The following is a 288,358-nucleotide window of genomic DNA, read 5'->3' as shown; positions in this document are numbered from 1 at the left end:
TCTATTTGGCAATGCTCTTTGACTAAAAAAAGAAAATTGTGTGTATTTTCCAGAAACCATACTTAACTGACTCCAACTCTGAAGGCGGTATAACATGCTGGTTCATTATAAGGATCAGTTATCAAGCTTCTATTTTGAGTTCAAAAAGCTAAATCCCAAAATTGACTTCAAGATACAGAATGAAAGGTTGAGAAAAGTTCAACTTGGAGACAATAGACCATCTTACTACTGTTCATGAGAGATTCCTGCACAAGTTGATCAAGAAGGTATCAATTCCCCATGGGCCTGGAATCAGGCCAAGCAGCCTTGGAAATTTCAGCTGACTCTCACCAGGAAGGAAACAAGCACAGCATTTGGGTAACATATTTAGCAAACTGTTAGGGCACTAATTAGAAGGCAATAAACTCCCTTGGTTTACTAGCCAGTGGGTTCAGATTGGTGAGGAGGTGGCCTTGAACCCTACCCATCGGAGAAGACCCCAGTCTCAGAAGAAAAGTCTTTAATTATTTTTTTGAGGCTTTAAATAAACTAAATTATATGAGAAGACATGCTCAAAATCCAACCAGAGAGGTGCCTGTAATCTGCAAATTTTCAGACTTTTGTTCTGAGGTTGAAGAGCTGCAAAAAAGGAAGGTGTCAGTCTCGATTTGCGCTTCCTTGTTTGTAAACTCAGCCAGTTCATGCCTGGTTGGTTACGTCCTCAGGTCTTCCCTCATTCGTGGTGGTAACTGCCAAATCCTGGGCCTCCCACAAAGATGTGAGGCTTCTGGAGAACATAACAAATTTATATAAGAATTGAAGTTGATAAATCCTTAAGTGACCTCTTCTAAATTCTCTTCATCCATGATTTCATCAGTTTAGCCAGTTTTGTGGTCGTTTCCCTCATGCCAACAAACCAGCAATGCGTGGGGACAAACTGTATCCCCTACCAGCTTGAAACAGAACTTCTCATTCACTCTGTACCTAGTTATGAGTCCCTCGTCTGTCCCAGGTACTCTTCTAGGTCCCGGGGAAGCAGCAGTGTACGAACTGAGGCTTTAACCCCCATGGAGCGTCCCTTCAAGTTTTTTAGTTAACAATTCACTGTGGAGACCAGAGAGAAGCAGGACATGTATTGAGGGACTATACATAGTTTTAGGAGAAGGCGATGGCCCCCCACTCCAGTCCTCTTGCCTGGAAGATCCCAGGGATGGAGGAGCCTGGTAGGCTGCAGTCCATGGGGTCGCTAAGACTTGGACACGACTGAGCGACTTCACTTTCACTTTTCCCTTTCATGCATTGGAGAAGGCAATGGCAACCCCCTCCAGTACTCTTGCCTGGAAGATCCCAGGGATGGAGGAGCCTGGTAGGCTGCAGTCCATGGGGTCGCTAAGACTTGGACACGACTGAGCGACTTCACTTTCACTTTTCCCTTTCATGCATTGGAGAAGGCAATGGCACCCCACTCCAGTACTCTTGCCTGGAAGATCCCAGGGACGGAGGAGCCTGGTAGGCTGCAGTCCATGGGGTCGCTAAGACTTGGACACGACTGAGCGACTTCACTTTCACTTTTCCCTTTCATGCATTGGAGAAGGAAATGGCACCCCACTCCAGTACTCTTGCCTGGAAGATCCCAGGGATGGAGGAGCCTGGTAGGCTGCAGTCCATGGGGTCGCTAAGACTTGGACACGACTGAGCGACTTCACTTTCACTTTTCCCTTTCATGCATTGGAGAAGGCAATGGCACCCCACTCCAGTACTCTTGCCTGGAAGATCCCATGGACGGAGGAGCCTGGTAGGCTGCAGTCCATGGGGTCGCTAAGACTTGGACACGACTGAGCGACTTCACTTTCACTTTTCCCTTTCATGCATTGGAGAAGGAAATGGCACCCCACTCCAGTACTCTTGCCTGGAAGATCCCAGGGATGGAGGAGCCTGGTAGGCTGCAGTCCATGGGGTCGCTAAGACTTGGACACGACTGAGCAACTTCACTTTCACTTTTCTCTTTCATGCTTTGGAGAAGGCAATGGCAACCCACTCCAGTGTTCTTGCCTGGAGAATCCCAGGGACGGGGGAGCCTGGTGGGCTGCCGTCTATGGGGTCGCACAGAGTCGAACATGACTGAAGCGACTTAGCAGCAGCAGCAGCAGCAGCAGACATAGTTTTAAAACACCAGAGATGATGTTTAAATGACCTTCCTTCAGCAAAAAAGTCACCTAGAAGATACGATCTTTCTCTAAGGACTTTCAGAAAGCCTCTTTCTGCATCTTGTTCTCCTTAACAAGTTCAATTATTAGCCCAGATAGGCCCCAGTGCAGCTTGGCAAAGGCAAACCAGAGGAAGACATTATATTTATTCTGACCCCAAATCTTCATTCTTAAGTTAGATAAGTAGAGATGGATTCATGATAATACAATGCTGAGACCAACTGTGTGATTAAATTTTTCCCTCAGAGAATCCCCATTTTCAGATTCTCTTCATTAATAGATGTTTTACAGAGGAGGAATTTTAGCTGCAGAAGTTGCCAATAAGCAAGACATTTCCCAGGGAGAGTTTTACATGTGCCTTATAAACACCAGGACTTGTTGATGGGTAGGTCATGAGAAATCTGAATCAGAGCATCAAGAGGCCAGAGAAAAGTTTCCAGCTAGTTAGTGGCTAACCATGCAAGTGGAGTAGAGAGATCAGATAAGATAAAACATGGAAAGCACTTTTTGCACTTTAGCCAGAAGTTCACTTATGATATACGAAAGAATAGTTTCAGCCAAGAGGTGGAGAAAAGGCCTAGATGCCATGAGTGGAGGGGGAAACTGATAACGAGGCAGCCGGAGTGGGGGTAGACTCCATGAAGCATGATGGCACTCACCTCCTAATTTACGTCCTTGCTTCTCCTCCATCCTGCACACCTACACACTTGCTTCTCAAATGTACACACTCAGGCCCATAATCCTTCAATAGCACCATTATAACCTGCACAATAAATGTCAAACTTAGCATAGAACATCCCATCCTAGCCTAAACCTGGCTTACAGTTATTTACATAACTGCCAGTCTTTGTCACTGGGTTATTCTCTGACAGACTTGCCCCTTAAAGGAATGCACCATCTCTTATTTGGCATTTGATGCTCCCTGCCTCTACGTGTTACGAAACAGCACTCAACTCACATGGTTGAATGAATGGAAAAATAAGTAAGAGATGGAATGAATGAATGAATGATACCAGCACTGACTGTAGGAATGGGTTTCTGTGTCCCAGTATGGCAGGTGAAGATAATCTTTGTGAAATGATTGTCTTTCCCTTGTAAACGTCTTGATGAGTTGGAAATAAAAATCTCTATAAATCCAACATCCTGCTGTTGCTCAGTCATTGTCAGAGTGTTTTAATTGGGTGATTGGAGTTACCTTGATGTCTCCTTATTATATCTAGACAAGTTCAACTGACATGAAGATCTCTGATTGGAATAGGATTCTCTCGGCGATATGACAAGTGTGTCTGGAAGCCCTACCGTTTAGCATGACACCAAGACACAACACATGCCCGGTTCTGTCAAACCTCCGGGTCGTGCATGTGGAATCAGTGGAATCACCGGGATGATAATCGACTTTGCTCTGTGATTCCCCTGTTGGCACATTCATTTTAGCTCTGCTGGCAGAGAGGGAGACTTGCTCTACTAATTCACTGTGACGTTGTTTTCTAATTAGGTGTCTTGACACAGCAGGCATTCCAGTCTTGAACATTTCTTTTGTTTCTTTAATGTGCCAGCAAGCTGTCTGACTTTTAGCAGCCTGATCTTTCAGAAAGGTTACCTGCAGTGTAAAATGAGATACCAGACGTAAGGCACCTTGCCCAGTGTTTGGCATCTGAGGAATCTCTGAGAATGTTCATTACGTCTCCCTGTTCATCTCTGCTTTCTGTCCTTCTGCTGCTTTTAGTTAGCCTTGGAGATGAAATGTTACCTGGGTAAGGCTTACGATTTTCTTCATCCCAGAAGAGAGTCCAGTAAATGTACAAACCGAGACTGCATGGATTGTGTAAATAAAATGGCCACAATTTATTGAGTGCTTTCTGCGTGCCAAGTGTTGCACATTTCATTACTTTTCATCCTCACAGTAAAGCTAAGAGGTAGACATTTTTCTTCTGCCTGCTTTTTAGGGGAAGAAACCTTAACCAAGAAGCCAAGTGGCTGAGGTTCCAGGGAGGGTCAGCAAAGGAGGTGGGGGAACAGCGCCTGTCTGCCTCCCTCCCGGTCTTCATCCTCAGCCCCTGCACACGCGGCCCTCCGCCCTGGTGATCTGAGTGGTCACGACAATCTCGAGGACTCTGCAGGACACAGAGATGGAGAAGCCACAGCGCTGGAGGGTCCTAAAGGCCTTCTTCCTGGCTGAACAGATATGTGACTGCCCTGGGTGTGAGTGCTAACACCCCTCCCCTTCCCCTGCCATGCCTCCTTGGAAACCTACCCGCCCGCCCTCGGATGGGAGGAAGAACTTCCCGACCCCTCCCTCCCTGCCACCTCCCCCCTTCGACCCCACCCCCACATCAGCCCAGAGTAGAGAGAATAGCAGGTGCTCCTACCGCCGCCCTGGGATGTCCTGGGAGCCCTTGTCTGGTTTGGTTCAGTCTGGCCCGGTTCCCTTCTAGCCCCGGGTGTGTGGGCAGAGTACAAGCTAATTGGCAGGGGCTGCTCCAGAGACTACAGCACACGGGAGCTGCCAGTTGGCCAGCGGGAGGGCCGTGTTCCCGGCCAGCACGCTGCCATTTTCTGGTGCCCGGGAGAGGCCACCTGCCTGAGGAAGGTGTAACTGGGAAAGGGTAAACATGGAAATTCAGGTCTTGACAGCTCTGCAGACACCCCAGAGAAAGAGATGCAGCTGAAGCCAGCTGCTCAAGATGCTTGGTCAGCAAGGAGGAGACTCAACCTGGGGAGTGAACATAGTTCCTACCGGGACAGAGAAAGATGATCCTCACCTCCATGCACCTGCCAGAATGAAAGAGCCTGGGAACCAGCTTCCTGGGAGCCCACTGGGCTGAAGAGAGGGCAGCTCCTTGCCCCCAGCCCCAGTTCCCAGCCCCAGTTCCCAACCCCCAGTCCTTAGCTCCTGGCCCCCGTCCCCCAGCTTCCCAGCCCCCAATGCCCAGTTCCAAGGCCCCAGATCCCAGCTCCTAAACCCTAGCCCCCAGCACCAGTCCCCCAGCTTCCAGCCCCCAGTCCCCCAGTCTCTCAGTTACCCAGCCCCAAACTCCCCAGTAACACCTTCAGTTCAGTTCAGTTCAGTCGCTCAGTCGTGTCGACTCTTTGTGACCCCATGAATTGCAGCATGCCAGGCCTCCCTGTCCATCACCATCTCCCGGAGTTCACTCAAACTCAACGTCCATAGAGTCGGTGATGCCATCCAGCCATCTCATCCTCTGTCGTCCCCTTCTCCTCCTGCCCCTAATCCCTCCCAGCATCAGAGTCTTTTCCAATGAGGCAACTCTTCTCATGAGGTGGCCAAAGTACTGGAGTTTCAGCTTTAGCATCATTCCTTCCAATGAACACCCAGGACTGATCCTTTTGAATGGACTGGCTGGATCTCCTTGCAGTCCAAGGGCCTCTCAAGAGTCTTCTCCAACACCACAGTTCAAAAGCATCAGTTCTTCAGTGCTCAGCCTTCTTCACAGTCCGCATCCATACATGACCACTGGAAAAACCACAGCCTTGACTAGAAGGACCTTTGTTGGCAAAGTAATGTCTCTGCTTTTCAATATGCTAACTAGGTTGGTCATAACTTTTCTTCCAAGGAGTAAGTGTCTTTTAATTTCATGGCTGCAGTCACCATCTGCAGTGATTTTGGAGCCCCCCAAAATAAAGTCTGACACTGTTTCCACTGTTTCCCCATCTATTTCCCATGAAGTGATGGGACCAGATGCCATGATGTTTGTTTTCTGAATGTTGAGCTTTAAGCCAACTTTTTCACTCTCCTCTTTCACCTTCATCAAGAGGCTTTTTAGTTCCTCTTCACTTTCTGCCATAAGGGTGGTGTCATCTGCGTATCTGAGGTTATTGATATTTCTCCCGGCAATCTTGATTCCAGCTTGTGCTTCTTCCAGCCCAGCGTTTCTCATGATATACTCTGCATATAAGTTAAATAAGCAGGGTGACAATATACAGCCTTGACGTACTCCTTTTCCTATTTGGAACCAGTCTGTTGTTCCATGTCCAGTTCTGACTGTTGCTTCCTGAATTGCATATAGGTTTCTCAAGAGGAAGGTCAGGTGGCCTGGCATTCCCATCTCTTTCAGAATTTTCCACAATTTATTGTGATCCACACAGTCAAAGGCTTTGGCATAGTCAATAAAGCAGAAATAGATGTTTTTCTGGAACTCTCTAGCTTTTTCCATGATCCAGCGGATGTTGGCAATTTGATCACTGTTTCCTCTGCCTTTTCTAAATCCAGCTTGAACATCTGGAAGTTCACAGTTCACGTATTGCTGAAGCCTGGCTTGGAGAATTTTGAGCATTACTTTACTAGCATGTGAGATGAGTGCAATTGTGCAGTAGTTTGAACATTCTTTGGCATTGCCTTTCTTCGGGATTGGAATGAAAACTGACCTTTTCCAGTCCTGTGGCCACTGCTGAGTTTTCTAAATTTGCTGGCATATTGAGTGCAGGACTTTCACAGCATCATCTTTCAGGATTTGAAATAGCTCAACTGGAATTCCATCACGTCCACTAGCTTTGTTCGTAGTAATGCTTTCTAAGGCCCACTTGACTTCACATTCCAGAATGTCTGGCTCTAGGTGAGTGATCATGCCATTGTGATTATCTGGGTTGTAAAGATCTTTTTTGTACAGTTCTTCTGTGTATTCTTGCCACCTCTTCTTAATATCTTCTGCTTCTGTTAGGTCCCTACCATTTCTGTCCTTTATTGAGCCCATCTTTGCATGAAATGTTCCCTTGGTATCTCTAATTTTCTTGAAGACCTAACTCATCTAACTCAGATGACCATTATGTCTACTACTGCGGGCAGGAATCCCTTAGAAGAAATGGAGTAGCCATCATGGTCAACAAAAGAGTCCAAAATGCAGTACTTGGACGCAATCTCAAAACAACAGAATGATCTCTGTTCATTTCCAAGGCAAACCATTCAATATCAGAGTAATCCAAGTCTATGCCCCAACCAGTAACGCTGAAGCTGAAGTTGAACGGTTCTATGAAGACCTACAAGACCTTTTAGAACTAACACCCCAAAAAGATGTTGTTTTCATTATAGGGGACTGGAATGCAAAAGTAGGAAGTCAAGAAACACCTGGAATAACAGGTAAATTTGGCCTTGGAATACAGAATGAAGCAGGGGAAGACTAATAGAATTTTGCCAAGAGAACGCACTGGTCATAGCAAACACCCTCTTCCAACAACACAAGAAAGACTCTACACATGGACAGCACAAATGGTCAACACTGAAATCAGATTGATTATATTCTTTGCAGCCAAAGATGGAGAAGCTCTATACAGTCAGCAAACACAAGACTGGGAGCTGACTGTGGCTCAGATCATGAACTCCTTATTGCCAAATTCAGACTTAAATTGAAGAAAGTAGGGAAAACCACTAGATCATTCAGGTATGACCTAAATCAAATTCCTTATGATTATACAGTGGAAGTGAGAAATAGATTTAAGGGACTAGATCTGATAGATAGAGTGCCTGATGAACTATGGACTGAGGTTCATGACATTGTACAGGAGACAGGGATCAAGACCATCCCCATGGAAAAGAAATGCAAAAAAGCAAAATGGCTGTCTGGGGAGGCCTTACAAATAGCTGTGAAAAGAAGAGAAGAAAAAGCAAAGGAGAAAAGGAAAGATATAAGCATCTGAATGCAGAATTCCAAAGAAAAGCAAGGAGAGATAAGAAAGCCTTCCTCAGTGATCAATGCAAAGTAACACCTTACCTTACATAAACAAAATTGGAGCCTGGTGACAGTTAGGAGCACTGTGCTAGATCTGAAGGCAGAGTTCCTTGAGCTGGAAGGAATAAAGGAAACCCTCACAGAGGAGGGGGCTTTCCTGGTGGCTCAGCTGGTAAAGAATCTACCTGCAATGCGGGAGACCTGGGTTCAATCTCTGGGTTGGGAAGATCCCCTGGAGAAGGAAAAGGCTACCCACTCCAGTACTCTGGCCTGGAGAATTCCATGGACTGTATAGTCCATGGGGTTGCAAAGAGTTGGACATGACTGAGCGACTTTCACTCACTCACAGAGGAGTCCTGGTGGAGAAGAGAAGTTTTGCAGAGTAGAGACAGTGTGAGCTTTGTGACCAGATGTATCTGTGTTTGAACCTTAGTGCTGCAGCAGCCTGTAGCTAACCTAGCTAAGCATCACGTAAGGGCTTTGAACGGTAGGCCTTTAATACTCACAACAACACTTTAAGGGAAACCATCTTCTTATTTTATGAGAAATGGAAACTTAGTTCAACTCCTTGCCCTTGGAGATGTACCTGAGAGGACCACTGCTGGGCCTAGAACTTGATGCTGCCTGGAGGGAGGCCATGCTCTTGACCGTTAAACTCCTACACAAAGATGCTTTCTGTGGGGACACGATATTTGAGACACCTGTCCTCATTGAGAATGAGTTTCTTAGTTTCATTATCTCTAACATGGAATTAACAATATGCATTTTTCAGGGTTTTTGTGAAAATTAGAGAGACTGTAAAAAGGCACATGGTAGAGTTCCTTGAAGGTTAAGAGACCTCCTTCGACAAGAGAACTGCAGAGCCCATGCTTATTACTGCTATTTCTTTTAAATTAAATCTCTTTAAAAAACATTACCTCAAATCAGAATGGAACAATTTTCGAGTCAGAATAGAACAATTGTGGAGTCTGAATTCATTTCATTTTATATTTTCCCAAATTAAAATCACAGGTATTATAGTTTTCTCATTAAAGCTCTAATACATGTTGATGCATTAATTATGGAAAACAGAAACTGTAAAAAAGTAGAAATATCTTTATTTCCCACTGCTCAGAGATGACTACTGTTTTCTTTTTTTTTCTTTATTTCCAGTATTTCTTTAATATATATATTAAAAAAAATAGAACTGGTGTCATATTGCATGCTACTGTACTATGCTGCTAAGTTGCTTCAGTCGTGTCCAACTCTGTGCGACCCCATAGATGACAGCCCACCACGCTTCCCCGTCCCTGGGATTCTCCAGGCAAGAACACTGGAGTGGGTTGCCATTTCCTTCTCCTACTGTACTAGATAACACATTTAAAACACAATGTATCATGGACACTTTACCGTGATACCAAATAAATCTTAAAATATATGAGAATGAATATTTACTTTTCAATTTTCTTTACAAAGCAGTTCATTACTTTCATAATGAAAAAAAAATGCTTAAAATCACTCGCTATGTTAAAATATATTTTTGAGAGGGGTGCACTGTTTTACCCAATGGGTTTAGTGTCCTGTATTTTACATCTTGCTCAGGCCAATTGGAGGGGGATAATCCCCCAGCAGTAACCATGACATATGAAATGGAGCTAGAGATAGTGGATTTTGTGAGGCTTAAATTAGATCGGTTATGCAATGTCCCCAGGAGAGTGTGGAGCACAGTGAATGCTAGGTAATGACAGAATTGTGTCAGCCAATGACAATGCAAGATGGGCGTTCACAGGGGGTGCCCTGAGAACTGGGGAGTAGCCCTGCTAGGGATGTGCTGGAGCCAGCTCTTGTAGGCTCTGAAAAGCAACTGTTAAATACTCAAGAATTTTGCATACTGGTGGTAAAGGTTGTAGCTTAAAATCTGTCATAGTAGAAACATTTATACCACAGAAATTGGAAATCAGCAAAAAGTACAAATCAGGGCTGTTTGTTTGTTTATGTATATATTTTCTCAGCACACTGTTGGGAGCCAGCGTGAGGAACTCCCCCCATGGCAAAGGTCATGAGGAAGGAAGCTTGGCATACGCAAAGGCATGATCAAGCCTCAGGAAACCCCCTGTTCCTGAGCATCTACCCCCAAAACCAGAGTACTTTACGGGGAGCTCTCCCCCATAACCATTTCTCTTGGAGAAGGAGTTGACTTGCAGCTCCAAGTTAATAAAAGTTCCTGGGCGTGACAAGAGTGTTTCAACTTACGAACTCTGGAGGTTCTCTGGCCTGCCTGATCAGGCTCGTCTGGCCGCATGTGATTGTTTACAGCCTCTCAACTGTGAGAGGCACAGGATGTTTTAAAACTTTCTAAATACAGACTCTTTTGAGAAGTTAGAAGATCATTAGTATAGTATTAGTAGGTTGATTAGGAATTATATTGGTGAAGGGTTTTTTCATTTGTCCTGCCAATAATTACTGCTAATTCCCTGCCCTGGGTGTGACAAGGATGTCTCAGGTCAAACCTCTCTGCTGACAGACTAACTTGTGTGACAACCTCTCAACCATAAACAGCACAGAGAGTTTGGAGTATTAGCATAGGGCTTTTTTCATTGATGAGTCAATGATTGCCATCAGGCCTCCATATCCTTAGGCACCTGGGAATATATTAATCAATGTATTTGGAATATAGAAAAGGAAATATAGTAGTTTTTTGATGTTAGCAATACTAGACTTTTTGAGTTAATGAATCTTCTCTTTTGTTATAGATCACTGTACTTTGTTATAAATCACTATAAATCACTGTGTCCTTGCTATGCAAAAATGTAACTTTATCACTATCTTAAAACAAAATAGATCTTAAGGGGAACATTGGTGAAGGGTTTACATTTGTTGAGCCAATATTTGCTGCTAAAACTTCATATTCCTGCCCTTATAATGAATATAACTAGCATATAGGAAAAATAAGTATTAACCTTTAAGATTAATCATGTTAAACCTTAGGTTAAGTAAATTCCTTTCTTGATTGTAACTCACTACAGCCTCACCCTATAGGAATGCAGCTTTATTTGGAGGGTGGTGCCTGATTTAAGAAAAAATCACCCCTGGAAAAATAAGTTTTCTGGTTAACTGACCGGTATCAGAAAGGGCCATAAAATGTCAGCAGATCTCATGGCTAGAAGATGATGAAACTCATAAGACCTTTGTATAATTTTATATGAAGCACCTGATTGTGACAAGGGTCAGGTCTGCTGACCCCCGCGTGACTCTGTATTCATCCCTATGTATAACAAAAAGGTATATAAACAAACCTGAAAAATAAAGAAATCGGATCAGTTTCTGGAAAGACTGATTCCCCCGTGTCGTTTCATTCTCGCTCCCCGTTTTCCTGGCTGAATTCCCATCTGAAATGTGGGTACTCACCAAGCCTGCTAATTCTGCCTGGGCTTCTGAGATCGGACTGGGGAGGCCTCAGTGCCTCCTCTCCTTTGGGAGAATGGAAAGACGCCTGTGGCCTACGTAGGTGGTGATTGGTATTCCATGTAAACCAGTTATTCAGCCTCTTTTCTCCACTAATTCTCCTACTACACTATCTGTTTCTAATCTCCCTCTATATCTGTAATTAAATAAGTTTTTTCCAGGATGCCGACTCCGTCCCCACCTTCGAATCACCCTGGATCCACCGGGGCTGGACCCCGGCAGCACACCACTGGTAGGAACAACCCAAAGACAAGCTTTGCTGCTTCTCAAAGTGGTGGAGTCCTGCAGAAAATGCTTCTGAGGTCTTGTGTAGCCTTAGTCGATTTTGCAAAAACAGAAACAGATGAGCAGCGGCTGAGATCCTGGGCTGATTTTTCCTGCTTTAGCTGGAAAGAGGAGTAGGGAAATAGAAGCAATGCAGAACCAAAAGGGCAAACAGAGTTTTGTTTGTGCTCCTAAAACAGAAATGACTGGATTAGAGGATTAAAGTGCAGGAGATGGGGGCGCTGTCACCTGGAGTGACTAGGACCTCTCAGTGGGAAGTGGATAAGAAATGCACAGTTGGAGAGAAATGCTTGCTCAAGGAGAAGGCTGTGGGAAGGAGTCGAAGAATGGATACACACAGCAGGGTCGCTTCCAACATGTCACCAGGATCAGAGGCATAGGGTCTGGGTGCTGGAAGGGTTCACAGATTCCTGGCTTCCCTTTAACCTCCGAGGAGACAGGGGCTGGGAACTGAATTAATCACTAATTGCCAATGATGTAATCAAGTGTGCATAAGTAATAAAACTTCCATAAAAATTCTAAACAATGGAGTCCAGGGGAATTGCCTGGCAGTCCAGTGGTTAGGATTTGATTTTCACTACAGGGGTCATGGGTTCAATCTATGGTCGGGGAACTAAGATCCCACAAACCGCATGGGACAGCAAAAACCAAAAACTGGGATTCAGAGAGCTTCTGGGTTGGAGACTGCATCCATATGCCAGGAGGGTGGTATACTGCAAAATACTTGGGGTCAGAAGAAGCTCCTGTATTCTGGACACTTCCAGACCTTGCCTTCTATATTTCTTCATTTGGATGTTCATTTGTATCCTTTATAATAAACTTGTAATAGTAAGTAAAAGATTCCCCTGAGTTCTGAGAGCCATTTATTGATGGCAAATTTTCAGTCCTGAGAAGGAAGGGGTCATGGGAACCTGTGATTTGTAGCCAAGTCAGACAGAAGTGTGGGTAACCTGGGGACATACTAGTTGTGAGGCATTTAAGTGGGGGTAAGGGGAGTCTTGGGGGACTGAGCCTTTAAACTCTGGGGTCTGTACTCACTCCAGGTAGGTAGTGTCAGAATTGAAGTAGATTGTAGGGTACCTGTTTGGTTTCCACAGGGAACTGGAGAATTGCCTGGTAGGGAAAACCCACACATTTGGTGTCAGAGTGTTATGTGTGGAAACATCCTCGTAGCATGAATGCTATTTTATTATTCATATATTAATATATGTGTGCATATATACATATATATGTGTATTATACATGTATATTACATAATATGATAAAGCTAGTTTCATTTGGGAAGGGAAATCCCAGCAAAAGCTTGCACTGAGTGCTTGTTGTGCCAGAAAAGTTCTGACAGAAAAATCAGAAGTTGCCGAGAAGTGATGGCTCTTATTACCTAAATAATGGTGTGAATTTGAATAAATTTGAATAAATAAATAAATAATTTGAATAAATCTATTTCATGTCTCTGGGCTCCAATTTCTCACATAAAGTGGAATTTTCTGCAAATGATCTGAGGGTCCTTTCTGTTTCAGAATTTGATGTTCCTGAATTGTTAGCTGTGAGAAAGTCAGTGTGAGGTACAAAGGGAGGACGCAGGTCCGAGAATCAGACAGTGCTGGACTCAATACCAAGGCTGTTGTTACCATACAGCTTTGGGCTAAAGAGTTAAACTCTCTAAAAATGAGGTTTCCACTAGTTCCCATTTGGGAAATGGGAAAATAAAAATGACATAATAAAAACATAAGAATTGATTGGAAAATAAACTTAAAGGACTAAGCATACGTACTAGCATTTTATCTGATACTGATTAAGAGACAAACTTTTAATACACAAAATAACGTACTCCATATTAATTACAAAGCTCTGCTTCGTCATTTTAAGGTGAAACCATTTAAAAATAGGATATGAAACTCAGTGGGGTAAAATTAGCTGATAATGAAACAACAGACTATCTTTGCAGTTTTTTTTTTTTTTCCAGAGAGCTCATTTTTGAACAGTTTACTACGGGGACTATTTTATTTTGGAGAGATTTGTCCAAGTTCTTGCAAACAGGTTCTGCTGAATGAAAATTTTCTGGGTTCAGAAAAACTGAGAGGTTTTTATTCTCCCCTGTGCTAATTAATGCATCACATTTTGCATAAAAATGAAAGGAAAAAAAAGTTGTGAGCAGAATTTTATCAACCAGAACATTTTAGAAAGACAGAACCTGGGCTTTTGATTTTACACCATAAATCTAGTAAAATGTAGGAAACCATCTTCTCGAAATGCCACTGCCATCATTTTCTACCTGCAGGTACACATTTTGCCCTGGGAGGAGTGCGTGCATGCTAAGTCCCTTCAGTCGTGTCCGACTCTTTGCAACCTCATGGACTGCAGTCCGCCAGGCTTCTCTGTTCATGGGGATTTCTCCAGGAGTGGGTTGCCATGCCCTCCTCCAGGGGATCTTCCTGACCCAGGGATCAAACCTTCGTCAATTTTGTCTCCTGCGTTGGCAGGTGGGTTCTTTACTACTAGTGCCACCTGGGAAACCCCTGGGAGGAGAGCTACTTCATTTCTTAACAATCATAACGATTTCTCTGTGGAATCCCAGCTGCTGCTGAGGACCAGCCTGTCTGAGTATATCCTTCAATGTGAAGTCAGTGACTCGATCAGAACCTGAAATAGTCTTACAGAAAAAAATCAGTTAGAAAGTTGCATTGTGCAGACTCGATATTGGATCTTCAGCTTCACTGTATCATTACAGAAACGATTAAAAAAAATACTAAAAATGGTACAAATAGAACGTACTATTTTAAATTGGCCAAAAGTCATGGTTTGAGTAAAGACCAAGAAGGAGAATAAACAAACAATGTGGAAGGATTTGGGATGTGATTATTTTCATGGCATAACTGTATATTTCACCAAGTACCAGCATGAGGTGTGAAAAAGCAACATTCTTTCCAACTGGGAAGAGATGTTCAGGAAAGCAGGACAATTTTCTTCCCCCTGAAGAACTGTGTCATAGAACTGTCAGTGTTGGATTTGCTGTAGTGGAATTTGGCTCTCTGCAATGAATTTCTTCTCCATCAGAGTCTCCTGTGTCTTGCACTCTGTTTTTAATTTGACCACCAGCCTTTGGCATTGAATGAAAAGCCCAAACTCATTCAACCAGAGGCTCATGACATAGAACAAATCATTTGTTTGTTTTTAATGTATTTCCTTTCCCAGCCCAAATACTAAATTGAAATGACACTGAAAGTATCGATCTGAAAAAGAAAGAGAAAGAAGTCAAGGGATTTGCCTTATTTAAAAAATATATCTATAGAGCAGGCAGGGCTGTGGGAAACCCGTTCCCAGCAAATGACTAGGAGATAAAAGATTTTTCAGGTTCAAATTTTAATTTTGTTATTAATTTACACTAGTAATAGCTAATATAATTATGCCATGTCCAGTTTATAAATTGCCTTAGCATACACTGGTTTCCTAATTTTAACCCTCAAAGCAGCATAATGATACAGACGCTAATGTCATCCCCATTTCACAGATAAGAAGACTGAAACTCTGAGACACTGACATCATCCAGCTTTTTCAGTTAACGAGAGGCAATATTTAAAATCAAGCTTGTTCTGACTTCAAATTCCTTGTTCCTGCCAGGCCTTTTAAAGATCTAAAACCATGGGATTCTTGAGCTGAAAGGGAACTTGGAGATCTGCTGGCCAGCTTTTGCCTGATTCTGAAGGATGTTAAATACATTTCCACAAGACAACATTTGGGAAATGCCAAATTAAAGGTTGTTAAGTGGATCAAACTAGATAGCATATTGAAAAGCAGAGACATCACTTTGCCGACTAAGGTCCATCTAGTCAAGGCTATGGTTTTTCCAGTGGTCATGTATGGATGTGAGAGTTGGACTGTGAAGAAGGCTGAGTGCCGAAGAATTGATGCTTTTGAACTGTGGTGTTGGAGAAGACTCTTGAAAGTCCCTTGGACTGCAAGGAGATCCAACCAGTCCATTCTGAAGGAGATCAGCCCTGGGATTTCTTTGGAGGGAATGATGCTAAAGCTGAAACTCCAGTACTTTGGCCACCTCATGTGAAGAGTTAACTCATTGGAAAAGACTCTGATGCTGGGAGGGATTGGGAGCAGGAGGAGAAGGGGACAACCGAGGATGAGATGGCTGGATGGCATCACTGACTCGATGGATGTGAATCTGAGTGAACTCCGGGAGTTGGTGATGGACAGGGAGGCCTGGCGTGCTGCGATTCATGGGGTCGCAAAGAGTCGGACACGACTGAGTGACTGAACTGAACTGAAGTGGATTTCTTGACCACAGAATGTCCCAGAGCTTTTATTTTGCTGGCTAATCTTGATGCTTTTTCTGCACTTATTTGGCAATGAATTTATCTTGGGGTCCATCTACCTAAGAGCCACATCATGTCAGGGATCTGGGATGAGCTGCCCTCTCTGCTTCTTTATAGAAATAAATCCTCACTTGTTCTGGATTTTTCTTGGAGTCACTCCTATGCCACCTCAAGTTGACCTGGAAGGAAGTGGAAGAATTGAACTTTTGTTATTCAACTGATTTACCATTGGAAACAGGAAGTGGTAATGAAGTGGCAGATTTCTGCCCTCCTGATTCTTTGTGCAAACATTTATTAGTTGTGCTCCAGATTCCAGGGACTGGCTGGGGATCTGTGTGGAAAGATGGAGAGGAAAGTGGAAAGATGCCCTCAATATATTGTTCCCTCATTCTCTAGTGTGTGTTAGTTGCTCAGTCGTGTCCGACTGTTTGCCACCCCTTGGGCTGTAGCCAGCCAGGGTCCTCTATCCATAGGATTCTCTAGGCAAGAATACTGGAGTGGGTTGCCATTCCCTTCTCTCATACTCTAGAACAAGGTGCAAACCAATCTAGCAAATAATGACGAACACCTGATGAAAGGGGGCACTCAACGGAAGCCCAGAGAGGGCAGTAGCTCATCCTGGTGAAGACGGGTGCAGGGGGCAGGTTTGTGCTCAGGTGCCTGCTCTTCCTCTTGGAGGGACAAAGGTCGTATCGGGCCCTTCAGCTGCCCCAGCCGAGGAGGGTGGAGACTGTGTACCCAGCTGACAGAAGGTGTGGATGCCTTCTGGGACCCACCCCAGCCCCAGGGCATTGGCGTCTGTGCTCCATAGCTTTCCTGACAGAAAGAAAAAAAGATTGAAAATGTCTCACCTCCACATGTCCTATTTTTAATTGATTTTTGTACAGACTCTTCAATCAGGGTATGAATATTTAATCGTCCTGTCAGGTCAGATCCTTCCTGGTCAGACAGTTAAAAATGACTTTGGACAGGGGAGGAAATGAGGTGGTGGAAAGGTGTGAAATGAGGAAAGGGAGGCATTTGCTCACAGGGGATCAGATCTAAGGACCAAGGAAGGTCCCGAGAAGAAGGGCACCTTGCTTTCTTTGTCTCTGTCCCTCCATGGCACACCTCGTAGCAATGCAGCCTTTGTCCAGAGGCCACAGGGAGTCATGTAAGAGCTTAGACAACACCTAGGCCTGAGGAGAAAGTAGGCGATTTCTTCAATGAGGAGAAGCCAAGAGGGTGGTCCCTGGGGAAGGGTCCAGAAGATGAAGTGTTCATGCTCCTGGTTTCCTAAGTTTGTGAGGACCTGATTGGTGTTTTGACTCCAGGCTTCACCCCAACCCGGGTGGAACCTGGCCGCACACACCTTTCGTTGAGAAATGGCATCTCTCTTGGCTGCCCAGCAGCACGGAAGCTGAGAAAATGGCCCAGGAACTATTTCAGGTGAACACACTCTCACAGGCAGTGAATAAACCTCTCAATGTGACTTGTTCCAAGAGACTATTAATAGGCAGGCGATGAGAGGGATGGGAGAATTGAATTTCATTCCGTTTTGGACTCTCGTTTTGTGCATACCTCTTTTTCAAACACAGAAATGAAGCCCAGAGGCACAGGGAGAAGGTGGCCACCTCCCACTCCTCTCCCAGCAGCACACTCACCGAGGGTCCCATCACAATCCTTTCCGACCCCCACTCAGGCCTTTGCTGAACACAAGCCTCCCAGGTCCAGACATTCACAGAACAGCAAGAGGAGGTGACGCCTTGAGTCATATTCATATTCGCTTCAACATTGCCGTTGCCTCTCTGTGCATCCGTGTGGTTTGAAGAAGGGATTCTCATGCAGGAAACACCTGCTGAAAGGAGGGCTTTGGAAATGCCCAGGTTAGTTTGATTGTCTTAGCAGTGGGCTGGGGGTGATCTCAGCATTTACTGGGGATAGGGCAGAGATGCTAAACAGATTGAAATTCTCTGGCTGGTGTCCCCAACCAAGAACTGCCCCTGCCCTGCATGACTGCTGGGGGCCCTCTATGCATTCTCCGTGGAGGATGTATTTGGAATGGTCTCACAGTACATCTGAATTCCATTTCACTCATCAGCACAAAGTATTTGTTTCAAGTTTTCAAACTTGAAGCAAGACATTTTCTAGGAAAACTCGATTTTTTAAAAAATAAGTCTTTTATATTTATTCAGATATGTCTTTTATATTTACCATTTCCAGTGCTCTTTAAAAAGTTTATTTTTATCTATTTGGCCGTGTCGGGTCTTAACTGCTGCTTATGCAATCTTCAGTTGCGGCAGGTGGGATCTAGTTCCCTGATCAGGGACTGAACCCGGGCCTCCTGTATTGGGAGCACAGAGTCTTAGCCACTGGACCCCCCGGGGAGTCCCCTAGGAAAACTTGATTGTAACGGCTGTGGGAAATCAAGGAAAGACAGAATTTTGTTTTGTTTGGGGCTTTACCAAGAATTGTTCACCTTTACCAAGAGCTGTTCACCTCCTTTTGGAATTAGATCCCTGATGGCAGTGACACTTGTGGTGTTTGTTACCAAAACCACACACCTGTGGCAGTCTGCACCTGCAGCTGCCAGATTTCCCTGCCAGAGGATCTGAGTACTTCCTGTTGGCTCCTGACGGAATTGCACCAAACCTCTAAATACTGAAACACATATGATGTTATTCTAAGTGACTCTGATTTTATTTTGCCTTTGTATTACCATTAGGGCATTATACTGATTTTTAAAATGGTATGTAGCAGTAGTTTAATTAATATCTAATTTAATTATTAATTTTATCATTAATTAACTAGTTGATTACTATTTAATTTAACATTAGTTTAATTTCAGGAATGTAGAGGGGATATTGCAGAATATTTGTTGTGGGGAAGACATTGTTTCTGCTCCAGGTCCTAAGCCTGGGGTGAAATGTCTGATTTAGGCTTTAAAACAGGACAGACTTCTGAGAGACAAGCCAGGCAGACGGATCATCAGCCATGGGACTTCCTGAATCTTGTGTTCTTTTCGGAGGCTAAAATGCTTCTGCAAACGAAAGTGCCTGCAAGGATCGGGCAGTTCATGGGAAACAGTAAAGAAGCAGAAAAACAAGAGTGCAAGGGCCTTGGCAGGGGCACTGGCTCCTGGCACTGGCAGGGACACTCGGGGTCTGTGCCTACTGACTGTGGCCCCACAGAGTTGCAGGCATAGTGTCACTAGATTTTCCACGTTTGCAGTGGAAGCTAGAAACCTGATGTGCTGTCCGTCATATAAAGGCTAGGTAAGACTGGGTTGCTCTAACAAAGAAAGCCAACCACACAATGGCTTAAGGGACCTGGATGTGGATTTCTTTTGCAGGTCATGATCAAAGCAGAGTGACAGTCTTGTGTGGCAGGAGCAGAGGGACAAGGGCATGGAGGAGAACATGAGCAGCAACATGAAGACCCAGATCTGGAAGGCCCAACTCCTCCTCTGTTCCACGTGTATATGACCTCTGCTTGGTGGGGAAATGTCATTTTTAGCTGGGCAGCTATTGCATGGCTGTACCACTGACCATCTCTGCCAGTGTACTTACCCCAGGCACTTAAAGTATGACACATAGATCAGTCCCCTGCAGACCATGATGCTGAGCTTGACTCGAAGACTGCCAGCCCAGCCCTGCTGGAATTCCCTGTTTAGTTGTAGATTTAAGTTAAACAGCTGGGGAAACCATTCAGACTAGAGGAGAAAGGAGGAAGACAGGTGGGCCAAGGTGTTGAAGTTGGTGGAGGGGTGGCATCCTCAGAGCAGACACACATAGTGGGGACAGCTTGGAGGACAGAAGCCCACAGACCTTGAACGCAGGCACGGGAGGTTTCATCCAGGTTATCTGTCTTACCTCCACTTGCCTGGCAAACGCCTCTCAGGCCAGCGTAAGTGCTCCTCTCCTACGTGCCTGGCACAACGCCGATTGCACGTGTCATTTTCTTTGTCTATTTTTGTCTTCCCATCTAGACTGCAGTTCTGTTTTGCTCACTTTTATATCCCCAGGGTCTTGCAGAGTAATTATTAATAGTAGAGTAAGTGCTCAACAAATCCTTGATGAATGACTGAAAAAAATCCTGTGATCAGTGGATAATTAATGCATCCTTCTGAGTCAGTGCTAGGAACCATCAGGGTGCTTTGTTAAGAAGACTAATCTGGCCCTGGAGGAAGGTATGGCAACCCACTCCAGTGTCCTTGCCTGGAAAATCCTAGGAAAAGGAACGGGCGACAGTTCACAGGTTCGCAAAGGAGTCAGACATGACTTAGGGACTCAACAACAACAACAAGAACAAGAGGACTAATCTGGGACTTCCCTGGTGGTTCAGTGGCTAAGACTCCATTCTTCCACTGCAGAGGGGCATGGGTATGATCCCTGGTCCCCCAGTTGGAGACGTTCCACATGCAGTGGAACCAAAGAGAAAAGGCAGACTAATCTTGTTATCACGTTCAGAAGGCCAGAATCAGCAGGCCAAAGACAGCATGGGTTTCATGGGGAAGTGCTCTGTGATGGAGGGCAGAGATGGCCTGTGGGAAGGGATGGGCTTCAAAAGGCTGATGGGTTGGAGGTGTCTGCACAGGGAGCGGAGAACTGGAAACTCCCGCTTCTGGATTTCTGTTTCTTTCCTAGTCTAGAGTTAACAGGTTAGCTGAGGTGCCTGTCACTAACGCAGGGCCTGAGTGGAGGAGACAGCAGTGAGCAGCAAACCCTTCAGGGTTCTGTGTCCTATGAAATTGAATTAAAATAGAAATTCTAGGGGAGGCTTCCTGGATGAGGGAGCATTTACGATGGGCTTTGAGATAATCAGAAAATGAAGGTTCTGAAAATGCACGTGAGTTTTGTTAATTTGCCAAGAACCTAGCAAGAGTCTAATAAATATTTTTGTGAATGAAAATGAAGAAATGGGCAGATAGCTATGGTTTGTACTAGTCTTTCTGGAAGAATGACTAGGGGTTCCTATCAAGTTGGGAAGCTTTTGTTGCTGTATCATGCCTTGGCCACTCAAGCCCATTGAAGGAAGCCCATTGATCTTTGAGGAATAAGATTCTGTTGTGTCGTGTAGTCTGTGCATGAGCTGTAAAGGAATTTCCAGACATGAAGCAGAACGAGAGGAAAATAGAGTTTATTAGCGTGGGAGACGCTGCTAAAACGGTGGGCCAGCTCAAAGGAGAGCTGTCCCCTCTTGAGGCCTAGTAGCCAATTTTTATAGCCTCATGACAGAAAATTTCTACTGGAAGGGTGGCATTAGGTTATTGGTAAGGATGCTATAGGGTGGGTAATAGGGCAGGTATTTTACTTAATATAGGGTGGGGGAACCGGCTGGTTTAGATCAGGAGGCTCATGGTAACAGTTGCCATGGGGCCTGGTTAATTCCAGAATTTTTTGTCCTGTGACCTTGGTCTAAGGCTCCACACCTGTGACCTTGGTGTAAGTTTCTGCACCTGTGACCTTGGTCTAAGGCTCCACACCTGTGACCTTAGTCTAAGGCTCCGCACCTGTGACCTTGGTACAGGGCTCCACATGCTGGCTATGAGGGGTGGGAGTTCCAGAAGTCAAGTCAGCCCTTCCCTGGACCAGTGATCAAGAAAACACCAAGCTGGTGGCAGGCCCTGTGGCCCAGGATTGACCTGGCTGCTGACCTTGCCAGTCACTCTTGCCAGCCTGGGGAGACTCCCACAGCCCCCAGGGACTGGCAGGCGGCCCCAGCATCCACTGTCACATCCCCAGGGCTGTGAAAGAAAGACAAAGGTCTTCCATTGTGTGCAGGGGAGCGCGGCTGTGGGCGGGGAGCCTCAGACAGAGCATGTGTTTGGGGAGAGTCTCCATAATAAAACAAAGGCTCGGCTGTTAGGAGATCCCTCGCCGAGTCAGGCATTTGGATTGTGAGGCTTGGGTTAAGGAAAGGGCTTTCTCTGCAAGCACAACAGATGCCTGGAAGTGACGTGCCTGCTCCAGATACTTGTGGGAAGCAAGACTGAAAGGCCCAGCATGGCTGGTGGTTAGGGCCACGGCGCTGCCAAGCAGGTATTGGGAGCTGGGGGTGAGGAAGGGTTGGGCTTGGTTTCAGGGCTTAGAGAAGGAGGCTCTGAAGGTGGCTGGAGGCGAAGGGGACACAGAGGAAGATCCTGTTGAAGGAGAACTAGAGGGGAGCTCAGCTCTGTCCTCTGTGATGGCCTGGGGGGTGAGATGGTGAGTGGGAGGGCGGGGTTATATGCATACATACAGCTGATTCACGTTGCTGTACAGCAGAAACTAATACACCGTTGTAAAGCAATTATTCTCCAATTAAAAACATTCAAGTTTTGCCATCTAGCCCTTGACCTTGCCTAAGACGTTTTCCTTCTTTGTGTCTTCTTTTCTGCACCTGTGCTGCGCTGGCCCAGGCTGGGTGGGGGTGGGGTGGGGGTGGGGCAGCTGGTCATGCTTCAAGAGGCACAGAGTCCCACACCCACTGAAGGGCTACGTGTCAGTGATTCGGATTTCCTTGCACTTCATAAGTATATCATGGATACTCAACAGACACAGCACAGTAACAATTTCTGGCTCAGAGATTCCCCCCTTCTGGAATTCTATTCTCTACCAAGGTCAAGGGGTCCCCAAATAACCTAAGGGAGTAGTGATTTCCCTTTCCACAGCTTCTTGGATAGATTAGAAATAATAAAAGGCTTGGGCCTAAGAATTAAAAATTGGGATGGATCTAAAATACTTTGCTCCCAAATATCTTATTCTTTCAAAGACGATGATTCCAATAATTGAGATTCTGAGTGAGACTGAAAAATGTTCTATGGGAAAAAGATAAGATTTCTTTGCAGAACAATAGATTAAGTGTTTTTTAAATGAATGACAACTAGAAAGTTAAAAATTCCAAAACTACCTCTTAAATTAATCAACCAAGGAAGCTGACATTTCCATTATTATGATGATAGCAAGACTTGTAAGCGTGAATATCTCAGACATACTAGAATGTCATATTTTCAAGGAACTTTTTTTCTTTTTTGGTCAAGCCATAAACCTGGTAGGATCTTAGTTCCCTGACCAGAGATTGAACCCATGCCCTCAGCAGTGAAAAGGCAGAGTTCTGACTGCTGGATTACCAGGGAATTCCCACAAGAGACTTTTAAAGGTGAACTTAGCCCAACATACACACTTGACAGGTAAGAAACCAAATTCCAGAAGAGAGGCTACAGTAAGACACGAAAAATGTGTATTCAGAGTTTACCTTCTCCTGTGCTGACTGTAGATGTGATGTCAGCGTGTCCATACCTGGCACCTGGCTGCCTGGGACACCTGCAAGGCTGCCGTGGGGTGATGTGTGGTTTGATTTTCCTCTGCATCTCTTCCTTTGGGAGGACATATCTGGCAGTCAAGGTGCTGTTCATCATGGGAGGGCCCTTGATTCGGGCTGGTCAATAGTGACAGAGATTGTTCTGGAGTGGGCATGTGATCCAAAGCAGAACTCACGAAAGTCTTTTCTTGAGATTTTTATATGGATTGACCCAAAGCTGCAGAGGCCATGTAAGCAAGCTTCCCTGACTGCAAAGAGGAAGTATATGAAGTAGGAGAGAATAAGGTTACTCTGGGAGGAAGAAAACCTAAAATTAGATAGACAGATGGTTGATAGATGATAGATACATACCTAAGTGTATACACACACACACACACACACACACACAGAAACCTAGAAAGAACCAGCTCCTGCCCTTGATAGTTCTTTTGCTTGAGCTAGTTTGTTATTATTGTTATTATTTATTTTGGCCGTGCTACTTGGTTTGCAGGACCTTAGTTCCCAGACCAGGGATAGAACCTGTACCCCCTGTAGTGAAAGCACAGAGTCCTAACCACCGGACCACAGGGGAATTCCCTACTTGAGCTCGTTTACATTAAGCTTCTGTCACATGCAAACAAAAATCTTGTAATCAATACAGTAGAAACACACAGCCCTGTGACTTTTTGAAAAAAATTATTTATTTTTTAATGGAAGGATAATTTGCTTTACAGAATTTTGTTGTTTTCTGTCAAACATCAGCATGAATCACAGCTGGCCCTGTGACTTCATCTCGTCCTTTGTCATCCCCTTCTCTTCCTACCTTCAGTCTTTCCCAGTATTAGGGTCTTTTCCAATGAATTGGCTCTTCACATCCGGTGGCTAAAGTATTGGAGCTTCAATTTCAGTATCAGTCCTTCCAATGAATATTCAGATCTAATTTCTTTTAGGATTGACTGTTTTGATCTCCTTGTGGATTAAGGGACTTGCAAGAGTCTTCTCCAACACCACAGTTCGAAAGCATCAGTTCTCAGCTTTCTTTGTCCAACTCTCACATTCATACATGACTTTGACTAGACGGACCTTCGTTGGCAAAGTAATGTCTCTGCTTTTTAACATGCTGTCCAGGTTTTTCGTAGCTTTTCTTCCAAGGAGCAAGTGTCTTTTAATTTCATGGCTGCAGTCACCATCCACAGTGATTTTGGAGCCCAAGAAAATAAAGAAATGTAAATAGAATCTCTTTCCTCACCTAGAATGTCTTCCCTGGGACTTGGCACTAGGAGAAGACTGGGGGCCTTTACTGTTGACAACACCCTTCTTTTGTTTATTTAAAAACATTGACAAGACAATCTATTAAAAATATATAAACATTTTGAAAAGTTACAGCATCCAGCAGCCAAATGCAACTGTTGATTTGGCCACAAGACAGTGATGATGCGTAGCCTTTATTGCGTTCTGCTGCTCACTTTACGCATTATTTAGAAACACACAAAAAATGGCCATCTTCATTGTGGTAATGGCTGTACAACACTCATCCATGTTATATGGCAGTTTATTAAATGTTCAATATTTTTAAAAAAGAACACCTAGGTGGTCTTCTGCTTTTTTGTTGTTTAGTTGCTAAGTCGTGTTGCCTCTTTGAGACATCGTGGACAGTAGCCTGCCAGGCTCCTCTGTCCATGGGATTCTCCATGGCAAGTATATTGCAGTAGGTTGCCATTTCCCTCTCCAGGATCAAAGCTGTATCTCCTCCACTGGTAGGTGGATTCTTTACCACTGAGCCACAAGGGAAACTGTCTTCTGCTGCTTTTCTGCAAACTTTTGTTTAAATTTATTTTCAGGTAAAATGTTGGGCTACTTCCAACAAGTTCCCCAAAAACTGCACATCTGTGCTTGCCTTTGTCAATGCCATCCTTTCTGCCCCTGGGATCTCCTGTCCCTTTCCTTTTCAGTCCTTTTTTGGTTAACTCGCTTATACTTTAAAGCCCTGCTCTGACACTCTCTTGTTCATTTGTTCTTCTTTTATCAAGAATTTACTGAACCAAGTGCTATGCTGGGAGCTGGGGCTATGACAAGGAACGTGACTTTCATTCATTCATTCACCCAGCAGGTATTTCTTGAAGGTCTACGATGTGCCAGTGGCAGTGTTAGGTGCAGGAAATCCAGTGGTGAGTAAGATGAGGTCCCTGCCCTTGCGGAGCTTAGATTCTACTGGGAGATAAAAGGCAGAATTCATTAAGGAGTGGGAAGTGTTCTCCAGTCATTTATTTCCATCCGTCTCAATAGCTCTTTCTTACCTGTGTTTCCAACTAGACTGAGGAATGTGAGGAGAGAGGCTGTGTCCTTCACTTCGTGGCTCTGCTGGGCAGCGGTGCACTACTGCGCTGAAGTGGGCACCTCTGGTGGCAAAAAAACACCCAGAGTGTATTTTGTCCTTTAGAGGAAAGGCCGTTTCCTCCTTCAGGAGAACTGTGTCTATGTCTGTGATAGCTGAAAACCTCACAACTCAAACCCAAGAGAAGCTGTTTCAGGTATTCCCAGATAGTCAGTCACCTTTCCTTCCTTTGTCAAGAGCAAAGCTCATCTGATTTAGGAAAAGTGGTCTCATTCATGGCCTAAGCACACCACAGGCCCCAGGAGGAGCATGTTCGGGGAAGGGCCCAGAAAAAGCCAGGGAGAGGCTTTCTGGAAGCACTGCCCCCACTAGTAGGGGGTCTTCTAGATGGAATATCCAGAGAAGGGGCCACGACTGGCCATGCAGCCAGCTTCCCTGGGACCACCCTTAGAACACCAGCCCGTCAGCTGCCGCATTGTGGCCTTCTCTTTACACTGTGAATTGTTAGCAGTTTCTAAATAGACCATTCATTTTTCCTTTTAGCACAGAAGGGTCTCAGAACTCCAAATACCACAAGGGGCCTGAATGTTTCAACTCAAAACATTCCCCAAACCGCAGCCCTCGGGTGAGACGCAGAGCTAGCCAAGGCTTTGGAGGAAAAACAACCGCCCACCAGCCTGGAAACCACTGGGTACACAGGCAGCTGGGTCGGCTTGCTCCCAGAGGCTGGGAGACAGCGTTTTTACCAGTCGGAGTTAATCTGATAAAACCACCTTCCCTTGACTTCCCCTCTGCCGGAGGAAACAAACCCGTCTGGTGGCTGGATGCTGAGTGTGTGGGGCATGGGGTGTGGGGCATGGGACCAGGCTGCCCAGGGTACCTGGAGAACCCAAGCCACTGCTGCCTCGTGTCTTCCTCCCCAACTGTGGGAGGGGAAAAAAAAAAGGAGAGAGAGAAAGAGTGAGAAGAGCTTTTGTAACATTCTCACAGCAGCATTTGATTCAGAGAGAAGGCTAATAGCGCCAAACTGCTGCTCAGACCCTGTGTAGTCGGAGAAACAGCTCCCAGGAACACAAGAGAGGTGGCGCTGCAGCCCACCCGGGGAAAGACTGGATTCTTGGAGTTGAGGCTCCCAAGGCCCTTACAGACATCCAGCGGGCAAAAGAGATCCCAGAAGGCCTAGTGGACCCATTCAGTGGGCCACACATTCTCCCAGGCTGCTTTCTGGGGGAAGAGCAGCTTCGCCAAGTGCTTTGGCATCTCTGTCTTGATGAAGACCCCAAGGAGGCATTTGCAGGCAAGATTTACCCAAGTCGCTGGAGCTCAGGCCACACCAGAGGGTGACGATGACCTGGGAGAGGTCTATTCATTGCCCCTTGCCTGCCAGCATGTAGTCTGAGGCTTCCACAGCTTTTTTGAGGATGTGAACTTCATGTTGGTCGTGTTGGGGCTCTGCTGCTGGAGATCTCTCTTGGATCCACAACAGTGGAGGAAATCCACGAGCCAGGACAAGACCCACTGCTACCTGCGGCAGATAGTCCTTGACTGCACCCAAACTGGGTTGTTCACCAGGATCTCAAGCTGGGCAGAGTCTTCCTGAATGAGGATCTGGAGGTGAAAATAGGAGATTTGGACCAAAGAGGAATATGTTGGGGAGCAGAAGAGCCTATCTAAATACCTAGTGCTTCCCTAGCAGCTCCCTGGTAACGAATTTGCCTCCCAATGCAGGAGACCTGAGTTTGATCCCTGGGTTGGGCAGATCCCCTGGAGAAGGAAATGGCAACCTACTCCAGTATTCTTCCCTGGGAAATCCCATGGACAGAGGAGCCAAAGAGTAAGATGCTGCTTAGTGACTAAACAACAACAAACGATTCCTGAGGTGTTAAGCAACAAAAGGCAGTGTTTCCAGATGGTCGTGGGCTCCACTGGGTGCATCATGGGTGCAGCTCACCTTTGAGATCTCTTGCCTAAAACTTACTGACTTCTGCATCAAGAAGAATGAATGCAATATTCCCAAGCGCATAACTGCCTCTTCCAGAAGAAGCTGTAGACAGACCCCACTGCTCACCTGACAATTCATGAGCAGCTCAAGATCAGTTTTTCTGGCTACATCCCAGCCCATCCCCCATTACCTGCCCCACTATTCCATGAAGATTTTCAATCGCTTCCAGCAGATTGGACCCCGGGAACAGGAAGCCTCTCAGAGTCCTCAATAAAGGCCTGGAGAACCCTATGCCTAAGACTCACTGGGAAAAAGAGGAACCAGTGGTCCAGGAGATCAGAGAAGCAGTCAAGTGCCACCTTGGTGACATGTTGTATTGGCCGCATAATGTGAACGCCTCCAAGCCCTCTGAGAGGTCAGGCAGGAGGAAGCTGAGGATTCTGCCAGCATCACCATCTTCTGAATCAGCAAAGTGGGGGGACTACTTGGACAAGTGCAGCCTTGGGAGTCAGCTGTGTGGCCGAGTGTGGGGGTGTTCTCCAATGACGGGACTCATCTCGTCCTCCAGCCTGTTGGTATCTGTCTGCAGTAAACAGAGTGTGATGGCGCAGTGCTCCACCTCACCGTTGAGTTCCCATCCCAACTCCTCCATGAAGACCATGCTCCACATATTTCCAGAACTCCATGAGTGGACACTTGCTGAAGGTGGGCACCATTGGGAAGGTGTTGGACTAGTCCAGCTACCCGTGTACCTGATTTTGTGCACACAGCACCATCATCCTGCACTCAGTAATGGCTGGGTGCAAATTGGCATCTCCCAGGACCATAGCAAACTCATCCTGTGTCCAGCGTGGCAGCTGTCACTACAGCAACTACAAGCTGGGTTTCCCAAGAACTGCCTGAACCTCCTGGAGTAGCGCAGCTGCTCCAAGGGTCTGACCAGTCAGCTCCACCATGTCCTTCCATGGTGGACAAACTACTGAGCTCTGGCTTGGCCTCTAACCGCCTCAGGACCGCCTCACAGCTCCTCCCCTGGGACTTGTGCCCCTCCTCGCCCTCACCTGCACCTTGGGCCCCTATGGGTTAGCTCCATTGTGCTGGTTCTGTGTGTGTGTGTGATAGTCCCCCAATCCTCAAACCTGGCAGCTAAAAAGAGAGTATGTCGTGCTTACAAGTGGGGTTTGCTATATACATTATTTTTGTACATGTTGAGTTGTAGGTTCTATGGCCATATGAAGTGTATGGAATACTGCTATAGAATTCAGGACTGTTTTTCTTTGGCTTTATACACGTTAAACGTGTGAATCTTTCAAAAAAGCTATGGTGAGTGCTGATTGGCTACTAGTTTTCACGGGCACTCAGCGGCTGCCTGGGTCAGCCAATTGAAAGCAAGGATTGATTACTTCTGAGGTGACCCGTGGAGGTGGCTGTGTGGGTAGATGGGAGGTCTGCCTTCGCTGGGTCTTAGCCCAGTATGTCAAGTAACAATGGTAAACCAATTCAGTGGTAACAAACACTGTCAAGTAACAATGGTAAACAAACACATTATGAATAAGTTCTTGAAGTGCCCCCTGCTGAGAGCAGCAGGGCCCCCTCTGCTGGTAGGGCCTGAGAATGCTGGGCTGACCCTGTCACGAGGACAAGTCTCTCAGGACTGGTCTTGGGGGAAGGTTATGGAACTCGTGCGAACTCCTTTGAATGAGCTGCGGACTCCAGATTGTCTAGCTGGCATGCAGAAAAGCTGGGAAGGTAAGTGGAAAGCTTGGGAAGGCAGAGAAGGGGAGAGGGAAACAGGGCGAGAGAGGGAGGGGGAGAGGAGAAAGGAGGAGGGAGAAAAGAAAAGTAAGGAACCCCCAGGGGTAGGTGCTGTGCAGGAAGGGCTGCCTGGGGTCCCTTCCACGTCTCACAGCGGCCTATGTGTATGAGGAGTACATGGTGGGTTTGGTTGAGGAGGGACACATTTAGGGGAGCTGTTTCAACAGGAGGAAGCGAAGATGAGACGGAAGGAAGGATGAGAATACTGGAGGGAAGCTGGAGAAGGTGGCTCAGAGGTGGCCCAGGCAAAGAATGTGATCAAGCAGAGACGACGTGGCATGCTGACCCAAGGCACACATGTGAGTGGCCCTAAGGCTGAGGGGTTACAAGCTAGGCCTCTGAGTCAGATGACCTAATCCTGGGTCTGCATGCGTGCAGTGTGACCTTGGGCAAGTTACTCAATCTCTCTGTGGCTCAGTCTCCCCAACTATAAAGCTTCATAGGGGTTATCTGAAGGGTTATGTGAGAGAACATTTCGTCTCCGTTTGGTATGTGGCAGTGACTGTTATGAGGATGGATCAGTTGGGGACCAGTTGATGGCCTTGATGTCACACTGTCCCCAGTGACTGTCAGTGTTTGGTAGACTCGGCTTCTGCTAAGGAGTCCATTTTACCTGAGACCTGAGGATGGAAATCAGCTCTGATCATGACCAGGTTTCAGTGTATGAAGAGACTTCAGTTTACCTGGGTCTTCCTACTTAATACCAATGACCCTGTTTACTTTTAGTTTGGAAAATCTTCAAGCTTTTTCCTTCCAATTTTGTGTGGGGGAGGAGGGGTGGGAATGAGGAGATGTTTGTGGCCCCTGGCAGGAGTCAGAGGGGACCCCGGGGCACCAGAATTCCAGAGTCCCTAGGAGCACAAATCCTGAAGATTATGTCAAGGATAAAAGAGGATTTAGGGTGACGATTTAAAGCTTCCTTTCTCCTTTTTCGGCCAAGGGCCTGGGAAGAGGGGGTGGGAGCTGAAAACAGACAGAGCCTTGTTAGTGACTTGAATTTTCACATGTAGAATGATGGAGCTTCGGAAGGGAGTTTCTGCTCTGCGTGGCCCGCCCATCCCACGCCGTCTAACCTGATCTTTAAATCGGCAACTCCATTTGTATTCCAGTCTGACCATGGGAGACTCATATCCCTGTGGGCCCCAGCCTTGGTTTGTAGCTGATGAGAAGTGTTCAGGGGAGGCTTCAGCCAACACAAAAGGACTGTGGGGAAACTAGCCAGCCCCAGGCTCACCCCACAGCTGGGGCCCTGGGAAGCAGGGAGGAGGCAGACCAGTCTTTACAACTGCTTTTTATAGGATACTGTCTGTCTTGGTTATATTCAAGGCTCTCAGTCCCAGATAGGAGAGCAAACCATGAGAACCCAGTGTCAGGTCAATGACCAAGTGCCGAGCATACCAATGACCACAGCTCTGGGAACAATTGGAGCAAGTGCTTGAAATTCCAGCCGCGAGCCTGGCTGCCCCACGTGAGGGGATGCTTATGTCTCGGGTAACATCCCAGCTGGCAATTCCCGAACTCACCAGGACTTCAACCACGGCAGCCCCAGTTATAACCACCATAACCCCCACCCCACACTTTGGTTCTGCCCCAGACAAGGTCCTGTTCTGTGTGTTCAGTTGAGAGATGCTGCAGGAAGATGAGCAGCCACTGCTCCCAGCCCCCTTGCCAAGGGGACCCAGCTCTCTTGGGGGTGGGAGCTGCCTTCCCTGAGGTTTGTCAATTTGATGGGAAGAGGCTCCTTTCCGAGATGCTGTGTGTTAGCCTGAACGTATCTCCCAGGGCCAGGGGCATCCTAAGAGCTGACAAGCAGTGGGGTGAGGAACACTGCTAACAAGAGTAGGCTTAGGCTGCAGCTTGAGGTCAGCGATAACCTGGGGTCAGTGATGAGGGGTAAGTCTCCCGTTCAGGATGGGGGAGTTCACGAAATTCTCTTCCTTCAGAATGGCTTAAGCAAAATCCTGCCTGGACACCCGATGAACCCTGAGGCCTTTCCCTAGCCTGAGCTCTTCATCTTCTGGGGGTTGATTCATTCTCTTGTCCACCACCAAGAGGGACTCACCTTCATGTGTCACCCGGAGTCCTCCTCATTCCTCACCTTTCCCGGTTCATCCTCATCATCATGATTGGTTGCAGAGTTGGGTGTTTCCTTTTCCAGGCTCTTACAGCCCCTTGGAGTGTGTGGACGGTCCAGCATGCACTACTGTTCCATAGCTCCCTGGGGGCGGGGTTCATTCTGTCCATCTTTGTTTGCTGGTGACCATCTCAGTGGCATACTGGGTGCACAAGTGGCCTGGTGACCCTCCCTGTGCCTCACAGTGGCCTGGGGAGATACCTAAAAATACCCAGCCCTGCTCCTGGAGATCCTAACTTGAGTGACCTGAGGTCTGGACGTTGGTTGTGGTCTGAAAACCTCCCCATGTGACCTAACCTGCAGCCATGGTTGAGAACAATTCCCCTAGAGTATACCGTTAATGAAAGCTTGTCTTTGGATGAACCAACGAGCTTTGTCTAAGTGACACCTTCTCTTTTATTGTGTGTGTGTATGTGTGTGATTCTCAAGCCCTACTCACCCCTAGCATTTATTCACTCTTAACGCCATTAGTTTGAGCCATACAACTCTTGGGATTGGTGTTTATACACTCTCGTGTGTAGAATGGATGGCTAGTGGGAAGCTGCTATACAGCATAGGAAGCTCAGCTTAGGGCTCCTTGATGACCTAGAGGTGGTGGGAGGGAAGCTCAAGAGGGAGGGGGTATGTTTCTACATAAGCTGATTCACTTCATTGTGTAGCAGCAACTAACACAACATTGTGAAGCAATTGTGCTCCAATTAAAAAAAAAAGTTCTGGAAGGAGAGCTACTGGCAGGCATTTCAACTCTGATGTTTAAAACAGCATTGAACAGCTCACTAAGTCTTAGGAAGTTCCTTCTCTAGCAAGTGGAATTCTCTCTCATTCTCCAGCATCACTCCACATCTGCCAAGCCTCTTCCTTAACGTTTCCTCGATGGGAGACCATGTTTCTGAGCCGTGTGGAAAGTAGTCGTGGGCAGGTCTGAGGGGCCACGTGTGAGCCCCCAGGTGGGTTGAGCAGCCTGCAGGGAGATGCATGTGGACAGGGTGTGTTATGCCAAATGGGAACACACATGAGGTGACTGAGTTTCATTCACAGCAAAAATGAGAGAAGTCAGATCACAAAATATTTGCTGAAATACCATATGATATTGCTTACATGTGGCATCTAAACCACCACACAAATGAACCTATCTACGCAAGATAATCAGACTCACAGACTCAGAGAACAGACTTGTGTTTGTCGGTGGGGGGTGGGGGAGGGAAGGATTGGGCATTTGGGATTAGCGGATGCAAACTATTACATACAGGATGGATAAACAATAAAGTCCTACTGTGTATAACAGGGACTAATAGTGATAAACCCTGATGGAAAAGAATATGAAAAAGAATGCATATACATATAACTGAATCAGTTTACTGTAACAGCAGATATTAGCACAACCTTCACTAAATTAAAAAAACAGTTTGCTGAGTCCAGTTCTGTGTGCAGCTCACTGCTAGGGGCTGTGGGACTTCAGGGTACCTGCCCTCTGTGTGGGAAAACGAGAGAAGAGGACCTCAAAAAATGAGCTGAAGCACAGATTTCCAAAGCTCCCAGAGCTCCAAAAGGGGTGATGTCCATTCCCTGTCAGAGCTTTTGAGACACCAGAGCTTTGGTGTCTCAGCTGTGGCTGACAACAGCCCCTGAGCCTAAATCAGCTGCAGCTGGTCCCTGGGACGAGGTCTCTTTTTGAACATACGAAAAGAGCGCAGGGAATATATTGCAAATTCACGGGTACCGTATTTCCCATATTTGCTCCAGTTACTTAAAAAAATTTTTTTTTACTGTGTGTCAGATCTTGGTTGCAGCATGCAGGCTCTCTAGTTGTGGGGCGCAGGCTTAGTTGCTCTGCAGAGGCAACGTGGGATCTTAGTTCCCTGACCAAGGATTGAACCACATCCCCCTGCATTGAAAGTGTGAGTCTTAACCACTGGACTGCCAGGGATGTCCTTGCTCGAGTTAATTTTTTTAAACACTGAAACGTTGCTAACTCACCCCTGTGCCATCTCCCCTTCCCCCCTCCTTTTTTTTTTTTTTTAAGAATGAGCTTCTATAATTTACATCTTATGTATGCCTAATCATTTTTTAAAATTCATTTTTAATATTTAGTTTTATTTATTTGGCTGTGTGGGGTCTTAGTTGTGGCATGCAAATTCTTAGTTACAGCAGGTGGAATCTAGTGCCTTGACCAAAACTGAACCTGGGGTGCCCTGCATTGGGAATGCAGAGTCTCAGCCGCTGGACCACCAGGGATGTCCCCCTCCCGGCTTTCTTGAAATTGGTATTTGTTTTTCCCAAATATGTTTCCCTATGCATATTACTATACACATGGGCGTCCACCCACAGTACATGATACGGTGTTACCCGCTTTCAAACTTTATATAAATGGCGTCACACTGCACCCTCTGCGTCATGTTCGCCCACTTCCCTGTTTTTGAGCTTTATCCATGCTCACCCAGGATTAATGAAACTACTGTTTATTCATCCATTCGCTTTCTGATGGGCTTTAAGAGTGCATTCCATTTTTCCCGGTTAGAAATAATGCTACAACCTTGTTTGTAATGTGTATTTTGGCACACATATCCGTTTCTTTCCTTCTTCTTCCCTGCCTTCCTTCTCTTCCTTTTGAAGTACAGTTTATTCACAATATTATATTAGTTTCAGGTGTACAGCATAGTGATTCAGTAGTTTTACAGATTACGCTCCGTGGTAGGTTATCACAGGATAATGGGCATAATTCCCCATGCTGCACACTGTCTTCTTGTGGCTTATTTATTTCACGCCTCTCCTTGCACACAGATGCTTCGCTCTCTCCTTGAATGCTGCCTCTATGACCATCACAGCTTTCAGACCTGCGAGCAGCCCGCACAGGGCTCTGCCATGGGCTCAACCTTCTTTAGTATTGGCAACTTGGCCCTCAGTGAGACTCTGAACTTGACCTGGTTTCTGGGCTCCAGCTTGCACTTGGAGACCTAGTCTGACACCGGAACTCTCTGTGCCTCAAGCCTCTCAGGGCTTTTGCCCCCCACCCCCACCTGGCCCCTGCTGAAAGGGACGTTCTTTGGCAGGAAAGCTTGGCATATCTTGGGTCCTAAGATGAGATCTCATACACGTGGTCAGCTTTAACTGGACCTCAAAAGAAGTGCAATTTTCTGTAATAAGAAAAGGGAGCGTTTCCTGAGGGCAGTCAGGAGCCGGAGTAGGAAAATAAACACGGCAGAGCAGTGCAGGTGTGCGCGCTCACGCTCAGTCCCTTCAGTCGCGTCCGACTCTGCGACCCCGTGGATGGCAGCCCTCCAGGCTCCTCTGTCCATGGCATTCTCCAGGCAAGAATACTGCAGTGGGTTGTTGTGCCCTCTTCAGGGGATCTTCCTGACCCAGGGATTGAACCTGCATCTCTTATGTCTCCTGTGCTGGCAGGCAGGTTCTTTACTGTTAGCGCCACCTGGGATGTATAGCATGAGGACTGGGCTAAGAGCAATGGCTGATGGAAGCTGGGTTCTGTCAGAGAGTGGGTAACATGACATGAATCTAGAAAGGTAAAGCTTTATGCTCCCCACCAGATGACTTTGAGCTTTGGGGATGGGAAGGGTGAGTGGGCAGTGACAGGTGATTGTGGCCAGGAGACCATGTCATGAGGAGAAACGTTATCCCCTAGGGCCATCCCCGGGCCAGGCTTGAGTGTACGCAGCGCTCACAGCTGGGACTCGTGGTCTCATTTCCCTCCAAATTGCTGAGCGCTGAGGCACTATCAAATTAGTCTTCCTCTCCCCTCCATCACTCACGTGGCACTTCCCACCTTTCCTGCTTCCAAGCAGGCGAACTCCAGGCAAACCACACACAGGCTTCAGTCCAGCTGTGACCGGCGGGCTAGACCCTGATGTCACCTACAAGAGCCTGGGGGGGCAGATGCGAGGGGTGGTCCAGCGTCTTCTCTGCCGCTTGATGCCTCTGTGGCTTGAGCTTATTGGAAGCTCCCAAAGTTCCCCATCAAGGGCACTGGGAACCAGCAGGTATATGTGTGTGGGGTGCAGTGGGGATGGGGATGAGGTTAGGAAGCCCCTCAAGCTTGGAAAAGACCTTGATGCTGGGAAAGATTGAGGGCAGGAGGAGAAGGGGGGTGACAGAGGATGAGACGGTTGAGATGGGAGAGACAGGCTGATTGTTTTTGAAAGAACAAGCTTGGGTCCCAGGTTTACTCTGGGCAGAAGCTTGGGCTTTTGTGGTGTTTGACAGCCCGTAAAACTCAGCAGTGAATCTGAGCTCCCAGCCCCACTTGCTGTCAGGAGAAGGTCTGGTATGGTTATTAACTCCTTCCCCTTGGCTGGCAGACCCCCACTCCCTCTCCCTTCACCATTCCCACCCTTATTCTCACCACCAAACCATCAGGAAATCGTGGAGAAAATCTGTTCTCTAGAGCCAGGGAGAAGCGTGGAGAGAGGCTGGCAGGGCTGGCTGACCAGATCAGTGCTTGTCAGGGGTGAACAGGCCGATGCCACAGGGAAGACAGAGCCAAGTAAAACTGTTTGTGGCTTCACACTTTGAGACTGTGTGTACATGTACATTTCTCTCTGGTAGATCCTGGAAGGTGAGCGTATGGGAGAATCAATTGTTTTCAGCCTCCAGAATGTGCTAGATAGCCATGGAGTTTGAGAGTGGGCCACGAGAGAGACTCACACCTCATGAGGTACATACCTCATTTTCATACTGTTCCTTAAATCTTCCCATCTCTGTTCCTCTTCTTGGGTGACCCCAGAGCCTGGCATACACAATGTAAATGGCAGATATCAGCTGAATGAGCGCCTTCAGAAAGTGAATCGTTGTTTACTAAGCATTTACTATGCGATCTCAGATCAAACCTATGAGAAAACTGTAAGGTAAGCATGTTCAGGAACTTTAAGTAACTTGTCCAAGGTCTCATATCTAGGAGTGTGTGTGTGGTGGAGGGGGAGTGATGCAGAAGAGATTTGAAAGGCTCACGGCATCATTTTTTATCCCTGTTCATTTTCATAGCTTCAGCAAATCTATGACATTCTGAATTTGCAGAAGCTGAGGGGACAGCGAGGCCCTGAATCTGCAGAAGCTGACTGTCCCTGAAAGCTGAAAGTGATGGAAACAAGGTTGGGGGCTTTCCAAGTGGGTGCTTGGCATGGCATGTTCCCTGTAAAACAGAAGAACCTGAACTTCTGTGCATACAATAGGGAAGAAGACAGAAGAGTGGAGGGACAGGACCCTGAGCTCTTTTGCAGACCACAGCCTTGTCCCTGAGATCCAGGAAAACAGAAAGGCGCAGAAAAGAACCGAGTCAGGTCAACTGTTAAAAATTATTTAATAGAAAGTCCAATGTCAAAATGTAACAATAAACAAAAATACACATGTATAAATATGTATATATAATTAGACCTGTACACTTCCTCAGACCCTTTTCAAATGAAACAGAATCATCATCACATCTGTGTGGTCAAATCAAAAATAATATTCAAGCGACGTGGACCCACTGGTGCTGTGGGGAATAATAGTACTGCTGAAGCACTTGGAGGGGTCAAAGAATGTCAGTCATGAGCGAGTTGGGGATATTGCCAAATGTCCTTTTCTGGAGACCCAGAGAGGGAAGATGAGCAACCCCACTGCTCTATACAGTGTATCTGACCTTCTTTTAGCACCTACAGCCACTACTGTCTAGGAACAGCTTTCCTATTGGATGGGGTTTTGAACTCTCGAAGCTTCTGTGGTTTGAGAGCTTGCTTGCCCTATCTCCCAGACTAGAAGCTCCTGGGTTGGGGTGGGGGAGGTTGCTTCAAGACCTTCCTATTCTGCAGGCCGAGTACCAGCACAGGGTTTGGGAAAGCATGCCATCAAGGTGTGCTGATTTGCTCTTAAAATAGTGGTGTCGAAAGTGGCTGTGCACCTACGAGGGGGCACCCAAACCCTCAGGGGTTCAGAGAGAAAATACTAGAACCTCTTGTCTATAGTATTTTTCATCTTATTCTTTAAAAATTTCTATGCTGTGTACTTTCAAAAAAATTTGCCTAATAGTAGAGGAGTATATGAATATATACTTTAAATAAATTGATAAACCTATGGAGGGGTACATCTTGCAAGGTTTTTTGCTGATAGGCATGTGTGGCCCAAAGAGATGGGCACCCACTGCTGCACAGAATCCGTGTGCACGTGGAGCCCTGGGGAGGCTGCCCTGCTGGGCGCTCAAACCCCTCTGAGAAGCTTTTGCAGGTGCTCAGAAAAGCAAAGCCTCAAGATTACCTCCCAGACCTGAATAAGAGCTGAGGCCTCCTGGTCCCGCTGCTCGATTTCCTTTAAATGTTAAGGCCTTATCCTCAAGAAAACACACATGCCCCTGGGAAGAGCACAGGCACAGCCTTTGACCCTGACAAGGAAGCCTTTTGATCTCTTCCCGGTGATGGAGAGGGAGCTGGATCAGGGCAGACAATGGGGAGATGCTGCCCGAAGGCAGTCCTGGCCAGATTCCATGACCACACCCCTGCTTGGTGACCTTCTAGGCCTTCACTTTAAAGCAGGTGTATTTGAGGCCACACGCTCTGTCAGTTTCCAGCGTCGTGATGACCACAGGCTGAATTCTCATCAAAAAGCCTAGGCGGCTGTGAAATTCGCGTGGGAACCACAAGACACAGAATTAGAAAATTCCTCTGCAAGGAGCCAGAGGAATATCTGGGAAAGAGTAGGTGTGTGAGCTACAGTCTTTCTGAGTCCAGAAGGCTGGTGAACATGCCAGCCTGCAGCCAGGATGGCAGCTGTGGGGTTTGTGCGAAGAAGGTGAGTCCTAAGCAGCCCTCGGGGCTCTTGGGGATCCGCGGGCAGAAGACCTGAGCCATTCAGCTGGGAAAACTGCTTTCAGCCCCCAACGCCTTCAGCTTCTCAAGGAAATGATGCTACCTGCTGTGACCTTTTCTGGAGTTTCTAGAAACCATGCAGTCTCACAGCTAGTGTTTGGATGCATCTAATTCTTTTTCTTCTCCTTCTAACAATTTATCTGGGGCGGGGGGGGCAAGGGGAAGAGAAACCCAATGCTCTGAGCTCCGAAGAAGTTTTTGGAAAGCCTAAAAGGCACCTGGAGTTGTCTGCACAGAGAGATCCTGCTGTCTCCGAGCCCCCGGGGGGCCTCCCTGTCCCCACGAGGCTCAGCCGCTGTCCAGGCTGGCAGGTGTTTTCCACGTGCATACAGTCCATCTGTGCTTTTGTGTTTTGTTTGAATTTCCCTTTCTTTGGCAGGACACAGGTGCACACCGCAGACAGAGCGGAGGCTCGGCCACCAGGTGGGACCCAACCCAGGGAAAGGCTGTCCAAGGGAGGCTGCCTGTGGGTAGAATGAATGAAGGCCTCATACCCAGGGTGGGGAAATCCTTGGCGGCTTCCCACGTATTTATCTTTGGGTGTACCCTCATCCCGAGCTCTAGGGCAGCCAGTTCCCAGGAGGTATTTTTAGTCTGGGTGGCTCTACAGACAGGTCAGGGTGACCCAGAGCTGTCCCCTGTATGTCTCTAAATCCAGCCTGGGGTAAAGCCCTTGAGAGCAAACAGGTCTGGGGGAAAGGACCAGGAGCTGGGGCACGGGTGGAGGATACACAGGAACAAACCGTCTCAGGAAGCATCTGTGCCCTTCCATGGTGAGGACAGGACTCCTGGTCCTGATGGGGACCACACTTACCTCTCTGGAGGCCTCAGAAGTGGGCTTCAGAGAGCTGAGCACCCACAGCCCCCTTATGCGCCGGGGCGGGGTCCCTGGCTGCCTTGCCTGCATCTCTTCTCCTCCCTCAGCTCCCACTCCAGCCGCTTCTGTGCCTGCGGCCCTGCCACCCATGCTGGCCCTTCTTTCACCTGTGTCCCATGCTGTCCCCTCAGCCTGAAGGCCCTCTGCGTTGCTTTCCCTCAGGCCTCTGACACACTCGGGCTTTGAAGTCCCCTCTTTTGGGAAGCCCCCGGTTTACAAAGCTGGGCGGCTGCCCCTCTGAGATTCTCCCTCGGCACCCCGAAGGAATTTCCTGCAGCACCGCTTCCCACATTGTCTTCCCCACTAACAGTGGGCTCCTCGCGACGGGAGCTAGGTTTGGGTCATCTGTGTACTGCTGGCCGTTAGCTCAGTGCCTAGAGCTAATAACAAGATGCTCCAAATGATCTGTTAAATAACTGAGTCCTAGACACTAGGGAGTGAGTGAGTGAAAGTCGCTCAGTCGTGTCTGACTTTTTGAGACCCCCCGGACTATACAGTCCATGGAATTCTCTAGGCCGGAATACTGGAGTGGGTAGCCTTTCCCTTCTCCAGGGGATCTTCTCAACCCAGGGATCGAACCCAGGTCTCCCCCACTGCAGGAGGATTCTTTACCAGCTAAGCCACTAGGGAAGCCCATCGGGGAAGGCAATGCTAAAAATGCTACATCTGGGCCAACCTGGATGAAGGGGCCCAACCCCACTCCCTAGGGCTGTTGTGTCCCAGTAGAGCTGGTGAAATGCTGCAATTGGGACCACACTGGCTGAGTGGGAGAGTGTGAGAAGTGCTGGGGGGTATGCCTGGACCTGGCTCGTGTCCTGTATTGCCCAAAGTTGGAAAGACTGCTAACCACAGAGTCCAGGGGGGGAGCCCAAGTGAGTGAAAGATGCTAATGGCAGGCATCTGGGCACAGAGCGGGTGCGAGGCCAGACGACCAGCAGATTTCCATCCTCCTATTTGGTTCTCACTCAGACTTTGGAGAACGTGATCACTAGCTTTTCCTAGTTTGGTATTATTATAATTACACTCATGATTTCTTAGACGTTGTCTTAAAGATTATACAAAGCAAAATGCAGCTCTTCTTGAAGTACTTAAATGATAAAGTATGTTTTTTTCTCCATGTATCTTTCTGTGGTGTGTATATGAGTGTGTTAGGAAATTGATCCAAATTTAGAGTCCTAATAAAGCAGCTGCCTGGTTCTGCTCCAGGAAAATCGATACAAAAATTCAAAAATGAATTTGCATCTTGCTCTGAATGGAAAAGCTGGCTTGCAATCTACTTCAAAACTTCCCTTGCTCATTTGACTGTCCAGGGAGAAGGGTCTCTGAAGATCTGGACTGAAAAGGCAGAAACCAGGGGCTGTTCAATCACTTTTGGGTCCAAGCCCAGCGGTCTCCAATATTCTAGAGCTATTTTCTAACCTGAGGGACCCTAAGGCAGTTTTGGCTAAGTTTGAGTTTGTGGCGTTCATTTTTACTGCCTCTAAGTCTTACTCAATCAGATGGAAAGGCTTGGGCTAAAAATAACCCCTGGAAAGCAAAGAAGGGAGCACTCAGAGAAGAGAGGGAAGACAGTATTAGAATGGGGCCTTGGTTTAGAGGTGAATCTTGCTCAATTAAAGCAATTTTTCTTTGGCTTCCAAGAGATAAGAGTCAGTTCCAACACCATCTTAAAGGATTTTGACAGCTACCATGTTAGAAAGAAGCAGGAATCTTGGGGACAGTTTTCATGAGAAAACTGGACATAGCACCCCCTTGACACAAGGAAACTCTTTTGATTCTTTCAAGCTAAGAAAGTGAGGGTGGAGGCAGGTCCCCTCTAGGCAGCACCTTTAACAGTTGCTATGGAGACATGAATCATCTTCTTCAGAGGTTGTTGTGCCTTAGAAGCAAGGAGAGGAACTCTGGGGAATTCTCAGACTCTTTTGACCTTTGAACAAATTATTTAAATGCCTACCCAAGTCACTACATGACCATCTAAAACATTTAAGGTCTTGAAAGAGATCTGCATCTAGTTTCAATGCTTACACTAGCCTGGGAAACACAGAGCTCCCAGTCCAAAGATCAAAAAGAGACGCCAAACCCTAGCCCACAAGAAAGAATTTCAAGTTAATGGTCTAGGCATTGCCCTTCCTCCACCTTTGGAGATCAGGTTCTCTTAAACTTCTCAGAAGGTTAAGGCTCACTTTCCTCAAAGGATGCATCCTGGGATGAAACAAGACTTGGGACCCAGGAAAGAAGTCAGAGCACTCGAAAGCCCATTCTGGCCATGTTGGATGCCTAACTGTAGACGGCAGCCTTCTTTTCCAGATGCTGAAAGTATTCCAAGGAGAGAGAGATGTGTCTAAAACCCCAAAGCCTTTTCCTTCCAGGCACTAACACCCTACTAGCCTCTCCTGGTTTGTGTGTCGCTCATCAGATATGGGAAGGCCAAGAAAACACTCCCCATGGGGAAACCATGCTGGTGATGAGCCCAGGAGACTCTGGAAGAGGGAGATGCCCCCAAAGGGTTGTTTTCACAGTGTTACATTGCACAGGGCATAATAATAATAATAATTTTTAAAAAGCACTTGAATGACATCTTTCCTTCTTTGAACATGGGCATTTATGTTGGATAGATGCATTCTACACTTAAGATACACTACTTAGAACATGGGGCTAACTGATTGACTTCCCAGGATTATTGTGACAAGACAGTTATAAAAATGCCTAGCATAGTATCTGGCACAGAGTGAGTTTAAATAATAAAAGTTAGTTCCTTTTCCTTTTTCCCTAAGATTAGATTAGATCCCAGGTAAGGTACAAGAGTCTCCTGAAAAGCACGGCATAACTAGTGAGCCCATCCTAAGGTCTCTCACAAAAGTAAATCTATTTACCCACAAACCTCATATTCTTCCATGGCACTTGACTCTCTTCCAGAGACATACAAAAAAGTGACTGAAGTCAAGGGCATTTTCCCCCCTTGGAAAAACATGTCCATTCATTGGCAAAGGCAATTCGTACACCTCATCCATGAGATTCCAAAGGTCGATGGCAGGGACTTGAGCTGTGTGGAAGCTGACTGCCTCACCCGGCTTCACACAAGCACCTGGGGTAGAGAGCAGGGCAGGGAGGCGTGTTCAGTCATCCACCTGTGCCACTGAGAGGCCACCTTCCAGCTTTGAGCCACCTTTTCATTATGCCTTTAAATATATCTCCCCTCTCCATGACCAGGCCTTATTCTTCTACTAGGATTTTAAGCAACTTAGCAAAAAGTTTAATTTCTGAGAGGTACAAAGAAAGAAAGCTCTGAGCACAGCTTCCAGGGTAAAGCAGATTTTATGTAAAATTATACATTGTAATCTGATACTTTTTTTTTTTTATGATGGAGTTGGGAGGAGGAAGGAGAGAGCCAATTGTTTTGCCTTTCATAAAAAATTTATGAGTCCCAGAGTCCAGTATTTAGATTTAGTATTTAGTCCCAGATTTAGAGTCAGTATTTTCCTAGACTAGGAATTTGATAATTTTTTTTCCCATCAAACTGACATACTTAACTGAGTTTCTTTTCTAAAGCCAGGAGACGTGGAAATGCTCTTTTAAATTCTTGCCGATGTCTAAGCAGGGCTTGCCATCAATATGCCAAGGGGCCTCATAGGCTACTGATGTAAACTGCATAAGAGGTATAATTTCTGCTCTTAGCAGGCTTAGGGGAGAGGCTGGCCCTAAGAGGCAAGTCTCCGTGAAATTGGGAGGACAAAGTTATAACAAACTGTTACCGAAAGGGGGCGCCATCATCCCTGGGCCTGCTCCTGTCGCAGCCCTGGAGCCTGGGGGAGCCTCCGACACCGAGGCGGAGGAGGCTGGCACCGCACAGAGGACTGAAGCACCCGAGGTTCCTCCTCAGTCTGGGCATCAGAGCCCGACCTCAGACCCTGGGCGCTGCAGATGCCGAGAGAGAGACCTGTCTCCCAGGGGGCGGCCGCTGCTGTGTCTGACGGCTGACCTAGTTTTCTGTCCCCAGACTTTGTACCTTCTTTGTCCCTAAATAGACCATAACACCGCCCTGCGCTCCAGCCCGGGGCTTGGAGGCATCACTGAGGTTAAAAAGCCTCTTTTTAAGCTTCTCAGCCAGTAACAAACACGCATTCAATTATGACAGCAGTACTCCGTGATCCCGAATCTCCGCCAACCAAAAGAGAGCTACGCACAGACTGCTGAACTTTCACAATTCGACAACTCAGAGCGCACAAGGCGTGAGTAATCGCGCAGTAAATCTTGCCGACAGTCCGCCCTGCCCGCTGGCCGCTAAACAGCTGGATCCTGCATCTCACCCGGCCCACGGCCATTCCCTCGACCTGCTCTGTCCTAAATGCTCCTGGGTCCATCTCTCATCCTTTTTTTAACCTCCCTCCGCCAGGCCCTTTCCCTCCCTCCCTCCTTCCATCTCCCTGAAGCCTCAGAGATAACAGCCAGCAGAAGCACCAGCTTCCAGATTATTTTTTCATTGTATCTGAGACAGTGTGCTTAAAGTTCGCATACTCGGGGCAGGGGGGGAGAAAGGCAACAGGTTTTTGCGTTAGACCTTTTCAGAAGGCATAAAAAAATCAAATACAAACACAAATCACTTGACAATTTTATGATTAAAACCGACAAATGGAAAACAGACAGTTTTGAGTGTTGCTAACATAATCAAGCATTTCGTGCCAACCGGCTCGGCCACCCCGTTTCTCAGATCTAAGTGTACCACGCGTGTCTGCAGGTGAAATGACATTTGCACATCAGCGAGGTAGCCAGTGTTAAACCCAGAGGACAGAACCCAGGTGAAAAGCCACTGGTTCACAGAAACGACACTTGAAACCCTCAAAAATCAGATTCCAAGGGACATGTGGTTCTGTGTATGTGTATCATGTCAAAATGTTAAACATGACCGTAAGAAAAACGACGTGAGCATGTCTTATCTCGGTTGAAGGTGGTGGTTTTCGGGGAAGACGCTATCTGAGACACCACATGGAAGGTGTTCAGTGTCTGCTTCATTCTTGCTTGATAAGAGCAAGGGATCTCGGGAAAAGGTCATTCTTGGAACAGTGAACAAGTCTGAGGTGGGGCACAAGTCTGAGGTGGGGCTCAGCAGTCCGTTTACAGTTGAGGAAAACTATTTTAGTCACTAGGCCAAAAAAACCATACAAAGGGAGGGGATGTAAAACCCTAGGCGACTTGAACTCTCCCTGCATTTTTTTCTGCTTGAAGCAGGATAAAGAGCATGAAATTTTGGCTGCGTCTCTGTTTATGTAACAACCACAGCTGCTCCCCAAAATAGCTGCCGCTGCCGGCTGAAAGAAGGAAGGGCTTTTGTTGCTAACGTTTGAGTCCGTTTTCTCTAGTGCCTGACTGAGTTTCCTTCCCCTCATGTTTGGGGTGTGCTGCTGGGTCCAAAAGGAGATAAGGAATTTCTCCCCGGACACATTAGTGGTGCCATCAGCTATATGGATGGATTTTCAAGTCAAGGCTCGTCTTCGCAGCAAGACTACACTAAGCTTCCTAGTCTATTCGGTGGCAGGTAACCTCCTGACTGTATTAACTACCCACCTTCAGAGGGCAGTAGAGTGGCTGATAGTGAGGCCTTTTGTGTTCATAACCCCACAAAGAGAAACATACAGTGCTTTTCCTGTGTTTTACTTGTGTGTGTGTGTGTGTGTGTGTGTGTGTGTGTGTGTGTGTAACAAATCCAATCCTGGACTGCTGGCGTGGCATTGAACAGGGTGCCCTCCCCCAAAAGTAACAAAGAGAACTCTCGTCAAAGCTGTTGGATGTGTTAAAAAAATACAAAAGTTATTTTCTCCTTTTGATTGCTATTTACTTGTGACAACATATGTGAAAAATATTACTTCTGTCTTTGAGAAGAGATCATTCTCTTCATAGAATATGGAAAAATAAACTCTACCAAACCCACAGTTTACGTTCCCCACTACGGCCCGGGGCTTTGGCTTTCGCATCTCTGGAAATCATCACCAGTGTCAATGGAATACTACATTTTCCAGGCGGCAAACGCTTTTCACGGCACCATCCAGTGCTGCCAACGAGAGAATGGAAGTGGCAAGGCTCACGTGACATCTTGAAGGGAGAGGATTAGGAAGTAGGGTGGTTTATTTGCTGACAAAGTGAAAGGTAACGGGGTGGTTTCAGGCCCTCCTAACAAGCTGTGGGGTGTCCCCCTCATCACCTCTGACCACTGCCAGCACTGAGCTTGCGTGGTGGGTTGTACATGGTGGCAGGGAGCCATGAAGGTGCCATTGCTAGGAGGACTCAGCTTCTGCACCCAGGATCATCATGAAACACTGAGCTGGATGAATGGGAGAAGACAAGGATACATAAAAACAGTAAAATGTTTATTTTCTTAGAAAAAAAAGTGGGCAAGAGGGATTCAAAATGATTGTGATCACACTTCCGTCTGCATCTGAGCAAAACTGATGTTGCAAGCTTGATCTTTGATTAAGAGACCCAGGAAATGAAACCACCTGCTGCTCGCTCCTATGTCACTTCCAGGAGTCATGTCACGACATGCTTGGAATTGATAATAGCGTCTCTACTTCTTCTTAGCAGAGAAACTAGGCTTGCCATAGCAACCATCCCATCTCCAAAGCGCAACACTGCCAGTGAGAAGCAAGGCTCTGGACTGCTGGGGGAGGCAGGGAGGGAGGGGGAAGGAGGCGCTTGTCTTAGAAGCGGAACCAGTCTAGAATAGAAGCTGGACATCTGAGTTCACCACTACCTCATCTTTTAGAAAATAGGTTGGAGAGCATCTGTAAAACCCAACAGTATCTTTAAGGTGAAATTGCAGAATTTTGCTGCAGACCTGGACACTGAGAGAAGTGAAAAGTTGCAACAAGTTTTAACTAGCAGCAACAAAGAAAGTTCGATAACAGTTTTTGTTTGTTTTTAGCAATATTCCTTTGCAAGTTCATTAAGAAACACTGTAATTTAATGGGGCATACGATATGGAACGATCTTCTTTTGCTATAGTGCTGTTCGCTGAAGAGAACCAACCTTTGCAAAGATTTCAACTGGGGTGTAACCTATTTACACAGTAGTAGCTCCCGGTTTGACTGGTAGGATTGGTGCTATGTGATATCTTCTTCTTCCGAACAATAATCTCGACCCTTGAGAGGAAAAGAAAAGAATAAGATGTGAATGAGAAATTCAAAGCAGAGCTTGAGATAGTTATCTGCAATCCATCTTCTCAGTTTATGTCTCCCTGCAATGAAACCCAGGCTCCAGCAGTGACTGCTGGGCATCAGGTATGTAAGTCATAAATACACATTGACCAACTTGTAAACTGTATATACATCGTCGCTTCAAAGTTTTACCAAACTTCTAATAAGCCTTTGTTTTGTATTGGTAGGGCTTCCCTGATACCTCAGTTGGTAAAGAATCCACCTGCAATGCAGGAGACCCTGGTTCGATTCCTGGGTTGGGAAGATCCCCTGGAGAAGGGATAGGATAACCACTCCAGTATTCTGGCCTGGAGGATTCTGTGGACTGTATAGTCCATGGGGTTGCGAAGAGTTGGACATGACTGAGCCACTTTCACTCACTTCACTTTGTATTGGTAAGGATTTATATTATTCTAGGCACAGATAAGACTCAGCCTTTCAGCACATAATCACCAAATGGATGATCCATTCAGGAGACCAGTTTGTCATGAACAGGAGAAAACACAGAGAACAGTGAGCAAGACCCTTTCTCCCAGGGCCAGGGCTGCTAGCATTCCACAGCTGCACCTCCAAGCCCAGAACTTAAACAAAACAGGTTACTTGAAGGCTTAAGAACGACATCCAGTTGCTGCTTTTGAACATATATCGTCCTCTCTCCAGCAGGGTATATAGTCTATGAAGGCACAGTTAGGTCTGGGATTTAAGTTCCACATGTCCCGTCACTGAGTGTCTTGGTCAAAGCACACAGTTCTGTGATCTGTAATCCCTCACAGAGCATGGGAACAAGTCTCTGCCCTGCCTGTCTCACAGTGTCACAGATAAGGGTTTTGAATAAAGTCACGTATCCATACTATTTATAATCTTTGACCACTTCCTTTCTTTCTTTAAGAAAAAAAAAAAAAAGAGGAATGTATTGGAAAGATACAAGGGTATCCGAAGAACAAGAGGCTCAGTAACCGAGGTTGAGAAGGGTACATGTAGGATGACAGGGGCCTTGCCTCCTGAGAGAGGCTAATGTGACCGAGTTCCAGTTACTTTCAGTCTGTGTCTGTTTGTTGTTTCTGATTTCCTGGAGTGACAATCACACTGACTCAACAGGACTTAGCCCTTGACCCCTGGATCACAGAGCTGTGAACAGTGGCCATCAGGCAATGCTCAAGTTTGGTGAGTACATGTTGGGTACCATGTTTAGCGCTTTTCAAGTACTATTGTGGCTGCTTATTCTGCCACCACAGCCCTAGGTGTCATGCATGGTCCCATCTCCCATTTCTCAGATGAGAAAAGCAAAGCCCAGAGAGTCCCAGAAGTTTTCTAAATTCATAAAGCTTTTACACAACATCCAGTCTTTGGCAGGTCATGCACACATCTTTAACTTTCTTATGGGTGGTATCTGGGGTTTGGTCTCTGCAAACATCCTGTGCTAATATCTTAGGGTTTTGTAGAAGTGACCATAGGCCACGTCTTCTTCTCAACAGAAGTGGGAGCCATGTCCTGACTGTCTAAAGTACTTCTCATCCAAGCCTCCCCATGATCTAGATAAGGATGGGAGAAGCGTATGGGGAGGGGCTTGACCATGGCTAGGGGCAGGGCAAAAACAACTGGCTTAGCAGCAGTGGGGAGAGGTGGAGCTCTTTAATTAAATTAAATTACTATTATTATTTTGGCTATACTGTGTGGTATATATGATCTTAGTTCCCTAACTAAGGATCAAACCCACGCCCCCTGCATTGGGAACTCAGAATCTTAACCACTGGACCATCAGGGAAGTCCCAACCTCTTTCTTTTTAAATATACACTACATTTTTCAATTTGTGGGGGAAACAAGTTCCTTTAAAAATGACACTTTCTAAATACCTACAAAAAATAAAATTTTCTAAATTTTCTAAAAAATTAGAAAATTTTCTAAATACTTATTTCTAAATAAGTCTAAATAAATAGGCTTATTCCTAAACATATCTAAAACATACAGAAAATAATAAGTTGGCATACAACTATTTCTCAAATGCGTGGTTTGTTTCTTTGTCACAATACTGTTTAGGAAGTAGCTCATATTCTCTCAATATTTCAGCATCATCATAGTGCACGGCTGTACCACTTGGCTGGGTGGTCACCCTGGCTTTGTGACATTAACTCTGAGTACGTTATCTCCCTGCATCTCACTTTCCTCATTTGTAAAACAAAGATAACAATGGTACCAACTTCACCTGGCTGCTAAAGATTAAATGAGTTAATAATAGAGTGATTCGGTCCTGCCTGGCACATAACTTTATACATGTTGTATGTGTCACACACAAATACATGTGTGTTTGATAAGTAACATGTTGCCACATGATGAAGTCTTCAGGGCCTGTGAGCGCGTGAGGGTGGCCTGTCCCCATGCTAACTGGCCCCAGATGGCTTGTTCTCGTTGGCTGAGTCACCACTGAGCATGCTTCTGGCTTCCTCTATCACACTAGCAATTCTCACCCTTGCTCCTGGCAGAGTTTTTGAACCTGGTGTCATCTCTAGGCTTGCTCTACTTGTTGTATGAAAATGTCTCCTGGGCAGGGTACCAATCCTGACAAAAGAAGTGTGCACTCAGCAGTCTTCTTCCCGACCCCTCCCTGGTGAGGCCGCCCCAGCAGATGCCAGCTGTTGTTGGCCTTGACCACCCCGGAGACACTCCCTGAGCCACACGATGGGGAGCTAGGGGGTCCTCATGGACCCGGAGCGTGGGAGGTTTAGTCTCCATTGTGGGAAATGGGACACACCCACAGCTATCAGAAACAACTCACTGGGCACAGAGAGCAGGCCTGTGGGTGGGTGCTGGGTGGGTGGAGGGGAAAGTGGACTCGCGGAGTTTCCACGGAGGTTTTCTGAGGGAAGGAAAGATGACTCTCCCCACGTGTATGTGGACACGCACGCTGTTATGTGACACTGGGCACATCACTGGGCTGACATCCTGGGGATAATCATGGTCTCTGTCTCACTAGGTTGTGATCAGGATCAAAGGGGAAAAATATAGTATCTAGCAGGTGGTCAATAACTATCAGCTGCTTCTGTTATTACTACTGTTGCTGCTGAACCCCGTGTTTGTTCAGGCCATGGCAGGAGATTAGGGACCACCTTCCCTGTGGCTGATGGGGGGTGTGAACTGTCATCACAAATGGTAATCTGCCAGGTGTCGGGGAATCCTTCCTCCCACCTCAGCCTTGCACCCCAGATGGACCAGGACTCATGTGCTCCAATAAAGCTTCTATGGCAGACACCTAGGTCCGTTCCCTTCTGACGAAGCCTCAATCAGAGCAAAGGCCCAGCTGGCCAATGTGGGGTTCATAGGGCACCTCATCCACAAGGAAGGACTTGGATGCAATGATAGGCAGACAGACAGACAGACACACACACACACACACACATGAACTAGTGTACTCAATGATAAAGCAGTCTCCAGCTCTGTAAATGAGTTACAGGGTTATGCAGAGGGAGTGTTTCAGACCCTCCAAGAATACTGTTACCATAAGAAAGTGCCCTCTTTTAAGGGGTAGAGGGAAAAAAGGATTATTATGACATTACATGAAATCATGTATGTGAAATTTTGAAAATTGTAAAGCACTTTAGAATTTAAAGAACCTATCATTCTATGCAAAAAAGAATGTGCCCCCTTTTGAGGGACAAATCTCTGTAAACCCTCTGTGTCAACCCCGAGCAGCAACTTTCATTTTCCTAGCATTTGCTCCTCTGAAATTATTATTATGACTATGAGCAGGAGAAAGAAAATGGCATCAGCGGCTTTGCAGACACTATTTCATTGGTGATTCACACCAACCCTGCAAAGTAGGTAAGAGTCCTGCACGCTGTTACTTGTGGGGAAATCTCAGCGAAGCCCAGAATCCTTGCCTCTTTCGTTAATGACTATAGTGAGCGGATGACTCAGTTAAATTCAAATCAGTTTTATTTTTGTTATTTTCACCTGTCAGCAGTTCTGAGAACCAATTATTTTATGAATAGAAAACTTGGAAATCAAAAACATGGAGAGTAAGCGCTCCCATATGGCCAAGTGTCATTTTAAGGGGAACCTGAGAAAACTTACGGAGGCAGCCCCATCTCAGCATCACATGGGACCCCACCTGCACATTGGCTCTACCGGGCAAGATAGGGAGCTTGTTACTGTAATGTGACTTCACATCTCACTTAAAGTTTTAAAGAACTGTGCTAAAAAGAGAACCTTAAAACCTTCAGCTGTCGAAGACAGGAAGCAGGAGTGAGCTGGGTGTGTGAGCTACACAGCAATTCTCTCAGCCCAAAGCATGCCCTTTCCCCTCAAAGGGATGACAAAATGGAAGTCTTTGTAGAGACGCTTTATGCAGCCAGAATTAGGGGCTGGTAGACACAATTCTGCCCTTGTGCAAAGGATACAGTGAAAGCTACAGAGTCAGGTCCCCACGAGGCCCCCACAGCGTGAAGAATGGAAGCTCACGATGATGCTGACAAGGAGGGGTTGTTTGAAAAAGCAGAGGGGCATGTGGTGCAGATTCAAAAAAATCTTAAGGAGGTTTTGCGTACCATGGCTCAGATGGTAAAGAATCTGCCTTCAGTGCAGGAGACCCAGGTTCGATCCCTGGGTCAGGAGGATCCCGTGCAGAAGGGGATGGCTACCCACTCCAGTATTCTTGCCTGCAGAATTCCATGGGCAGAGGAGCCTGGTGGGCTATAGCCAACAGGGTTGCAGAGTCAGACACGACTGAGCAACTAACACTTTCCCTGACCACACCCTTACTCTGTGTATTTTCCATGTCCTCTTCGATTGTCTGCATGATTTTCTTCGAAACTGGAAGTTTATGTCAACTCCTACATTTCTAAGGTTCTAGGATAAGGATTTTCTACTTGTTGAAAGGTCTAGGCTTTCAATTAGCAATATTACAGTGTAGTGAAGGAAAGGGCATTGTCATGATGTTATGTTCTGCTAGTTTAAAGAGGACCAGCTCAGAGACTGACTTCAAATAAAGGAATTATTCCTCCTAAGTGTCTAATGTACTTTTTCTCCTCATGTTAAGTAGGCAAATAGGCTAGGGCTGGCTGTCAAGTTTCCAGTATGAGTTTATCCCAGAAGTCTCTAGTTCTTCTCTATAGACGTGTGTGCATTTGGCCTAATCCATACACACTGAGCATGTAACAGATAGCTGTGAACTGAGTATTTCCCCAGTGGGGCAGTCTGGACCAAGATGAAAGTTCCCAAGAGGAAGCAGTGAGCTCGTTTTCCCATCTGTAAAATGGGGACAGGAGGACCTAGCTTGCAGTGCTGTTGTGAGACTTAGCAGTCATTACACATAGGTGTTCAGCAAAGCTTGGCACATGGGAATTAATAAATTATAGCTCTCATGATGATACTGAAAAATGAGATCAGCAGATCCAACTGTTAATAAACTGAGTATGTGAGAAACTGGGCTCACCGCTGGATTGCTTCTTGGCATTCAGGGCCTCACACAAGTGGCGCCTCAGGGCCTGGGTACTATTCCTTCCTTCTCCTTTCTGGCTGATTCCTCCTGCCCTCAGACCCCATCCGTTACTTTGCTTTGTTTAGTGAAAGTTGCTCGGTGGTGTCCGACTCTTTGCGACCCCATATACAGTCCATGGAAATCTCCAGGCCAGAATACTGGAGTGGGTAGCCTTTCCCTTTTCCAGGGGATCTTCCCAACCCAGGGATCAAACCCAGGTCTCCCACACTACAGGCAGATTCTTTACCAGCTGAGCCACAAGGGAAGCCCAAGAACACTGGAGTGGGTAGCCTATCCCTTCTCCAGTGGATCTTCCTGACCCAGGAATCGAACCAGGATCTCCTGCATTGCAGGCAGATTCTTTACCAACTGAACTATCAGAGAAGCCCCTGCTTTGTTTAGACCTCTGCTCAAATGTCACCTCATTGTCTTCACTGAGCTCGTAACATAAAACAGCTCTTCTTACTCGGCTTCATTTTTACTTATATTACCTATCTTTACCTGACATTAGGAATAAATGAATTTGTTTCTTTACTGACTGTCTTCCCCTTGAAGAGAAGTATCTGTTTTCTGCCCTGCTGCATCCCCAGGGCTTAGATGAGCGCCAGTGACATATTAGATGCTCAATAAATATTTGTTGAATAAATGAAAGCAGGAACAGTATCTAGAGAGATCTGAGATTCTGGAGTTGGAAGAGGACCTGGAGGTCTTCCTCTCTGACCTCGCACCTAACATGGAACAGACCTCCAATGACCACATTATGGGCAGGGAGCCTCCTCTTTTTCACTGGAATATGTCAGATACTTTCCCAAGCTGCCCATGAAAGTGTTCAAGAGCTGAGCCCAAACGCTGCCTCCCTGTAACTCCCACAGAATGGCGGACTCGGGGCCTTAGCAACGGGAGGCTGGGTCCTCCCAGACTGAGAGCATCCTCTGGTCCATTACCAGCGAGTAACAAGGTCTCCTCCCAGGTCTCCCTCTCCTGCGTATGTGTCAGCTTTCTCTTTCTCTTGGTGCACCCATCAAAGAAACCACTGGCCCAGAATCAGATATACTAGTAACACAGCCTAAAATAGGTAAGAATTAAGCATCTGACAAAGGAGGTCACCAGAAGTGACAGATTCCAAGAGAAACAATGTGTTAATTCTGAACAAGACAAAACAGAACATGAAACTGAACTTCTGTCAAAGCTCTTGAGAGGGAAATAACTCTCAGCCTCAAAGGCATGGACAAAGATCACAAAGAAAAACAAAAAGATGGACATATTTGATCATGTAAAAACGAACCTTTGCATATATCAAAAAAGAATAAAATAAAAAGGCAAACCTTAGTGGGAAAAATACCAGCAGCATACAATATGTAAATGACAAGTTATATGAGAAGCTCATACCAATAAAAAATTAACCTAACAGGATCTCAGTAAGAGGGAGGGACACAAAGTGGAAATCCATTCAGAACAAATTAAGTCCGTAAACACACAAATAAAAGAATGGTCTGTTTCTGTCATCAAAAAATACAAAGGAAAACGTAGATAGACAGATACTATTTAAAAATTCTTGAGAGCGCACAATGAAATGCAACTCTATAGCCTTGTAAAATGGTATGGCTGCTTTGGAAAGTAGTTTGTAATATGTGTTATGATTCATAAAATTATTAAAACCCTTATTACAGCAATCATTGCTATTGTTAATTAATAGCAATGATAAAACCTAGATACATTAAAAAATATATATATACAGATTGGTTCCCTGGGGCTGGAGGTAGGACAGAGGACTGGCTGTAAGCAGGCAGGAGGGATCTTACTGATGTGAAGGAAATGTTCTAAAACTGAGTTGTACTGATGGTCACACAGTTTAGTAAATTTACTAAAACTCAAAGGGCTTCCCTGGCAGCTCGGACGGTAGTCTGCCTGCAGTTCGGGAGACCTGGGTTCGATCCCTCGGTTGGGAAGGTCCCCTGGGGGACGGCATGGCAACCCATTCCAGTATTCTTGTCTGGAGAATCCCCATGGACAAAGAAGCCTGATGGGCTGCAGTCCATGTGGTCGCAGAGTCGACACGACTGAGCAACTAAGCACAGCACAGCAAGAGAAGGCTGAGGAGGAGGGAGTATGAGAGTGAAGCCCCCGCCTTCACTTAGTAGCTACTTAGTCTTAACGATCATGTTCCAACATCATCAAGTAAGAGCTCTAGGGAGAATTGGTCTTTTCCCCTCTCGGTGGTCCTTCCATCCCACCACCACGCCTTATAGTAATTGTAGCCCAAATGTTTGTTTCCCTTACTACAGGCTGCAGAACAGTGCATGTCCCTTATTCATCTTCGATTTTTATCTTGCTGATAAAGTAACAGACTTCACTGGGAAGCGGCGCCTGGGGAGAGCAGCAGAGTACGGGAACCTGGGAGAACTGCACTCTCATCTTCGTCCTTTTGAACAGTTCACGGAATCCTCGTGCAGTTCAGAGGAGTCTGCTTTAACAAGGCTCAGTTTTGTGTGGAAGCATGCGTTGTTAGGGCTTCCCTGGTAGCTCCTATGGTAAAGAATCCGCCCGCAGAGCAGGAGACCCTGGTTTGATTCTTGGGTTGGGAAGATCCCCTGGAGGAGGGCATGGCAGCCCACTCCAGTATTCTTGCCTGGAGAATCCCATGGACAGAGGAGCCTGGCGGGCTACAGTCCACGGAGAATCCCATGGAGAGAGGAGCCTGGCAGGCTACAGTCCATGGGGTCACAAAGAGTTGGACATGATTGTAGCAACTTGGCATAGCACAGCACATGCGTTGCTGAGCTCATCATAAAGCAGGCTACCTGACAAAGGAAGAATTCCTCCTCCTCTCCCCACACCTCTCTGAAGGACACTGGGAAGCTCTGTAGGTTTCTGGCCTGTGCATTATGTTAACTCTCTTACCTCCTGCCTGCTCCCTTTACGTGATTCATCTTCCTCCTCTCTCTTCCTAATCGTGGGCTTACTGAGTTTCTGTTCCTTGACTCAGTCATCCTTCTTGGGAAGCCTTCTACCCTGTACTGGGGGATGGTCTGGCTTTCTGGGCACTAAAGAATGTCTTGATTAATGAAACACAATTGCCCCAGCTGTATTGTGGTGCAGAATTTAATGGGCCATCCTGATTCTCTGTCCATCAAATACCTTTTCCCACCAACATTTTCCCATGTATCACCATTTAGCAGCAACTTTGAATCTAAGTTTCTGTGGGAATCTTGACATCTAAGCTCCGTCCTTGAACCAAGAATGCAGGGCCATGGAAGCTGCATTCCACAGCTTGAGCATCTGTGAACTACCAGCCAGAATCCAGAACAAAGATGATGTGGAGGAGATGGGAAAAGGGTGGAAAAGTGAAACGCGGGCCACCCCCAGGGGCTGCTGTTCACTCCTCCTCCTGTAGGGCTGTGGGCCAGGAGCAGATGCCCCCACAACCCCCCACCTCTTTCTTGGGGCTGCAAGTGTCAGAGCCTCTTCAACTGGGGAGCGTTTCAGCAGCATTTTCGTTTACAGCCCAACAGCAATTTATAACAAGTTTTGAGGTAATGCCGAAGAAAAGCAGACATAATTAGCTGCGCTGTTCAAGTCTCCTCCCCCGGCTTATTTCATTAGAAAAATCAATCGAGGCATTAATGGCCATGCCTGTCTCTAATGAGCTTTATTCTAATTAGACTCGCGCGTTATTATTTCAGTTGGAAAAAGATCTCGTTAGTAATGAATGGGAGGAGTAGGACAGCCTCTGACTGCTTCTTTGACCATATATAGGAATGATTACCATGATAACAAGCACAGTGACAAGAATCCTAGCAGACTGACCTTTTCATTTCCAAGAGAGAATGTATTAACTAAACAGCTTTAAAACCCCCATGAAGTGTTTATTGGGCTTCCCAAGAGGCTCAGTGGTAAAGAATCCACCTGCCAATGCAGAAGTCTCAGGAGACTCGGGTTTGATCCCTGGGTCAGGAAGATCCCCTGAAATGGCAACCCACTCCAGAATTCCTGTCTGGGAAATCCTAGGATCAGAGGAGCCTGGTGGGTTACAGTCCATGGAGTCACAAAGAGTTGGACATGACTGAGCGACTGAGCAAGCACACGTGAAGTGTTTCTTAAACCCAGATCTTCATTCTACTGGCAAAAAGGAGGATATTTTAGAAACTGTAAGGGACCTATTTCTCAAGTTTTGTTGGATGTTGGCACTCAGGTGACGTCAATGATGTTCTTTTCCCCATGAGGAGGTGAGCAAGGCCTAGGACAGAGAAAAGCAAGGATACAGGACTCGGGATGCCATGTCCCTGGGCCATGTCTTAAGTCAGGGATTGGAGACTTTCTCTGTGAAGGGCCAAACAGTAAATATTCTAGGCTTTGCATTCCAAAGGGCCTCTGATGCAACTCTACAGCAGCAATAAGCATGAAGGCAGCCATAAATGCAAAAGAAGATAAAAGTAAAAGAAACAGCATGGTTGTGTTCCAATAAAACTTTATTTGTAGACACTGAAGTTGGAACTTCACATAATGTTTCACATATCAGAAAACATTATTCTGCATTTTGTTCCCCTCATCCATTTAAACACATAAACCCACGCTTGTCTGGTGGGCTAGATTTGGCCCATAGGCTGTATTCTGCCCACTCTTGTCACAGAAAATACAATTATCATCAGTGGGTTCAGAGGCCCTCTTCCTAATAGCTCAAACAGCAGATACGATTTTCATTTTAAGAAAGATTTCTCTCCAGATGGGGCCAGACTTCTCCAAAAGGCTATTTTATAAAATTGTTCTTATTTTATAAGAAAACCATCAATCACAATTGAAATTAAATTAAAAAATTTTCTTGGAAACCTATCTTCCTAATAAATCAGAACGCCTTCAAAGTTTCACTTAAATCTCTGACCATATGTGTGCCATTTTTATATAGTTTCAGTCCTATGATAAGACACAACTAAAATTTTTTTTCACTTAATATTATAACAATTTCCCCGGTTATACCTGATTCCTCACAATGATAAAAAGAAACAGTATAAAAATTTGTGGTATTTTTGCAGAAGATTTCCAGGTCACTTGATGGATTTAATTCAAAGAGATGTCTTCAATTAGTTTATTCTCAGTATTCTTGCCTAGAGAATCCCAGGGATGGGGGCCTGGTGGGCTGCTGTCTAAGGGGTCGCACAGAGTCGGACATGGCTGATATGACTTAGCAGCAGCAGCAGAAGGTATTAAGAGTTAAGATTTCAGTACCACCCCTTCGCCCCTCACCAGGAGAAGGTACTTGGTGGACTGGAGCCTCACGGGTTCCCCCTAGGATTCACTTCCTGTAGGACATGAAGCCTCATACATCTCCTTTAAGACTCACTTCCTTCAGGACAATGGCTTTAGCAAGTCTGGGATTTCAACCCATATGCCTTAAATTTTTTTTAATTTTATTTATTTGACTGTACTGGGTCTTAGCTGCAGCACATGGGGCCTTCTATCTTCGTTGAGGCATGCAGAATCTTTAGTTGTGGCATGGCATGTGGAATCTAGTTCCTGACCAGGGATAGAACCTCCCTGCATCGGGAGCAGAGCCTTAGCCATTGGGCCCCGATATATCTCTTGAAAAACATGTGCCTTCCAGACAAACTTTAGAGCTCTTTGTTCTGAAAAAATTGCTCATACCCTAGAATTTGTTTTGAACATGGCTAGAGGTTTGGGGAGCTAAGCACACACCTCCTTTCCTTACAGTTTTTAACTGAGAGCAGTTGGTCAATGAGAATCAGAGTTCTTGCTGGATTAGAGAACCCAGCAACCTCTCCTTATCCCCTCGCCTACCTCCCATCCCCCACCGAGGCCTAATGGATGGTGACTGGCCCACCCAGTCACAGATGGAGAGAGTGGAGAATGTTGGGTTTGACCCTCTTCCTGCTCCATGGGCTAGCCAACCAGAGACAGGAGAGTGTGATAAGCTGGTTCCTTTCCTTCCTCCCTACACAGAGGGGTGAGGAAAGGCATAGGAAGCACATGCATTTGGCCAGGAAGAGGACTGCAGCTACGAATGGGAGGTCCCTGCCCGCAGAAGGCACAGGGCAGTGAATGAGCCAGATACGAGGGAGAGAAGGCCCAGAGCGCAGCGAGGAGTGGGTGTCCTGGGCCTACGGCTAGGGAGAAAACGTTCTAACCTTCTGCTAGGCCTTCTGCTAGGTTTGAGGGAAACAAACATGAACGAGGTCCAGTGTTCATCCTTAGGGTACCATCTATGTAATGCTTCGAGTCCTTTTCGAGATTCTTAAATAAAACATCAGCAGTTACAGAGGTTGGCACTCTCCTCTCTCTGTCCCCGAGTGTTCTCTGCATGGCGAAAGCAATGTCCCCTGGCTGCTAAAGGTGAAGAGTGGAAAAGCCATGGGGAGGAAGGGAAACAGACAGCCGAGGAAGAGGATGGGAAAGAGAAGCCTAAAGGGAACAAGGCAAGAAAATGACTCAAGCCTGCGTCACTGTCTCCCTGCTGAGTGGCTTCTCGGGAGGTCTTCCCTTGCACGCCCAGCAAAATGGCACCATTCACCAGCTGTGCCCCATGTTGCCGCTGAGTTCAGAGCACCGTCAGCCTCACCGCATTCATAAAAAAGGCATGGGTTTTGTCTGCATTCTTGTACTCCCTTGTTCTGGAACCTGCACTCATCTCTCCTTTGCTACTCCCTCAGGTTTCAGGCTGATAGAACCTCGAGAAGTCTCTGAAAATCAAGCCCTCCAGAAAAAAAGAGAGAGAGTGGAGACTGGTTGTGCCGTATTTCTTCTAGGCTCGCTGCCCGCTTTATTTTCCTTGGCCGCGTCCCCCATGACTAGTAGCTACCTGGGATGCTGGGGAACAAGGGGGTCCTCAAAGCCCACGGTGTGTATACACATCACCAGTGGTTCCTGTGCCATGTTACCACCGTGACTAAGCGGGTGGCGCGAGTGGTAAAAAACCCGCTGCCAGTGCAGGAGATGGAAGAGATGCAGGTTCGATCCCGGGGTGGGGAAGATCCCCTGGAGGAGGAAATGGCAACCCACTCGAGAACTCTTGCCTGGAGAACCCCATGGACAGAGGAGCCTGGCGGGCTATAGTCCATGGGGTCGCAAAGAGTCAGACATGACTGAAGTGACAGCATACAGGCATGTACGTGGTACATTTCAACTTGAATTCAAGTAAGAAGTCACCTGCATAAAGCTATGCAGTAGGGAGAGAAACAAAACAGGGCTGAGTCACGTCCTTACCGTTGTAGTTACAGCTTTAATTTGGCCGATGAATGAGGCAAGATGCATACAGGGCAGAGAGTAGGCGAGGCGGGGGATGAAGGGAAAGGAGACATAGGAATGGTTTGGTAATTAGCAAAAGCAGGGCCCTGTTGTGTTTCCTGTGGAGCAAGGAACTGTTTAATGCAACGATATCGATAGCCCAGCCCACTTCCAAAATATTCAGGCCGCCAAGAGCATCTCTTCGCCAGTGCTGAAGGTCCGGGTTGTTACCAAAATTGGCAAGCTGGGTGGGAGGGACAAGCTATGACTTCATCTGTACACATGGGCCAGGCCGGGTGACATTGTTCAGGATTTGATAAAACAGTCCCAATGTTTCTCATCACTGTTGGCCCTGAGGAAACCTTTAAATGCACCAGCTGAAAGTAAAACCTATCATCACCTGCAGGTGCCAGGCATTATCTTCGATCTATAGCAGCTCTGAGGTTAAACTCTCTACTACAGGAAGAGTTTATACATAGAACCCCAAATCACAGTTCATAATTACACACAAGTCAGTCTCTTCACCAGATGGAAAGCAAACACCTTTTGATCTGCGACACACTGATTCATAATGGAGTTCTGACAAGAAAAGGAGCCCTTGAAATAAATTTAGAAATGCAGACTTATCATGATCTTTCTCACCAACTAGTTCTGGGGTCAAGGAACTCAGACCATTTCAGGAACCCAAACATTTTCTGAGTATAAATGATTTTGCAATAGATGTAGAGGTCTACAGATAAGCATCTTTAAAAATCAGCTGATTTAAAATCCACCCGCTGCTCTTTCTCAGACATTTCCTCAAAATGTCACATTGAATAATTCTGGTCAACAGAGGCAGAGTCTTAAAATTGTACAGGAATATGTGAAGTACAGTGGCACACGGATGGCTCACGCATGGGCGGGGGTGGTGAAGTACTATGAGCTATTTTCAAAGAGAAGGGAGATGAGAGAGGAAGCAGACAGGGTTGTGTTGGAGTTAATCTGTGCTTGGTTTCCTAATTTTAAGTCAGAGATACACATGAATAAGACGAGATGCTGATGAGACTCACGGGTGCTCATGGGTGTCATTGGGCCCTGGATCTGAGCAAAGCATACCAGTAAAATGCACAGGTGTTTTGCTTGGGGACCAAGGACAGGCTCCAGTGAGGTATAAACTCTAAAGTTTTACTTCAGAATGTTGTGTATATGATAGCATGTGCCTTTTTATAGGGAGTGTTTTTATAACTTTAACAAAATTCCCAAAAGATGCCCATGATGCAAAGCTTAAGATGCCTTGCATGCGGAAAACTAACAAGATGGAAATAGCTCTGTGCCGAGGAGACATTCTTTATTTAATATTCAGGGTTCTCTTTCAGAAGGCAAAAGATTTCCCAGTCATTGGCTGCTGTTCTTAAATCTTCCTAAAGCAAAATATAAATCCCTGTGTTTGCCTGGAAAAGATACTCTTAAGGCAGATACTTTAAAAATGTATTTACTTTTTCTTCTTCTTACAAGTAAATTTAAATGTATTTTAGAAAGCGTATATTAAAATCTGATGTGATCTGTCTTTGGTATCATATTCAAAATCTCCTCCACAGGGCCACGTTTTAATAATCTAGATCTCTTCTTTCTCCTCTGATTATACGGAAAGACAAGTTTAAAATCATTATCTTCCTCTGCAGTGAACCATCATTTTCTTTAAGATGCAATACTAGGCAAATGTCATCACTTTACATAAGATTCAGGAGCCTGCGAACTGTCAGGCACAACTACAGCTTGTCCCAGAATAACAGGTAAGTACTTGTAAAAAATAATGAGGTAAAGATAAATGAGGTGCTCTCATTTTTCACAGGATTTTTACTTTCCAAAAGGAAAAGGAAATGTAGATCAGAGGTTATAATGCTCCTGTGAACTCTCAATGGAGAAGGCAATGGCAACCCACTCCAGTACTCTTGCCTGGAAGATCCCATGGATGGAGGAGCCTGGTAGGCTGCAGTCCACGGGGTCGCGAAGAGTCAGACACGACTGAGCGACTTCACTTTCACTTTTCACTTTCATGCATTGGAGAAGGAAATGGCACCCCACTCCAGTGTTCTTGCCTGGAGAATCCCAGGGACGGGGGAGCCTGGTGGGCTGCCGTCTCTGGGGTCGCAGAGTCGGACATGACTGAAGCGACCTAGCAGCAGCAGAACTCTCATTGCTCCCCTGATAAAGATCTCTCCCGTGGTCATCTTCAGATGCAGCTCAGTGCCTTCGCTTTCCTCATGCCAGCAGAGTGAAATGGTGTCAAGTGGCCAAAGATGTCCCAACTGCCTGCTTCACAGACCTCAAGTTTCAGCACTTGACTCCTGAAACGTTTACATTCAATAAAGGAACATCTGACTCATGGTGATACTGGAGATGGGGGTGCTGGATGAAGGACTCCTCCGTGGTTAAAATAATTACCTTTCCAAAGACATTTGCTTTTAGAACTGAGCTCCTCAAGGCAAGGGACTGTTTCCTCCTTATTTTGTATCCCCCGTTTCCTGTTTTTCTGTCCTGAGTCATCGCATAATGCCTGGTACTCTTAAGTGCTAAATAATTAATTCATTTTTGCTACTTGCTTTTCTTTGCCACCGATAACTTCTTATAACACTGCTGGCCCAGTTGGGGTGCAAAAGTAAACTGCAGCTCGGCACCATGATTCTTTCTGAAGTAGTGTGTGTGTGTGTTTGTGCGTGCGTGTGTGTGCGCGTGCGTGCGTGCGCGCGCGCGCTCAGTTGTGTCCGACTCTGCGACCCCATGTAGCCTGCCAGGGTCCTTGTCCATGGGATTTTCTGGGCGAGAATACTGGAGTGGGTTGCCATTTCCCCCTCCAGGGCATCTGCCTGATCCACGTCTCTTGCATCTCCTGCATTGGCAGATGGATTCTTTACCACTATGCCACCCGGGAAGTAGAGTCATCCATACTAAATTTCACAATAAATATCATCTTATATCAATGGTACTTTTGCATATACCTTGAAGAGACAGAGCAGAGATTTCTTTTGGTATGGAGAGGAGAGCTCAAAGGTATCATGCCCTGGAGACATTCAATAAATACAAAGGATGAATCAAGGAAGGGCAGGTTTAAATCACTACAGATTCACTCAGCTTTGCTTCTTAACAATTTAAGGAAGAAAAAAGGAATCCAGAGAAAAATTAAGTCTCAAAAATCAAGTCCTTTCAGAATGACTCCAATTTTCAGCATGAGTTTAATTTTTTAAGTCAACCCTATAAAACAAACAAAGGTGGTGCTAGTGACGATGATGGAATTCCAGCTGAACTATTTAAAATCCTAAAAGATGATGTGGTTAAAGTGCTGCACTCAATATGTCAGCAAATTTGGAAAACTCAGCAGGGACCACAGGACTCGAAAAGGTCAGTTTTCATTCCAGTCTCAAAGAAGGGCAATGACAAGAAGAATTGATGCTTTTGAACTGTGGTGCTGGAGAAGACTCTTTAGAGTCCCTTGGACTGCAAGGAGATCCAACCAGTCAATCCTAAAGGAAATCAACCCTGAATATTTATTAGAAGGACCATGGCTACAGCTGAGGCTCCAATGCTTTGGCCATCTGATGAGCTGAGCTGATTTACTGGAAAAGAGCCTGATGCTGGGAAAGATTCAAGGCAAAAGGAGAAGGGAGTGACAGAGGATGAGATGGTTGGATGGCATCACCGACTCAATGGACATGAGTCTGAGCAAATGCTGGGAGATAGTGAAGGACAGGGACGCGGAAGTTCATGGGGTCGCAAAGAACTGAATACAACTTAGCGACTGAACACCACCACAAAACCTAAAGAATAGTTTTGAATTGCATTTACGGTTGTCCACACGCTAGTTGGAGCAAAGAAATATTCAGCAATGGTAAAGAGTCAGCAAAATAGTTCACAAGAATGTAATTTCCAATTTTGGTTATATAAACTATTGTGAAGATTATATTAAGCCAAACATATACATTATGATGAAAAATTTTAATTTGAGGGAGGCTTAATGTTTAGATGATACAAAGGATAGCATATTCACAAAATTCAGAAGGATGAACTTTAGGTAAGGGAGGAGAAACAGGAAAGTTTGGCTCGGAGTTGATAGAAAACTCCCTTGGAATCCTGTAACTGGGCAATTATCACAGATTATGTAACTGCTCCTTTTTTGAATACGAATGTATTCAATATATAGTGGGAACACTGTTTATGCTGAATCTACAAACGCTCCTTTGTCCAAGGAAAGTTGCACCAAACAAATGATCAAGTTATAAACTTCGCTTTTGTTGCACTAAACACATGACTGTCTACACCTTAGATGCAAAGTAAGACAGGAAATCGAATTCCAGAAGAGAACAATGAATTTCAGTTTTGAGTAACAAGAGGTAGAATTTCAATTATGGAGACACACTGGAAAGAGATTAGATCATTTTCAACACTTTGTCAGGGTTTGTAAATGTTGCTTAAAAAGATAACTTACAATTCAGGTTTCAATTTTTGCAGATTACTAACTAATAAGCATATATTTTTATTGCCAAAATGTTAGTGCAGGAGAAATAATCCAAACAGAGAAAAAAAAAATCTTCACCATTAGAGTGGGAACAAAATATTTCTTTTTAGGTTTCTCTTTACTGAAAACAAAATGTTATTGGCAAGTTAGTCAGCTTTTGAATCAATATGTAAAAATTGCTAATTATTCTTAGATGGTGTTTTCAATCTAAAAAGTCATGCATAAGCTAAAATTTCACTAAAAGTAAAAAAGAAAAATATATACTCAAATAAGTATGTGAGCACAGCCAATGAACACTATAGATTAAATTATTATTTTAATTCATTACCCATTTCTATTTTTTACATTGGTAATATATGCTGGTCTTTTAATGGTACATTAGAAAATTTTATAATGATTCTTTTGGGGCAGGGGTCTACCTCAGAGTGGAGTCTGCTACTGAAATACAGATGAATTTAAGACCTTCTTCACTCTCTTCCACTGACTGATATATACATAACCTAGGAATTCATGAAGAAATACTCAAGGACTACAAACCATAAAAAAGAAATAAAAATTAAAATGGAAAACATTTCAAAAGTAAACTTGGTCAGTGATGCCTTAACCATAGTTGGGATATGTTCTGAATTTAGAATTTAACTCGTCTTTAGAATAAGGCTTTCAAACTATAGTTCTCAGATGTATGACTTTAGCATTTAAAATTCACTCCCTGCAGTGATAAACTGAAATTCTATGAGCATGCAAACCTTTAATGATTACCATACTCTACTCTTCATTCAGTTGATTTGCATATGGCACTCTGAGAGCATAAATATGGGTTAAATTTCCACATGGATCAACTTTGAATCTTCATGTCATTATAAAATCCACACCCGTATGGAGAAGTGACTTGGAGGTTCTGCTTTGGAGTCAGACAGACATGGGCTGGAATTCTAACTCTACCACTATTAGCTTTGCAAACCTGGCTAAGTTATACTGAGGCATTCTAAGCCTCAGTTTCTTTGTCTGTAAAATGCACGTGTTACTTGTCTCATGGCCAGCTCCCTCAAGCAGGTATTGACTGCAACATGTTTGTGACGTTTGTAAAGAAGTCAGAGAAGCACTGGGCATGTAGTAAGCAGGCACTAAGGACCTCCTTGCCTGCAACCTGAGAACGGAGCAGGGGATCGGGGTGGACAATACACAATGATAGCAACACTGTTTAGGCAAAGGCTCTCGCCAGTCTCACTGAGTTTCCACGCTTCAGTGAAAGATCAGCGGTAGCCCAGGATCCTGGCAAGCTCAGTCATACTTAACCCTTCTCACAGCCACCTTCCGAGTTGTGTGTGTGGGGTGACTGCTGTTAATTCTAACCACCCCCTTGCAAGAACAGCTTTGTATCACAGACACCAGAACATTGTTACTCTTAACTCATGAGGCAACATTCCCCTTGAAATATGCAGTTGCTTCACTTCTTACCTTTTCAATTTTTTCATCCAGCATTCTGAAGAATTCTTGTTGGCTTTCAGAGATGTGCATGCTGAAAAACAAAGAGTAGTTAAGTGCATATTTTCAATGTTTCCCAGTTCCCTCAGGTGAAAAATGCCGAGCGTCTAAACTTTGGGGCAGTCTTTTATTTTTTGCAGACTTTTCCACTGAAGTGCTCTGAAATCATACTAAGGCTAAATGTCACGAGAGTAATCCTACAGATGTGTTTCATAATAGCCTATCAGTTTGTACAACTTAAGGAACACAATTTCCTTTCAGTGTACATATTATTTATGTTGGTGTTACTGGGAGGTGTGTGCCCATTGTTTTTCCTTCAGATACACATCTATAATTAAAACAAAAAGCACAGGTAAGCAGCACATGGCACATTTCAATGCTGTGTGTAAGTATAACAAGAAAATATATCCTGGGATTTCATTGGCAGTCCAGCGGTTAAAAATCCGCCTTCCAACGCAGGGGACGTGGGTTCGATCCCTGGTCGGGGAACTAAGATCCCATATGCCATGGGGCAACTAAGTCTGTGCTCCACAAGAAAGAGCCCGCATGCCACAACTAAGACCCAGTGCAGCCAAAAATAAAATAAATAAATATTTTTTAAAAGTTTCTTTAAAAAACATATCCTAATTATGATATTAAAATATATATTTTACAAAGGTGTGAGCACGGTATTCAGCTGACTGTATGGCTGTGTGCTGGCTGCAGACGAGCCAAGAACTTGACCTGGCCCCTAAACATCTTTGATACTGGTCACAGCAAATGTGACTTTTTGGAATTGAAATTCCACTGTAATGTGGAGTAAGTGGGGAGGCATGTCTGAGCAGCCCTTGCCCTGATTCCCTATTATTTGCTATTTAACAGTATCCTCAGCGAGATGGGTGTGGTTTGTGGGGCAAAACTAAGAAGGTAAGGAGAGCAGAGAAGATCATGGATGTGAGGGGAAGGACTTGGGGGCAATGTGGTCTTAATGACAGTAGTTTCTACCTGGCAAAGAGTTGCGGGTGTTCCCAGGCGGTTCAGGATGCTGGGGTAAGAGACACATGATCCAGAATTTCTCTCACTTGACATTAGTGCCTACAGGTTTAGTGGCTGGGGGCGGGGGTGGGGGGGAGTGGCTCTGGAAGAGCCTCTTCCGCTCTCGTCTAGGTGTGGTAGGCAACCTTACCTGACATTCCCTGCAGGGGCCACGGAGAGGGGCACGAGTGACTGGAAACCCTTCAGGCCTCCCATGACAGATAATAAGGCTTAAAGGAGGTTTCCCCTGTGCGTAAGATCTAGATTTAAAATAATATCAGCTCTGACAGAAAAGAAAAAGAATGAAAATATCTGATACCAGCATCAACTTTCACAGTTCTAAGGCTCTTTCATGTATATAATCTAATTTTTGCCATCCTTTCCAGTAGTCATGTATGGATGTGAGAGTTGGACCATAAAGAAGGTTGAACGGCGAAGAATTGATGCTTTTGAACTGTGGTGTTAAAGAAGATTCTTGAGAGTTCCTTGGACTGCAAGGAGATCCAACCAGTCCACCCTAAAGGAAATCAGTCCTGAATAGTCATTGGAAGGGCTGATGCTGAAGCTGAAGCTCCAATACTTTGGCCACCTGATGCGCAGAGCCGACTCATTAGAAAAGACTCTGATGCTGGGAAAGATTGAAGGCAGGAAGGAGAAGGGGACGACGGGGGCAAGATGTTTGGATGGCATCACTGGTTCAATGGACATAAGTTTGAGCAAGCTCCGGGAGATGGTGAAGGACAGGGAAGCCTGGCGTGCTGCAGTCCATGGAGCTGCAGAGTCGGACACGACTGAACAACAACAGATATGATCATTCAAATAAGGCAGACGTCCTGTTTCAGAAACAGGTCCCCTCTCACTGCATTTTACACAGGCAGGGCAGAATCTTGGATGATGATAGAGGTTAAACAGTCTCCTCTCTTTCTCTGGCTGGACAGAAAAGCCATTTTGCAAAGTTGAGTTTTTCCAGATTTCTTACAGCTTTCCTTCTTTAAGGGCCAAAACATCATTCATTTGAGCCACTCTGGATGCAAGTCTTCTAAACTGTATACTCTTGAATAGCTGTCTATCTTAAACATTACTTAGCTTTCACTTGACGACCAGCAGCCACTCTCCTCACCTTAAATCACAACACTCTTCTGTAATACTGGGATAGCCCTGGAGCCTCTAAGAAGGCTAGAGCTGGCTCTCTTTAAGCAAAATGACCTTGAACTCCAGGCTTTTGTGCTCTGCCTACTTATGAGCTCTTCCTTTCATTTCTCCTTGTCAGAGAAGGTATCAGTCCTCTTTCCACTTTCTTCTCAGTTTCTGCTTTGACTCCATAATGGCAACCCACTCCAGTCCTCTTGCCTGGAAAATCCCATGGACAGAGAAGCCTGGCAGGCTACAGTCCATGGGGTTGCAAAGAGCTGGACACAACTGTGCGACTTCACTTTAGAAGCAGCACAGGCAGACTTGTTAGAGTTGTGTCTAAAGTTAGCATAAACAGGCTCCAAAGGAGAGCCCGGGAGGATTCTTGTTAGTGGGAAACATGAATATTCTGGTACCCACCATGGCTGCTCAGACACTTTTGGGGGCATCCTTCCTGTTCTTAGCCAAGTTTTCAGTGATGAGTTTGTTGAACAGCTCTGGGTCCCAGACAGGAAAGGCATGAAGATATTTATATATAAATCTTAGACCCAAGTTCGATCCTTGGGGCGGAAAGATCTCCTGGAGAAGGGAATGGCTATTCACTCCAGTATTCTTGCCTGGAAGATCTCATGGACGGAAGAGCCTGGTAGGCTACAACCCATGGGGTCACACAGAGTCAGACATGACTGAGCAAACAACACATTTATGTAATGCCTGCCTGCCTGCTGAGTCACTTAAGTCGTGTCTGACTCTTTGTGACCCTACAGACTGTAGCCCACCAGTCTCCTCTGTCTTTGGGATTCTCCAGGCAAGAATACTGGAGTGGGTTGCCATTTCCTTCTCCAGGGGATCTTCCTGACCCAGGGATGGAACCCGCATCTCTTATGTCTCCTGCATTGGTAGGTGGATTCTTTATCATTAGCGCCATTAGTTTCCCTAGGAAACTCCAAGATACTTCATAAAGATGGCACTATTAGGGTTTTGTGTTCCCTGTGGAAATTTTTGGGTTAGAATTTTTAGCATTTATCGCCTGGGATACAACAGGAGGGTAATGAATATTTAATTAGTTAATCAAGTGGTCTCTATTTAAATTCATGTGATTCGTGATCCTCATAGAGACAGCACCATTTGTTAGCATGGGTGAGGTGCAGGCCTCAGATTCCTCATTTTAAAACAGCGAACAGGTCTCTGAGGTCCTTTTGGCACTAACGTTCTGTGATTGTTACTAACTTTCATTAACTCCATTATTGGAAATATCAAAGCATGGAAATGAGGATGTTTGGTTAGTACTCAGACATATGCACATTGCATGGACAAGAGAAGAATTCTCTAGTAAAAGCGACTCTGCAAATGTGTCTGCCATCCCTGCGAAGGAGGACACACAGGCTCAGGGGTCCTTATCATGTCCTTGAGATCAAAGGTGAAGGACCTCAGATTGTCTATACAATCTGAGCATGAAACCTCAGGGAAGTGGGGGCAATCCTAACCCTCACAGCAGGACACACCGTTGCTAGTAGTCCATGACTTGCATTTCTTCAGTTGATTACTTTTTAAAAAATAGTAATAATAAGCACCCATGAAACCAAAACAAAGAAAACAAAGCTAGGATCTTAACAACAACCTAGAGGTCACTTACGTCCCACCCATGCGTGTGTTCCTCCACCTCAAACATCACGTCCCCGCTTTCCTTTATTCCATCTCTCTATGTGCTTAAAAAGCAGAAGATTTATTTTAGATTAAAAAAATTAATTTATCTATTTGGCTGTGCCAGGTCTCAGTTGCAGCATGTGGGCTGTGCTGTACAGGTTCTAGAGCACGTGCGCTCAGTAGTTGCGGGACGCAGGATCTTAGTTCCCTGACTAGGGATCGAACCTGTGTCCCTTGCAGATTTTTAACCACCGGACCCCCAGAGAAGTCCCTATTTTGGTTGTTGTTAACTTTATAGTGTGCATCATGCTCCGTGCAATGTTTCAGGACTTACTCTTTGTTCTAGTTGCTAGAAGTAGGATCTAGTTCTGCTGGGGGGCAGCCAGCATCGTGTATTGCTGCAGTGCATTCGTTTCAGCTGCTAATGCTCCACTGTATGAACTCAGTGTGGTTCATTTACCCAACTTCCTGTCCAAGGGCATTTCTGGGTTGTTTCTAATTGCTAAGGTGTTCTTTCCAAGTGTCAGACACTGTGATAAGCACCAGGGATACATTATTTCACTTAAGCCCCAGTCCTATAAGATAGAATTTTTCACCTCTATTTTTTTTTGGAGAAAAGTAAAGTTCCAAGACATTAGTTCACTGGACTGAGATTACAAAGGCAGTGAGAATGCACTCTATGTGGTGCATCAAACGAAGGCGTGAGCACTACTCGCCTTCATTCTTAATAAATCTGCTGTTAGCAGGTATGGGATTGTCCCTCCACTCAAGGGGGAAACAAATTCATTTTATACAACTGCATGTGCTGTGCTTCATTACTCAGTCGTGTCCAGCTCTTTGTGACCCCATGGAATGTAGCCCACCAGGCTCCTTTGTCCATAAGGATTCGCTAGGCAAGAATACTAGAGTGGGTTGCTATACCTTCCTCCAGGGGATCTTCCCAACCCAGGGTTCGAACAGGTCTCCCTCATTGCAGGCGGATTCTTTACTATCTGAGCCACCAGGGAAGCCCGTACAACTGCATAATAAATAATAATTTCCTGATTCCTATGGGTCAGTATGTAGGAAAAGTAAATCTCTCAGACCTTCAGAAAGATTTCTTAGCTGAATTCTGGAAACCCAATGATCTGATTCAGTTTAAAACACACACACACACACACACACACACACACACACACACACACACACACAAGCATTATGCTGTGTGAAAAATGGGATTCTCTTCATAATTTTAGTGTAAACACATGAGCCAATTTAATCAACTTCTCTGGAAGCTTTAGCACATGCCAGACTGCAAAGCATGCTATTTCAGTGTGTCAAAATTAAGTAAATAAGTGTTTGCTCTAAAGGAGAAAAGAAACTCTCCTTAGTTCTCCTTAACAGAGTCTTTTCTTTAGAACTCAGAGATAAGAGAAGCATTTAAAAATAGTACACATATAACAGCTTGATGAAAAGATGATTTGACAGATATCTTCAGATATCTGTTGTCCCCAGAGGCAGAAAAAATTAGTGTAGATAAAAGTGGTTACTAGTGAAGTTGATTAGGGAGGTTGTGATCATAGCATAACACTTACCTGAGGGTGAAAAAATTGGCTCTTCCATTATTGGGAAGAAAAATTGGCTGACATTGTAAATGATAAATGAAGTTTAAAATGTCTGGTTCTCATTGGAAGTAAGAAATTAAATCCCTGAGCTGATGGACCGCCCCCTGAAGAGTCCTGACCACCATCTCACAGTGTCCATTGCAGCAGCAGTTCTACAGACAGTGACCCAGGTTAAAGTGATGATGTTATTTTTGTCTCACCTTCCCAGGAAGAATCAGAGAACACAACTCTTCCCACTTTTGATGTTTATTTACACATATGTCCTCATTAAACTTACTGGGGGTGGGAGTGACTATACCAGATTCACTCATGTGGTCAGCACCCTGAGGGAATTTGTTCATAGTTAGGCAGAAGAGCACAAAAGAGATTTGCAGCCTTTGGGATAATAGCCTTTTTGAAGAAAGGACAAGCAGTTTCAAAGTCACAGAAAGTGCATTTTATCACCAATGAGAGACTCAGCTTCAGAATAATACAGAAAACTACTCATTATTCTCTAATATTTTAATTGTGCAATATTTAACACACAGAAAAGGAAACATAATGCTATTTATACATTTTTAAATAATAATAATTAAAGGAACATGCATGTAACCACAATTTGGATTAAGAGATAGAACCTCTGGTTCCATTGTCTTCTATCCAAGAGAAAGAAGCACTATCCTGAATTTAATGCCTTTTCATTGCCTTGTTTGTCTTTATTGTTTTATCATATGTGCTTAATCGCTCACCGTGTCCCGACTCTTTGCGACCTCATGGACTGTAGCCTGCCAGGCTCCTCTGTCCATGGAGATTCTCCAGGCAAGAATACTGAAGTGGGTTGCCATACCCTCCTCCGGGGGATATTCCCAGCCCAGGAATTGAACTCAGGTCTCCCGCATTGCAGGCAGATAATTCTTTACCAACTGAGAGTGGCTCAGTTGATTGAGCAATATGTGTATATACATATGTTTAATATATGTATATACAAGTATTTCTTAGTTCTGCCTGTTTTTGAATTTTTATATGCATGAAACTGTACATAAGCAGGTACTACTACTTACTGTACTGGCACAGTCTGACATTTCATGAGATCCCTCCATCTCGATCTATGTAGCTATAGGTCATTTATTTTCACTGATATGTAGTATTTCCATCATAAGACTATACTACATTTCTGTTATTCATTTTATGTTTGATGGACATTTGGGTTTTATCTCAAAGGTTTTTTTTTTTTTTTTGGCCATGCTGCATGGCATGTGGAATCTTAATTCCTCCACCAGGGATCAAACCTGTGTCTGCTGCAGTAGAAATGCAGTCTTAACCACTGGGACACCGGGAAGTCCCATCCTTTCAAGAACTTTAAGAGTTCATATAAACAGTGCTGCTATGGATATTTCAAAGTATGCCTACTGGCACACCTCCATAAGAGTTTCTCTAGGGTATATACCTGAGAGTGGAGTCGCTAGGCAGCCAGGTATGCCCAGGTACAATTTTACTAGATAATGCAAAGTGTTTTGCAAAGTAATTGTACCAGCTTATATTCCCACCACCGGGAGTTAAGCGTGCTGGTTGTCCCACATCCTGGTAAACATTTTCTATCTACAGACTACTGTAGTTTTGCCAGTCTTATGGTGTGACATGGTAGTTTTTCCTGACACATCAGCTATTCATTTTCCTCTTCAGTCAGTGGTTGTTTATGTCTTTAGCCTATTTTTCTGTAAGTTCTATCTTTTACTTCTTGACTCACATAGTTAATTCATATATCCTGGAAATCTCACTGGGCTTCCCTGATAGCTCAGTTGGTAAAGAATCCATCTGCAATGCAGGAGACTCTGGTTTGAATCCTGGGTTGAGAAGATCCCCTGGAGAAGGGACAGGCTGCCCACTCCAGCATTCTTGGGCTCCCCTGGTAGCTCAGTCAGTAAAGAACTGGCCTGCAATGCAGGAGATCTGGGTTCAATCCCTGGATTGGGAAGATCTCCTGGAGGAGGGCATGACAATCCACTCCAGTATTCCTGGGCTTCCCTTGCGGCTCAGCTGGTAAAGAATCCACTACTGCTAATTATATGTTTTATAAATATATTCCACCATTTTGTGGCCTTTTACTCTCCTATAGTATATTTTGAGAAGTAGAAGTTCTTAATTTTATCGTAGTCATAAAAAATAATCATTTTTCTTACAATTTGTATCCTTTGTGACTTATTCAAAGTTCTTCACTACCCCACGGTCGTGAAGATACTTCCCGTCATTGTGAAGTGAAGCTGATGTGAAGTGTCAGCTCCGTCATATACTGTGGGTCTGCTTTGGCTCTCTATTATGTTCCATTAGACTAAATCATGTGTCTCAATTACTGAGGCCTTTTCTTAAGTCTTGGTTATCCAGCAGGCAAAATGGAGCTCACTTTAAAAACGTTTTTATCTCTCAAAACAAAATAGGCAAAGAGGAACTGGAACTTACTTTGCTCTGGGTTGATGAACTAATCCTGGGATCTCTTTATTAGTTTTAAGTCTTACATTTGAACTGGCACTTTTTTCCTGAAACACATAAACACACATGGAAAAGACAAGGTAAGAATCAGCAATTAAACAGGAGCATGAATTTTCATTACCAAAATGTGAAATTTGTTTGGGAGCCTTTACAGCCGGTTATCTCATGCAGACAGAAGTCCTTAAAGATGTCACATAGAACAGGTAGAACTGCCAGGTGTTTTAACAGGGAACACTATTGTGAAAAGAAGAATGAACTTTCATAACACTATAAAATGGCTCCTTTTAGAAAATTACATGTGAGTAGTATTTGAATTTTAGGTGGAGTTGCTAAAAATAGAAAGAGAATCAGAGATCAGAAGATCCTAGTGTGAAAAAAAGCAACAGCGGTATAATCACAGTCATTGGTTGCTTGCTCAGGATAAGTAATTTTGTGCATTTTGTTTGTGAAAGACAACTGAAGTTACAGAGTTTGCACAAGGCCCTTGCAGCGACAGCGACATGACTAAAAATAGCTAATATTTTCCACGAATGATGAATATTGAGATTGAATTCAATTAAATTAATAAAACTCAACCTAGCCTGTATTCCGGAAGTACTTTGGCTTTTAGCCTGATCTGATCTCTTATTCCCTGTCAACCAGCCACATAGGAAAGGAATACTTTCAAATCTTAAAATGCAAATATTATCAGCAAGCACGCTATCTCAATAGTACCACTGCTCTGCAGTGATGTGGATGGACCTAGAGCCTGTTATACAGAGTGAAGTAAGCTAGAAAGAGAAAAACAAATATTGTATACACTCCCCTGTGTAAAACAGACAAGCAGTGGGAAGCTGCTGTATAGCAGGGCAAGCTCAGTTGGGGGCTCTGTGATGACCTAGATGAGTGAGATGGTGGGGGTGGGAGGGAGACTCAGGAGGGAGGGGAGATATATACACACATACATAAGGCTGATTCACATTGTTATATAGCAGAAACACAGCACTGTAAAGCAGTTATAGTCCAGTAAAAAATTTTAAGGCTTTAAAATTTGTTCTCTAAATATACCTACCAAAATGAAATGTTAAACCCATTTAACAGGTGACTACATACACTCAAGCAGCCTGAGGTGTGGCAATAATGAAAGACCTGGGCTAGGGCAAGGAGTTTAAAGTTCTGTGGGCCAACCCACCATTCTCACCAGTGGCAGAGTGATGTGGGAGGGCACACAGAACAGATGGTCCTCAAATGAGCTCTTTCAAGAGTTTCTGCTTCCCCTAGGATAGCAGAAGCCATGTAAGAAAAACTACATGTGAAATGTAGAGTCAGAGAGACTTGCATGCTAGGCTGTTTGCTATTTACCATCAAACACGAGCATATCTGTATAATGTCAGTCCTCCAAAATACAGGGTAATTCTGTCTGTGATCCTCCAGGAGAAGAAAAAGTCATTACAATCCTTTTGCAGTCTAGCTTACCTTCTCTACCTCACACTAAACTCAAAACTGTTTTCATGAACATCTGAAAAGTATAAAATATATACTGTTCCCTCTGCTGATACAGTCAGAGAACCACAGATGAACTATCTATTTTTTTACTGAGAAGGTGGGAGAGCAATTAGGAAACTTGAATGCACTGCCTCCAGGAGGGCGGGACACACAACTCTTCTTTATGGGCCTGGTTAGGAGCCTGGCACTTCATAGGAGGCATTCATCAAATATTGGTAGAACAAATGAATGATGTCAGCACATCATTAACTTTTTTAAACAGTTAGAGGTAAAAATAGCTCAACTGTAGTCTCTCTGAAGAACCGAAGATGTAGGTTCCCTCCAAATGAGTCATTTTCTCCCTAAACTTTATGTCTGCTTGGATTAAGCACTGAAAATGGATTTTTTCTGTTTGAAAAATATATCTACTTGATATGACAGACAGAACCTTATACTTTTTCTCTATTCATATAATTTCCTAAACTCTTTTGAACTTAAATGATGCATCATAATTTTAAACACTGCTAAGGCAGGAAAGAGACTTCTAAGAATGACATATACTTGTATCCGATTTCTATTCAGTTTATTAGACTACCCTCCATAATTATATGTCTCGCCAAATCTTCCTTAAAAATGTATTGTGTAGTTGCTAAAAAGAAAAATCACCCATCAAATATAACAGAGACTTAATAGATGGGAAAGATACTTTAGGATATCAGGTACAGACATGCCTTCCCAGGAAGTGAGAGGACCAAAGGTGAGGCAGAGGCAAGGGCGAGGGGCAAAGAAGCTGGAGATTTCCCAGTTACAAATATATATATATATATAATTATATAGAGATTTTGTATTTATAATGTATTTGTTTTTTTTACAAGTTACCACTCACCAAGAAATCAATAACAAATCATAGAGCATTTACTGTAAGTCAGGTCTTAACTGGTTTGCATACATCAACTCATTTTGATGTTCACAAGGATACACATATTAATTCATTTGTATGCCCACACACCTCTCTGAGATGTGTACCATTATTATCCCCATTTTATAGATGAGGAAGCTGAGATATGGACAGGCGAAGCACTTACTGGGATTCTATAACTAACAAGTAATAGCATTGGGATTGACTCTATGCAGAATGGGCCCAGGGTTCATGCCATTAGTCACTAGGTCGGTAGTCCTCAGACTTTTTAGTATCGAGACCCCTTACCTATATTCTCCAAATTTTGATACATTTCTTTATACAATATGAAAAAAAATCACATTTGTTAAAATCAGCATCAATCTCACAAGAAAAATCTTGACAAAAGCTGTCAGGCTTATGGTGGTGGATACAAGTTCTCCGGACTTCTAGTTCTGGTTTAACATTTGAATTTTATAAGCAGCAACGATAACTGACAATTGTTTTCTTTGGAGTAACAGGCTCTCTTCATTTGTTTCTGAGAAAACATTTGCCAGATACCCAAGTCTGAATATCCAGTATTCTTCAGTAGAGATGGTGACTCAAAAAAACAACTGTTAGTTCAGCTTGCAGCTCAATCAACTGCAGAAGTGCTTTTCCTGAGATAACCATCTTATTTATTCAAAAATAAAAAGATATGCATCTACGGCATAAGAGTTAATAAAATTAATTTCTACTGAGTTATTTCTAAAAGAAATGAAGTACGGTCATTGGTAGAGATATGGATGGACCTAGAGTCTGTCATACAGAGGGAAGTCAGTCAGCAACATAAAAACAAACATCACATTTTAACAGATGGATGTGGAATCTGAAAAAATAGTACAGATGAACCGATTTGCAGGGCAGGAATAGAGATGCAAATGCATAGAATGGACATGTGGACGCTGGAGGGGAAGGGGGGTGGGATGAATTGGTGATTAGGATTGACATACATACTCCACCATGTATAAGACAGTTAGCGGGAAGCTGCTGTATCACACAGGGAGCTCAGCTCTGTGCTCTGTGATGGCCTAAAGGGGTGGCAGGAAGGCTGGCGAGAGGGAGGTTCAAGAGAGAGGGGATATATGTATACATATAGCTAATTCACTTCATTGTACAGCAGAAACTAACACAGCAGTATAAAGCAATTATATTCCAATAAAAAATAATAATAGTACTACTATGATTACTAATAAGATGTGCCTGGATTTGTGCTAAGGCACAAGCAGTTTTGCCCATCACTGCTTGTGCCCTGTCAGTGCCAACGTCAACAGAGTGAAAAAGGCAAATAGCTTCCTTATTATTAGGAAAATGACCTTGAAGACTCCCTGAGAATGTCTCAGGAACCTCCAGGGGTCTGCAGGCCACACTTGAACTATAGGGTCTTTCTATTTCTTTTGTATAGCAAAGAATTGTCGATTATTTAATTATGGTATATACTTTAGGAAAAAATATTTACCTTCTTTATTGAGATAAAATCTATATTCAATAAAATTTCCCCATTATAAATGTATAGGAGAAGGCAATGGCACCCCACTCCAGTACTCTTGCCTGGAGAATCCCATGGACAGAGGAGCCTGGAGGGCTGCAGTCCACAGGGTTGCTGAGCGTTGGACACGACTGAGCGACTTCACTTTCACTTTTCACTTTCATGCATTGGAGAGGGAAATGGCAACCCACTCCAGTGTTCTTGCCTGGAGAATCCCAGGGACGGGGGAGCCAGGTGGGCTACTGTCTATGGGGTCGCACAGAGTCGGACACGACTGAAGTGACTTAGCATAAATGTATGATTAAATGATTTAGTGGGGGCCTCCCTGGTGGCTCATATGGTAAAGAATCTGCCTGCAATGCAGGAGACCTGGGTTCAATCCCCGTGTCAGGAAGATTCCCTGGAGAATGGAATGGCTACCCACTCCAGCCTGGAGAATTCCATGGACAAAGAAGATTGACTGGCTACAGTCCATGGGGTTGCAAAGAGTCAGACACGGCTGAGTGATTAACATTTTCACTTTAAATAATTTAGTCAGTTTTTAGAGGTGTGTAATTATCACAATTCAGTTTTAGAACAGTTCTATCAGCTCCCAAAGTTTCATCATACATTTATGCTCTCAGCAAACCCAGATCTACTTTCTGTCTCTACAAACTTGCTTTGTCTAGATTCATATAAAAGGAATCATATAATATATAAGCTTTTGCATCTGGCATTATCACTTTATACTTTAGCATATCAGTATATCATTTACTTTAATTGCTAAATAATATTCCAACATATGGATATACTGTGTTTTGTTTATGCATGCAAAATTAATGAACATATGGATTGGTTCCAGTTTGTGGCTATTATGAGTAATGCTGCTATGAACATTCATACACAAGTCTTTGTGTGGACATATATTTTCATTTCTCTTGGGTGGATTTCAAGGAGTGCAATTGCTAGATTATATGGTAAGTTTATATTTGACAATTTAAGATACTAGCAAACTGTTTTCCAAAATGACTGCACCATTTTCATGGTTCCAGTTTCTCCACCTCCCCACCAACACTTGGTATTGCCTTTGGATTATACAGTCATTCAAGTGGGTGTTTCATTGTGGGCTTTATTTATTTTACAAATGTGACTTATTTGGATTTGTTCTTTGTATCTATCAGAACACCTACACCTTGCTACATTTATGGGCTTACAGATTCGCTGTATTTGCACCAAAAGTCCGTCTTAGGGCTTCCCTGGTGGTCTAGGAGTGAAGAATCTGCCTCCCAGTGCAGGAGACACTGGTTCCACTCCTGGTCCAGGAGGATCTCATACGCTTCGGAGCAACGGGGCCTGTGCCACAACTACTGAGCCTGTGTGCCGCAACTGCTGAAGCCCGTGTGCCGCAACTGCTGAAGCCCACGTGCCTAGACCCGGTTCTCCGCAACAAGAGGAACAACTGCCGTGAGAAGCGTGAGTGCCGCAGCTAGAGAGTAGCTCCTGCTTACCACGCCAGTGGACGGCAATGAAAACCCAGCACAGCCAAAAAATAAATAAATACATCTTTTAAAAAGTCCATTTTATATTTGCACTTGACTTCCACTTCGGGTTTGTTTGTTGGAGGAGAAGTTTAGAGAGATCTGCCTTTGAAAAAAGAACCAAACAAAACCAAGAAGGGCTGGAGGAAGGCTGAGGCTCAGAGAGTCTCAGGTGGAGCAGATCCGACTGGGAGGGCGGAGAGCCATGCCACCTCGGGGGTGCTCCAGGAATAGAAGCAGAGAGTTAAACTGGGAGATGACGGAAGAGGTAACTAAGATATTACTTCCCGTGGCAAGAAAAAAACCATTTTAATGGCATTTGACATTCATAAACTAAGTACCTAAAATAAACTGGGACCAAGTGGGGTTAAGATGAAGCCATTAAAGGGGCCCTCAGCAGGCAAGTTGCTCAGTCCTATCCCACTCTTTGTGATGCCAGAGACTGTAGCTCACCAGGCTCCTCCATCCATGGAATTTTCTAGGCAAGAGTACTGGAGTGGGTTGCCATTTCCTTCTCCAGGAGAATCTTCCTGACCCAGGGATCAAACCCAGGTCTCCCGCATTGCGGGCAGACGCTTTACCGTCTGAGCCACCAGGGAACCCCTTTCTTTTCTTTCTTTCCTTTCAGCAGGCAGTTGGTAGAGCTGTGTTTTTATGATCTATCGATACTGGTATCAGAATCATCTGGAATGCTTGTTAAAATACAGATTGCCAGACGCTATGCACTACCTCCTGGGTGTGCCTCTCTGGGACTGGACCCAGGAATTTGCATTTTAAACAAGAATCTTAGATGATTGTTAGCTCAAAAAAGTTGGAGGACTTGTATTCCATAGAAAAGAAACTTCTATGCTCAGAATTCCCCCTCTTGGCCTTCCACAGAGCGGTTTTCAAACTGGGCCTTGGGTTTCTGCAGGGTTGCCTCAGGGGTCAATAGCAAGGCCTCCCAGAGCAGCAATCCTTTGAACTCTACATTTGGGGGCTTTTGACTGATGCTGCAAAAGAGCATCCATTTCTCAAAAATGCTTGCAAACTAACATCAGGTAGTGACAGGTTTATTTAAACAGCAAATCAAACAACTTCTCCTTTGCTTTGAATAATTTTACTTCTTTATGAACAGAACACACTTGTCAGTGTCTAGGTAAACTCTCTTCTTAGCTTCTCTCATGTTGTGTGCAGGCATGCTCAGCTATGTCTGACTCTTTGTGATCCTATGGACTATAGCCCTCCAGGGTCCTCTGTCTGGAATTCTCCAGCAAGAATATTGGAGTGGGTTGCCATTTCCTTCTCCAGGGGACCTTTCTGACCCAGGAATCGAAGCCATGTGACCTGCATCTCCCTCACTGGCAGGCAGAGTCTTTACCACTGTGCCACCTAGGAAGCCCTACTTGGAGACCATCAAACTGAAATATGGACTGCAAGGAGATCCCACCAGTCCATCCTAAAGAAGATCAGTCCTGGGTGTTCATTGGAAGGATGGATGTTGAAACTGAAACTCCAACACTTTGACCACCTGATGCAAAGAGCTGACTCATCTGAAAAGACCCTGATGCTGGGAAAGATCAAAGGCAGAAGGAGAAGGGGATGACAGAGGATGAGGTGTTTGGATGACATCACCAACTCAATGGACATGAGTTTGAGTGGACTTCGGGAGTTGGTGATGGACAGGGAGGCCTGGCATGCTGCGGTCCATGGGGTCGCAAAGAGTTAGACACGACTGAGCGACTGAACTGAACTGAAACTGAAATATATTTATCCTGCTGCTCTCAACCCCTGGGGGGTATCTCCCAAAGGGAAAGCCAGAATACCAAGAGAAACAGACAGCTTCTTTAAAAAATCCTCTCGACCTTTAGCTCCTTAATTCTAAAGAAAGCAGCACAATGCCTTTGGGCAGTGGAAGACAGTACCCTGCCTCCTGCTGGTAAGGGAAGGAGCTTCTTTGCTCCTGTCACTTCTTTGCCTGAGTCTGATTGCAGGGAAGTTTCCAGAGTTGGTCTGGGTTGGAAGTGTGAGGAGGGATTTCATTTTCTTTTTTTCTGGGCCCAACAGCGGGAAATTCTGTTTTATAAAGAAATCCCAGGGGCCTGATAGATGGAGGAAGCTGAAGGGCTGGAGAAAAATAATGGAGTTTGGAGTACTAGCTTCTGGGACTGCTAATGAGAGGCTGCCTCAGAGAAAAGACACAGAAGCACTATATACAAACTCAGCGGGTTTCTCTCTCCACACAGACTCAGTGTGTGTGTACATTTCAACCACTGCATTTCAGAAAGTACCTGAAAACTAGAAAAGGTAAGTATTGGGTTAGCCAAAAATCTTGTTCGGGTTTGTCCATAGGATGGTGCAGAAAACTATGAACGAACTTTTTGGCCAACCCAATACGTTAACAAGAATTCAGAGGGGTTTTTGGTGGGGAGAGGGGTGGGATACACCTACATTTAAAAAATGAGAATATGTTCAACTGTGAATAATGAACGATCATTCCAGCTTTGGGGCAGTATCCTATAGGATATACTCTTTGAGAATACAACCTCATTTGATGTTTTATGTGTGATTTCTTCAGTGATATTAGCATGAGACAGGACACCACCTCCTTCAAATATAAAGGAATTTTATCTTCCATCTTTTTAGTGATGGTGATCAGCTGAGCCACATTGATTCCAACAGAATTTCTGGATGTTAGCAAATGACAAGGCCGAGGTGAACCAATGCAACTGTTGATATGGGCCCACCTGTATCATGATTACGTGAGGTCAATGTAATAAATTACATGTCCACAGAGATTATTAGAATTATTAGTATTTTGTTAGAATTACTTAGTACTGATAAAATTGGCATGGCAAGTCTCAGATTTATGGAAATTCTTTTTCTATAAATTAAAATATTACCATGGACCTCATTTTATATCAAGTAAATGTTAAGTGGAGCAAATAAGTTTTCAAGCACCTAATATATTTCACGTAGTTGTTTCACAAGGCATATGGAAACATTTAAAATAATCTTTAAAAAGTAAATAGAGTTGTAAGAAATTGCTCAGATTTCTTTGTTTACCAACAAACCTAGAACCAAGTCACTAAATTACTATTTTGTTGTTTATTCACTAAGTCTTGTCTGACTCTTTGTGAACCCGTGGATGGCAACATGCAAGGCTTCCCTGTCCTTCACTATCTCCCAGAGTTTGCTCAAACTCATGTCCATTGAATTGGTGATGCTATCTAACCTTCTTATCCTCTGCCACCCCCTTCTCCTTTTGCCTTCAATCTTTCTCAGCATGAGGGTCTTTTCCAATGAGTTGGCTCTTCACATCAGTTACTATGTCAGCAATTAAAAGAAACAAGCTATAATGTTGTTATAAATCACACTGAGAATTATAAGTTAAGGATGTTTTCAACAAGATGATGTATCTCCAGGTTTTTGTGGTGAAGGGACCATATTTAGTTTTTGACCTAGATGCTTGTTTCAGTTAGGACAGGGTAGGTTTTGCTGCAGTAAAACAACACCTCCTTGTATCAGTAGTTTAATAATATATAAGTTTATGAATTACACCTGCTGCACATCCAGTGCAAGCTGGCAGAGGGGCTCAGCTCATTCTAATCACTCAGGGACTCAGGCTAGTGGAGGCCCCATGTCAACATGTGCTCTCATAATCAACATGACAGGGGAGGGGAGAACACAGGTGAACACCAGTTAAGTGCTCATATTTACTCCACCAAAGCATGTCACAGGACCACACTGAAATTCAAGAGACTGGGGAATGTACAATCCTACTACGTGCTTGGAAGGAGAAAAACTGGAATGTTGTGAAGTCAGAGAAACAAAGGCATGTATGTGGAATCTAGAAAAATGGTCCTGATGAACTGATTCGCAGGGCAGGAATAGACACAGACATAGGGAACAGACCAGTGGACGTGGAGGGGAGTGGAGAGTGAGCTGAACTGGGAGAGTAGCATTGACATAAATACACTACAAGTGTAAAACGGAAAGCTCGTGGGAAGCTGCTGCCCAGCACAGGGAGCTCAGCTCAGTGCTCTGTGATGACCCAGAGGCGTGGGATGGTGGAGGGAGGGAGGTCCAAGAGAGATGGGATATACAGCTGATTCACTTCGTTATGGGCAGAAACTAACACAACATTGTAAAAAAATTATATTCCAATAAAACACTTAAAAAAATAGCCCTAATAATGACCATAACACTATTTTTTACAGTTATTATTATTATTTTTTATCAAGAACTACCTAACATTAATCACTGTGATCTTCCTTTCCAGACAGTCTGACGGGTAAATCCATTAAACATCTTATTTTTACTCAACATGAAAAAAAAGTTATTGAAAGTTTAAATTGGTCCAAAATGCCAGAGTTTAGATTTCAAAACAAAGCTGAAACTATGGTTAGCTGACATTAGTATATTATGTTAAATGCTACCTGGACACAGTAAGACAGAATAAAGGCAAAAATGTGTGGTTTATTCCCCACTCAGAAAACTGCACCCACACCCACACACCCCTTAATTTTTCTATTTTCACTTCTCCTTTCCAATCATCAAATACAACAAAACACATAGGGATGTGAATCATAGCCATTGTGATCCATAATAAAAAGACCAAAGATTTTAAGAATCCAACTATTAATGAACTATGGTCCCTAAAAGATGGTATTTAAGAGCTGAGTAGCCACAAACAAACATCTCTTTTGCTAGATTTTTATGGTGGGTAGAAACACAGGCAAAAAATTCAAAGTATATTTCATCAAAGTTAACAAAATATTAGAACAAAGAAACATATCATCCATCACATCTTTAATACTTTAACAAATAAAAAACCACCATTTGCGCGGAATTGCTAAACTTTGCCTGTGATGAACCAAAATCTTGACAGGTTTTCCTCACTAAGTTAAGAAACTGTAAATGTCAAAGCTAAAAACAAAAACTTAAATGATCTAGTTTTTCTTAGAGGCATGATCTTTTTTCTGGCACTCACTGTGGTGTACAAGCCGGCCAAAAATCAGACTCCAGCGTTCCTGATCTAGCTGACATACCCACAACTCTCTTTAATTCCAAATTTGTCAGTGTCCAGAAAATCTGGTGCAGTGATTCCCTATTGCTGCTATAGCAAATGAACACAAATTAGTGACTTAAAAGAACACAAATTTATTATCTTACATTTCTGGAGGGCAGAAGTCTAAAAACAGTCTACAGGGCTGCCTTCCTTTTGAGGCTCTAGGATAGAATCTGTTCCCTTTGCTTTTCGAGCTTCTAGATTTCACCTACATTCCTTGGCTCATGGTCACTCCCTCCATCTTCAAAGCAGCAGTCTAGAATCTTCTTTCCTCTCTGACCTCCACTCCTTAAACCTTCTTTTTCTAACTCAGATTCTCCTTCCTCACCCTTACAAGGATCTTTGTAATTATATCGTGCCCACTCACACAATTCAAGACAATTTTTCCAGGTCAAGATTCTTAATTCAATCCTCTTTCCCATGAAGATAATATATTTACAGGTTCCATGGATTAGGATGTAGACACTTTTGGAGGGGGCCTTTGTTTAGCCTACCACAGTGCCCCTCTGGCCCCCAAAGATTTACACCTATCCCACATGCAAAATATCTGCACTTCATCCCATGGTGCCTAAATCTCAACTCTCTACAGTATCAGTTCAAGTCTCAAGTCTTATTTAAATTTCATCATCTTCAAACTTCCATTATATAATTATCTCACTACCTAAATGATCTAAATTACATACAAATGAGGCTCTGGCTATAATCTATGCTATCGCAGAATTCCTTTCCATCTGTGAACCTGTGGAACTAGAAACAAGTTATATAAAACAAATGATGGTATAGACAGAAAATAACAGCTTTAGGTGATCCCATTCAAAAAAAGGAGAAAATGGAAGGGAAAAGGGATTCATCAGTCCCAAGCAATTTCAAAATCTGTGCAAACTCCATTAGGTTTTAAGGTGCTGGAATAATCCTCTGTGGTTTAAGACTTTCCCTCTGGGCCTGTGGCTCCTAGTTTGTAGTCTTCCTTCCTTTTTTCTTGAAGGGAGCACAGGGTTGCAGCTGAGTTTTTCTTATCAGATTGTTTCCTGCCTATAGAAGGTTGGGAGTGCAACAACCTTCTTCCAGTTCACTCTCTGTTCATTTTAGTTCAAAGAAGCAGTATTTCTGTTGGTATAACTTCCTTGAGATCCTCATGGGTCTCCTGTGTATATCGTGGTATTCACTCCATAATGCAGGATGTTCCTGCACGGATCTTTCCTGGATAATCTCACCTCTATTCCTGGCTTTGGCTGAGATGGCTGAGGGAATTCATGCCTAAATCACATGCCAAGTCTAGTCAAAGAGACATCTGTGTGATTAAATACTCTGACTTTTTAATCCTTTCCAGAAACGAGCACAATATTGTTCAGTTACATTCTTGGCTTTCTCTCCAGAGCAAGCTTTCCTGGTAGTGAATCTCCAAGTTTTAGTGTCTTTTGCAATATGGATAGGCTGAGAATTTCCCAAATCATCAAATCTTGGTTTTTTGATTAAGGAACAGCTTTCCCCTCAATTTATCTCTTTTCTTTTCCATTTTACAATAATCAGCAAGAATAAAGCAGGCTGTGACTTCAACACTCTGCTTGGAAATCTTCTCAGCTAAATAATCAAGTTCACTGTTTACAAATTCTGCTTGCCACAGTCCTGTAGGACACAATTCAGCTAAGCTTTTTGCTACTATATAACAGTGGTTTCCCTTTCTCCAGTTTCAAATAATATATACCTTATTTCCTTCTGAACCCTCACTAGCAGTCTTTAATATCCACACTTCTGTTAGCTGTTCAAGGCAATCTAGGCTTTTTCTATTAGCTCTTCAAAATTCTTCTAGTCTCTGTCCACTTCACAATTTCAAAGTCACTTCCACATTTTTAGGTATTTATTACAGCACTGCCATGTTTCAAGGTACCAAAATATATATAGATTTCCTACCACTGCTTAACAAATTACCACAGACCTATTCAATAAAATATAAATTTGGAGGTCAAAGTCTAAAATTGGTGTTTGAGTCTTTTTTCCTTCTGGAGGCTCTAGGAAAGAATTTGCTTTCCAGCTTCTGGAGGCTGCTTCTGTTGACTCATGCCCCCTTTCAGTTCAGTTCAGTTCAGTTGCTCAGTCGTGTCCAACTCTTTGCGACCCCAAGAATTGCAGCACGCCAGGCCTCCCTGTCCATCACCAACTCCTGGAGTTTACCCAAACCCATGTCCATTGAGTCGGTGATGCCATCCAGCCATCTCATCCTCTGTTGTCCCCTTCTCCTCCTGCCCCCAATCCCTCCCAGCATCAGGGTCTTTTCCAATGAGTCAACTCTTCGCATGAGGTGGCCAAAGTATTGGAGTTTCAGCTTTAGCATCAGTCCTTCCAATGAACATCCAGGACTGATCTCCTTTAGGATGGACTGGTTGGATCTCTTTGTAGACCAAGGGACTCTCAAGAGTCTTCTCCAACACCGCAGTTCAAAAGCATCAATTCTTCGGCGCTCAGCTTTCTTCACAGTCCAACTCTCACATCCATACATGAGCAAAGGAAAAACCATAGCCTTGACTAGATGGACCTTTGCTGGCAAAGTAATGTCTCTGCTTTTGAATATGCTGTCTAGGTTGGTCATAACTTTCCTTCCAAGGAGTAAGCATCTTTCAGTTTCATGGCTGCAGTCACCATCTGCATTATTATTGTTATTGATGTCCCCTTTATTCATTTTCAAAGTCAACCCCTTAGCATCTCTCTTCTTTGACCTCTGCTTCCTTCTTTATATCTTCTTTTTCTAATTCTTTTCTTCCTGCATCTCTCTTGTAAGGATCCTTGTGATCATTCAGAATAATCTCTCCATGTCAAGATCCTTAATTTAATCAAAGTTACTTCCTTTTTTCCATGTAAATGAACATATTCACAGGTTCTAGGAATTAGGATGTAGACAGACTGGAAGGTTGCGGGGTGGGGGGGTCATTATTCAGCCTATCACATCTGTAAAACTCCATTAACTGAGGCCAAACCAATATCAAAACGCAGGCCCACGGCTCTCCATGAATAGTCACATACAGAGAGAAACATAAACTAAAAAGTACTAGTGGAAAACCACTGCAGAGAAACACAATGGCCCATTCTTCACTAAATCGCTATTTCATGGTACTTCTGTGGCAGGCTGTGCTGGGGAATCAAAGGTATGATCCTTCTCCACTAAAAACAAAGAGAAGAGACTTCAAAAAGAGACAGACGTATGTGTGTTGCAAGCACCTGCAATGACAATTCCGAGGAGGGATCAGGGAAGTTTCCTGGAGAAGGAAAGGCAGGGTTGGGTCTTGAAGTGGGAAGAATGTATACCTGGCAGGGAGAGAAGAGAACCAGGTATGCAGAGCTATATGGAGCCTGGCAGATCCAGAGAGAGCGCCAGGTATCAGCAGGGGGTGTGAAAGACGAGGTGGTGAGGTGGGCAAGGGCTGGCCTATAAGGGGCTCATGCTGGGCACTTAGATTTTGAAACAAGGTGGAACTACTGAAGGGGTTCATGAAGCTTCTGTCATGTCCGAATTGTGTTTCAAAGATAGAATCAGAGAAGCTGGGTGGGGGAGGGGGGCACAAAACAGGGGAAGGGGATTAAGAGGTACAAATTAGTAGCTATAAAATAAATAAGATACAAGGGTGTAAGGTACAGCACAGGGAATATAGCCAATATTTTTATAAACATTTTAAATGGAGTATAATCTATAAAAATATTGAATCACTATGTCATACCCCTGAAATTAACATAACATTGTAAAACAGTAATACTCCAATTAAAAAAAAAGATGGGGGATCAGAAAGCTCGTTTGTACCAGCAAATTAAAAGAGATTCTCTGAGAAGCTAACAAGACAAGAGGGGAGAGCCCAGCAGATAACAAGAGTATGGGTTCTGGGGTCTTACTGCCGCTCCGCTTTCTACTGTGTCGCCTTGAGCAGATTACGTAACCACCATGCTGCAGTTTCTTCACTTATGAAATGGGGGGAAAAGCTGCACCTACTCCCCTGGGTTGCCTGCTGTACAGGCAGTGCATACCACATGCCAGCTTGTGTTGATAAGATAACCAATTACTCTGGGAATTAGAGACAAGGGGACAGATTTGAGGGTTGTCAAGAAATCACTGAGTGACCACTAGGTACTAGGCACCTTGCTAGGCTTTGAGGATAACGGTAAGAAAAGATCAATGAGATTCCTAGCCTCAGGGAGCAACTGCAAATACGTGAAGAAAAATTCCAAATGCAAAATGATAACAGAAGAATAGAAAACATGTGAGGTCAACTGGGTGCATACAGGAGACGGAGAAGTATCGTGAAGCATGACAGCCAGATCTTTGGCTTAGCCGACAGTAGGAAATGGCGGTGACTAAATGGAAAATAAAGAAGGTTTAGGGTTACTAATTAAAAGGATGGACTATGGATATAAATAAGCGCTTTTACTTTTTTGCTACAAATAATGGATGGGTTGACACTCCAAAATAAAGGTATCTTTCTCCGCAAGCAAAGGAAAGCTGATATAGCTATTAATGCAGACATGGGCTAGGCAGTGGTGCACTTTTCTTGAAGGGAATGAAACTGAAACTTGAGAGCCTGGACCATGATGTCCTAAAGAATCAGAATAAATTAGGAGAAAATGTCTTTCTGAATGGATACAGTAGAATGCAACTATTTTTTAGACACATCCTTTACTTATTATGGATAAGTAAACATATGGATTTTAAAAAGTGCTTGCTCCTTGGAAGAAATGACAAGCCTAGACAGCATATTAAAAAGCAGAGATGGCACTTTGCTGACAAAAGGTCCATACAGTCAAAGCTATGGTTTTTCCAGTAGTCAGGTATGGATGTGAGAGTTGGACCATAAAGAAGGCCAAGCACTAAAGAATTGATGCTTTTGAACTGTGGTGCTGGAGAAGACTCTTGAGAGTCCCTTGGACTGCAAAAAGATCAAACCAGTCGATCCTAAAGGAAATCAACCCTGAATATTCATTGGAAGGACTGATGCTGAAGCTGAAGCTCAATACTTTGGCCGCCTGATGCCAAGAGTCATCTCACTGGAAAAGACCCTGGGGCTGAGAAAAATGAGGGCAGGAGGAGAAGGGGTGACAGAGGATGAGATGGTTGGATGGCACCATCGACTCAATGGACATGGGTTTAAGCAAACTCCGGGAGACAGTGAAGGACAGGGAAGCCTGGTGTGCTGCAGTCCATTAGGTCACAAAGAGTTGGCCACGACTGAGTGACTGAACAACAACAACAACATGCCATATGAAGCCTAACCAACATTCATGTAGGAGCAAGGCAGTGAGAGGGGGGTCCCTGTGTCAGAGGGATGGCAGGAATGCACTACCGATAGAGAGAACACCTGTCTGCAGGCCCAGCATTTATTGGCTTGAATCTGACCTTGGGCCAAAGGGATTGAGGTGGTCAAGCAATGGCCCCCCTCTCTCTGGCTCTCATATTTGCTTATCATCTTGATTTCATTTTTCAAGACCCTATGGCACTCTGTAATGACCTAGACGGGAAAAGAATCTACAAAAGAGTGGACATATGTATAATGGATTCACTTTGCACCACAGCAGAAACTAACACAGCACTGTAAATCAGGGAGCTTGCTGGTGGAAGAGAAGTAAGAGCGACCACAACATCTTTCATTCTCCTGCCTAGGAACTCTTCACATGAAAAAAAATGTTCTCACACTATACATGTTTTTATAAAAAAATAAATTCTGCTGCATCTACTGTAATTTTTTAAAGTGTGCTTAAAAATCTTTTTATGTTTTCCCATATAGGAGCTTTTAATTTGATGACTGGTGGAAAAGAACTGACTTCTTTTTTCATTTATCATCTCTTCCTTCATTTCTACAATGAATCCTAGCTAATTCTAAATTTAGCTCCCAACCCTTAGGCTCTCTCCGATACTCTTCTGTAACCTCTTCCCACCAGAAGTCAGAGTAAATGAGGGGAAGTTGCTGCTTTAATAGTAACCCCCAGGCTGTCTAGTTAATACAAGCATTACTGTTGTCACGGTACAATTATTTTACAATGTGGACTCAGTCACTAGATTTTTATACACAGACTTGACAGTCAATAATCAAATCTGGTGTTGTTTCATTATTGATGTCCTTTTAGCCCAGGGCGAGGAAGGTTGGTTGGTTGCAGCTCGCATTCAGGTTGAACAATCTCTTTAAAATTGAAATATGGCACTTAGGGCAAGAGAGTAAGCACACCTCTTTTATTTTCTCCTTTTAGAGAAATGTGCTGCTAGAAATATCTTCATTCGAAACATCACACGTAGAATGGACTCTGAAATGTTTTAAAGGGGGTGTGTTTAACCATGACTGTCTTTATCTCCTCAGTCTTTTGGAAGCTTTCTAGAAATGCCTTCTTTCTGATTTTTCTGTCCATACTGATCCTCAACTTGGGTGTTCATTCCCAACAAACATGCAAGCTGAGCACTTGCCACTGATGTGGGACCATGATGGAACTGGAGTGGGCGCCCTTTGGCAATGCCACCAAGCTGGGGAGACAAGGGAAGAACAAGTGAACTATGTCCCCAGGTCTGGTCATTTCTTATTTCTTCAAGGTTCCTTTATAAGGGGGCTTCCCATGTAGCTCAGTCGGTAAAGCATCTGCCTGCAGTGTGGGAGAGACCTGGGCTCAATACCTGGGTCAGGAAGTTCCCCTGGAGAAGGAAATGGCAACCTACTCTAGTATTCTTGACTGGAGAATCCCATGGACAGAGGAGCCTGGCGGGCTACAGTGCATGAGATCACAAGGTCAGACATGACTTAGGGCTATCTTTGGAGGCTTTCGGTGGCTCAGTGGTAAAGAATCCACCTGCCAATGCAGGAGATGTGGGTTCAATCCCTGGGTTGGGAAGATCCTCAGGAGAAGGAAAAATGGCAACCTGCTCCAGTATTCTTGCCTAGGAAACCCCTTGAATGGAGGAGCCTGGTGGGCCACAGCCCATAAGGTTGCAAAGATTTGGACAGGACTTAGTGACTAAACAGCAGCAAAGAATAGCAAGGGGGTAAAATAAGCTTTAGTACACAGAGTCACTAACTTTTTGAGTCTTCTAATGTTTTCATCTTCACTTCTAATTTGTTTGAAACAGAATGCATTTTGAATTTTTGTATGTGGTTGTCTTGGTGGCTCAGATGGTAAAGAATCTGCCTGCAACGTGGGAGGCTTGGGTTGGATCGCTCGGTCAGGAAGATTCCCTGGAGGAGGGCAAGGCTACCCACTCCAGTATTCTTGCCTGGAGAATTCCATGCACAGAGGAGTCTGGTGGGCTACAGTCCATTCAGTTGTGTCTGCAAAGAGTCGGACACAACTGAATGACTAATACTCACATTTATGCTGGGGAAATAATACACATATCCAGTGGTATGCTGAAGCTGGCTCTTACTAGGGCAAGTCAATTGTCATTCAGGAATTCTGTGAGTAAACTGCTGGAGACTTAAAATCAGTTTTTGTGGGACTAGTTACACTATGGAAATTGGCAAATGGTATAAGTCAGGACTTTTCTCTACAGAGACCTGGTTTATTAACCCTCTGTGTGTATGTATGTTCATATGCATGTGTGCATACATGATTCTGTGTGTGTGTGTGTGTATCCTCCCCTCAAAATAAATACTCTTTATATGTGGTCGAGAAGAAACCACAGTCCAGGGAAATATTTTGGATGAACCAGACTGGAGTATCATCATGACACTTAAAAAATTTGGATTAAGGGGACCTAAATTGTTGGCTTTCCTCATCTTCGGTCCTTGGATGATGCCAAGGCCCTCTCCACAGCATAGTGACCTTTCTGTGCCAATGCCAGTGAGATCCTTCTCCATCCTTAACTCACCGTTCTGTCCCCTTGGGTCCCCATCTTCAGATTACCACCTAGCCAAGACCCATTTCTAGCATCCTTATGTCTTGTAGAAAGCTCTTGTTTTACTCCTCTAAATCAGGCAGCTGTCTATTTAGGAATGTTCTTTGAAAGAACACTGTAACCTGGATACGAATGTGTTTCCTTGTTTAGCCTTCTAAAGAAAAGTTAAACCTCCAACAAAATGTGAGGCCAATGACAATTTAGCTAGTGTGTGTACAACAGGACTTTCAACCCTGCTCTGGAAAATTCTTACACTTCCATTCAGTGACTGGAAGACGGAAATGTGAGACAAGTGGCAATGGGAACTGCTGCTTTCCTGTCCAAATGAATGAACCGCCAGCTGCTCTTGAGCTTCACCGTCTTCCTGCCAACTTCAAGTCCACCCAGAGACTATGAACAGGGGCTGCAGAAGCAAGTCAAGGCATCATGGTATACCTCATCAGCCTTGTGAAAAAAGGCCAAAGAAACAGCAGGACGACACCCTCACCCTTCTGGGTGAAGGCACTTCCTCCTTCACTGTTGCTGGCACAGACTTCGGTCACGGTACCTCAGCTTATCTGTTTACACAGCTCTCTCTTTTTACCACATGCTGTTCCACACGCTTCAGTCTAATAGAATGTAAGCCAGGTGACAGTGGTAGGTGTTCAACAAAGGTTTGTTTGAGGAAACAATCAGTGAATATTTGTCCTCCTTTATTCGAGTGCTACACTGTTTGGCAACAAGAATTCCCCCTCAGAACATGAGCCTCCCTGGTGGCTCAGATGGCAAAGAATCCACCTGCAATGTGGGAGACCTGGGTTCGATCTCTGGGTTGGCAAGACCCGCTGGAGAAGGGATAGGCTACCCACTCCAGTATTATTGGGCTTCCATGGTGGCTCAGCTGGTAAAGAATCCGCCTGCAATGCAGGAGACCTGGGTTCAATCTCTGGGTTGGGAAGATCCCCTGGAGGAGGGCAAGGCAACCCATTCCAGTATTCTTGCCTGGAGAATCCCATGGACAGAGGAGCCTAGTGCGCTACACAGTCCATAGGGTCACAAACAGACACGACTGAGCAACTAAGCACAGCAGAACATCAGGCTGAGCACTGAAGGGGCAGGAGGATCTTGGGAATGAACTCTGGAGCTGGGGCATAGGGCTGGGGGGCACCAAAGGGAAGAAGGAATGGTGCATTTATTGCAGTTTTCACTAAAATTGTGATTGGGTCCCCATGGGAGTAAAGAGTGAGGAGAAACATCTGTCTGAGCACATGGGCATTGTCCCATTTAAGAAGCTAAATTACAAGAACCTCAGGAGTTTAAAAAAATAGATCTTTACTTATTTCAAAGGAGGATAAAGAGCTTAGCACATGTCATTTTACTCTAAATACCTTTGAGATATTTTCACCATAAACCTTTTGGGTACTAACAGTAATCCATGTCAGCTGTTACTCTTAATTATAATACTGATCACGGCATGTTAAGACCATGTACAATATGTAGAGCAAAGTAGAGTCATCAAATTAATGGAGACAGAAAGCAGCCGGTTGTTGCCAGGGACTGGGAGGAGGGGAGAAAGGGGAGTTAAGTGTTTAATGGGTACAGAGTTTTTGGTTTTGCAAGATGAAAAAAGTTCTGGAGATGGATGATGGCAATGCTGCCCAAACATGTGAATATGTTTAATGCCAATGAACTGGCTACTTAAAACGGCAAACTTAAGTTATGTACAGTGGTGAAAATCATTTTCCACCCAATTGAAAAAAAGTACATAGCAAAATTTGGAAGCAGTTCTCATCTCCAGCCTCAAAAAGATTTTCTTGCTTGCTCTGTCAAATCTATGTTATGTTCTTTCTTTATTTTTATACACTTCAAAATCAATATTAAACAGAAAAGACGTTTATATACAAATATCTGTTAAAACATATCCTTATATGTTTATATAGTCTGCAGTCCTAAAGGACAATTGGTATGTTACATAATCCACTGAAACACAGTGATCTGCAAGTTTGGCTGCACTGGGAAAAACTACACATCCTGTTAACAGTCCAGCTAGGCGGGAACTTTTACATTGTTTTATGTCACACATGCAGAATACTTTAAATGCCCTTGGACTTTGGGAACTCAGTGCAAATTAAAGCTGGTAGGTCTCAGTTTGTTTATGACTCCAATGCCAATCAACTTTACAGGGAAAAATATAATTTTCCAGTGGAAGGCAATAAAGCCAGACTAAAAACTGACAGCAGCTGAGAGGAAACTAGAATGAGAGTAATGATCTTATTGGGGAACAACCAGAGTTCAGAAAAGAAGTGCATGGTGAGGTCTAGAGAACTGGGGCTCTAGACACAGCCAGATCTTCAAAAATCAGACTCTGCCATTTAGTGTCCATAAATTTTGCACACGAAAATTCCCAGAGCCTCAGTTACTTTCTCTACAAAATGATGGTAACAGAATGTCTTTCATAAAGTACTAGTAGCTCATGAAATGAGATTAAATACGATGATGCAAGCATCTGGAACGTGGTAGATTTTTAATCATTCTTAGATATTATTATTACTTATCTTCATGATATAAGAGTTAGTTATTACTATGATTACATTTTTTAGGATTATAGTAGTACGTATGCACACTTCTGAAAAGTAACCAAGTCAACTTCAAAGATTTGGTCTTTTTTTTTCACATACTGTACCATACAATTTACTCATTTAAAGTACGCAATTCAGTGATTTATAGTTATTTTCACAGATATGTGCAACCATCCCCAATAGCTCAGTTGTGTCCGACTCTTTGTGACCCCGCGGACTGTAGCTCACCAGGCTCCTCCGTCCATGGGATTCTCCAGGCAAGAATACTGGAGTGGGTTGCCATTTCCTTCTCCAGGGGATGGATCTTCCCAACCCAGGGATCGAACCCAGGTCTCCCGCATTGCAGGCAGACGCTTTAACCTCTGAGCCACCAGGGAAGCCCAGAACATTTTCTATCATCCCCAAATAAACCTCTGTACTCATTAGCACTTACTCCTTATTTTCCCCTAAATCTTCCTGACCCTTGGCAACCACTAATCTATCCTCCATCTCTGTGGATTTGCCTGTTCTGGACATTTTATTCACATGAAATCTTCCAACATGCAGCCTCAAAGACTTGTTCAGAAACACTTTTTGTTGGGATGTTTTGGGGTATTTTGGATCAAGGAAACCATCTCTAAAGACGGTCTAGTCTCTCTCCTTTACATCGGTAGCAACCACTGTCTAGAGAGATCAGAGGATGTGGTGGATGTCATACTGTAAGAGGCAGAATTAAAAACCTATCATTGCTGAAGTTTGACAGAAAACAACAAAGTTCTGTAAAGCAATTATCCTTCAATAAATTTAAAAAAAAGGGGAAAAAAACCCCCCAAAACCTTATCCTTTAATCCAGGGCTTCCCCCTCTGCTGTAGAACCTTCACAAGTGGCAGAGTTATAAAAGCAGCTGAATGTTTAAACCGCATCTTCTACTTCTGGAAGTAGGTGAAACATGGGGAAGGTGACTTGCTCTGTCCTGAGATGGTTGAATGAGTGATGATGCCAGCACCTAGAGTGTCAGCTAGGTGTCAGGTATGTTGTTGTTCAGTTGCCCATTCGTGTCCGACTTCTTGCGACCCCATGGACTGCAGCATGCTAGGCCTCCCTGTCCTTCACCATCTCCTAAAGCTTGCCCAAATTCATGTTCATTGTATTGGTAATGCCATCCAGCCATCTCATCCTCTGATGCCCTCTTCTCCTTCTGCCTCCAGTCTTTCCCAGCCTTAGGGACTTTTCCATTGAGTTGGCTGTTCGAATTAGATGACCAAAATACTGGAGCTTCAGCATCAGTCCCTCCAATGAGTATTCAGGATCGACTTCCCTTAAGCTTGACTGGTTGGATCTATATCTGAGGACGAATCTAGGGGTATGTTTGGAATATACTAGCATTGAATTGGGCTTCCCTGATAGCTCAGTTGGTAAAGAATCTACCTGCAATGCAGGAGAGCCAACGAATGGATCCCAAACTTTAACAAACATACCTAAGAGGCCTGAAGAGCAGGAGCAAATGATCTGGTTCATGTGCACCCCACTAAGATACAGCCTCAGGGGACCATAGTCTAGGATCCCTGGCTGTCTGTCCTAATGAAGCGTGGGACACTAGGCAGCTGACTGGAAGCTCCGCGCACACAGGATGGGTGTGTGGACTGCAGGCTTCAGGGATGCAACAGGGCTTCGTAGTTCAATAACTTTCAAGGGCAGCATACTTGGATCTATTTACTTGGGCTGGTAGGGATCCCAGAGAAAGGCACATGTCATCTCATCGTGGAGAGTCCAATCCTCCTTGCCAGCACTCTGGGAGCCAGACAGGGAAAAGCAACAATGCCAAGGACCTTGGCATTCAGGATGCAGACTTCCACTTAAAAGCCCTGAGTTCATCGTGGCATGCTAGCCCTCAATAATGCCCAGCTGGAAAGAGCATAGAAGGAGGCCCAAGAGTCTGATTTTCACACAGACTTGCAATGACTCCTCTTGTTTTCAGCTCCGCTTTTCCCTCCATTTCCAGAGGCATCTGTGCTAGCAATTCCTGTTGCTCTTTCTGCAGTGACTGACTTTCTTGGGTTTGCTAAGTCAGTTTCCGCTATCTCTTTTCTGTTCTTAGTCATAGAGGATTATTATTATTGCTCTGCAGAGTCTTTAACTGTTTTTTTAAAATCAGTGTTTCAGAAGAAATAAAAGGTAACAGCTATGATCCGCCTGTCCTACCCAGTCTAATCTAAGCATCTTGCATACATTGTCTAATTAGACAATGCTATGCAGTGGTTGTTCTTATTATTCCCATTCAGAGGTGACAAAATGAGTTTCAGCAAGTTGCCCAAGGTCTCTCAGAGGATTTGAACTCAGGAATTTCTGATGTCAGATCCCAAACTATAGATCATGACCACATCCAAGCATTCACTGTGAAATAATGATAACAATGACCACTGATCATCACTGAGCTTTCATTATGTGTTACATTTCCAAGATGCTTGCATTAACTGTGACAGCTCCCTGACACAGGTACTGTAACTAGTAACCTGTTTTACAGAAAAGAAAACTAAGTCACAGGGCAGTTAAGAGCCTGCGCAAGATCACAAAGCTCACAGAGTCTGGCTTCAGAGGCTGTGTTCTTAACATGTACCAAAGGCAGTTAAACATACTACGTCCACCTTGTGGACTTTCACAGTCACCCAGCTGTGCTTTTCCTCTTTCCTAGATGACTTACTCCAAAAGAAAACAAAAATCCCTTTAAACTAGCCAACTAAAGCACAGACAATGAATAGAAGACAGCCACAGTTAGAGGAAAATCATTTCAAAAACATTTGCACAAGAAATTATTCCACTAGTATAACCTATGTGCTTGTTTGCGCTTAGTTACTCAGTCGTGTCTGACTCTTTGCGACCCCGTGGACTGTAGCCCACCAGTCTCCTCTGTCCATGGGATGATTTTTATAGGCGAGAATACTGGAGTGGGTTGCCCTTTCCTCCTCCAGGGGATCTTCCTGATCCAGGGATCAGACCTGAGTATCTAGCATCTCCTGCATTGCAGGAGGATTCTTTACCCGGTGAGCCATCAGGAAAGCCCACTAGATTACTCTACCCCCTGTTTATAGTTACCTTCAGACATTCAAGTCAGGAATAATGTGAAGAATGTGCAAATAGAACTAGACATGTGAAAAACATATACTTTTTAGACAGGAAATGAGAACTAGAATTTGCTTCCTAGTCTGAAAGCCTAAAGTTATGTATGCTAGGGGGTGCTATTGAACAATTTTAGGGTTTGCTTCCTTTTGGTGTTAGATTTGCATGTGGCAGTGCCATGGGCTTGTAGTTTTCAATTAAAGTCTGTTTAACTTCAGTCTGGTAACTGCTAACCAACACAATATTTCACTGCAGAAGAAATTGAAGAATAAGTTATATTCATTATAGGTACAGTTAGTTCTTACTCATGACAGAAGCATTAATCACCCATTATTTTCTTTTCCACTTGCATGTCCCAGAACTCAGTTAAAAGATAATGAGATGTAGGTGTTAAACCCAAAGAAGATGGAAATGTCTCTGGAGCATTATTGATGGTATAAAGGCTTGTGTCCTGGGGTAGCGAATGGAAACTGTGAGCTAAAGGAAGCACAAAATCAAATTAGTGGAACCAAAACATTAGCAATCAGGAAATCTTAGTTCTAACTCCCTTGCTCCACAATTAAGCTAAATTAGCTAAATACTTGTTAAATAAATCATGATGCAGGAAATACATAAGATTTGGATAGTGAGAAAGCACAGCAGTGCTTATGCTGAACTGACACAATTTTGGCCACATGAGCTCAGTCCAAAATAGAAAGTGTGATATAGTTAAAACACATGAAAGGCCAAACAACATGCAGAACCACCCCCAGAGGCCACCCAATCAGGAATTAAGCATTTGTATAAACAGACATCCTTCTCTGAACTTCTAATAGTGGTCTAAAACATTATTTATTCTGAAACTGTTCCTAGTTCTACATAAAATAATTTTAGTAGTGGCTGTTAAATTTTTTTGAATGAATAGAAATTATCTTTTAACCTCAGCAGTTATAAGTTTGTGGCATTTTCATATTTGCTTTTTAAAAGGAAATGAAGAAAAGTCATCTGAGTATGCCAAAAGCTACAATGTGATGAATGACAGTTTAACCCATTTATGGCCATGTGACCTTGATTATTCTCTTATTGCTTCAGCGACTGCTCTCCCACATGGATTTGCTCTGATATGTTATGCAGCTGCTAGTGCAGTGCTGGGCAAACACTTGCTGCTGGACCAACTGAATGGACAGCAATGTGCGCTAGCTCCTATGGAGCTTATCCGGGTTGATGGGACCATTCCTAGAGTTCGGGGAGAGCCATTAGTCTATCATTGCCGTTTAAAGGTGGCAGTGAACAGCCTAACACCACTCTGCTAAAAGAACCATTTATTTACCTTCTTGGAAATGACTAAATCAAATATAACTCTTCTCCTTTCAGTTCGCAAGTCCAAGGAAACGACTGCTCACAATCAGAACACGTGACAGCTTCTAAGGACTGAGGTCAAGGGGTTTTTCCTGCTAAAACCACATGACATACTCCGTGTACTAGTTTCCTAAAACTATTTACGGTGTGCTTGGGAATAGCATGCAGCAACATACACAACGAACACATAGGTCCTTTTTCAGCTGGCAACTCTGAAGCTACTATTCTGAGATACAGACTGAAAAAAGAAAACTCTAAAAGCCTTGCAGTGGGTGAAAACTGATTCTAAGATGATTCTTTTAAAAAAGAAACTGGGTGAAAATTCCCAAAATGTATTATCTAAAAACATCCTAAAAATATATCTATTAATTGGAAATGTCAGATTTTTGGAACCCAAAGTTACTTTTCAGGGAGCAATTTCAAGGATTTAGGAGAGCACACACTTTGAATATGATATTGGAGCTGAGGCAAGTAATCAGCTTATGTCCTGTAACTAACACATCTGTTGATTCCAACATGCCAAACTGTGGTTTCATCCTGTCACTGAATGCATGCTGTTACCTGGGTAATATCTACCTGATTTTATCAGGCCAAGGGCCTCTAGCCCTGCTCAAGGTAATCTGCCAAGGTTTACCAGATGTCTGCACCCCCAATACCGGCTGCCATGGAAATTGGGGGGCACACTTGTGTATCTCTGAGGATGGCAGTGGGTTGGGTGAGGGAACCAGCTCTGAATTTCATGAAAATGCCTTTGTGTTCTGCACTGGTAAATTCTCCTTGGACTAGGCAAACCCACTGCCCTGCAATTTATTCTAAATATGGTAAATGGTCTTGTCAAGATGATCTCCACTAAAACTGAATTAGTCCACAAAGGCTGGAAATGATCTCTACTTAAAAGATTTCTCACAGAGAACACAAATAGCATTGCAAACAAGCGATGTTTAACAAAATTAAGAAACTAATCGCTTTTCAAAAGGCCCTTAAGCACATCACTGGGCATCGTTTACATATAGACAACTAAAGCACTAATTAAAAATAAGTCCCATCTAGTCATTAAACCAATGGCACCCCATTCCAGTACTCTTGCCTGGAAAATTCCATGGATGGAGGAGCCTGGTAGGCTGCAGTCCATGGGGTCACTGAGGGTCGGACACGACTGAGAGACTTCACTTTCACTTTTCACTTTCATGCATTGGAGAAGGAAATGGCAACCCACTCCAGTGTTCTTGCCTGGAGAATCCCAGGGATGGGGGAGCCTGGTGGGCTGCCGTCTATGGGGTCGCACAGAGTTGGACACAATTGAAGCGACTTAGCAGTAGCAGTCATTAAACCAGCAATGTAAAATGCTATTAGTCACCATCTCTTTAATCTGTAATCAAAGATCATTCAAGGTAAAGAGAAGAATTAATGTCATGGAGGTCTCTGCCAGGAACTGGCTCCTTTCAGAGGTGGTGAGCCAGGGATCATCCTGTTTATAGTTGAGGATTCTGGAGAGTCTGCCCCTGGGGGTCATGACTTGCTGGTCTGGGACATCTGGAGTTGATGGGAGAGGAGACTTGGCAGGGGTGGAAAAGAGGCTGGTAGCCCCAGCTCTGAGTGTGTGTGTTAGTTGCTCAGTCGTGTCCAACTCTTTGCAACTCCATCGACTGTAGTCTACTAGGCTCTTCTGTCCATGGGATTCCCCAGGCAAGAATACTGGAGTGGGTTGTGATGTCCTTCTCCAGGAGATCTTCCCAATCCAGGGATCGAACCCAGGTCTCCTGCATTGCAGGCAGATTCTTTACTGTCTGAGCCACCAGGGAAGCCTGGTAGCCTCAGTTAGGAGCTCCTTTACTGCAAAAAAGACACCTAACAAAGACTCTTGCAGCTTGAGTCTCCATGAAAAGGGTTTACTATAATACTTGAAAGGAAAAAAGCCTATAAGTTGCCTTTTCTTTGGCTCAGATGAACCAGTATAGTTTTGCTAGCATTGAAGAGAAACATTACTAGAAATTCTGAGTTTATACACATCAGAGAACCTTATACATTCTAGTAGGTTAATGTAAAAGGCTTTTCATTTCTAGGTTTGCAAATATCTATCACACCTTTTCTTTGGTGCTTCTATTAGAAGCTTCAAACCTGAATTACTCTTCAGTATCATCTTTACTCCCCGTTGAGTAAAATAACCCAATATCTATTAGGCACTCATGTGACAAGCACAGTGCTATACTGTCTCCTAAGGCAAGGCAAACAGAACCTTCTCTTTTGGTCTCTTCAGCCAAGCAGGAAATGTGATTAATCATGATTGTTTAATGCATGTCTACTCTGTATCGGGCGACTTACATGAATTCTCACTAACCCTTTAAATCACTTGGCATTTTACTGACTGCCTGCAACAGCAAGTACATACAGGGGACTCCTTATCCAAATGTTACACAGAAGGAAATCGAAGCTCAGAATGTATTAAGCAGGTTCACAAAGCTAGGTGCTGGCAGGGTCTGAACTCGGACCAGTCAGCCTGAATCTCATCCGTCCTCTCTCTGCTACTCCTGGGTTCCAGCTACAGAGGCGGCATTACCCAGGAGCAGTGAGCCCCCACTTAGCTCTTGCCAGGTATTGTCCACCATTTTAATGTACATCAGGGGCTTCTCTGATGGCTCAGCAGGTAAAGAAACTTCCTGCAATGCAGATGTAAGTTTGATCCTTGGGTCAGGAAGATCCCTGAAGGAGGGCATGGCAACCCATGCCAGTATTCGTGTCTGAAAAATCCCACGGACTGAGAAGGCTTTTGGGCTACAGTCCACGGGGTCGCAAAGAGTCAGACACGATTGAGCACAAGCGCCGTTAGGTGTATTAACTGATCTGACACTCTCAACACCTCCATGAGGAAGTACTGCTCTTATCACAGTCACCGTTTCACATGAAGAAACAAGGGAGCATAAGAGTCTGACCTCTGCTCACAGAAAGCATCTGCCAACCCAACAACCGGGGGCCGGGGGCGGGGGGCGGTGGCTGCCGAGGACACTGAGCTGGAGGCACTGGAAAGACGTCCCCGTACTGGAGTAGATGGTTGCCCTTGACCTCAGACCTCCTTCTAGCTAGAAATTCCTAGATGCTTTTGTTTACAACCTAATGGTTTATGTATATTTTGACTTTGGAATTCCTGGCACAGAAAATGGATGTTAAAAAAAAAGAAATTCTAGCAATTATCCCAGGAAATAAATGGGAAAAAAAAACCCTGCACAATTTGTCACCTTGCCAAGATTCAGAGAGCCCGAGTGAAATAAGCAGTCATCACTCACAAGTCAGGGCCACAGAAGTCAACTACAAATGACCTTTAAAGAGTGTATGTCCAGTGATACAGGTGCCGGAAGCTTCTTATTAGTGAGTGTTGGGGAAGATGTGAAAAGTGGTAGCTGAAGAGGAAAGCAGAAAGCTCAGGGAAAATAGTAACTAACTTTCCACTTTAATGGCTGCTCATGAATTAGTGCAAAGGGAAGGAAGAAGAGACAGAAACTGCAGCCCCAGTGGCCCTAAACTCTGCATTCTGAAAACCAAGCAGGTAAAGCAGGACACGTTAGACTTTGTATATAGACTTGCGCCTGAATTCAGTTAACACACAGGGGCTTAGCCTGATGTCCTTTAGGACAACTGCATGCTGGTGAAGTCCCACCAGAATCCCCACTTCACGAGTGAATGGCTGTGCCCAGATGACAGTGGGGTTACTGAACACATAAGGGTCCATCAGCTACAGTCTGGGGTAGTACTGCCAAGCTACTGGTGGTGATTTTTTACAGTTGAAACAAAATTACTTAACAATAATCCAAATTAATATATAATCAAAGAGTACCTTAATGATGTATAATCAAAGAGAACCAGTATGAATCAAGTACTTCCTAAATGGAAATTAAAACTGTATGGGAATGATGTTGTCAATGGGGCATCTCAGGCTAACTCAATACTACAAGAACAATGTTGGATCAGTTCATGACCCCCACACTGGTATTCTTGAGAATCAGAAGGCCAAGGCATATACAGTTAAGAATTCCAACTGGACAGTACAAAAATCAAACCAGTCAATCCTAAAGGAAATCAACCCTGAATATTCATTGGAAGAATTGACGCTGAAGCTGAAGTTCCAATACTTTGGCCACCTGATGAGAAGAGCTGACTCACTGGAAAAGACCCTGATGCTGGGAAAGATTGAAGGGCAAAAGGAGAAGTGGGGTGGCAGAGGATGAGATGGTTGGATGGCATCTCTGACTCAATGGACACGAGTTTGAGCAAACTCCGGGAGACAGGGAAGCCTGGCATGCTGCAGTCCGTGGGGTTGCAAAGAGTGAACACGACTGAGTGACTGAACAACAAGGTGCAAAGACAGGAGCAGAGGGCAGATCATGTGCACGCAAAAAAGAAAAAAAAGATCAGTGACAATTCATAAATAGAACGTCTGCCAATGAAGACAAACTCTTTACTGTTTGAAGCAAGAGAAAAGCCGATAGAACAAAAACGAGCATTTTCGGGAACAGAGTGGGAGGGGAGATGACATAAAGGTTACAAGTCTTGTGATGCTCGGGCCACTTTTATCACAGTGACTCAGTTGGACAAAAAATAGAAATGGATTTCCTAAGCCAAGACAGTCCTCCATTCATCTTCTCCTCTCTAATATTACAGCCAGCCTTCTTAACAGGAAGGACCATGTTTTGCAAAGCGTGGAGTATGGCTTTCCCCCCCAGGAAAGGGTGACTGTGCCCTATCACTAAGCAGACATCACTTGCCCAGGATTTCTAAGGCGGGTTCTTTTTTCCCTTCCTTCCTCTACAACACACTAAATTGTTTCAAAATAAAACATACTAGCTTTTTCTGGTTAAAAACATTATGAAGCAAAGCAAGTGAAAGGGTTAGTCGCTCAGTCGTGTCTGATACTTTGCAACCCCATGGACTGTAGCCTGAGAGGTTTCTCTGTCCATGGAATTCTCCAGGCAAGAATACTGGAGTGGGTTTGCCATTTCCTTTTCCTTGGGACCTTTCCAGCCCAGGGACTGAACCTGGGCCTCCTGCATCGCAGGCAGGTTCTCTACTAGCTGAGCCACCGGGGAAGCCCAGGAACATTATATGAGTACACAGCCTGAAAAACTAGTGAGCAGCGGTCACAGCGGTAGTGATGATGGAAGGTTCCTTCCTTGTTATTTTTTTAATAAATCAATTCCCTTTCTTTTGGTTGGCCTGACCTCTGGCAGAAGCCCCTTGCCCCTCTTCTCTGCCCAGATCCATGAGAGGCATGGGCCTTCTTAGGACAAGGCCTCTGTTACCAGCAGAGGCTCTGTGACTGCTCTGAAAGCCAGAACGGGTTTCTGGATGTGCTTTGTTAAGTTGCATGAAGCGTGGATGGAACAAGGCCCTGCATGTCAACAGGCACTGCACATTCCTTTTCTCAGGCTGCCATACCCCACGGCTTACCCAGCTCTCATCTGCCTTGGTTTATTTGTCCAAGAAGCCAAATAAAACTCTGTCAGAATATAGACTGCGGTGGTGAACACTGTGAATTCTCTTCTGAGTGTGTGTGGTGTGTGTAAGTGTGAGTGGTGTTAGTTAAGTGTGTGATCATGTGTGTGTGTCTGTGTGGAGTGAGCCATTACTAATTAGGATACCATTTCTTACAAATCTTTCTAGCATACAGTCCACCACAAAGCAGAAAGGAAACAGCCAAGCTTTATCTCCAGCTAGCAGCCATCCCAGCCTGGGGCTAAAGTGAGTTCACCTCAGGGGTCCATGGTATCCAGATGGCCTGGAGGGCCAGCAGGGTGCTCCCTGTCTGCAGGAGGTACCAGGTTGCCCGCAGGGAACTTATTCTTCCTGGAGGAAGCATTGTTAGCTAATGCTTCAGTGCTGACATGGAGCTGTGATGCATTTTTTCTCACGTAGAACTTCTGATTTACCCAAGCCTCCCACCCCACCTTACAATCATCTCTCCCCTCAGTCCAATCCCTGCTCTAGAGGTAAAGATAGAAAGGAGGGTTTTCCCCAAAACCTGAGAAGAATGTGCGAGCGCAAGGTAGCCCTGGCCCAGAAAGCTAACAGGTGTGTCTGCGTGGGGGCGGAAGAGTCTGTGTGTTCATCCCACATCGGCAGAGAGGACTCGGAGACGCGGAGCGCAGTTCCATGAAACGGTGGCCTCCGGTGAGGATTCTTCCACAACAGAAACAAGCAGTCTCTGGCCATGGACGTCAGTGCCCTCCGCTTGGGCTCGGAGAGGCTATGCACGTGGAGGCATCAGCAGCAGCAGCTCATGGGGGCTCTGCCTGGCACCAAGGACTTTCTGGTGTAGGGCTACAGTGGCAAGTACCACAGGAAGTCAGAGCAGGGTGAGGGGTCAGGGGAATGTGCCACTTGGTAGGTCTGGGACAAGTCATGCATCAGGTATCTCCTGGGAAGCCTAGGAACAGCTTAGGAACCTCAAAAATGGGGGTGTGTGTGGTCTCTGCTCTCACGTAGCAGATAGAGGTAGAGAAACTTATTCACCTATCAGTTCATTCATTCTGCATAAATGGAACTAAAGAGAAGTCCTGAGGAGGGAAAAAAATAGACAAAAAACCATGTGGCCTAATAGAGCTTTTGAGAGTCCCTTGGACAGCAATGAGATCAAACCAGTCAATCCTAAAGGAAATCAACTCTGAATATTAATTGGAAGGACTGATGCTGAAATTGAAGCTCCAATACTTTGGTTACCTGATGCGAAGAACTGACTCATTGGAAAAGACCCTGATGCTGGGAAAGATTGAGGGCAGGAGGAGAAGGGGGTGACAGAGGATGAGACGGTTGGATGGCATCATTGACACAATGGACATGAGCTTGAGCAACCTCTGGGAGACAGTGAAGGACAGGGAAGCCTGGCGTGCTGCAGTCCATGGGGTCACAAAGAGTTGGACACAACTGAGTGACTGAAAAACAGCAACAGAAAACTTTCATTGTAAAGCAAAGAGCAATAAAAATGAGCAAACACACAGATAATATGAAGTCAGGTAGTGAGAAGTAGTAAGAAGACAATTTTAATACAACTGGATAATAGAGAGTGGGGGCCAGTGGAAAAGACTACTCTCTAGCTAGAGGTCCAGGTCTCCAGAATTAAAAAAATGTTTATGTTGTTGTTAGACACACACGCCTATCGATGTTTTGAAATTTACAGTAAACAATAAAAAAGCTTCTTTTTGTTTCCATGTCCAACCATTACAATTTAAAAAATCTTATTATAGGCCAATTTAAGTTATAAGGAATCTTTAAGGGACTGTTCATAGTTTTTTATTGTCCTTAGATTTTACTTTGTAAGCTGATACAAAGGAAGTAGATCATAAAGTTTACAAATCTTTGCTGTACATAGACTTCCTTAAGATGATGTGCTTTATCCATTGAATGAGTGAATAAATGAATGAACGAACGAGGCATGATAGCTTGGTTAAGCAGACAGATTTAAAGCCATCGCTTATTAACTTGACTTTGAAGCTGCTATTTCTGTAAAATGAGAGTAAAAACCATAGCACAGACTTGTGAGGATAAGACAGTGACTTCAGAGTGTCTAGTTACAGAGCTAGGCAAAGAGTAAACAGCCATTGACATTTTTTGATTTAAGGATAAACAGCGAGATGTAATTTTTGTGAATTCTGAGCTAGAAATTTAAATAAAATGGCTTCCCAGGTAGCACAGTTGCTAAAGAGTCTGCCGGCCAATGAAGGAGATGAAAGAAATGCAGGTTCGATCCTTGGGTCGGGAAGATCGCTTAGAGTAGAAAACACCAACCCACTCCGGTATTCTTGCCTGGAAAATTCCCTGGATAGAGGAGCCTGGCGGGAAACAGTGCAAGGGTCGCAAAGAGTTGGACGTGACTGAGCACGCACACACCCCAAAAGACAGATGGTGAAAAAACTACTGAGTCTAGGATCATTGGTAGAAATCCAGCAGAGATTCTCAAGAAGAAGATGGAATTAGTTTATTTCTCCTGGATTGATCAATAGAGTTTAAATCTGTTTTTTTCCCAATCTAAAATAATTAAACACATCTTCTTTCATCCTGGTACCTGTACAAAGTGACAACTAGACTGCATGAAGAATCAAGGAGATACACACAGTAGGGTTTAAGTCCTCTGCACATGTACAGACAGAGATTTGAGATCTGATGGTGCAGTGGATGATTACTAAGTACCATGATGAACAGCAGGTATGCACCAAGATCCTTAGAGATGGATTTCTGAATTTAATCCTTTTAAGACAATATTCAGAAATATATGGAAACAGCTCTCCTGGACAAGAGAGCTCTCCTGGACCTTCTCTAGGTCATATGATAAAAATGTCTATTTTACTTCAATACAGATGTCAAATATGTCACTGCTGTTGTTGTTTTTCTGATAAGCACAGTAATATTTTCATTGTAGAAAATAAATATATTGTCCTACCAAGTGCCATTAACAGTTTAGAATATTTTATGTTAGTTTTACATGTCTTTGTTTCATTTTTTTCTCTCTCTCTGCTGTTTACTTACAAAACTGGAATTATGTACATAAATATTCTTGGAACAAATGATTTTTAATGGCTTACACTATTTCATTTATTTCATCTATGGATAAACAATTAAGTAACAATTAGGTAATATCGGAGATTTAGGTTATTTTCAGATTTCTACCATTACATATAATGTTACAAAGCTATCTTTATACATATCTTTAACTGCTTTCTTCTTAGAAAAATTACTTGATCAATATGAACATAGCATCTATCTTCATGGCTCAAAATATTTTCATCCAGAAAGGTAACAATTTGAACGTCAACAGAAGGATATGAATGTCTAACCCATTCTACCCTTGCCAGAAATGACTGTATGATTTTAAAAACACAAAAAATGTCAATTTCTTAGACCAAAAAATGTATCTTACTGTTTTCTCAAATTTGTCCCTGCTTTTGCTACTAATGAGGTTAATCTTCTTTTTCTATATATACTATTTTCTTTTTCTGCAAACTGTCTATTCATGTCCTCTGTCCATTTGAAAAACTGGGTTGTTCAGGATACTCTTACTATCTGACAAACCCTTTTCTATGTTAAGGATATTAAATCTTTTGGAGTAATATTTGTTGCAATTTTTTTAAACTGGGTGGTATTTATCCTTTAAATGTTTACTGTCTTTTTGTTCTAAGGAGTTTCAAATTTGCATATATTAGTCATGAATCATGCCTGCCCTGCCCTTTTCTGTCCGACTCATATCCTCTTCTCAGAGAACTTGCTCCTGTCCAGAGAAATCGGCCGTCCTGGTGGTGCGGTAAAGAATCCGCCTGCAACGCAGGAGATGCGGAGATGCAGGTTCGATCCCTGGGTAGGGAAGTTCCCTCGTAGAAGAAAATGGCAACCCGCTCTAGTATCCTTGCCTGGAGAATTCCCTGCACTGAGGAGCCTGGCGGGCTATAGCCCATGGGCTTGCAAAGAGTTGGACAGGACTTGTCAACTACACACAAAAAAATAAGAGAAGGCAGTGGGTCCTCCCTCCTACTAATCAAGGCCAGCTGGTTCAGGCTGAAACAGCTAGACAGAAAGAAGCAATGGCAATAGGTTGTGCAGCAGAACTCAGGTCCAGTGCTCAGACCCCTGGTCCTTTCAGAAGCTAAAGTAGCTTCTCTATCTTAGCCTCAGGAAGGCCCATCCCAATCACAGTCCTTGTGGATTGTGGATTAATCCAAGATCCCTTTCCAGTAAACCCTCCATTTATTTGTGATATTTTAAGTTGGTTTAGTTCTCCACACTCCTAACTATCTTTAATAAAACAATGGTGAAGTAAAGTAATACTTTCCCTTGTGGTTTCTTACACTGCTTTTAAATTTCAAAATCCTTTCCCATCCCAGTATTGGTTGGTCACCTACTTTTTTCTCCTAGATTAAAACAAAAATTTTTTTTAAAACCCCACGTAATTCCCTGGTTCCCTAGAGTATATTTTGGTATGTGGTTTGCTGAATAATCCATTTCTTCCCTTACTGGTTTGCTGTGTTCCACATGATGAAAAATGCATGTGAGTGTGTATATGTGTGTGTGTGTGTGTCTTTGTGTGTATTTCAGAGCTATTCATCCTGTTGCATTAATTCTTATGCCTGTAAAACACTGTTTTATTTATTGTAGATTTATTAAAATATTTTGATACTCAAGATACTAAATTCTTCTTCATCACTTTTTAAAACTGTTTCATAGCAACCCTATCCTAAACTATTTTGTCACCAGAAGATATTTTGAGAGAGAGGGGCTGTGGGCTGGGGAGGGTGGGGAGATGTTGGTCAAGGGGACAAATTCTAGTTATAAGATGAGTAAGTTCTGGGAATCTACTGTTCAGCATGGTGACTATAGTGAATTATACTGTATTGCATACTTGAAATTTGCTAAGAGAATAGTTCCTAAGTGCTCCCACTACAGAAATAAGGTTACCGTGAGGTGAAGGATGTGTTAATTAACTTGACTGTGATATTTCACAATCAATACATACATGAGGGCTTCCCAGGTGGCACAGTGGTAAAGAATCTGCCTGCCAATGCAGGAGACTCAAGAGACTGGGGTTTGATCCCGGGGTCAGGAAGATCGCCTGGAAGAGGAAATGTGAGCCCACTCCAGTATTCTTGCCTGGGAAATCCTGTGGACAGAGGAGCCTGGTGGGCTACAGTCCATGGGGTAGCGCAGAGTCGGACACGACAGAGACTGAGCACAGAAACCTATCAAATCAGTTTGTATGCTTGAGTATAGACACATTTTATCACATACACCTCAACAGAGCTGAGAAAACCTATTAAAAATAGATGTGCTTGTCTTTCATCAGGTCACTAACTAGACTATCTCAAGCTCTCAACAGCCAGTTATGTTTTCACCAAGTGCATCTTCACAAAACTAGAAGACACCTGACTTCTGGATGGCCTGATTAATGCCATGAATTCTGTTCATCAGCCCTTCTGTAAATCCAGAAGGTAGCTAAGAGAAATTTGGAGAAGGCAATGGCACCTCACTCCAGTACTCTTGCCTGGAAAATCCCATGGACGGAGGAGCCTGGAAGGCTGCAGGCCATGGGGTCACTGAGGGTTGGACATGACTGAGCAACTTCACTTTCACTTTTCACTTTGATGCATTGGAGAAGGAGATGCAACCCACTCCAGTGTTCTTGTCTGGAGAATCCCAGGGATGGGGGAGGCTGGTGGGCTGCCGTCTATGGGGTCGCACAGAGTCGGACACGACTGAAGTGACTTAGCAGCAGCAGCAGCTAAGAGAAATCTAGCAAACATGCTGTGGGCAGCATAATTTGCCTCTTTCTAAAAAACTGAGTGAAGAAAATTGGGTAGTCCACACAATTGTAACAAACTAATATGAAGGGAAAATGTTAGTCACTCAGTCATGTCTGAATCTTTGCAACCCATGGACTGTAGCCCACCAGGCTCCTCTGTCCATGGGATTCTCCAGGCAAGAATACTGGAGTGGGTTGCCATTCCCTTCTCCAGGGGATCTTCCTGACCCAGGGATGGAACCCAGGTCTCCTGCACTGCACGCAGATTTCTTTACCGTCTGAGCCACCAGGGAAGCCTGAACAATTAAAACAAATTAATGTACTTTCTCTCAAATGGCTTTTAAAAATAGACATTAACAGTCTTACAATCTGATCTAGCACAGTACGCTTTCCTTGATATTAAATCTTTTTTAATATTTAAACATCTATTTATATTATTTATTTTTATATAACAATATACAATTGGTACTAGTACCTTAGGGAAAAATAACCATTAACATCTCTAATCACCTAATAATACATTTTGTTTTTTAACCATCATTCTAAAAGCACTCTCTCTATATATTAATAATTAGCTTTCTCAATGCAGTATAGGAATACAGAAAAATAAATATAATAATTTGGGAACTTTACTGATTAATTTTTCATTAGAAAGGAAAATGATGGACTAGGGGAAAAACACCTGCCAGGAATGTCCCAGAACTGCCTCCTTGGCAGTACTTTCCCTACAGCTCCTCACTTGAATCTTTACACATCACAAAAGCAATCAAACAAAAAGGCCGACAAAGATTATCCCACATGCAGAGAATGGGTGGGGAATGCATGTTATTCCAATGTTATTCCCTTTAGTCTGAGAGACAGACTAAAATATTTTACAATGCAACAGCTAAAAAGGTAAAAATGTTAGTGTATAGAATACTTTCCCTGACTTTATATATTTAACACTGTACTTATATTTATTATATTTTAAATGACTGCTGTTAACAAGAAACAAAAAGCAAAGAAAACAAAGTTAAGGGTTGTATAAGTGATTTCTTAATGATTCTACTTTTTATCAATTACAAGCACTCTAAACAAGACCTCACATTTGTTAGTATAACAAGAGGGAAAAGAAAAAGTTTTCTTCTTAACTAAGATGTTCACCTGCTTCATCACCTTGCTGGTTTGAAATAATTACCTGCTATTATTAAACCATTTTGCAGATGATGAAACTGAGGCTCAGAAGTTACTATTCTAAGGTTGTGCAGCCAGGGGACTGAGCAGGATCTGAGCCTAGAGCTCGAGTGCTTTCCAGCCCAGGAGTTCAGAATCTTTTTGTGTTGGGAACCCCTCGGGTAGTCTGGAAAAGCCAATGTACCTTTCCTCAGAACTGTGTTTTAACATGCTTAAATAAACACATGGAGGTATAAAGCACAAAAATTATAACAAAACAAATTATCAAAATATTTTTAGGAAAAAATGTGTGATATAGAATGTATATTCTTTATTATATACTAAATAAGAAGATATACTATAGGTTCTGATAACTATAGTAATTTTGAAGCAGTGAAGAGCATTAACATTTCAACAACTTTAACAAATAATAACATCTACAATGACTTAACCATACTATAAAAACATCTGATTACTGCTGAGAAGTCACAGGTACCACTACTGGTTTATATCCCACATTCATAATTATTGTATTGTTTTCCTAGACACCTTATTTCCTTCTTCCTTGTCCTATTCAGAAGACTGAATTTTAGCTCAAGTTTATTGAAAATAAAGGTGTTAATGTTTTTTCTCAGTCAAGTTCATGGACACTCTGAATGCTGTCTGTAGTTGTTGTCATTCAGTCACTAAGTTGTGTTTGATTCTTTGTGACCACATGGACTGTAGCACTCCAGGCTTCCCTGTCCTTCACTGTCTCCCAGAGTTGCTCAAACTCATGTCCATTGAGTCAATGATGCCATCCAACCATCTCATCCTCTGTCATCCATTTCTCCTCTTGCCCTCAATCTATCCCAGCATCAGGGTCTTTTCCAATGAGTGAACTCTTGGCATCAGGTGGCCAAAGTATTGGAGCTTCAGAATTCTGTCTATAGACCCTTGAGGGGCTGGCTAAGTACTGAACTGGTAGATTCCATGTATACACAGTAGACTCCTACAGTGAAACTGTGATGAAGGTGAGTCAAACAAATGAACAAATGGAAGTTCTCATTAAAACACTGAACAGAGTCAGGCACTATAGGTTGATGGTTTACTTCTTGCAGGGCCAATTTAACCAGCCTCCCCTTGCCAAATAGTGTGGGTTTGTGCGTGTACATGCGTATCTATGTGTATATGTATGTGTGCATGCCTGCCTGTATGTTTGTGTGTGTGTGTTGGAGAGTTCAAAATGGGAAATGTGAATGGATATGCTTTTGAAAGGCACTTTCATTATCCTGCCTGGCCATTATCTGATACCTGCTGACTCTCTCCTTCAGAGCATGCAGTAAGGTACCACGAGGAGGGGTCAGCAGGTCTTTGGGAAAAATACCTGGAGGAGGAGAAGGAGGAGAAGGAGGAGGCGAGACTCAGCAGAGAGTAACAGCCTTCACAGGGCTGCAGCAACCTCCCAGCTGTGGCAGTTGGTTAAGAGGGGCAGGAGCCAGCAGACTGGGTGCTGATGAGGCAGCAGGAGGCAGGTGTCTTTTTCTATCCACCTGACTTGCCTACCCTGCACCTGCATGTTCTGATGCCCTAGGTCAACATTTCAGACGGTTGTGAATGTCAAACAATGTCTGATATTCATCCACACCATCTTCCCAGAGAATAGCGTATTCATTTGGATTGTTCTCCTCATCACTGATGGGATATGTTTGCGTCATGCATTCAAGTTTAATTAACTTAAGATATTAGCTAAAAATTTAAATATGCAAAGTGCTGCCAGAGTGAAACACTTGGCTTCCTTTTCTTGATGTGATACGTGGTAGAGAACACTCCTGTGGTTGTGTGCAAGTGTGTATATGTGTGTGGGTGCTGGTCACCAGAAAGGACACCGAGCTTCCTTATGGTTTCCTTCGATTTCCTCCATGTGGTTCTCAGAAACCACGTACCCAGAAGCAAGCCCAAGAACTTGCCTTGAACATGCCTGCCATTTGCAGTTCTTTCAGAGAGGGAGAAATGAGTATTGATGTACCTTCCAGTGGCAAGGAAAGAAGATGATAAACAAACTTAAACCAGAAAAGAATGACTATACTTAAAGACAAAAAGGAAGCAGAATAATTCAGACCCTCCATAAATAAAAGAATGGTGTTCCAGTTCAAACTCTTTAGCTCAGCATTTGAGGCCATCCTCAACTGGGACCTGCTGACTGGTCTAGGGAGACGCTGCCCTTTGTGGTCTGGTCTTTTCTGGCTGTTCCGGCTTCAGCTCAGCCTACCTGTCCGTCCACACTTCTTCTCTAGTCTCTGTTCCTGGAATATCCTAGGCTGTTTTGTATTTTGGGGACCTTAGCATGCAATTCTCTCTGCCTGGAAGGCTCTTGATCATCTTCCTCATCATCTCCCCTGCCCCCCCATTGTCTGGATAACTTAGCCTTTAGGTTTACCCAGTCCTCCAGATTAGCCAGCTCCCCTTGGGTTGGGCAGACTGTGCTTGAAACAAGGGCTCTAATCAAGGTGGGCAGGAGGAAGGCTGCTGTACTGGCCAAGTCACATACCCTGATACTGGGCTCTACCTGCATGGAAAAGGTGATCCCTTTGTGTGAACTGAAAAAAAGGCTCCGTCGGTTGCCAAATTCTGTGCCTACAGGTTTGCATAAACCTGGAGGGGTTGCCTTTTAATTTGTCCACAGAGAGGGGATGGCTTTTTCTAACTTGCACAGACACAATGTATATCCTATCATTGGCCCTGCAAGTCTGCCTGCTTGACATATACATCTGGCTTTCTCATTTGTAGCACTTGTCGTCTGTAGTCAATTATTCGTACACTTAATTAGGTATAATAGTATCAGTCATTTGAACTAGACAGTAAGGTCTGTAAGGGGAGGGGCCGTGACTTTCTGTTTACAGTTCTCTCCCCAGTCCCTAACACTGTGTCTGGTGTAGAGTCAAGGCTAACTGCATACTTATGGAATGAATTTATAAGGAGGCTCATGGAGATGGGTAATGGAAGAAATAACCAGACCCAGGACAGGATGGAGGTATCTAGCAAATTTACTTCCTCTTACTGAGTAAACGAGGATTCGAAAGACAGCAAGAAGCAGAAGCTGGCAGACCAAGAGACTGATTTCATAACTTTACAACTGAAAGCAGAATTTTCACTGAAGCATTTCACCCTAGGGCTAGAAAGGAACAAGCTACTTCTAGAAGAAAGCAGAGTCAGGCCACTTGTGCCTCAAGAGACTGCCACGGAAGAAAAGGAGTTTTAAGACAAGACAGCCAGCTGGGAGGAAACCTCAGTGAGACAGAAATCTAATGATTCATGAGATTCCAGGTAGACCAGGCATCTTGGAACTTGCAAAACTTGTTCAAACACTAATTCTTGCCCAGCTGGCTGAAGACACTGAAGCAGAAAGCATCTACGTGCCACCCAGTCCATGCACCGCAGTAAAGCGGGCTGCAAATGAACAGCTGAGGCCATTGTAAGAACGGTCACAGCCCAGCAGCTCCTGCAGACCTTGGGCAATTGGAAAAGAAAGGTCAGAGCGGGGAAGGGCTGAGGTGCTGATGGTGAATGGGCAGGACAGCAGGAGTGTCTGCAGGCACCCGTGCCCCAATTCCAAAATTTAAAAAATTACTCATTGGGGAAATGGAGAGAAGGGAAAAGATGAAAAATCCATCACTGGTAACAGGTTTTCATTCTAGCAAAACAAAAGGATGCTCTACCAGAGGGGTCCCCACCCCTTGTTAGGAAGCGGGCTGCACAGGAGGTGGTGAGCGGTGGGTGAACTCCCCATCGCTCTCATTACTGAGCTCCACCTCCTGTCAGATCAGCGGTGGCCTTAGATTCTCATAGGAGCGTGATCCCTAACCCTAAGGTCAAGGTGAAATAGCCTGAGATTGCCATGAAACAGAAATAAACAGAAATAAAGTGCACAATAAACAAAGTGCATTTAAATTGTCTCTAAACTATCCATCCTTCTCCCCTACCCGGGTCTGGGAAAAGTTATCTTCCACAAAACTGGTCCCTGGGCCCAAAAAGGTTTGGGATTACATGTATACTTTGAAAATATTTATAGAAAACATCCTACACAGCCTTCTCTACTAGAATTCTTTATTTACCTAATAGTGTATTTTAAAGGTTTTCATATCTACACACATAGATCTTTTTCCTTTGTTAACAGCTGCAACACACGCCATAGAACGATGTATATTGTAATTTACATAACATAGAGTTGGGCATTCAGGTTGGTGTTATAGTTGAGGTTTTTGTCTGTTTCAAAGTAGCCACATGTGCTTGGCAGCCTCCAAGGAAGGGGCCGAGAATCTCCAGCACCGCTGGTTTTCGTACCTGTGCTTTCAGCTCCCACACTGGACCTGTGTTGCTCTGTGTGACCCAGTGTCTATGGCAGAAAGGATGATCTGTCACTCCCGAGGTTAGGTTTAAAAAAACTGTGGCCTCCCTCTTGGGTTTCTCTCACATGCTCACCCTGTCTCTCTTGGTTCATATGTCCTGGAGGAGGTCAGCAGCTATGGTATGAAGACACTCGGGCAGCCTGTAGGGAGGCGACCCATGTGGTGAGGAACCAAGGCCTCCAACAACCAGGGGGGTGAACTTGGAGTGGAACTCTCCAGCCCAGGTGACTCTGCAGCCCCTGCTGACAGTTTGATGGAAACCTCATGAGAGACCCTGAGCCATAACCACACAACTAAATTGCCCTCAATTCCTACACACTGAAACTAGAGGTATTGGTTTTATTTTTTAATATAAATTTATTTATTTTAATTGAGGTATTTGTTTTAACCCGCTGGATTTTGAGGTAATTTGTTATGCAGTAACAGATGACTGGGCTTCTCAGGTGGCTCAGTGGTAAAGAATCTGCCTGCAATGAAGGAGACACAGGTTTGATCCCTGGGTCAGGAAGATCCCCTGGAGAAGGAAATGGCAACCCACTCCAGTATCCTTGCCTGGAGAATCCTGGACAGAGGAGCCTGGGGGGCTACAGTCCATGGGGTCTCAAAGAGGTAGGCATGCCTGAGTGACTAACAGCAATAGATGACCAATACACCATATACAGTAAAGTCCTGGCCGTGGACTGCTTACAACAAAGGTACATGCCTTCAAAAACGTGAAAGATATTGCCAAATTGTCTACCAAAGAGGGGTGGCAATTTATAATCACACCAACAAAGCACAAGAGAGTTGGTTTCTTCACACCTCAACACCTCCAGGTATGATCAAACTTAAAACAATTTTGCTAAATTAATGGGCAGCACATGGCATCTGGTTGCTTTGCTTCTTGGATTTCAATTTTTTCTGGACACATGCCATGCATCATCAGAAATGAAAGGAAAAAGATGCATTGCAGAGTTCTAAATGATTTTTAAAATGACAGAGTGAGCCGCCATGCCTCAAGCTCTAAGCCACTACCTTATCATTTAAAGTTTCTATTAAATTATTAATTTTATAAAATAACCACTGAAATCTGAGTCTGGCAGGATAAGTCAACATCTTGTTTTGACTATTTTCTCAAAAATACTCAGAACATTAAATGATTTCAATAAGAGGCATGACCTTGAACTTTAAAGCTATCAGCCCTAAGTCAGAAGTGATATAAATTCAAATATTAATTCCTTTTAATGTTGCTGAACCAGAAGCTTATAAACAAAAATAGAGTGAGTGATTGGGATCAGATGGGAACTGAATGTTTGTATTTTCCAAAACTATGTAAAATAAACATCATAATTGTCTCAAGACAAATATGAACTCAACTAATTCCTTATTTGGCTTCAATTCCTGGGGAGAACAAACGGTTCTGGAAAAAAAATTCTTATCTTTTATAAAAACCTATAAAGAGGACTGGAATTCAGTGATGTTTGAGATAAGTAAAAATAATGTTTCTTACCAGGGAAAAGAGCATCTGAAATCACTACAGGTCTCCCACCACCAGCACACTTTGAGTTTCGAGAAAATGTAGACAAATGTATTTAGTTAACTTTTACAATAAATATTATTCTTGATGACATTTCACCAAATTATTAAATACATCTATCTGTTTCTACTGCCAGAAATCATAAAAAAACATTTTTAGAAAAAAAAAATCTACTGGTCAACAATACAGTGGATATACTGCACCAGTGAAACTCTAGAAAGCCTTCCTAAGTATTCAGGTGTCTAAGAGTGGAAAACCAAGACAAATTGGTTGCAGATCAAACGATCTCTTTAAATGTGCAACTCAGAAGGTCCTGAATGGTTATTAAGCCAACCAGTTGACTCCTCACCTAGTACATGACAAATAAGTGACAATATAATTTAATTATCATTGCTGCTTATCAGGCTACACTGCTTTGAAGAAGCAAAACCAAAGGATGTGGGTAAAACATGGCTTCCTCTCAGGAGAGGTTCTGGGGCCTGCAGGACTCCCCCCAGTTCTCCTGGCAGGGAAACCCAAGGTGGGTATTAGGGTGCCAAGGTTTGCTCGCTGCCCTGCCCTGCCCCAGAGTCACCTCTAATGGGCAGCCTCCTTCCCAGTTGGCCCTGACTCGGGTCAGCTTAGCTCTTCCTGACATGGACCTGGGCTCCTATGACAGGCTCCAGCCTTCCCCCCATATACCACCCCCTCTGTCAGCACTCAAGTATGTTCTTCCTGAGGCAAGTGGGGGCTCCCTCCCCAGCAGTGGGCCACTGCCCAATGGGACCTTGCTCCTTCAGGGACCCTCAGCTCTCTTCTTTGGCTCCTACAGTAAGGCAGACACCATGCTCTCAGTCCTCCATAGTTTGGGTGGGAGAACATTCTAATCATAATACACAGTGTCATCCTTAAAGCATTCCTCCCTGATCGTAGTCTAAGAGAGTTTCAGTTAAGACTATGGAACTGCAACTCTTTCTTCTCTCTCTTGGGAAGTTGCAGGAGCTCTTCAGGAACTCGGGGTCCATTACAGCAGACTTGACTCCTTCCCAAAGTTCTGCTGGATCCTCAGGCAAACATGGAGAACTATCACTCCTGTCCTGTCATTGCTGCATGACCCACAGACATGTACTCTGTAGAGATTTTCTAATGGACTCTCTCTGTATAAGCATTATCTGTTACTATATCACAAACTCCATGACTCTGCATGGAGAGGAAATAAAAGCTTCTCCTATGTGAAACGATCTTATCCAACAGCAGCTCAGAATCCTGACCTGCTTTTCAGGTAATCATCTACAACTTTCTGCTGATTAAAAGTTACATGTCTTGCTAAAATACCTCCTTCCTCTGTATTACTATCTATCTGTCATTTATGGTTGTACTGGGCCTTCATTTTTGGGTTCGGGCTTTCTCTAGTTGCAGCTAGCGGGAGCTACTCTTCGTTGTGGTGCACACCTCTCTCATTGCTGGGGCTTCTCTTGTTGAGGAGAGTGAGCTTCAGTAGCTGAGGCATGTGGGCTCAGTAGCTGCAGTTCCCGGGCTCTAGAGCACAGGCTCAATAGCTATCGCCCATTGGCTTAGATGCCCCGTGGCATGTGGGATCTTCCTAGACTGGGGATTGAACCCATGTCCCCTGAATGGGTAAGCAAATTCTTAACCACTGGACCATGAGGGAAGTCCCCCTCTGCATCACTATCAATCCAGTACTTTCCCATCGTCTAGTGAACGCTTCTGTGAACTGCGATTGGATTATTTCAGCTACTAGAGCCAGACTTTCTGGGTTTGAGTCCAGGTCCGACTTTTACTGGTTACATGATCCCAGGCAAGTTACCTAAGTGCTTAAAATCCTCTTATCTGTAAAGAAGATCTATTAAAAGGATCTTCTCCATAGTTTGTTATTACTAAAAAATGAATGAAGGCATGTCAAGCGTCTAGAACTGGGCCTGGCACACAGTGTTTGCTCTCGGCATTACTATATGAATCACCCTGTCCTGTACACACTTCAGCATCCCCACATCTGGGGAGATCTGCAGGTGAGATCCTGCAGAAGGGCTGGGGTTCTCACTCCCCCACTTGCCTAGCTCTAAGTGGCTAAGCAGATGAGTCTCCCAACATGTTGTGACAATAACATGCTGACACACTCCACGCAGTGTGGAGAAGGAATTTGCCTGAAAGCAAAAACAAGAGCACAGTTCAGGCAATTAATCACCCTCATTCCTTCCCCCCCGAACATTCAACTTCAGCAAATTCAGCAATTTCTGCAATTAAGAAACTGTAGAAGGATCGCTGGCTAGGTGGACATGCCACACTTGCTGGTCGCCACATGGAGTGCTGTTACCCTCCTGCTCGGGCTCTGACAGTTCTGACTTAGTAGCTCTGCACACCAGCCTGTGACCCCTCCCTGGCTTCCAGATAATTAAATGGAGACGCACTCCTTGACACACCTTTCTCAAAGAGCTCAACCAAGATCATGCACTTCTCATCTGGACTGCCAAATCTGCTCTGCATATCATACAAAAGAAAGAAGCCAGGCTCCTGTTTTTAAAGTTTTAACTGGAGAATGCCAAGGGCAGTTTAGGCTCTCTGCATCTGCAGCATCATCAGGGGACCATAATGAGATCTTGAACTAAATATTTAAGGATCTGATATTTTCTTTCTATCATTTCTGCTAGGGTCTAAGCACAAGATCTTTTTTAAAAAATTATTTATTTATTTTTGCTTATGGTCTTCATTCCTGCTCACAGGCTTTCCTTAGTTGCGGTGAGTGAGGGCTACCCTTCGTTTTGGCGCACGGACTTCTCATTGGGGTGGTTTCTCTTGTTGCAGAGGATTAGCTCTAGGTGCAAGGGCTCAGTAGTTGTGGTGTAAGGGCTCAATTTCTCCGTGGCATGTGGAATCTTCCCAGATGAGGGGTCGAACCTATGTCGTCTGCACTGGCAGGTGTATTCTTATCCGTTGTACCACCAGAAGAGTCCTAAGCGTAAGACTAACATCCTTACTGTCACCTGATGATATCCAGGCAGGCCACCTGTAAATGTCCTAGTCCAGGACCTAAGGGAGTGAAGTCATGATTCTATCTGCTGGGATGAGAAGAGCTGGTCATATGCACAGCAGATCACCAGGTCAAGGCTTATTCCAATGATGATGCAAGCATAATCACTTAGGATGCTTCTGCAAGTTAGTCCTTTAGAGAGCTATATTTAAGTAAACAAAAACCAAACAAATAAAACTAGTATTTCTGGGAGGTGGGGGGTAGGGATCACATACTAGTTGCAACTGGAAAATGAGGAAAGAGGTGTAATCAATATTTCATCTGCCCTGCTTCTTACACAGGTGGGCAAAGTCAACAATAGACAGGAGGACTTCGGGGATCCTCAACACCCCCACCCACAAGGAGCCAGGATGGCACTGTAGATATAAATAGAGGTTCAGGAGGGCAAACAACATGGATTCAAACCAATTCCTTCACTCACAACTACTTGTAACACGGGCTTCAGTAAATCTCTTAGGTTTTCTGTGCCTCAATTTTTTCATGTGCAAGAGGATTGTTATGAAGATTTAATGACATAATTTATGGAATCACTTAGCATACCTGGTGAATAGTAAGCATACAATGAATGTTAGCTATTATTGTTTTTGGAGCTGGCTTTCAAATAAACGAAGTACTCTTTTTAAAGTTACTTGAAAACTTACAAGTTTACTTTGATACTTCTTTTAAATGGTTAAAAAATGATAAATATTTCGGGGGAAAACTTGTATGATGGCATTTACATTGTGGCAATGCCATTCACAAGTTTGGAGATCAAAAAGTCACCATTTCGTCTCCAAATTATAGGACTTCTGAACTACAAAACAGAACTTTATAGCAAAGTAAATTTTTTCCCAAACGAGATTACAAATTTCTATAACTTATTATACTGAAAACTGCCAGACACAAGGATATACTGTAAGTCTGTCAATTTCTTTTAAAACTGTGGTATATGTTATACCCTAAAAATTATGTTAAGATGAGAATTTAGGAACTGGCATTAAAATATTGTTATTATTATGAAAAGACAACTACATTGACAATAATTTGAGCACTACTTTTTGAGTATTCGGGTAAAAGCTTTTACAAGAGACAAAAAGATGTGTGCATTATACATTGAATTTCTTTGGCACTTATTAACAATAATGCATTTCTGTTTAACGACTTTCATGAACAGAGCTGTAACTGACCCCCACTCCCACTGCTTGTCATCCATAGGCAGGGCATTTTTATTTCTGTTTGTATCAGCCAGGAGGTTGTGCTGTAGTAACAAACATCCCCTAACTCAGTGGCTCATAAACAAAGTTTCTTTCCTACTCATGCTACATGCCCATCACAGGTCAGCAGGGAAGCTGTTCCGCATCACCAGGTCAGGTCTTCACGCAGGGATGCGGATACAAAGAGATCAGTAGGCAAGAACTTTCCCAGTCACCATGCAGGCAGAATGAAATATGTAGAATTCTACACTGGCTTTTAAGGTATTCCCTTAAACATGACACAAGGCTTATCTATTCACGTTCCATCAGGAAAAGCAAGTCACATGGTCCCATGGGCAAAGAATGGACTCAGAGTGGGTAGATTTAGTGAACACCCTCAGTGTTAAGCATAACACACTGTTAAAGGGACCTCTGCAGGATCCTTTCACTTTTAAAGGTTAAGCATGCAGCTGTGGCTAATTCAAACCTCAGTCAGCTCTTTTGCAATGCCACCTTGGTCTACACAGCCATATCCTGGGCTGTGCAGGGGAGGGAATTAATAATTTGTATCCAACAGAAACTAACTTGATTCTGCCTTCTAAGTGGAAACAAAACTTGGATATGAAAGCAGTAAGAAGAAATTAAGATCTTGGTTAATTCGTTTCTTGTTAAGTGATAAGGTAAGTATTGTTGTTGTTTAACCACTAAGTTGTGTCCAATTCTTTTGCAAGCCCATGGACCATATCCCACCAGGCTCCTCTGTCCACGGGATTTCCCAGGCAAGAATACTGGAGTGGGTTGCCATTTCCTTCCCCAGGACATCTTCCTGACTCAGGGATTGAACCAAGATCTCTTGCATTGGCAGGAAGATTCTTTACCACTGAGCAACCAGGGAAGCCCAAGGTAAGCATAGAGAGGAACAAATATATATGTCTTACTGTTTTCCCTGTTTGAGGGAAAGTAATTCTTCTTTCACACAAAAAATGTACTCCATCAGGCTACTCTCCACGGGGTTTACAGTGGCACCCTATGCTGGGCTCTTTCCTACGGCCTCCTCTGTCACCTGCTCTTTCAAACAGGGACATGCTGGAGACAGATATGGTCTGAATTTTTTCATAGGCAGATGAGAAATTAGACCTGGTTATCATTTATTTTAAAACTGGAAAGGATCTCAGATGTCATGACGAGAGACCTCTAGTTGTCCTCAGACATCTGCCTCCCCTCCTGCAGCCCGGAACAGTGTAGATGACAACTACATGGTCTGACAGCCACCTCACACCCCTCACAGCTAGCTGTGATCACATGACTAGCTGGCTGTCTGAATGCAAGTTGTGTGTTACTTTTAGATCATGACTTTTAAGGAATGGATGCGTCTTTCCCTTGACCCTTTCCTGTCTCTCATTGGCTGATGGTGGGTGCTAGGGCAGCATTTTTAAGCACCAAATGGAAGCTCTGTGTTGAACAGAGGGCAGCAACAGGATAGAAGGAATCTGGGTTTCTGGAACTATGAAGCTTCCATGGCAGCCCTGGAGGGTGTATGCAAGGATTGTATGTAAGAGAAATACATGTTTATAATACACTGGGAATAAAAGCGCCTACAGTTAAAAATCAAGTTTAAAAAAATAAATAAAAGTGTCGACTATTTTCATGTCAGCTGGTTCAAATCTCTTAATTTTCTGATGAAGAAACTAAGGCCAGAGAGACTAAAAGATGTGTCTGTCTATGGTCATACAACTATCCTCTCTGTAGGTCACACATTAAAATGATGGAAAATTACTTATCTCTCACGTTAATGGCCATGAAAGTAAAGTTTCTTACAATTTCTTTTGTAATGATTTAATGTCATACTCAGTGGAAGGAACAATAGGACTTAATGCTAAGAACTATATCACTCCAAGTTTCCTAGGATAATCAACATGTCCTATTGATAGAAATTACTTAATTCAATGTAGATTGCCAGGGTTCAAATCTAATGGGAAATTCTGAAGGTTTTGATTGAGGAAGCAGTCAAATTCTGGGAAGATATTCTTGAAATACATTTCCCAGAATCTACATGGAGACAATCAGTGGGTTGTATTGTATTTGTACTTCTTTCTGAGAAGGAACAATAAGCCTTCAGATGCGACTAAAATTTGGCCCTGATGGTGTAAGCACCCAGCTTTCAGTACACATATACGAAACCACAAGCTTAAATAAGTAAAACAAAGTTCACCCATTGAACCACAGTTGCTTTAAGTTAATTTTTTCATAGGAAAGGAGGGAAAAAATGGTTCTCAATTCTCCGCTTTCTTGACATCCTCATTTGCTGTGTTCATGTGCCATTCAACAGGAATTAGACTGTTTGACGTGGTTTGAGCATCTGATGCTGTAAAGAGTTGTGAAATGGCTGGGAACTGTTTCAAAGAGCAAAAACATCTGACCTTGTTGGTTTAAGCTTTGGGTAGTTTATGGAAAACGAGAATTCTTTCTCTCCTTTGGAATATACTTTGGAAACATTTATTTTAGTTGTCCTTGTGTTTGGATGGCTGATAGCAAGGCCTAACATCAGAACCAAGACCTCAGGGGACCAGCCATCAGAATGCAAGGCCATTTGGTTTGATTTTATCCACCCCTCTTTCTGATCTCCCCCACAGCTGTCCTGAGTCATTTTCACTGTCAGCAGAATTGACAGCTTGTGTCAGTGGGGCTCACTTGTCCACAACAAACTGCTGCTTCACTTCACTTCTAGCTTTCAAAATCTCCAATTTGGAACTCAGAATTGCTAGAAGGGAACACCTTAATATCAGTGTCACCCTATGCTGGGCTTAAAGTTATGTTTTTAAATCTGATGTCACATATCTGCTTCAGGTGCTCCCTGTTGCCTAGAGAGTGTCTGAGCTTTACCATCAAAAGACATTCAAGTCTACCCATCTTGCCTCTCAAGCCCCTTCTTCTCCTATTGCTCCTCTTTGCAACAATTATCTTGGACTATTCTCCACATCAAGGACCCATCCTTCTGCACTTTCTGCCTGGGGTAATCTCCTCTGCCCCCACCCCCTCAATTTTATTTTTTTTGAAAAGTTATTTTTTTTTGCTTGGCCTCGCTCCTAGTTTTTCCTACCTCTACAATATCACTGGTTTAACTGTATTCTAATTATTTATGTATCCACAATCCCTGCTAAGTTGTGAGCATCTCAAAGAGAGGAATCATATCCTAAGTTGGTTTTTTTTTCCCCCTGTATCCTAAGTTTACTCTGAATATCTGGTACAGTTCTTAGCATACTGAAGATATTCAATATATGCTTGCTGAATCAATAGATCAGTGGCAATAAAAGAAAAAAGAAAGGATCCGAAACTGTAGACTGTAAGTCATTAAAATAAAACCTAAATGTGTAAAAGAAATTATAATTTATAATTTATAATAGTGTCTCTTTATCCCGTCTTTTAAGTTTAGATAGAAAGAGGCAAAATATTTATGGAGCAGAAAAGCTGCATAAGAGGCAATGGATATCTTCATCCTAGGAATTAGAAGACCCAGATTTGAATTTCAGCTTTGAGCTTTCTGCCTCCTTAAACCTAGGCAGTTTACATTTATAAAATTAAAATCTAAATCCCACCTCACTCCAAAGTAAGTCTCAGGTGGTTGTTGGCAAGGAATACTCCTCTGAGGTTTTCTTTTCCTTTTAAAAGTCAGTTTAGAACGGAGATGAAAATCCCTCTGTACCTTCCATGTAGTGAGGTTCCAATGAGTTGGTGGTCATGAAAGTGTTCTGTAAACTATAGAAGGACATGTAAACGGAAGGTGAGAAGTGGAGTATTTCCTGTTGCCTCGCTAGACAATGGTGTCGCAGTCATCAGTGATTCCAGCCCTCTAGGGCACTCAGGAAGAATGCCTGCGTGGTCTGGTAGCCATCAGGCTGCAGCCACTCCCTATGGTGAGCACTGAAGAACTCAGTGACAAGTCACAGGTTAGTGATCCCTGTGACCACTGAGATGCAAATGAAAGGAATGATTTCAGTGAGCCCGGACTCTTGCCATCTTCCCATATATAGAAAAGCATTAAAATCCCTTAACTTGGGATATCTGGTTTTCTCTAATTCACAAAATATTTTTGATGCTCAGACTACCTGCCTTTTGTTGCAAACTTCTATATAACCTGACTGCTCCCCCCATCTCTTTGGAGCAGTTCTCTCAGGGTTACTTGAGATGCTGTCCAGGCTTAAGTCCAAAAAATTTCTGCTGAATAGAACATAACTCTCAACTTTTAGGTTGTGACTATTTTCTAAGTCAACAAGGTATCATTATTACAGAAGTTAAAAAAAAGGAAGAAAGTGACTTTTACTCAACAATCCTCTTCAGAGTGGTCACTGTGGACCAGGAAAAGTAGCAGGTATTAGGGATTCAAGGAAAACACGGAGACTCAGGATGGCTCTGGCAGGTATTCCCCCAGAGGACTGCTCTCAGACGGACTCATTCGGCAACCAGTTCAGTTCCCATGGGTCTGAGGATCATGGTCTGAGGGCAGGTCTGGATACAGCAAAGCAACAGATGCATCTCCAAGGCCAAGACAGACTCCAAGTACAGAAGAAAAGGCTCAACCATTAACCACCACCAAGCATCCTCCCTTCCCAATGTGACTGGGTATAGCAGAGCTGGTCACTTCTTATGGGAAACAAGAACTGCAACAGAATTTAATTTTGTATCTTTCTTATGTGAGAGAACAAACAGCTGTAAATATCCTGCTAGAACATTTATTTTTAAAATTGTTTTGGAAGCAGTCATTCTTCCTGTGCATCCATCATAAAAAATCAAAGCCTGTACCTCTTTTATCATTATGTTCAAGACTATGTTCATTCATTCATTCATTCACTCATCCTACCAATATTTATTTAGCTCTGTGACATGGTAGGCAGTAAGTCAGGTGCTGGGGAAACAGCCATGAACAAGCAGAGGTGACCTGCAGCAAATATTACACAAGTAACTTTAACTGCCATTGTGATAAGGGAGACAAAGAGCAGTAGAGGGTTTCGAGCTACAGTGAAAACTGTCAGTTAGTTACAGTTTGTCAGGGAAAACTGTATGGAGCAAGGAAGGATCTTGGCAGGGTGAGAGAATGCTTTCCTGAGGCAAGAACCTCAGGACTGATAGAAGGGTAGGTAGAGCTGGTCAAGGGGAAGAGGAAGGACAGAAAGCAGTCAAGGGGGTAGGTGGGGAGTGAAACTGAAGGAATGCAGGCTCCAGGCAGGAAGGACCTGGGCCAGACTATATGAGCGGGGGCGGAGGAGCCCAGAGAGACAGAGGGGCGATCAACCCCTCCTCAGGTCAAAACCTGAGAGCAACACAAAGTCATTGCAGGAAGGGCTTTTAAACAGGGGAGTAAGATGATCAGATATGCAGTAAAAAGCAAAAACAAAGGCAACTTTAATGCTCTGAATGGTGGTAAGAAGCACAGAGAATTTGGACAGAGGCGGGAGTGGGGAGCCATCTTGGTGGCAGGATCCCTTCATTTGATGAATAAAGACAATGCCTCAAAGGTGAAGTCACTTGATCAAGAACACAGAGAGAGTGATAGTGGAAGAACCTCCTTTTCATGACTCTTGGTCCAGTGGGGTTTTTCTTTGTTTTGTTCTATAAGAGCAACCTCTACCCTTTACCTGTGAATCTGCAGTCACAGCTTTCCCACCCTAAGACTCACAACTGTGTAATGACAGAACTGACTGCTTTCTCACCTTGAAACTTCAACTGCTACTAATAATAGCAACAATTGTTTATTAGAAACCTGCCACATACCAGGCAACCTGTTAGGTGCTTTCCATATTTAATCTTTATAACCATCTTGTAAGGTAGGTATGACTTTTTACTGCTTCACCTGAAAAACACTAAACTCGAGGCTCAGAAATATTTTTTAAATTGCCAAGGTCACACAGCTAGTTAAGTGTGATCAAGACCCATGTCTATTTTTCTCGGGCTCCAAACCTTGCCAGGATGCCACACGGGCTCTAGATTTTATCATTATCAAATGCCCAATTCTGGTCTTCTGGGAAAAATCAGAATGGGAAGGAAAAGTTTTCCTGCTATAAATTAAAAAAAAAAAAACCACTATATAAAATATTCTGGAAAGTTAACTAAATAAATGCATAAATAAATCAAATATATACAGCCACAAGTAGTAAGACTTGAAAAACTTCAGAAGAAAAATTTTAATCTACCACATCAATGGCACAACATTTTAAAAATGCTCCACCAGCCTGTTTCAGGAGATACTTATTGATCATAATCATATGGGCTGGAACAAGATGAAACAAGGCCCTTCAAATGGTCTGATCTACAATCTCAACTAGAAGAACTGCAACACTGCTTACCAAAAGGGTGGGAGAGTGGAGAAAAAAAGAGCATCACTGATGGGCCTGATTCCAACCACCCAACAGGTAGAAATGGAATATAAAGTCAGTTTCCCTAATCTAAACACTCCAAAAAATCAGAGAGGAAGTAGAAGAGAACAGAAAAAAAAAAAAAAAAAAAGTCTGGCCCTAACAAGAAAGCTAAGTACCCAGAAGAAAAATGAAAACCTAGGAAAATCTTAGAAACAATTATCACCCCTCCTGAAATAAGCCTTGCACACCATGTGAGACATTTTTGGGAAATAGCTGTTATTGTTTCTCAGGGAAAGAAAAAGAAATATCCCCATAAAGAAACAGAAACAGCAAGATCCACTCACTTATGGCAGAAGCAATAAGGTCGTCATTGCATAGAGTAAATATTAAAATTAATGCTGCAGAAAATTGGGTTAGTCCATTAGAAACTGACACAAGAGACGTATATGGAGGGTTGAAAAATAATTAGATGTTGAAAAAGAAGGGAAGAGAAGATGGCATAAAAGAGGGCATTCCATTAGGTGACAATTCATTTCAAAAAATATATAAATAATCAAAATATGCAAAAGGATAAAATGGCCTTGCGGTATCATTTTTTTATTCTTAATTAAATTTTCAAGAGTTTAAAAATATTCAACACTGATTGCTAGAGAGGCTATCAATTCTCCCCCTTTATCGTGGTATTGAAATTGGCAGTCTCCACACACTGCTATTGGAAGATACCAGGCCATGTATGTCAAAAACAAGAAAACTGTGAATAACAGTCAACTCAATAATCCTGGAAATGGATGTAAGGAAATAAAGCAACAGAAGAAAATGGCTGTATTTGGGGATATGCTTACAGTGCCATCAAGTACCACTTAATAATGAAAAACAGAAATAGACTAATACCCAACATCAAGATTAAAGCTAAGGAAAATCAATCTAAAATACTTGAGTGTGTCCTTAGTTGCTCAGTCACGGCTGACTCTTTGTGATCCCATGGATTGTAGCCCTCCAGGCTCCTTGTCCGTGAGGATTCTCCAGGCAAGAATACTGGAGTGGGTTGCCATGCCCTCCTCCAGGGGATCTTCCCAACCCAGGGATCAAACACAGGTCTCCTACATTACAGGCAGATTCTTTACTGTCTGAGCCACCAGGGAAGCCCATGAATACTGGAGTGGGTACCCAATCCCTCCTCCAGGGGATCTTCCCAACTCAAGAATTGAACTGGGGTCTCCTGCATTGCAGGCAGATTCTTTACCAACTGAGATACCAGGGAAGCCCAAAGTACTTTTACACATCCATTAAAATTTAGCATGATGACTACAAAGAAAAATGGAAAATGATATGATGCTAAGAAAAAACTGGAATGCAAAGTTACATGTGGCTATGACTCCTGCTCTGTAAAAAACTATGACTTGTACCTGAGCAAAGACAGAAAGCATCTGACAAGAATTCACAAAAATAAAAAAACGTGTTGTGACGGTTGGACTTTATATCTTTTTCAATCAAATTATAAGATGCAACCACTATAACATGAAACAAAACATGGGTTGAATATGAAATGAAACACAGCTTCCCCACTCTATCAGCTATACTACCTTAGGCAAGAAACTGAACTTCCCTGAAATTAGCTTACTCATCTATAAAATGAGAAAACCATCTTTCTATCCCTTAGGAGATTAAATTAAATTACGTGATAAACACTTAAATAGCAATCACTATGTATCTGGCACTCTTTTAACCACTTTACAAAAACTACCTTGTTTAATCATCAAACTATTTAAAGATGAAGGAGAAAGAGGTTTGGTAATCTATAGTGATAACAGCAAGTAACAATAATTTTCAATAGCTTTCCAATGTCCATAGGATCAAATCCAGCATTAAAAACCACTGCTAACATTTATTGTTTGCCAACATGGCATGCACTGTGCTAAGTGCTTTCCTTGCTTAATCTTCTGTAGCCCTTACAACAATCCTTTGTGTGTGTGCTCAGTTGCTTTAGTTGTGTCCAACCGCCAGGCTCCTCTGTCCATGGGATTCTCCAGGCAAGAATACTGGAGAGGGTTGCCATGTCCTGCTCCAGAGAATCTTCCCGACCCAGGGATCGAACTGCATCTCCTGCATTGCAGGTGGATTCTTTACCCACTGAGTGACCTAGGAAGCCCACAACAATCCCTTAGGTAGGTACTATAATTGTGGCCTTAGGATATTCAAGCTCAGAGAGGTTGTGTAACATGCTTGTGAGGGAGACAGTCAAAGTCTGAACATGAGGCTGTCAGAATTCAGAGCCAGTGGCTCTATTACCACAGGACAGTTTGCCCCATTTGTTAGGATGGCGCACACAGCCTTTCAAACCTTGAACCCTGACATACTCACCTCACTCCAGATCTGGGAGAATTCTGAGGGCACCAAGACCTTTCAGGCCACTGGCCTCTGCTCCTACTGTTCCTCAACTGGTCCTCCTCACAGCTCACTCATCCCTCCTGGCTCCACCTTCTCATACCTCCAGAGGCACAAGTAATTGTTCTCATATCTGCTGCTCTTTTAGTTAGGAATTTGTGCTTACAAGTCACTGTGTACCATATTGTTTTTACATGTCTTTACCAGCTTGTCTCTCACAAGTAATGAGTTTCACAACAACAAAGACCATGTTTTATACAGTTTTGTATATGGTGTATTTCTGGCTTTCAGAACAATTTCCAGGACATGACAAGGACTGAACAACCACTTGCTAACACACACTTGCAGCCGGAGGATATTCCCAAGAATCACTTGTTACATCAAAGCATCATTTGCTATGCACAAAGGATGAAGAATCAAGAGCCCATATTTCTTTTTCACAGAACTTTGATGTTAAAGGTAGTTTAGTTAAATGAGAACATACAAGGGATCACTCTATCAGGAAAACTTCCTGGATGCAGTGAGTTTGGGTTAAGCGTGTATAGTACCATGTGTTTACTCATCAGGCCTGTGAGCCTACACGTTGGAAATTCCTGCTCACTGGCTTACTGAATCCTTCTAAACAGTAAGCTCCTTGAGGATGGAAATGTAGTTATTCCTCATAATCTTCAAAACCAAGGACAGTAAGTGTCATGTAACTGATTAAGGAATATTTGTTGATTGACTGATTGAATGAAGGGGGTTGAGACATTTTCTTTCCTTACAGTCTTGACAATATATTTCAACTTGTAGCAAGCTCTACTATACCAGTGTGACAAAAATGAAACTTTCAATTTCATGGTATTTCTAGAATTTTATGAAAAACAAATGAGCAACTAAAAAGGATAAACTCCTTGACCATCTATGTTGAATTTTTCTGTACTCTCTTCAATAATCGCTGTGAGTGCTAACTCTATAAAGGATTTATGTTTTCTCTGAAAACAGAACCTTCTGAGAAACTAAAAATGCTCCCACTTCAGCCTTCTTTAAAGACACACAAAATAAAAAGATTCATTTCATGGACATGTTCCCTCCTTATCCTGAGTTCAGTTCAGTGCTGAGGAACTATTATTAGAAAGCTCCCAGTTGAAGAAGAGGCCTTCAAGAAGGGAAATACGATGTGGGATACTCTGTGTTCAAAGCTAATTTTAATTAGACAGGCTACTAGGGTTACTGAGATATGCCAAACATTTAGCTAATTAGCAGGCTCTTGAGACAAGAGCGCTGCCTAGAGATAGACAGTTTTTCCTCATTATGAGTGATGACAAATTCTAGTTAAACACCCATTATAAATTTGCTTTTTTGTTCTTTCCTAAATTCCAATAACATGAGCTAATTTAAACTTGAAAATCAGACATGAAGACTAAAATGGAGACCTTTCACTTTAAACACAATGATCTAACATTAGCTGCTACATTGGAAACATTTTTAGGAAAGTAAAAAATTATTAATGTCGATTTTGATACTATGAAAAAACCTGAAATTGAAGTTAGAAAACTCCATTAAAAATTCTATGGATGACATTCAACAAAATAGTAAAACCTGTTAGTAAACAGGGAAGCACCTGGAACTCTCTAGTAGCTGGCTTTGGCATATGAGACAGATAGAAATTAAGAAAATAAAGAGGAAAACAAACTATATTTCATTAAGTACTAAGTATATGCTCCAGTACACTAGATGTTTTATAAAAATCAGCTAACTCCTCAAATTAGGGGAAGTAGAATTATTATCATTATTCCTACTTTATAGATGAGAGATCGGGCCATGGTCTATGATCATGAGTAAGGTCATTCAGTTAGAAAGTAGTTCAGCTAGGTTTAATGCCAAAGACAGCTTTTCGTAGGCTCATTTAGATGTCATCCTGTATCTGGGAAGACTTATGAATAACGTAATTAGATCCATTGAGCCTTTCGGGTATCTGGTACTTACAGAAGTGTTTTGTTCAGGATACAAGCATGAGGTAGTTGTGCTTCTCTGTCAGTTTTTCTTTTAAAATCGAAATTAGATCCCAGGACACAAGCTAGGTTTCTGAAGTCAGCGGAACTGCCCACAAGGCTTTTCACGTAAAGTGGTCCCTACTCACCCTAACATCTGAACAGGCTGGTGGCTGCAGCAGGCTGTAGTCTCCAAAGATGGCCATGCTGGTATCTCCCACCCCCTGTGCTGTGAGATGTAAACTTGCTGCTCCCCCATCAAGAGGAAGAGCCTCGAATCTGGGCAGGCTCTGTGACTGCCCTGACAAACAGAACTGGAAGAAAATCTCTTCCTCTAGGAAGCCAGCTGTCAGGTGAGAGGCCGACTACCCTCAGACCTCCATGCTGTGAGAAGCCCAATCAATGTGGAAGAGTCAGATGTAGGCACTTGTGGATAGTCCCAGCTGACCTCATGGCCAAAACTGCCAGCCATCTACTATTTAGCTAAACCCAGGTGATCCACAGAACCACGAGAGAATAATAACTTGCTATTAGAAGCACTACATTTTGCCCCATAGTTTATTATACAACATCAATAGATAATCAGAACAGTGGCAGTGTTGGTTTTCTTCAGTGGACTGAAGTAACTATCTCTTTCAAGCAAGAGTAGATATTTTGGGGGGATATATTGAAATACTATATATCCCTGACATGGCAGTAAGCAAATTTACTTTTGCAGGGTTATTCCTTTAAAGAAATGGGAGACTATGAAAATGTACCTATATAAACATTCTAAAATATCTATACTACAAACATTGAAAATACCTGATACCAGCATCAACTTTCACAGTTCTAAGGCACTTTCAAGTATATCATGTAATTTTTGCCATCCTTTCCAATAGTTATATACAGATGTGAGAGCTGGACCATAAAGAATGCTGAGTGCTGAAGAACTGATGCTTTTCAACTGTGGTGTTGGAGAAGACTCTTGAGAGTCCCTTGGACTGCAAGGAAACCAAACCAGTCAATCCTAAAGGAGATCAGTCCTGAATATTCATTGGAAGGACTGATGCTGAAGCTGAAACTACATTACTTTGGTCACCTGATGGGAAGAACTGACTCCTTAGAAAAGACCCTGCTGCTTGGAAAGATTGAAAGCAGGAGGAGAAGGGGACGACAGAAGATGAGATGGTTGGATGGCATCACTGACTTGATGAATATGAGTTTGAGCAAGCTCCAGGAGCTGGTGATGGACAGGGAAGACCGGTGCGCTGCAGTCCATGGGGTTGTAAAGAGTCGGACACAACTGAGTGACTAAACTGACTGAAACATTCTAAAACAGAGTGGGTTCTCAGCAGAATGATTAGATATATTTGGAGCTAGTTTGTCATAAGGCTGTCAAACAATTTTTATTTTTAAAAATATTTATTTTGCTATGCAAGCTCTCAGTTGCGGCACTTACAATCTTCCATCTTCATTGCAGCATGTGGGGTCTTTTTAGTTGCAGCAATGCGGGATCTAATTCCCTGACCCAGGGCTGAACTCAGGCCCCTTACATTGGGAGCGTGGAGTCTTGGCCACTGGACCACCATGGATATCTCCAATTCTCATTTTCTAAAGCAGTAACCAAACACAATTTAGTTTCTATACAGCTTCAGATGCTGATAAACTGATTCATGTTTGCATTACTTACCAGACTCCACCTGAGCAAAGAGAGAATTCAGCACTAATGATTCTAAAGTTAAAAAAAAAAATAAAATGTTGGAAACAGAAGGATACTCCAAAAGTACTTGTAGGTTAGGTACAGGAGAAAATAATGTTTAGATAAAAAATAAACTCTTTTCTAGGAGATGTCAGAAGGCTAGCCCAGATTTCAGCCAAACCCTTCAGCTTTTGGATCTTCTGTTTAGTTTTCAGTGTTTTGAACAATGACCTTAAGGCCAGGCAAGACAGTGAATCACGAAAAAAAAAAATTTACTAATGCTCAAAATCTTGTACTTAGTAACAAAAAGAGGGAAAATAAAATATATGTCAAAAACCTTTCAATAACAAGGCAAGAATAAATGAATGACGGTGCTTGATCAATATACTCCATATCCTGGGCAATTTGGTTAACTCAGATTTTCTGTCATTAACTCCAATAATAAAGATTTAAATTACTGCCACTTTGCTAAATAATGGGAATAGTTTCACAACAGTACTTTCATTGTATCTTTTAAAGAACTCCTAAAAAGCAAGGCAATCTGTCCACATGGCGAATGTTTTTATTTTCCTAGTTTACAAAGGCCTGAAAAGCAATTGGGCTGCGCTCATTCATTTACCTCACTGCCTACAGAAGGAAGATGTTTCCCCTGGTTCTCAACTGAGATGGACATTCGGGGAACAGTCCTTTTCCCTCCTCTCAGAGATGTGCATTTCCTGAAAAAAAGCAACTAATATTTGAGGTAGCACTGATATTGCTGTTCTGCCGTAAATCCTTGTATTTTAAATGCTTTTTGTAGAATCTCCTTTCCCCCAAAGTGACAAATATTCATTAAGGAGGAAAACACGTTAATGCAGAAAGGAATTTTTAAGAAAGAATAATAATCTTCTGTAACCCTGCAACACAGAAATACCCTGCCACCATACTCATTTTTGTTGGGGAGGGAGGTTCAGTTAACACTAGAAGATTTCTCTTGTGGATTCTTTAAATGCATTTCATGATCTGATCACAAAACTCCTGCGTATGTCACAACACTGATATGACTTCTGCTTACACAATCAGGATCCTACGCCCATCTTTCTTAATGCTGATATGATTTCTTGGTTTACAAAAACCCACAAAACCAATGATAGAATAGAAAGATGTCATGAAACAGGGATAAAATTAAAATGAATAGCTAAAACTGGAAGCTTATGATTAAATCACACTGAAATAAAGTAGGAAGAGTACAGTGTATCCATTTTATGATAATTTGATGACAAATTAAGATGTTACAACTGAAAGTTAATTTTCCATGGAAACCAACGATATGAAAATAATTATTATAATAACCATAATTTATGCAAAAATAAGACCAAGGAGGTGTTAATAGCTAATGTTAAGTTTAAAATAAAAGCTATTTTTTCCCATTTATCCTGGCAGGTCCATTTATCTTTGCCTTAATATAAAGCAAAATATCACTGTACTACAGAAATGTAGAAGCAGGAGAGTCTAACTATTTAAGGAGTAAAAATGTTCACCATGGTTCCACTCAGAAAATACTGGTTTCATTAGTAGGTAATCTCGATGTACTCCCCAGATTGATAGATACCTTAAGAAGTAACTTCTGAGAACACTTTCTATGACAAAAAGTGGGACCAGTAATATCCAGTTTAAAGCGTTTCGTCTCAGTTCAGTTATCTCATCATCCTGAAATTAAAGCAGGAATCACGAAAGTTTGGATGTTCTCAGTTCCCAACACGGGGTTAAGAGTGCTCTTCTCCAGGAGTTTGAAACCTATCGAATGACCTAAATCTCCCTGCAGCCAGTGAAGAGATGCTGCTCAACCATATTTATATCTTTAATTCAGCACTGTTGGATGAATACTTCAAAACTGTTTAAAAAATATTGTTATCCCAATTCTGTATCCTAATAAACTGGAAAGAGGCACAGATGGATGGGTGGATGACTGACTAGTAATCTGGGATTAATTTCACCTAATGTTCTGATTCCTCAAAGGTCACAATTCTTCCCATCTTATGCAATGTTCTTGTGGGCCAATACCTTGGGTCAAATTCAAATCCAGTGAAATAAAGGATGGGCCGGCTTATCTGAATAAGATCCAAGGAGGCCATTATTTAGGAATTCCTCATGAAGATATCCAGTTTTATAGTCTTATATTCATGCGTGAGAATAGAATTAACAAATTCTTTTGTCCTGCTTTTCCTCCCCCTGCTGCTGCTGCTGCTAAGTCACTGCAGTCGTGTCCGACTCTGTGTGACCCCATAAACGGCAGCCCACCAGGCTCCCCCATCCCTGGGATTCTACAGGCAAGAACACTGGAGTGGGTTGCCATTTCCTTCTCCAATGCATGAAAGTGAAAAGTGAAAGGGAAGTCGGTCAGTCGTGTCTGACTCTTAGCGACCCCATGGACTGCAGCCCACCAGGCTCCTCCGACCATGGAATTTTCCAGGCAAGAGTACTGGAGTGGGGTGCCATTGCCATCTCCCTAGGATCCAAGGAAAAGTGAAAGTGAAAGTCGCTCAGTGGTGTCCAACTCTTTGTGACCCCATGGACTATACAGTCCACCAAATTCTCCAGGCCAGAATACTGGAGTGAGTAGCTTTTCCCTTCTCCAGGGGATCTTCCCAACCTAGGGATCGAACACAGATCTCCTGCATTGCAGGAAGATTCTTTACCTGCTGAGCCATGAGGGAAGCCCAAGGATACTGGGTAACCTATCACTTCTCTGGGGGATCTTCCCAATGCAGGACTCGAACTGGGGTCTCCTGCATTGCAGGCAGATTCTTTACCAACTGAGCTATGAAGGAAGTCCCAAGGAAAGCAGAACATCAAATTCCGGCAAAAATGAAGCATATTAAATATGATTTATTCATTAAAAATTTATTAGTATTATTAGTGTTAGGTCCTGAATAAAACAAACAGGATCTCATCCTTGTGGACCTTACATTCTAAGGTATAAACACATTTTTTAAAGTGTAAACTCAGTAATAATAATAACAACAACAACAACAACGAAAGATACACAGTAGCGACAAATAAAAGTTATAAAGTTCCCCATGTGGTAAAGGGTCAAGAGAAATGGACAATCATACTTTGGTGGTGGCAAGATAAGTTGGTGAAAGATTTTTTTGGGAGATAGGGTAATTTGGTGAACATATATATTTAAAAAAAAATCTCTGTCTCAGTAATCTGACACATAGGGTTATGTGTAGGAAATGATTAGTGATACTAAGTATTATGAAAAATTATTCACTAAAGCTCAAAATTCTCCAAGCCAGGCTTCAGCAATATGTGAACCATGAACTTCCAGATGTTCAGGCTGGTTTTAGAAAAGGCAGAGGAACCAGAGATCAAATTGCCAACATTCACTGGATCATTGAAAAAGCAAGAGAGTTCCAGAAAAATATCTATTTCTGCTTTATTGACTATGCCAAAGTCTTTGACTGTGTGGATCACAATAAACTGTGGAAAATTCTGAAAGAGATGGGAATACCAGGCCACCTGACCTGCCTCTTGAGAAACCTATATGCAGGTCAGGAAGCAACAGTTAGAACTGGACATGGAACAACAAACTGGTTCCAAATAGGAAAAGGAGTACGTCAAGGCTGTATATTGTCACCCTGCTTATTTAACTTATATGCAGAGTACATCATCAGAAATGCTGGGCTGGAAGAAGCACAAGTTGGAATCAAGATCACCAGGAGAAATATCAATAACCTCAGATACGCAGATGACACCACCCTTATGGAAGAAAGTGAAGAGGAACTAAAAAGCCTCTTGATGAAAGTGAAAGAGGAGAGTGAAAAAGTTGGCTTAAAGCTCCACATTCAGAAAACTAAGATCATGGCATCTGGTCCCATCACTTCATGACAAATAGATGAGGAAACAGTGGAAACAATGTCAGACTTTATTTTGGGGGGCTCCAAAATCACTGCAGATGGTGACTGCAGCCATGATATTAAAAGACGCTTACTCCTTGGAAGGAAAGTTATGACCAACCTAGATAGCATATTGAAAAGCAGAGACATTACTTTGCCCACAAAGGTCCGTCTAGTCAAGGCTATGGTTTTTCCAGTGGTCATGTATGGATGTGAGAGCTGGACTGTGAAGAAAGCTGAGCACCGAAGAATTGATGCTTTTGAACTGTCGTGTTGGAGAAGACTCTCGAGAGTCCCTTGGACTGCAAGGAGATCCAACCAGTCCATCCTAAAAGAGATCAGTCCTGGGTGTTCACTGGAAGGACTGATGCTAAAGCTGAAACTCCAATACTTTGGCTACCTCATGCGAAGAGTTGATTCATTGGAAAAGACCCTAATGCTGGGAAGGATTGGGGGCAGGAGGAGAAGGGGATGAAAGAGGATGAGATGCCCGGATGGCATCACTGACTCGATGGACTTGAGTTTGAGTGAACTCCGGGAGTTGGTGATGGACAGGGAGGCCTGGCGTGCTGTGATTCATGGGGTCGCAAAGAGTCGGACACAACTGAGCGACTGAACTGAACTGAACTGAAAGTATTAGTTAAATTATGGCATATTCAAATGGTATATTCACAGTGTGTCTAGGACAGGTCCAGTTTTTATACTTAAATTTTATGATGGAGAATCGTTTAACACTTACAGACAAGTGCTGAGAACAGTAAAGCGTTCCCATATAACCTACGTTCGGTTTCCTCTATTAGTAACATCTTACATTAGGACAATCTGTCACAATTAATGAACCAACCTTGACATGATATTCAGATTTCCGTTTTCATTAGTGTCCTTTTCCTGCTCCAGGAGTGCAACCAGGACAATACATTTAGTTGTCACGTCTCCTTAGACTTCTCTTGGCTGTGACCGTTTCTCTCTGGTTTTGATGACCCTGAGAGTTTTGAGGAGTACTGGTAATTTGTAGACTGTCCCTCCACTGGGATTTGTTTGATTTTTTTTCTCATGATAATACTGAGGTTGTGGGTTTTGAGGAAGAAAACCACAGAGGTCATTTTCATCACATCATATCAAGGGTACATGTTATGAACATAAACTTAAAACTGTGGATGTTAATTTTGATCACCTGGCCAGGGTAGTGGTTGTCAGTTTTCTCCAGAGTAATGTTACCTTTCTTCCTCCATATCCACAATGTATTCTCTCTAAAGAAGTCACTATGCACAGCCCACACTTTAGGAAGTAGGAAGTTATGCTCTGCCTCCTGAAGGGCAGAGTAATACTTAAATGATTTGGAATTATTCTGCATATGAGATTTATCAACTCTTCTCCATTTATTTACTCAATTACTTATATATGTTAGTATGAACTCATGGATCTTTATTTTTACAATTTGTATACAGTAAATGTGTTGCGGACAACTCCAGATTAACAGCACAATCTAAAACTACGTGATTAATTTTGTTGCTTAAATTGTTTCAGCTTTGGCCACTGGGAACTCTTTCAGTTGGCTCCTGTGTCCCTTTGACACACCCACCATCGTGTGTATATAATGTTAGCACTTCCCAATTTGGGTACTACAAAATGCTCCAGGATCATCTTACGTATCGCCCAGCCCTATAATCAACCATTTGTTCAAAAAGTCTTGGTTCCTTTTTCTGGAGAATGGTGCTAGAAGTAAGATCAGGGTACTGGCTATGCTTGTTGCATCTGGAGTGTCACTGTCTGTCTCCTCAGCTGAGAGAGCAAGAAAATTGTGCGTGTGTGTGTGTACACATGCATATCTATACCTCCACACACCTACATATCAATAATACATGTATATACATATATGTATACAAATACATACATGTCCATACATTGTGTGTGTATGTTTTTAAGTGAGTATACACATACCCTGCCAACAAAGGTCCATCTAGTCAAGGCTACGGTTATTCCAGTGGTCATGTATGGATGTGAGAGTTGGACTGTGAAGAAAGCTGAGCACCGAAGAATTGATGCTTTTGAACTGTGGTGTTGGAGAAGACTCTTGAGAGTCCCTTGGACTGCAAGGAGGTCCAACCAGTCCATTCTAAAAGAGATCAGCCCTGGTTGTTCTTTGGAAGGAATGATGCTAAAGCTGAAACTCCAGTACTTTGGCCACCTCATGTGAAGAGCTGAACCATTGGAAAAGACTCTGATGCTGGGAGGGATTGGGGGCAGGAGGAAAAGGGGATGAAAGAGGATGAGACGGCTGGATGGTATCTCTGACTCAATGGATGTAAGTTTGAGTGAACTCTGGGAGTTGGTGATGAACAGGGAGGCCTGGCGTGCTGCGATTCATGGGGTTGCAAAGAGTCAGACACAACTGCGCAACTGAAATGAACTGAACTGAACTGAACACATATCTTGGAGGAGGGCATGGCAACCCACTCCAATGTTCCTGCCTGGAGAATTCCATGGACAGAGAAACTTGGCAGGCTACAGTCCATGGGGTTGCAAAGAGTTGGATACGACTGAAGCAAAGTAGCATTCATGCATACACATATCCATCAATATTTCTACACGCATCAATCTAAATCTATATTTGGCTAATCGTTAATTCATACTGATGTCTCCAGCTCTAATCCAGGGCCACTGGATGCTTCTAGCTACCTCCCTTCTAGCAACCTCTCACTCCAGTAGTGAGAAACCTGTCTCCACCACCCAGCATCCATGGATTCTCTAATAACAGTGTGTGCAGAACTGTTAATTCTTTGCTCCACGGTACTATGCTTACATAAAGTTTCTTTTACTTTTAGTCCTACCGTCTCCATCCATCCATTCCAAAGTTACTTAGTCAGCCTATCCCTTCCCCCTTCAATGAGGTTATTTTATATACTTATGACACTGTTAGATTCTTTTGTCAATCTATATTCCATCTTGGGATCCCCTGACCACTTAAAAAAAATTTTTTTTTTAATTTGCAAACATTACAGTTCACTTTTCTGGTTGTAAAGTTCTATGAGTTTTAATAAATGCATAGTGTCATGTATCTATTACCATTACATTATCATACAGCATAGTTTCACTCCCCTTAAAATTCCCTTGTGTTTCACCTACCCAGCCCTCCTTTTCCCTCAAACTCATGGAAACCACTGAGTTAATGCTTTAGCCTTTTTCAGATGTCATATAAATAGAATGATATCGTATGTATTGTACCCTTTTGACTATATTCTTTCACTGAGCAACGTACACTTAAGACTCATGTATGTTTTTCAGGGCTTAGTAGCTCATTTCTTTTTCTCACTAAATAATACCTTATTGTGTAGATGTACTATGGGTTGTTCACTCACCACTGAAGGGCATCTTACATGCTTCCAGTTTTTTGGTGATTCTGAACAAAGCTACTATCAACACTCACATGCAGATTTTTGTGGGATTATAGTTTTTCAAATATCCTAGAAGCATGGGTGTTGGACATATGGCAAGACTATGTATAGCTTTGTAAGAAATTCAGGTCCATTTTTGTTCAGAAGAAGAATATACTTCTATGTATTTAGCATAAAACAAACAGTTGTGATAGGATTTATGACCAATTTTATTTATGTTTTTATTCATTTTAATATTTTTTCCAAGATGTTTTGAGGTAATTCAAGCAAGCAGTACATTTCTAATCAGGGAAAAATTCATTTAAAAAGTACAGTTAAGTAAGAGAGTAACAGGAGGGAACCAAGTGCAATGGCTCCATGTTGTTTCATCCTGTTTCACTAGACCCCCACTCCTGGCCAGCGGGGATGCTCTGATGTGACGTACATACTGTGAGTGTGAAGGCACCACGCGGACTGTAAGGCATTTCACCGTAATGAGATTCTCTATTCTTTGCCTACAGCTGGTGTTTCCTGTCTTTCATTTCAGGCTCTATGTAACTCAGACTCAGGAGAAGGAAAGGAACCCTGGTCAGCATTTGGGAGATTCAGATTCCCATCACTGTGCCGGCACTCCACTTCTAATAAGGAACCTTCTGTCTTGTTCCTATTTTTTTTTTTAATTTTTAAAAATTGAAATGTAGTTGATTTATAATGTTTTGTTAGTTTTAGGTATATGGGAAAGTTATTCAGATATATTAATATATATGTGTACATATTATGTACACATATATATGAGAAGTGAAGTTGCTCAGTTGTGTACGACTCCTTGCAATCCCATTGACTGTAGCCTACCAGGCTCCTCTGTCCATGGCATTTTCCAGACAAGCGTACTAGAGTGGGTTGCCATTTCCTTCTCCAGGGGATCTTCCCAACCTGGGGATCGAACCCAGGTCTCCTGTATTGCGGGCAGACGCTTTACCCTCTGAGCCACCAGGGAAGCCCACACATACACGTGTTTATACCTTTTTAGATACTTTTCCCTTATAGTTGTTATGAGATACTGCATATAGTTTTCTGTGCTATACAGTAGGTCCTGTTGCTTATCTATTTTATACGTAGTAGTGTGTATATTTTAATCCCAAATCCTAATTTATCCCTCCCCAACCTTCCCCTTTAGTAACTGTAGGTTTGTTTTCTGTCCGTGAGTCTGCGTTCCCGTTTTGTAACTAAGTTCATTTTTATCAAGGTTTTAGATTCCATAGACAGGCGATGTCGAGTGATATTTGTCTCTCTTCTGCCTTGTTTCCGAGACCAACGTTAAACCTCATCTTCTAGTTTTAGTCACCAGATTCCTGTCTTGTTTCTGGTTGAAGTGCCCTCAACTGTACAAATCCATAACGTATTAAAAAAGACAAAAGGTTTGCCTCCAATCAAGCGTGCCCTCAAATGATCTAGTTATGAGCAGAAGTTTGTCAGTAAATAAAAATATGCAGTATAACATCACACTCTGACATGAACCAAAAAATGAAGCCAGCTCATTAAGTTTTAGAAAATATATCTGTCATTATCAGTTATTTTAATTTTCAAAGAAGGAGGAAATTTGGCATCTATCATCATACAGAGTAAATAAATTAGATGCATTGTGAACATGAAGCAGGCGGTAACAATGGCATCGTCATGTATCTATTATAATATTGACTGGCTAAACAATGCATTCTCTCCTTGCCAAAGAAGATGCATGAGTTTGTTATTCCTGGTTGTTTATTTCTATCTTTTCTGAACGACAGGTATAGGTGAGTCCTATATCTCTGTTAATATTAAGTATTAATTACAAAGTCTATCAGAAGAGACAGTACTCAAAGCCCAGACTCCTGGAAACATTATCACAGTTTCTTTTGATACTCTCACCTCTAGGGCATATATTATTAACTTTGGGTGAAGCTACCTCACTGAGTTTGCCAACCGAGGAGTGAAACTAATATGCTTTGGTTTTATTTTTAGCATCACAGGGGAGATAAGAAAGAAATGCAAACAACCTGCAGAAAAGACATGCCTGTGTTATTGTTCTACATACTGTCATTGGTGTGAGCTGTAGGGGGTCCTCTCACTTGTCACTCATTTCCTCCTACTCCACTATTGTATCTGGACCCTTTGCGTAAAAAATGCCCATTTAAAACAGTGAGACAAATAAATCCGATGTCTAAAATGACCATGTGGATTAAACAGAATCAGAGTTTGAAGAGGGCATCTTTCCATTCTGTATTTAAAAATCATGGTATGGTTCTTGGAAAAGAGGCCAAAATTTTAAATAGAAAAGCACAGTTTGTTGTACTTCCCAAAGTTAAACAAGGAAGGTTTTAAAGGATAAATCAGAAGCTATGCTTTACTGGGCAGAGAAGGTCAAGACAACACTTTGCATCCAAAGAAGGCATATTTAAAAACGATCACATTTTGCAACAATGCTGGGAAAAGGGAAGTTATTATCAACACCCTCAATCTTCAAGTCAGGTGAGCAGAGGTCTGTTCTATTTATTCTGTAGCTGCAAACTGGCTAAAGAATGTGGCTGTCTGTAAACCAGAAATTAATGTGCTAGTTTATTTAAAAAACAGCTAACACACATTAACTACCCAATAAACACTTCACAATGCGCTCCATCAGTCTCCTGATCCACTCACTATTCATGTCACATCCCTGTGCTTGGCTCATACGATTCCTTCTGCTCGAAACCCCTTTCCCCTCTTCATATATCAGTGCAAACTGCTTTCATTCAAGACCCTGCTGCAATGCCAGCTCTCTGAATCTCCTCAGATCTCCCCACCAGGGTCCACTGTTCCACTCCCATTTTCCCAAAAGACTTCATTAGGGCCTCTATTAGAGACTTGGTGTATGTGTCTGTCGCCCCTTGAGCTTCCCGAGTTATATCAGTATCTCATTAATTCTTTTTTCCATCAGGGCCCAGATAATATCTAGCTGACAGTAAGAACTGAGTACATCAAAATAGGAATTTATCCAAGAGATATGCTGTAAAAAACTAAAAATAGAGTTAACATAAGATCCTATAATCCCACTCCTGGGCATATACCTGGACAAAGCTATAATTCAAAAAGACACATGCACGCCAATGTTTATAGCAGCACTATTCACAATAGCCAAGGCATGGAAGCAACCTCAATGTCCAATGACAGATGAAGGGATAAAGAGGTGGCACACACATACAGTGGAATATTACTGAGCCATAAAAAGAATGAAATGGTGCCATCTGCAGCACCATGGATGAACCCAGAGAAAATAATACTAAGCGAAGAAAACCAGAGAAATATAAATATATGATATCACTTGATATTATAGAAATTATAAAAAATTATATAAAAATTATTTTAAAAATGACACAAATGAACTTATTTACAGAACAAAAATAGACTTACAGGCATAGAAAACAACTGTATGGGTTGCCAAAGGAAAGAGAGAGTGAGGAATAAATCTGAAGTCTGGGATTAATGTATACACACTATTTATAAAAAAGATAAACAATAAGGGCCTACTGTACAGTACTGGGAGATATATTCAATCTTATAATAACTTATAATGCAAAAAAAGTCTGAAAAAAATATATGTCTGTACAACTGAATCACTTTTCTGTACACTTGAAACTAACACAACATTGTAAATGAACTATATTTCAATTTAAAAGCTGGTTATAAAAAAAGTGATATGTTGTACCAAACCCCTAACACCATTTTTACCTGCCTATGGTCAGGTCAGTGTATTAATATGGAAAAGAAGAAAAGCTATTTGAAAGAGGGTTTCAGTCATGTTCTGCTATGCTTAGCTGTTGGAATGACAATAGTAGCTGCTCCAGAAACCACCTTCAGTTCATGGGTTTCTATATCTCTTGGGTACAGGTATCCCTTGCTTTTTCAAAGTTTGCTTTATACCACTTTGCCTTTATAAAAGAACTACGTTAGTACCTGTTTTGGATGCTGAAAGAAATCCGAAGAGGATTTTTGTTATTAGGGGAAAAGGCGAAATTAGGAAAAGAACATTCAGCGTTTGTTTTGCTCAAGTTTTGTTAGAAAGGCAGTGGGTCCCCCACACAGCGAGAGTGGCACCACCAAGCTCCTTTCCTGGGAACTACGCTCAGCATCTCAGCATGAAGCTGCTGTAGTTTTGAACCATGTCTGTGAACATCTGTGCTGTATCTCAATTTATTGTGTGCCTCCATTAGCAAGATGTGTCCTAAGGTAACTGCTTTTTCCCTTTACACCATTTCAGCTTACAGGCTTCATAGCAGCACTACTTTCAGATAGCAGGGGGAAATTGTACACTTTAATACTGTCCTTTCTCTATGAGAGAACAAAGTGTTCTATGATGACATAGGGCTGCCCCGGTGGCTCAGAGGGTAAAAAATCCACCTGCAATGCAGGAGACCCAGGTTCAGTTCCTGGGTAGGGAAGATCCCCTGAAGAAGGGAATGGTTGCTGCTGCTGCTGCTGCCAAGTCGCTTCAGTCATGTCCGATTCTGCATGACCCCATAGACCGGCAGCCCACCAGGCTCTGCCATCCCTGGGATTCTCCAGGCAAGAATGCTGGAGTGGGTTGCCGTTTCCTAGCACTCCAGTATTCTTGCCTGGAGAATTCCTTGGACAGAGGAGCCTAGTGGGCTATAGTCCATGGGGTCACAAGGAGTCAGACACAACTGAGCAACTAACACACACACACACACACACACACACATGATAATATGTCTTTCTTCAAGGGGAATAGGTATTAACTCTTACTTGGAACCAGAAGAATGCTATTTGTTAACTTGTTTCCACCTGAAGTAGCAACTAATCTCAGAAACAAATCCAGGTGTCCTTTTAAGTAGGGACATCAATAATCACTATAATTTGTGTTGGACTTTATGTTTACAAAGCACTTTGTGGGCCTTCCTTTGTTCTCATAATATTCTGTTCCTTAATCAGGAACTTTGCTTCTGTTCAACACTTAAATCTTAGAAGGTCAATTTAACAAATTCCTCATCCTTTCTACTCCCATTCTACTATAAAGTAAATTAACCACAGTGCCAGGAGAATCTTTAGGACCCTTAATGTGCCTGGCTCAAGTAACACAAAAATACTAGTTGGACAAAGGATGATTTCTAAGATCAGCGAAGAGACAGCACTCTTCTTTCCCATTCCCTCTGTGTCACAACACACAAAAGAGGATGGAGTCCCCAGAACTGAAGTTCACGTGAGAGGTTATTCCCTTCAGAAACGTCTGAGGTCTTGATGCTGTCTCTTGTTATCTGGAGGAACATGAGGCTGGTGTCAATGTCATAGGCATGAGAGAACAGGAAGTGAGAATGAGACCACTCACTGAGCTAGAAGCTGGGAATCTTTGGGGATGAGTCTTGTGCTAAAGCGACACTTAGGAGGCTGCTTGAGGGCGAGGTCTCTCTTGTCTAAATCAGATGTTCTCAGGACCACCCCCTATCCTCACTCTGGTTTGGGAACCAGGATTCCTTCAAGTCCAATGCCCCACCTTCACAACCCATTCCAGCCCCAGCCTGAGCTCAAATCCAATAGGCACCTTGAAGGAAGGAGGGGAAAGGGGGGGTGGTAGGGGAAGAGAGGTGCTTTGTAAAGCTTGACTCTATGTCTGTAATACTAGCTTGACTCGTCAGTTTATTTTGCCTTATTCTCTAGAGTGCTAGGAATGTTTAAATGACTTGGGAGATTGGTTCAATTCAAAGTCACGGTCTTCTGCATTATTTGGTTTCCAAAAATAATTACTTGACCTTCCATTTGAGACAAGCACTCAAAAGAGAAACAATTATTCCTAAGATCACCAAGAACAACCTTTAAACAGAAAAGTCAGTTTGCTATTATATTAGCTGTTCTACAGAGTCATGGGATAAGTAAATGTCGCATTTGTTAAAAAGATGACTTCAAATCAACACTTTGAGGGTTCCCAATTATGAGTGTCTAGATGAGAGGTATATATTTTATTGTGCTTCTCAGGTGGCTCAGTGGTAAAGAATTTGCCTGCCAGTGCAGGAGATGCAAGAGATGCAGGTTCAATCCCTGGGTTGGGAAGATCCCCTAGAGTAGGAAATGGCAACCCACTCCAGTATTCTTGCCTGGAAAATCCCATGGACAGAGAAGCATGGCAGGCTACCATCCATGAGGTCATAAAACAGTCAGAGACTACTTATTGAGGCAAAGCTTACAATGTTCATTCACATGCTTTTTGTTCCTCACGGGCGTAGAGTGACGGTGGTCTTGAGCACTTAGTTTTCTTGTCGACCTATAGGTACTGAAGAAACTGCACACTGCTCTGGTTTGCTTCAGGCTGTCAATCAGTCCAATGCTTCGGAGAACAGCAGCCTCCTCCAGGGGACTGCTCCAACCATGGCATATTCTGTGGGTCAGGGCCACTTCCCAGTTCTCACCAGCCAAATGCCAGTGCTCCAAAGAAAGCTCTGGTAGGTTTCTGGAACATTTCCTCTTATCAAAGATGTCTCCTAACCTCTGGGCCTTCATTCCTGCCACCGGCTGTCTTGACGTTTACTGGAAATGTAATACACTAGAGACAGGTATAGAAGCTCTAGCAACTCAATAGGCAAGAAGAGGGCACACCTAAACCTTGATTCCATTCTCCTTTTCCACTAAAGCCTATTAGAATGCTCTATTTTTTATCTTGCTACTTGATTGTACTCAGGAATTGGTGACTTAGAAAAGCATGTTTCAACTCAGTCTTTAATTCTATGGATAAGACTGAGATCAAAATTTACCCACCCATGACATGTGTCACTTGATAGAAAACAGTGTTCTTATTTATACAAAGATATCTGGAAATAGTGAGTCTAAAACTATTATACATACAAATCTAGGAAATACATACCAAGACTCCAAACCCAACCTCCCCCAATAAACCCCGAAAAATCAGCATCAAATGGTTGAATGCAGAGTTCAAAAGAAGAGCAAGGAGAGATAAGAAAGCCTTCCTCAAAGATCAATGCAAAGATATAGGGGGGAAAATACAATGGGAAAGACTAGAGATCTTTTCAAGAAAATTAGAGATACCAAGGGAACATTTCACGCAAACATGGGCATGATAAAGGACAGGAATGGTATGGACCTAACAGAAGCAGAAGATATTAAGAAGAGATGGCAACAACACACAGGAGAGTTATACAAAACAGATCTTCATGATCCAGATAACCATGATGGTGTGATCACTCACCTAGAGCCAGACATTCTGGAATGTGAAGTCAAGTGGGCCTTACTTAGGAAGCATCACTACGAACAAAGCTAGTGGTGGCGATGGAATTCTAGTTGAGCTATTTCAAATCCTAAAAGATGATGCTGTGAAAGTGCTACACTCAATATGGCAGCAAATTTGGAAAACTCAGCAGTGGCCACAGGACTGGAAAAGGTCAGTTTTCATTCCAATCCCAAAGAAAGGAAATGCCAAAGAATGTTCAAACTACTGCACAATTGCACTCATCTCACACGCTAGTAAAGTAATGCTCAAAATTCTCCAAGCCAGGTTTCAACAGTATGTGAACTGTGAACTCCAGATGTTCAAGCTGGATTTAGAAAAGGGAGAGGAACCAGAGATCAAATTGCCAATATCCGTTGGATCATTGAAAAAGCAATAAAGTTCCAGAAAAACATCTACTGCTTTACTGACTATGCCAAAGCCTTTGACTGTGTGGATCACAACAAACTGTGGAAAATTCTTAAAGAGATGGGACTACCAGACCACCTGACCTGCCTCCTGAGAAATCTGTATGCAGGTCAAGAAGCAACAGTTAGAACTGGACATGGAACAACGGACTGGTTCCAAATTGGGAAAGAAGCACATCAAGGCTGTATATTGTCACCCTGCTTACTTAACTTATATGCAAAATGCCGGGTTGGATGAAGCACAAGCTGGAATCAAGATTGCCAGGAGAAATATCAATAACCTCAGATAGGCAGATGACACCACCCTTATGGCAGAAAGTGAAGAACTAAAGAGCCTCTTGATGAAAGTGAAAGAAAGTGAAAGTCAAGTCGCTCAGTTGTATCCAACTCTTTGGGACCCCATGGACTGTAGCCTACCAGGCTTCTCCGTCCATGGGATTCTCCAGGCAAGAATACTGGAGTGGGTTACCATTTCCTTCTGCAGGGGATCTTCCCAACCCAGGGATCGAACCTGGGTCTCTCACATTGGAGGCAGACGCTTTAACCTCTGAGCCACCAGGAAAGGAGAGTGAAAAGGTTGGCTTAAAACTCAATATTCAGAAAACTAAGATCATGGCATCTGGTCCTATCACTTCAGGGCAAATAAATGGGGGAACAGCGGAAACAGTGACAGATTTTATTATGGGGGGGCTCCAAAATCACTGCAGATGGTGATTGCAGCCATGAAATTAAAAGACGGTTGCTTCTTGGAAGAAAAGTTACGACCAATTCAGACAGCATGTTAAAAAGCAGAGGCATTACTTTGCCAACAAAGGTCCGCCTAGTGAAAGCTATGGTTTTTCCATTATGGATGTGAGAGTTGGGACTATAAAGAAAGCTGAGCACCGAAGAACTGATGCTTGATTGCAAGGAGATCCAACCAGTCCATCCTAAAGGAAATCAGTCCTGAATATTCATTGGAAGGACTGATGCTGAAGCTGAAACTCCAATACTTTGGCAACCTGATGTGAAGAACTGACTCATTTGAAAAGACCATGATGCTGGGGAAGCTTGAAGGCAGGAGGAGAAGGGGACAATATGGATGAGATGGTTGGATGGCATCACTGACTCGATGGACATGAGTTTGAGCAAGCTCCGGGAATTGGTGATGGACAGGGAAGCCTGGCATGCTGTAGTTCATGGGGTCACAAAGAATTGGATATGACTGAATGACTGAACTCAATTGAAGGGAGAACAGCTCAAGAATGACAAATGTTAATCAAGGAAAATATGAGCATGTTTTAGAATACAGTGAGAGAGAAATCCTCAAAACTAAAACTAGAATGTTTTTTATTTGTCTTTAGAGATGCAAGTAGACTGAATACTGTCAGGACTGGCATAATTTACTCTTAAATTATTTATATGCAAAACTATTAACCTACATAAAAGGAAGCTGGATAGTCCTTGAGTTTCCTTGAGCTCTTTGAGGTTGTCTGTTATTAATCAGATATCAGGGAATGGTAAAAAACTGAGGATATTTAAGATAGTGAGAAAATGACATAATCCTACTTACATTACAGATTCCAAATATCCAAATTGTTACTGAAGTTTACTTATTATTATCCCCCTCAAAATAAATTTCAAATCACACAAATAATATATTTTCTTTTATAAGCTGAAGCTCCAATACTTTGGATGTGAAAAGCCAACTTATTAGAAAAGACCCTGATGCTGAGCAAGACTGAAGGCAGGAGGAGAAGGGGACAATAGAGGATGAGATAGTTGGATGGCATCACCAACTCAATGGACATGAGTTTGAGCAAGCTCTGGGAGATGGTGAAGGATAGGGAAGCTTGGTGTGCTGCAGTCCTTGGGGTCACAAAGAGTCAGACGTGTTTGAGTGACTGAACAACAACAACAATTTTCTTTTAAAAATTAAAATATTAAATAGAAAGATAAAAATCCCCTTTTCCAACATGCCCAATCCTTTCTCATTCTTCCCACCCAATCCAACTCCACTGCTGACAACAGCCAACAGTGGTGTTTTCTATGCCAGAAGCTGTGCTAAGAGATTATTGGAATATCTTACTTAAATTTTCACAACTTCCTGCTAAAGTGGGTTCAGTTATTATCCCTATTTTATAGAGGAGGATACTGAGCCTGGTCATACTTATATCCCCTATTAACTCAGAGGCCCACTAATAGTAGTTAGGGACATATCCATGCAGGTTTTTCTATGGATCCCTACACATTTGTGAGCACTTATAGAAAATGTAGAGTGTTGCTATTGTACTTCACTTAAAAAAAAAAAAAGTGAACGGTACCATATTATACATATCCAATTTACCATTTGTATTTCTCCCTGACAGTTCATAAGTTCTAACTCATTCTTTTAAATTGCTGTCTAATGAACTACAGCTTTGGGCTTCCCAGGTGACACAGTGGTAAAGAATCTGCCTTTTAATACAGGAGATGCAAGAGATGCAGGTTTGGGTTGGGAAGATCCCCTGGAGAAGGAAATGGCAACCCATTCCAGTATTCTTGCCCAGGAAATCTCATGGACAGAGGAGCCTGGTGGGCTATAGTCCATGGGGTCACAAAGAGTAGGACATGACTAAGCATGCGTGAAGACATACTACACCTGTAGTATTCTTCTAGGGATAGTGTGAAAGTTATTTTCAATTTTTCACTAATAAAAATGATGCGGTGAAAGTCTTATGCAAGCTTTCTTATTCACAAGGGCAGCTGCTTGGGTGGCTATCAAGATACGGAAGTGCTGCGTGACGCTGAGCGCATGTTTAAGTTTGAATAGGTACTGCTAACTTGTCCTCTAAGATGTTTACCACTAGTATGTGAATAAATACTTGCCTACAGCCATGCCAAAATCTGATATTATCAATCTCAAAGTTTTTCCAAGCTAAAGAATCATGTTTTAGTACGCATTCCCCTCATTACAATACAAATTGTATTAGGCTGCACCATCTGGGCTGGTAATTCAATGATAAAGTGAGCTAAAGTAGGGCAATATAAAAAAAATGTATATATACATTAAGCATGCTCTTTGCTTTAAAATACACAGTTGTGCATTTCCCTCCCAACTTCTGATACAGGAACAAAGTTTCTCAAGTAAGGGATCACTGTCAAGGGCCATACATATACTTTCTGCATTAGCCATACCCTTAGAATGTACATCGAAGACTCCATGGTTTGGTATCTTAAGTGAAGCGAAATGTAAAAGCCTTGTGAAATACTCTGAGTGCAGAATTTAATTTAATTTAGCCACAGGTTTTTAGTAATGTACCTTCATCAAGATTTTCTAAAGCATTTAATTAAAAAAAATTTTTTTAGAGCTCTAATTTTTATAAAAAGAGCTCTCTTTCCACACTTGTGTTTCATTGGTTTACACATTACTTAACTGAATTACATAATTACAATGACATTCAACCAGTATAAACAGGTTTGGAAAGCATCACATTGGCTCTTGGAAAGCACATATTTAACTCAGAGAGCAAAAGCACAGAGGTGTCCTAGAGAGTACCCCAGCAGCCATCCAGTGAGCCCACTCCGGATTGAAGTCAGCATTTTTCAGAGTCTTCTAATGCAGCAAGTTGGGTAAGGGAGTAAGTAGTGTCTCCACTAGCGAGGTGGAACATCTTTTCATATGTTATTGCTTAATATCCACTACTGTGAACCATCTGTTCATTTCATTCACCTATTTTTCTAGTGGATTAACTTTTTCTTAATTATTCACAAGTGTTCTTTAGAAATCTCTGTACTAGTCCTTTGTCTTTTATGTCATAAATATTTTCTCCCAGACTATTGCTAACCTATTAACTACTTTTTTTTTGTAGTTAGACTGTCATACAAAGTACTTAATTTTGATCTAATGAAATAAACTATTTTTCTTTCTTCATAGCTTTTACTTTCTGTGTTTTGAGAAAGCCCCCTATTCTAAACATATTCACCTAGGTTCTCTTCTAATACTTCAATAATTTCATAACTCCCAGATTCCAGATGAGGAACTTGAAGTTCAGAAGACTCAGATATTTGACCAAAATTCTAAAGCTAGAAATAACCTAAGATCCATATTGATATATGTTTATATATAATCTCCAAAGCCAATGTTACTACTTTATACCACCTTCCTGAAGAAGGACTTAAAATCTGAGAGAACTAAAGTGAAATATATGGGTGCTCAACAATGGTGAAAATTGCATGAATGCACATCTCTGTACTGATTACATAAGTTACTGATAAATGATTCATTATCAGCTGCAGAAAACTTGCATGATCTCTGCCATCCATAGAAAATGTGGTCAAAGTGCCCGAGTGACCTGGAAATCTAAATACTATTGAGCAACTACTAGGTACATATATTCATATTCTTATTCATATATTCCTCCATCCAGTGAAGCAAACAAAAATATACTGAATACCTAACATGTCCCTGGCGACAAATTCCACACACTCATGGGTGTGGACTTTGCTAGACTTCTTTGCATGGATATTCTGAAAGTTCCTAAATCTTTGCTAGCTCAAAACCAACCTCTACATTTGCAAGGTACCTTGAGTTGTGGTCACTGAGGTCACATGCCTTCTATCTGCTACCAGAAAGTGAGATCCTTAGGATGAGATTTACATCATGTGCCTCTGAAGCCCCCAAAGCACAGAGCTTATAAGACCCTGGTAGCAGTACAGGTGCTCTGTGACTGCTGTTATTACAGTGTCATATGTATGGAGGCTTCCCTTTCTGTCTTGTGAACCATATCTGATCTCTCAAGGGTGAGCAAGAATGAGTAATGAATAATGAAAGAATGAACACTTTGTATTTTCATCAAACACGGTCTTCCTAGTAATTTTATCATTTCCTTGAGGTCACCAGTTATTCTCATCACCACTGGTCATCTTTCCAGATTTCACAGTCTTGTTATTATCATTATCTCTTGATTCTTCTGCCTTCTTTTAATGCTGGCAATGAGCTGTCAAATTCTGTTGCTTCTATTACAACCTTGTTAAATCTTTTCTATTCTCCCTGTCACCACCTTGGTTCAGGCACATTATCTCTTGCAAAAACTATTATGAATGATCTCCCACACTGATCCATATTATACCTGCTGAAGTCACATAACTTTCCAGAATCATAATCTCATGTGGCCAATCTCTTCCTTCAAACCTTCAAAGGCTCCCATGAATCCACTGAATTATTCTGGATCTCTTAACTGGACATCAAAGCTTTATGTATGACCCCATCTACATTTTGACTCTAATTCACCACTGCTCATCGAGAAGGAAATGGCAACCCACTCCAGTGTTCTTGCCTGGAGAATCCCAAGGACGGGCGAGCCTGGTGGGCTGCCGTCTATGGGGTCGCACAGAGTCGGACACGACTGAAGTGACTTAGCAGTAGCAGCATCTACTGTTGCCTTCTCCTGCCTCTTCCCACTCCACAGTCAAATAGGACGTTGTGCTTTTTATTAAATACATCTTGCATTTTCCATCTCTGTTACTTCCACCTGGGCACTCTTCCTCATTCTATCCTTTGAGGCCCATTTTTAAAGGCCAGCTCTTTCATGAAGTAGGTCCTGATACCACACAGACAAGACAGCTGCCTCCTTGGATATCAGCAGGTCTTTGTGTTGCCTTTTTTGAGTCAGTCTTGTTTTATTTATCTAACCCTGCTTTATTTATACTGATTTGGTACTTACCTGTGTATTGCAGTACAAGGTCCTCATGGTGAGGGTCAGTGGTTTCCTTATTTTTGTGATTGTTTGAAGAGTTTGGTACAGAGCCTTGTACACAGAGGCACTCGATAACCTACTGGTCGACCTGAACATTCCTCTCAACTTTACTATAATCTCCTTAAGAACAATGACCTTAAGGGCACAGTGTCTCTCAATACATGTAAGGGGCCTTGTGCATAACAGGTGTTCAAAACTTAATTCATTTAAGTAATTTCATAGTTCCAGAGCAAGAGATTTCAAAAACACACATAACACTGGCATTAACCTAAAATATTCACTTAATCACCTCTCACCTGTCCCAGACACTGCACTCAAAATTTTATAACAGTCATCTTGTGTAATCCTGCCAAGAACACCGTGAAGCACTGTCTTTTCCCTCAATGGATGGGCAGAGATTTACAGAAGTAAAGTGACTGGATTCTGCAACGAGTCAGTGGCAGAGCTGAAATTTGAACCAAAGCAATTTCTGCTTCCAGAGCCCACGGTTGTCACCATCATGCCATATGCCTTGGTTATGTTTGCCAACTCCCCTTAGTTTCAACAATTTGGGTAAACAAAAAATCTTTTAAAAAAATACTTCAAGCTACATCTTAAAATCATTTTTGAAACATGAGAACATCTTGACTCTCAGATTATTTTAACGGGTGTGAAAATAAAGAATTGCTAAGTCTTTCTTATCCACTTTCCAACGTAAGCTTCAAATTTAGGAGGCTATTTGTTTTCTCAAATGATATGCATGGTTAGTACTTAATTATGCATCCCCCAACATGGAGGTGATAAGGGTAACATACCTCCAGATAACTGAAAATCATTTAATTTTGTGAAGCAATCTAGAAATCTCAGAACCAGAAACAACTGTTTAGTTCCCCATTTCCTTCTAAATCTTTAGATACTTGAAAACTCTTCTTATTAGTCTGGACTCTGATTGAAGGGCAGAGTGAAAAAGTGTGGGGTTGGCATAGATAATCCGTGAATAAATAAGGCCAGAGATTTCTCTTTGTCTGAATCTCCCCATTCAGTCTGCATGGAAAAGCACTAGCATCAGCTTTGGCCACAGTGCTGAAAAAGAATACTAGCCTCAAGGAGTCTACAGATTATGAAACTGGGAGAAAACGGAAAAAAGTTGTATTGGCCCTAACAACACTGAGGAAGGACTCACAAGCTGTAAGATAAAAGTCATTGCTTTCTTTAGGATTTCAGAGATACAAACATGGAAAGTAGACAGTTACATCTAAGAAACAGTTACTGGCTAACTGGTCACCAGTGTGTCTTTAGCATTCAATGGAAATACTGTTACTCACGATGATATTTATAACTTAAGATGAAATTATATCAAGCAAGGACAAACTCTGATTTTCAGTAAAACAGAGTGGAAAAAATGACCACTGATGTTTCAGCTACTCAAATATTCTATGCATCTATTCAAAGTACAACAATTTCTATATAAAAAGCCTGATAATATTAATTTCACTGTTCAGTCATAGCTACCTTTTTCTGGATTTAAGTTCAGTTCAATTCAGTCGCTCCGTCGTGTCCAACTCTTTGCAACCCCATGAACCACAGCACGCCAGGCCTCCCTGTCCATCACCAAATGCCAAAGTCTACCCAAACCCATGTCCATTGAGTCAGTGATGCCATCCAACCATCTCATCCTCTATCATCCCCTTCTCCTCCTGCCCTCAATCTTTCCCAGCATCAGGGTCTTTCCAAATGAGTCAACCCTTTGCATCAAGTGGCCAAAATATTGGAGTTTCAGCTTCAACATCAGTCTTTCCAATGAACACCCAGGACTAATTTAAGTGTTGATGTTAAAACCTAAGGTATGATGAACCTCTGTGACTTAAAGGATACCTTAAAATCCAAATCCCGTTTATGAAGTAAAATTCTATCAAAGTATTTTGGCTCCTTTAAAATGATCTAAAATATTCAGTTGTTGATACTTGAGTACTGCAAGTCATAGGTTATATATTCAGAAAAGAATAGAGGAAAAAGAATGAGCCTGTTATGTTCATTAGAGTATCAAGGAAAATGACAGCCTTAAATACTCCTGAGCACTGGTTAACATTCTGCCAACTCCTTCTGCTGTAGCAGAAATCATAAAAACAAAGCATAACAAGGAAAAAGGAGTTTAAGTCAAGTGAAAATATTTATGACATTGCAAGCTTCTTAAAAATGTATTCACTGAAACATGAAAAAATAGCAGTAATTAATCCCAAAATAAAAGAGAAAAACAGTGTTGCTCCAACACAACTGAATAAATGCATATTCTTAACAATCTGTAATGTCTTAAATCAGCTAATATGATAATTTACTAAATGTTTTTTCAGATATGAAATATTAAGGTGGAATATGTTTATTGATTTGTTTTAGAGAAAGAGGTTTCTAACTATCTGTTTCAGATCATTAGAATTCTCACATTAACTCAAAACCCATAATACCTTAACACTGTGAATGTGAAGTACTATTTGATAAAGACTTACCTTCTAAGTACCTTATTTTCCTTTGAAAAGCAACTTCCTTAAAATACTACATATCAACAATAATAAAACTTAGCCATTCACTCTGATCTGCATTGAGTTAAAGGATGCAAAGAAAGAAAAAAAAAAGGTTCTCCCCCCATAAAGCTCAATCCTATGTCATGATTTTTCCTTTAAATTTAATCATTTTGAAACATTAAAAAACCTGCTGTTTCTCCTGGAGCATCCTCTATCAAGATTAAAGAAGGGTTTGTTTGAAAACAAACAGGATACAGGAGTAAATGGTGCAGCCTCCAAGCAAGCTATAAATAGCAATGGCATTTTCAAGAAATCTTGCGCTGGAGTGTTATGTTGCAGTTTAAACATGCAGTGCAGATTTTATTATAAAGGTGTCACCAAAATTCACTGTTATACAAGAAATGCAGTTCTTACCAAGTTTTCTTGGTTCCTGGCTGCTATTTTCTGCTCCTCTTCTGCCCCATTTTTCATGTATTTGACCTCTTCCACCGGTTTGATCCTATACTCATCTGAGTGCCAAAAAAGAGAAGACATTCTGTAACTTTTTTCACAATGGTAGAAAGTGTCAGTAAGAAAAGCCAAACAACACAATTTGTTAGAGCCTTTTTCCCTGTGGCCTTTATATATGGTTCATTTGAAACAATCTGGAAGATGCTTAACTAGCCTCTTTTTATGAAGTGCTCTCCTCTGTCCACTGGGAAAAATTCAGCATCATGAAGGCCGCTAACAAAAGTGGCACTGCCTGCTTCTTTTACAGAGAGCAGATGGTGTCACTGGAAATGGAGGTTGTTCCATCTCCAAACAATATTTGGAATTTATACGTAATAGGGCGTATCACGTAATGATCTACGGAGATTTTCCTCCATGAGAATATTAGTTCAAAATACCTGTGGCAGCAGTGTTATACAGTACATTCACACCTAAATTTTTCTCTTTGGAAAAAACAAAGTAAAAGCAACGAGCTTGACTGATCAACAAATAGATGTAAACAATTGGAAGTTGAAATTTTCCTATTGATGATTCACATATTAAATGTGCAACAATCTGCAACAACAATTTCATATGATATATACAGACGTTTTCTTAACCTCTCTGTAAAGTCACACACGAGAGGAGCATGGCTCTAATTGGTAGGTGTATCAGTCAAGGCTGGAGAGTAGAGTGGGCCATGGACAGGACCTGGTCTTTGCAACAGCCAGAGAAAGACAGTACAACAGATTCCAACACCGAAACACAGCGCAGGTCAAACTTGGGAAAACTTGCAATTAAAGTTCTTTTCCAGGACAGAGGTTTGGTGACGACAATGCTGACATTTTCACCAGATTTCTGTCACCAGGAACTGACTTGGGTACACTAAGGTCAAGAACAGGCGTGACTTTGAGTCATCTTTAGTATGTGGGGAGAAAAATCACAGACATTATGGAACTAGAAAATTTCATCAACCAATAAAATGATGATTGCCTAGCAAAGGGCATGGAATAATGTACAGAACAGGCTAGATAGATATCTATCACTAGGAAGTTGCAATATAGTTTCTTATTGTCTGCAGTTAATTTGCTACAACGTCTGTATTCTTACATAATTTCTTACCTTATTATTTATAATACCATTTCCAAAATAGTTTCAGGCTTCCTCATACTATCCCTCAATATGCTATACCCCAAAGATGTTTGTTATGGTGACGTTTCTTTAGTAATTATGCCGTTCCAATGTTTCTCAAAGTTATCATCCTTATGAAAGTAATATATTTGCACATTTCTGAATCAAGACTCCCTATTCAGAGGCCAACTGTTTTTTTCCTTCTGACAATTCAAGGTAGTTATTGATCCTGCTTCTTTCTAAAGAAATTAGAAAGAGTGGTACAAGTTTACAGCAATGAGTCCTTTAGGAATACCACATCCTGAATGTATTAACAAGTTAATCAGTGGGTTCTGATCCACAGTTACAATGTGTAAGAATTTCACATTTCAATTTGGTATGCAGAAGAGAAAAAAAATAAAAGTAAATCAATAAAATTGGTGCATTTAATTAGGAATTATTTACTCAGAAGTAGGAAAAGCTCTTGCTAATTGAAAAGAAAAGACACTGACTAATTATGCCTCCAGTACAATTATATAGAGATAAAAATAAAGGGGAAAAAATAGCTAAAGAGGGACTCCCTAACTTCAGTTTGGAACATTAATATTTATAAATGATAGTTCACTGGGATAATTACTAACATTTAACTTAACTAAATTATGATGTTAATGACTTATGGTGAGTCTCTGATTACTTAAATTACACATACACATATTTATTTTTTTAAAACACAATTCCAGCAGACTCTATTATTTTGTCTGGAGGACACACAACCTCATGTGATAAGATGGGGAAAGCATGTTTTAGGTCCCAAGCAGAACCTTCTGAAAGATGGCCCTTCACCTGCAGCATAGTAAAAGGTCTCTCCTAGAGGGGACCTACCCTGGCCTTGTCAGCTGTCCCTTCCCATATCAAGCAACAGCTCATAGCAGACACTCTAAAGGGGAGTGATATTCAAACTTCATTCTCTTTTTATCCATCCAGGAAACAAAACGTAATTGAAAGTAGTAGAAAAACTATTAATATTTTTGTAATACTTCTCTTCGATGAAGAAAAGCTGCGGGCTACATGACTTTCAAGGCAGAATTATCCCACATACAGACTTTCTATAACATCACCAGTTTAGAAAGAGGATAGGTTTTAGTGTGTCATTAACAAACACGGCTGGCTAGCCAATGCCAATTTCATGGAACACGCTTTGATTGGATAAAAAAGAAAGAAAGAAACACAAACAGCCACGTCTGCAAAGCCAGACCTATCATTATTACTTACACAACACACTGCACAAAATCCATCACAGTGTGAAACAAAAAAAGCCAGCAAGGCCCTTAGATAAACCACAGCCTGTACAAAGCCAAGACTTAAAAACGGTCTGTCAAATCTCTCAAAGGCTCATGCTGGGGATGAAGATGCCCATCTGGAAATAGACAACTTGTCAACCAACGTGTCACACATTTCCATGGCAATGCCGCCTTCATGAATGACACTCTGGGTGGATGAACAGAACATTTCAGGCTGTGGCCGTGACATGACCACCACAGAAATCCATTTTCCCTTTTATTTAGGGCACAGGGGAAATCGTGGGGGGTTTTACGCCCCCTTCATCAGATCCCACACTGGAGGGAATTAGCAGAGCCACTGTTAACAGCCAGAGTCCTGGTGACAGAACAAAGTGCCAACTTGATTAAGAGGAGTGAACAGCAGACTGTTCTCCGGCTCCCTCACACCTGTTCACGATGTTTCTTTTCTTCTTGTTGATCTTGTCAAGTGGCTTATTAAAATGCACGTCAGAAACAGTAGGCTGACACCCCATTTCAAACCTGCTCCCCCTTCTCTCTGTGTAAACAGTTGCAGGCTGTGCCAGTCAAAATATATCTGGGGTAGAAGCACTGCTGTGGTGATAGGATCTTATTCCTTAGACCACACCAGAGAGGGGCAGCTCCATCAAACTAAAGACAACTGTTTCCCACCAAATCTTTGGACCTCACTTTTGACATAAAATGCAAGGAGATCAAATCAGTGAATCCTCAAGGAAATCAACCCTGAATATTCATTGGAAGGACTAATGCTGAAGCTGAAGCTCCAGTATTTTGGCCACCTAATGCAAAGAGTCGACTCACTGGAAAGGACCCTAATGCTGGGGAAGATTGAAGGCAGGGGAAGGGGACGAGATGGTTGGATGGCATCATCAACTCGGTGAACATGAATTGAGCAAATTCTGGGAAACAGCGAAGGATGGGGAAGACTGGTGTGCTGCAGTCCATGGGGTCACAAAGAGTCGGACACAACTTAGCAACTGAACAACAACAAATACGCGTACAGAATCAAGTTTTTAGAGCTGGAAGGGAATAAAATGGTTTGACTTGGCTTTAGATGGTATGGAATCATCACCACTTTCTAGATCCTATCAATTCTTCCATTGTTAATAACTCACTGGCCCATAACTGGTTCTCTCAAGCTTTGCAGACAAAGATCTGCTACAAGGTTACATTTATAATCAAGGGAACTGACTTTAACATGAGACAATTAGATGGAGGTGAGTGCTGGAGTGAGTTTATAATGCCAAAATTATTAAACAGTTAACATTTCTCATAAAAGTTCATATTAGGTAAGGAAGGAGAAAGGCAAGAGTTCTAGAAATGCTGCTCTTTCAGGTAAGAAAGGATCTTACAGTTGTTTCCTAGAATGGTGAAATTTACATCTACTTTCACACCTTACTCTGTCTACTCATCAATGACATATGTACCAAAATAAACCATATCTTTTTCAGGACTGTTTCAATTTCAAAAACTCTGTGCTAAAGTCTTCATATCAAAATCTAACATCTGTCTGGGCATCTTCACTGAATGCTCTGGATTGCTTCTTCAGTCAGAATTTGCCTGAAGATTCTCTAGTAGACTAATTTTTATTATATGCTCAGGAAAACACAAGGACTTAGGAAAAGAGGTAAAAGAAGTATATACAAAAATAAACAAACCAATTAAAAGACTAAACTATTCTGCTTCTTAATATAAACTCACTCCCCCTAGGTTTCTCCCACTGAGCATCCTGTCTACCAAACTAACTAAATTCGAGTCCCCAAATCCTGGCACAACTTCTGATTCTTCCCTAAGATCTTTTTCAAAAAAGTTAAAAAAAAAATTTATTGGAGTATAATTGCTTTGCAATGTTGTGTTAGTTTCTGCTGTACAATGAAGTGAACCAGCTATATTTATACATATATCTCCTCCTTCTTGAGCCTCCTTCCCACTCCCACCCCATCCCCCTCATTCTATCCATCTAGGTCATCACAGAGTATGGAGTTAAGCTCAGTCTGCTATCCAGCAGTTTCCCACCAACTATTTTACACATGGTAGCTTGGAGAAGGAAATGGCAACCCACTCCAGTATTCGTGCCTGGAAAATCTCAAGGACAGAGGAGCCTGGCAGGCTACAGTTCATGGGATTGCAAAGAGTTGGGCACAACTGAGCAACTGAGCACCACCACCACCAGCGTGTATATATACACACATAGACATTCTTTCAAGAGATGGGTACTCATGGTAGCTAAAAGCTTAGCCTCAAGAGCTATTAATAGAATGACTGGCCATATGATCTTGGGCAACTTCCTCAGTGCTTTCTGTGCTTTGGCTTTTTCATTTGTAAAATGGGAATATTTACAGTACTTAATCTCACACATGGAGCCACATGAATTAATACACGAATACACTTAAAACTTTATTTTTGGGGGCTCCAAAATCACTGCAGATGGTGACTGCAGCCATGAAATTAAAAGACGCTTACTCCTTGGAAGAAAAGTTATGACCAATCTAGATAGCATATTGAAAAGCAGAGACATTACTTTGCCGACTAAGGTCCGTCTAGTCAAGGCTATGGTTTTTCCTGTGGTCATGTATGCATATGAGAGTTGGACTGTGAAGAAGGCTGAGTGCCGAAGAATTGATGTGTTTGAACTGTGGTGTTGGAGGAGACTCTTGAGAGTCCCTTGGACTGCAAGGAGATCCAACCAGTCCATTCTGAAGGAGATCAGCCCTGGGATTTCTTTGGAAGGAATGATGCTAAAGCTGAAACTCCAGTACTTTGGTCACCTCATGCAAAGAGTTGACTCATTGGAAAAGAGTTTGATGCTGGGAGGGATTGGGGGCAGGAGGAGAAGGGGATGACAGAGGATGAGATGGCTGGATGGCATCACTGACTCGATGGACGTGAATCTGAGTAAACTCTGGGAGTTGGTGATGGACAGGGAGGCCTGGCGTGCTGCGACTCATGGGGTCGCAAAGAGTCGGACACGACTGAGCGACTGAACTGAACTGAACACTTAAAACAGTGCCTCGCCCATAACAAATGCTCAAAAAATACTGGCTGCTGCTTTAGAAAAACTCAGCTGGTTCTGCAGGGAATACTATTTCTAATGTACAAAATCCATCAAAAATGGCAACCCACTCCAGTATGCTTGCCTGGAGAAGCCCATGGACAGAGAAGTCTGGTGTATTACAGTCCATAGGGTCACAAAGAGTCGGACACAACCGAAACAACTTAGCACACAGCACATAAAAACAACAAGCATCATGTAAACATCAGCAATTAATCAAAATGGTGACTTAACTACGTTGACAAATAAGAGAGGAAGTGATAAGGGGGTATAATTGTCCATGATAAGCCTTCAGCATTTTTTTAACCTATGTACATATAGTGCTTTAATTAAAATATAACATGATTTTCAAAGAACAATAACTTTTATGATAGGAAAAAGAAGAGTGATCATTATTTGAGTGAGACTGGGGTTACAATGAAATAATGCTCCTCTATCTTCCTGTATATCCTAACTCAGTTATTGCCACTAGCACAGCTCCTTGTCTCGGCCTTCCTCGAGGGCACAAGAGTGAACGGGTGAGGTTCCAATTCAGAACAGGCAGGATGATTGTTTTAAAAAAAGGACAAAGGTTGCTTTAAAAAAAAGAAAAAAGCCACTTTGGAAAGAAAACCCTCTTGCGGAAGGACAAGAAGGCAGAACTCTATGGCACTATAAAATAAAGACGGATGGCAAGCCTGGTCAATTACACAGGGAAATGCGGCCTCCTACTTTGGAGGACTCCTCCCAACAGCTGGTCATGCCTCCATTTGCTTATTCATTCCACACTCACCTAACGTCTGCTGTGTCTAAGCCGCAGTCTTTCTCAGGGGCTCAGTGGATGCTGTCTGGGTGGACGAGGTATCTGTTTTTTCACTCAAAGTGTCTGGCACACTGGTGTTTAACAAAACTTATTCTTAAGAGATAAAACCTAAAGACCTGGCTTCAGTTCACAGATGAATAAAATTTACCCCAATCAGTGCTTCAGTTTTGTTTGTCTGAGGTGTCCCTTTTTCCCCTTGCTGGATTCTCCAATGAAGAAAAAAGATATCTAATTAAAAAAAAAAAGCCATTCTTCACACTTTTGTAAACAAGTGCAATGGGTGTGAAACTGCTATTTCACCTTGACCTTTTCGCTGTGATGTCCTCAGTGTGGAAGTCTTGGCTGACTTATATGTAGGTTTTTGAGCTAAAACTTGTATTATTCCCCTATCTAGAATTTCTTTCCTAGTCTCTCAGTTGATTCAAAGACTATTTGAGTCCAAGTTTCATTATCTTTATGAAATCTTCAATCTCTTTGGACTACAAGTATCTCTTCTGCCTCCAAATTTCTAAGTTCTTACTTTTCACTTCTAAAATTTGCCCCAAACACCCTTTGTGTTATTTCCTTCACATGTGAAGTGATTTCAACTAATTGTAAACTTCTCCAAGCGAAGAGATGATTTCATTTCCAGGCTACTGCATGGAAAACCCAGTTAATTTCATGTAGCTGAACCATTCATTATAGGCACCAGCAACCTCAGTAGTAGGGTGGTCATGTGATCCAATGAGATGAAGAAGGAGAAAGGAAACACTTTCTTCTCTTTTCTTTGATGTAAAGCTTGACTTGAACCAAAGCTTTAAATGGGCAATTTGTCTCTGATGTCAAAGAACCTCCTCTTCTGAACCCAACTTGCATTTCCATATAAACCTCTCCCCAAGCCTCCCCATTCTGCAGTTTTCTCAGCCCTACTGCCTCTACCCACTTCTCCTGTAGCATCACACTAAGGCATGCATTAAAGCCTATTTTTCAAACTTACACCTTAACCTTTTTTTTTTTTTTGGTGCCCCAATAAAGCTGATTTGTGTTAAATCAGGAATCACTAATTGGTGTACTTCTAAGACATTCAACATAAAAGAAAAAATTTGAGGCTTGACGTGTGTTCTGGCCGGGAGTTGGGTCAGGGGCCATAGTTTCTTAGGGAAGGAAAGTCACTGCTGGCAATCCAGTCTCATCCATCCTTTATCTTTTTTGGAGCTGCTGAACTTTTGAATCTGTGGGTTGCTGCTGTTGATCGTATTTGGGAATTTTTCAGCTAATATTCTCCATGCCTCCCTTCCTGTCTTTACACAGCTTGTAAATGGGGAGCTGCCTGACTTCAGAACCCACTCTTCACTGTTATATCTTTGGGATATGCTTTGGAACTTATCTCACCTCTCCCATCATCCTAATCTCCGAGATACAGCTTTGCGGTTCTTAGTTTTGTAACAACAGGTCAGTGCCTAATAGCTGTTGGATTGAAGAGAATTTTGTCACAGAAGCATTGAAGGCTTTGATGCCCACAGCATATCTAACCCTGATTCACTTCTAAACCCTCCTCACCTGGAAAGCTCTTATTCAGGACAGTCTGAAAACTTACTCTGGGCTGGCTCTGAGCTGAGCAATGCCAGACGGTGTTGAAGGGAGGGAACGGAAGAGGCTAGGAAAGAGTGCCCGAGAGAAACCACCGTCCTGGGAGAAGGCTTGTGCTCTGGGAAACTTTCTACTACCTGGAGCATATTCCTCAGGTTAGACTGACCCTAGACTGACCACATAACTAGGCTGACCATATTCCACTTGGCTGCAGTCCACCAGGATGGACTAAATCTGGAAAATCGTATACACAAAGCAGAGACTCAACTGAAGGACCTCACAGACCACTAGCAATTCTGAGTCAGGCAGTCCCTTCACAATCATTACTATATCCTCACTTGCAGAAAACAATTTTGCCGTTTCCAGTGTAATAGTTATCATTAGGCAATTTCTAGGATAATTATGAAGTGCCCATTCTAAACATTTTGAACATTTCTAAAATAAGGTTTTAGTGCATTTAACACTAAATGCTCTTGGTTCTTTTCAAAATGTGACTCAAATCAACCTAATAAAGGAAAACTAACTTCAAAATAAGATTGTTTGATACATTAAGTGCTCACGGTCTAAGAATATAAGCTGTTAAAAAATTACAAAAGGGAAATTATGCTTTCAGACTTCATATTTATGGAAGATTAAACCCTGGCCACTGGGTTTCCACTAGGGGAATTAGGCAGATTGTATACATTTGTACCCCACGGACCGTAGCCTTCTAGGCTCCTCTGTCCATGGGATTCTCCAGGCAAGAATACTGGAGTGGGTTGCCATTCCCTTCTCCAGGGGATCTTCCTGACCCAGGATTAAACCCAGGTCTCCTGAATTGCAGGCAGATTCTTTACCAATTGAGCTACAAGGGAAGCTACATATATTAGTTCACATCCCCCTTTATGATACCTCATAATTGAAAATTAATGTCACTCAGAGAGGAAGTTTTACATGCCTACTTTATTCTTACTCACTAGTGAAACCTAATGCTGGGGCATATTTGAAAACCAGAGATAGACAAAAGATATAGTCTTGCTTCAAAACTCATTTCAGCACACCCTCACTAATAAAGGGTGCTATCCTTTTTAAAAAATATGCAATCAACTGAGGGGTGCAAACAGTATTTAGTTTTCATTTTAGTTTGATGTTTCAAAATTTACTAGTGATACCGAATACCTTTTCCCTGTTTGGATCATTCAATTCACATGTACTCCCTTCTTTCTGATATCCTTTGCCCTTTTTCTCTAGTTGGAGTTGTAATATTTTTCTTATTGACTGCTATGAGCTCTCTGCAAACTATACCAATTTATGGATATACTTCTGGCCCCAAAAGGTCTGTGCAAAAGCACCTCTTGAGTTTCATTCAGACGGGAGGAGGCAGAAAGAACTAACTGCCTTCTGTTCTTCAGTCAAATGCTGCACTGTATTTTCTGTATTCTTTTCCTTCCTTACTTCAGCAGCATTCACTGAGCACCCACTACATGCCAGAGAACGGAGTACTCAGTCCTGGGGTTACACCCGGGGAAAGGAGGCAGACGCTGTTCTCAAGGAGCTCACAGCCAGTGAGGGGAGATTTAATAAAATGAGCAAACGAGAGTGCAGTCCATCTGCAGCCATTCGCACAAGTGGGGGGCTTCCCCAGGGGCTCAGCGGTAAAGAATCTGCCTGCAGTGCAGGAGTGACAGGAGACATAGGCTCGACCCCTGGGTCAGGAAGATCCCCTGGAGACGGGCATAGCAACACACTCCAGTAATCTTGCCTGGAGAATCCCATGGACAGAGGAGCCTGGCGGGCTATGGTCCACGGGGTCGCAAAGAGTTGGACACCACTGAAGAGGCTTAGTATGAACACACAGAGTCGCTGTAATAAGAACAGAAGGAGGGACCCCTTAAGAAAGGTTAGGGAGAGTCTTGGAGGAGGTGACATAACGCAGAGGAGTACTAAGGAACGCTAAGGTGTGTGGGAAGGACAGATCTAGGTAAGGGGACAGTGAGTTCAATAGCCAGAGAGAACATGGCCGACAGGAACAACAGAGAGAGTTCTAGTACAGCCAATACGCAGAATTCGGGGCAGGAGGCAGGCAGGGGTTGCTGCCTAGAGAAATGTACAGAAGGGAGGCTATAGCGCAAGTGCAGGAAGAACTGGGATGCAAACTAGAATCAGGCTCCGCACCAAGGGTGTATTGACTTCCCCCACCAGGTGCCAGACTGAAGCTGCCGTTACAGCCTAAGCTTCTGTCCTCAGCCATCTCCTCTGGAGAGACCCCAACCATCATAATCCAAGGCTTTCTGCCTCTCTGAAAGAAGACTCAGTGAAAGTGGAACACACATGAGCCAGGGGAGATGGGCCAGTCAGCTGAGGAAGGTGAGGAAGAACGACACCTGGAGGAGAAGATGGGCCAAGAGCCAGTGGCCACTAGGAGTCTCAGGAGGGTGGAGTCTTTCCCTGGAGTCAGCTGCTGGGACTGGAGCTTAGGTGCAACATCTGCCAGAACCTGTTTGCTGCTTCCTGGAGAGTCATGCCTTCACCTGGGGATGGGGAGGTATCGAAGCTTGCAGAACAGGGAGTGCTTGGGATGGGCTGTGAGCTATCCTGGGGCAAAGGAGCTGCCAGTGAACCTGAGCCCAGCTGCTTCCCCTTTGGCGGGACAGCAGTGAATCAGAAGGGACAGAGCCGGCTCCAAGGGCCCTCTCTTCTGGACCTGGCCTGGTGACTGCCCAGCTGTGTGCTGTGGAGGCAGGGGAGAGAGTGAGCTGAGTGTGTTGAGATACGTGTGCGAGGGTGCTACAGCCTCTCTGCATTCTTAGGGTCTTGTTCACGTCTTTGAAGGTGCCCACAGCTGCAAGGATATGAAAGTGGTAAAGCTTCCCTCACTATAACGCCTTTAATAATTAAGACTGGACCTGCAGGTCCCATTCCTGAATCATTTCATCATTTCAGAGGCCAGACAGCAAGTCTCCTCCATTCATTCGGGGCTTGTTATTCAGTGATGGAGTTTCCCAGGTGGCGCTAGTGGTAAAATATCTGCCTGCCAATTCAGGGGATGCAAGAGACTTGGATTCAATCCCTGGGTTGGGAAGATCCCCTGGGGAAGGGAATGTCAACCTACTCCAGTATTGTTGCCTGTAAAACCCTATGGACAGAGGAGCCTGGCCGGCTACAGTCCATGGGGGTCACAAAGAGTTGGACACGACTGAGCAACTGAGCACACATTCAGTGACCAGGGAATTTATTAACCAGTCATTAAAGGTCTGGAAACATTCATCTTTTGACATACTCTGACTAAAGACATACACCAGTTAACATACGATAATAATTCCCAACCAAGAAAGAGTGGCGAGTCCCTCGCAGAGAGGAAAGGCAGGCGTGGTGGTTCTGAGAGCCATTCACTCAGCTTCTCAGGAGCCCTGCTCTCTCTCTTCAGGAGTGCTGGTTCTCCACCAACCATGGAAAAGCTGGAGGCCAGCTAAGTCCTCTCTGCTCTTCTTGATGGGGTTCCTGCTATCCTTGATAACCACTCAAAAGAAAGTCTGTCCAGCCATCTCTCCTCTTCCCTAATCCTCTTGCCAGTCCGATGAGGCTGGTACTACAAGCTCCTTTCCACAGCTGCAGAGATCAGTAGTCCTTGATTGGCTGGTAAAGTCACAATGCTAGTTCTAACCCAGGTTGCTTGGAATCCAGGGCCAGGCTCCTAACCACTAAGCCAGTTCTTTTTTTTTAAACCACAAAGCACAGGAAACAATCACTTTGGGAAATGATACAGGCATAAAGTATGAACAGACTCAGAAAGGATCTGAACACATTTGGAAATCACAGCGATATCAATAAAAGCTATACAGATATCTAACCAAAAGTTCATGGGTAACATCAGGGAAACTAGCAGATCCTCCCTCATCAGGTGTCAGGAGTCTTTGTTGGTGGAAGATATTACCCCTGTGCTCCTTAAGTTAGGAATCAATATGCCATCCAAAGTAAGGGCTGCGAGACCTTTCATTACAATGGCGATTTGACCGCCACTGCATCCCACGGATGAAAACCAAAGCTCTTCTCCAATACGCAGTAAATACTGCAGTATCTTTGCAAAAAACTTTGTATTTTGAAAGATAACTTCATTTTAAGGCTTCTGTTGTACACTATGACTTTGATATATGATCTTAGCAATAAGATCAAGCAAGGATCTCTTCCTTCACTGGAGTAAGGAGGAGCAGGGACTGAAAGCAGAATTGGGGAGGAGGAGGAGTGAGAGAAGGAGGATGAGAGCTATCATTTATCGAGTCCCAGATGCGGTTTGGAAATTCTATTATACCACAACCCATTTAATACTCCCCGGGCTCTAAGAAAGAGAACCATGTCTCCATCACAAGGAAACGTTCACTCATCCAGCTGTACCATCGAATATGTGGTGGGACTGGGGCCAGCCCTTGAACCCAGGCAGTCTGACTCAGACACTCCAGGTTCTTATTCAGCTTTCTCACAAGTGTGTCGTAAACTGAATTTCTGATAAAAACGAAAATTCTCTTTGCTGGTCTCTGTTACAGAACTATTACAACATGTTATCACAATGTGCATCCTCTTCCTCAGTGGAAATCATCTCTAAGATATAAAGCTTTTCAGTTCAGACATTAAAATATATATTATGATAAAATAAGATCTAAAATAAATGCAAACAGTGATTTTCTTTTTAGGTAACAGCAAATGCTGGTGGCTCAGTTGGAAAGAATTCACTTGCCAATGCAGGAGATAGGGGTTCCATCTCTGGGCTGAGAAGATCCCCTGGAGAAAGAAATGGCAACCCACTCCAGTATTCTTGCCTGGGAAATCACATGGACAGAGGAGCTTTGCGGGCTACAGGCCATGAGGTCTCAAAAAAGTTGGACATGACTTAGCAACTAAATAGCAACAACAAATACAAACAGATACTAACCGAATGGCTCACATGCCTTCCTTTGGACATGGAGTTCATAAAATTCCACTGATATCAAGAGTTGCTTTTCTAAAACTGGTAATAAATTTCTGCTGATTCATCCATGGTCAGTCCTTCACTATCGTCCAGGGTCAATGGTTGTGAACTTGCTAGATGGCTGGTCAGAACTAGGACATTCATGACCATTCCAGGAATTCTTCCCCATTTAGTGTGGCTGCCACAGAGTCATCTGAAACACTGAACAATTTGACCAATGGTGCATTCATGCACATGTATGTGTGGAGACATCTTAACGTTGATCTGATTTAATTCCTTTAATTGGGTTCTGACTTAAGTGGATTTCTATTAAAGAAAAGATTCTTAGATTATAATCCAGACGCCTAAGCACCCCAGTTCCCTCCTTCTCTCTCCAGGCACCTGACCAGCAGGCCTGGCTTGTGCTCTTTTGTGATGCAGTCTGGCAATGGGGAAACTGCAGCAGCCTGAGTTTATACCAGAAAGAGCAGAGCTAAAGAGATGAATTGGGCTGGAAAGGAAAGTTTTGCAGAAGATTAGAGTGTCAGAGGGGGCAGATCTTTCAGGCAGTCCAAAGAAAGGCAGACAGAAAGTCACTAGAGTGGCAGAGAGCTCTATTCATGGGAATAGATTTCAGTACATGGTGAAGTAGGTTTCATAATGAGATGTTTCTTTGGGATTTTTCGAGGTTATTCAGTAAAAATTTAAATTGCTATTCAGTCATCTTTGGTGATTCTTCTACTATGCCTCTGGACTGAAGCTGGCTTCTGTGTTCTATAACCATTAGAAATAATTTAGTGGCAGTGAAATCATTAGCAAGAATAGGAAAGAACTAGATAGAGCCGTTTTCATTTGAAGCAATTCCCAAGGCTACAAGCACTGCCACTGAATTTTTTAAATGGAAAAACACAGCTAAAATACAATTTGTAATAAAAGAGTACAGCTTCCCCACTTGCAAAAAATATTCATGACTTGACTTTCACTGCTGACGTCATGAAGAAAGGTCCCAGAAGGGGAGGCGAGAGAGCTCACTCACATGTTTATGTGAGGGGTGAAGAGGGCTCTTGCACACTCTCTCTCCTTCTGACAAGTCTGTACCTCTTCTCACAAGAGCTTCTTTCACATAAAGCAAAAGATCATTTCTACTTGCAATGAATCACCAAGTTATCTTCCCCTTAGAGACGAAAGTGTGCTCTGAGAGCGACAGCGAATAGCTCTTTAGGAATAAAGTGTCTGGGTGAGTTGAGGCAACAGCATGTTCGATGACATTTTAATGGTGAGCAGCATGGTAAATAAGAACACACCATCCTCCACAACCTGGTCAGTCTGAATGAGCCTATTTTAGTAATACATTTTGCTCAATTTGTTTGCAAGAGCTGTTTGTATTATCATCTTTTGGGGGAGGATGCATAAGGGCAATTGAATGGTTCGATTAAATTCAAATTGTGTGGTTTAGCAATTGTGAGACAGGCTCAGTAGTGAGAGCCTGCGGGAGGACACAGAGATGATGGGGCAGTGGTCCTCAGTGACACTCACCCCAAATCCCTGCAGATGGTAACTGCAGCCATGAAATTAAAAGACGCTTGCTCCTTGGAAGAAAAGCTATGATCAACCTAGGCAGCACATTAAAAAGCAGAGACATTACTTTGCCAACAAAGGTCCGTCTAGTCAAAGCTATGGTTTTTCCAGTAGTCATGTGAGAGTTGGACTACAAAGAAAGCTGAGTGCCAAAGAATTGATGCTTATCAACTGTGGTTTTGGAGAAGACTCTTGAGAGTCTCTTAGACTGCAAGGAGATCAAACCAGTCCATCCTAAAGGAAACAGTCCTGAATATTCATTGGAAGGACTGATGCTGAAGCTGAAACTCCAATACTTTGACTACCTGTTGCACAGAACTGACTCACTAGAAAAGACCCTGATGCTGGGAAAGATTGAAGGCAGGAAAAGAAGGGGACGACAGAGGATGAGATGGTTGGATTGCGTCACTGACTCGATGGACATGAGTTTGAGTAAGCTCTGGGAGTTGGTGATGGACAGGGAAGCCTGGTGTGCTGCAGTCCATGGGGCCGGAAAGAGTTAGACACAACTGAGCAACTGAACTGAACTGAAAGACAGTGAATGTTCTTAAGGGTCCATTTTGCTTCCTCAAGAGAGATGTACAGGGACTTCCTTGTTGGCTAAGACTATTGACTCTGCACTCCCAGGGCAGGTGGCCTGGGTTCAACCCCTGGTAAGGGAACTATATCCCACAGGCCACAACCAAGAGTTCGAAGGCTGCAACGAAAGATCCTGCATGCCGCAACTAAGACCTGGTGCAGCCAAACAGATATCTTACAAAGGGATGTATAGTAGAAAAAGGAACTGCTAAATCATTTCACACCTGTTAGAGTGGTTGTCATCAAAAAGACAAGAGATCAGATGTGCTGGCGAAGATGTAGAGAAAAGGGGACCCTCTTGCACTGTTGGTGGGAATTAACACAGTCGCTATGGAAACCAGTATGGTGGTTCCTCAAAAAATTAAAAACAGAACTACCATATATATGATCCAGCAATCCCACTTCTGGGTATACAGCCGAAAAAAATGCTCTCAGGATCTCAAAGAGATATTTGCACTGCCACACTCTCACTAATTCAGAAGAGCCAAAGTACAAAAATGACCTAACTGTCCATTGATGGAGTTATGGATAAAGAAAATGTGGTATATATACCCAATGAAATAGTATTCAGCCATGAGAAAGAAGGAATCCTGCCATTTGTGACAATGTGGATGGATTTTGAGGGCACTGTGATAAGCGAAATAAGTCAGAGAGAGACAAATACTGTATATTACTTATATACAGAATCTAAGAAAGTTAAACTCACAGAAGCAGAGAGTGGAATGGTGGTTGCCAGCAGTTGTAGGGTGAGAGACTATGAGGAGATGCTGGTCAAAGACTAGAAACTTCCAGCTATGAGTTAAGTTCTGGGGATGTAATGTACAGCATGGTGACTACCGATAACACTACTGTATTATGTACTTGAAAGTTGCTAACAGTAAATCTTACATGTTCTCAATGCACACATATGCACACACACACACACACACAGTCATTATGTGCAGTAATGTGTTAGCTGATCTTATTGTGATAATCATTTTTCAATGTATATCAAATCACCACACGGTATACCTTAAATTTATACCTAATATAAAAAAGAGCTGCTGTAATTTCTGAGACTTCAAATGATTTAAATCAGACATTTTCAACACATAGCAAAGTATGAACATCCCACACAATTCTATACAAACCAGGAGAATTTGGGAGGATGGTTCATACAGAGACACAGAACAACCATAATTCCTTGGCACATCTTTTGTACTGTTTTCTCTTAGTTTCTTTTCAGGGATACTGCTTGCACTCAAAGGCCCAAGTTATATAAAACATCAAGAGTTCAAAAATCTTCAAGTATAATGCATGACCTTGATGTGTTCCAAAGTTTCTTTTACATGGTGTAAAGAGGACTTTCACCTGATCAGGTCATGAGTGATAAGGTTCCAAACTGCTCCTGCAGAGTCTGGCAGAGGTACACCCAAGGTCTGGGGTCTTGGCAGCATATACCCAGCAAAATATCTGCCAAACAGGAAGGGCACGGATTTCAGGCTCACCCCCCTTATATCACCACCATGTTGGTTTCCAGAAACAGCCGCCATCACCTGTTCCCCATGTGGCAAGCCACATCACCCACTCCGAGGTGTGGGTTTCAGATCTCGAAGTCCTTCTGACCACTCCTTAACTGGGGAGGGCATAAAGATGACTCACCTCACTCCTTTGGGATGCTCTGTGGGTGGATTTAGCCTTGGCTTACCAAACCCCACTCTGCTCACCCCCTGTTACCTGTTCCCTTTTCTACCTCTTTCAGCCATTTGACTCTCTTTATAACCTCACCTTTCATATTGTCAGCTTCTCTTCTCACCACCATCTCTGGAGGCAAATCAAACCTGCCAAAGCCCAACTTTCTAGAAAAAGCAAGGGTACCTCTCAAAGAGTTGGACTGTGAAGAAAGCTGAGCGATGAAGAATTGATGGTTTTGAACTGTGGTGTTGGAGGAGACTCTTGAGAGTCCCTTGGACTGCAAGGAGATCCAACCAGTCCATTCTAAAGGAGATCAGCCCTGGGATTTCTTTGGAAGGAATGATGCTAAAGCTGAGACTCCAGTACTTTGGCCACCTCATGCAAAGAGTTGACTCATTGGAAAAAAACTCTGATGCTGGGAGGGATTGGGGGCAGGAGGAGAAGGGGACGACCAAGGATGAGATGGCTGGATGGCATCACTGACTCGATGGACGTGAGTCTGAGTGAACTCTGGGAGTTGGTGATGGACAGGGAGGCCTGGCGTGCTGCGATTCATGGGGTCGCAAAGAGTCGGACACAACTGAGCGACTGAACTGAACTGAACCTCTCAAAAAGGTTACACATTTACTGTAACTTTTCACAGATGATTTCTTCCTCTGTAAGAGTCTCCCGAGCACAAAAGGAAGTCACTTGCGCAGCATCCTGGAGAACACCGATGCATTCACACGGTGGTGGAGGAGGTGAGGGGAGGGCAGGAAGGTGAGTAAGCGTGACGCTATTTTTTCCTTAAAAGTTAACAATGAAAACTGGAATGGAAATTCATAATGGGAAATTTCCTGGGACCTGCGTTTGCCCCCACAGAAATCTGTGTTTCATTTGTGTGTCGGTTGTTGCATCTCATAGCACGTGGCTCCTATTCTGGGAAGATGTAAACAGGTACCTGAACTGGGGTGATGGTTAGGTCTGAAGCAGAGGGCCCAAAGCTCAGAGAAGATCAGGGAAAGAAGAAACTCTAGCCCAGAGTTCTATGAGGAACAAAGAGTGCTGGAATGAGAAGAGTCTTGGTTGGGGGAAGGGAAGAGCTTTGTGAAAGGGGAGCTGTGGTTATCAGGGGAAGGGAGACAGGGGACCAAAAATGTGCCTTCAGGGCCCCTCCAGCCTTCCACCAACATGCTACAAAATAAAAACAAGTCATGTCTGAAGATCCCTTTTTACTCAGGTTGAGTGAAACGAAACAGTGGTTTCTCTTCGAGCAGAGGAAATGCTGAACGGATGCACTTCAGCCCAAGAGGTTTTGAAGCCCTGAAGTGACTCCTTTCACAAGGGCCATGCCCCATGAACTGCAAACTAGAGTCACTGCTCCCTGCATCCCAGCTTGCATCAATGAATATGCCACGAGAAGGTTAAAAAATAGAAAACACAAACAAAAAAAAAACAAGGTAAAACACATTACTGTAAAATTTGAACCCTGTTAATCCCTACATCCCCATCTGAGAAAGTCTTTACTTTTCACCCCACGGTGCTAAGCCTCAAAGCACGGTCTGGTTTCAGAACTTGAAAACCACTAACGACGAGAAGCCTCTGTTGGTATAAAATTCCACTCACCTCACCGCTCCCAGTGACTCACTAAGAAGCTCGAGGATAAGATGTGCTCTACGGAAGCTCACATTTAATCACTCCCTGAACCTGACCACATCCCTCTTTACTGCTAGCCCCTCAGTCCAGACCCCTGGCACCTCTTGTCCCCGCCAGCTTCTAACTGGTCACCTGCTTCTACTCTTGTGTCTACGTGTCTATTCCCTATGTAGCAGCCAGAGTCAGCTTTTAAATTAAAACCGAAGTCAGTTTGGTTTTTAATCACTCCCCAAATCCTCTTCTGGTTTCTGTTACATTTAAAATAGAATCCAGAGTCTACACTTGAGCTACAGGACAACACACAGTCTAAGTCCAGGCTGCCTCTCTGAGCTCATCACCCACCACTCTCCCAACCTAAGGGTCTTTTCCCGGGGATTTGGGCCTGGAGTTCCCCTGCCTGAAAGACTGCTCCTGGTCGTTCTCTTGGCCTGCTCCTTCTTTCAGGTCTCTGCTCCAAAAGGTCAACTGCTCAGGCACACCTTCTCTGACCTGCGAGTCTACACAAGACATTGCGCCATTCTCTCTCCTGTTGGTTACTTTTCTTACTGTGCTCATCGCCACCTGACAGTGTATTACATGCCTCTTGCTTTACTTGGGTCCCTCCCTAGAATGTAAACAAAACAAAAAAAATTGTCTTTTTACCTGTTACATCCTCTAGTAAAACCAGTTTCTTGCAATTGCTCGATAAATACTTCTTGAAAGAATAATTGTGATGTTCAGAGTTCTATCTGAGCTAAAAGCGTATTGTTTTTCATTTTAACATTTGGCAAGTGAACAACTGCCTTAGCAGAAACAAGACAAGAACAAAGGAGGAAAGCCATGGTCAAAATTCAACATCTAAACATTTCTTTTTTTTTTTTAACTTTTTATTTTGTATTGGGGTATAGCCAATTAAAAAACAATGTTGTGACAGTTTTAGGTGTACAGTGAAGGGACTCAGCCATACATAAACATATAACATTCTCCCCAGACTCCCCTCCCATCCAGGCTGCTACGTAACACTGAGCCGAGTTCCCTGTGCTATCCAATAGGTCCTCACTGATTATCCATTTTAAACATAGAGACATTTCTGGAGTGAAAGAAGGCAATGGGAAATAAACAATTAATGAAAAAATGTTGTGTTCAACAGCTGACACAATGCAGACCAAAATGCTGGGTGCAACATTAAAAATAAAATCTTATTTCATATGTAGTTTGATCACTATATGTCTTTTTTGGTTAAAGATCAAAATCAACAGTGACATTTATACAGTGAAGCACGGGTGCCTGTAGCTAGAAGGAAATTTAAATGCAATTTAGCTTGTCTTGAGTGTGGTGCTCAAAATGGAAATAAAACATAACCTGAATAGAGATTAGTACCAGTTTGGCTTTGTTTTACAATCTGAAAGAATTCATTAGTTTCACAGATTGGTATTTTACCACCATGCTTTTTCACTTCACCCCTAATCATTTACTTTCAATTCTTAATAGCCATGCACATAGCTTTTGAAAATATATTTTAAGTGAAAAAGTAAAATCTATTTACATTAAGACTTAAGCGTGGACTGTTACTTTTAAGGAGGTGAACTGTATACCTTTGTCCCTCCTGGACTTCTCTCTCCACCAACTACCTTTCCCAGCAATGTCCCTTTTTTTCTTAAAAAAAATTTAATTAGTATGTTGTAAAAACCTATAATAGAGAAAGAATCTGAAAAGATGTATATGTTATCTGAATCACTGTGCTATACACCTGAAACTAACACAATATTGTAAATCACCTGTACTTCAATAAAAAATTTGATTATTCAATCTTTCTAAACCAAAGGCCATTTTTATTCACTATTTAAAACTGTATTGTTAATTATATGTGAGTAGAATAGTATTTACATATAAGTTTAATACAATAGCCATGAGATGCTTATCTCTGTATTATTCCTCAGAATCTGACTTTAAGTTGTGACTTTTTCTTGCTCTTTTAGAATCTGGCAGGGCAAACATATTATAGCTACCATAAGTCAAAAAAAAAAAAATCACACTCTGAAAGTGACCAGGTTAGAATATAGTACAGTATAAAATCCTCAATCTGGACAATTAAATGTTCCCTTTTTGTTTAAATTTTGTTTAAAACTAGGCCTTATCATGCATTTTATTATCCTTTTCAAATAACAGAACTAACATATCCCACTACCACTTCTAACAAAACTTTAAAACAGAAAGTCAGCAACACAAATCTCACACTGTCCAGCAGCTAAACTGCACCAACTCGAGCACTGATACATGAAAGAAGACCTAAAAAGCAGCCAGCCGCGATGGAAAGGGGGGAGTGACCCCCACACTTGCACCTGTCTCGTCTTCTACTCCTGTAATCCTGGAGAAGGAAGTGGCTACCCACTCCAGTATTCTAGCCTAGAGAATCCCCATGGACAGAGGAGCCTGAGGGCCACAGTCCACGGGGTTGCCAAGAGTCGGACCCGACTGAGCGACTAAACACACACACACTCCTGTAATGCTTTGAAGCGACAGAAGGTGTTGGGGGATACTTCTAACTTTTTAGAAGGAAAAAAGTATAAAGCAATCAACATTTGTTGACCACTATCACCACCATCATTTTTCTTAAAAAAAAAAAAAAATCATCAAATACTATTATGTATAATCTTTCCAATGGCCCCATGGCTTGACAGAAACCACGGTTTCTCTGGAGACCAGACAGTCATGTGAACTGTCCACAGACTGGGAAACTGGTAAAGTAGAACCTTTGAACATGAGTGTTCAATACTCTCCAACAGAAATCACTTAAGTTCAACCCACTTGGTCCCAAGATGTGGAACTGTGGATGACAGTGATGGCCTTGTAGCAGCTGCTCTGCAGCAAAACCTGAACACACCCAGGATCTCCAGCCAATGAGTCAAGGGCTTCTCTATAAACTGGGCTTTCTAGGCCACAGTCATTTGTTCTGTTTAATGAAACCTTATGAGGTATGTAGCCCACGGTGCTAAGAGAGTAACTTCTGCAAATAATTAGAGTAGAAAATGTGAGAGGAAGTGAGAGGCTGAGACTCAAGTCACAAAGGATGAAGATGGCTCAATTTCGCATTAGTAATCTGTCAGTCCCCACATGATGTCTCAAGACAAGGCCCATTAGCTAAAAATAAACTTCAGAGATGAATGATATCATAGTTCCTGCAGTGGAAGCATGGCGTTGTAACCACTGACTGCCAGGGAAGTCTGCCATCATAGTGCACTTTGAAAAAAAATTTATTTAATTTTTTAAAAAACTTCTTTTAGAAGAAAAGAAGATGTAGGTATTTAGAAATACAACAGAAATACAAAGCACCACCTAGAGATCATTATTCACCCTTCCTGGTAAATACGCAGAGGCTTGTTTTCAGTCCATGCACATATACATATTTCGTCATCTGATAAATGGCATTCTATACATTCAAGTGTTACAACCAGTTTTTTTTCCCGCCCATTTAATATTAGAGCATCTTAACACAATGAAACAAACAAATAGAAATATCCAAACAAGGAAGTGCGACATCAACTATCATAAACTCTGTAGTCTTCCTATCCCTAAATTAGAGAGTTGAGGATTATTTGATATACTTAGGTTTTCATTTGGTTCAAGGAACTGCAGAGTCAGACATGCAGATGAGTTCCCAGCCTCTAAAACAGAGGTGCCCTTGACCGTCCTTTGGCCCAGACGTAAGTCTCCCAGACCCTAGTCAACAGGCCCCGGCTGAGGAGCAGGCGGCGGTAGGAGGGGCTGTTTTCCTACCAGTACTCAGTGATTGTTTGCCAAGAGCAAAAAGAAACTCAACGCACACCGTGGCCCATCACATCTGTGTGCTCTTCCTACAGAACCCCAAAGTTCACTGTCATGGGAAGATCACGGAGGTGAGGACGGCGCTGAGAGGACGGGGCCAGGGGATTGCCATCAGATCACAGGGTGGGGGCAGGACCAAAGGGCCCCAAGTGTATTAGGTCCCCATCAACCAGGGCCTGGTGGATGGACAGCTGGGCTGAGAAAGGAAGAGGAAGGTGATTTACAGCTTTGTTCTTCCACTAGACTGAAAGTTCCTGGAACAGAGGCACTGTATTTTGTACATTAAAAAAATCCCTTTGTAGGCCTAACGGAGTGCCTCCCTTGCTTCCCCTTCCTAAAGCACACATTTGTTCACTTAAGTTCTGAAACCAGACACAGCCAAGTTCCCTAAGATAACCTGTGTAAACTTAGGGAAATTGCTTAATGTCTCATGGTGGTCTCCAACCCCTCCCCTATAAAAGGGCAAAACAGACTCTGATAAATGACAGCTATCATTAATATCAGTTCATTATTACTGAATAACTTACATATTGGACACTATGTTATCTTAGGCAAGTGTGCTGTATCATTAAATTATAAGCATAATCTTCAAGGAGCTCAAAGTCAATGATCATAAAATAATAACAATTTACTGGAGTGATTAGACTTTTCTCTAAGAGCAAAAAGTCTTCATTTTCCCATCACATTCCACTCTTCTCTCTACCCCTAATGCTGGCCTACATTAATTTTTCCCATTACCCATGGTATTGTAAATACCAGGGCATTTTCTGCCAACAGACACTCGGAGTAGCACTTTGCTACATGTTTTCAAGTTTCTTTTTCTTGCTGAATTTTTCCCATGAATAAATGGTGTCTTTTCTAAAATAAGGTAAACTCTTTGATGGCAAGGTCACCTGATTTTGTTTCTTGTGTATCCATCACCCAGGAGTACACAGGGCCTGTTTATAAACATTGATTCGACTGGAGCCATTCTGACCTTGTAACTGCCTAATCCACTGAATGAGGATTACTACCTTGGGAGTACTTAATAGATTGAAGCAATTTTCCTCACTGTTTAGAATGTGTTATCAGAAACGCAATTAAACTGTGACACTGATTTGTGATCACAAACTACTCAACTGGAAATATTTCACAGTTGAACGCTCAGGAAGATCTGGTGGCTAAACAAATGGTACACCTACTTCTGCTCTGTCTCACGGGGATGGACCTGCCATTGCTACCCCCCACCATGTCCCAATCTTCTCCTCTAAAATCTGGGGCAAAGACTCAGGACTCATGTGCAACAATGACATCCTATATGTCTCTCAAGGCAGTAACTATTGCCATCATTTTGTCTTTCTTATTTTACCAGATATGAACAATTTGCAAAAGACATATGATGCATATATATGCATATATGTTTGGCTTCCCAGGTAGCTCAAATGGTAAAGAAAACTGCCTGCAAAGCGGGAGACCTGGGTTTGATCCCTGGGTTGAGAAGATCCCCTGGAGAAGGAAATGGCAACCCACTCCAGTACTCTTGCCTGGAGAATCCCATGGACAGAGGAGCCTGGTGAGCTACAGTCCATGGGGTCACAAAGAGTCAGACATGACTGAGCGACTAACACTTTCACATTTCACTTATGATGTATATAAAATTAACTTTGGAGACATCAGTTCAGTTCAGTTGCTCAGTCGTGTCCGACTCTTTGCAACCCCATGAATCGCAGCACGCCAGGCCTCCCTGTCCATCACCAACTCCCGGAGTTCACTCAGACTCATGTCCATCGAATCAGTGATGCCATCCAGCCATCTCGTCCTCGGTCGTCCCCTTCTCCTCCTGCCCCCAATCCCTCCCAGCATCAGAGTTTTTTCCCAATGAGTCAACTCTTCGCATGAGGTGGCCAAAGTACTGGAGTTTCAGCTTTAGCATCATTCCTTCCAAAGAAATCCCAGGGCTGATCTCCTTCAGAATGGACTGGTTGGATCTCCCTGCAGTCCAAAGGACTCTCAAGAGTCTTCTCCAACACCACAGTTCAAAAACATCAATTCTTCGGCACTCAGCCTTCTTCACAGTCCAACTTTCACATCCATACATGACCACAGGAAAAACCATAGCCTTGACTAGACGGACCTTAGTCGGCAAAGTAATGTCTCTGCTTTTTAATATGCTATCTAGGTTGGTCATAACTTTTCTTCCAAGGAGTAAGCGTCTTTTAATTTCATGGCTGCAGTCACCATCTGGAGTGATTTTGGAGACATCACCAGTGTGCAATAATAAATACCTATCATGTTCTGATCCCCACATGGGACAAACACTATACCATCATACTTGGACAGTTCTATGATGCTTTAATGATAATACAGTCTTAACATGTATGCAAGGCCATGTACTACATTAGTATCTCAAGGCCTATAATTATCTAACCTGAGGTGAGTGAGGCTGACCATTTCAACAGCTTAAGGAATTAGTGTCAAATCTTCTATACTATCTGTCTGGTGTTTTCTAAATGATCAGTCAATTTCCAGGTAACATAATGATGACTCCTATACTGCCTGTGTGAGCTATTTGCTATTTCGGAAAAAAAAATTACAGTTAAAATATTTCCAAATATTGAAGATACTTGCCCTAATATGATACTTTCTAAAGTTATTTCCCCACTGGTTTGGTAAAGAAGTGCAGTCTCTCCTTGACATGCCTAATGCATTATGTATCTCTGAGCCTTTTCACTGTCTCTCAGCCTGAAACTCCTGCCACATCTTTGTTTGTTTTTTATCTCGTAAGACTCAGCTGAAGCCTTAATCACCTTTTTTATGAGTCTCTTCCTACTCCTAGGATAAGACTGTTCTGCATTATCATCATAGGATACTAATACTTTTTACTGAGATGCTCATCTGTTGCATCAGTATCAGTTCCTAAAAGGCAGGGACCACGTTTAATGAGGAAGCACAAGCTGGAATCAAGATTGCCGGGAGAAATATCAATAATCTCAGGTATGCAGATGACACCACCCTTATGGCAGAAAGTGAAGAAGAACTAAAGAGCCTCTTGATGAAAGTGAAAGAGGAGAGTGAAAAAGTTGGCTTAAAGCTCAACATTCAGAAAACGAAGATGATGGCATCTGGTCCCATTGCTTCATGGCAAATAGACGGGGAAACAATGGAAACAGTGGAAACAGTGGCAGACTTTATTTTTCTGGGCTCCAAAATCACTGCAGATGGTGATTGCAGCCATGAAATTAAAAGACGCTTACTCCTTGGAAGGAAAGTGATGAGCAACCTAGATAGCATATTAAAAAGCAGAGACATTAGTTTGCCAACAAAGGTCCGCCTAGTCAGTTCAGTTCAGTTCAGTCGCTCAGTCGTGTCCGACTCTTTGCGACCCCATGAATCGCAGCATGCCAGGCCTCCCTGTCCATCACCAACTCCCAGAGTTCACTCAGACTCACGTCCTTTGAGTCAGTGATGCCATTCAGCCATTTCATCCTCTGTTGTCCCCTTCTCCTCCTGCCCCCAGTCCCTCCCAGCATCAGAGTCTTTTCCAATGAGTCAACTCTTCACATGAGGTGGCCAAAGTACTGGAGTTTCAGCTTTAGCATCATTCCTTCCAAAGAAATCCCAGGGCTGATCTCCTTCAGAATGGACTGGTTGGACCTCCTTGCAGTCCAAGGGACAAGGCTATGGTTTATCCAGTGGTCATGTATGGATGTGAGAGTTGGACTATAAAGAAAGCTGAGCGCCAAAGAATTGATGCTTTTGAACTGTGGTGTTGGAGAAGACTCTTGAGAGTCCCTTGGACTGTGAGGAGATCCAACCAGTCCATCCTAAAGGAGATCAGTTCTGGGTGTTCATTGGAGGGACTGATGCTGAAGCGGAAACTCCAATACTTTGGCCACCTGATGTGAAGAGCTGACTCATTGGAAAAGACCCTGATGCTGGGAAAGATTGAGGGCAGGAGAAGAAGGGGATGACAGAGGATGAGATGTTTGGATGGCATCACCGACCTGATGGACATGGGTTTGGGTGGACTCCGGGAGTTGGTGATGGATAGGGATGCCTGGCGTGCTGCGATTCATGGGGCACAAAGAGTCGGACACGACTGAACGACTGAATTGACTGATTGACTGACTGACCTTTAATCCAGCTTTATAGTTTCAGTGGCTAGCACAGTGCCTAAGCCACGTGAGATGGTACTTGCTTAGTAGAATGAACAAACTGGTAGGTTTTAAATTAAACCTAAAAGCACCAGTGATCAGACTCCATCTATTTACCCGGACAAACAAGTCTATCAGAGGAATCCCTGTTGCCCTGGGGCTGTTTCCAGTGACAGAACTTTCTCCTCTGGGACAGATTTCACATTACCCTTAAAGCACAATTGAAGGCCTTCAGAAGATGGAAACATAAAATTCTATTTATCAAAATGAATGGTTGTATTGAATGATAAATGTTAACCAATAAAAGATTTAAGCCATACAGGAAAAAAGAAAAAAAGTAACTAGTAATCACCTGAAACTCCACAGTAGAGTTTGCCATTGTTAAGGCTTTGGTGAACAGTCATCCAAAGATGTCTTTTATGTACTTGCACAGAATTTTATGTATATTTTAAACATGTAAAATTTATAAACAAGGTATGCTGTGTAAAATCCTTTATCAATACGTTGTGAACTTCCTTCCATCTCAATAAATATAGAATACCTTAATCTTTAACGGCTGTATTCAATACTTGTTTCATCAGTGAGAAAGACACGTGAGCATACACATTTGCACATTTCTCCAATTATCTTCTTATGATAAATTCCTAGAAGTGGGGCTGCTGGGGCAAAGCTCATGCTTATTTCAATTTTATATAGTATATATTACCACTTGGTGCCCCAGAAAAATTGTTCTGCCTTGACATTCCCAGTTGTGGCATAAGACAGATGCCTGTTCCTGCCAATTTGAGTGGTGATAAATGTCTTGTTTTGTTTTAGGTTTTTGGTGTGATTTATTTGATTTCTAATTTGAATATCTTTCTGCATGTTTATTGGCCTTTTGAATTTTTGCCTTTTCAATTGCCTGGTCACAAACGTCATCCATTTTTCAACTGGAGTATTTGTTCTTTGTTTATAGATTTTAAGAAAAAAAAATTTAATAAATTTTAGTCTTTTTATACTAGTCATTTTAACCCTATTTGTATTGCAAATATTAGCCTCACTCACTTTGAAATTTGTCTTTTAACTTAGTTCACGGCATTTGGTATGTTTGTTGCAATGCTCAGAGATTTAAAATTTTTATGTAGTCAACTTTTTCTTTTAGGGCGCTGGATTGTGTGGCATTACAAAGAAGACATTTTGCAACCTAAGATTATAAAAATATCCATATTTTCTATAATACTTCTATGGTTCCATATTTCACAGTTTGCTCTTTAGATTCATCTGGAAAACTTGAGTATGAATGGATGAGTTAGAAATTCAATGTAATAATATACTTATGAATATAATTTCATATAAATTCCATTAAATGACTCATATTTTAAAGAATAAAATAGAATTGAATATGGATAAAGAATAAAATATGAATTGAAATAGTATCCAATTTGTGCATTTTTTTAGTTCTGTCAGCTCTGAATGCATTTGTCCAATTATAACCTGTGTTTTTTGCCTCCTGGCTTCTCTACAGGGCTTCACAAAGAAATGTCCTTCCTTCTGTAAACATCCTCACTGTAACTGATAAATTCAAGAGTAGGAAAATGCTGGATTACATCACACACACAAATACAACACACACAGATTTATGTTTAATAAATGAAAATATATTTGCTAACAATCCTGAATATTCATTAGAAGGACTAATGCTGAAACTGAAGCTCCAGTACTCTAGTCACCCGATGCGAAGAGCCGACAGATTAGAAAAGACCCTGATGCTTGGAAAAATTGAAGGCAGGAGGAGACGGGGATGACAGAGGATGAGATGGTTGGATGGCATCACAGACTCGATGGACATGGGTTTGAGTAAGCTCTGGGAGATGGTGAAGGACAGGGAAGCCTGGTGTGCTGCAGTCCATGGGGTTGCAAAGAGTCAGACACAACTAAGCGACTGAACAACAGCAACGACTTACAGCAATAAGGTATAACATTATATCCACCACTCTTAAATCATATAGTCTTTTGATGTAAAGACACACACTCATATGTTATACAGAACAGAAGCTAGTCTAGGTCAAAACAGAGAAAGAACAAATCATAGGAATACAAATATTCTAAAATACAAGGTAAAGAGCTAAGGATCATGTAGAAAATCATAATTAATTGATCTGCAATAAACTCATTCTTTTCCCCAGCATAGCCAAGGGAAACGAAGACTGCTCAGATGATGGTGGTAATAAATGGGCTTCCCTCAGTGCATATCATGTGGCAAGTCCTAATCTAAGGGCTTTCCGTACTTTGATACATTTAAGCCCTCTGAAGGCAGTAAGTACTAGTACTGTATTCTCTATACTATACAGAAACTGAGGCAAGGAGAGCCTGAGTGATTTGCTAAGACTACATGTTAGTGAGTAACTGAGTCAGGCTTTGAAACCAATTAGCCAGGTTTTAAGCCTGTGCACGGTGAACTTCAAGTCCATTGAAAATAGCCTTAATAACCACCATAGACTCTCCTGACATCCTCTTGTAACAAAAAACAAAACAAAACAAAAACCCACCGAGACTGAGCTCAGGCAGCCAGTTAACAATCACTTCACAAAGACTCTTGAGCAAAAGGGGGTTCGGATTTAAGGACAAAAACGATACATTGTTCCTGAGAGGGAATCACCCTTTGTCAAGAGCTGGTATCCTCAATTCTAAACCACAGTCCCACTTCTTTACTTCAGTGAACTGGCAGGGCTCTTCAGTTTTCCTTTTATATCAAGTAGGGATTACAATAATAACTACTCATGAAAAGGTCTTCTAAACTGTAAAGTGTGAGTCAGTGCTTTTGATGCCAAGTAACAATTCAGGGGCAAAGGAAACAGCCACCTGTAAGGCTCCAGGTGAAGAAGGTAGGTACCACGCTGCTCCGTAAAAAGCCAGGGCCTAAGGGAGGTCTAAGCCCCAGACAGGGATGGCCAGGCATGCCCTGCGGGTAGCCACTGCCAGGCAGGTGCTGCTAGGTGAGTGCTACCTGGCAGATGCTGATGGCAAAACAGGTCCTTTCCGCCACATCAGCCAGGATTCCAGGAAGAGGCTATTGTTTTGAATTTCTGAATTCCGTGACGTCATTCAGGAGAAAATAACTCTGAGGAGAAGTGCTATGGGCACAGAAACCCTCCCACCTTCTCTCTGTGGCTGAGTCACTGTTTTAGAACTTCCCCCGGCAGAGAATAGGCCTTGCCGACAGCTCCGGTCTCTGTGCTTCCACTGGATGGTACCAGGAGGCCGGGCAGCATCTCCATTGCCTTCTCCGGGGCCACATCCAGTCTTATTTCCTACCTGAGGAAGGGCTCCCGGCAGTTACAGAGAAGACCAGGCACGTGGAGGGGCAAGCGAGCAACTAAAGGAAACCCTCCAGACGCAAAACTGAAAGGACACCTCCAAGGGCCCTTGCCAGCATGTCCCTGCTGAAGGCACCTGAGAACTCAGAGGCTGTCTCATCTTGCAATCAGGCTGCTTCGTGGCAATAAGTGACAAACGGTCCTACTTGTCAGCTTACCTCTATTTCTAATATTAAAAGAATGGGCTCATGATGTGGTTGGCAAGGGAAGGAAAAATACCACTTGGATTTTTCTTTCTTTTTTTTAATATAGAAAGTATAGCACATTTCAAGACTTTCTGTCATAAAAAATGTTTTCCAAGCAGAAATTTAGACTGACTGTTCTTTGGCTAAATTAAATTCTGCATCAAGTGGTATTCCAGTGCGGTCTGTTCTGAGGTGGGCGAGGGGCCAAAGTGAAGAGGCTGAGTCAGTCTACTCCCGTGTACAGCCGATGCTCAACTGCTAATGACACCTGGCGTCTTTATAAGTGCTTTCCGTCGGTAGCTCACTGCCCCTCCACACAACTCCGAGTGAAGGAGACCACTGCTATCTCTATATTGCAAATGAGGAAACTCAGGCACTGATGAGGCTCCTTGTCAAAGATGACGCTGGAAGTGGGGTAGCTGGAAGAAACCCGGCTGGCAGGTGGGAACTCACAATCCTTTACATGTTCAAGGTTTGGGCTTGTCTCCTCTCTCCTGTCAAAGTGATAAACACCTATAAGAAGGGCCCAGAAACAGCAGAAAATGAAACTAAGCTACCTTCTCTGAGTCAGACACTGGCCTAACCCCTTTCCCTTCAGAAGTGTGAGGTGGAAACTCCTGGCTGAGGTGGGCTGACTTCTAGCATTTCAACAGCCCCAGGTGCACTGAACACCTTTAAGACCTTTCTGAGGCTCAGCACAAGACATTCTGGAATCTTCAGTGGTTAAAGCCAGGATCAGGTTGCTTGCTTTCCTGACTTAAATTTTTTTCAATTTTTTTTTCAGCTTTTATGACCGTGACCCAGCTCTATCATACATTCATCAAACATTTTTGCTTTTAAGGTTCTTTACCCATTCACTGAAGAAAAAAAAAGTGGGTGTGTGTTGAGGGGAAGATGTCCTCTCTGATCTTTGAGAAATAACTTCAGAAGGCAAAAGAAGCTTCTGTAGGCCAGCAGCAAAGTGTCAGGGATGCAGCTAAGGACTACTGCAAGTGAGCACTGAGAGATAAACAAGTTAGAATTTGCTCTTCCTCGTCTGCCAGGCTGTCTCCCAGTCTCATCTCTCTGATTTTCCTGGGCCCTCGCCTGTGTGTCTCTCCCATCTGGAGAGTCAAAGCAGAAAATGAGGGCTGCTTCCTCAGTCGAACCCCTTTCCTCTTCGATTCAATAATAAATCAACTTCAAAACTGAAACTTGAGTGGGAAGGAAACTGTAAACACCAACACCACCTTCTAGTGACCTAAACTAGCACTATCCAATAGAAATAACGTGAGTGATGTCAGTGAGCTAAACACTGCCAGCAGCCATTAAATAAATAAAAAGAAAACAGTGGCATTAATTTTAATAATAAATTTTATTTAACTCTGTATATTATCATTTCAACATGTAATCCAAAGAAAACTGGTGAGCTATTTTATACTTTTTTTCATACTAAGTCCTCAAAATCTCATGTGTAATTCATACTTAGTTCAGTTCAGTCACTCAGTTGTGTCTGACTCTTTGTGACCCCATGGACTGCAGCACGCCAGGCTTCCCGGTCCATCACCAACTCCCAATTCATACTTTTAGTATATTTCAATTAGGGCTACTCTTATTTAATAAGCTTAATTATCACATGTGGCCAGTGGCTATTATATTAGATGGCACAGACTTAAAACATGATTCTCTCCATTTCTGTCTCACAAACAATCACAGATCAATGAATCTTTAGTTAATCTTCACCTCATGCAACCAGAAATTATTACAGGAAGGAACAGCAAATTATTACCTGTTCTAAATCGCTTTAAATTTCTGCAAAAAATCTATTTCCCCATTTAATCTTCACCATAACCCGTGAAGTTGGACAGTATTTTAGATAGGTAACAGATTGACATAACAAGATTGCCCTTTCTCTCTCACACACACATACAGACACACATATGCACACACACATATGCACACACCTGTTCTATGTTCTCAATTTATGTAGCCAAGGACCAGACCAGAACTGAAGCCCCACAGCAGTATGGAGCCCATGTGAAAGAAAGTGGCCAGATTCTTGCTTTATTGATGCTCTTTTATATACCACCATTCCAGAAGAATTTACTCTTATAATCTAAGCACTTTCACTTAAGGGAACATATATAATAATCAGGACCATCTTGGTCCTTAATCAGTCAAGGCCAGTTCATCATAAGCAGGGAGCTGGCATGGTCAGGGCCCAACCCAGTTCCTGAACAGTCTCTCTGCCTCCAGCTCTGGGCATTCTGGAACCCCACATCTTCTCAAGGTCAAAAAGTCCTTGCCTCCAGGGACTCATAAGAGAGAAGCTTATAAGAGAGAAGACACACAAACACAAATAATGAGATCAGACATATAAACAAGTAAACAAAATACATAAGTATATAAAATGTATTCTGGGATGGCAGGAAAGAGATTCTTTCTGAAGGTATCAGAAAAGCTTCATGCAAGTTTGGAAACAGAGCAAGATCTAAACAGATGAAAGTGGGCAAAGGGCCCATGCCAAGCAGAGATCACAGTGTACTTGACCCGGGGCACAGAGGTGTGCAAAGTGGTTACAGGGTAAGTTGTCCCCTCCGGCTATAGAACATGAGGGACAGAGTATGGAACAAGTTTGCCAAAGTGAGTAAAAGGGTAAAAGCCATCTTCAGAGGTCTTGAATGTTCACTAAGGTTTTGGGATTTTACAGTCTAAGAACTGAGTGCAACAGAAAGTTCTAGAGTGGGAGAATTAACAAGGACAAAGGACTACTTTAGAAAAATCTGGTAAAGTCTGACAATTTACAGGTAAAAAAAAAAATGGAGAGTTAAAAACAAAGCAAAGAAGCGGGCAAACAAAGAGGGCTAATGGAGCATAAATTCAGAGGACCTTGCATTATTCTGGGTTACGGATTACAACAACCTAAATGATGCTGGTGGTAGGAAAAGTGAGGTTAGGAGAATGAGATTTACAGATCTGGAATGGGAAGAGACAAGGGCCTCAAGATTAAAGCCTACATTACTGAAAGAATGACGGTGACCTTCACGCAAATAGTAAAGTCAATATAAGTAAACAGCTTTCCCCATGGTGGGTGGGCTTTGGAAGAGATAATGATCTCAAGTTTAACACGTAAATTTCCCTAATAAGGCCTGAATCTGTTCTGTGCCCCTACTTTAATAGTTTAAGTGAATGACAGTTGAAAGAAATCCAATAAGCACTTGGCTTTCCTCAGAACTTGTTTAACTAGTTCCTGATAACTTGAGCCCACTGGTCACTTGCTTTCTGCAAGCTGGTCTTGGCAATCTGCTCAGCTGTCCTCTGAATGACCTCAGAAGATCTGCTGACCATTCTTCATGTCTGACCCGACCACTGAGGGAAGAACATTTACAATCTGGACATGGAACTTCCTGGTCTGGATGTTACTTATGAAAGGGCCATGGTATTAAGACACAACTTCAGATTTAAAACTTGGTGGAACAGTGGTTAAGAATCGCCTGCCAATGCAGAAGATGTAAGACATGGGTTTGATCCCTGGGTCGGGAAGATCCCCTGGAGCAGGAAATGGCAACCCACTCTCTAGTATTCTTGCCTGAAAATTCCATGGATAGAGGAGCCTGACAGGCTGCAGTCCATGGGGGTCACAAAAAGTTGGACACTACTCAGCACGAATGCACGCACATACCTCCATATTTAAAGTGAAGGAAAGTCTACAGGTATATGTCAGTAATAAAGTTCTTTGTCAACAAACACCTGTTTTAAATCTACAAGGCAAGATGCCCATCCATCACTTGATCCTCAATAGTGGAATATTCTGGAGAGATTCTGTCCCATATATTTGGAGTTGTCAGTCTCTAATAACCAAAACATCACAGAGAGCAAAGAGCTTCATATAAATGAAAATTACAAAGTTGGCTTAAAACTCAACATTCAGAAAACTAAGATCATGGCATCTGGTCCTATCACTTCATGGCAAATAGATGGGGAAACAGTGGAAACAGTGACAGACTTTATTTTGGGGGGCTCAAAATCACTGCAGATGGTGACTGCAGCCATGAAATTAAAAGATGCTTGCTCCTTGGAAGAAAAGTTATGACCAACCTAGACAACATATTAAAAAGCAGAGACATTACTTTGCCAACAAAGGTCCGTCTAGTCAAAGCTATGGTTTTTCCAGTAGTCATGTACGACTGTGAGAGCTGGACCATAAGGAAAGCTGAGCACCAAAGAAGTGATGCTTTTGAACTGTAGTGTTGGAAAAGAGTCTTGAGAGTCCCTTGGACAGCAAGGAGGTCCAACCAGTCCATCCTAAAGGAAATCAGTCCTGAATATTCATTGGAAGGACTGATGCTGAAGTTGAAACTCCAATATTTTGGCTACCTGATGCAAAGAATTGACTCATTTGAAAAGACCGTGATGGTGGGAAAGATTGAAGGTGGGAGGAGAAGGGGAGGAGAAGGGGCAACAGAGGATGAGATGGTTTGATGGCTGGCTCAGTGGACATGAGTTTGAGTAAACTCCGGGAGTTGGTGGTGGAGGGAGGCCTGGCGTGCCGCAGTCCATGGGGTCGCAAAGAGTCGGAGACGACTGAATGACTGAATTGAATCATTTGTAAAAACACAAGGCTTATCAATGCTCCCCAGTATGTCCTTAGAGGCTATAAAATTCAATTAACACTTTTAGGAAAAGGATAGAATGTGTGTATGTACACATACTTCAGAGCCATCCCCAAATACGCCACCTTTCACAGACTTTGTCAAATCTCCCACAACATGTGGTAATAATATTTTCAAACATTTCAAAACATTAAGCTTTTAAAAAGTGGATGAGGCCTCTTTATTCAGTGGAAAATAAAGGCATGATTTAGAAAGCAGAATGGAACTGTCCAGAATGGAATACAGTCCAGTCATGAGTTCTCATGGCCTCTGGTAATGGGTGTTGTAACTGGTCTCCAAAAATGGCTCCCAACAATTCTTCCCCTGCCTATAGGGTCAGACTCAAGAGATGGAGAGCCTTTGTGCTCCCTTGATTGAGTCTGGGTTGGTCTTGTGACTTGCTTTTGCTCAACAGAACGCAGCACAATTAACATTCTTGGACTTTTAAGCCTAGGCCTTAAGAGGGCTAGCAGCTTCTACTTCTTCTCCAGGCAGCTAGCTGCCTCATGAAAATGTGACTACCTGATGGAAAGAGAGATCTGAAGCCATCATGGTCAGCTGAGCTCCCAGCTGAATGCAACCACATGACTGAAAGTGTTAGCTGCTCAGTCATGTCTGACTCTTTGTGACCCCATGGACTGTAGACCGGCAGGCTCCTCTGTCCATGGGATTTCCCAGGCAAGAATACTGGAGTGGGCAGCCACTCCCTTCTCCAGGGGATCTTCCCAACTCAGGGACTGAACCTGGGTCTCTTGCATTGCAGGCAGATTCTTTACCATCTGGGCCATAAGGGAAGAATGTCTGGAGCCTTGGCAGATAAACAGCAGATGAACCCCAGCCACCCCACAGAATCAGGAGAAATAATAAATCAGTGCTGCTAAGTTTGGGGTCCTTTGTGGATGATAACAGATTAGTGAAACAACGGGTGATGAAAGATATCAAGTGGCTGAAAGTGAGTCCGATCTACCATTCACTTGTGACCATTTGTGATTCAACTGGGATTTTGTAGACTTCTGCTTGCAAGCTAATTCAAGTGGAGAAACGGATAGGACCTTCTCTTCTCATATTCAGACTCTAGCATTCAGTAACATCTAGGTTACCAGTACTGATGTTCACACTGGATTCTGACACTTCTACTCCCAGAGCCCGGAAGGACTAGGAAAACTGTCTCCCTTGACTCTCTCTCCTTATATTCTTCTTTATGTAACACCATGCCACAAACCTACAAATGTTGGCATCAGAAAGAGTAATAAGATGATAAATGCTGGAGTGAATAAAACTTCACTGTGAGCACTGGGGGGATGAAGAGAAGCTGGCATAGACCTTAAATGCACTTGGTGGTATGGACTGTGAGTCACACAGACAGCAAAGACTAGGCAGGCATGGGGCAGACTGAATTATTAGCCCCAATTCTTGACCCTTTTCTATAATCACACCCTTGCTATCAATGTGCTATGGTCAGATGAACTTCTTTGCCCTCTGTCTTTGAACTCTCTTATGTGACTCAATTTGGCTAATGAAATGTGGGTGCAAACAACAGTGTGCCAAGTCCAAGTTCAAGCTTAAGAGGCATCATGTGTATTGCTTGCACTTTTACCCTCCTGAAAAAGAAGAGCATGTTCCCCTTGGCTCCTGGATCCCAGGAGGAAGTTGAGACATGGAACAGAGCCACTCCAGCTGACCAACTGCCTTGTGATCAAGAAAGATATGCTTATTGTTGAATGCCACTGAGATCCTGAGGCTGTCTATTACCCAGCAATAGTTGACTAATACAAGGCTTCTTTATTAGATGCCAACATTTGCAAACTACACACGATACTTTAGAACAACAGAAAGTCTTCTTGGTTATAAAAGTTGTAACCATATTAGCAAATGAATGGTTAGATGGTTTCATTGCCAAGCAAAATAAAATACAATATATTGAGTATCACCAAATGAACTTACAAAACAGAAAGAGATTCACAGGCTTAGAGAACAAACTTATGGCTGCTGGGAGGAAAGACAGGGATAAGGGATAGTTAGGAAGTTTGGGACTGACATGTACACAATGCTATATTTAAAATGGATAACCAACAATGACCTACTGTAGAGCACATGGAACTCTGCTCAATGTCATGTGGCAGCCTGGATGGGAGGGGAATTTGGGGGAGAATGGATACATATATATGTCTGGCTGAGTCCTTTTGCTGATCACCTGAAGCTACACAACCTTGTTAATTGGTTACACCCCAATACAAAATAAAAAGGTTTTATATATATATATATAGACTATCATTAAATTTTTGCTCTTACAAGTCTAAGATTATCTTTCTACAGGTTATGATTTGGTATTCAAAGTTCTCCATAATATAATCCTAACTTAGTTTTCTAACCAATTTCCTCTCAGTTATATTCCATTCAAACTGTATTACTTGAGGGGACGGGGTGAGGCTCAAGAGGGAGGGAATATATATATACACACATATGGCTGATTCACTGTTGTACAGCAGAAACAGACACAACTTTGTAAAGCAATTATACTTCAATTAAAAAAAACTAGATGACTTGATTTTGTAATTTTTTTTTAGATAACTTGTAATTTTTAAATATGTTACATCACCTTTAGCCTTTCCTCATCCAGTTCCTTCCTACACCCTTTATCCAGCAGATTTAGATTCTCCATCCCTTAAGGCCAGTTTCAGCTGTCACCTCCGTAAGAAATCTGTTCTGATCCCATCTTTTAAGGCAGTCTCTCCATCCCTCTGACTCTTATCATGATATGTATGTCTTTTCCTCTTCTGGTATTTGGCTTATTCTGCCTCATAACGCTTCCTCATCCTCTTATAAAGTTCTAGACAGCAAGGCTTATCTCTGTATCCTCCATGGCATTTAGCAAAGGGTCTGACACATCATGTACCAGCCAGTCAATAATTTTTCGCATTAAAGAATGGAAGACGGATAGGAAGTAGCCATGACACTGAGAAGGGTTCATGGCCTTTGGAGTCAGAGATATCTGATTGTATTACTTAGTAGCTGAGCAGCTTTGGACCGGTTAGTCTCACTGTGCTCCAGCCCTCAAATGTGTAAAATTGGGATGGCACAGATTTCACAGGATTGTTGTGAAAATTCAACATGAAACTGAATGCAAATGATTTTCACTGTCTGACATATGGTGGAAGCTCCATAAGTGGTAGCTCTAATTACAAAAACGACAATGACACAGAATCTCACATAGAAGTTGGTTTAAACAAATCTCTGATATTCAATTATTTCCTCTTAAAAGTTCAATTTTGAGAGTGACAGTAATAACTCTAGTTCCTATTAGCAGTTTTCCCTGAAGGTGTGGTTTCAAAGATCTGGATTCTAGTTTTCTTAACTCATTATCGACCAGGAGATTTTTGCAGAAACTAACACTGCAGCTGGCGGTCTTTTTTTGGGGGGGCGGGGGGGGGGGCTGGTCGAAAGTTTTTCTCACTAACACTTTACAGGTTATTTCATTAAATAGTTAGAAATGACACACCTGTAAAGTCTACTAACTTCTGTGAAATGTTGTCTTCAATCCACTTTTCCGTAGAAGCAAAGGAACATTCTCCAGCACCATGGGTTTCATTTTTCACTTTCTGTATCAGAATGAATCACTAAGTATTTTTTGTTGTTTTGTTGGTCTAATATTTACACCATTTGAATCAGAACCATATTCTGAAGAACTATGATCTTCTGAGACACTTAGTATATATGTCACTCAGATGATCGGAGAAAGTATCTGCATAAAATTCACCGAAAAAATCCTCTTCGCTCAAAATTTTTCAGTGTGTCATTTTTGAAAATTTTCAGTTCAGTTGCTCAGTCATGTCTGACTCTTTGCGACCCCATGAACCGCAGCACGCCAGGCCTCCCTGTCCATCACCAACTCCCGGAGTCCACCCAAACCCATGTCCATCAGGTCAGGGATGCCATCCAATCACCTCATCCTCTGTCGTCCCCTGCTCCTCCTGCCCTCAATCTTTCCCAGCATCAGGGTCTTTTCCAATGAATCAGCTCTTCACATCACGTGGCCAAAGTATTGAAGTTTCAGCTTCAACATCAGTCCTTCCAATGAATAACCAGGACTGATCTCCCTCAGAATGGACTGGTTGGATCTCCTTGAAGTCCAAGAGACTCTCAAGAGTCTTCTCCAACACCACAGTTCAAAAGCATCGATTCTTCGGTGCTCAGCTTTCTTTAGAGTCCAACTCTCATATCCACACATGATCACTGGAAAAACCATAACCTTGACTAGACAGACGGGCCTTTGTTGGCAAAGTAATGTCTCTGCTTTTTAACATGCTGTCTCGGTTGGTCATAACTTTCCTTCCAAGGAGTAAGTGTCTTGTAATTTCATGGCTGCAATCACCATCTGCAGTGATTTTGGAGCCCCCAAAAATAAAGTCAGCCACTGTTTCCACTGTTTCCCCATCTATTTCCCATGAAGTGATGGGACCAGATGTCATGACCTTAGTTTTCTGAATGTTGAGCTTTAAGCCAACTTTTTCACTCTCCTCTTTCACTTTCATCAAGAGGCTCTTTAGTTCTTCTTCACTTTCTGCCATAAGGGTGGTGTCATCTGCATATTTGAGGTTATTGATATTTCTCCCAGCAATCTTGATTCCAGCTTGTGCTTCTTCCAGCCCAGTGTTTCTCATGATGTACTCTGCATATAAGTTAAATAAGCAGGGTGACAATATACAGCCTTGACGTACTCCTTTTCCTACTTGGAACCACTCTGTTGTCCCATGTCCAGTTCTAACTGTTGCTTCCTGACCTGCATACAGGTTTCTCAAGAGGAAGGTCAGGTGGTCTGGTATTCCCAACTCTTTCAGAATTTTCCACAGTTTATTGTGATCCACACAGTCAAAGGCTTTGGCATAGTCAATAAAGCAGAAATAGATGTTTTTTCTGGCACTCGCTCGCTTTTTTGATGATCCAGTGAATGTTGGCAATTTGATCTCTGGTTCCTCTGCCTTTTCTAAAACCAGCTTGAACATCTGGAAGTTCACGTATTGCTGAAGACTAGCTTGGAGAATTTTAAGCGCTGCTTTACTAGCGTGTGAGATGAGTGCAATTGTGCGGTAGTTTGAACATTCTTTGGCATTGCCTTTCTTTGGGATTGGAATGAAAACTGACCTTTTCCAGTCCTGTGGCCACTGCTGAGTTTTCCAAATTTGCTGGCATATTGAGTGCAGGACTTTCACAGCATCATCTTTCAGGATTTGAAATAGCTCAACTGGAATTCCATCACCTCCACTAGCTTTGTTCATAGTGATGCTTCCTAAGGCCCACTTGACTTCACACTCCAGGATGTCTGGCTCTAGGTGAGTGATCATACCATCATGATTATCTGGGTTGTGAAGGTCTTTTTTGTACAGTTCTTCTGTGTATTCTTGCCACCTCTTCTTAATATCTTCTGCTTCTGTTAGGTCCCTACCATTTCTGTCCTTTATTGAGCCCATCTTTGCATGAAATGTTCCCTTGGTATCTCTAATTTTCTTGAAGAGATCTCTAGTCTTTTCCATTCTATTGTTTTCCTCTATTTCTTTGCATTGATCGCTGAGGAAGGCTTTCTTATCTCTCCTTGCTATTCTTTGGAACTATGCATTTAGATGGGTATATCTTTCCTTTTCTCCTTTGCTTTTCACTTCCCTTCTTTTCACAGCTATTTGTAAGGCCTTCTCAGACAGCCATTTTGCTTTTTTGCATTTTTTTTCCCCCTTAGGAATGATCTTGATTCCTGTCTCCTGTACAATGTCACGAACCTCCATCCATAGTTCATCAGGCACTCTGTCTATCAGATCTAGTGAAAATTTTATGTTTATGATACACACAAGGTTGGAACAAAAACCTAATGGAGCAATATGTGAATGATAATGACAGGCAAGTTGTATAAAGAACCCTTGATCAATTTTAAGCTCTAACAACTTTGCACAGTGATATTTATTGTATTACCGTCTGAAAACACAGTGATATGTCTCCAGTCAATAATGTGTTAAGATGCTCATATATTACTCCATAGTTCTTGGCTCTATAGGTAGAGACCACTAGAGGCAAGTTTGTTCCAGACAACAACACATCTCCTTGAAACAAACCAAAGGGAACCCTTCTTCCTCCATAAGCATGAGTCTGCTTGTAGTAGAGTGTTATCCCTTCCACAGTGTTCCCAACCCTTCCCCAGGGAACTGAAGCAGCCACTGCAATGGACCAAAGGCAAGAGACTAAAATGCCACAGAAGCTCTGGACAGAGACTGAATGGTGCAACTTGAGTTGTTCACGTAAACATTATTTCTAGAAGATTCTTTAATGAATAAGAGATGAAGAAGTGCTCTTATGAATAAAAGTGCCATGCAAATATCAATGAGAATTATTGTTATAGTGATTCAGCAAAAACGGTTTCATCTTCTCTGACTAACTGGAATCTGGTACAAACACATAGCTACTATTCATCAGGGTATCACTGATCTTGACAAACTCAAGATTAGGCAAACTCAAAACCTGTGAATGGCCAGGCATGGAACATTGGCAAGTGAACTGGGGCTGCTGTGCGTTAACAGGGAAAGCTTAGCAGAGACATTGCCTGACTGAGTTGGCAATTTGTACCCCACCCCACCAACTGCTGCTTCAGGAAATGGAAAATCTGTGGGGCCAGATCTTCTCAAGAAATCTGGGGTTTTGTGTGGAACATCCTGATTTTTAAAAGGCTGTCTTTCTTTTTATTTTAAAAATCCTCTGGGGGCCAAAGAAAATCCAGATGAGGCCGTGGGTTGGCACTTTGTGACCTTTGCATTGCACAGTCTCAACTCACTATGAATCATCAGAGATGGTTACAAGATGGTTTCTAAATTCACTGCAAGTGTATTTTTGGATCCGAGGATTTACAATTCACATAAACTTACAATAAACTCCAAGTAACACCACATTCCCTCAGTTATAAATCTTCACCCATTTCTGGACCTTCATGTTTCAGTCCCACAATTCTGGACCAGAACACCCGTGGCCACTGTCCGACGCACCTAAGTCCTATGAGTTCTGCAAAGCTTGATTTAAATATGAGCTCTGTATAAAACCTCCAGGGTCCTCCTCAAAGTCTTCCAGGTATAAATTATGATGAAACTGTCCAGTCTAAAAGATCTGCATCAATTTTTATCATATCTCATCAGCCCTTTACCCGCTCCCCCTGTCAAATGGAACACCACCATGACACTGCAGTTACTCACTCCTGCGAACACGAAAGGCCGAGATCAAGGGGGCCAAGAATGAAGTTCAGTGGCACTTACCACCAAACACATCTCCATTCTGGTAGTTCTTCCCTTTCTGGGCTTCCTCTTCATTTTGAACAGTGGCAACATGCTTGGCGGAGGCACAGCCCATAGTCTCATTCGGTCAGCTTCAGCCGGGCTGAACTGCAAATCATCTCTACAGACACGGGGACATGTTTTTTTTCTTTAGACACAGGGAAAATCCACCTTCTTGCTGAGTCAGTCAAGATGGGTGCACCTGGAAGAAGACAGCGCTGGATCAGAATGCGTAACAGAAAGCCCGTGTCTCCGCGTCTGCAGGGTTTCTTGCCTGAGTCCACTGGATGGGGGTGCGACCAGGCACCGCAGGGGAAACACAGCATGGGTCATTCTCATCTTACCCTGTGCTCGGAAAGCAGGGTTGGAAGGCTTGCACCCTGTGCAACACGGGGCTGGACATTTTGAGGAGATGAAACATTTCTCTTTATTTATTCTAATAAATATTTGAGCGCTCCTACTTGCCACATACAAACTTGAAGGGTCATCTAGGTTTGTTAATGTTTGGGAATCTCAGAAACCTTCAGAGGAAGGGAAGCACATGGATGAGATCCACTGAGTTCGGAAGGCTGGGGAAAGTCCTCCATCTTTCTCATCTGGCCCTGTAGCCAGCTCTTTCCAGCAACTCCAGTTTCACCCGGAGGGAGTGAGCTGGAACATGGGCTAGTTTATGCATTTCTGGTAGGTTCTAAAAAGTGATTCAATATTTTATCACTGAGGTGACACTATTTGGGAAGGAAGGAGATGGGAGAGATGTACTGACATTTTTAAAACCTCCTATACAATACAATGTATTAAGTACCATGATAAACATATCACAGGAATCTATGGCAATGCAGAATTCAAAAAAATAGATTAAATTGTGATCGGGCAAAGGCAGGAATTAAAGGAGGAAGTGATATTTTGTAGTGTCTTGAAGTTTGGTAGAAACTTGCCAGGCTTGAAAGGATAGTAGCATCATCCAAATGTAAAGAACTGCCTGAGCTAAGACACTGGAGTGTGGAAGAGCATGGTGTGTGTATGTGTGTGTGTGCACGCGTGCGTGCAAGCACATGTATGTTCAGAGGGGTCAAGTGGGGGTGGGGGAGGGAAGAGGACTGCACTGCTGAGGCTTGTGAAGGGCCTGGAGGAAGCCTTGCTAACTTCACCCAATTTAATAAAGATAAACTATAAGATGTCGCAAGATAGAGGAAGTCCATTTGATCCAAATCTGAGAAGACTTTGAGAGATACTGAATTAGTAGCATTCAAATCCATTCTGTCAACCTACTACAGTGTTTAAAGAAACAGTACTGAAATATGAGACAAGAAGAAGCAGAGACAGGACTCAGTTCCAGAGACAGAAGGGAGAAAACTCCTCTCCAAGCAGGCGGCTGCCAAGGCCTCCGGCTTTGCCCTACAGGGCAGCACTTTCTCAGGGTCCACCTCCCCGTCATTCTGCATCATCAGGTCAGGTGACAGGGTGGGTTCCTAGAATGAATTCCTCACTTTCCAAAACGGAACATGGGAAAACAATTTCACGCATACACAAGAGAGCAACCTGAAGTGGAGAGGAAACCTCACCTCCCCTTCCAGTCTGTTGCCACCTCCTCATAACAAACAAAGTGAAAACAGGAAGGAGAGGGGGAAACCCTCGTGAAATCCTGAAGGACAATAGGAATTCAGAGACAGTTTACAACCCTCCTCTCTGGGAGTCCTCTGGCTTTTCTTTTCCTCATTCCTATTTCGTGTGGACAGCTTCACAAGTTACCCAAGAAATTAATGTAAGAATCTAAGATGTGAATTATTCTTTGCTTCTCCCCAAAAGCATTGTGCGCTGTTTCTTCTGTTTTTAAAAGCTGTGTTTGTTTGTAGCAACAAATCTTACTTGAATTTGAAAAGCTGAAGTCACATGAAAAATCACATTGCGGAGGGCAAACAAAAATAAAACATATTTTAAAACTTGTCAAAGGACTTCTCTGTTACTCAGGCGTGGAAGGGAGGGGCATGTTAACAAGCAGATTAGATATGATTCTAATTAGACACTTAAAATTCAAGTGATGACTCGGGAAGTCTTCATTTAATTGTATTTTTTAAAAACCACGATCAATCAAAATGAGTTCTCTCCAAATCACAGTTAGGTGCAGATTTTGTTTCTGAAACACACACACTACGTATTTTATTATAGTAATTTAAAGAGTGAAGTTTTCCAATATTACAACTTCATCAGGAATATATTTTAATATTTTGTCCATTTCAAAGGAGATAATTATGAAATTACCTGAGAGGCAGAAGATCCACAAGTCTCAGAATGCACCATGGAGTACTGGGGAGTTGTTTTTACTATGTCATCAGTACTCCGCACATAAACCATTGTGCATTCATTCATTCATTCAACAGATATTTACTGAAAAATACTAAGGGACAGACACGTTTTTTGGAAGACCCTGTGTATAGAAACATAAACAGGACCAGTCTCCTCCCTGTCCCTATAACATGAACACTCAGAGAAAGATCAAGAGAAAGACCAGTTTCACAATGTGGTACAGCAACTGCCAGTCAAATAGAGAATGACAGGGGAATTCACCCCACAGGGCCTGATTCAGCCTGGAAATCATGAATGTCAAGAAAAGCTGGACTTGAGATCTGATCACAGCTGAATAAACATCACTAAACCACCCACCTCCCCTACAAACTACATTTCTTTTATGCTATGCTATGCTATGCTAAGTCACTTCCGTCGTGTCCGACTCTGTGCGACCCCATAGACGGCAGCCCACCAGGCTCCCCCATCCCTGGGATTCTCCAGGCAAGAACACTGGAGTGGGTTGCCATTTCCTTCTCCAATGCATGAAAGGGAAAAGTGAAAGCGAAGTCGCTCAGTCGTGTCCGACCCGCAGTGACCCCATGGACTTCAGCCTTCCAGGCTCCTCCATCCATGGGATTTTCCAGGCAAGAGTACTGGAGTGGGGTGCCATTGCCTTCTTCGACATTTCTTTTCAGTCTGATGTAATGTCAAGGTTTCATTTCCACTGAAAATTCTCTTACTTACATGAATCCAACTGCGACCTCAAATTGAGGAGACCTTCAGAAATGAACCCCTACCAACTGCCACCATCAACTGCTCAAGGTTTCCCTGGGGCTTCCCTTGTGGTCCAGGGGATGAGAATCCACCTGTGAATGCAGGAGACGTGCGTTCCATCCCTGGTCTGGGAAGATCCCATGTGCCATGGAGCAGCTAAGTCTGTGTGCCACAACTACTCAGCCTGTGCCCGAGAGCCCAGGAATTGCAACTACTGAAGCCCGTGCACCCTACAGCCTGTGCTTGGTCACAAGAGAAGCCACTGCAAAGAGAAGCCTGTGAACCACAACTAGACAGTAAAACTAGAGTAGCGCCCAATCACCTGAGCTACAGAAAACCTGAGGGCAGCAACCAAGACCCAGTGCAACCAAAACTAAAGAAAGAAAGAAATTTTTTTTAATAAAAGAAAGCTTCCCTTTAGTTTCTACTTACTACCTTTCACATAAATCCAAGCATATTTTTTTAGTTTCCACTTTTCCATCAGTTTTCTTCAGCTTATGTCTCCCAGCTCCCACATCATCTATTCATTCACGCCCCTGAAACTACCCCACTTAGGGAAGGCTTAGGGTGCAAATGAGCGTGGAGAGACCCGAGTACCGAGCAGACAGTCTTGTTCTCACATATTGTCATTAAGAGCATGTTATTTATTTCTGAAGTCACAGATCACAGGCTGAGAATTCAACTGAAGCATCTCTTTGATGGGATCTTCTAATACCAAGTTTCACTGAGGAGGATTTTTTAAAAACTAAATAATCTATATGTAAGATCAGCAGTTCAGTCGTGTCCGACTCTTTGCAACCCCATGGACTGCAGCATGCAAGGCTTCCCTGTCCATCACCAACTCCCAGAGCTTAGTCAAACTCATGTCCATTGAGTCGGTGATGCCATCCAACCATCTCGTCCTCTGTCGTCCCCTTCTCCTCCTGCTTTTCAGATGTAAGATCATCAGGCAGCTCAAAAACATGGAGTCCAATTAATAGCCCACATGAGTGTGTGTTAGTTGCTCAGTTGTGACTGATTCTTTGCAACCCCATGGACTATAGCCCACCAGGCTCCTCTGTCCATTCTTTAGGCAAAAACTTTGTGTAAAAATCTCCCCAAAGTGGCTGAATGGCTATATTATCCTATATCATGAAATTAGAAGCTGCAGATCCCTATCCACAATGTTACACACTAAATTAATACCACACCGTCTTTTCATTTATTTTCATTTATTTTTGGCTGTGCTGGGTCTCCCTTGCTGCGCTGGCTTTTCTCTAGTTGCAGTGAGCGGGGGCTACTCTTCAGATGTGGTGTGAGGACTTCTCATTGAGGTGGCTTTTCTTATTTCGGAGCACAGGCTCTAGAGCTTGTGGGCTTCAGTAGTTGTGGCACCTGGGCTCAGTAACTGCGGTTTGTAGGCTCCAGAGGACAGGCTCAATAGTTGTAGCACATGGGCCTAGTTGCTCCTTGGCATGTGGGATCTTCCCAGACCAGGGATTGAACCTGTGTCTCCTGCTTTGGCAGGCGGATTCTTTACCACTGAGCCACCAAGGAAGCCCTCTTGCCATCTTTACAGGATATTTTTCATGCTTTGATACAATCTGTAAATCCAATTCAAAAATTTTCAAAAGAACTCACAAATCTGTAACCATGCATGTTTACTCCTCCCCTCCTTACACTATGCCTCAAGGCTCCTCAGGTACTACTTTAGATATCCATAGGGGAATTATTGTTCCAGGACACTTCACATTGTAACATGAGGAAGTTCTTTCCTGTACATAAGTCCTTAATTTTTATGCACTTTTTTATGTGATACGTTTGGCCCTTTTATAAGAAAAAATTATGGATTTATGATGACTTTTTTCTTTTTTTCAATGCAGATGATATCTCTATTTTTTAAATTTTTTTCTAGCTTTATGGCAAAACAATTGACAAAACTATAATTTACTGAAAGTATTCAAGGGAATACTTCAATGTACTATATTTGTGAAGGGATTCCCACCAAGTTAATTAACACGTTTATCACTTCATGTATTTACTCTTTTAAAATGAGAACACAGTTCCACTCTCTCAGCAACTTCCAATCATACAATATGGTGTTATCAACTACAGTCACCATGTTATACCCTAGACCGTATTCATCTTACGACTGAAAGTTTGTACCCTTTTATCAGTCTCAACTTATTTCTCCCAGCCTCTGGCAACCACAATTCTACCCTCTATTTGTATGAGTTTGACTTTTTAAATTTTAAGATTATCCGCAGGCTTCCCTGGCTCAGTGGTAAAGAATCTGCCTGCCAATGGAGGCGACACAGGTTCAATCCCTGGTCTGGAAAGGTCCCATATGTCACGGAGCAACTAAGCTTGGGCACCACAACTATCGAGGCTGTGCTCCAGAGCTTGGGAGCCACAACTACTGAAGCCCGCATTCCCCAGAGCTCGTGCTCTGCAACAAGAGAGGCTACCACGAGAAGCCTGCACACTGCAATAAAGAGCAGCCCCCACTCACCACAACTAGAGAAAAACCTGCACAGCAAGGAAGATTCAGCACAGCCAAAATAAATAGATTTAAAAAAAAGATCCTGCACAAAAGTAATACCATGCAGTATCTGTACTTCTCTGGCTTACTTCACTTAGTATAATTTCTTCCAGGTTCATCCATATAGTTGCAAATGGTAGGATTTCCTTCATAATCGGGTTGAATCATATTCCTTTGTGTGTGTGTGTGACATTTTCTTGATTCATTCACTGAAGGACACTTAGGTTGCTTCCATACCTTGACTATTGTGAATAACGCTGCAATGAATGGAAGTGCAGATATCCCTTCAAGATAATAATTACATAGATGTTCAGAATTGTGACTGTGGATGGCTTTTTTCTTTACCTTAAACTTTATGTACTGGAAGCATAACTTTATCAGAAAAAAACCTACTTCCATAAAATTGGGAAGGAATAAAATATGCAAAATCTGTTTTAATAAAAATCAGAGAAATATCTGAACTGTTTTTAAACAAAGGTTATGCAAAATATTTCTGCTTACATAATATTATGGATAATTTCACTTTTCACCAATTAATCACGGATTTTTTTCATTTTGGATGGAAAAGTCAAAAATATTGTAGACAGTTCTCTTGTTAAAAGAGATACTTCTAAAAAATGAATTAAAAATGATAAACTCCATAAAGAAACCCTAGGCCAGAAAGAACGCGAAGGCACCACATGGAGCTTGGAGGATTGGAGAAAAATTGAATTCTGATTGCAATGGGCACACAGAGAGCTATGAAGTTAGCAGTTAAGAAAAAGATAATAGGCACATTATTAATAGATCAGGAGCAAAGTGTCCCCTCTTTCTTCCTTTGATTAAAAAGGGAAATCAAGACAAGGCAACATCTAAAAACTCCTTTCTTTTATTGAAGAAAGAGCCAACATCCAAGCTCCACAAAGGAAAAAATATATATATAAATAACTAATCAGTCTGTGTGCCCATCTGTTCTGCTTCGCTGTAATGAGTGTTAATACAGCAGCCCACTGGGGGGAAGAAGAAAGACTGCTAAAAGGGATTTCTCATTTTGAAGCTCTGGTATCCTTGGGCTACTGTTAACACCATTTCACATTTCATTGTGCATGTTAAAGATAATACACAAAGAGATGCCACATTTGACATGTGGATAGTCTGGAAAAGTCAAACCTCCCTATTGCCCAGCATTTGCTGGCATCACAAAAGATATTCATTCCTCGCCTCACACTCATTTGGTGACATGGCAATTGACAACATGCTATTAATGCCAAAGAAATAGGAATATCTGCTTCAGCTTTCTCTATGGGAAAACTCTCACTTTTTCAAATAATAATTGTACAGGGATATCTCTCAGAAACATAACAATAGTAAGTCCTATACATTTCTGATGGATTTCTGCAGTGGGGGATGGCAAGGTGACAAGTGGAAAGAGAATTAGAAGGGGAGTGAGGATGCTGAGCTCTGATCTCAGGCATCACACACCTCTCTCAGTACCAAGGCTGGGCTTCCTCTCTCTGAGCCTTTTCCTTTGATTCTACGATCTACCTGAACATAAATCCAAGTGATGCTGAAGAATGAAATTACCACTTGTAAAAAGGCCATTTCTTACCTAGACTCAATTTATTTACAAACTTTGTTTCAACACTTACCCAGTTAAGATATACTTGGAATTTTTTTTCCCCAAAATATTTCAGGAAGCCCTTTGAAGTCTAAAGATTATTGCCAATTATGTTTTGGCCCAAGGGTGTTGATTTCAATTACATATCCAGTGAAGAAATGAACAAGGCTTGGCCATCTTATTTTTCCTTTTCTATTCTGCCTTTCATAGACAAAAACATTTTTTAAAATGTTTCTTACAGAGAGTTGGATGGAAAAAGCTTGTGGTATAACTGTTCTTCAGCTAAGGATTGTAGAGCTTGGTGCCTTTACCCCGTAGCTAAAAACTCTATTCCTGTATTGACTATATGTGTCCACACAAGTTCATGCATATAGCGTAGTGAAGTTGCTCAGTCGTGTCTGACTCTTTGCGACCCCGTGGACTGTAGCCTACCAGGCTCCTCTGTCCATGGGATTTTCTAGGCAATAGTCCTGGAGTGGATTGCCATCTCCTTCTCCAGGGGATCTTCCCAACCCAGGGATCGAACCCGGGTCTCCTGCATTGTACACAGACGCTTTACCATCTGCACCACCAGGGAAGTCTAGTTCATGCATGGCTGACACTATTTCTGGGAAGGCAAGAGAGGAAAACACCTGATCCCGATAAAGACTCCGCACCCACACCAGGGTGAAGCTATGCAGAAGAACTATGCTGTTTCTAGATTTTTCCTCTGTGATCAAGGCCAATGGCAGATATTCCTGGACTTTGAATTCTACCTTTCCCCCCTTCTTTGTTCATGTATGCTCAGTCGTGTCTGACCCTTTGCAACCCCATGGATTGCAGCCCATCAGGCTCCTCTGTTCACGGAATTTTCCAGGCAAGAATACTAAAGCAGGTTGCCATTTTCTACTCCAAGGGATCTTCCCAACCCAGGGATTAAACCCACGTCTCTTGAGTCTCCTGCATTGGCAGGCAGATTCTTTACCACTGCATCACCTGGGAAGCCCTTTCCCACTCTCAAGACTTGGAATATCAAAGGGATTTCCAGGAAGCTGCCAACCTGTGTCAGTGAGGAACCTTCTTACCCAGACACTCATGACTGGCATCTTTTGCCAGCTGTGATTCCTGGTTCATCATGTCACCTGGGACAAATCTATGTGGCTTCCTTGTCAGTACCCTAATAATAACAGCTGTTCTCCCTCTTTTAGGGATTTTTTGGAAACCTAGGTAGATTGTGACATGCTTTGCAAGGCTCTTAGAAATGCAAGGTAATCTTCTGTTGCGTGAACTGTGCTCTGCCACGTGCCTGCCATTACTTATCAGCCTCATGGCTTTTCAGGAGATTTGGGTGCAGTCAGTTTGCCCAGAGGGATCCCATATGTGGCCCTTGAGAAAATGAGAGAAAAACAGATGGAAAGGAAAGAATAAAGATCCAAAAAATGACTAGAACATGTAAGTTCTAAGTATGAAGTACTAAAAGGGCAAATCTGATTTTAATCTAAGCACAAAAATTGATTCTTCCCAAATGGCCAGTGAAGGACGAACTGGGTGACCTGTGTGTTGAGACATATTATAGAAGAACAGACATGATTCCTGCCTTTGAAGGGCTAGCATTCAGACAGGGCTAACGAATCATAAACACAATAAAGTAAACTAAAATTCCAACTACTAATGTACACTGCAGGGGAAGAAATGATGGGAGATGTTCTTTGAAGTCATAGCGTATTTCAAGCTAATTAAGTTAGTGCTTGTCTCAGCTATTTTTGGCTGCGCTGGGCCTTTGTTACTGTGTGTGGGGTTTCTCTAGTGGCAGCCAGCAGGGGCTACTCTCTAGCTGTGGAGTGCGGGCTTCTCACTGTGGTGGCTTCTCCTGTTGTGGAGTGTGGGTTCTAGGCCATGTGGGCTTGGTAGCTGTGGCTCTCTCAAGCTTAGCTGCACTCCAGCATGTGGTATCTTCCTAGGCTAGGGATTGAACCCGGGGTCTCCTGGACCACCAGGGAAGTTCTCAGCTTTGTTTAACGCAACAAGAGATGTAGAAACACCCAGCATCATGTGCTACCCTTAGCAGACCCTGGGTGAGAGACCCTCATTTACTGACAAAGAAGACAGTTAAACACATGTTGCGAGCTGCTGATCCTCTAACACCATAAGCTACAACAGAACTCCAGCTGGATTGTGTGATAGTCGCTCAGTCGTGTCCTCCTCTTTGTGATACCATGGACTGCAGCCTGCCAGGCTTCTCTCTCCATGGAATTCTCCAGGCAAGAATACTGGAGCGGGTTGCTGTTCCCTTCTCCAGGGGATCTTCCCGACCTAGGGATTGAACCTGGGTCTCCCACATTGCAAGCAGATTCTTTACCAGCTGAGCCACCCGGGAAGCATTCCTTGGAAATCTGAGTTTTACTTCTGTAGTGCTGAAGACAAGAGTTGAATGCCACTCTTCTTTGATACACACACTGGGAAAGCACATGGGGTTTTTTCCACACTGAATTACAAAGACAACTTTTATACAAGGCTAGTGTGTTCCACATTTCTGATTCGATTTAATCTCTAAACTTCAGCCTTAAACAGATTACTGTGGTAGATAAAAAAGAAATATGACCAAGCAACACATAAGATATGAATTATCTAAACTAACCATTAGGAGAAAATGTGAGAATCCTTTAAAAATAAAGCCAGCTGATATTTCATTTGTGGATTTTGGTTCTAATATTTGAGTATGTGTATGTTTCATATCCTCAGAACTATAAAAACTTTCAGCAACGTAATATAGCAACACTTTGATAAGATCTGAATGCTTAAAATGGAAAAAGTATTTCTCTCAGAATCTAAAGGCACATCCCTCTTTCCTCCCACAACAACTTCTTTCCTCTTTTTTTTCCCTCCCTGCCACAATAAGTGAACCCATCCATCAGAGACCACTATAAACTCTGGCCTAAGATCTCTTTCCTTGTGCTTTGCCTCAGGCCACACAATCCCAGGTCTGAGGAGAAGCCAGCAATGATCTAGTGATTGAGTAAATCCATCACTTTCCTGCTGGGCAGACGGCTATTCACTGAAATGAGTGTCCCTAAGAGAAAGCTTTGGCTGCCTGCTAGAACCTTCCAGTTCTATCCAGAACAGCTCCATTTCTGGAAATGCCCTGAAAACCTAAAGAAGGCAAATAGATAAAAACTCCTTGTTGGTGAAGGGCTCAATTTCTCTCTTATACATACACAATAAAAATTCTAGTGATGCAAAGATCACCTCCAGTATTTTGTCATTTTGTAAAGGTAAGGAGTTGGGTGGCTTTGAGCAAGTTATTGACTTCAGAGGGCCTTGAGATCTCATTTATGAGATGGATAAGACCACATAAATTTTGAGGGAGTAGATGAGATGTTATATGTAAACAGCTTAGCACAGCATCTGGCAATCAGCAAGTAATCAATACATGACAGTTACATCATTCTCACCATCATCGTCATGACTGTGATGGTGATGAACTTTGTAAAGAACGGGGCAGGGGCAAAAGATACTAGAGAGAAGAGATAGAGAGAGATGAGAGGTAGACTGCGGCAGCTTAGCTCTTCTTAGGAGCAAAACCCAACCAGGCTGACGGAATGCAGATGGAGACCAAGAGACAGCAGCTCTGCAGCAGGAGAGACTCATGGCTTCCCTGCAGCAGTGCCCGCGCCTCTGCAGCGCTGGGGGTGGGCAGGCCAGCCCCCATGGGGACGTCCCAGGGCTCTGAGGGCAGAGGCCACTGAATGCGGACAAGCTGAAGGTCAGTGAGCTCCCCTAAGCTTGGTCACAGCTGGATGACTGCCGCTCACATCTTCCCCGCTTATGTGTTTATGCGCCTCTCTCCTTTACCAGACAGGCTTCCAAGGTCACGACCATGTCCTAATTATTCCTCTCTACATTCCTTCCAGCACAGGTCAGGCACACAGTAGGTCTGCAATAGATACTGAGCAGATGAATTCTCTTGGAAACTTCTTTTCACAAAGAGACATGGGGGACTTTTAAGGGAGGGAGCTCTCCTCCGCCCCAGGTCCTAGGTCACCTGCATGGACAGTGACCTCTTTAGCATATATCGCCAATAGCTACAGTTAAAAGTGTTCATCTGAGCTATTATAGACCACTTAAAATTATGTTCAGTATCTGATCCCTAAAAAGACAGAGAGTTATATGTAACACATACTAGTAGAATCGAATTCTGGAAGCATTTGGCATTTGTGTAGTTGTCCCTGGGCTTTCCTGGTAGCCCAGCTGGTGAACACTCCTTCTGCAAAGCAGGAGACCCCAGTTCAATTCCTGGGTTGGGAGGAGGGCATGGCAACCCACTCCAGTATTCTTGTCTGGAGAATCCCCAAGGACAGAGGGGCCTGGTGGGCTATAGTCCATGGGATTGCAAAGACTCAGACATTACTGAATGACTAAGCACACACACCCACAGTTGTCCCTAATCTGCCCCAGAAAATTGGGCTGCTTATTTATTTCAACAATCTTTTTTTTTTTTTTTTGGTAACTTGTTTAGTTTTCAACATTTCACTAGGGACCGGAGATTGCAAAATGGATAAGTCAGCCAGACCTTGATGTGCATTTCCTGACTGTCAATTAGAATCCAAAGATGTTGAGCAGCGCTTCTAAAACTCAACCATCTGAAAAATCAAAGGTTTGTTTTTGCTTTTGCTGTAATTTAAATCTCTGCTGAGTTTTTCATGACAAAGAACTATTTACGGAAGAAGTTCTCAGAGGCCCAAACAAATTGACAGTATAAATACCATTTCAGGTAGTACAAATCAATGCCCCTTTAACCTACTGAGTTAAAAAAACGAAAACAACAACAACAACAAAAAACAAACGAAAGCACTTCAGTTCTCATGCTGCTCTCAAGAAAGGCACAAGACTTTGGGAACTGCATCGATTGTGTAGAGCTTGGCCAAAAATTACATTCCGTGTGATCATCCACTTAAAGAAAACAAAAGGTAAGAAGCTGAGAGAACAGACCCAGGAGGACAGTCATGGGAGAAATAGCCACTGCTCCCGGATGTAGCAGCGGATGCTATTCTCTGGCTCCTGACTCTGCACTGGGGGGTCTTTCCGTGCACCTACCATCATTTCAGTGATGTTTAGTGGGGTTTGAGACCACAAACACATAAAGAGGGAACAAGGAGCTCTTCCCTAGCCTTGACGCTCATCTTCAGTCACTGAAACGTGCCTTAATAAAGGAACATCTAGGGTCACAGGTTACGAGCTATGATGACCTTGCAAATATTACCAAAATTTGCAGTCTACTCTAAAGATTATTTGAAATCAGCCCATTTGAAGTAGCATAATTAGTGAACACGATGTTCCTTCCCACTTATCTAGAAAAATGAACTTAAAAAAAGAGACCAGAGCTACAAGCTCAGTAGGACCAGACAACAGAGGAGCCACCAAACTGGGGCCTGCCCACAGGAGAGCAAGGCTCAGCATCCAGTTGCCCCAGCCGGCACCTCTGGGCACTAACGCTCTCCAGAGATCCACCTTCGGTTCCAGCCTGACATGTGAAGGTTTCAAGTCTTCATCTGAATAAAGAACTAAATGCATGGCTTGATGATAAACTCTTCTGCTGGAGAGAGATATGGCAGAAATACTACATTTAGAACCTGACCACATTCTATTCTAACAAGGCCTTTACTCAGCTGTCATCTCTAGGGATGGTCAGGCTGGGATCTCTGGGGGGGTCCAGGCTGAGGGGGTTTTAGTCCTGGATATAACAAAGGCATATCTGGTAGGCTGCTTGATATCCCTGTGTCGGAGGAGATGTCACCCCCCCACATCACCTATATTACATCACTGCCATTACCACCCCAGGAATGGTACTGCAAAAATGTGTGTGCACACTAAGTCACTTCAGTGGTGTCCGACTCCTTGCCTGTGGACTATAGCCCGCCAGGCTCCTGTGTCCATGGGATTCTTCAGGCAAAAATACTGAAGTGTGTAAAAGACATTTTCTCATTCCAAGATCTCCCTGAAAATTTTAAAGAATTTTTAGGATTCAAACTCAAATTTGTATTTGTAAACCACGTTCTGGACTCAGCTTCTCACTATTCGTCAGCATTTTCTAGGCCGTAGTTTTTGTTTGTGTCTTTGCTGCTCAAGGGCTTCCCTTGTGGCTCAGTTGGTAAAGAATCTGCCTGCAATGAGGGAGGCCTGGGTTTGATCCCTGGATTGGAAAGATCCCCTGGAGAAGGGAAAGGCTATCCTCTCCAGTATTCTGGCCTAGAGAATCCCATGGACTGTATAGTCCATGGGGTCGCAAAGAGTCGGACACGACTGAGCGATTTGCACTTCACTTCACTTTACTTGCTGTTCTGAGAAAGGAAAACATTGAAAAAGCCATGTCCAGTGGACATTAGGACAGTCCTATTGGGAGTTTTAAAAACATCAGAACATGATTAAAAATTTTAGTAAAAAAAAATTGTACTTCTCATAAGTTAGTAATTATCCATTAATTAGTTTTCTACAATAAAGACAAATTAAGATTCCTAGCGCATTGATTCCATCGAGTCCTTCCCCTGGCCCCAAACCCTCCAAGACTCATTAATGCCTCTAGGGTAAAGACTGAGATACCCGGACTTTCAAGCTAGATACTGAGGTCAAGGTTCTGAACTTTGCAGATGAGAAGACTGAAGACTGAGGAGTTTAGGTGACTAACTCAGGGTCCCTTAGGACCCAGAGGCATTGACTCACTGTTTCCTCTTCCTACTGCTCCAAGGTAACATCCTCTTCATCACTTCAGGGGGGTCTCATAGACCACCCTTCTCCTTCAATACTCTGCTCACAAGCCCACCTCTCTACTTTTGCTTCAGCCTTTACTTTTCCAGGAAGAAGCGTCATACCATTTCACACCTTCCATCAAGTTTCTCCTTCCTAAACTCTTACTCATGAGTCAACTATTCCGCATTTCTTAGGCCTCTCTCTCTAAACAGACACTAAGTGCTCTGAGGCAGAAACCACCCTCTGTATTTGTCTCCCCTGTTATAGCGAAAGCCCGGCTAGACACAGAGTAGGAACTCAGTAAACCCTCTTCAAAACAGTGACCAGCAGGCTGGCCTTTTCTCTCCATCTCTGTGCTGGCTATCCTCTGCCTAGAAGGTTCTCTCTCCTCACCTTTGCCTGGCTAAACTCTGGTTTGCATGAGCTGTCATTGCCCAAAGGTCTCAGAAGACCCGATAGCCCCCTTCATAGCTGTCATAAAGGGCAGAATATTCTTAATTCCTAACTGTCTGTCTATTGGTCCCATAAGTCTAGAGCGTAAACTCCATGGGGGATACAGATGATGTATTTCTTGCTTCCTACTGTATCCCTAGCTTCCAACAGTGCTTAGCTGAGGATATGTGTTTAGGCAATAAATAAGAAATGGAGTTGTCCTCCAGAAGAAAGTTTGAACTCCTCATGGAAATCAAGGCTTTCCATCCACTTCTCCAATTTCATCCAGCTTCCTCCAGGCATATCGCTCTAGCCAGTCTAGTCTCTAGCTACTAACCCCTGAACATATTTTCATATTCTAACCCAAAATGCCTCTGCTCATAGTCTCACCTTAGATAGAAAGCCCTCCTGTTATTCATCTCCGGCTGTTATTCAAATTCTACCCATCCTTCAAGGTCCAGAACAAGCCTTATCACCTCTAGGAAACCTTGCTCCAGGCCACACAGATCTTCTGTTCTAAATTCATCAGCAAGTAACCACATGGCCTATTCATCACCTGGCTATGTTCCTACGAGTCCACACTTATCTTTCCATCTTACCGTATCCCGGCCTCTGGGAATCCCCTTTCTTCTGAAGTCAGCACTTACCTCTCCTCTTAAGACATAATTACATATATGGTCTTAGATCATCTCCTGCGCTGCTGTTTTATATTGCTAACTTTTGTGCATTTTTGTCTTGGTATCCTAGCCCATTTATAAATTTTTCAAGGAAAGTCATGCTTTCCATGTCTTTGATCCAATGCAATTATTTACACGAAGTAGGAGATTAATAAATATTTGTTACTTGACGTGTTAGCTAAGAAGCAAAAGTGTATAGGAGGAGAGAATTATGGGAATTACAAAAAATTACTTTTGCCAAAAGTGCAGTTGAAATTTCTGATTATTAGAGGCTGTTTAGAAAGGTCAAATGGTGATAGTATAATTACACCATAATTTGGTAAAATTACTCTCTGAATAAAGGTTAGTTTTAAATAGAAACTTCTGTCCATAAGATAAAAAAGAAAGTATGAATAGAAGAGAAAACTTAACAGAAAAGGAATAAAAATGGAAAGAAAGAAAAACATATACCCAAGATTGGCATCCCCTATCCCCACCCCTAGATCAGGAGGGCTGGCTGCAGCTTCCACAATGGTATCCGTTGATGTTTATTACAAGGTCTAGTTCATGACTGAGTTATCATCACAGCCTTCTATAAATGCTTGCCCAGAAACTCCCTGAACATGAATAAAATAGCTCTTCCAGTGTTGCAGGGGGAGGAGGGAGGAGTAGCAATCTCTTTTTCCTAGTTTGCCACAAATATTTCCTTACAGTAATTATTTTTTGATGGACTATGTCTAACTATTCATTTTATCTCACTATAGCCCACCCCACCCTCCCCCACCAATGTATACAGCTGCTGCTTTCAACCACAAATAGCAATTTTAGAACACAAACACTGTGTTGAGGGATCAGTAATTCAGGGTTCAGTAACCTAGCAACAGAATGTAAAGACCTCCTAATCTGTACCCTCAACTGCTAAATATCCACACACCCTCAAGAGACGGGTCTGCAAACCCACTGTTCGAATCAGGTCTGGCTGAACACAGATTGATAGTGGCCAGCAATGGAAACATCATAAAACAGAGGAGCCTTTTTGTTGGGCTCCAAAAGCCAGAGAATAAAGGAATAGAAGAGCTTCCCAGGTGGCACTAGTGGTAAAGAACCTGCCTGCCAATGCCGGAGACACGAGAGACACGGGTTCGATCCCTGGGTCAGGAAGATCCCCTGGAGGAGGGCACGGCAATCCACTCCAGTATTCTTGCCTGGAGAATCCCATGGAGATAGGAGCCTGGCGGGCTACAATCCACAGGGTCGCAAAGAGTCAGATACGACTGAATAACGGAGCACACATGCAAAGGAATATAAACAGAAAACAAACACGCTACTAGGAAATAGAGGCCACAGAGTTGCCAGCTAGTATCTGGTTCTGGGAAAATCCAAGTTAGTTAGCATCTAGAGCTCTCTAATAACCCACACCTCCCATGTGATTTATATGCCAAAGACTGAACGCAAACATCAAGAAAATGAATTTTAGTTCCATTACCAGGAATGTTCTCCTAGATGAAGACAAGAAGAGAAAGGGATACTTTAATTTTTTTCAATAAATTAATGAAAACTGAATCCTCATCTCTGAGACATATTACGAGAAAGAAAATGAAGACTCATGCCCTCCTCGCTGCTGTTTCACCTCATCTATCTTGCTTTAATGAACCTGGATTTATAAGGGCATCTGTAGTGAAGCATTCTCCATATCTTAAAAAAATATATACATATTTTGTTGATTTCCTTTCCCTATCCAGTAGTGAAGGTCATGATACAGAAAAGCAGCATAACAATGTGGCTTTTTTTTTTTAATCAACAATTCCAGCAGTGGCAAAAATAAATGAAACGTGGGAGGCTGTTTATTTGTATGTCAAAGAGAAAGTGAAAATTCTCCATAGGGTGAGATGATCATTTGTTTTCCCCAATGAAGCAAACAAATCAAACAGGAATAAAACAGGAGCCTACCCTTTATCATTCATGGTGTAATGAGTTCTTTGCTAGATTAACCATTCTCCTTCCTTGTTACACTCACTCCCAAAAAACAGATGTACAATGACATCAGCAAAATAGCCGAAGAGCATCAGTCCAAAAAGACAGGAAATGCAGCAGCCAGACTTGTATCCTTTTAGACATTAGCTGACTCCTGGCTGGGGCCTCTGGGTCTGCTGTGCAGGAAATGGGCTCACCGATAAGACATGTCTCTGGGCAGTAGCAACGATCAGGAGGATTTAATGGCACCAGTGGCTGAGGACAGGGAGACCCAAACCTGCCAAGGTTCTCGACACCAGGTGGCTGCCTGTATTGTGTTGTTGCTGTTGATTAGTTGCTAAGTCATGTCTGCCTCTCTGCGACGCCACGGACTGTAGCCTGCCGGACTCCTCTGTCCATGGGATTTCCCAGGCAAGAATACTGGCGTGGGTTGCCATTTCTTTCTCCAGGGCATCTTCTTGTCCCAAGGACAGAATTTACATCTCCTGCGGCCCCTGCCTTGGCAAGCGGGTTCTTTACCAGTGAGCCATCTGGGAAGCCTGCCTATGCTGTGTGCTTACGGTCAAAAATCTTAGACTCACTGGATCCAATAAGGAGTACTCAGGGATGCTTTTCTCCCCTCCAACTCTACCACCTATTACTAGGAGGTGGACACCAAGAACATTCTGTCAAGAAGACCAGAGTAGGTTAGCCATAGGGGAGCCCTGTCCACTAGCATTCGGACAGTTGGTTAGACGGACAAGGCCATCACAGTGGCATACAAAGAACACCAATTCAAGCCTTGATTGAATGAGAGCTCTGAGGTCCTAAACAAGAGGTCTGGTCAACAGAATGGGTGATGTGAGTGCTCCTGGGTCATGGGGATAGGGTGATGTGCCAATGTTGAAAATACTACCTCTAGCAGTGATGTTCAGATGACAGCAGGCATGCAAGCATCAGCATTTTCTGGGGAGAAAATGAAGACAAAGAAGACAAGGATGATGGGACTTCTCGGGTGGTCCAGCAGTTAAGACTCTGGGCTCCCAATGAAGAGGACCTGGGGTCAATCCCTGGTCGGGGAACTAGATCCCATATGCTGCAATGAAAGACTCTGCACAATGCAACCAAAGATCCCATGTGCTGCAATTAAGACCTGGTACAGTCGAATAATTTTTTTTTTTTTTAAGAAAAGACACGGAAAATGTAGACAAGCTGGAGACAGGAAGGAAACTCCTCTTCAATGTCAAACGGTGATGGAGAGCTACGGAATTCAGGGTCCTTCCTGGCATCACAGACAGAAAAACAGCTGATGCTCATATACCTCGTCACCATTTGTGAAGCCTTTCACACACAGACTGGGCTCTGTCAATCTGCCAGGGTCTTCAGGAGATGATTCGGAAAACTCTGACAACATACCTCTGCTGCTGCTGCTAAGTCGAGTCGGTTGTGTCCGACTTTGTGCGACCCCAGAGATGGCAGCCCACCGGCTCCTCCATCCCTGGGATTCTCCAGGCAAGAACTGGAGTGGGTTGCCATCTCCTTCTCCAACGCATGAAAGTGAAAAATGAAAATGAAGTCGCTCAGTCGTGTCGAACTCCTCGCGACCCCATGGACTGTAGCCCACCAAGCTCCTCCATCCATGGGATTTCCCAGGCAAGAGTACTGGAGTGGGTTGCCACTGCCTTCTCCCAACACACCTCTAGATGCCAATAAAGTGAATCCAGGTTTGGGCACATCTGGAGAGGTGAAAAAGGGGGCATACTCCTTTAGATAAAGTGATAGTCACCCCATTTTTATTTCCTCTGCTTGAGAGTAATAGGATTTTAGTGAAGAAAAAAAAATCAATAAGGGCATCAGAGCATATTCAATGGCATTTATAGCATCGCTGACCTTATTACCTCTTGCTGGCACCTCCGCAACTCAATTTCTATTGAATGTCTACTGAAGCTGTGTTTTACTGGGGATGTAAACACCCACAAAGGAGCCTGCTTCTCCTGACAATGGTATCAGCCGCTCGAAGGAGCAGAGCGAACACTGGGATTGGGGGTCACACTGAGTGACTTCCCTCCACGGCTTGCCAGTCCCCCACCCCTAATCTATTTCTATCCCTACCTTACCAAGATGATCTGAAATGAAATGTGTGGCTAAGACATCTAGAGAAAAGCAGTGACAGCTTCCAGCATCACAAGAGGGGAAATGCGTGGCCCTCTCCTGCTCCCTTGCACGTTCTGCTCTCCCAGTTGTGGAGGGAGCTGCTTGGGGAGTCCCAGTATGGAAAAGTCCTGAAGGATCGCCGAAAGAGCCGGCGAGAGATGGGGTGCAAGGAACAGACAGGCTGAGCAGCTGTGGGGATGGAGACTGGCAGCGGCCAGAGGAAAAGGGAAAAGGAAAGAGAAGGGGAAGGATGCGAAAGTTTTTATGACCGCTTTTCTTGCAAGGTCCACTCAATCTCTAGACTCCACTCGGGGTGTCCAGTTCCTAGGAATCCTCTGTGATCTCTGCCCACGTGCTCTCTCAGCAATTCCTGTACTTTCCACACCATGTCCGCACTGCCTGCTATGTTGGTCTCCTGAACTATCCACGAGGGACTCTGATTCACTGAAAAAAAAAAAAATCTCCTCCAATGACTGATACATGGAAGGTGTACCACACATGTTTGCCAAGTAGCATGAATCTTAAAAGTGGAGAAGATGTAGACAATGGCTATAACAATCCTAGAGCAGCTTTGGGATCTTAGACCTATACAGAGCACAACAAACAGTTATAAAACCCTCCAATGAGAAAGGAAAGTCATTCAGTTGCTGGGAAATAAACAAGGAAAGCTGTGTGCAGTTTCTTTAGTATTCCACAGTCCAAATGAGGCATTTTTATAACTGGCATCAATTCTCTATGGGTATAGGTTTCACGTGTTGTAGTCTTTGACCTAAAAGTGTTAAGGCAAACCTTAAAAGAGTCTGACTTGCCCTTCACTTGCTCCAGGAACAACTCATTTGTTGAAAAAATATAGCCCATTCTGTTAAGGTAATGAATTTCTTAAATGTCAAGCTATTCACTAAAACAAATTACTCCCAGTCCATTTCCTTCTAATGAAGATGGTCTAAGCTGGCAGGAAAAATTTAGGACCCTGGAAAAGTTTGCCATGTCAACATTCCCCTAAAAGGTATCAAGATACTGAAACGGAAGTATTTCATAACAACCAACACAATGTAACAGCTATAGAATGCTGTCAAATAATGTTTAGGTAGATATGATTATTAATAAGATTCTTCATTTTTTTTTTCAAACATATACTTAACTTTATCTAAGGAATGGCAAAATCTTTGATAGAATTCCCCTCTAAAACAGAGAAACGTAATAAAAATACAAATACTACTCTAACACTTTTTTAAAGATTTCTTTTTTTGGTGTGGACTATTTTTCAAGTATTGAATCTGTTACAATATTTCTCCTGTTTTAAGTTTTGTTTTTTTTTGACGAGGCCTGTGGGGTCTTAGCTCCCCAACCATAGATCAAACTCATACCTCCTGCACTGGAAGGCAAAGTCTTAACCACTGAACCACTAGTGAAGTCCCGCCTCTTATTTATTTGATGCAGACTCATTTATGCAAGAGTTAATTTCTCACTCTTTCTGAAGTTCCAAAATTCTATCATCATTTTGTTTCCTGACACAAACTTTAAGGCCCTTTAAATTCTGAATTAGTCTAATTTGGATTCTTTTAAAATTCTCTTCATGGCATATATTTAGTCATGAATTAAAATTAATTTTGCTATGAGAAATTTCCAATCTCTTGTGATAACTGGCAACAAGCCAGACTGTTGTAAAAGCCAGAGTTGGTGTAAATAAATGAAGATGTTAAACTGGAATACTTGGAGTTGTTTCAAATTACAGCAGAGTCAAAACCATATCCATTTACTATTCAGTGTACACGTGCAAAGCATACTATATAGTTTTTTTATTGCTTCAAATACTCGAGATCTAGCAGTATGTTAACTCCTTGAGAGAAGATTCCTTTTGTGTCTTTGCTCAGTGGGACCAACACAGATGACTGAGTGATTAGAAGGTTGTAACACACCCTTTCCCCCTATCAATCTTTGGGTAAATTCCCAAAGAGAAGCAAATATTAGCAGAAGACCGACAAAAGGACAAACACCACTGGAACAATCTGTACTGATTTGTAAATGGATACGGTTTTGACTCTGCTGTAATTACCACAAAATAGTAATAGTTCTTCCTCTGGGATCAGTTATCTAAGCTTCCAATACTCTGAAAGTGAAAGTATTTGTTGCTTAGTCGAGTCTGACTATTTGTGACCCCACTGACTCCTCTATGCATGGATTTCTCCGGGCAAGAACACTGGAGTGGGTTGTCATTCCCTGCCCCCTGGGATCTTCCCAACCCAGATATTGAACGTGGGTCTCCTGCATTGCAGGCAAATTCTTAACCATATGAGTCACCATACTTTGGTCCCCAGTGAAAGCTCCATGAGGGCAGATCCTTGAGTCTCCTTGAGTCCAACTATTCCCCTCGCCTAGCACAGGACACTCAACTCCACCAGAGGCAGGATGGAGCAGTTAAAAGAACCTATGCATTGGAGTCAGATTAAAAAACAAATAGGATCTGCTATTTGCCAGCTATGGGACCCAGGGAAAGTTAATTAACCTTTTAAATTTCAGTCTCCTCTTCTATAAAATGAATATAAACACCATCTACCTTGTAGGGTAGCTCTGAACATTCAAAGCAATATCTGCAAAGCAACCACCATGTTACCAAGCACTGACTAGATAACTCTCATTATAAATAAGGGAATACATATCAGGAAGTATACATGCCATTAGACAATAAACATGGCTATGACTGCCTAAAGAATATTTACACTAAGCTTCACTCCCGTAAAATTGCTTCAGGACACTCAAAACTGATGCAATCCCACTTTCCCTTTATCTGTTACAGCCCATAATAAATCATACTGAAGATGGGGAAGTAAGTACACTGACAACTGGCAAGATTCCCATCAAAGAGGCACAAAAGAACTATGAGCAGATGCAAGAGTCCAGAAGAGTCTGAGTAACGCACTACAGGGACAGCCGCTTTCAGGTACTGAGCCCCCAAACCAGTGTTCACGTGGATGATCACAGAGAGGCCAGACTGCCTGTGCCATATTGATCCCACTTCAGAAAGCAAGAGAGAGGGAATCTATGTCAAAACATATCTCTAGTCTACTAGTTGGCCTCTGCTCCCCGCAGCTGGAATCCATGTCTTTCCTTTGGGTTCTTGTAGCATTTTGCTTGCTTCTCCAACACAGAGCCCCTTACAGCCTATTTGGTGTTAGTCTCCACAGCACGAGAGCATAAGCTTCTTAAAAGCAGGTAAGCAGTGTTATTTACCTTTGCCCAGTAAGTATTTGTTGAATGTGCCAACTTTCCTCTCAAGATGACGGATACAATTTTAGTCACTTCTGTGTCCCCAACAGGTTAGGGTTAGGGTTATGAGTAAGAACTAAATTCAGAACACACTGTAAATATCGGCAGCTTACTGATTTATACAGCAACCCCATTTTCTTGTGGAGTACTTACTTAACAACTCTAACATACCGGGAGCAATGTTATCATAACAATAAGGAAAGGGATAACATTAAACCAAATGATCATCATCACCTCTACAGAAAGCTGTCCCAGATAGTTTCTGCTTGGTTTAGTCTTCTCTCTCTTTCTAAACAGTGTGACCATTCATCCAATTTTTCAGTCAACATTTACTGGTGCTGTGGGCCAGCACTAGATTGGGCACATCTGGATAAAAGTATTTGTCTCCAATGGAGTGACTGTTAGAGAATAATAGATGAGTAAGAAACTGCTATACTATAAGACAGTTGATATGGCTAGCATTAAACCAAGTTACAAGGGAAGCCTGGATGGATTCAAGGAAGACTATGCAGAAGGCGGCTTCTGAGTGGATTCTTGGAGAATTTTAACATAAAAATATCAAATCTGGGACTTGCATTATCATCATCGTTTCTAACAGCTAAGAGTGGGAATATTTTATTATGGTGGTGATGCTTAGTTTAGTCACTCAGTCATGTCTGACTCTTTGCAACCCCATGCAGTCATAGCCTGCCAGACTCCTCTGTCCATGGGATTCCCAGGCAAGAATACTGGAGTGGGTTACCATTTCCTTCTCTGGGGCATCTTCCCGACCCAGGAACTGAACCTGTGTCTCCTGCATTGTAGGCAGTCTCCTGCATTACAGGCAGATTCTTTACTGACTGAACCACTGGGGAAGCCCCATATTTTATTATGAAAAAGTGTAAACATATCATAACCTTTCTGAAGATCATCAAGTTTCTATTGCAGAAGTAAACTCCTGATATTGCCTTCAAGTTGTTAGCTATGATAATGAAATTACCTAACTATGTTAATAAAAGAGGAAGTTAATTTAAGCAGGAAGCTATGAAAAAAGATCAGGTGTCAACCTGACAACTCACAGCAAGTAAGAACCAAGTTCCAATGTATGTACACACACATACACACACACACACACACACACACACACACTAGCATATACACACAGAATTATGTAGCTGGTTTTTTTTGGTTATCACCAAAAAAAAGAAAGTTTATTGGAAACTCAGCACAAAGGGTTTCTTATGCTTTGACCTCATCATGTACAAGCCATAGTACTGTCATATTCGTGATACAGCATTATCAGTTCCACTGATCAAAACACAAATGACATGATGAATGTATAAACAGAAAAAAAAAAGAACAAAATGAAAAGGCTGAGAGTTTTGGAAAGGTTGATAAACTAAGTCTTCTTCAATCTATAAAGGTAAAGAGCCAAAGGGGACAGAAGGCTGTAAAAGAGGGAAAGAGAACTTAAGTATCTAAACACTCTACACACATCAGAGAATTATGTAGCTTCTTGATGTGTTCTCAGGGTCTAGTGAAAATTCAACAGTGAAAATCCAAAATGAAGAGTATTCATTATCCCCAAATCTGAATGTTCTGCATTCATCAAATGATGACCTCATTCAGTGGTTATTTATTCAAGGCCCATCATGGGTCAGGAGTCATTCTAGGTATATAAGATCTGATGGGAACAAGAATGACATGGAGCTTTAAGTGGTCACTGTGAAAAAGAGTTTATGGTAAATCTTAATATCAGCAATCCCCAAAGATAACCATTTATAGTTGTATTGTCATTGCCTTCTCCAAAGACGGAAAATACTGGAGCCAACAAAATACCATAGGCCGAATGCATAAAAAGAACACACACACACACATACATACATATATATAAAACCAAATCACTTTGCTATACACCTGAAACCAACACAATATTGTAAACCAACTATACTTCAATATAAATAGATAAATAAAGTTTTCAATTTGGGGGTGGGGGAGGGAAGCTGACCACCTCACAGCTACTTTCCAAGACTTTGTTTCTCAAAATGTGACCTAGGGACCAACAGGATTGGGATCCACTGGGGATCTTTTTAGGAAAATAGAATCTCGGGCTCTACCCTGGATCTCAGTATGTGCAGTTCTAACAAAATCCCCAGTGACTCCCATGCACGTAGAAGTTTCAGAAGTGCTAGTCTAACAGATATTATTTAAAAGCTGAATTACAAGACAGGTCGCCTTATATTTGTGGCTGAATGTTACCTTAGAGGTTGTTCCTTCCAAATTTTGAGGCAACACAATGACACTGACACCATGGAGAGGGATCTCTTGGTCTTTTAAAATGTCAGCTTAGGGGCAAACCTACAAATACTCATATGCTCTTTAACACTGGAACTTTGAGGAATTCAAAATTCAGATCACAGGATAGAATAATAGGCATACACAATATATCACACTCCATTAAATTCTAATTCCCACTTTCAGATGCTAGACTGTTCTGGAATAAGGATGTAACTAACTAAAAAGAGCCTATATAAAAGAAATATATTTACTACCCCCTAATTCCTTCAAAGAATGCAAGTATCTGAAGACAGTTTGCACTTGCTTGGGATCAATAATTTATAATTCTAAGGAATTTAGAGAAACCACACCATGATACAGACCACTTTGAGAGATCCTGTCTCTTTCACATGGGTTATGTTGCCCACTGCTGTTGGACTTACCATTATACTGACCTCTAAGTATCTGTGACTGTAGTTACTGATTAGATTTACATCAACTCTGATAATAGATTATCTCATTGGAAGGACTGATGCTGAAGCTGAAACTCCAATACTTTGGCCACCTGATGCAAAGAGCTGGCTCACTGGAAAAGACCCTGATACCGGGAAAAATGAAAGCAGGAGGAGAAGGGGGTGACAGAGGATGAGATGGTTGGATGGCATCACTGACTCAATGGACATGAGTTTGAGCAAACTTTGGGAGACAGTGAAAGACAGAGAAGCCTGGCGTGCTGCAGTCCATGGGGTCACAATGAGTCAGACACGACTTAGCAACTGAACAACAACGATACAAAACTGAAAGCTTCTAATCTACTCAACCATATCTTACTGAATGAAGTGTATCAAATATATCCAAACTTGAAATATTCCTAGACTTTTCTTTGATTCTCAGCTTCAATGACTGGATAAGTATTGAGTTTTAAGTACATGCTATTCCCCACTTACTGTCTTTCCAAACATAAATAAAATGAAAGAAATTCCCCCTATACACAACTTTTAGAGTTTTCCTCATGGATCTGCTGCTCATGGTATATTATTTAGTATAAAGCACTTGGAGTCCTGACATGATGCATCTTACCCTTCTATCCATACAATACTTGTATGGATACAATACTTGTTTCTTGTTTTCCAGTTTCAAAAGAAATTCAATCTTTCTCCAACTGCTAGAAAGATTAAATGTAATCTCTCTTCTCTTTCAGAGTTGAGACTTTTCAAAATTGCAACTTAAAAGCACATTCTGAGGAAACCAGGAGAGCAGCTTCCTTAAAGTCTAACTTAGGTAGACAAAAACTGCAGAGTACCTGGCACTTGCTGTCCCTTAATCCCTGAAGTTTCACACATAAAACGAACAGCTATTTCTTGAAGAGCAAGTCAAACACTGCAGTTATGAACAAATAACCTAATAAAAAACCAGTTTGGGCTGAGATTTCTTCAGAGATTAAAAAGTAAACTAGGTGGCAATGTCAAGAAATGTCAAGGCTTTGGAACAAAAGAGGATATTAACAAAGGTTCAGCAAACCAAGGAAAAGACAAAAACACTGAAAGGCGGGCCCATGTTTACCCTGGGTTGTTTCCTTTAGGAAAAGGAAATACTAGCTTTTTGAAAAAGGCAGACCTAGCAAAAATGTGTTACTGAACTATAAGTCAATACTTTAAAACCTTACGGAAAGCAAAGAAAGAATCTCAAAACAAAAGCAAAACACAGGTAGAAGCGTGGCTTTGCGTTCTACCTGCACTCCAGGTAGAACCTGGGGCTCCACAAGTGCAAACATCAGTTAATACAAAGTTCTCATCTCTGCTGGTAGAATTGCTGGAAGCCTGAATGGGGCTCAGTTCTTCCAGATGAATTTGGCTACAACACAACTTGGGCTTCTTCGCCCCAAAGTGATGTGGGCTGTGGTCCTCACCACTTAAGAAACATTTCAGAGCATATTTCCCAGTGCTAAGATTTTTCTAGAAACAGGCGGTGGCTCCTAATGCAGCTGGTTTACCATTGAGGAGGGAAATGATCCTAGCTGAGTAGGGACCAGTGGCCCCTGGAACACAGCAAATCCTCTCAGCAAAGGGCTTTATGCTTCCTTTTAACGGAAAGTTTTCCACTCGTGAGGCCGTGTAAAGCTTTTAAGACACAAACAATAGAGGTGCGGCAAAGCTACTAAATGTTTTAAAGGCCTTCAAAATTGCTCATCAGCTAGAGCAGTTTATAAGAAAACTGTTCTGGGTCACAAGAAAGACAGAGAGAGCTCAAGAAAGGACAGGCAGAATCAACAAGCAAGGTACAGATTTTGTTCCTACCTTGTATAACCTGAATAATCCCACCGATCCTGTGTGACACCATAAATAAAGTGACTCACAGAACTTCTCATGTATTATTTAGCTACAAAAAGGCCAATCAAAGTTTGTTCTGAACCATCAGCTACCCCACTGACGTGACCATGAAAAGGTACACAGATCACAGCCTGCCTACGTGCCAACAACACACGTGGTGGGCACACCCTCTCCTGCCACCTGGCTATGCTGGGGTCAGACTAAGAATACACAAGGCAATATGATCTGATTTCACAAGCAGAAAACCACAGAACTTAATCTGGGGGCAACCCTTAATTTTGCTGCTTGGGACAAATACAATGCTATCTAATGACCCATACCTGACGGTGACCCCACCAATGACGTGAGAAGTGAGTTTTCCCTTTGGACTGCTAAGACAGCTGGTCTCACTCCCACAGTTGCAAAGAGGGGGAATTTTGCTCTGCTCTAGGCTTTGGGGAGTCTAGAAACCAAAATCTTTTTCAAGGGAATGAGCCTTTCACAGGAGATAGTGTCAGGAAGCTCGCCTTGAGGAGGGCATGGCAACCTACTCCAGTATTCTTGTCTGGAGAATCCCATGGATATAGGATCCTGGCAGGCTACAGTCCAGAGGGTCACAAACAGTTGGACACGACTGAAGCAACTAAGCACGCACGCACGGAGACACAGTCACTCTTGCCAACGAAACCGTCTATATTGTTATCAAGAAGTAAACTCCATCCAAGAAGCATTCCATAAAATTTTCACCAGGAACACTTGCATTGCACACACGCACATCTAGGAGTTTAAAATGCATTCTATACACGATCCAGAGGGAAATTTCATATAAGGAGTTGGCTTCAACTTCTGATGTCAATGTCACAAAATATTTCACCTTCCAAGGACAGCCAAAGATCACGTGGGGATTGATTGGTGCTTTTATTCATCTCCAATAACAGACTAACAGTAACATTTATTTCTAAAACCAAAATTATTTATAAAGCATGAAATCACCCAATAGAGCATTTGATCTTGAAATTTATAATCATGGAAAACTTTAGCTTTCAGATCTTATCATTTGCTAATGCCTTTTTGGTGAACTTGGAGCAGTATAGGCCTCCAGTGTGCAAGAACTTGAAGGTAAATACAGCTGCTAACTTTTAATTTATTTGTTTTTGAATATACTGTGTATCTATGCCTAAGTTTGTGTGTGTGTGTGTGTGTGTAGAGTTTTTTAGAGCCACAAAGCACAATATTACAACTCTGGATGAGTAGATTGAGATTAAAACCTGAGTTCCAAAATTGAGTAAAAATATATAATTTTAAAAAGAAAAGGGCATGGTGATTATTTTTGTGTAATTCTTTTTTTTTTTTTTTCAAATCAGAGCTTTAACATGCAATTTTTCTGCTGGTGAATTCAGAGATCAACTGACACTTCTTTTCTCTCCATCCTCAATTCTCATTTTAAGAATAAAAGAACTCATTAGCACAGAAAACTGAGTTAGGTTTTCTTCCTGACCTTTATAAAGCCTTTCATCCAGATGAAATTTAATTAAGTTTAATATTGATATGGACATAGCAGAGGACAGGAAAAGTTAAAGCAAAAGGACAGGCAATTTGGTTATATGTTTATTTTGGTAACCTTTATCTAGCTCTGTGTGTGTGTGTGTGTGTGTGTGTGTGTGTGTGTGTGTGTGTGTGTGTGTGTGTGTGTGTGTATACACCTTTTGAGCATGTCACAAAATATAAGGTGGGTACCTCACTGGAAATATCACCTCTGCTGCTTATCACCATTAAACTCCAGATTTCTCATACATTGCATTAAAGCATTGTTTTGTTTTATCTTAATCTTTTAAAAATAATTAATCTATTTGGCTACACTGGGCCTTAGTTGCAGCATGTGGGATTTAGTTCCCTAACCAGGGATCAAACCTGGGCCCCCTGCATTGGGAATGCAGGGTCTGAGCCACTGAACCGCCAGGGAAGTCCCTACAGCACTGCTGACAACCACTAAATGCACATCTTTTTTTGGACAGACAACATACTCTACCATTATTAATACCCTTCCCTGATTTAGTGTTCCACATTACCTGGCTAGAGACCAAGCAAGTTCTGTTTGGGATCAGGGGGAACCCAGGAAAGGGCAGTGATGAGCACCCTACCTGGAGGAGCACTGGGCTTGGAGGGCCCCAGAGAGGCCTGCACACAGTGTAGACTGCGCTCTCCATTTCACTGACCCCAGGGAATCTAGTAAAGGGGTGCTTCTCTGATGGAACCCTGAGTGATAAACCTTCCATGCAACCTCTCTGCACCATCTTCTCCATGACTGTACCAGGTACCCACCTACAGCCTCACTGCACAATTGACTCACATGCCTGGAATGAAGCAACCACATACTCCAATTCCACCATAAAGATAATCTCCCTCCATTTTGTCTTCTCCCTTTCACCTCACCCTGCACACCAGGCAGGAAGACTTTTCTGTGATGCCCCAGATCCCATGGAAGCCTTGCTTTCCTATTTTCATGCCTAAGGGCTAGCAGACCCTGTCTTTTCCACCATGGACCTGGCTGAATGAGGTTACTAAACACTGGAGGAAAAGTGTATGGAGAGTCACAGTTAGATACAAACTTACAGCAGCTAATATTTGGCTTATAAATATATTAGCAATAGAAATCTTAATTTTGAGATGATGTTGTGGTCATTGGCAAAGCTTTCTGACTGAAACTGTTCTCAGAAAATTCAAATCACAATTTTCTCGGAAAAAGGCTCCATTATCAATATTGAGTAAAAATCAATGGTGGCTCAGATGGTAAATAATCTGCCAGCAATCCAGGGGACTCGGGTTCGATCCCTGGGTCAGGAAGATTCCTTGGAGAAGGGAATGGCAATCCACCCCAGTATTCTTGCCTGGAGAATTCCATGGACAGAGGAGCCTGGTGGGCTACAATCATGAGATCTCAAAGAGTCGAACATGACTGAGCAACAAATACACACATACACCCCAATATTGAGTTCAGTGGTTCCTGGGTAGTAAGAGAGTTAAACCCTAAAAATACTACCAAATAGGTTAAAAATAAAATTCAATCACCTTAATTCATTTTAAAAATACACATATGTAGGTAGGAAGTTTAGGAAGAGAGTAGTCTTATTTCAGACCCAATGGTCACATATTTCAAACAGGTCACTAAGAAATGGGAAAGAACAGAAGTAGAGCCAATATATTATAACAACTATTAATGGGGTAAAACCTTTAAAAATTGTCAAGCATTATACTGTATATCTAAAACTTATATAATGTTGTACATCAACTACACTTCACTTTTGTTTTTTAAAAAAGGAGACAAGTGGGAGGGAACAGAAGAACCTAGAAAGATAGGGAAACAATCAAGTCACCAAAGAGAACACTTCCTTGGAAAGTTTACCCCTCCCAGAGGCCACTCAGGACACCTCTCTCTTCAGGAAATGGGATCCAAGAGAAAAGCAGGCCTGAGGTTTCCCTCTCAAAATCTCAAAAGAGCTTGAGGTGGTAGCCATGTGGACGGAAGACGGTCTCTGGAGACCCAGGTCAGCACACATTCAGCAAGCACTTATTCAACACTCATGCCCCCGGGACTGGGCAAAAGCCACAGGGTATCTAATACAGAGTGAAGTTGAGTCAGAAAGAGAAAAACAAACATGGTATATTAACACATATATGTGGAATGTAGAAAAACGGTACAGATCAACCTATTTCCAAGGCAGAAATAGAGACACAGATGCAGAAAACAGCCATGTGGACGTAGCGGCGGGGAGAGGGGCAGGATTGGGGGGGTGGTGGTTGGAGGAATTCGGAGATTGGGAGAGACACACGTACACTACCATGCATAAACAGGTAGCTAGCAGGAAGCTGCTGTATAGCACCAGGAGCTCAGCTCAGTGCTCTGTGATGACCTAGAGGAGTGGGACGGGAGAGAGAGGTCCAAGAGAGATGGGATATATGTATACAGATAGCTGAGTCACTTCATCATACAGCAGAAACTAACACAGCATTGTAAACCAACCATATTCCTAAAAATAGATGCTATGAAGGTACTAAACGGTTAGCGTATACCCTGTAAACAATTAAAAAGCAACACCACTTACTGGCAATTTGTGCAAATGGCAGTGAGCATTTGAGAAGGTCCCAAGTACTCTAAGAGGACCATTCAGGACACCTCTCAGAGAAGAGTCCCCCTGAGGACTTGAAGGGTAAAGAAGCATTTCTCACGTTGACAAGATGAGCAAGGTAGGGTGGTGGAAGGGGTGCTGACCTCCATGAGAGTGAAGATATGAGCAAAGTTTAGCAGATTTGACAAGGATGTCATGCTCTAAATAAAGAGGTCGGACGAGGGAGTGTCAGGAAATGAGACTGCTTAGGGAGACAGGGGCTGGATCACTGATGTCAACACAGGGGTGAAAGGATCAGATTTTTGTGTTAGTAATGTCATTTCTGGGAACAGAGGGGGCTGGGCTAAGGGCAAGGAGGCTGGTATGAAGGATTCCAGTGGTAGTTTAACAGCCAGATGAGAGATGGTAAGCATCCACATCCAAACACTGAACCAAGTAAGAAAAGGACACACAAAATATGATTTAGGAGGTAAGATAATAGGAGTTTGATGACTATTTACGGGCAGATGTTCATTAAGGAAGAAAGTGAAATCTAGGCTAATTGAGAGGTATTTGGCATGAAGAGCAATTGTTATCTTTGAGGTTTTAGTGGAGAAAAAGAGGAGACGGATGAATGGACAGGACTGAAGCACAGAACAAAGTTGTGGCCCAGAGAACAACATAAGCCAGGAAATATGCAAGTAGAAGAAAATGCCACGAATGTGACTGTTGAGCAAAGCAGACAGTAGCGGGTGTTTGACTTTCTACAATCATGGACCCTTAAAATGCTGATCGATGCCATGAGCCTAATCCCTAAAAATGCACATTTGCAAATACAGAAAAGGCATGATTTAGAGGAAATTCATCTGTGAACTCACAGATTAAGTGTTCCTAGTATAAAGTAAGAAGAGAAGAGGGTTTAGGAAGGAGATAATTACAAAATAGGGTCCAAAAGAAACTGCAAGAACTGCCGAGATAAACTATGCCTCCACAGTGCCTGCATATCACTCCTTCTATAAATGTATGTGAAACTGTGGGTAGTACAGATCGACAGCACAGGGCTACAAAGCAGTTTTAGTTTAGTTTTAGTTTGGCTTTTTTTTTTAATTTTATGGAAAATTTCTAACATATTCAAAGTAGAGGGAACAGTATAATGGAGCCCCTTGAAATCTGTGTCTGAACTTCAAGAATTGTAAACTCACATAATTTCAGTTCAGTTCAGTCGCTCAGTCGTGTCCAACTCTCCACGACCCCATGAACCACAGCACGCCAGGCCTCCCTGCCCATCACCAACTTCTGGAGTCCACCCAAACCCATGTCCATTGAGTCGGTAGTGCCATCCAACCATTTCATCCTCTGTCGTCCCCTTCTTCTGCCCTCAATCTTTCCCAGCATCAGGATCTTTTCAAATGAGTCAGCTCTTCGCATCAGGTGGCCAAAGTATTGGAGTTTCAGCTTCAACATCAGTCCTTCCAATGAACACCCAGGACTGATCTCCTTTAGGATGGACTGGTGGGATCTCCTTGCAGTCCAAGGGACTCTCAAGAATCTTCTCCAACACCACAGTTCAAAAGCATCAATTCTTCAGTGCTCTCCTAAATATCAGTATCTACCTATAAAAGGACTATACTAAAAAATACATAGCCATGACAGCATCATCACATCTTAAAACATAATAATCAATCCTTAAAATCATCAAGTATCCAGTTAGTATTCAACTTGCCCCAATTGCCTCATATTTTTTCATTTTATTTTCAGTTCGGTTAAATCAGGATCCAAATAAGGTGCACACATTCTACTGGCTGATGAGGCTCTACAGACTCTTAATCTACAGGTTCCCCTTGCTTGTCTGTCTTTTTCTCCTTTAAACTCCCTTACTTATTTATTCTGTAAAGTTGTTTCATTTTGTTTAATTTTGCTGACTGCATCCTTGAAGTATCATTTTAAATTTATTTTATTCCTCTGCATCCTGTATCTTGGTACTTGGATGCAGTGATTTGATTAGATTCAGGGCCAATATTTTAGAAAGAATACTTCCTAGGGAGTGTTGATTCCATCAGGAGACATACAAGCAGGGTTTTGTAAAAGATCGGGCTGACAAATCATGCTTATCTGCTGTGGAAAAGAAGTCAGTGGAAAAAGCAAGGTTGAGGAACAGGAAAAAGCATGGCATAAAAGACACTGGATGATGAAAAGAGAAACAGAAAAATATAAAAACCAACCATTTCCTCTACTCATAAACCACCACACTCTCTTGGACCATTTCAAGCAACCCTGAGCGTCTCTCCAGAGCATTTGAGGTGGTAACTGACACCCATCACAATAATCCTAAAGGCACCAAGAAGACTAAATTATTTTGCATTTACTTTGATCAAAAGTGTGAGGCATTTCCTGATTTTTAAAGTGTCTATTATTAGAATGTTCAGAATTAGACGCTTCTGTTCTTGAAGAATTAATCTCCCAAGAAAATTCATTGAAGAGGGGTCTCTACCATATAACTCATATGAGTGACTATTTTGTCTTATAAACACAAAGTCCATATAATCACACCCTTCAACCCTACAAGGGAAATATTTAGCCAATAATATAACATTGACATAAAACAGTAATAAGGAGCAAGATCTAAGGTTATGTATGCCCTTTGAATTATTTTTTGCCATTTTCCTCACATGACATTTTTTTTCTAAGGACCAGAACTTTTTACAAAATGCAACTGTAAGAAACAGAGTCCATTAACCAATGCCCCCTAAGGGACACATTCTTTCTGTCAACCTGCCCTCTGGAAAAATCTGTCTCATTGTCTGTGACTTTTCTCCTGTCCCTGCCTCAAAAGAACAAATTCTATTTCAACATCTATAGGAAGTATGTTCCGATTCACTGAGTGTTCCCGTGCACTATAATTACCCTGCCATTAGGAACAAACGCCAGCCCTAAAAACAAAGCAGGGCTTAATTTAAAGTGCAGCAGTATCAGGTTTTTTTAAAAGGGCTCAGATAAATTAGAAGGCTTTTCATTATAAAATTTTATATTCTTAAAACTTTCATCTAAAAACAAGCCTCCTAAAGAACATCTATAAACACATTAGTGAGGTGAGTTTAGGAGGATGAATGGACAAGTTAAAAATCAAAGAGTGTTTCTCAGATGCCAGTCTGTTGACCAGTGACAGCCCACTGTGAAATGCAAAAAAAAAAGAAAGAAAAACAAACACGGGCAACATATTAAATTTTTCATAAAACTTTACTCATCCATTATGGTCCAACTCAAACATTATCTCTGTGAGGAGGTCTTTCCGCATTTATTATGGAAGTACTCATCTGCCATCTTTCTATCATCCCCTATGGAGTCACATATAACATTACAACACAAAACACACACACGTGACCACTGAACAAATACTGTATCCACACATATCCACACACTGAGATTATGACAGGCAAGACAGAATCTTCTCTGCTTAGAAGACTGCTTTCTTTCTATCCCTAGATAAGGGACCACGTTGTGTCTTTGTCCTAGCATAAGTCCTTCTTGGGATTTGTTACGTGTTTGTCAAATGCTTAGATGAAGCACAATTAGTCTCAATTTCCTCATAATGACCTGGCAAGGTAGACAGTAGGAATACTACATATTCATTTTCATGTGAGGAAATCAGGTTCAAAGTACTGTGACTTCCCTGAAGTCTCACAGCTAGTAAGTGGATACCTGGAACGCAGTCCATTTTGAGAGGCAGAGCCCTCCAAAGAGACAGAAGTTAAAGCGGGATAGTAGGCTGTACACTCCAAATTGTTGGAGGCTGTAATTCCCTGCACCCACCCCAGAGCAGTATCTCTTTTTTTTCTTTAATTTTTACGATGGTGTGTTGGTTTCTGCCATGCACTTTCATAGCAGCACTGTTTACAATAGCTAGGACATGGAAACAACTAAGATGACCATTGAGAGATGAATGGAGAAAGATGTGGTGCGTATATACAGTGGAGTATTACTCGGCCATAAAAAAGAGTGAATTTGAGTCAGTTCTAGTGAGATGGATGAACCTAGAGCCCGTTATACAGAATGAAGTAAGTCAGAAAGAGAAAAGCAGTATTTTTATAATTGAAAGAATTTTCTATAACCAACTCATCTGAGAAGGCTGTGACTTCTATCTGATCACTCTGGGAAATGCTGCCTACTTCTCAGGACTGGGCCTTGTCCCCTCCCACCCAAAGGCTCTAAACACAGTGGAACCCCAGCACTTCAGGCTCTAATTGGATTTCTGGGCCTGATACCCTTGTTTCAGGGACTCCAGACCAATGGGAAGCCACCCCTGTCTTACCATCCCTTCTGCAGTTCTGGAAAAGGGGGCAAGTGAAAGGGACTGAATGGAATAACAATCAAGTAGCAGGGACTTAAGTACTGTCCCTCCACAGAAACATGGGGTTTGGGAAGGAGAGATGTGGACCCCAGAGGAATCACCTGTATCATTAGCAGAGAAAAGAACTTGGGGTAAAACGCTTTCCCAGTGATCCTGAAAGAACACCAAGCAGGCAAACTCTCTTTAACAGGCACAGTGTTTATAAAGGAAATCTTGCTTCGAGGGCTCCAGGAGTTCACCCTTGGGCATATGCCCATGGTGATCGCTACTGGAGATGAAGTCTCCTTCTGAGAGAGAAGGAAGGAAAGTTAACGTGGTATTTATAGACTTGTAAGCTGGTGGAATATAAAATCTGGCATCCAGTGGCAAACACAACTTTGGATGTTAAAACCAGGTGACTATTCACATCGGAACAGCTACTGTACTCAGTTCCAAAACCCTAAAAAGCAGGTTAGGTAAGATCTAGCAGTACACGTAATAATCTCACCCAGAGCTATTTACGCAGGGCACACAGGAACGGCCCACAGAAATCAAATAACTCTGCACGTAAGGAGTATAGAAACGCTAAGTATATGATTAAGGGATTTTGCACCTAAACCGCAGGGAAGACCCTGCAGGAAGGGGCCCTCCTTTCAGGAAAATGCTTTATTCAGCTGCTTTATCCATGATGTCTTCACATTTAAAGCCCACCATAATACTACTGTTATTTACTGACTTCGAACTGTAGTGTTTCACAGGAAGGTAGACAGAAAGGGAGAATGGAGCAGAGACCAAATAAATTAAAATGCCACACTTAGCATTAAATTATTTAAAACATTGATCTCTATATTACATTCTGAATCACTGGGAACACACGCACAGAGCACTGAGCCATCCAATCCACTGATAAGGCTGCCTGTCACATTCCTCTGATTTAGAACTTTTTTTTCATGTACACAAATATTTTTGTTCAGCACAGAATGTATCCAGGAAGATGGAGATAAAGATCAACTGTAGAAGAATAAGAATTTTAATCTTAACAATCAAACAAGTGGGCTAGGGTCCTAACAATATTTCTAGATCTAATCAAAATCATGACCCTGAGAGCAAAATTAACTTTCCCAATCAGGTCACGGGATTAGAGCCAAACTGGCAAATGTCATAGGGAAACTAAGGTTCAGTGTAAGCAAAGCTGTAACAATTCTAACTAGAGCTACCCTGTCCCCTCACGTTGTCAGCACGAAGGGAGGGGGTCATCACCATTTATGAGGGTTAATTAGTGCTTAGCACTTTACAGATGTAACATTTCATATAATCTTTATCATAATCTCCTGTTAAATATTATCTCCGTTGTGCACATGAGGAAATAGAAACTCAGAGAGGCTGATGACTCGGCTAATGCCACTGCTCACAGAATCAGAACTGGTCCTCAGTCCATCTGACCCTAAGATCCTTCTCTACTCAGAGATTCTGTGATTACAACTTAATTCACACCTGCCATTCTACTGAATATTGTGTGTAAGGCGCTAAGCAATTTACAAACATCTTCTCATTTAATTTAATCATTACCATAGCAATATGAGGTGTTAATATTCCCATTTACACATGAACATATTGAGGTTAGAAGGGTTAAGCAGCTTGCAAGGTCATCCAAAGAGTAGGGGAAAAGCTGGGATTCAAATCAAGTTCTCTTTGACCTAAAAATCCATGGTGCCCTCTACTAGGACTGTTGTATCCACTGACCACAATATAACTGAATGGAGTCCAAGGGTTTGGCTGTGTCATTCGCTGATATCCACTCATAAGATTACTAATGAATATCAATCCCAATAAACACCTGCTGCACATGAAGCATTGCAGAATGCACCCTATCCATTTCTTTTATTATTGTCAAATTCTTTAACATCTTCTAAACCATGACAAAAGATTGAATGTTATCTTGGATTTACAGCAGCTTTAACTACACAAATAAATTTCCAACCAGCTCAGAATTGTACTATTACTAGACAGTGTTGCTCATGTATGCTCAGTTGTGTCCGAATCTTTGCTACCCTATGGACTGTAGCCTACCAGGCTCCTCTGTCCATGGGATTTTTCCAGCAAGAATACTGGAGTGGATTGCCATTTCCTTCCCCAGGGGAGCTTCTGGACCCAGGGATCAAACCTGTCTCTCTGGTGTTTCCTGCATCACAGGTGGATTCTTTACCGCTGAGCCACCTGGAAAGCCGAAACAGTATTACCAGGCAGTATAAGCAGGGTGGTTAACATGACTAGCTCTGTCTACTCACCTATAAAATGGGGATGACATCACTTATCATAAATGTGCACAGCACTGACACATAATCGGCATACAACATTGCTACTGCCCTCTTCTTTTGGAATTGGGTCTTTCAGATCAAGCAAGAATAAAAATCTAAGAAACTAATGAACTAATTAAAATTGTGTCATAAGACACAGAAATAGAAGCCTGGAATCAAACATCTGATTTTGGGCAGGTCTGATACCTGATTTCTAGACAAACCAGATATATCCCCAGGTGGCGCTAGTGGTATAAGAACCTGCCCGCCAATGCAGGGGACACAAGAGACGTGAGTTCGATACCTAGGTCAGGAAGATCCTCTGGAGGAGGGCAAGGCAACACACTCCAGTATTCTTGCCTGGAGAATCCCATGGACAGAGGAGCGTGGCAGGCTACAGTCCATGGGGTCGCAGAGTCAGACGTGACTTTTTTTTTTTAAAGCACACCTGCATAAAAATATTAAAATATTCCTCAGTGTATGAAGGAAGAGTTTAAGAAAAGCACTGTGGGAATTGATTAATGGAGAAAGAGAAGTACAAGACGCAGCATAGTTAAGCAGGGAATGAGGAGAAGCATGGTAACTCACTAAAAATAACTCAATCACAAAACCAAGAGGAAGCTGCATTGAGGTAAAAATGCATATGTATCCTGGGAATGGAAATTTCCACCAACCGAAAGAGGAAGCTTTCTTCTATTAGAAGACTTAGAATTTTAAGGAGATACATCTCCCCTGATGCCTCTCCAAAAGGAGTGGGTGGAATTTCAGTTTACCCAGGGTGTTGGGTCCAACAATAACAAGAACAAAAAACATCAAATAGGACCCTTCAGTTCAAATTATAGGGAGAACTTGGTAAGGTTTCCCCCTGGTATCTCTGGTGTATCTCTGCCATCAACATTCAAAAGGAAATGCAACATTTCTAGGACTTGATTTTCTTGGAAAATGTAGAATCTGGCTGGCCTCTCAGACAGGTTCCTTTAATTGGGAAAGGTAAGTTTTTTTAACATAAATGTTTAATGCATAACTTAATACATACTTATAAGGTATGTACACTTCACAAACTTTATGAAGCACTCCTCTCTCCTTCATATATAGATATTTGTCATTCATGGGATGGCCTTTAAAGGGTCAGAAATGTTTTCCCAAACTGATTATATTAGAATATGTTTGTTCAATTTCTTAGTAAACTTCTTTCAAAGAAGCGTTTTGAATCTATCAGATTTCCTCAAGGCAAATATTCGGACGGTTTTCTCTAATAACTTAAAGAAAATAATGAAATTGACATATTTTCTGGGTGCTAATCATGTTAAAGCAAGTCTCAATTATGCTCATTTCTACCAAGGCAAACAATATCCACTGAGGAGAAATTAGTTATCACTTCCTCCCAACAATCATTGTAAAATCCAACATAGTAGACCCTCATTCTTATGAGACTCAGCCCCAGTCAGAAGTGAAAAACCAGTGTAACATTATTTGGGAGGGGTAGTGGTTTCTTTAGATAAACTGATCTGTAACCAAGCTGAATTCATTTTTTTAAATTAATTTTTATTGGCATATAGTTGCTTTACAATGCTGTGTTAGTTTCTTCTGCATAGCAAAATGAAGCAGCCATATATATATGTATATCCTCTTCCTTTTGGACTTCCTTCCCGTTCAGGTCACCACACAGCATTAACTAGAGGTCCCTGTACTACACAGAATGTTCTCGGTCATCTATTTTATACCTTCCCAGGTGGCGCTAGTGATAAAGAACCCGCCTGCCAATGCAGGAGATGTAAGAGATCCCTGGTTTGATCCCTGGGTCAGGAAAATCCCCTGGAGGAAGGCATGGCAAACCACTCCAGTATTCTTGCCTGGAAAATCCCATGGACAGAGGAGCCAGGCAGGTTATAATCCACGGGGTTGCAAAGAGCTGGATACAACTGAAGTGGCTTAGCATGCACACAGCACCAATAGTATATGTGTGTCAATTCCAACCTTCCAATCCATCCTACCCCCTCTTCCCTTGATATCCATATATTTGTTCTTTACGTCTGTATTTCTATTTCTGCTCTGCAAATAAGATCATTTATACCATTTTTCTACATTCCACACATACACGTTAATATACTTCATTTAAATTTCTGCTAAGTTAGCAACCACATAAACCTTAAGAAAGCATCAGGCTCACTTCTCCTACTTTTTCATACTATCTTTATTTTGATCACCTTTGTAACTCTTAAGCCCAATAAGGTACTGATATGAATCTCAAACACTTTAAAAATCTAGGCATTATCGGCTAACATCTATTTTAACTAAATCACAAAATCTTTCCTCTAAAAAATGCAACCTCTGACTTTTCCAGCGTCTTATACATGTGTTTGTGTTAATAAAAGGCTTCTACACAGAGATTTTCAATGGAGTGACGTAGAAAAAGGCTTTTGAAGTCAGATAGCTCTGGGGTAGGGTCTGGACTCTGTCACATACCAAACAGTTTTATCCTCATGGCCAAGATGAGGAAATGCCCTCGAGAGATGAAGCAATCTGCTTAGGATGGAACAGCCAATGAGAACTCCAACCTGAGCAGTGCGACTCCAGGCAGCCCAAAGATGCAGCTTACCAATGAAGCTTGGCAAGAATTCTCTGCAGTTGTTGAATATTTCTCACTGAAGACATCCTTGTTGCATTGGAAGCAACCATATTCCCTAGGCTCTCTGCCAGTTGTAAAGAACTTTTTAAGGGCCTAAAGTATTCAAGAACAACCAAACACAGCCTACCTACTCTCAAGGGGCCCATGTAAAGGAGTACAGTCTATCAGGAGTGCTTCCCAACCAGATACTCCCAATGGATTCTACATATGCCAAGATACAAACCCTCTGCTCTGTGCATCCATGCCAACCCAAGCTCCCCTGCCATTGCTAGTCTTGAGCAAGCTTGTCTATGAACCCCAATGTGCCTAGCCAAGGTGATCATTTTCTACAGGTCCTGTGAAGTGAGCAAAGGATGAGAAGTGCACTATGGTAATGGAGGGGCTGCCAGCAAGAGGGGCTGGTCTGCTCTGCCCACACCAAGTCATCCAGACAAAGCACTGCCAAGGAAAATCGAGGGACTTCTCTGGGTGACCTAGACAAGTCCCGAGATCCCTTCTGGCTCCCAAATCCCTGAAGGTGAAATATAATTGATGGATGAAATTTTTCTCAGGATGGTACCTGCTCAGGATTCCCAGGGTAACCCAGAGTTTGGAATTAAAGCTAAGTTCTATGTGACACGCATCAGCAATGAGGAAGAGAGTCTATTTTTGAGAGCACCTATGAATGTGACCTTTTTTAGCCTTCTTAGCTTGTTTTTTCCCCCCCTTCTACTGTGAAAAGCCCATAAAATGGTATTATGGCTGCAAATTAAACCTAAGTTCCTCTGGGCTCCACCCAACAAGCACACAGACAACCTGATACCTCCAGCCCTCCAACCCACCTTCACCCACAGCCGTTTTCTGTCTTTACATTTGGGGTGTGACACCAGGAGGAAAAAATGTAAAAGATCCTTAGGCATGATAGGAACCAACATACTAAGTTAAAAGAGGAGGGGAAACAAGAGCCAGGAGAAGGTTTGGGTGCAACTTCTTACTTGAGAAAGTAGCTCCTTAGTGTGTGTTTGTGTTACTGAAACAAGAGCCTTGGTTGTGTGTCACTGGTCCATTTTCTGAGTTCAGCCTGGAGTGGGCTTGATCCGAAGACCAACCCCCTTTTTGCGCTACCAGGGTGATTTTGCTTCCTGAAATGAATAGTTGTTGAAATGTAGTGGAGGGAGGGAGAGAGAGGAGGGAGAAGAGAGAGATTCCTTCCAGGATGAGACCGACACATTTTTTAAAGCATTTTTTTTTAAATTTCACTTATTTTTTTTTTATTTCTGGCTATGCTGGGTCTTCGCTGCTGTCTCGGGCTGTCTCTAGTGGTGAGCGGAGGCTACTCTCTAGCTGCGACGCGCGGGCTTCTCATTCTGGTGGCTTCTCTTGTTGCGGAGTCTGGGCTCCAGAAGCGTGGGCTGCAGTAGTTGTGGCTCCCGGGTTCAGGTGCCCTGAGGCACGTGGTATCTTCCAGGACCAGAGATCGAACCCATGTTCCCTGTACTGGCAGGCAGATTCTCAGCCACTAGACCACCAGGGAAGTCTTGAAACATTTTAATATCGCCTAAACAAAAACGGCCAGAGGATTTCTTCAGCCCATGCTAACAGCCATCCCACAGGACTGCTCTTTCATCTCATCTCCTCTTCCCTACAAAGGACAGATGCCCCATGGCTGGCTTTTTCCCACCCCTCGGGTCTCAACTCAGAGGTTCTGTCGTGGGAGTGACCTTCTGAGATTCCTTCTCCTTCCACACCCCAGTCACTCAATTTCACTGCCTCATTTTCTTGACTTCACAGAACTTGGTATCTTGTGGGCAGTTTCTTTTTCCTTGATTACGGCTGCTGCCCCTTCTTAGAACAGATGTTCCAGGAGCCTCGTCTGCCTCGTCACAGCTGCATTCCCAGCACACAGACCAGTGCCTGCCACTGTTGAATGATCAATAAACGACCACGGGAGAGAGACAGCTAGAGGGGTAAGGGAGCGGGACAAGGCCCAGGAAGGCAGAGGGGAGGCAAAGGCAAAAAGCGGTTAACAATGAGGCAACAGGGCAACGGAGCAGGGTGGCACAGGTCAGGTTGATTTTTCAACCTTCACCAAAGCCTGTTGCTAAGTCATGGGCTCCTAGCAGGTGGGCAGGACTGGGTTCGAAGCCACTCTGCCTCAGACCACACAAGTGATGCCTTCTCTTTATGCTGAGTATTTTTATTGGGCAGTCAACTTTGCCACACACTCTGCCACACTCCCCATGTGTGTGCACCTTCCAAATCTCCATACTGACCACTCCCATTTCTTCACTTCTCAGATTCAACCTTTACTCTCAGCTGACAGTTATTACCTACATAATAAAGAAAAGAGGTGCCATGATGAAAGAATTACCCTATCTTTACAATAACTCCACCAACTTAGCTGTATCTATTCCACATACTCTGCCTTCCAGCTGGTTACAATGCCAACAGTACTCCTTCTGCTAAGGCCAATTTCCCCACTCCTTCTCATCTACCAACGCTGTCTCTCCTGCATCGTTCTCTTTTCCTGCATCATCAGCACCTCCCTTTCTGTTGGATCATTCACATCCTATTTTTTTTCCCCTTGTAGCCCTGTTGGGCTTTGGTTCCCACCACACCGCTATCCTTAGATTTTCTGAATTCTTCCCATAGGTAATGGGAGTCATCGGGAGCATCTTTGTAGGCAAGGAGTACGTTCAGATCTGCACTTTACAAAGGCAAGGGACACCACGTATGCACTATATGTTTTAAATCAGTCCTTTCTCAGTCCCTTAGAAAGACAGAACTGGAAAAGAAAGTCTTCTGCACACCTACTTTCTCTCTGCCAGCCCACTAGAAAGCAGTGAGCGCAACTCTTGGCGCCTGAGCAGGGGAAAAGGGTTTTCCTTGGCTATGGTTTTGGACCAGAGCAGGGGCTTCCCTAGTGGCTCAGATGGCAGAGAATCTGCCTGCATCATTCCCTGGGTTGATCCCCTGGAGAAAGGACTAGCTACCCACTCCAGTACTCTTGCCTGGAGAATTCCATGGACAGAGGAGCCTGGCAGGCTACAGTCCATGGGGTCACAAAGAGTCAGACACAACTGAAGCGACTAACAGTTAGGGAAGATCCAGGGCAAAGAGGATTACCGTGTGCACACACCTCCCACCCCATCCCACCTCCCCCTGCAACCAGAAGGGCTGCCACCTCTGCCATTCCTCTAGAGGCCAAGAGGAGGTGGCCAGGCACTGCTGTCTCGGGCTGTGGCAGACAGCTATCTGCTTAATGAATGGCCAGAGGAAGGGTGGGTCCAGGGCTGTGGAAAAAGTTCACCCACTGTGTCTGGGGACAGTTCAGAAATAGAGCATTACATATGGTTCCTCACTCTACAGACTAGAGCGAACAAAAGCATGTGGCTCTTGGGTCTGACTTGGATACCACTGATCCTGAGCTTTAGTGCCAAAATTCCATGACTGAATTAAGGTGTAAAAAAAAATATTCTGAGACTTGTCTTTTGATATCAAATACAATCATGAGATGGAGAAGGCAATGGCACCCCACTCCAGTACTCTTGCCTGGAAAATCCCACAGACGGAGGAGCCTGGTGGGCTGCAGTCCATGGGGTCGCTAAGAGTCAGACACAACTGAGCGACTTCACGTTCACTTTTCACTTTGACGCATTGGAGAAGGAAATGGCAACCCACTCCAGTGTTCTTGCCTGGAGAATCCCAGGGACGGGGGAGCCTGGTGGGCTGCTGTCTCTGGGGTCTCCTAGAGTCGGACACGACTGAAGCGACTTAGCAGTAGCAGCACAATCATGAAAACCGGCAAGTTCATTATTCCATACTCTATTTTCCTTCATGAAAACCAGGAAAAGCAATGCAGAAGAGTTCCTAATAATTTTAAAGATTTTGCAAAACTCTCATGTTCTCCATTTATCTCCACCAAATATCTTAACTCACCAAAAGCCTATAAATTTTGCAAGAATGTAGGGCTCTATTTTCCCTTTTTCCTTACAGATGCACCAGCTCTCAAAAGAAAGAATGATGAATGGGTAGAGTTATAAATACTCCAAGGCTAATAAGAACCAAAGATGAACTGTAGAAAAATCTGGTATTTGGGGAGAGCTGCTGCCATGTGCTGGAATTAACAGGTCCTGACCTCATGTAAATTCCAGAGCTATTTTATCAGATAAGAAAATGAAAGCCACAAAGTACTCATAAATTACTGTACATTCAAACTTCACCAAATATTTTTTAGTCAAAAGAAGCCTGTTTTTCAAAATGTAAGTAACTGACTGCTAATTGAAATATAAATTACATTTATGGACACTTTAAGGATTTTAATAGAATGGTTGTACGTCACTTCATTAGCTGTGCAGGAAAGAGAAACATTAATCAAAGTTCCGCAAACAGTAAAATGTGAAGAGGAACTCAGAGTGCAGAACATTCAGTGGAACAGGAGGCAGACTTGATTGACTGGAAACTTTCTTATTTTCTGATAGACACTTTTGTGCAGTATTACCTGTACCAAAAGGTTCCCAAGATCACAGATTAAAGGTGGATGCTGCGAGAGTTAGCACCCACCCCTCCACCAAAAATCACCAGTTAAATATGCATTCCAGATAAACAATAGATCATTTTTTAGTATAAGTGCATCCCATTCCACATAATGTACTTACACTGAAAAAATCATTCATATTTTTAATATACTGTATTGTATTCTATCTGGCAGGTGGTCTGCTAAGTTGCTAGGACATTTCAAATGAATGCTGGAAGAATAGCAAATCCGTCTAGGTACCTTGAGTTGCCCTCAGACCAAAATCCAGAAACTCTTTCATGCCAGATGGCACTAAATATGACTAAGCAGACACCTCAACCCAACATCCACAGTGTCCATGGCAACCCGTTCAGAAACTGTCTGCCTGCTTTCCTAATTTAAGTTGGAATCATACAATCACAGAATTTTAGAATTGGAGACTTGCATAGATTCCTTCTTTTTTTTTTTTTTTAAAGAAAAAAAATTATGTCATCCTCAGCGCAAAGAACTTTCCTACAACCAATTACCAACGTGGGAGTGAGAAGAGTGATGCAGGCACCACATTTAACCGCAGAAGAGCCAAGAAGATTCCAGGGCCCCGCCAGTCCCAGAATTTTTATTTTCTCAGTGTTAGCAATGTGTTCAGGGCCCTTTTCCCAAGTGGTGATATAAGCAAAGGAGAACTGGACTGTGAGCTCCTTGAGGACAGAATGGGTATTAAATTCATCTGTGTAACCCAAGAGTTTGGCATTTGGTGGGCACTCAATGAATGTTTAGTGAATGAATGAGTGATGGTGTGTATAGTCTTAAGTCACTGATACCAAATGTGTGCTGGCTGGGGAGAGAGAGATAGGGAAAAGCAAAAGGCAGGGAGACCGGAGGGCAGGGGGATGGGAAGAGGCAGGATCATCACAGCTCCTGCCCCAGGTCCCCTTTCCTTTGGTGCATCCGGTCCCCCAGTAGTGATGCGAAGATCTCCCCACTCCCTGCCTGTGGGTTTTCAAGAAGGCAACCTGATTTCAGCCCAGTGTCTGCTCAGCCCCAGCTGCTTGCCTTCTCTAGGTTCTCCTTACCCATCACAGGGATGGGTAGTAGCCCATAGGTCTCACTGACCTACAGAAACAACTGCAAACTGAGTGTGTGTCGGGGTGGGGTGGGGGTGGGGTGGCGGTGGGAAATGAACAGAACACAAAAAGAAATGAGAACTACCAAACTGGCAAATGTTTGCCTAAATGTCTACAAAATATTACTTTAAGTCAACAAAAAAATGCAGTTCAATGCTCACATGGTTAAGTATAAATCAGGTTGAATATAAGATAAGGGGACATGCATGAGTGCTAAGTCACTTCAGTTGTGTTCGACTCTTTGCGACCCAATGAACTGCAGCCCACCAGGCTTCTCTGCTCATGAGATTCTCCAAGCAAGAATACTGGAGTGGGTTGCCATGCTCTCCTCCAGGGGATCTTCACAACCCAGGGATCGAACCCACGTCTCTTACATCTACCTGCACTGTCAGGCGGGTTGTTTACCACTAGCGCCACCTGGGAAGCTCCATAAGATAAAGGTATTGTGTTGGTCGCTCAGTCGTGACCAACTCTTTGCAAAGATAAGGGTACATTTTGTTAATTATCATACACCAAGAAGTATGACCAGGCTTCCCTGGTGGCTCAGATGGTAAAGAATCTGCCTGCAATTCAGGAGACCTGGGTATGATCTCTGGGTCGGAAAGATCTCCTGGAGAAGGGAATAGCCACCCACTCCAGTATTCTTGCCTGGAGAATTCCATGGACAGAGCAGCCCAAAGAAATACAGTCCATAGCGTCGCAAAGAGTTAAGACACAACTGAGCGACTAACACTTCATTTCACTTCACAAAGTATGACCAGCCCTGTCCATGTTCCCTCCTCCTTCCCATCTGAAGCTATTCTAATGTAACTTATCTGTTCGATCATCTCCCACAGCATTTAGAAAAAGAATCATTTCTCCTGGTCCCTTTTAACCTCTTATCCTCTTCCTTCTCAACACTACTCATTGCATTAAAGCCCTGATTTTAAATGCTGCTTCATGCAGCAAATTTGTAGGATTTTATACAATCTTCTACAGTGATATAACATATGGGACAGCTAGAGAATTCAGTGTAAGTTTGTTGGGGGAATTTCTAATGACTAAAGCACAAAAAGAGTCACAAATACTAAAAACAGCTTTTAAGGCATGCTCATCACTTGTAAATTACTGTGTTCAGTGGGGGTACTGACACCTCACAACACCCACTGAAGTGGGTGGGATCTATTATCATCCTCATTTTACAGACTAGGAAACTGAGACTTAGAGGAGGTGAAGTATCTTGCTAGAGGTCACACACTGAGCCAGGATATAAACTTGGACAACCCAGTCCTATTTGGAGGGGTGGAGGAGGGCAGGGAAGAGGTATTCCTGGGAGGCGGAAAGAACTGAGTAAGGTTCGAACAGAGAGGAGCAAGCTTGCTAGAGCTCGGGGGCAAGGCAGGCCCCAATCCATATTTTAAAAGATCAGGATTAGCATTAACTTGCCCCTTTACAATGCCCTTTCTCATATATTGTCCAATTTAATCTCACATCCACAGTGAGGTCAGTAGGACTGACCGGGATTGACATCTGAGAACATGTGACCCAATCACATGGGATGGAGCCAGCAGTCACAGTAAGTGTTCAGGACGCACGCATGAGCCTTGTTCCACTCAATGAGACCAGAAGAAAACAACGGCCCAACACTTAGGAGAAAAAAGTAACGACTATGATACATTTTTTTTTTTTAATTTTAGAAATGCGAGATGACCATAAGTTCAACACGTGCTCACAAATACTATGCTTCAGCCAGTGCTTCTTTAAGATACAGATTTAGTTAAAAGGCGTACAGACGGCCAAGGGGCACATGCAAAGTTATTCAACACTGCTATTGGAGAAATACAAATCAAAATTGCAATGAGATATCACCTCACATCAGCCAGCACAGCTCTCATCAAAAAATCCACAAATAATAAATGCTGGAGAGGATGTGGAGAGAAGGGATTCCTACACTGTTGGTGGGAAGGTAAATTGGTACAGCCACTATGGAGAATAGTATGGAAGGTCCTTAAAAAACTAAAGATAGAGCTACCATACAACCCTGCAATCCCACTTCTGGGTATATATTCAGAGAAAAACATGACCCCAAAAGATACACAAACCTGAATGTTCATTGCAGTACTGTTTACAATAGCCAAGACACGGAAGCAAGCTAAATGTCCACGGACAAAGGGATGGATAAAGATGCGGTATGTACATACAATGGAGTATTACTCAGCCACTAAAAAGAATGAAATAACAATGCCATCAGCAGCAACACAGATGGACATACTGACTGTTATACTGAATGAAGTAAGTCAAAGATAGAGAAGGAGAAATACTGTATGACATCCCCCATATGTAGACTCTAAAAAGAAACGATACTGATGAACTTACAAAACAGAAAGAGACTCACAGACATAGAGAATGAACTTAAGGTTGCTGGTGGGAGGGATGGGGAGAAGGGATAGTTAGGGAGTTTGGGATGGATATGTATACCCTGGTATACTTAAAATGGGTAGCCAACAAGGACCTACTGTATAGCCCAGGGAACTCTACTCAATGTCATGTGGCAGCCCGGATGGGAGGGGAGATTGGGGGAGAATGCATATATTTATAGTATGGCAGAGTCCCTTCATTGTTCACCTGAAACTATCACAACATTGTTAATTGGCTATACCCCAATACAAAATAAAAAGTTAAAAAAAGATGAATATATAATTAAGAAACTATGGTCAGTAATGGCCCTTCTATGACCATGAAGTCAGAAAGACCTCAGTTCCATTTCCAGCACGTCCACTTACTAGCTGCATGGCCATGGACTGGAAATTACTTCCCTCTCCAGTGCAGTTTCCCCATCTTCCAACTGCAGCAGTAAACTCATCCTGGAAGGACTGCTGGGAGACTGAATGGGAAAATGCAGGTATTGAGGCTGGCACAAAGCCTCGCACACTCTGTTAATGCTGGGCTTTATTAACTCTTGTTACAGCTCTCTCCCAAGGTCAGAACACTGTTATTCTAGACACCACACTCAACTTCTGGTTCCACATTTTGTGAGAGATAGGGAAACTTTATAAAATGTTTGGGAAGGGTTATTAGGAAACAAGGTTTGAGAAGGCAGTAGTTTCGTGAGTATGGACACCTGAAGTCTGAGTTGTCCCAGTTTTGTCACTGCCTAGCTCTGTGATCTTAGGCAAGGCACAACTTACCTGTGGTTTAGCTTCTACCTGTAAACTGATGAGGGCTAAGATATAAATTCTAATTGACTTCTAAAGTATCATTCATCTCCAAAAGTCTTTAAATCCTGCCTAATGAGAACCTTTTAAAGGAAGTAGATTTTCCAAAGGAAGACAGAATTCAGAAGCTCCATGATAAGAAAAGCAGTCACATAAATGAAGAGTACACTTAAAGTGTTTTAGAAGAAACAATGAGAAAAGTAGGCCCAGCAGGAGAGAAGCTCAAAGGAAAGCAGATTTTGGCTTAAGCTAAGGAAAAAGGAATTTTCAACAACAAAAATTATTCAGTAATGGACATGTGATCATTCAAGATTCTGAAATCCTCAAGGGCAGGACAATACTGTATTCACCTTGTATTTTTGTTAAGTCCAGGAAGTGGCACAAAGGAAACACTGAAGAAATGATGGAGAGATGGATGGGTGGGTCCATGGAAGAGTAGATGGGTGGGTAGCTGGGTGGGTGGATGGGAGAGTAGATAAGTGAATAGATGTGTGGACAGATAAATGGAAGGGTAGGTGAATATTGGGTGGATAAGCGGATGAATGCATGGAAGGAGAGGAAGGAAGAAGGGGATGAAAGAGGAAAGAAGGAGCTGCCTTAAGAGGTAGTGAACCTCCCTTTGCTGGGTGTGTTCAGACATAGACAGCTAGATGACCATCTGTAAGGGATGCTACAGAATGGCTTTCTATCCCATGTAGGAGGTTCCACTAAAAGTCTATGTGATATTTATTTCCTCATTTTCTCCCCACTAACTCATCCTACATAATTTTGTCAGAATACTCTTCCTAAAGGACAGTTCTTTGGATGTCACCCTCCTACTCAAAAAATTTACTAGTTCTCCATTGCCTATTCAATTAAGTCCACAAACCTGATGTCTGAGAGCCCTATTTGGCTTTGCCTTTAAGGACTTTTATTCATTTTTCAAAACCCAACCTGGATATATCCACCATCAAGCAAACAACCACTCTTCTCCTTTCCCCCATAGTTTATCTGAACCGTGTCACTGTTGTATATTATTACACCCCATTATAATGCATTTGGTGGAAGTTCTTCTCTTTTGTGAAGCTGTGAAGCCCTTGCATGGGGGAGGAATCTTTACCTCTGTGCTTCCAGTGAATAGCAGAGCACCTGCCTTTCAGCAGTTATTCAATAGTAATGAAATAGGAATTACTTCTTATTTATCTGAAGCCAGGCATTCTGTTAAATTCCTGATATGTACTATCTACTTGGATCTTTATAACAACTCTGTGGTCTCCATTAAATAAAGAGGGAAATGAAGACTGAAAGGAAGATAAATAATTTGCACAAGACACAGTCAAGTAGATGGTAGGGGCTGGATTCAAATTTTGTACTGCACACTGTAAAGTCCTGGATAGGAACTGCTCTACAGTATTGCTTTCTGGGCAGCAAGACCATCCATGACAGTCCAAACATGTTGTCCATTCACTCGTTCAGCAAGCATTTACTGAGCCATTAAGGGACAGGTCCTGTGCACAGAGATCCCACCTTCAAGAAGCTTACAATTCACTGTGTGAAACAGACAAATCAACAATGATAGTGCAGTGCAAGCAGGCTATAAGAGAGGTACGTGCGTGCATGCTAAGTCAGTCGTGTCGAACTCTTTGTGACCCTATGGACTGTAGCCTGCCAGGCTCCTCTGTCCATGGGATTCTCCAGGCAAGAATACTAGAGTGAGTTGCCATGCCCTTCTCCAGAGGATCTTCCCAATCCAAGGACTGAACCCATGTCTCTTATGTCTCCTGCATTGAAAGGTGGGTTCTTTACCACTGAGCCACATGGGAAGTCCATAAGAAAGGTAGGTATCAATCAAATTGAGATAAGAACTATTAATTATAGCAATGATTTCCAATTAGCAAGTGCTCACTGCATGCTAAAGAAGTGTGCTGAAAATCCAATCACAAGGCTTTACAAATAAGCTGTGATCAAGGTTATAAATTAGGCTGATCAAGGTTACAGTGCAATTGGTGGTTCAGACAGTACTTTCTTACGTCCAAGTTTTGCTCTCTTCTAGCTGTGAGCCCTTGAGCAAGTGACTCACACTTTTTGCCCCTTAATTTCCCCATCTGTAAAATGAGAATAATAGTAGTTCCTACCTCAAAGGGATGCTGTCATTTTTAAAGACTAAACCTATGCAAGGCACTAAAAATGCTGCCTGGTATACAGTGTTACATAAATTTCACTTATTATTAAATAACTTGACCAAGAGCATTGCAAGTAAATGCCTGATTCCAGTACCCACATCCATCCACAAGAGCCTTCCTTCAGAACACACCTAAGACATGGTGATGCTTGAGCTGGGCTTTGAAAGGCCACTGAAGGGATAAGAGCAAGGAGGGTATGATCAGCTATGGGAACAACCAATATTCCACACACCTCACTGTTGCACTTCTGCTCATTCTTTCCTCTGCCCGACGTTCCTTCTCCAGCAATCTTGACCCCCTGAGATCCCACCCATCAGCCAACGAAGCCATCCTATTGGACTTCTTCCATGAACGTGCCTCTGATCTCCTCCCCCTGCACTTGGTTGATACCTCTCTGGTCAGGGTTAGTCTTGGGTATGCAGTTGATAGTTACACACTTTCACCCATACAAGTATGCACACACATGCATGTATATGAACAGACACCTTCCAGGCCTCCAGAATGCCTCACACTCATGGAGCAGATACTTCCTAAAGCCCCACAGATAACACTCATCAGCTCAAGTTCAGAGATATTTGTTACAGTAATTACCATTCCAGAGCTGAATTTAGAAACCATTCTCAAACTGCAGACAGCTCCTCTGTAAACAATATTGCCTCCTCATCTAAACTTATCATGAATATCTCCCACTGATGAGGGAGGCAAATTCTGATTTATTATTTAAAACTGCTACTCCATCTAAATAGTTAAAAAATGGACAAGGAAAACTTGAAACTAAAGAAACTTCTATCTTCTCCAATACATGTTTATCTGAAATTGTCATATTTACTTTCTTGGCTTCCTTGTAAGCCGGGGTGGAAAAAAACCGGGAAGGAATTTTATATTAAAAATTATCAGAAGCATAATAAAAATTTCCTAATGACAACCTATGTCAACTGTTGCTTTATTTTAAAGACTGAAGGAATTTTGTTTTTCTCATGGCCAACTTTTGATCAAACACTGCAAGAATGCAATCAAGCTAAAATGTAATAGCCAGTCAGAGGGAAAATGCACCCAAAATGGTGAAACTGTATTAATGGATGAAATGGACAAATATAAATTCCATTTCTTTCCTGCTTTCAATCTAATTATAGAAGGGGCAGGCAGATTTGTGGTCACAATGTAGTCAAAATGACAGAAAAGAAGTAGAAAGATCAAGAAGATCCAAAATTAGATAATCAGCCCTCCTTCAAAGAATTAACTTGGCCTCTGAGCACTGATTAATCTTTATTTATTACAGTTTTCCTTATTTAAAAAAATCATGGGCTTATTAGAACTGAAGGAGAAATTTTATTTTTTTTTTGCTTTTGGGTTTTTTTTTAAAAAACTTATTTTTAACAACTTCTTGTTAAGCAAAAGAGAAGACAAAAGTACATTTTGATGCAAAATAAGACATTTTGGGGTTCTCCAAAGCAGAAAGACTGGGAGGATGGAATATTGACCAAGGTTAAAAATAGCAGGGCTCAACAGGAAGTCAAGTCTACCAAACTACATTATTTTTTCCTCCTAACAGTCTAAAATTAGATACCTTAGCAAGGTTTTCTTTCTTTAGATAAAAACGATACATTATCACAAACTTCCCTTTTTAACACCACTGAAGTATTTTGATTCTACGACCTCTTGACAACTAACTTCACAGCTAACTAGACCTAGAGCATTTGAGTCTAATAAAATGTCGCAGCCAACCTAATGAAATCTCATCTCTTATTTGAAATATCCATCAACCCAAAGCTCTATGGACCAATGCCCCCAAAGTAATTTTAGGTTACAAAAATTTCCTCAGCTTTTTAACCCCAAAGATACATTGTTAGTAAAACAAATGAAATCAGCATTTTTTTTACCCTTCTTGCAAAGCCTTAATCCTGGCTCTCAAAGAATAGCATACGTGGATACCCCAGTCCTTACCTGGGGGCTCTCTGATACCCGTGAGATGGGCACAGTTGCAGACCTAGACTGAAAGCCTGAGTTCAAATTCTCTTCTAACATGAAGGGGTTAAAGGTGATACTCTCCAAGATCTATGCTCTCTCTTCATCTCTGCTGCTCTCTGAGCATCTGCCAGAGTGATCCTATTAAAACTAAGTCAGATCCTGTTAAGTCCTATTCTCAAAACTCTCCCTTCACCTTCCCTATCAGAGTAAGACCTTGGACAGCAAGGAGATCCAACCAGTCCATCCTAAAGGAAACCAGCCCTGAATACTCATTGAAAGGACTGGTGCTCAAGCTGAATTTCCAAAACGTTGACCACCTGCTGCCAAGAACTGACTCATTGGAAAAGACCTTGATGCTAGGAAAGACTGAGGGCAGGAGGAGAAAGGGACGACAGAGGATGAGACAGTTTGATAGCATCACTGACTTAACGGACATGAGTTTGAGCAAACTCTGGAAAACAGTGAAGGGCAGGGAAGCCAGGCATGCTGCTGTCTATGGGGTTGCAGAGTCAGACACGACTTAGCAACCAAACAGCAACAACCACGGCTTCCAGGGAGCTACATATTCGGGCCCCTGTGTCCTCACCTCGGGCTCCTCCCTTTGCTCACCTCCTCTGGACACACTGGTCTCTCTGCCCTGGTTGTCCCCCCTCTCCGACCTGGAACACTCATCCCCCAAACATCTGTATGGCTAACCATGCATATTTATTCAAATATTTGAATAAACATATTCTTATCAATTAGATGTAAAATCACATGTCCTTTAAGCTCTATTTTTTTTCCCCTTTTCTCGATGGCACAACACTTTCCAACAAATGACATAATTGACTTATTTACTAAAGTGTTTCTTACTTACTGTCTGCTTCCCTCAGCTGGAGTAAATACTCGTTGAGGGCAGGAATTCATCTGTATTGTTCACTGACATATCTCACGAGCCTAGTATGTAGCAGATCTTAAACAGATAATTGCAGAATGAATAAAATCTTTTCTTGCTCTAATTTCGTGTGATTCCATGAATATTCAGTACTTCCTGCTTGGTAAACTGGTAAACAGTTATTTCCCCCACAGAGATCAACTCAAGAAACTGATTTAACAGTCTAAATTTAAACACTGGATTAATTGTACCATGCATTGAGAATTTGCTACAGGCCAGATACTGTTTTTGACATGTATTTTCTCATTTAATCTTCACCTAAAGCCAGTTAGTAAGGCATTCCATTCCTCCCTATTGTCTTAGAGTGCCTAAGGAAATTCAGATTCAAAAAGATTAAGTAATCCAAGACCAAACTGCTGTGAGTGCCTGTGCTGCCCTTTCTGTAGACCCAGGACTGTCTGATGTTCCATTTTGCTTCCTTTGTTTTAAAATGGATTCACCTGGGCTTCCCTGGTGGCTTAGTGGGAAAGAATCTGCCTGCCAGTGCAGAGGACATGGGTTTGATCCCTGGTCCAGAAAGATCACACATGCTGTGGAGCAACTAAGCCTGTACACCACAAGTACTGAACCTGTGCTCTAGAACCTGGGAGCAGCAACTACAAAGCCCACACTCCCTAACTACTGAAGCCTGTGTGCCTAGAGCCCGCGCTCCACAACAAGAGAAGTCACGGCAGTGAGAAGCCTGCACTCCACAACTCGAGAGTAGCCCCCACTTGCTGTAACTAGAGAAAAGTCTGCACAGCAGCAAAGACCCAGCACAGACAAAATAAATAAAATTTAGCTTTTTCAATTATGGTTTCCTCAGGGTATATGCAGAGAAGGCAATGGCACCCTACTCCAGCACTCTTGCCTGGAAAATCCCATGGATGGAGGAGCCTGGTGGGCTGCAGTCCATGGGGTCGCTAAGAGTCGGACACGACTGAGCAACTTCACTTTCACTTTTCACTTTCATGCACTGGAGAAGGAAATGGCAACCCACTCCAGTATTCTTGCCTGGAGAATTCCAGGGACCGGGGAGCCTGGTGGGCTGCCGCCTATGGGGTCGCACAGAGTCGGACACAACTGAAGTGATTTAGCAGCAGGGTATAAGCCCAGTAGGGGGACTGTTGGGTCTTAAGTTAGTTTTGCTCCTTGTTTTTTTAAGGAATCCCCATACTGCTCTCCATAGTAGTTGTTATCAATTTGCATTTCCACGACAGTGCAAGAGGGTTCCCTTTTCATCACACTCTCTCCCACGTTTATGGTTTGTAGATTTTTTTGATGATGACCATTCAGACCAGGGTGAAGGGATACCTCATTGTAGTTTTGATTTGCATTTCTCTAATAATGAGCGACACTAAGCATCTTTCCATGTTTATTAGCCACCTGTGTGTCTTCTTTGGAGAAATGTCTGTTTAAGTCTTCCGCCTACTTTTTGATTGGGTTGTTCATTTTTCTGGTATTATGCTGAATGACTGATTGTATATTTTGGAGATTAATCCTTTGTCGTTGTTTCGTGTGCTATTTTATTTTTTCCCATTCTGAGGGTTGTCTTTTAAACTTGTTTACAGTGTCCTTTCTCCAGTGTTCATTGCCGCACTATTTGCAATAGCTAGGACATGGAAGCAACCAAGATGTGCACTGGCAGATGAATGGATAAAGAAATTGTGATACAGATACACAATGGAATGTTACTTAGCCATAAAAAGGATTGTACTTGACTCAGTTCTAATGAGTTGGATGAACCTAGAGCCTATTATACAGAGTAAAGTAAGTCAGAAAGAGAATGACAAATATCGTATATGAATGTGTATATATGGAATCTAGAAAGATAGTACTGATGAACCTATTTGCAGGGTAGCAATGGAGACACAGACATAGGGAACAGACTTATGGACACAGGGTGGGAAGGAGAGGGAGGTATGCATTGAGAGAGTAGCACTGACATGTGTACATTACCATATGCAAGATTAGACAGCCAGTGGAAATTTATTGTATGATGCAGGGAGCTCAAGTCCGGTGCTCTGTGATAAACTAGAGGAGTGGGATGGGGTGGGAGGCAGGAGGGAGGTTCAAGAGGGAGGGGACATAGTATACCTGTGGCTGATTCAGGTTGATATATGGCAGAAACCAACACAATATTGATCCTCCAATTATACTAAATAAAAAAATTTTTAAATAAATAAGTATTATTTAAAATGGATTCACCACTTTGATAGCACCAGATAACAAAGAGGCCCCCACGGAAGTGTTATGGAAAGAATCCAAAGTGCAGTTAATTATAGACAGAAAACTTGGACTATTAAAAACACACACACACAATAAAATAAAAGGAGCTGTAGTTTTATAATAAAACAGTCATTCGAATGAAATCATTCTCTTACTGTTACAATCAAACCAGAAATAACAGAACAAGAAAGGAAGATGACGTGACCAAGTAACTTCACCCCTTGTTTCCCTGAGGACTAGCTGTGCAACCAGGACGACCCCAGCCCCTTCACTGATCCTCCACCAACTGGCATGAAGTCATCCCAGCCCAGGTACTGCCTGCAGATCTTGAAACGAAATGAGAAAACTCATATCTGCAGAATGAATGAATTTACAGAAGAAAAGCACTCGATAAGTTCAATTACCTCCTGATCACCATTTCCGAGGTGGGTAGGAGAAGTCTGAGGGCCATTACCCAAACCCAACAAAGCAAAACCTAAGTCAAACTCAGACAGCTAAGTCCAGCAGTCCCCAGAGAATGGCAGAGAGACAGTAACTCCAATGGAGCCTGTTTTCCCTGAATCATCTCAGTTGCTACCACACCACAAAGGAGACAGGGTTGTGAGCAAAAGTTTCTGGAAGGGTCAGCTTCTCTTCAGACGATGGGGGAACAGTCCAAACCCACTGCTGTGGCTCAGAATAGGCTATGTGGTTAGGCAAGGCCAAAGCTACCGTCAGCACCTTAATCAACTCCTGAACTACAGACTCTGGGGGGGACGGGGAGAAAGACCAACCGAGGTCTCCCATACACAGAGCACGACAATGTTTCGTCCCCAGTCAGACTTGGCCTTATTCTAGCACAGCTCATTAGACCTACCCAAATTCAGACTTTGCCTAACAAAATATCTTCTTTCATCCTTCCTAGATGGGAGGTAGCAACATCAAGGGCTAGGGACAGATGTAAATGAGGATCTGGCAGATGCTGATGTTGGAAATGGCCTCTCTCACAAGAAACGTCAATGTATCCCATGGATAACTGGAAGGATAACTGAAGTTTTTCTTTTACTTGATCATTCTAAATCGCGAGCTCAAAGGTCTAAAATCAGAGCACATGTATAAATGCCAAGAATCCCTTTAGTGAATTGTTGAAAATCCCCAGTTTAAAATCCCTGCTTAAACTGTTTCAATTAAGATGGCAATCCTATAACTTTTATTTTTTTAAATTAACTTTTATTGGTGTATAGCTGATTTACAATGCTGTGTTAGTTTCTGCTGTATAGCAAAGTGTATCAGTTATACATATACATATATATACATACACATATACATTTTTTAGATTCTTTTCTCATCTAGGTCATTATACAGTACTGTGCTATACAGCAGGTCCTTATTTGTTTGATATATAGTAGTGTATCTATGTCAATCTCAGTCTCCCAATTTATCAGTCCCTTGCAACCCCCTTTCCACCCCACCTCCCCACTGCTTTTTCCCCTGGTAACCATAAGTTTGTTTTCTACACCTGTGACTCTGTTTTGTAAATAAGTTCATTTGTACTGCTTTGTTTTATTTTTATTTCTTTTTAGATTCCACATACAAGTGATATCCTAAAGCCTTAATTTTTTCGACCTCTTATTTGCAGACATTTTTACTTTATTAATAATGTAAATCAAACAGGCTATCTCTAGGGAAAATTTTTAATTAAAAACCTTCACAAGTATTCCATAACTACTCTGAGAGCTGTCTTGACACATGGATGTCTTTGGGGGAAGGGTGTACTTAGGATCTAACAATACTTGAAAAATAGCATTGTCGCTATGGAAGCAGCTATGAATTTTGACTGTTTTTTCTTATGCTAGCAAAGGCCATATTCATTATATGCATCTTTTCTGTTGACTGGAAAGGGCTCTGATGGTAATCTCCCTAATTTGTAAGCAAGCCCTGTCTTGCCTAGGCAGTCCCCCTTCCCTCTTACTGTTCAGGCACCATGATTTTAGCTGAGCCACAAACATGCAGCTAGAGAATAGATCAGCCAGTATACCAGCATTCACCAGCAAAAGAAAAAGGTGATTTTTATTCACCAAGCATTCATTCCTTGGAGGAATCATGGACAAAGCCTGTTCAGGTTTCTGTCACTGGTGAAACTGGCCTAAATTCCAACCATTTCTTGGGTCTTTTTTGGACCATCGTTGGCCACTTATCAGTCAAAATGGAGAAAGTGTGACTAAGTTTTGTTTTGAAATAAATGCTTGAGAAATGTTATATTTAAGAGTACCAGCCTTTTGGAATGGTCGTCTTTAGAAACTTGTACTTCTTCCAGCAACACAATGAAGAGGGTTGCTCATGAACATCTGAAGCTCCTCTTTCTGAACTCCTATTTCAATAGCTCAGTGACAGTACACTGTCCTTCTTTGAAGCTGTCTTTGATCCCGGGATGCAATCAACAGACATTCAGAGCCATGCTTGACAAGTAAGGCATGTAATCATGTTGAGTAATACTGTTTTTCATAAAAACGAGGTGTGACCACAAAAGTAATGAAACTGGTTTTCCTAGTAGGCTCATAACTAGACTGCAGGCAAATACAAAAAAAAAAAAAAGAGTTCAAATAGTGTTTGGCTATAGACACTCTGGTTTTTAAGCCATGACAAGATCTTTGCAATGGGTACAAAATCAGCAAAGTTACTTTGAAGACAGTGTTTCCCGTTTGGACACACATATATGAGTATCTATAATAAATTAAATGATTGATTTCTGCCAATTGCCTCCAAATCTAACATCTTATTTTCACAAAACTTTACTCTCTTCCTATTATCATTCTCATCAGTTAAAATCATTCACTGATGGGAAAAAATTAAAAATTAAAGGCTATGATTCCTTCAAGGAATAAGTGATCAAATGAATGAAAGAAAGGTCTTCCTTAGCATCTTAGACTTGAAGTGGTCCAACAAAACATTCATCCAAAAGGCACACACTGGGCAAATACTAGCAAAGAGAGATGTTCAGTTTTCCAGAGTAACCATCTACAGCTCCTCTCAATAAATCCTCTCTTTAGGAAGAAGATCTTGTGGCTGTGAGTTTGCCTCTGGTGTTATTTTTGGCCTGGGACTGTAATTTCCATGTTATCTAAGTCATTTTCAACAGGTGGAAGGGATCAGGGCTTCTTCTTATATTTATGAGGACAAGACTTAGGAAAGACCTTCTTACCTCAATGTTATGATACCGAAAAGTTTCCCCTGCAAGGATGAGATCAGTACTTCTATCCAAGGGCAGGTTAGGTGGCACTGTGCATATTAAAACCCAGATAAATTCATCTTCTTGAAATATTCAGTGCTCCAGGAATGAGATGAATTCCAGATCTATTTGCACATTCAAATCAATCAGCAGAGAATAGGCTGAATAGTTTTCTAGATTCCTGGAATTGGGTTCTGCTTTAACACTGTTCAAAATGTAGATAACAGCTTTCTAATTTATCTTTGCTCAATGAAAGTGTTAGTTGATCAGCTGTGTCCAGCTCTTTGCGACCCCCTATACTGTAGCCCGCCAGCCTCCTCTGTCCATGGGATTCTCCAGGCAAGAATAGCAGAGTGAGTTGCCATCCCCTTCTCCAGGGGATCTTCCCCACCCAGGAAGTGAACCCAGATCTCCTGCATTGCAGGCAGATTCTTTACTCTCTGAGCCACCAGGGAAGCTACCTTGGATAATTTTTCTACTGTTCTATTTCATTTTTAAAGCCTCTTCAAAATTTAGTAAATTGATTACATGACTCATTGGTGGGACACCTCCCATGGCTTGAAAATCACTGACCTACACCAGGTGTTTCTGACAGTGTGGCCCACAGACCACTTTCATCAGAACAGAACATGCAAAAAAAAAAAATTCTGGGCTCCATCCCAGACCTACTGCAACAGATCATCTGTTGGTAAAGACCAGGAAATGTTATTTAAATAAGTTTTCTAGCTGATTCTGACATGCACTGAAATTTGGAAACTCATCTAGACCCCAATCCAGTCATGAGTCATAAGGCAAACAGGTCCAAAGAGGCTTCATGTTTTCAAGATCACATTGCTAACTGGTAGTGGAGCCAACAGTGTGGAGCCTTGCCTTCTGTATTCCTGGGTGTGTTAGTTGCTCAGTCATGTCTGACTCTTTGCAACCCCATGGACTGTAGCCCGTCAGGCTCCTCTGTCCATGGAATTCTCCAGGCCCGAATACTGGAGTGGGTAGCCATTTTCTTCTCCAGGGTATTCCTGGGTAGTGTTCTTTAAATACATAAAGACCACTTGTACACATCTGTGATCCAGTGTCCCACAACTTTGGGCTTCCCTGGTGGCTCAGAGGTAAAGAATCTGCCTGCAATGCAGGAGACACAAGAGTCTCGGTTTCAATCCCTGGATTGGGAGGGTCCTCTGGAGGGTGAAATGACAACCCATTCCAGGATTCTTGCCATAAAAATTGCATGGATGCAGGAACCTGGCAGGCTGCAGTCCAGAGGGCAGCAAAGAGTCGGACATGACTGAGTGACTGAGCATGCACGCATGTATCCCACAACCTTACTCAATGTCACGCTCACTGCTGTACTTCCAATGCCCAGCACAGTACCATGTTTGGGTGGAAATAAGGAAGAACCACAGAAATGTATGTCTTGCCATTTGGAAAAGTAAAGTTCCAAGAACACAAGAGTGCAAAATCACACATATGGCCAATCCCACAACCAGCACATTGTTTAATAAGCACTGATCTTCATCAAATGCATCTAGACCACTAATGAAAAGCATCCTTTTTCCTTCCTAAATCAGAAAACTTACAAATGGTTTTCTCAGATTTTAATCAAAGAACAATATCAACAAAAAGCAAGTCAATCTAGCATACTAAATAAGTGAAAATGACAGTGTTAGTTGCTCAATTATGTCCAACTCTTCGCGACCCCACGGACTGTGATCCACCAGGCTCCTCTGTCCATGGAAGTCTCCAGGCCAGAAAAGTGGAGTGGGTAGCCACTGCCTTCTCCATGGGATCTTCCGATCCAGGGATTGAATTTGGGTCTTATGTAAGAGAATAAAAACTAGACTATTTAATTAGGATGTTTACTCCCAGATCCATGGTTTGGTTAGGTTTTCTGATTTTGTTTTACCAAAATCAAATTGTCCATCTGTCGGGCTCCTCCAGTTAGTTCAGGTTCACGTGTGTCAAGCTTTAGTCACAGTCACTGGGATACCTAGGCATGACCAGCACTCTCGGAGGATTCCACTGAGTGATGTTTGCCCCCTCTTCCAAAAACAGCCCAAGGACTGTTTTCCCAGTGTCTAAAATCAATCCAATACACATTACCGAGTATTAACTTCCCTTAACAGTTACCGAGCAACTGTTAAGTTCTGGGTCTGCTGTTGCTGCTGCTAAGTCACTTTAGTTGTGTCCGACTCTGTGTGACCCCATAGACGGCAGCCCACCAGGCTCCCCCATCCCTGGGATTCCCCAGGCAAGAACACTGGAGTGGGTTGCCATTTCCTTCGCCAATGCATGAAAGTGAAAAGTGAAAGTGACTACAGCCTACCAGGCTCCTCCGCCCATGGGATTTTCCAGGCAAGAGTACTGGAGTGGGGTGCCATCGCCTTCTCCCAAGTTCTGGGTCTAATGTTAGGTTACTGGGGAGTGAGAGGAGATACAACCAGACTCTATAGTTCTCAGGTCACATATTCTACTGCAAAGATTTCCCAGTGTCTGTGTAACTGGAAGGTTATTATTAGTAATCACACAAGCAACTCCACAATGGCCAATGGATTTACCTGAGAGGAAGGAGGAAGCAGCTGTGATATGTACACAAAGGGACCTTTTTTTATCCAGGGTAATATTCAAATGTGAGGCAGAGTGACTTTCCCTTGCCACTCCTCTCTGACTTTGAGGCTCCTCTTTCCTTTCGACTTCTCTGTCAAAGCATATAGATGAAAAAAGAGGTGTGAAGCTGTCCGCATCACATGTACACTCATACACACAGGCCATACTTCAAGGGCAGGGAGAAATCTTCGCAAGGCTCTGGGAGTCAGGGCAGACCTGATACACACTCCGTTTCCTACACCCCTCTCCAAGATTCCCTGCAGTCTTCTCTGGAAACCAGTGGTTGGTGAGACAGCCAACTCTGGCTACAGATTCAATGCCTCAGGTTACTGGGCATTTTTCAGAAACATACTCCTCTGGTAACTCAGGTCTGACCAGAGCTCCTTCAGAGATGGACTGGCAAGCTCTGCAGCTGATCAAAACCAGAAAGAATCCAAAAACATCCTATAGGTTTCAAATACTTTTATGAACCTAAAAAGAAAATCAACTCTGGGGGGCATCATTAAGATGTTCAGACAGGACATCTATCCTGATCCAAAGCAACGACTCACTTCCTTACCTCAGTCATCATTAACACTGTGAAATTTAGTTCAGATAAATTCAATAACTGCCTACAGAGACTGTATAATTTTTATCAGGATGTGAGGATGAGCTTCACCTCTGGAGTTTGATGACCAGTTCAGGGTTTTTAAGAATTTCTCCTACATAGATTTTGTCATACCCGTACATCTCAACATGCACAAAGCCACAATCATTCTTTCTTTAAAAAAAACAAACAGCTTTTTCCCCATTTATTTATTTATTTTTGGCTTTACCAGGTCTTCGTTGCTGCACCTGGGTTTCCTCTAGTTGTGGTGAGTGGGGGCTTCTCATTTGGCAGCATCTCTTGTTGCAGCCCTCAGTAGTTGTGGCCCACGGGCTTAGTTGCCCCAAGGGATGTAGGATCTTAGCTGAAAACCAGGGATCAAACCTGTGTCCCCTACATTAAGCAGGCAGATTCTTAACCATAGGACCACCAGGGAAATCCCTCATTCTTTTCCTTAAAGAATTTAAGAAATGACTCACGGTGGACACGGCAGGGTCACCCAGCAACACAAATCCACCAAAAAGATAACAGGCGAACAGCAGAGATTATGTTTCTTTCACTTGCTCTTGGGGTTTTAGACGACTGACTCCCAGGAGGAAAGCCAGGAAATCCCTCTAGATGTGTCAAGTGTGATGTCTTACAAGGCTCCCCACCTTCAATAATCAATAGAACTATTTCTAGAAAAGGCTCAGGAAGAAATCTGGATTTTCCAAAGCAAAGTTAAACTGTCATCACCCAGCTGACCCTTCACAAGGAGGAATTTCTTCTGTATGAGTAGCTGCAACAATTGTGCTTGTGCAAAGAAATGACATATTTTTATTTTATAACTGAATCTTGGAACTGATCATGTTTCCTCTCCCGTGGCTACAGGGAAACTCAGGGCTAAATCTGCAGACTACCTGTAATGTAATTAGGCAGAGCCTTCCAGGATGCTTTTCCGGACTTTAACTCTCGTCTAGCTTCATCGGTTTGATCCCTTTGCCGTTTTCATTCTGATTTCTTTGTTTTTACTAACGTGTTTCTTTAAAAAGTAGACAAATGAGTACCTGAGCATTATTTAGCCCTGTATGAGGCTTCCAAGTGTTCTCCAACCGTGAGGATGTTTGCAAGCACCCATCCAAGGGAGATGTGTTCACATTACCCAGAGTCTATAATTTATACTGTATCTTCAAGTGTACATTCCTTACGCAGGAAAACCCATGGCTGGTCTGCTGACAATCCCCAGGGTGACACTCCTGCCTTAACTGTGGGTTGTGTGCTGTCTTCATTTGAGTGGCAATTAAACCTGGCTGCATTATTTCCTAGGAGAACCCTTGCTTTATCTGACAGGGACTGAAAAACAGGGGTTAGGGAAGTAAAATAACTAAACTAAAAACAAAGAAATATAAAAAGCACCCAATGATATTATCTTTGCCATAGTATCCATCCCACTAAAAAGCTATCTGTACTTGTGCAACAGGAACAAGAGGAACGCTTGGACATCCCAGTTCTCTGGGAAATTTAATTCAGTGATGATCAGCCATACCAAATAGTCTCTAAATAGTCATCTCTGCATAATTTTAGGTATCTTCTCAACTATATGATTAGCACCAGGAGGGCATCAAATAAGTTTTGAATCCTGCAACCAGGTCTGGCACAGTGAGGCAAGCTTAGTGGACTGAAGACAAATTTTAGGTTATGACAGAAATAACACAGAACCTACTAATGTCTCATAATAAACTCAGTATGAGTCATTTCAAAAGAAACATAACCAATAACTTTTAGTTATGTTGGCTTTAAGAAAAAGGTAACATTGAACTCTCCACACCCTAGTTTGTAAGCAGCTGCCCAATAGCCATAATTTACTGCGCGTGCGCACGCGCACACACACACACACACACACACACACACACACACACACACAACACAGATAAATATAATTCATTTGTAATCATGAGTAAGGGAGTTACAGCCTCTAGCCCATTTGCAGAAGAGATCTCTGAAGACCAGAGAAGCCAGTAGTTGTCCTAAACCTGCTTAACACCAACCCTGAAAACTACATAGGACCACGCTGATTGTGTATTTGCTCAGAAACTTCCCCAGAAGCCACGTATATTCATGTTTAGGGCTTCATGTATTTTGAAATTTTTTTAATGGAAATAAAATTAGAGAATCAATAAGGCACTTTCTCTGGTTGGAAATATTTCATTTATATTTTTTCTGTAGGATTTTAGAATTGCCTGAGAAAAGCAACTCTAGTTGATGAAGGGACATAAGGGAAAAAAACAATTTTGGTAAATTAACCTTTCATAATCTCAGATAAAATTAATCCAAAATGTATATTAGAAAATTGGAAAACTGACCACACCTTCTCATTCAATATGGACATATAACACTAGCCACCTTATCTACTTAAAGTACACTGTAATTCATTTTAATTCACAGAAAAATGTTCATTTGGAAATGGACTGGCTTTTATTGGTTGTTTAAATGCTGCACATCAAACCACAGGGTTGAATCTAAGACATTTCTTGTGCTATTACAAATTTAGTCTAAATTATTCAACATGTTCAAGAGTTATGACTAAAGTATGAAATCCAATATATCCACCTGAAAAACCTCCTTGATCTTAGTATAACTCTTCCTCCGAAGACAAATTCTAATGGCCTGAAACATCTTTACCCATTCAGGTACAAGCATAATTATCTGACCATTGCTTCCAAAGCCATATTTCCTATATAAACACACTATTCACAGACCTTTTAACTATTACAGTTCTTTTTTTTCTTTTCCTGACCAGAACAATACATTCTTTACAAAGAAGACTCTTGCAGCATATTTATTAGATATTATTTTAAAATTTACAAACAGATGCTTTAGTTCCATTATATTGAAAAAAATACATTTCCTACTGTCCTTACACTTTCTTCCCCATCATTTTGTTTTATAAGTTTGACAGTTTTTATACTTTATTTCTATTCTGCTATATGTCTTTGCCTGCCATTATACACATTTATATAGATGTCTTGATTCTCCTCTGTTGATAGCTACTCTTCAGTGCTGCTTGAGAAAGGGCATAAATAAAAGTAAAGCTAACTGAGAGGACAGTTTAGAACAGTAAGACATTACTCAGAAACCCACAGAGAACGGAAATGAAACAATGAATACCCAGAGGCCCTGGAGTCACCATAACATTTAATTCAATTTTTTTGAGGCCTGCGGTGAACCAGGCAGTGTGCTAGGAAGACAGTCACCTTCAAAGTTGAGGTAGGCCTGCTGCTGCTGCTAAGTCACTTCAGTCGTGTCCAACTCTGAGACCCCACAGACGGCAGCCCACCAGGCTTCCCCGTCCCTGGGATTCTCCAGGCAAGAACACTGGAGTGGGTTGCCATTTCCTTCTCCAATGCATGAAAGTGAAAAGTGAAAGTGAAGTTGTTCAGTTGTATCCGAATCTTAGTGACCCCATGGACTGCAGCCTACCAGGCTCCTCCATCCATGGGATTTTCCAGGCGAGAGTACTGGAGTGGGGTGCCATTGCCTTCTCCATGAGGTTGGCCAGGTGGACTGAAATCCTCTCTCTGCAAAGTGGTGGCTCAGCGGTAAAAAATCTGCCTGCCAATGCAGGAGATGCAGGTTCGATCCCTGGGTCGAGATGATCCCCTGACGGAGGAAATGGCAACCCACTCCAGTATTCTTGCCTGGAGAATCCCATGAACAGAGGAGCCTGGCAGGCTACAGTCCATGGAGTCACAAAAAGTTGGACACGACTTAGCAACTAAACAACAAAAGAGCTATTAATTCATGATTAAGAGGATCATTTTACTTTGGTATAGACCACTTTCTTGCTCTTTCTGTTTCAATTCACCAAAATCCACTATGAATCCCTTTATTCCAATAGCGGGGCTTCCCCAGTGGCTCAGTTGGTAAAGGATCTGCCTGCAATGCAGGAGATGCAAGAGACATGGGTTCAATCCCTGGGTAGAGGAGATCATGGCAACCCACTCCAGTATTCTTGCCTGGAGAAGCCCAATGGACAGATGACTCCAGTCCATGGGGTCGCAAAGAATCAGACATGGCTGAAGCAACAGAGCAGAGGCCTGAAAAGGTGTTGTGTTAAAAACCCATCTGCAGGTCATTTCCTAGCCCCCATCTCAAGTCCACATTCCAGAGCCCACATACACTCCACCACTAACCTATTTCATTTGCTTTTTCCTAACACTGTGAGATAATTCTTTCTACAAAGGCTGAAGGTCAGAATCAATTCTGACCTTAGTGTATTCCAACACAAGAGCCCACTCTCTGAAAAATACAAACAGCAGATTCCTGGCCCCCCAGCTGTAATTCACCTGGCCCAAGGCGAAACTACAGCAAACAGTTTAGCCAACTGCTGGCCTCGGGTCATCCCAACACTACAAACACCAAAGGAAACTTTCTTTGAAAGTTGTGTAAGAATGGAAAAACAGAGTGCTGAATAGATGGAAACTACCCGTATTTCACCTTCTCAGCCGAAATAACTCTTAGCAGTCTAGTACTGAAAGAGCACTGACATTCAAACCCATTAGGTCACTGGAAGAATAGCCCTGTGGCTAAGGAACAGACTTTGTTCTACAATTTTCTAGTGGGGCATTGTCAGAATTAAATAAAAGGACCCTAATGTGCCATTTTTGTTATGCATGAGACTTCATCAGATCGGGATGCAAGAGAAAAGGTGGTGAAATCTGACCACTAAAGCTTTTTCAAAGGTCAGACTATCCCCAAAGGACGGGTAAAGCCTTCAGGGGGATGTGCCTTCTCATTCTATCTCTTTAGCAGCTGAGTGACTATCTCTATTTCTCAGCACTTATCAAGGATTTCTCATTCCTCACAAATACCTAACATAGACAAAATTTCCTCTTTGATGATAAACATTTTAACCTATAGCTCAATTTAGCAAAGCTCCAGGCCCTAGCAAAGGACCCAAATAATAACCCTTTGTTGAACTGGATTCAAAATAAGGAATGATGAATTTAAAATTTCAAGTTAATAAAAAGCCCAGTAGAGCAGTATTTTCTCACCAACAGAGTGGGTCCCACTGTTGAGACACTGAAGTCTCTCTGAAGTCTCTTTGGCAGCAGGGTTTGCCAACAAGCACAAAGCAGCCATACCCAGGGCTTCAGCGGCTGTAGAATAAATTCAGTTACTTTTTCTGTTCATTCAGCTGTCTGTCCAGTAAATGGCAAGTAATGTTTCAGTTCAGGCTTTATGTCTGATTTGGAAATAAACTACCACCAACAAAAATAAGCCATTCCTGACTGCGATGTTACAATATTAAGACACATTTTCCAGTTTTAATAGAGCAATTCTAAAGTATTATACCAAGTGCATTGAGTTATCTACCCACTCAGCAAGGAAATACTGAACTGTTACAAGTTCGATTTAGGACATGTTTCTCCTTCTTAGCTGCCCTGTCGCAGTATTAATAACGATCACTGAGTTATTAATTCTCCAACTGCTCTTTCTTATGCTGACCATAGGTAACAAAGAGAGAGCCAGTCTAGCGAAAAGTGAGAATGAGAATTCGAACTCCCTGTGGCCCACTCCATGGTTTCTAAACCCTCATCTTGGGAGGTCATGGCTCTTCTCCTCACCTGACACCCATCAGCACATTTGCTATGGAATTCCTGTACCCACACAGCACAAACAAGACCAAGTCCTCTTCATCTTGACTTTCTCACGGCCTCATCATGACTTATCAATGCAAGGAAGGGACATAACTTTTTATTTTAAGACTTCTTTACACTTGATTAAAAAAAATAAATAGCCATGTCAAATACAAGGTTCATTTGGCATCATGAATGATTTGCTAGAGACCTGGCACATTTCCCTAAGTGCCCCAGTCCCACCATCTGCCCTAAAAAAGGCAAGACACTTCAAAGGTAAGCAGGTAAGAGATTGCTTGAAGTGAAGTGAAGTCGCTCAGTCGTGTCTGATTCTTTGCGACCCCATGGACTGTAGCCTACCAGGCTTCTCCATCCATGGGATTTTCCAGGCAAGACTATTGGAGTGGGTTGCTATTTCCTTCTCCAGGGGATCTTCCCGACCCAGGAATCGAACCCAGATTTCCTGCATTGCAGGCAGACGCTTTACCCTCTGAGCTTGCTAAGTCACTTCAGTCGTGTCCGACTCTGTGCGACCCCATAGATGGCACCCCACCAGGCTCCCCTGACCCTGGGATTCTCCAGGCAAGGACACTGGAGTGGGTTGCCATTTCCTTCTCCAATTACCCTCTGAGCTTAGAGCTATCAAAATAACCCAAGATGATGCACTGAGGTGGCCAAAATGTTCGTTCGGGTTTTCAGTTCCCAAACGTCCCTTTCGGCCAACGCAGTGTTTTATTTACTTAGGGAAAGAAAACGGTGTTTGTGGATTTCTGAACTGCTGTGCACGCATTTGTTTAATAGATGCAATCATGGCGCTAAGTGGAGCTGGCGGGACACAGGCTGTGACCTGGAGAATGTTCTGTTTAGCTTAGAGAGAAAATCTTAACCTGAGAGATTCTTGGAGTTTTCATATTAAATGTTACCAAACGAAGCTGCAGTTCATTCAATTATGGGAAATACCATTTAGGCATGTATTTAATTTTTTCCCACTCATTTTAAACGTATAAAACGTTAGAGCCACATCGAAAATTCAACTACATACAGAAAGGGGAAGGAGGGCAGTGTAGAAAGGAGGAAAAAACCCACTCAATCTCAAGGAAGCATCCAAAAGACAACAGCCTCTCAAAGTTTCCCTTACTGCTTTCACATGCATGCAGCTGGCCCATTTACGCACAAACAGAGAGAGGCTCAAGTCCTGCCGGAACAGGCCTTTAAAGGAGCAATCAGGACGATACAGTCTGAATGTGCTGCTGTAAATTACAAAGTTATCTTCAGGCTCCGTGCAGAGGATAAGCAGTGCTATCTGAACTGAATTTCCCTCAGAATTCGGATCCTCTCTGCCACTTAACAAATAACCTGCTACAAGTTCGAAAATAAATGTTATTTTCCAAAGAGCAACACGTGATCGTAAATACCACTGCTTCTTTTTATTTCCTTTCAAGGCCATTACTCCCTCACCCTCACTCTGACCCCACCTTTGTGGCTGACAACATCTAAGTTCCAAGAAAGAGCCCTCAAAACATATCATTATAGGATCTAATCAAGTAGTAGAAAACCAGTATAAATCTCACATGCATTTCATTTTCTGGACATACTCACTTTACTTCCGTGCAAATCATAGGCACTTATTTAATTATATTTGGTTCCTTTTAAATTTTGTTAATCTTAGATATTATGCTTTTTAAAAAGCGAAATATCTAAATACATGCAAGCTATTTTACCTTCACACAGAACACCATATAACTCTCATTGGCGATTACACAAAGGACAAGTATATTTCTTGACACTAGAACCTAAAGCAAACTTGGCAGAAACTCAAATATAATGAAGACAGAAGGAAGATACAAGGCTGGCTTCAGTATCACTATGAAAACTATCTTCCCAGGGCTTGGAAAGTCACTCACACATCCACAGATCACAGGATGTGATGGGGATTCACCATCTTCACTTGTACACTGACCTCATTTTTATTTATATAAAAAAAGCGCGGGTTTTTTTTTTTTTTTTTTTTTGCCATATTCACTCTCTTGAAAGAGTAAGTCTAATAGCTCCTAGAGAAAGCGGCTGTGTAGATTTAGAAGCTACTGTCAGCTCCAAAGTGAATGCACACTAATCTAAAGAGGAATGTGCCATTGGACAGAGATTCCAAATAGCTCTGCAGTTAATTTCTACATAACTTTAGGAAGTCACAAATCCTGAGTAAGCCAGGTTACCTAGCAACCAAATGCTCATTTGAATACTCCTTCCCACCCTATCGCCTTCCTCAGCTGTGTTCTCTCCAGAAAATACCAGTTGAAAGAAGGGCTAAGAATGGGGGAACTCTGAAGCTAAACATGATGTAACTTCAAAGCATAATGACAGTTATCAGTGCTGGGTCTGATAATAATATGCCAAATAACGACTCAGATAAAAGATCAGGAATAAGTTTCACTTGCTGAAAGCACAATTTGGGATACATAAGGCAATTCTTGAAGAACCAAAGGAAAAAAAAAAAAAAAGGTTTTAAAATTTTGACAAGTTGGAGAAAGAGATACATGTAATCTTAATGCCAGAAGGTGCAATACGCTGCAAAGGCTTTGCACAGGCATGGTGAAGAGAGGTTTTGAGGTTTGGGCTAATCCTGGGGATGCAAAATTAAGAAAGAGTTCATATCAGAAAACCAACAGAAACCCTGGCAGGTCTTCCACTGCCCAGTCAATCAAATTCTTTAAGGCCACCAAGCCTATGAAAGGATCATCAAACAGAGGGGTAAAGAGCAGCGGCTTAATGCTACTGAAGACAGCAAACTTAAACAGATGTTAACAACCACAGACATTCCGAAGACCTGCACTTCCCTCTCTGAAATGTTAAGGCTAGAAATACTCTTTCTGGAATGAGTTGGATGCATTGCACTCAGTAAAGGATGTATTAGTTCTTGAAGCTCTTAAAAAGCTGTTTTGGAATATGGGATTTGGGGTGAGACAAGCTTTCATGAAAATCTCTGTTTTTCCTGTGTTGACTCTCTGGCAATATGTATAACCTGTATGGCTTAATAGGAGACTGTTATCTGGACTAAATGACTTAATGTACACAGTGCATCTGCTGTATAGCATATACTTGATAAACATTTGCTATTTATGATGCTCTCTCTTCAAAAATCTTCTCTCTGAATAAAGTTTAAAGCTGGCCATGGTTTAAAATGCAAACAATGGTTCCAAAATTAATTGCTTGGTACCAAAACAAATTGCCTCATTGTCAAAGAACCTTCTACCTGTAGTTGTACCTGGTGACGTGACAGTCACTCTTGTGTGTAAAACACAATGATATATTTCTTGCTGCCTGACCCAGACAATAAAAGCAAATCTGTCTTCAACTGTTCTGCCAGCCAATTAAAAAGTCAATGCCACTGAATAAGAGACGGAAAGAGCAAAGTGTTTTACATCTAAAGTTTTCCTCAAGCATAAATTTAATTATTTGAATTTTGGTTAGCCTATTCCTGAGTCTGGAATTTTGCTGTTGTTTTGCTTCTGTTTTATTATAAAATAGTAGTCACATAACACACATACAATTTAATGTATAAAAACAAAAATGTTTATGTACCTACCTACATATAGAACCTGCTTGCAGAACCTTATAAACACCTTCAAAGTTCCATGTGACTTTGCCCCTCCTCTTTGCCCTCAGAAGTAGCCACTATCTTCCAGCACTTTATATTAACAGTTCTCTCGCTTTTCTTTAGTCATCTCATATACGAGTCAGTCCTTAAACAATGTATTGCTTTGGTGTAGTATTTTTCGAATTTTACATAAATGGGATCACACTGTATCATTTTTCTACATTCCTTTTCCTCTCTACATTATACTTGTGCGATTCATCCATATTGTTACACACAGTTGCAGGTTACTCTCAGGACTATTATAAACACATCACAGTTTCTGTATTCAGTATACTGTTGATTGCCATAAAAGTTGTTTTCAGTGTTCGACTGTTATGAATAGGGTTGCTATCTCTGAGCATTCTTGCACATGTGTAAGTTTCTCTAAGGCACTGCTTCCCAACCTTTTTCACAATCCAACTCCTACGAAAATTGATAATATTAGAATGGCAAACTGAAGTTATTAGACAAAACTGCTCCCACTCCAGGTTTGGATCTGCTCTGCTATCCTGAAGGTGAAGGTCAGGGGATGACCATTCCACAAGGCATTCCAAACTTCTTTCCAAAATCATATATCAAATTATACTGCCACCACCAATGTATGTGTATATTCCTTCTGCTCCACATTCTTGCCCAATGCTTAATGCTGACAGACATTTACTAATCTGCTTGGTATGAAACGGTATCCCAACATGGTTTTAAGATTAAAATATATATATCTGTTCTCTATGATGAAAATAGTAGGGTGTTGGAATATGCAGGGACAAACCAACAGAAAAGAATAGAAAATGCAGAAAGATAGCTTATTGATTACTTATAACAATTAAGTATATGGTAAGTGTGCTGTACTGTCCTTAGTCACTTCCATCCCGTCTGACTCTTTGCAACCCTACAGACTGTAGCCCGCCAGGCTCCTCTGTCCATGGGATTCTCCAGGCAAGAATACTGGAGTGGGTTGCCATTTCCTTCTCCAGGGGATCTTCCCAACTCAGCGATCAAACCTAGGTCTCCCACACTGCAGGTGGATTCTTTGCCATCTGAGCCACCAGGGAAGCTTATATGATAGGGGTACATCTCAAATTAGTGGGGAAAAGATGAATTTTTTAATAAATAAGTGGTTTGTGATTTCCAAATAAACATGTTAGAAAAAAGAAAAAGAAAACTGGATCCATTCCCCATACCATACACCAACATAAATTGCAATGGTCACAGATTTAAATGTTAATGATTAAACCACACAAATACTAAAAGAAAATATGGGTGACTATCCTGTAACTGTGCTGTCCAAGATGGTAGTCATTATCCACACAGGGCTACCAAGCACCTGAAACGTGCTAAGAACTGAATTTGCAGTTTTAATTTCTTTTGCTGCTACTGCTGCTAAGTCGCTTCAGTCGTGTCTGACTCTGTGGGACCCCATAGACGGCAGCCCACCAGGCTCCGCCGTCCCTGGGATTCTCCAGGCAAGAATACTGGAGTGCGTTGCCATAAAATTGACACTCAACACAGCTATTGAAAGACTTTTATGTACACTTGGAACAACTTTGTTATGTGAACTTACTTTTAAACTTTAAATTTTATGAAATCTACATACAGATTAAGTAATTACAATGAAAATTTAGTGACCGCATTGAGATGTGCTATAGTATAAAATACACACCAGTTCTGAAAAATTCAGCATGAAAAATTGTAAAATATCTCATTACTAATTTTAAAATGCTGATTACTTGTTGAAATAACAATATTTTTGACATATTAGATTAAATGAAATATATTATTAAATTAATTACACCTTTCTTTTTATTTGCTTTATTGCAGCTGCTAAAAATTTCCATATGTGGTTTCTACTATGTTTTTATTGGACAGTGCTGCTCTCCAATCTAGAATTTTTTCTACATCATGATTCAAATCCAAGAGGGAATAAAGAAAGACTGATACAACTGAGTAAGTCAAGGGAAAAAAATTACATTAGAAAAACCATAATCAGAGGAAAAAGACAAATGATAAAGTGGGGAAAACTGTCAAATATTAGGGATGATATGCCTAGTATATAATGTCCCTAATGTATAAAAAGCTTCATAAATAAAGGGGAAAAAGACCTAAAATTCTATAACAATGGCCAAAAAATATGAAGAGACAGTTCACAGAAAAAGAAATGCAAATGGCCCCAAAACATAAGAAAAGGAACTCGAGCTAGCTCATAATAAGAGATGCAAATTAAAATTATACTAGAGTATCATCTCTCACCATTTGAATGGCAAAGACCCAAAGGTTTTTTACAACATGTCTACTGGTAAGACTGTGGGGTAAGAGGGAACTCTCATTACCTGCTGGTGGGAATGCAAAATTGTACAGTACCCACAGAAAGAACCTTGGTGGTATCAAACAAAACTGTAAATCCATTTATCCTTTGACCCAGCAACCCCACTTCACTTCTAGGAAAATAAACTGGCAAGAATACATACATAAATATTCACAAGGCTATTCACTGCAGCACTGTTCATTCAGCTATCCATTTAGTTAAGGAAAAACTTAACCATTCAGGCTTTATGTTTGATTTGCAAATAAACCCCCATCACCAAAAACAAACCATTCCCATTACAATGTAAAAGCAGAAGACTGAAAATAGCCAGGTAGCCAAACAAATAAAGTTTGGTATATTTACACAATGGAGTCTCTACTGAAAAATGTTTATATTAAATATATGGTTTCAAAGTGATCTCTGAAAAATACCAGTAAGTGCAAAAAGCAAGGTGGGTAACTATAGTATGCTACCTTTTAGAAAAAAAAGGGAAAAAATAGATAGATTTGCTTACATTGTATGCTCAGTCACTTCAATCATGTCTGACTCTTTGCAACCCTATGGCTCCTCTGTCCATGGAATTCTCCAGGCATGAATACTAGAGTGGGTTGCCATGTCCTGCTCTAAAGGATCTCCCCAACCCAGGGATCTAACCTGTGTCTCCTGCATCTCCTGCACTGGCAGGCAGGTTCTTTTCTGCAGAGCCACTGGAGAAGCCCTTGCTTATATTAAACAGAAATAATATGCACACACACACACACACACACACACATATATATACACATACACGTCACACATACACACTTTTTTACAAAAACATATCCATACACAAACATATATATATAGATATATCCATGTCTCAGTAGCTAGATATACATACATATCTATATTTTTAAACTTTGTCCACTTGAACAGACCTAGGAACAATGACCAGTCCAAAGGCAAAGAGAATTCCTAACACCTATGTTGTGGTCTCTAAATATCAGTTAGAAATAAAAAGATCTGGGACAGGAAATGTACTAGAGAATTCTGAAATATCTTTGTCATACCACGAAGTAAGGACATCCTCAAACACCAGTATAGTTATGTCAAAAGGATTCAGAAGCCAATTTAAAGATTCTCCTCTGGGCCAAAGATAACTTGAACTTCAAAAGAAATAACTGCAAAGGACTATAAACACATGAATTGTGTTAAAATCCATGAGTTCATAATGATACTCTCATTGGTCTTCTTTGAAAGATGTTAGAAAATCAACTCACAATTCTGAACATTATTTAAAATAGAGGGAAGAAATCTGAGCATTAATTGTCCTAGACGGACCACACCCTGAAGTGACCAAATAATTGATGTGGTAAGTCTCTTCTTGATAGAAAAACTCCAGCGACCAAATGCAGAAGAGATGACAGAATATTATCATTTTCCAACCATTTCTGAAATAATATATCTAAGCAATAACCAAAGTGGTTTTTGAAGGGCCTCCGGAAGCTTCCCAATGGAAAGATCAGAATGACAACACCTAAATCCACCAGTTAGTCTTTCTTTGAAAAAATATTTATTTATTTATTTTGTGCTGGTTCTTCATTGCTGCTTGGCTTCCCTCTACTTGTGCCATGCGGGGGCCACTCTCTTGCTACAGGGCACAAGCTTCTCATTGCTGCAGCCTCTCTTGTTGCAGAGCATGGGCTCAAGAGTGCAGCCTCTAGTTGTGGCTCATGGGTTTAGCTGCTGTGGGGCATGTGGGATTTTCCTGGATCAGGAATTGAACCCATGTCTCCTGCATTAGCAGGTGGATTCTTATCCACTGAGCCACCAGGGAAGCCCCCATCACCCCTCAGTTAGTCCAGTGAGTCTTAACCACACAAATAAACAAAAAGGCACATGTGCCTCCCCCAGAGCACTTTCTATGAGGTACTCCTACCAAACTACCCGATCAAGCTTGCAGTCTCGATCAAACTACAGGAAATATTGGAAACTGAAGAATATAGTGAAGAATACTAAAATGAAGATGAAAACTACAGACTGTAGAGAACCCCACAGGATAAATCTGTTTAACAAATAAACTGCGAGGGAAGAATAAAAAGCGGGAAAATAGAGAAAATGAAAGTCGCTCAGCTGTGTCCACCTCTTTGCAACCCCATGGACTATACAGCCCATGGAATTCTCCAGGCCAGAACACTGGAGTGGGTAGCCTTTCCCTTCTCCAGGGGATCTTCCCAACCCAGGGACTGAACTCAGGTCTTCCACACTGCAGGTGGATTCTTTACCAGCTGAGCCACAAGGGAAGACCAAAATAGAGAAAGGACGTCTATAAAGAAAGATGGATGCATCTTTCAAGTGTGAATATTGTTTGGATTCTGAATAAAATACATTAATCATTAAAAAATATATGGGCCCACCAGGAAAATTTGATTACTGACTAGATAAAAAATTATTGTTAGTATTTTTAAGGAATAATACTTGGCTATATTAAAAGAAAAAAAAAGCTGTTATCATTTAGAAATATAATCTAGTATGTACAGACAAGATGACATAATGTCTCCAATTTGCTTCAAAAAGAACCAGTAGGTGAAGAGAAGGGAATGTGTATGTGTAATGGGAAAGGCAGAAAACAGAACTGCCCAGGAGTTGATAATTGAAAGCTTGACTCTTGCCCAAGAGTCAGAGAGCCTGGATTCCAGTCTCAGCACCACCACTTTTCCGCTATAAGATCTTGGTCAAGGTCCGAGAGACCCCTAAACCTCCGTTCTGCTTTATCTATAGAGGTAATAGTCATTTGTTTCAAGCATGAAAGACAATGCATGTAATGTACTTAGCACAGCACCTGGATGCAGAGTAAGCACTCAATATATGTCAGCTTTTATTATTACTACTGCCAAGTATTACCATAATTATTCAAGACCAGGAAGCTAGAGTTAGGAAATGGTGAAAACGGGATAATTTTTGCTGAACCCAAAGCCCAAGTTCCCTCCAATATGTTATAATGCCACCCTCCAGCTCTACCTGGGGTCTCTCAGTAGAGACCGAGGACAAGTAACAATCTATTCTGCAACAATTTATTTTTTACCACAAACCTGCAGCCACACTGCTACTCAGCCTGGCTTCTACAACTAGCCATCCTTCCTAACAACGTTGTAACTTACTGTGTCCCTCCCCCATGGATGGCTCCACATCTAGTAGAAAGTAAACACCCATGTATTTTAACCCCTTTATATATCACTATGCACACTTGTAAATTCACAATGATTAAACATTGTGTAATTCCATCATCCTCCAAGAACATGGCCTCAGACTTTTATTACACCCGGTACTGGCATAAACTGTATAAGGTAAACCTCAGAATCCCAATGTATAAAACTAACAACGATAAAACTTCAAATCTTGCATGCAGCATGAATATAGTAATTCTATAATGCTAAGTAATGGGCTGGCCAAAAAGTTCATTTGGGTTTTTCCATAATAGCTTGCAGAAAAATCCAAATGAACTTTTTGGCCAACCAATTACCTATGTCTCGGTATCTGCCATAAGGTAAATACTTCCACTTCTATAACAGAATTGCAAATTCTGAGAAAAACTCTTCAATGCTATTTGTCACTCTTTCGTGTGACAGTGTGAAGCACATGCCCATTCTCTCTTCCTGATACCACTTGCCTGGTCTTCTTGCCACGATGAGAGCCTGCAGTTTTAGTATCCACTATCCTTTCCATCCACAGCCCATGAAAGTTGGTGTTCCCTGGAACTCAGGGTTCAGTGTTTTCCTTCTATTTACTTTCCCCGAGCAATCTCACATAAAGCTATGTAGCTTCAACTACCACATATTCAAAAACTCTCTCATTCATTTATTCAACAAAAATGTGCTGGGGCCCAATTGTGCGGTAGGTGTCCTGGGGTCACTCTCTCAGTTCCCCTCCAGTCTTTTACCCACACTCACAGGGGAACCATCTATCATGCAAATTATGTCACCCCCTGCTTACAATCTCTCATTGTCTCTCAGTGCATCTTATTCTGGGCTATGAGTCCAAACTCTTGCGCTATGAAGCCTTGCATAGTTCATCAGTCTCGTCTTCCATGTGCTCCAAGCCACAACGACCTACATCCACCTGTCTCCACATTAGTGTGTGAACTCTGCTGGAACGCCCAACTTCAGCTTCCTTGCGTGCATGCTCAGTCCCTCAGTCCTACCTGATTCTTTGCGACCCCATAGACTGTAGCGCCCCAGGCTCCTCTGTCCATGGGATTTCCTAGGCAAGAATACTGGAGTGGGTGGCCATTTCCTTCTCTAGGGAATCTTTCTGACCCAGGGATTGAAGCCACATGTCCTACTTGGCAGGCGGATTCTTTATCACTGTGCCACCTGGGAAGCCACTTCACCTTCCATCGACCCTCAAATCCCTTCATCCCCAAATGCCAGTCTGTGAACTAGTATGCAAATCCACAGTAAAATGAGGAAAAATGGTTAGCAAACCAATGCTTTAGGAAATGTAAACAATACCCTAGGGGACTCTTGTGTGGCTTTTCAGTGTCACCCTAAATATCTCCTTCTCTGTGAACCTTTATGTGACTTCTCTATGTTGAGGGATCTTATATCAATATTTATTGTCCAAACTGGGAGACTTCTGAGGGCAAAGGGTGTCCATTAATAACTATGTTGAACAATGGGCACAGACCTGGACTGTCCCAGGGAAACAGGGTACCCAGTCAGCCTACCTCTAGACAGAGTCAGCTGCTTTCTCCCCCAGCTTCCAGAGCACCTTGATTCTTCCCCACACACCATGTGCTTGCCTGACACTTCCCATGCTTTTCTGAGAAGTCCACAAAGTCAGGGCCAGGCCTTTCTATCCGTATCTCCAACATCTCTCCTGTGCCAGGCACAGAGATGACACAAAGTATCATCAACAAATGTTTGTTTAGTACATTATGAGTAAGACAGATTAGATGCTTTAACCTTGGCCAACAAAGGAATCAAAAAATTCCCATTATCTTTTCTCATCCCTGAGAAACTCCACTTCCTCATTTGGTTAAAAAGTTTTAAATGGGAGCAAGGTCTTCACAGAGAAAAATTCTAAGCCTCAGACCAATAACCAGTTGTCAATCAACCAACAGCTATTTACTCTGCACGTTGTACCCTTAAGACCCAGTGGCCATGACAGAGCTGATGATTCTCTGGGGTGATCAAAAAATCATAAATCAAGATCAAAACCAATAATGAAAGAAACAAACATCAAATAAGTGTTGCAGGACCTTTTCCCTGGTGGCTCAGTGGCTAAGAATCCGCCTGCCAATGCAGGAGACATAGGTTCTATCCCTGGGTTGGGAGGACCCCTTGAAGAAGGAAATGGCTAACCAATCCAGTATTCTTGCCTGGAAAATCCTATGGACAGAGGAGCCTGGCTGACTACACACCATGGGGTCACAAAAGAGGCAGACACAAATGAAGTGACTTAGCAAGTGCTGCAGGAGTTCATGGAAGCTAAGGGAGACACCACTCAGACGGTCAGAGAAGACGCTCTTTGGAGGAGAAGGGATTGGACCTGAAAAGAAGCGGCAGAGGGAGGGAAGCCCAAGGCCAGGTCAGGGTGCGTGTTGGGGCGGCCACCAAAGTAAGCAGAAACTTTGTTTTGGGAGTTGTCTCTAGACTGTCATGGATTCCTGGCATGGAGACCAGAACATCTGAATTTTCAGTAAACACGAAACAAAGAGGTTCCTGGATTCTCACCTCCTTCCTCAAAATAGTAATAGTATCTGCCTGAGACACAGAGATATGTGTGGCTGGCTCCTTTATAACCTTTTAATTGGAAGAACTGTTACAAAATTATCTTAGGAAAATTGCTGTTGGCAGAACTTTCAGATAGAACTGCTGAAGTCACCCCTTGGCATGTATTAATTATCTGTGTCTTTGAAAAGTTCTCTGCAAATCTCAGCAGGGCAGCCTTGCAGCATCTCCTTAGTTCACATCTGGCCTTTCAATCCTCTCCTGAAAGAAATCACAGGGTTAACACAGGGGTTCCCCTAGACTGTAAACAACCAGTACAGGCCTCCCTGCCAACCTTGGGGTTCAGGGATAAGCTTTTCGGAGTGCCTGTGATGATAAATACTGCATCTCCTGGACTGCTGAGTGGGTCTCGCCTATGTGTGCGTTCAGTTGCTTAAGTTGTCACCGACTCTTTGCAACCCTGTAGGTTATAGCCCACCAGGCTCCTCTGTCCATGGGATTCTCCAGGCAAGAATACTGGAGTGGGTTGCCATTCCCTCCTCCAGGGGATCTTCCGGACTCAGGGATCGAACCCTACTCCACCAGAATCTATGATGATGGGTATGAAAAAACGTCCCCACACCCCAGCAAAGACTACCAACCCCTCCTTCTCCTTCCTTACCCTACCCTGGCAGGGAAAATCGAATGTCATCAAGGAAGGTGGAAAATGTCCTAATATATGGAACTGAAACTACTGCAATGTCCACGGCACTCAAATAAAACACAGATCCATTTAAGACAGGGAGGAATTCTTCCTTAAAAACCATTCTCCCTGCTCTGCTTTAAAGCACCTTCTTCCAAAAGCCCTGGAGCCCTCAGGATATTGCGTAACTAGTGCTGGATCTACTTTTGAAGTAGTTTTATAAAAAGACCAATCCAAGTTCGTCATATGTAATGAGTCAATAGGCTGTGTTTTTCCAGTAGTAGTCCTCAGTTTAATAATTTTTCTCCCAATGACCCTACTTACTAATAGGGCCACACAGGTGATAAGCTGATAAGGGAAAACAACAATGTTAGGTCTTAGCTAAAGAATCCTTGCTTAGTAAAACTATATCTGTGTGCTCAGTTACTCAGCTGTGTCTGACTCTTTGCGACCCCATGGACTGTAGCCCGTCAGGTTCCACGGGATTCTCCAGGCAAGGATACTGGAGTGGGTTGCCATTTCCTATTCCAGGGGATCTTCCCGACCCAGGGATCGAACCCACATCTCCTGCGTTGTGGGTGGATCCTTTACCACTGACCACCAAGGAAGACCAGAAAGTAGGTTCTGGTGCATAGGAAAGCCTTTCGGCGGTGTCATTATGAAAATTTCTGAAATGCTGCTCAACGTATGTTTATCCAATCTTTAAACATAACAAGAATCGCCTGGATATTTCTTTATCTATTATCTAACATAAGATGTAAAAGCTAAGTAAAATGATGAGGCGAAGTGCTTCAGCTATTATTAAAGGGTTTTAAGGGTCTGTAAAAGTCAAAAACATTGTGGAATCAAAAGTGAAAACAAGGACTTCCCTGGTAGCCCAGAAGTTAAGACTTTGCCTTTGAATGCAGGGGGTGTGGGTTCGACCCCTGGCCAGGGAACTAAGATCCCACATGCCTTATAGCCAAAAAACCAAAACATAAATCAGAAGCAGTACTGTAACTGGTTCAATAAAGACTTTAAAAATGGTCCACATCTATCTATCTATCTATCTATATATGCATATATATATGTATATCAATATATATATGCAGTGATGGGATAGGCATATGGTAATAGTTATAGACATTCCTATTCCAGAAGGAAGAAAATGGAACAGACATAGAAAGGAGTTCCTTGTCCTGATGAGTTTCAGAATTTGGCCCAGCAGAATCCCTTTCCCTGGTGGCTCAGATGGTAAATGCGGGAGACCTGGGTTGGGAAGATCTTCTGGAAGAGGGCATGGCAACCCACTACATGACTGAGCGACTAACCACAGCACATATATATATATATACATATATCTTTGGGAAAAAAGTGAAAACAAAGGCAGAAAGATTCCCAAACTTGAGAATGTTCTAACTCCATTTTTCTACAAGGTATAGAGCATGAGGACTTCAACTCATGAATGCTGTAAACACGTCTGCTGATATGGCGTGAGCCTGTGAAACAGGCAGAGGCAGGCATGGGCTGGGAGATCTGAGAGCTTGATGGAGAGAAGTGGGCGGAGGTAATAAGGGAGGCATGTGGGGCAAAGTAGGACAAGGAAGAGGGGCCCTGAGGGCAGACAGGAGAAGCAGCTGGAAGCAAAAAGCCTACCCTTGCGCAGAGAGGTGGGAGCCGTCAGAGGGAAAGTGGGCCCAGAGACACAGTGAAAGGACTGGACAAGATCACTGCGACACACACCAGCCAAGTCTTGCAGCAAAAGTAAGGTGGTGGGAGAAGAAGCAGGAGGCCTATGGATGAACATCTATGGGACAGAAACGCTTCAGAAAGGAGATGTAGGTAAAAGGGATGTCTGGCGAAGCAACGTAAAAGGCAGCCTAGGGAGAGTGAACAGACAGATGCTGGGGCAGAGGCGCAGAAGGAATGCTGGCAGGCTGAGTGTGCTTGCTGCATGAGGCAGGTCTCACTTTTGCTTGTTTTACATTATTTTAGAGGGAACAGCAGTGAATATCCATGATGGCCTCCCTTGGGAAAATCCAGTAAACCAAGAGGTAGGGGCTACCTGAGCTTCACCAGGACCTCTCTCCACTCCTTGATGCAGGCACATTCTGGGAGCGATCCCAGGAGGAAAACCTTGCGTGCTATGACCACAGCACGGTGTCAAGTAAGACAAGGGTACATGAAAGAATTTTGAAAACTAAAAAGCACCCTTTAAATATGAAGCATTGTTATTCAATGAATGCCTGGGACAAAAATAGATGAAGACCAGTCACAATCAGCAGTGAAGAAATATTTGTCAAATATGGATATTATATATATTCCAAATGAAGATGATCCTAAGTAGAATTTCCAGTAGTTTGAGAAGACATTTTGCTTGATATGTTTACTTTTCTGTCCAATATTTTTCCACATTGAAAAATCCTACCTGTGGCATAATATGGAGCTCTTGATAAACTACCGTACTGATTTATGAAAATGGAAATCTGCATCTAATGTATTTCCAAGGAGGTTTTTGACACATTACAGATCTTAACTAATTAGGTGAATTCCATTCAATCCAATCACTCATTGAGTGACTTGCAAGTAAGTGCAACGTAATCCATCAGCTGCCAAGGAGGTTGCAGAGATGAGCAAGACAGTCTGCCTCTAACTACCTAGTTTGGTCAGTTCATCTTAGTTTCCATTCAGATTGGGGCAGCTGCATCTGCTTTCATAAGTATAGAGAGAAAGCAGTCTTTGACATTATGTGAGAAGCCTGCAACCAAGGAAATGCATTTTCCAGGAACACAGTGAATTAAAAAAATAATAATAATAAAGGAGGGGAAGGCACTCACTACCTGCTGACTGCAGACACTGCTGTGTGTTCATTTCCAGGTTCATCCTTGCCCAGCTGACGTGCAACCACTCTTGTCCTGATTGCATAACCACAGCATGTCAAGTTGTTTCTTGTTGCCAGTGTAAGTTGTAAAATTAAACTTCAGAACTGAGGGAGTCAAGCTAAATAATTGCCTACTTTAAAAATATGTATGTATATAATTTACATGTCACTTCAGATAAGCTCTTGAATTATGATCTCTTAAAGTCACAACTGTCACCAATTTTAAAATACAGTTTCAGGATAGCAGTTCTCCCTGCATGCACACCTTCTCCCTGAGACCTTCTCTCCTTTTCTCAGTTTTCCAAGTATTTTACAATCTTGATTTATTGCAATCTGCTTTTCATGTTTTAACGAGAACCTAATTAATCACAACTCTTACTTCTCTCAAGCTCTTGAGACATCTATAATTCCAAAGAAGGAATCTAAGATGGCCCAAAATGCACTTGCTGGTGCCTCTCAGGGCTCCAGGTTCTACTGATAAGTTCCCGTGAAGTTGGTGACACCACATGTAGGACCCTCGGTGAATGACATCCTGCCCACTCCTGTTCTAAAGGGAGATGCCAAACTTCTCCTTCTCCAACCTGGGGTGTTTCGTTCCCTGACAGAAAACAGCTACTAGAAAGGGGCCAGGACTCCCCTGGAGGACCAGTGGATAAGAAGCTGCCTGCCAATGTAGGGGACACGGGTTCAGTCCCTGGTGTGAGAAGATTCCACATGCCAGGGGGCACCTAAGCCTGTGAGTCACAAGTACTGAGCCTGCGAACTGCAACTACTGAACCCTCTCACCCTAGAACCTGTGCTCCCAACGAGAGAAGCCAACGCAATGAGAAGCCCATGTGTAATGAAGAGTTTGAAGACTAGGCCCTGCTCGCGGCAACCAGAGAAACTCCGCTTGCAGCAATGAAGACCCAATGCAACCAAAAATAAAATTAATTAATTTTAAAAAAGAAGCACAACTTCCCCTTAAAAAAAAAAGAGGGAGTGGTTTACTAGGAGCATGGAGCAAGTCACTAAGTAAGTGACAGTCAAGTCTTGCCTGGTCAAAAATCAACACAGCACTGAGGCACCCTCAACCTGGAAATGATACTCACAATGGGGGACATCACCTTCCTCTTGGGTAGAGTAGAGTCACAGCAAATAGTACCAATTAATGAAAAGGCTTTTGATTTATATCCTGTGATGCTTCAAGAAGCTCAAACCACTGCAGACAGTAGTCTATCAATTCCCAGAAATCCATGTGTGCGTGCATGCTAAGTCACTTCAGTCGTGTCCGTCCGCCAGGCTCCTCTGTCCCAGGGATTCTCCAGGCAAGAGTACTGGAGTGGGTTGTCATGCCCTCCTCCAGGGGATCTTTCTGACCCAGGGATTGAACCGGTGTCTCATTATGTTTCCTACACTGGCAGGCAGGTTCTTTATCACTAGGGGCACCTGGGAAGCCCCCCCAGAAATCCATGCTAGATGATAAAGTGAGATCAGGGATAAAGCACACTTTATCAGGGATAAAGTGAGAGGATAAAGCACACAAAAAACACTAGCAAAGAACCCAAAGAACTCGACCAGTGTAATTAAGTCAGCTGAAGAGGGAACCTAGAACCTTAGGGTCCTTCTAGGATGAAATATCAGCATTGGCTATAAGACCACCCTACCAACCAGGGCCAACTTTTCTTGGGGAAAATGCCCTAAAGGAGATAAACTTGACAACAGAAGCAGCCCACTCCTTCTTGAAGCCCTCTGTTCATCCAAGTGCTGAGTCTGCTTGTCTTCAAAGCTTTTCCAAACAGCCATCTTGAGCTGTTGTCAGAAATCGCCAGCCTAGGTTCGATGTAGGATCCTTGGGGCTAGTGCACTGGGATGACCCGCAGGGATGGTATGGGGAGGGAGGTGGGAGGGGGTTTCAGGATGGGGAACACATGTACACGCGTGGCAGATTCATGTTGATGTGTGGCAGAACCAATACAATATTGTAAAGTAATTAGCCTCCAATTAAAACAAATAATTTTTTTTTTAAGTCAACATGTTAAAAGAAAGAAAAAAGAGAACCCAGTCTGCACAGCAGGAAACACTAGGGGAGGGTTTCCACACTGCATTTCTGATCTGTGAAGTGCTAGTCCCAGCACTGGCTTAATGCAGAGACTAATACACTCAGCTGTCCCATCACCAGCACTTCCACTTTATAGGCAGCAAAAGAAAAATAACCAAGTCTAAATTAATTTCCACATCTGATCAATTGCGTTTCCAAACAGCCAACACAGAACATGTTCCATTGATTCTACAATCCAGCTCTAGAAGTATGAAAAAGGGGAGAAATCCCCCAACTTGAGCACCTTGGACTTAAAGACCCTTAAGAAACATTACCTTCTCCCCCTAAGAAAGCTATAGTGTCTAGGGCTATACTGCCCTGAATGCGCCCAATCTTCTTTGATCTGGGAAGCTAAGCAGGGTTGGGCCTGGTTAGTACTTGAATGGATGAAAGCTAGAGCACCCCAGACCAACTCTACCCATGATTTTTTTTTTCCTATCCTGATACATCCCAATTCTACCAACAGATAGATTATTCTCATTAGGTAGAAGGTGAGCCCAGCCCATGAAGTAAGGAAGTGTTCGTAATATCTGTGTAATGAACGTGTCACTTCCCCGAACAGCCCAACTGTTTCCTTAAAATTAAAAAAAAAAAAAAAGTACTACATGGAATCTATGGTGTGTCAGTCCCCCTCCCAAAGTCTGAGTCAGGGCATGTGTGTCTTTCCTGAAGTTCTGGGTGACCAAGCTGGCTCCCTTTCAGACTTGCTCCGATAGCTGAACTTAAGGCTGTCTTCCAGCCACAACAGAAGCAACTATCTATTTTAAAACAATTTTCCTAACCCACACGCGACCGGAGCTACCTTATACATAGGTCGTCAACGTCCTACCGGAAACCGAACACTTCTATCTCGAACGGTGCCTGTCATCTCCCAGGATTAATGCGTGATTATGTGGATATATTTTTACCTTTGACCGTGCAACTGCTGGAGCGGAGAAAAGCCACCCCAATTTTTATCATCGTGCCTGAGCCAATCCAGAGCCTTAGAAAGACAGATGAATGGGAGATGAGAGGGCTTCTCTCTCACAAACAGTAAGCGAGAGGAGGAAAAAAAACAAAAACAAAAAATCCGTCGGAGGAGAGGGTGGGGGGCAGGGTGGAAGGCAGGGGAAGGACACCCAGCCGCCGACCAGAGGCAGCTGCAGGCGGCCGCACTTCGCGAACTGCCCGCAGAGGGGAGTGAAATCTTCCCCCGGTACAATAACGGAGCGCCCCACTCCCCGGCTGCCTCGCCTGGGCACGAATAATAAATATATCGAGGTGGACAAACCGCTGCACCGAGACAAGTCAGCCCCCATCCCCGAAAGGTCAAAACTTCAGAAATTCGGGGGATCACAGCACCCACACAAACACATAGCTCCGTCGGAGCGGAGAGACTCGGAGATTGAGCAAAGGTTCTGCATTTTGGGTTTTGCTTTCAAGCTCTGGTTTGCAAAAAAGTACGGCGGCTACGGGCAAAGCTCGAGAGGAGCAGGAAAGGCTGAGGGCGGCGGTGCTGGGGGGGTGGGGGTGCGGTATGGGTAGGAAAGCAGGGGTGTCGAACCCCAACCACCCAGGCCTCAATGTGACGAAAGTCGTCAGCAGCCCCAACCGCATCCCAGCCCCTGCGTCCCGGCCAGCAGACGCCCCCAGCGGCTCCCCCACCCCAGCTTCCTTCCCCGCCAGCCCCGCAGCAGCAGCAGCAGCAGCAGCAGCAGCAGCAGCCCCGGCTCGGGCCGCGCGCCGGCAGCGCCACGACCGCGGCTCCATCCCCGCCGCGCGGCAGGCACCCGCAGGCCTGCCTCCCAGCCCACCCGGGCGCGCCCCGGAGCGGAGCCGGGCCGAGCCGCGCCGCCAACTCCCCTCTCCCCGGGGCCGGCGGGGGGCTCCCGCTTACCTTGGGCGCTCGCGGGGGGGCTGAAGGTGGCAAGCCTCCCGCCCCCCGCCCCGGTCCTCCTGGCGGGTTTTCTTCCTTCCTCCTCCTTGTCTTCCTCCTCCTCCCCACGGTGAGTCCCGGTCTCCCCCTCCTCCAAGAGGCCGGGGGTAAGAGCCCCGAAGCCCCCGAAGCCCGGCCCGGGTGCGTGCGTGCTGGAGGCGGCGGCGCGCGGCCAGCTCTCTCCAGTAACTGAGCGCGGCGCGCGGCTCCCAACTAAAGTGTGAAAGAAGCGGCGGCCGCGGCACGGAACGTCCCCCCCGGGAGTGGGCAGGGAGCGAGCCGGGGCTGGCGGCGAGCGAGCGAGGGAGGGGACCGGGAAGGAGGGAGGGGGACGGAGGGAGGGGACCTCGTCGCCCAGTCACTCACTCGAGGGGCGGGGGCAGCCAGACACTCCCCCAGCGCCGGCCCCTCCCCGCGCCCGGCTCCCGCGCGCGTCCTGCCCCCCCTCGCCCCCGGGAGGGGCCTGCGGGGGCCGCGCACCCCGGAGGAAGGGACTGGGATTGCGCGACTGCCAGGGCTGCAGAGAGGAATCGAGGGCGAGGACGGGCGTGTGTGTGTGTGTGTGTGTGTGCGCGCGCACCCCGCCGCTGGAGGGGAGACCCCGGCGGGAAAGCTGCGTCCCGGGCCTGACACCCGGGCGATGGCCTGGGAGGAGCCGCTGGGCCGCTCGGAGCCCCGGACGGCCCAGCTCTGCTGGAGACCCAAGCCAGACCTTGGGTCCAGCCGGGGGGCTGCGCCTGCTGGAAGCAGAGGAAGGCGAGGCCGGGCATCCGCGCCGCGCAGCCCCTCCCTTCGCTGGACCGGTGGGCGCTGCCCAGTTTCCCCGGCGCGGCGTGGCCACCAACCCGCCTCCACCCTGCCCGGGAGCCGCGGCGCCTGCAAGATGAATGAAGCGTCGGCCACTGGACAGAAGCTGTACTGGGGAGGGAAGGAGACACCGCCTGAGACTTCGTGCCCGGCGCCCCCTCTTTGCCCCTCCCGGCCTCTTGGGACTAAAGGGCGGAGGCCGCGCCTACTGGCGCGTTTGGGATGATGCGGGAATCTTCAAAGATCGCCGCCCACCTCTTAACCTGCTGGGGTTTTTTTGTGGACACCCACAAGAGGTCAACCAATCTCACCCTCTGGGAAAAAGTTGTTTTCTCCTTTTCCTGGTCATATTGGGTGTTTCGTGTGCTCACTGAATCGATCTTTCAACATTGATAGCGGTCTTTTGTGTGGCTTCCCCGCGCTTCGCTGCTCTTGCATTGCCCTAGACGCGTGAGGAATGCCAGGCCTCCGGAGTGAGGACACCCAGGAAAACAAAAGGGGCAAAAAGACCCTCCCTGGGCCCCGTGGATTACACACACACAACGGAATCATTTCCCTCTTTGGGCCAAGAAGAAGTTTAAAACCGGAAAAGGACACACTAGAGCTGTGGCAGTGATGAGACACCTAACTGAAAAACAGATTCATGATTTAATGGCATGAGTTAATAACCCACCCATAATAGCGAGGAAGTCAGTCTTTCGGGGAAGGAAAAAAAAAAAAAGGTTTCCCTGTGTTCTCACTTTTCTGATTTAAAAGGCTGGTATCACATTGTTTTTGAAACCCCCTTGTATTCCATTTTAAAATGTATCCATATTTTCTCTTTGGAACCAGAACTCTTTCTAGTCTAGCCTCCTGAAGAGGAGTAGTTTAGAAGGGGTGGTAGGCTAACTAGGATTCCAGGGAGGCACTGCCAGCCATCATCTGTTACCTTAAATGACTTCTTTCATTCCTTTCAGCCTTCCTTCCCTCATCTGTAAAATGGGATTGATGATAGGAGTTTCTATCTCATAGGCATGCTGTCAAAATAAAAATGAAATGAGGCGGCAGTGTACATAAAAAACTTTGTGTAAAGCCTGACACATGGTATGAGCTGTTCTTTCAAATTACAGTTAAATCTCAAATTTGGTAGGCATTTATTTTTTTTCCTCTTTGCATTCCGTCTTAAAGTTGGGAGTGCAAATCCATCTGCTGGATTTATCCAAATGCAGCCAACATTTCTCTGGTGTTTTTAGGTCATTCCTGAAACCATCTCATGGACAGAGGAGGCTGGTGGGTTATGGTAAGATGAAAGAAGTATATAACTAAGATGTGTGTGAGTTTATTTACATAGAATTCTGTATAAAAGGATCCTTGAGGATAACAAGATTTTGTTTCCCCTACTTCTCTCTTTCCCTCACTAAGTTACCCTGAATAGACTAGGCTCTATAAATGTTGGCCTGTGTTATCATCTCTTTCACGGGTCAGAACAGTGACTGGCAACGCAGACTTCTTGAGGGCAAAGCCATGAGGGTCCCCTCTGAACTGATATCCTCAGAAGTAACAGAAGGTCACAGAGCAAGCACTTCAGACATGTATGAGTTTTAAAAATCCATACTATGAATTTTTAAAGCAAATTTTTA

At 42.8% G+C, this 288,358-nt stretch overlaps 1 protein-coding gene and 1 pseudogene across 2 annotated transcripts; one reads left to right on the top strand and one right to left on the bottom strand.

Moving 5' to 3' along the window:
• The first annotated feature begins 9,486 nt into the window (after window positions 1-9,486).
• Window positions 9,487-28,551, top strand: LOC128061298 (serine/threonine-protein kinase PLK1-like; annotated as a pseudogene).
• Window positions 28,552-45,482: 16,931 nt separating this feature from the next.
• Window positions 45,483-286,185, bottom strand: C16H1orf21 (chromosome 16 C1orf21 homolog). 2 transcript variants are annotated; one of them, XM_052653486.1, is made up of 7 exons: window positions 285,894-286,185; window positions 260,496-260,635; window positions 198,346-198,565; window positions 156,658-156,752; window positions 72,848-72,924; window positions 64,989-65,049; window positions 45,483-46,274 (listed from the first exon to the last, which is right to left on the bottom strand). In XM_052653486.1, the coding sequence occupies exons 3-7, from the start codon at window positions 198,437-198,439 to the stop codon at window positions 46,236-46,238; spliced, it is 366 nt and encodes a 121-aa protein (XP_052509446.1). In that variant the 5' UTR covers window positions 198,440-198,565; window positions 260,496-260,635; window positions 285,894-286,185; the 3' UTR covers window positions 45,483-46,235. The 2 variants fall into 2 exon arrangements, with proteins under 2 accessions (XP_052509446.1, XP_052509445.1); XM_052653485.1 differs by lacking the exon at window positions 260,496-260,635.
• Between the last annotated feature and the right edge of the window lie 2,173 nt (window positions 286,186-288,358).

This window comes from Budorcas taxicolor, chromosome 16, assembly GCF_023091745.1.
Source record: "Budorcas taxicolor isolate Tak-1 chromosome 16, Takin1.1, whole genome shotgun sequence".
Taxonomy (NCBI): Eukaryota; Metazoa; Chordata; class Mammalia; order Artiodactyla; family Bovidae; genus Budorcas; species Budorcas taxicolor.
This window is presented reverse-complemented; position numbering and strand designations above follow the sequence as displayed.

What these genes read in the sequence shown, in the direction of transcription:
- C16H1orf21 (XM_052653486.1), bottom strand. Translation starts at nt 198,439, where the DNA reads ATGGGCTGTGCCTCCGCCAAGCATGTTGCCACTGTTCAAAATGAAGAG. An exon ending in GAATGGAGATGTGTTTGGTG is followed by an intron (nt 156,753 to 198,345) that starts GTAAGTGCCACT and finishes TTTGGCACTCAG; the next exon opens with ATGAGTATAGGATCAAACCG. An exon ending in GTTCATCAACCCAGAGCAAA is followed by an intron (nt 65,050 to 72,847) that starts GTAAGTTCCAGT and finishes TTTGTTTTTCAG; the next exon opens with CATGCACATCTCTGAAAGCC.